Consider the following 246,075-nt stretch of genomic DNA (forward strand, 5'->3'; position numbering starts at 1 on the left):
GAACCTGTAATGTAAATCCAGCCTTATGAAAACGATCAAACCAAATCAATGTAAGTAACACAAAGGACTATAGGGTAAGAAACAAAAAAAATACAGTTAACTTTAACTGTTAATAAAATTTCCCCTCGACATCTCCTCAAATTGTTGCCTTCGCATCACGGCCTTAACATTTCTCTTCCTCACATCTTTCCATTTTGCTCATACTGGATCACAACTCAGTATCCATACTAGCTGCCAAAACGGACAATGCGGCGAGGAGCAAGAATATGAAAATGAAATATGAAATAGTAGTGTGATAAACTGGTAGATAATCATCTTTTCATTAAACTTTCATCCCCAGTGACTTAAATATTCAAGAGCCCAATTACAGAGCTTGTATCTCTCTCTCTCTCTCTCTCTCTCTCTCCCTCTCCCTCGCTTTCTTAACAAGAGCAGTCAGGGAGAGGGTGAGTGTACGTGGCTTAAGGGTTGAGTGAGAGCATCATTATGGAGCGGTCACAGGGGAGAGATGACCCGTCCCTCATCGGAGAGGCGGAGGAGAGCGGAGGCAGGCAGGGAGCAGCGGGCCTGACGCACCGCTGTCCAAATAAAAGGATAAGTAGAGTGAGAGAGAGGGAGAGAGAGAGAGACGGGCAGCAGATAGACAGACAGGGAGCAGGTCTGATGCATGCCTGTCCAAATAAAAGGATGGACAGGGTGAAAGAGAGACGGTGGGAGAGAGAGAGAGAGAGAAAGAGAGAGAAACAGATAAGCAGACTGAGAGGAGTATAGATTTTCCAGGCAGATAGTGGAAAGATGTGTGCATCCTGATGAGTGCCACAAACAGGGTGCATGACTCTCTTGTCTGCCTCTGTTTCTACGTGTAGTGTAGTGTGTGTGTGTGTGTGTGTGTGCGTGTGTGTCAGTGTATTAGCAGTCAGAGCACTGAAGCCCACGGGCGATTCCTGTGTGTGCTTGCGATAAAGGGAAAAAGGGAGGAAGTATAACGGGGGAAGCGGGGCGTAGAGGAGGGGTAGGGGTGGGGGGGGTGGGGGGGGGGGGTGGAGGGTGGGGGGGTGAGAGGAGAGAGGAGGAAGTTGGTTCGGAGGGGAGGAGGGGGGGTGGGGTGCAGAGAGAGAGAGAGAGAGAGAGGAAAGAGCATCCAGCAGAGCAGGGAGCTTCCTCTGTGCTGTCAGAGCCTCTGGATCATGTCCCCATTGGTCTCTCTCTCTCTCTCTCTCTCTCTCACTCACACACACACACACACATATTCCCTCACCCAACTGCTCTCCCCTCCCCTCCCCTCCCCTCCCTCCCCCCCTCTCATGAAAAGAGTGTCTTGGCAGGGTAATTAAGAATGGCCTCTAAACACAGGAGTATGGCAGGAACGCTCCAGATGAAAGTAAATGATTAAAATAATTACAGGCTGAGAGCTGACGAGCCGGAGTGTGGGGTGGCCGCCGGACATTTGTCGGTAATTAGATAATTAATCTGAATGCAAATGATGAGCCCTAACGAAGCAGTCAAGCTGAACCAGCGACAACTGCCGTGAGTGAAATGGGGGAGAGAAAGAGCGAGAGAGAGAGAGTAAAAAAGAAAAGAGGGAAAGGGGAGAGAGAAGAAGAAAAAAAAAATAATATGAATATGAGTGTAACAGATCCAGCTTCCAAAAAGCATGAACAGACTCAAAAGCAAAGCCAACACACACACACACACACACACACACACAGCAGCAGCATTGTAAATCAATAACTGTTTCTAGCACTCAGTATTTTGACAGTGCAGCTTGTGCTCAAAACAGCCTCTTACTTCACTACATTTGTAACTTTCACTCGTTATGACAAGCAGACATGAATACCTTGTTAAAAATATACAAGTCTACAAAAGGCCGCCGCAGTCTGACTCTCACACACACACAGACACACACACACACACACAAGCAGCCGGTGTTGTGTGCAGAGAAAAGGTGCTTCTCTCACTCAGCTGAAATGCCAAATGAAGGGTATAAACATGAAATGGGACCTGAGGAAGAGAAATAGAGCACGTTTTGCACCAGCTAAAACGCATGAGCAAATTGTGGATTTACTCACTCGCTGGTACACACACACACACACACACACACATACACACACAGGGCCTCGCACGCTCAAGCAAGCACACACTCATTATTTCTCTTTCTCTCTCACACACACACACAAATACTATCAGCGTGTCTACATGCTCTCAGCAGATGTAAATAGCCAACTTCAGAGATTTGTTTTTTTTTTTTCCAGGTGGATATAGGAGGTTGGAGGTATACTGTGACTCCAACATAAAATACAGTCTCGGAGTACTGTGGATCGTTTCTTTAAATAAAAAAAATAAAAAAAAGGATCTTCAGGGCTTCATTATTCAGATGCTCAACATTGCAGAGCAAAAACTGTAAATAAAAGAAAATCTGTTATGACAGTTCAGCCTCGGTTCTGGCAGCGTGAACAAAGTGTCTCCCAGAGCTTGGAATAAGACAGCTGGGACTGTTAATGTCATCAAGAGACAAAAACTCAATATAATCTATTGACAGTAAGTGGGAGACCAACTTTATGGATACCATCAGTTGACAAAACCTAGAGTGATTTTACAGAGAAACTGGAACATCAGCTGGTTCTGTATTACATTAAATCATACTCACTTCTTATGAAATGCTGTTCTGACATGGAAATCATATATTTTTGCTCTCTGTAATGTTGAGAATCAGAGAGGAACTGTGATGACCAGGTTCATTTTTTTGAACTTGATCATATTCATGAAACAATAATGACTGAATGACATTGCTGGTAATTCCCAAAAGTACCAAGGTTTACCTATAAACACCACTGTATATCTCAATAGTAATTTGGCTGATGGGTGAGAGTGAATATACTTAGAAAAACTCTGTATACCTGCCTATCAACTACTGCCGATTAGTCACATTTGACAAGCTGCCATATACAAACTGCAAAGAAGTTTAAATTTTTCATCATCTAATTTGAATAAACCCACAGAAACCCCAAACATAGGCAGGCTGTCTTTAAGAAAGATGGCCGCTCCATTCTTCTTTTTGCCGAATAGGAAGCAGTTTGGTCGGTTGATGGCTTCCCCCTTGTTAGTGCAAATTATTTGACGCATCCACTTAAAGACTCTGGAGGGAAACGTTTTACCTGTCCACCTCCTCATTAAACTCGGACAGATCACTCACTCGTCCAATCAATCTGCCTCCCTCTGCTCCCCCGAGGCCACCGCTGTAAATAACAATGTGTTCTTATTCAGCAGGCTTAGCTAATAACTTACTAGGCGTTATGGGAGTTTACATGATGCCATCATCACACCTTCAATCTCAGCTGGATACAGACAGCAGTCACGTTTTATGACTGATAATACAGGCAACTTTGTTACATATGACATTATTCCTCAACCTGCCACACTTGGGATTAGGCTCAAACACTGCAAAAACTATCAACAGAACTACACTTACACTGTAAACATTCAATTAAACAAGATTAGAGTCAAACTTTTCCTCAGATGTTATTCACACTAAGTCCAGCAGCTAATTGGGTTTTCTATTCCTCTTTGTTGGAAAGCTGTGTGTGTGACATTTTCAAACTGTGTATTTTGTTGTTTCACTAAAATCAGCATTAATAAAAATAGGGTTGAGAACTACTGACAGCGACAAAATCCCAATCAAAAAGTTCCAAAAGAAAAGACTTTTTGCACATGGGTCAGTTATAGCACAGAGGACTTCAATTTATGAAGTAGTGAGTCTTTAAATCTAGTGGAAATTTCAATTTCAGAATTTGTTGATTTAATTGGTTGAATATTTATTTAACCAAAAACATGTACAGAAAGGTAAAAATAATAATAATAATTAAAAAAAAGTCCAGGAACAACGATGATAGTTGCTGTCTTCGAGTCCTAATCTGATTTTTTTTTTAGTGAATCAAATATGGATATAAACGCATTATTGAAGAGACCAGCTGATGGAAAATAATCTCTTAACAACTTTCAGATCTCACCATTGCTGCAAATGCTGTTCCACAGTTTACAAACAGTACATATGTAAACAAACTTCAACATGCATTTAAAACCAGTGACACATAGTTTCAGTCATTGTATCATGAGCTCAATCGATCAGCTTGAGGCTAAAAACTCAAACCAATTAAAAAAAGAAACTAAAGCAAACCCACCTAAAGGCTCTGCTCTCATTCCAGATTGGACCTTTAACACAACCAGAACCAACAAAATAGACCAGAATAAAGAAACTCTGTAATTAATGTTTCCTCAGTTACCAAAGCAAAGGACATGCTCTAAGTTCAACTTTCAAAACAATACTGACTACTACTATACTAAGCCTTTATACCACCAAACATGAGTTAAGCAATTACAAGGGAGCATCTAAACTCACAACCAAAGACATGAAACTCCAAAAATAACCACAATTTACAATATGCAGATATGTGACTGCAAGTATACATAAGCAACTTGAATGTTCTGAGTATGTGGCACACATCTGAAGTGTTACTCTTCCAAGATTCAGTGTTTTTTAGCATGTCAGGTGACAAAAAAAACATGCCATTTGACAACAGGGGAGCCATTCCTTCAGTCTTTACAAAGTCTCTCGGGCTTTTTGTGCAGCAGAGTGAGGGTTTTCTCAAAATTATTCCACCACCAAGTCAAACCCTTCTGCCTCGTCAAACTCAGCATTCATCTTTGCAGCCAGGGCGTCCAGCTCCGTGATGTTTATCTGCTGGACCTTCTTCTTCCTCCTCCTCTTCTCCTTCACCACGGCCACTCCGGGGATGTTTAGGTCCGGCTCGGGGAAGGAAGCGGCACAGTCCTCCGCTTCCAGCAGCGATGTGAACGAGTTCAGGCCGGATAAAGACCCAGACACCTCAAGGCCCGTCTTGGACTGTCCCACCCTGCGACCCACCTCGGGGGTTTGAAGTTTCTCAAAGCCGAAGAGAGTCTCGCGGCGGTCGGGGCTGTCCATAGACTGGTCGCTGAGTCTGCTGTAGGACCGACGGACTTTCTGTGACCATACCGAGTCTTCTGGATCTGCTGCCGGCTGCGGAGCAGGAGGAGGGCGGGGCGGCGAGGCCAGGATGGGAGAGGGCATGGCGGCCTTCTTCGACGAGGGGACCGGCGGGACCTGGACGGGACCCGGGGTGGATATCTTCGCCTTTTTCAGCTCACCGCCCTCCGACACTCTCTGCATGTTCTCTTTGTTGTGCTCGGACGGTACAACTGTTTTCCTGGGTGCTATCTTCTTCACGGTGATGGAACGCTTAACAGTAGCCGACGGCGCCATTTTGTCAACTTTGACGTTAGTTTGTGGAGAGCTCAACCGCGCTGATCGTCTTCGTTCCGGGCCGTTAGACTCCGCCATTAAGGATCGAGGCGTCCCTTCGTTCATTCTGACCTTCTCCGGGTGAAACCAGTAATCTCTCTCGTACTTTGTTATAATCTAATCAGTACTATCGAGGTCTATTCGAGTGCCACAACAACAGCAGCAGCAGTCCGTTCAAATTGCCCGCCTGAGTCGCGCAGTTGAGACGAAACAGCTATTTCCTGTGACGTCAACAGTCCGCGCCACCCATCTAACTTTTGCTGTGTAATCTGAGCGAGCGAGGCTGAGTCGTCGGCTATTTCAAACTTTTATTTAAATTATTTCAGTAAATTCCCACTCTACAGAATGGAGTATTTGATTGGGATACAGGGACCAGATTTCGTGCTCCTAGCCGCCGATAATATCGCAGCCAGCAGCATCATTCAGATGAAACATGGTATGACACCGCTTTCTTAGCTTAGCTTAGCCATTCAACCGGCTAATTTAGCACACACAAACCTGCTTTATAATAGTCGTTCACACTGAAGTTTTAAATATATTGTTAAACAAATAATAGTTTAGGCTTATTGCCGTTATAGCAGATTGATGTGTAATGTGTTATTGCACCGAAACATCACCCACTTGTCCATAATGTAACCACACATTGCTAATGTAATTTTAGCTCGCCGACGCTAGTTTAGCTAATTGGCAGTTAAGTCTTTCTCATTCTCTGAGACACGAGTAAGGCATTTGGCTTTTCAGATTCGTATGTTAGTAATATAAAGTGTGTAAAGCCACTATCGTATAGAGCATAAGCTGCTCTTAGTCAAATTTAATGTCCTTTTCCATAAAACATACTGCAGCTAGCACGGCTAAGGCAAGATGGATGGGCAAGCTTGCCACTAGTGAAAGTGAAAGTCAGTTACTTCAGTAGTTAAGTAGCCATCTTTATGATTTGTTAACAAGAGGCAAATAACCGAATCCTATTATGTGTTCTGTGTTTTTCAGACTATGACAAGATGTTCAAATTAAGTGAGAAGATATTGCTGCTATGTGTTGGAGAAGCAGGAGACACAGTACAGTTTGCAGAGTACATCCAGAAGAATGTCCAGCTCTACAAGATGAGGAATGGTAAGGGCCGCTACAGTAATGACTGAGGGGCATAACTGTGTTTCATTCTCCTCAAAGGTCCCCACTTTCACTCCATAATATCTGGGCGTCCACAGTAATGTTTGTCTGGGAGGCAAACTGTGTCCGCTGAAGAAGCACACACCCAAAACCTTAAGTAAAGCATAAGACTACCTGGTGAAATTTCAGTAAAACAGAGAGGAAATGGAAAACAAAGATCAAAGTTACTCTCTCTTAATTTCTTGCAACTGGATGAATATTAACTCTTCACACTCCAGCTGTGATATGGCATGAATTCAGTATTAGAGTAGACATAGAGGGATATTGATGGCCCTGTCAAAACTATGTAGCCTTTGACCACTCAGTATGTCTTAACCCGTTTGGTCCCTATAATGGTCATTGTTTACTCCTGTGTTTGAGTGCCACAGTGTGTTATGGCAGTCATATTTGGACTTGTCATAATGGTTCCACTGATACTATTTGTCTCCTCCTGCCTCTTCAGGTTACGAGCTCAGTCCAGCAGCAGCAGCAAACTTCACACGAAAGAACCTTGCAGACTACCTTCGAAGCAGGGTAACTAGTCTGATATGTACAAAATACCAATCCATATTTATCTTCATCGTTTTTATGAATCCTTTCTACAACAGAATTTACATGTTGTTCCTACACTGTGTTGTATTTCATTTTCGCTTTATGAGCATGAACAAGTCTCAAAGCCATAAATATGAGACCCAAGCCTCTCCTTAATATTGTCTTCAAGAGAAAAATCCTGGAGAGGATCCAATGACTGAGACCAACTTTGTGGACACAGTGAAGACTACGCACTGTGATTTTACAAGAATATCGGCACATTTCTGCCTCATAATTGCTGGCAATACAGTTAAATAAAGCTGTTTTGGATGTAAAAGCTCAAGCAAACCTTCTATGAGTCCACAAATTCAGCCTCCAGTTGTTTATCAATGGAGCAAAGTGTTGTCCTTTGTTGACTGTACACACTAGACCCTCGAGACTTTAGTTTCCAGCTTGGGGATAAAGTTGTTCATGTTCATACAGATAGATTGAACTGTCTCAGATCATAGGGATCACATGTTTTATTAGTTAGGTAATACCAGCAATGAAGGAAACTCAAGCCAGTCCTCTTTGTCAGATTTTAAACTGCCCTTTTTATGTGGGCAGGAGGTTTAAAGCTCTCATCAGAGTATGAAATAATGGAAACTGATATTTCTTGCCTAATAATTTCCTGGAGGAAATGTACTCTGTCCTGGGGCATTGAATAAACAATTGCTTTAGAATTAAATTAAAACAAGAAATTCAAGCTTGCATAACCAGAGCTCAAAAGACGCTGATGTCTACACCGGCTCCATCATGTGTGCGTCACTCCGACCTGCTCTGTCTTTTTATGCTTCAAGTCTACTTTTTACTTGCTTCTTTTTTTAACTTAAAGAAGTAACCACTTTTATGAATGGAAGGCTATGCACCTATGCAGCTCTGCACCTATGCAGCTCTATGCGATAGGCCTACTCACCCACATCAGTGATTTTTAAATGTATGCATTTCAAAGCTATGTGCTTGATTTCATGCTTTTGAACGCACGACTAAAATGGAACCGGTGATATAAATGAAGGTCTCGTGTGTTGCTGATGTGACGCTGGCACCAGTATAGACAAGGAGTCATTCCCCTGAAGTTCAGGTGGGAATTGATTCTCACCCGCAGTTAGCCTTGTATTTGTGTTGTTATCAGTTTGAGACGTCTACGTTCAGCCAGTGATTGCATTTTGACAGAGCCAGTTACATTTGTCAACTTGCTGTGAATGGTGACTGAGGTGTCAATGAGGTCTCGAGGGGAGGCAACACCTGCGCCTGCAACATTAACTGACATCCCCCCCCCACACACACACACCCAATCATCCAGCACCCCTGGGAATGCATGGGAGGTGGTTGGATAGGTATCAAAGGTTGTCAAAATACCACGTTTGCCCTTAAATACTCTGAAAATGAAGTTAAGTGCTGTCACAAAACTAGATAAAGGTGCAGAATATTTCTTCATTATTTACTTAAGCCTGGTTCTAGAAGAATGCCAACATTAGGTGCAACCTGGCAAGTTGTGTGTTTTGATGGTTCTTTTGTTTGTTTGTTTGTGTGTAACAATTTTTAGCTGCAACCAGCAGCTAGTATAAGTCCCTCTGGTGGTCCGTTGGTCCCCCCAAAAAAAAACCAACCTTACTGCACATTGTGTCATTGCGGGACACAGCTATAAAGACTCCATGAGCCTGACTGCTGCATCACTTTGAGTTTAGCTGAGTCGCTGAAGCATAGGTTACCATGCCAAAGATCCCTTGTTCTAATCCAGAGTGAGTCAATTTAGCGCCTAACTGGTCGCAGCTTATCACGAATTACATGCTTGTTGCAATGCACAGAGCTTAGTGGAATTATGGTGTGCGCTCTTTAGGCTGCACAGAGCTGCAAGAGGTCTGCATGAGGGAAATGCAGTGTGCGCTCGTACTCCAGGCAGTACGGTAGAAGTCACACAAGCATGAGCCAGCTCTAGGTTGGTGCGCGGTACGTTCACATACCAGGAAGTAGCTCAGTGATTTTTTTAAGAACTGAAGTCAAAGCATGAATTAAATATGTCGTTCAGCGATTCTCTTGGTTACAAAACCACTCTGATGTTAACAGGTGGAGATTTTAAAGTCAGCATAGTTTCACTCACTCTGATCATGCATACACCTCCGCCCAAACACCTACAAAGCGCTAGCACATTTGTGTTGTTTCAAATGTAGACATGAGGATGCATCTTTTACATTTGTTAATCGTGCAGCACATAGTCTGTGTCAGCGTGTGCCTGCATGTTTGCATGTGTGTGCTTGTAGATGTAACACACAACGCTCAAGACAGATGCTTCTTGTAGCCATCCTTTGTATCTCTTCAGCGGTGAGCTAATTTGTTAAGAAGAGTGCAGCCGCTGCCTGTCACAATAGCAGAAGGGTGAAAATAATTACAAAAAACAATTAGTGTGGCAGAGAAGGGAATGTGGGACACATAGAAGGGGGGGTGGAGGTAGCAGGAGGGTGGGGGTGGGGGGTCCCATGGGGGCACAACCAGGCCCAGTAGACAACACTGCACAGACGGGAGTGTGAGAAAGAGCAGGAGTCTACACACACACACACACACACACACACACACATACATGTACACAGAGGGACCTATAGGATCAGGATCATCTTATTCAGTCAAGGATGCGCATGTTGTGGAGGATAACATTTTTAATATTTAGATATTCATACCTTGCCATAAGCTGTAAGTGTACCGTTATTTTTGTGCCTCACGGTAAAGATTTTGGTTCATGAGTACAGGATTTACTAATGCAGTGTTCTCAGGAGTGCTCAGAAATTGAAGCAATAGCAGTTTCTCCTCTGCATCCCACACCTTCCTCCAGCTATGCTCTTCATTTTCACATTCATCAACCTCCAGAGTGCATGGACATTTGCAAATTATGTTGTATAAACACGTTTTTTTTATGGAGCTTTTCCCCCCAGAACATCTTGAGCATGTAGAATATGTAATCGCTCTTGTCCACTTGAATGTTAAACAGAGAAAGAGATCATCTGGTAAAGTCCTGAACCTTAATATCAACTAGCCGTGACAACCACTCTGTTTTTGTGTGTTTTAAATCTGACCTGCTGTTCAGTTTTACTTGGGTACATACAGTAATTATAGATACGTATATTAGAAGTGTATCCAGTGTGTGGGTTGCTTATCCAATGCAGATCTGTTTGGTAGGGCAGCACTATTACGGACAAAATGATAATTATTGTACAAAATATTTCTGATTTGAGAAATACCATTATTTTGCGGCACTTTTTGCATCTTATATCAACAACTTGACCTTTTTCAACTAGAGCAGTCATTTTAAGGGATATGAAATTTTCACTAATGCGATATGCCAATATTCTGCTAAATGGAAATGTACATGAGCTGACGCACCAAATGTTGAATTTATTTTCACCAATCGGACAAATTCCCATCATTACAGGTTAAAGCTTAGACCCGGCAAAAAGACAGGATTTATCAAAAGATAATGATCTGTTTTTGTATTTCAAATGTATATCTTTTTTCCGCTGTCCTTAACTCATCTTGTGACCCCCCAAGAGTCATCGTGTGGCCACACTGGTGCATCCAGGCCCCCAGGTTGAGAACCGCTGGCTGATAGATTAATCAGTGGATATACTGTTAATTCTGACGGCCTTATTCCTGCAGGATAAATTACAGATGAGTCCTTTAATCTGAAGGATGTCATCCCCCAGTGGCTGCAGACCTCGGGGAGGTGTGGTTAGCTAACTCAGTAGAGCATGTCGGCGCAGAGTAAGGGAGCGTACTGTTCACACACAACTGTGTACCTACCAGCCCGCCGTCCAAAAAAACAACTGGGCCCTCCACTAACCTCAGGAGTACTGCATACACTCCAGCTTTAGAGAGGGGGAGAGAGAGAGAGGGAGGGAGGGAGAGGGAGAATGACAAAGAAAAAAATAGCGGCGAGCACAATTACCTGAGGCCTCGACTCTGCTGCATGAATATCAGTAATGATACACATGAAATTCACCAGAAAGATGGCACTAAAAAAAGAAAGAGTCAAGCACTACAAAGTTTTAAGGGGATGGAAATCCAGTCTGCTCTGTTCGTATTTGCTTTATTTTACGGCTTGATTTACTGTAATATTTTTGCACACAATAAATGATAATAAACAAATACACAGATAAATCAATGGATGCTAAATTAATAGGTACACCAGTGTGGTACTCACAACATTTGTCCAGGAGTGGTAGGTCTGACACACATAGACATGAGATGACTAGATCAGAAGGAAAGATACTTACTTAATGTCACAAATGGCACTTAAATGTCTTATAGATTTATGGTAAAAGCGTCTTATTTCTTATATGTTTGGGTATAAAGCCGTCCCTTTTCCCGTTTGCTCTGCAGTAAGCCATAGCGACTAATTTCATAGTTAAAGTATGTCAGCCTCTAAAGTTAGACCCATTTTATTTGAGGAGTTATCTATAAGGCCGCAGCAACAGTTAGCCTGTGTACGGGGGGCGATCTACAGCTGGCCCCATATGGGCTTGTGAAATATTTTTTAGCACGGGCACACGACGGGCACAAATAATTACTAGCGCCATATTGCACGCGACTCCCCTGCTCCTGCACAGATGAACAATTAATACAGCAGATTGAGGAGAAATGCCAATAAAGAGAACATGTCCCGGGGCAGGGTGCAGAAAGAGGGGGAGGGAGGGGAGGAAGGAAGGAAGGAAAGAAGGAGGGAGGGAGCGAGCGCTGGAACGTGGAAGAGGAGAGCGAAAAGGGCTTCGGGATTGAGTTTGCGATGTTTTTTCTTTGGCCCGGCCTTCTTTTGTGTCGCAGCTGTAGCTCTTTGCCACCAATTCCAACGCCGCCCGTGTCAGACCTACGAGTCTTTTCTGAGGCGGTGTAACAATCCCTCGAAGATGCGACGCCTTTATTGTTTGTAGCTGAAGCTGGGTGTGAGTTCAGGTGGCGGGGTTAACAAGCTGCCTGGTGCCCGCCGAGGTGACATGGGAAGGGAAGGTTATTTTGATGCCAAGTCTGTATTATTGTTACATTGTAACCAGTGAGGCAGGTGTGTGGTGGGTGGGGGGTGACGCCACTGGGGCGTTCTCAGGCACACCGAGGAGTTACGGCTCAGGCCCTTAAGTCGTAACCCCCCCCACAATATACACACACACACACACTTTCTCTCACACACACACACCAAGACGTGCATCCTGAGATTCACGCCCATTATGCACCCTCACATACAAACACACCGTTTCTCTCTTTCTCACGTGTAGAGACACACACAAGCAAGCATCGTTAACACACACACACACACAAACACACACACACACACACACACACACACACACACACACTAAACCCCTTCTCCACAGGGAGCATAACAGTCAACATTGCCCTTGTGGCAAACACAGCGCTAACACAAGTCACAAAAATAACCAGGTCGTCTGAGAGACAAATTGAAATGAGAGGGCAGGTGTTCAGATCACTGTAGGTGACTGCAGCTCGCCGGGTGTCACATGAATCCTGTTTGCCTCGTAATTTTCGCACGGCAGACGGAGAATATAGCGACCGTATATTTCGTTTCATTTTAATCAAAAAATACGATACTTGTTATACCTCCGCCCAGAATTTAGGCCATAACTTGTTTTTGGAATCTGAAAAAATTGTCTAGCATTAAAGGGATTTTTTTTTTTTGATGAGGAACAGTAACGGAGAGAGAAAATGAGTGTTTTGGAGGAAGAGAGGGAGAAGAGGCTAGAAGCGTAAAAGATGTAATTTAAAATGAGGGGGGGTGGGGGGGGGCAAGAGAAAACGACTTCAGAAGTTTTTAATGAGCCCTGGCGCTACTCCAGGGCACGGGGTGAAGGCGGGGGTGGGGGTGGGGGAGGGGGGCGAGTGAGGGAGGGAGGGAGGGGAAAGAGGGGATGAAGGGGGAGGGCGCGACGGAGGGAGCAACAGGGGTGCTGACTCCCAGCAGATGTCACACTGCCAGTGACACCCCACCCACCCCTCCTCTCCTCCTCTGTCCTGTGACGCCCCTTCACCTTTTCTCTCCCTCCCACCATCCCTCCATCGCTCTCCGCTGGCTCACACCCCTCCCTCTGCTCTGTCACTTGCCTCCTCTCTGTCACGCTGCTGTTTATGCTGCATTACTGTTGTTTTTAAAAAAAAAGAAAAAGTCATGTCTCTGCTAAGTTGAAAAATCAAAGTCGATAATTAGGAGCAGCTTGGGAATAAGTTGAGAAAGAGAAATTGTATTAGTAACTTTTCAATTGGCTCCATGCCAACTGCTCTTGATCTTGTGAGCTGGTTGGTGGCTGTGAGACAGGCAGACAAGGTGAGACAGACAGTGATGACATTGTTGCCATCCATACTGAGGCTGCTGTTGGAACAAATAGAAACTTTCATACAAGATGTTTGCTGCAAAGTTAAACGAGGTATCTAGAGATTTTTGCCATTAATAAGCTAATTTAACCTACTTAAATTCAGTAACTTGCTTTCAAGCTGCACTAGGCAACTTTGCATGTTGGCGGCTCCAAATGGCAGGTAAAATTTGAGCTTCAATACACCAAAATCATGTAACATGATGTCAGTAAACTGCACACAGCACGCTCATGTTTTCCAACCCGGCCGGTCTGTGGTGCTTTATACCAAAAGGTACCAAAGAGACGAGAGAGGAAAAAGATCTGATGTTGGTGAGTCCAGATTTCTCTGGACGGAGCGCTGCTCACTGCTGTTTAGGAGACGGTTTGGATTTTGCTTTTAAATTTTGATTCGTCCATTTCTGTGGGAGGAGAAGTGTCCATATTAGACAGCAGAATTTTATTTGGTCAAATAGTATAAGTCTGTGGGGTCTCAATTAGGCGGGGGTGGGATGCTCTTCTTTATTGCAGCCCCACTTTGGGCTGATTTGGGCTCCTAAGACAGGTGTATTTTTACATTAAAATAAACAAAAGTCTAGTTTTAAAAACACTGCTTGGTTTAACTTGGATCATGTCTGCATTTCTCAAACTGTGGTTCTCAGCCAAAAATGGGTCGCACAGACCGTTTCTGGCGGCCGAGCAAATGTTCTGATGACTCTGTCCCAGGGTGAGACTGAATTTAATCGATTTGGGTGCCAGGCTAACCGTTGTAAGAACCCCTGTTGTAGATTTGCATGCTAATACTTCACTCCCACACTCTCCTCTCTCTCTCTCCTCCCTCCCTCTTCTATCTCCAGACTCCATATCATGTGAACCTGTTGCTGGCCGGCTATGATGAGGCGGACGGCCCGGGTCTCTACTACATGGACTACCTGTCTGCCCTGGCCAAGGCCCCCTTCGCCGCCCACGGCTACGGAGCCTTCCTCACCCTCTCCATCCTTGACCGCTACTACAAACCAGGTCGGTTCAGAGCCGAGGAATTTCTCATAAAAGTCTCTCATGCCTTTTCCTACACCTTGGAGAATGACTGGAAAGAGGAGAGAAAGGAAGGGTGTGATGCAAGTCTGTAGAGCGCGGCGCTAACACTGCCGAGGTGACGGATTTGGGAAGGTGTCTTGGCCAAAAGTGTCTGACAAACAGAACCGAATCTAGCTTAGCAATTAACTAATCTTGTTATTCTTTTTTCACGCAGCATCATATTCTTTCCTCTGTCCCTCACAGGCCGTTTCTTCTCATACACCACCACACTGCCACATCCGTTTAATTTCTCTGTTAATGAAAGAGTTTTTTCCCCTCCATTTTAATCTAATTTATGTCTCTGTCATTCCTTTTTTTTCTCTCCCATTTCGACATTCTCATTTTCTCCTGTTTTTGTTCTAGATCTGACCCGGGATGAAGGAGTGGATCTGTTGAAGAAATGCGTTGAGGAAGTGAGTTCAATTCATATTATTTTTATTGCTTATCTCTGTGTGTTATTTCATTTTGTTTGTTAGTATTGTGTTTTTCAGCTTTTTAAACAGTGACTGCACTTCATAACTCTGAATAAGTGGTCCTTGACATTTTTATCTGTTTAGTGTATTATCTTCTAACCATTTTCTATTTCTTTATTTCTGATTTTCTTGCTTTTGCGTTCTTTATTTCTGCCTTTATCTTACTCTGTCTTCCATCCTGTTTCTTTTCTCCCTCCTCCAGCTGAACAAGCGCTTCATCCTGAACCTTCCCTCCTTCAACGTCCGTTTGATTGACAAGGAGGGCATCCATGACCTGGAGAAGCTTACCCTTGGCGCCAAGTGACCGCACACTGCTTTGCTACCAACCCTCACGCCCTCGTTTATTTTTTTGTACCAATGACCTTCTTGCTCTTTCTGTTCCAATAAAAAGTGACACGCTGTTGAGATACAAGCTCTTTGTCCCTGTGGTGCTTTCTCATTGCTCTCTAGTCTACTCAGCTGTACATGGAAAGAGAACAGCCTTCTGGCTGTGTACTCTTGCACTTGTACTCAGTGTGTGTGTGAGTGTGTGTGTGAGAGAGAGCGAGAGAGAGTGCGCATGTACACTTGTTCATGTGAGTTGTCCTGTGTGTTTGCTTGTACACATGTATTTTAACATGCAGGCACATCTGGTGTTATGAACAGAAGCACACAGTGGTTTTCTCAGAATGCCATTCGATCTCACTAATCTTGGTCAGTTTGAATATTGGTTTGAGACTCCTATTGTATGTTCACTATCACATTGTGTTGTGATAGCGTGTTTTAAGCAATCCAACTGCGTGATTTGCAGATTTGATTCAGCTCAACATATGATTGCTATGTGCCGAGGAAGCCCAAATTGTTTGACATGAAGGCCCAGGGTCAAAATGTAACCACGGTGAAAAAGCAGTATTGAAACAGCTATTTAGGGCTCACCATCAGGATGTAACAAAAGCAAAATTTGAATGTCTTTCATGCTGAAATCAGTTTTAAAAGTTAAAGAATGAGACCCTACACCCAGGAGCTGAACCAGCTTGGCAGGCCTCTGCACTACAGATGAACCTGTTTAGAAAAACAACCCTAATCCTCTACCAAAGAGGAGCTGTTTGTTGAAATACACAAATAGGTCCTTAGTTTTCTTCCATCAGTTTTGACCTTACAGTAGGTCTGGCACTGTAAATGAGTTTACTTGAGTTGTGCCTAAATATAGCCAGGTTAATTAGCCGGTAGTAACAAGAACAACATGTATTATTCTTCTGTTGAGCTTCATGCAGGAGGAGCTGCTGCTCTGTATTCTGCTGTACAGCTGGAAGAGGGAAAACCGGGCCAGAATGGTAACATCGCAGCCATATAGGTGTGTGTGTGAGAGAGAGAGAGCAAGAGCCTGTCTGCATGTGTTTGTGTATGTGCAAGAGTGTGTTTCTGCCCCTGTGCACGAGCGTGAAAGAGTCTATATGCCTACGTGTATGAATGAGAGAGAGAGAGAGAGTGTGTGTGTGTGTGGCTCCATCAGCGTCTCCTCTCTCCACCACAGACAGGTGATTAATAAACATTAAACAATCCCTCCTCTCTCAAACACACCGGAATCTGACGGGAAGAGCAGCATATGTTTGCCTGGAGGCACAGAGAGAGATGGAGAGCAGCCCCGCTGAGTGTCAGAGAGAGAGAGAGGGCGAGAGAGAATAGGGGAAAGGAGGGGAGGGGGATGAGGAGGGGGGGGAGGGAGGGTTTAGGTTACAGAGAGGGAGATGAAGGGATGGGGGGAATTGACACAGGGGGGTAATGAGATGGGAGGAGAGAAAGGGAAGAAGACGGGGAGGAGGCAGGTAGAAAGGAGTGACGTGTGTGTGTGTGTGTGTGTGTGTGTGTGGACTCCCTTCATCCTTACTAGTATCTTATCCCTGTTAAATAAAGCGAAGGAGTGTGTGTGTGGAGGTGAGAGGTGGCAGGTAAAGAGAAACACAGTGTAACAGATGGGCTGAGGGGGAGCGGAGGTGTTGGGTGTATCGAGTGCTGCTGGGGGGCCGCGCCGCTCTCTCCCAGCTCTCCCAGGTACAGTGTTCAGGGCTGCAGCTGTGACACCGCCACCGCCGCCGCCCGTAAACGGGCCCTGAATTTTGAGTGGCCCCTTGGGGTGCTCGCACTCGCAACAGTAATTTTGTCGTAAGTGTGATTTGTGTGTGTGAGACGAGAGAGAGTGAGAGAGGGCAGCAGAGTGGCATAATGAGCAGGGAGACCGTTCTTCGAGCCCTGCTGAAGTGTCCTTGAGCAAGGCGCTGAATCCCCACCAGCTGCAGGATTCTGCCGAAGAGAGACTTTTCCTACAGGGATCGATAAAGTAAAAAAAATCACATTTTTACAAAAGAGAGACTGGATTTGTGCGAGCATTTACGACGGCAGCAGAATAAATGAAATAGCCCACCGCCGCCTTTACATTTAATAGGTTGAAGAGGGAAATTGCCGCCATTTTGAACTTCTCTATGGCCGATATTGTCATATACTGTAGATTCTAGATGAATGTGCCTGAAGGTGCTGTATAGATTGTAGCCATTACTTTTTATTGGACTGATATCCCGGGTTGAAAACATTAAAACCCACACAGCCCAGCCCACATCGGTTCTTAATTCTTTAATAATATATTACATTTATGCCGTAATACAATAATAATAACAACAGTAATAACATTAATAATAAACATACACAGAAAGTACAAAATGATTTGTGTTATTTTCTTAAGTTACCAACACTTAACCCCTACCCACCGTCAAAAAAAAAGAAAAAAAGAAAAAAAAAAGATCTCCTTTAGCTGCCTTTGACTCCACCCCTCCCACCCCCATCCCCCAGCGCTAACCCAGAGAACTCGTTTTCCCATGACCACCCACTAAGAACTTTAATGTAAGCTGCTCGTCCAATCAGGCGGAGTCAGAACTCTCCCAGAGTTCCAGAGGAGCAAAAAAGAGCGTGTTGCTGTCTCAGATATGGCTTCTCCTGACCGCTGACGCTTCCCGGATGAGTTCAGTCCAAATGTGTGTGTGTATGTGTGTGTGTGTATGTGTGTGTGTGTGTGTGTGTGTATGTGAGACTGATGAAGGCAGGGGCTTCTAAGAATACAGATAAAGGTACCATATGAATGAAAAAAAGAGGGGGAGAAAAAAAAGAAAACAAAAAAAGAAAAACACACAGCCGTACGTAGGAGCTCGTCCCCGAAGAGTCATTTTTCGGCAACGGGGTTGCAGACGCCATCGCACACACACCGGCTACTGAGAGAGAGACAGGTCCATGCGTCATTTTGAGTGAGGTGGTGGACACACATTACAGTACAGATATCACCATAACACCCCCCACCCATCGTCTCAATGAGAGGGACTGCAGAGGTAAAAGTCTCAGTCTTCTGTCCTCTTTGGAGGAAAACGAGAGGAGGGCAAACGTAAAGACGCAGAGGGGCACGTGTCAGTCTTTTCCCCCTCTTTTCTCCGCCCTTCTGCCCTTCCCCGTGTCAACCCATCCATCCATCCGTCCGTCCGTCCGTCCGTCTGTCCGCTCATCCGTCCACGCTCTCCCTCTTATTTGCGGTGTTTCATCTCCTTGTCGTGGTGGCTCTTCCCTCCCCCCTCTCCCTTGTCCAGCATTTTGATGGCCTCCATCAGGTAGCTCTGGAAGGCGGAGAGCGCGGCGCAGATGGCGGGCGTGCCGAAGCCGTGGGTGAGCAGGCTGAAGTGGGTGAGGCTTCCCTGGACGCCGGGCTCCAGGCAGGGGGTGGGTCGGCTGGCGCCCAGCGGAGAGCGGTCCTGGGACATCAGGTCCACAAACTCCTTACAGATCTCCCTGAGAGGGAAAGAGACGCGGGGGTCAGAACAGATTTGTGTAATTTTGGAATACTGAGATCAGCAATTTCAGCAATGAGAAACTAGTTTCGGTGGTGTCAAAAGCAAATCCAGTGGATTGGTGCTTTTTTATTTTTTTTTGCACCCTGTGTCAGTCTCCCTACCCCGAACAAACACATCCTGACTTTGAATAAATTTGGCCTTAAACCTTACTAACCCTCCCCATAAGATGTGTATCTCAGTAAAATTGAAACATATATCACCAGACATTCACACTCCTAATAGAAAGGCCAGTGGATTTTGGGGGTCTAAGAGACGGCCAACAAGCTGTCAGTTGAAGGGTGTAATTATAACTGACTGACAATTTCCTTGTGTGATTTTGAAAATGTAACAACAATGAATGAAAATAAAGGAGAGACATTTAAATTCTAAGATTCAAAACAGCCACCAATTGACAGAGTTTTGGCATTTCCAGCAGTGTCTGAAATTAACGTTTTGGCTCACCGACCAATTGCTGGTAAACTACAAAAATGTACGTGCCAAGAAATTTTTTTATCAGCCAAAAATACATTTTTCATTCAGCCTACCCATTTCCAGTGCTATTTCATGTATAGAATCAGGTACCGTGTGTTAATTTAAAACTTGCTCACACACTTGCGCAATGAATCAAGTTTGTAATTCATCATTAAGTGCAGCAGAATTTAATATAGCCAATGCATTCAAATGTTATCGTCCCAAGAATTTACCAGCTAATATATCAGGCGTCAGGTGACAAATTTTACCAGCATTTGGCACTTGGCAGGCAAAAAAACTGTGCCATATAATCTCCACAGCTTCCGTGCAAATCGGTAATTATTTGTTGGGGAAAACAAAAAGATAAACTGTCCAGACAGAGAGACGAGGCACTCACTTGGTGGCCAGCAGCATGCTGCGCCGTGTGGGGAGCTGGTCCGGCTCGCTCTGCCTGCACAGATACTCAGCTGTGGCTCTGGCTGGAAACTCTGTCTCACACACATAACCAAAGTCCCGGGCCAGATGGACGGCCTCACCTGGAGGAGGAGGGAGAGAGGGAGAGAGAGAGAGAGGGAGAGAGGAAGAGAGAGAGAGACAGAGAGAGAGTCAATTACAAGAGGAAAACACATACAGCATGTAGAGAAGAAAGGGGAGTGCTCTTCTGCCTTACAAAAGCAAAAAAGCAGTCACTAATTTTGTGTGTTTTAAATGTGAAAGGTCAGGTTTAGATTTCATATAAAACAATTATACCAATAAAGGCTTTTCTATAATACACAATCCACTTCTGTGTCTGCAATATTTTGGTCAAGTCAGGAGATACACTTTGAAGTCATTTTTCTCAGTTTCACTACTCCAGCAGTTTGCTGCTCTCTGGCTTTGTGAGTCTTAGCTTTGGCTTTTTATGTGACATGCTTGACTTGTGTGTGCGTGTGCACGCACACACACACACACACACACACATATGCTGCTGTGCACGAAGCCATCCATGCTATGAGTGTTTATTCATGTTTGCTCATGCGAGCTTATTTCTATGCGAATGTGTGTATCTATCTGTCAGGATATATACAGGTCACTGTAAGTGTGTGTGTGTGTGTGTGTGTGTGTGTGTGTGTGTCGTACCCTCCACTAGAGACGTTAGCAGAGTGACGTTGGCTGCCTTGCGTCGCCCGGCGGGCAGGTTGAGGCCAATCTTCTCCAGACGCTCTCTCAGACAGCGGCCACCATTCTTTGACTTCGCCCTGAGGGGGGACAGGGAGACAGAGAGCAGTTCTTAGGAGATGGTCCTTCTGTGTGTGTGTGTGTGTGTGTGTGTGTGTGTGTGTGTGTGTGTGCTAGCCTGTGTCTATGTTTGTCTTTATGAGTTTTGGTGTATGTGCCTGTATCTATGTCTACGCCTTTGGTATGTGTGTATGTGTGTGCCTGTGTGTGTGTGTGTGTGCCTGTGTGTGTGTGTGTGTGTGTGTGTGTGTGTGTGTGTGTGTGTATGTAGCTGAAATCTCCCTATGGTCGCTGTCGACACTGATAGCGTCCAGTGTTTTGTAGTGTTTTGGCCTTTTGTCTTTCATCTTTACTTTATTTATTGCCTTATTTTCCTTTCCTCTGCCTGTTCTCACTCTTTTGTCTTTAAACTTATTAGAGAGGCTACTATAAATATTTCCAAGGTGTTTACATGACCGTCAGTGGTGTAGAGATATTGAGGAAGTAGATGCACTATACTTCTGAAGACTGATTGGGTATACAATACTCTGCTCATGTAACCTGACCACTGATCTGCTGTATTAGGTCTTAAAGTTTTTCATAGTACAACCCGAATGTTCAAGTTATCCTCTTGCCCCGGGGCCGCGGCTCATTAAACCACACAGCTTCTCTTGTGATTTAGTCCCATGACCCATTTTGGGTCCTCAGCCCCGGCCCCAGAGTTAAAGAAACCAAGCCCATTGATCAGTGCTGCTATTCTGAAAAGCTTTATGAAAAAAAAATTGAGTATTCGCTAAGGGGCTCAATAAAACATATTGCATATCTGCATATATTCTACCTTCACAAATCCCCTTTCCCATCAGAGGGAGAGATCTCCACCTCTAGTTTAAAGCTGCTATGTGAAGCATTTTTAAACATCAATATATCACTATCAAATTTATATAGTGATACCTTTGTATAATTACCATAAACAAATGAGACTATGGTTGGGACGATTAGTCGCCTCTACACCAGTGGTGTTGTTAGCGCCAGTGTTGCTCAAAGTTAAGACCAGGGAAGTGTGGTCTTAACTAAATAAACCCCGTTGCTTCCTCTCGTAAAGATCTTTGCTTCTTTAGTCAAAGGTTTTCTCTTTTTCGCTTTACTGCAGAGAATATTCATGTTGGAAGTGATTTTTCTATTGGCCTGTCACACCATCTGCCATTATGTGAAACTCTGAAACTCTTAGCTGTGTTTGTGCTGGAAGAACAGCACCCTCTTCCTGTTTTGTGCCATAAAGCAGTATTTCTTTGTGCTGTAAAGCAACCAGGCAGATTTCCCATGAAATCCGACCCCGTGTTACACAATGTAAAATTCAGCATAGAGGCCAGTAGAGGTTGCCAATCCTCTAAGCGATGGTCTAATTTGCTTACAGTAATTATGCTAACGTCTCAAATTGAATGTGGTAATGATTTATTGATTTTAAAATGCAATACATAGCACCTTTAAAGGGAAAACCCGGTGTGAACTTGCTTTCAACCAAAGGTGGGCATATGGGTATAAAGCTAGCTAGCTAGCCAGTTTGTGAATATTGTCTATGATCTGGCGGCCCTTACTCAAAACACAACATGTCTTGTGGCTGCACTGCATTCTGGTCTATTGAGGCTACTGCCAGTGAAGAAATTGGTCTCTCTGCCTCTCCTACAGTGGATTTCTCCCTGTATGATTGTTGAATGTTGGTGCCAACGGTGAGTCAAGAAAGCAACCTTTGCTCTTTGATTCTGAAGGACTGACACTAAAACCTGATGTTTACCGTTGATGTTTTAGAGAGCTCAAAAATCTTTCGCTCCATTGTAGTTCCACTGGAAATATCTCGATGTGACGTCATATTGTCTATGTTTGGCCAGAAAATACACCACCAAACAACAAAATGTGTCCAGAAATGCAAGGTACATCGCCAGTAGCTGTTTTCGGCTGAATATTTCCTTTAAGATCAAACAGGCATTACCTCTATCCCTTAAACAACACAGACTAAACCCTCAGCTTCTTTACACCCTCACGTCTCCCTCCCTCCTCTCACCTGCGGAGGACTCCACCCAGCAGGGAGGCGTTGAGGCACTCGGGCGGGGACAGGCGGCGCTGCACCTCCCCTACGGTGACCTTGTACTTGGAGGTGGAGCTGAGCAGCGACAGGCGGCCCGGTACCGAACAGAACACCTCGGCCGGGTTGGACACGGCTCCCATACCCAGACCCTCCTTGCTGAGGGACAGGGCCGACAGGGACGAGCCGTTCAGCTTGGACGGGATAGGAACTGGGGGGGGGGGAGAGAAGAGGAAGGAAAGAAAGAAAGGAGATGGAGAGACAAGAGAGAGAAAGAGGGAGAGTTTTAGGTCATTTGCAAACATTATTTCTGAACAAACAATTTCAGGTTGACTCTAGTGATGCTGAAATGCTTTGGGGCCAGTGGTGGAAAGTGATAGATTGTACAAAAATGAATAAATAGAGGGCAAAATGAGGTATAAGAAAGTAGAAAGAGGGTGAGGCAGGAAGGGAAGAGATGAAATACACACTCTGAAAAGTTTAACAGCAATAGAGAGCGATAACAAGGAAACAGCGAGATGGATAAATGGATAAATCGGTAAGGGAGGGATACGGATTAGTAATGATACTAAACACGTCTTTTACAGTGACAACAGCGGTGTGTGTGAATGACAATGTGTGACAATGCGCTCCTCCCTGTGCCTTTCTTTCCTGATTAATGTATTCGGCGCAATGTGCTCCCCAGCGCCGACAGCTCTGGAGCGCCGCTTGTTGATCCTGAGGTTTAAACAGCAGGTGGTTAAGTTTTTAACTCGGCGCGTTCTCGCACCGCTTTATTTCGCACCTCGAAGAGCTCAATTCACACTCGCTTCTCTTCACGGCGGTAAACTTTAAGACTCTGATGCCCCGAGTTTTTTTTTTGTAAAAAGCCAATTAGCTGCTGAAGTTGGCTCCAATCACTTCGGGTGTCGTTGAGGCAAAACTCGGGGAACATGCAACAGAGACTTTAGTGCTTTTTTAGAAACATCTCCCTGAATTGTCTTCCTCAATATCCTCTGCAGCTCTGACAGTCGAGGCTCTCTCCGCTTTAAAAACACTGATTAGGATTTTAAACCGCCATTCAGATCCTAATAATGATCTGTGTTGACGTTGTGTCTCGTTAGCTTTTCCCGTTTTATGTTTTTCTCTCCAACATCTTTGTTACATCATCTTTTAAAGCGTTAATTTGTGTTCATGAGATTAGCTCGTGGAGCCGCTTAATCACACATCCTTCCACTACCGCTGCGGTTGTGTGGGCCGCAATCCTCCTCTGAATTGAGAGGATTGAATGGAATCAACCCTTTATGTGTGTGTGTGTGTGTGTGTGTGTGTGCTCATGTATTTCTATACTTATGAGGACCAAATGTCCCCACAAGGATAGAAAGCTGAAAAAATCCTCCATAGTGAGGACATTTTGCCGTTCCTCACTTCTTTAAGGTGTTATTTTTTAGCTTTTTAGGATTATGATTTGAGTTTAGGACTAGGGTTATGGTTAGAATTAGGATTAGATTTAGGTTAGGGTTAAGGTTAAGGTTAGGCATGTAGTGGAGAGGATTAAGGTGTAGGTTAGGGCATTAATTTAGTCAATAAAGGTCCTCACAAGTATAGCAATCCAAGTGTGTGTGCGCACACACATGAGAGTACGCAAATGTGTGCCTACGTTTTAAACACTGTCATCTTTCTCTTTCTCGATTTCCCTCTTCTCCTCTCATTCCCTCTCTCTCCCTCTCTCTCTCCTCTGATCTCCTTGGCTCTGTGTTTTTCTTCCTTCTCTCTCTCTCTCTCTCTCTCGCTCTCCATCTCTCTCTCTCCCTCAGTCACTGGTGCTGTTGCAGTGTTATTATCTGTACCGCTGTCAGCTGTGATGCCGGCTCTCCCCTCGTTCTCTGTGGGCGGCGGGTGCCTGTTTTGCGACGTCCTACTGTGCAGCACAGATTCCCGGACTGAAGAAATCTCTTACAGTCCGCTCATTCACAACCAGCCAGCCAGTCAACCAGTCAACCAGCCAGTCAACCAGTCAGCCAACCAGCCAGTCAACCAGTCAACCAGTCAGCCAGCCAGCAAGGCCACAGAGCAGCAGATTTTCCTCTCAAGCTCTGTCATCTCTCCCAGTCTCCCCTTCCCTCTCTTTCTCTTAACATCTTTGACTCTTTCCCTACTGCTCTTTCTTCTGTCTCCCACTCTTTATCTTTACCCCCCCCCCTTCTCTCTCTCACTCGTTCTCTCTCTCTCCCTCCCTCCCTCCCTCCCTCCCTCCCTTTGGATCTTCTTCTTCATGGGGTTTTGCTCATAGGTTTGCTCTACTGTCGTAAATCGCTGCCCGGGAGAGTCTCGCCGTGATTGATCCGTTCTCCAACCTTTGGCAAACAAGTGGAATCGCTGTCGCCTTCATTTGAAAACGTCTGCGCGGGTTTTTGCGAGCAGCAGCGGCGTTCAGGCGTCTTCAGTCGAGCTCATAATGTATGAAGCTCCTCCTCGGCGACTCGGATCAGAGCGTCAGATCCTTGCCGATGTGAAAACTCTCAGGCTTGTGAAGTGTTTGGATGACTGAAATATATGGTAAAGTATAGCGGGCCAAAGTGTATTCAAAATGTGAGTCCATAAAGCTTTGTACTGTTAAAATTACACCTGGAACACATTTAATCTATCAGCAAAGAGAATTTCCACAATTCTTGCACAATTAATACTAAGATTTCTGAATTCCACAATGTAATATTTCAATTTCAGGAAGGAAGGAAAGAAGGAAAGAAGGAAATAAGGAAGGAGGGGGAAGGAAATTAGGCCTATTTGCTGAAGTTCTTCATTCCGTATCTCTAAAATACAAAGGATCCAGTGTGTAAAAATGTTACTTTGTCAACCATTTTGTATCAGAGTATAGGGTGTCTCTTTTTTTTTTAAACGGTGAATATCTCAATTTGGAGCGCACCTTCTTGTTTTTTGCAGCGCTGCATATTTCCCTCCCGAGGCCTCCTGCGCCCGTTCAGTTAACCGAACAGTTCGGGCGTCTGGGGGTTTGGATGAGTGAGGTTTTCACAGTATTGCATTTCACCAGCTAAAAAATCCAACTTGAATTTTCTAATCGTGCCCCTGTGTCTTGTGAAAAAAAAAAAAAAAGAAAAAAAAAATCCTGCCTCTAAGAGTTGGTAATATTAGAGTGATCATACTCTGCAAATTTCCCCACAACTCCTCTTTTATCATGTTCCCCTCCCTTTTCCTTGCCCCACTTCTCTCTCCTCTCCTCTTCACTCTAATCCCCCTCTCCCTCTCCCTCTCCCTCTCTCTCTCTCTCCCCTTCTCTCTCTCCCTCTCTCTCTCTCTCTCTCTCTCATATGACCATGAACAGTTCATTAAGAATGTGTGCCTTTAGGGTGAAGTCTGCAGCCGAGTATTAGAGGACTTCTTGACTTCAAATGAAATAGCAAAACAGAATTATTTATAGTGTGTGTGTGTGCGTGTGTGTGTGTGTGTGTGTGTGTGTGTGAGAGAGAGAGAGAGAGAGAGAGAGAGAGAGAGAGAGAGAGAGAGAGAGAGAGAGAGAGAGAGAGACTGGTGTTGGAGTGCCCCTAAACACAAAACCCCCCTCAGCGTGTATGTGCACATTTATATAGGTGCACACACAGGCACAAACACACATGTACACACTCTCTCTCTCACACACGCACACACACACACACACACAGAGCGCTCCCACCCCTTACCTTTTTTAATGACAGAGTGGTCGAGGATGCCCAAGGCTGATCCTTCCTCCATTCCCTGTGTCAGACAGACAGACAGTCACTATCATTTATTCACCAACACACAGCCCGTCTCTCTCCGGCCTCCATTTAGTTTCCCAGGAACGCTCTCCATATCCAACCGAATAATAAAAATCTGCTGCTCAGGTTTCATTTGATTCTTATAGGTTGAGTTTGGTTTCATTCATTTAGGTTAACGTAGGGGGGGGGAAGTGCAAAAGCTGAAGCTAAATGTCAGTTAGGAGAAAGAATTCAATGTTTAAAACAGTTGTATTCGTACATTTTCATAGAGGTGCTGAAAATGGCGAAGAAAATATCATGACAAAAGTTTTCTTGGTTTTGCCACATCAAGATTTCCATTTTTTAGAATCACATTAATGCCTTGAATTTATGAACTTCACGCCTGATTCCATAGTCTTTTCCCATATTTCTGGACAATAAACAAGCTCCTTTTAAATGTATTTACATTTTGAATCCAGTAAACCTTGATAAAAAAAGATATGCTTTCATATAATTTCTTACACTGTTTAAATCAACTAGAGACCTATTCATCTAAATGGTGTATTTATTTATTTATTTTTAGCATATAGGAATGTAATATAATCCTATAGGCCTATGTGCACATCAAAAAATATTCAGAAACATACATAGAAAACACCATACATTTTTATCTATGTAGGCTATATGTGTAAAAAAAAAAAGTATAATAAAAGCCCAAAATAGCCACCGTGGTTTACCGGTTCAGATCATAAACCTTGAAGTCTTTGCCATTTCATTTGATCTTTCCATTCAGTGTGATTGCGCCACATGTGTGTTGAACGGGGAGAGGATAAAATGTTGCAGGGGGAAACTCGGATGTCTCCTTTGTGGGGAATTTATAAGCGGGTTCAAACGTAAGGATATAATCCATTAATCAAATAAAGGTCCTTGTCAAGAGGGAGCGTTTAACAGCAACATGCCCGGGTTGACTCCTTGCCTGGCGCTCCACTGAAACGTTTCTCTCTATTAATGACCGCGCTAATCAATTGGTCTCGGTGAGTTTTGTGAGAGGAGGCAACAAACAGCGTCTGCAGCTGCACCTGCTGCAGGGAGCCGACTGCTCAGTAAACCATACAAACTATTCTTTTCTCCGCATTTGCACAAGGCGAAAGGCTGCCACAGCATTTAAGAGAAATCACTTTGTCTCTTGAGAAATTGGATAAATGATCAGAGACGCAGTGATGAATACAAAGGTGGCGAAACTATGACCAACCAGCCAACAGTAGGGCATTAAGCCAAGTAAATTAGACTTTCAGAAAAGCGCTAAGTTATTATTTTTTCCGTAAAACAATGAACTTTCCTTAAAAGAATTAACGTACACAAATTCGATACTATTTACAATTAGGTGTGTAGGCTACAATGAATTTAGGTCATTATGATTTACTGTATGTCAGCCTAAAAACGTGAGTAAAACTATTCCACAAATAAAAAGTGGGCAAATTGCTATCTGGGGTTACCTTGATCCAAATAATAACAAAACAGAAAACAACAAAAGAGTTGAAATTATTCAACAGGCCAGCCATAATTTACACTTGACAAAATGGAGGATACTAATTTAACATTCCTATTACTATTACTCATATTATTCACTGTTTTTCTGAACGAATTTATAGAAAAATCACAAGTTTCTTTTGATATTCTTGTTGTAATTTACAGTGTAGTGAAACATGTCTTACATTTCACCCCAACAATGCATTAGGCTCTAAACTTCCCACCGGTTGGATCAGGTTTTTTTTCATGGGAAAAACTGTGTTGTAAGTTTTTTTTTTTTTTTTTTTTTTGCTTTTTTTTTCAGTCTAGAAAATGAAGTTGGACCGTTTCCATCCATATTAGTTTGCCTGAACTCGCGTAATTTCTGACCTTCTTCTCTGTGTCTTTAAGGCACCGAATCTGGTCAACGTGATTATGTTCCGTGTATCAATCAGCGCTGTAATCACCATTTAGACAGTCTGCTCCGCCACAGGCGAAGAGAAGCTGTCATTTGTCTTTGAATGGTCATGTGAAATTTAGCGTAAATTTGGATAAAATCAGAGCAAGGAGTTTTTCAAAATTTGAACAGGTGAGGAATTTGAAAATAAATGTGTATTATTCATCAAATGCTGTAGTTGCTAATTGAGAGTGTTATAAAAAAAAATATAATAATAAGCTACATTTTATGAATGTATTTTTATTCATGTCGTTTGGGGGAAAACAGGCCAAATGGAAGATAAATTGCCTTCAGGCCTTGCCAGCATCCAGAGCCTTTCAAGCAAAGGAGACATTTTGTGAATTTGCACACAATTATTGTCAGTGAATTATTATAGAGAGCAATAGGATACAGAATGAATCGAAGAGACTCAAAAGAGATTTTCCTGACAAAGACTTCTGGGTTTTGCGCCCTGAACGTGCGCCGAGTGACTTTTACGCACGGTCTCTGCGTGACACAGAGCGGACAGCGTCTACACAGCTAAGAGTGGAAAACCAAAAATCAAGTCACCTGCAGATCCTCCAGGCCGTGATGTCCGAGGTGCATCCCGAGAGGACCGTCCCCGAGCGCGGCAGCCCCCTCCCCGAGACCGTGGAGCAGCCGGGGGACGCCTGGGTACTCCCGTCGGGGGTCGAGGCTCAGCGCCCGGTGAGACTGTGACAGGAGCGCCCCCTCCTCGGACCGCGACCTCTGCGAGTGCCATGCCGCCTGCTGGTGCTGATGGATGGAGTTGATGGTGGGGTAAGGGTCTGACAGGTGGGAATACGCCGAGTCCTGGCTCTGCGAGTACGACAGGGAAGACTGGGGGTACGGAGGCGGGAAATACGGAGGCTGGAAGTCGGAGGCCGGAGTGTGGCAGAGCGGGGGAGCCGAGGAGTAGGCGGCCTGGTTCAGGGAGGACAGCTGGGAGAGGCGCCCACTCGGCGAGGAGCCGCTCAGCCCGTCTGCCCGGTCCTGCAGAAAACACAGAAAAGTTGCTTCATGTTACACGACAGGCCCGTTACCAAACTGTCACCCAAAGGCGCAAAACGGCTCTGACTAATGCATCAAATGTTAAGTGGATTTCAGAAGTTGTGAGCTCCAAAAAATATTGATTAACGCAAGTTAAAATAATATTCATATAGACACAGAATAGAAAATACAAAGTCACGAAAACAATGCAAAATGTAAAATGTAGGCTAAAAGAACATACGGAAATAGTTTTAATAGGCTACAACATACAGATAAACCATAAATAAATGTATTTCCATCCCAGTGTTTATTTTATCAGAAGGGTAGAAATAGCAGCAGCGCTTGAAGTGATGCGCGCTGGCAGAAAATGCCCTTGGCATCGCTGCTGAACAGTGTCAGGAAGGTCACGGCCACCAAGAAGCTCAACAAAGGACAGGTACCAACACACAACAACACGTCGCCCCGGGAGGAGAAGACATCTGTAAATAATGTGCCATTGTGTCAACAAACCCAAATAGATGTCACTATTGAAAATAATTAAAAAAATGTTTCATTCAGATTGCACAAGACACAACAAACCAAACGTGGACATTTCTTTTTCTTTTTTTCAGTTTAAAAGTTTCATTTGATCCGCTGTAGTAAGAGTAAGATGCCAGCTTGTTGTCTTATTCCACAGTATGTTGTAAACACGCAGCCCACTAGCCTACATTTCTCCTCACACACTTCCTGGCAAAATTGGATTTTCTAAAGCTGGGTCACCCGGATCAATTCTGTTGTGGTGGAACAATGTCCATTATCTGTGCCAGCCAACGAGGGAGGGCCGCTGCCTTAAAAGCAAATAAATAAATAAATAAAAACAAGAGTTATTATTAGGCTAGTGCCTGTCATAGATGAACTGTTTATGCTTCTTATTTTATTCCCCCAAAAAAAAGTTCATGTTGAAAGCTGTAAAATGCAGTGACACTTCTCCAGCGGGATGATCAGCTCCTGTCTCAACATGTCACAGTGTCTCCAGTGGACACCGTGCCGCCAGCCGGCCTCTCCTGCTGTGACACCGCGCAGACAAAGAGCATCTCTGCGGACAGATGACAGTGACAAGAGCGGCGCCGCCACTGTAAACTCAGTGTCACACAGGCTCATGTCGAGGTATGGGCACTTGTCACACCGCGGCGAGTCAGAATGTGATCTGTTTTATCCTTATGGTGGAGAGCAAAGATCAAGCAGGAATTGCCAGAAATGTAGGCTATTTGTAAGCCATATTTATATTTAAAATAAATAAATAAATAAATAAATAAATTCACACCAGGTTGGACATTCAGGACCGATGTTCCCTCTGAGCTGATAGTTTGGTGATTTATCACATTGACCAAATAACAACATCTTGTCAGTCATCAGTTATTGCTCTATTTGTCCCCAAAATTTGGTCGATAAAAGCGGATTTGGAAGTTTTGGCAGATGATATTAGATGCAGAGACTTTGACAGAGCTTCAGGTTTAGTGAACTGACGCTCCTTAATCAGGATAAACTCCCTCTCTCGGCATTAAGTTACATTAAAGATGACAAGACTACAGCAGACCAGAACGTGGCATTAGCCCACAACAAATCTACTAAGCTGGATTCAAACGCTCAGGAACTCACCATAGCCGAATAGGTGTGGACTAACATCTGGGCCACTCTGGATAACCCAAATTCAAATTCAAGAGGATAAGACGCTGTCCAACGACTGAAAGGTGCCACCAGATGATCGGAGTTGTAATCCAGGCTGTTCTCGTCTGCCTCAGCGCTCCATGAAATTCAAGGTGTTATTACTTTCCTTCTTAACGGATAAATTATCTCGCCGTCTGACGGGTTTTTACGCACGGCTCTGAACAGATGAAAGCTGCTGCGACACACACACATACATACACACACACACACTGAGTCCTCAAGCTTCTCCATGAACGCACTACTTATAGGTTTTGTGCGCACCCAGCAGAATGAGGGGAGGGGTCGACAGGGTCCACTTCTCTTAAAGAGATATATTCATTCAATTACCCGTCGTTAATTCATCCACCTACTTCTGCCTTTATTCGATTAATGTTACAGTTTCGTTTAAAAAGTTCATGACTGAATTATACTGCAGTTTTACGCACAGACTGCAGCTATGATATATTTTCAGCTCCTGTGTTGACTTTTAAAAAAATATATTTTCACAAAAATATGATAGAAACATGAAAAAACTCACTATATGTGTTCTTTTTTAAATATTTAAATGAAGCTTAAGCACTTTTACGCACGGCTATCCAAGTCTTTCTCGTTAAAAATCTTGAAGGCTCTTGGTTTAAAACGCTAAGAGGTGCAATTTTCTCCAAACGGTTCACCTTTCCCAAATTGAAAAAACCAAACTGAATTGTCTCCAGGTTGAATTATCGACAAGTGAATTATTTTTTTAGAATTCAATTTATCTCAAAGCAGGCAGATAGGCAGACAGGCCATGCAGCCCCTACTTCGTTATTACGATAAGATTCATTACTGCATACAACAGAGCTATAGTGGCTGAAAGAACAATAATAGGCTAATAACAGAAAAGTTTGGGCTGTGTCGTTTACCTGCACGCCGTACGGCTCAGTCTTGGTTCGGGATTTCCACAGCATGTCTGGGTGTCAGGCTGCAGCGGAGGGGTTAATGTGATGCGGCGGATGGAAACAGGCTGAAGGTACAGAGAGGAGTGAGTTAGTTTGAGAGGCGATGCAGGAGTTTGTATGGATGAGTCACAAAGAAAAAAGACGGCTGTTTGAAAGGGGGGGGGGGGGGGGGGGGTAAAGAGGGCGGGAGGTGAAAGGAGTCTGAGAGGGGGGGAAAACTTTTTTCACGGTTTACATAGGATCAGTGGTGAATAAAGAAGATGGCTGACCTGTGTGGCATCACACGGCAAGCAGACACCAGTGTAAAAAAAAAAAAAAAAAAAAGATTGCTTTTGGTTTTCCATCTTGAAACATCTTATAACTTACATCAGCTAAATGATATGTACTTTAAATTCACACTTTAAATATTTATGTCAACCTAAAAAAAGTAGATAAAGTCTAAACTGAGTTTGGGTGGATTTTCCCCCCCACTACATCCATGGAGTAGACATGAGAAATAGAAAATATTCAATTTGTCTACTCTGAATCTCAAATAAATTATATTGCATTCAATAGCCTAAATATTTTAGTCCACTTTGCATCAACTTTCTGTTTTCCTTGAAAGCTCGATATAGGCCTTTTCTGGTCACCATTTGCCCTCATAAATTTTATTTCTTTTTGTAGACTCGTCCGCTTCAGCAAAGTTTACTGGACTAAAATGACGATTCTAGGTGCCTTCCTATATTATAATACAGGAAAAACAATAAACATAATCCATGAGGGAAAATGATGCTAAAAGCTGTAGTAAATATCAGGTTTTACACTCATAACCCCTCAGCCCTGTATCCAACTCTCTGCTAACAGACAGACATTTGGGGCGGGGGGAGTCGTGGCCTATTTGTGTGTCAGTAATAAAGATCTTCACACAGCCCATCATATCCAAACAGGGATCAGTGCGCCACCTTGTGGTAGCTACACAGACAAGAAAGTGATTTCCTCAAGAGTCATTTATAGGGAGTGATTTGAATCTCTCCCAGCTCCCATTTGGGCCCTGACTCATAGTTTGAGAAACACTTGACCACATGATAAACAGGTTTGCCAAAGAGCATTTTAGTGCCTGGGTCATATTTATTCTATTATAAGCCTTTGGGAAAATGAACAGTACAGCTATTTTCAGGCGGGACTGTTCAACTGGTTGAGGGGGGAATAATGTGAAATTCAGGTGCAAGTTGGCAGCTATGGTCATCAATAGTTTTTTTTACAGGTCTAATGCTTTGAGATGTTTCTAGTCTGCTTCAGTAGTTGGCATGGTCAAACATAATAAAAGAAAAATAATAAGTAAAAGTTAATATCAGCAACAAGACTGATGGTTCTGTACCAAAATAGTTCTTTATTAAATGCATTCCCATTTCGCGATTCACATGAAAGAAACTGCTTGTGCCTTGTTGATTCCGTGTGGAGAGCACAGCAGTTTCAACAGACATTTACATTGCATTATACCGAATATTATGATACACAGAAATACAATAATTTTGCCTTCATTTCCATGCAACCTTTGCAAAGACTTGTCTTGTCTGGAATCTCTCCTGTCTTACTGATAGGAAAGCCTGGGACGAAAGTTACACGTTGCTACCCTCAAGTCAGTTTGGTATCGGTAATAAACACACAAGAATATCTCTTTTAGTTTTTCATGGTGCGACCTCCTTTTCGACTTTTCACGACTCGATATATCCCATCACTGTCCATCACCTGCAGTTCGGTCTCACTTCACTCCCACCGACTTCCTCAGGTTCCCCATAGAACTCAAAGCTCCTTTCTCATTTCTCCTCATAATGTCTCCGATCTCCTGTTTGCAGAGGGCGCACTGGTCCGCCATGGCGCACAGAGCCTCCTCTAGCGCCTCCTGGGTGTGCGGGTCAGGCAGTGCGCTGCACAGCCCCAGCATGGCGAGCGTGTGTTTCAGCCAGCCTTCCTCTCTGACCAGGCCGGTGAGCCACGGCTGGGCGCGGACGCAGCCTCCCAGCGCCTGCAGCCCCAGCCTCCACAGCTCCGCGGCCTCGTCCCACCGCTCCTCCCAGCCGAGGCTCACCCTGACCGGGCCGGGGCCGGGGCCGGAGTCCAGGGCGCCGCGGAGGAACCGGAGAGCCGCGGAGAAGAACCGCCTCTGGCCCGCTTCCACCGTGCCTGGAAACAAGAACGACCAAATTTAAGCCCGGTTACTTTTAGTGGCTCTCAACATGCTAACAATATGTTTTTATAAGCCTGGGTCTTCAAAACATAAGGAATGACCACATTTCTAATTCAGGTCCGAGGGTTCAAAGGTGTTCAAAGCCTCGAATTAGAGGGAAAACTCCTCACATTAAGAATTCATATATGCGTACAACAATCTGATCAATATTTGTGAATATGAACAACTCTCTCCTAAAGCCATAAACCACAGCAGACTTGAATCTGTGTCAACAACCCTCAGGAGATAGACGAATGCAAGCATTAAAACAATAACTGTGTGATTGCTGCACTGTACACTCACCGAGCACTTTATTAGGAACACCTGTGCACCTGCTTACTCATGCAATTATCCAGTCAGCCAATCATGTGGCAGCAGTGCAATGCATAAGATCATGCAGATACAGGTCAGCAGCTTCAGTTCATGTTCACATCAAGCATCAGAATGGGGAAAAAATTTGATCTCAGTGACTTTGACCGTGGCGTGGCTGTTGGTGCCAGACGGGCTGGTTTGAGTATTTCTGAAACTGCTGATCTCCTGGGATTTTCACGCACAACAGTCTCTAGAGGTTACACAGAATGGTGCGAAAAACAAAAAACATCCAGTGAGCGGCGGTTCTGCGGACGGAAACGCCTTGTTGATGAGAGAGGGCAGAGGAGAACGGCCAGACTGGTTGGAGCTGACAGAAAGGCTTCAGTAACTCAGATAACCATTCTTTAAAACTGTGGTGAGCAGAACAGCATCTCAGAATGCACAGCACGTCCAACCTGGAGGCGGATGTCACTTTGCTAGCTGATACCTACCCAGTATTAGTACCGAGCACATTCAGAATTGGAACATCTTGTTTTTTGGCATATTTAACTGCTGACAAGCTAAACATCATCACCAATGTGCAGAGAAGAACACCGAGTTCATGATATACCAAAACCACTTTTACCTGTAGGAGCTGGTTTGAGCCTGCCCATCATTAGCCCCAGAGTGCAGTAATTGGCTGCTAGGACCAGAAGGCGGGGCTTATGCACCAAAACAGGAAGTGCTTCACTCAGAAGTGCCTCGAGGGTTCTGAAACATGGGTCCTTCCTATACAAATACCAAAAAATATATATATTATGAACTGTTGTTAACATGAACTGTTGGAGCCTCAATGTTGATGGATACAAATAAAACATGTTAATAATTAAAAAGAATGAGTATGGATGCACATTTCAGTTTTGGTATGAAATTAAAAACATATTTCATTATTTTGAAAACTGAATTCTCCCAAACAACCACTGTTCCTACAGGCTTCAGATAAGCAAATTTGTGTTATTCAGGCACCTGACTCTCTCTGGCTCTGTGACAGTGAAGTTGAGCAGCGCTGAGCAGGCCGTCTCCATGCTGGGGTCCCTGGCAGAAGACGCCCCGCCTTTCCCCTTTAGGGAGCTCCAGCACTGCGTCAGGAAGTCCACCAGCAGGGCCGGCGTGTCCAGGGTGAGGAGCACCTTCCTGGGGCCTTCCTCCGCCGAGAGGTGGCACAGAGCTGGGAGGAGATACCTGGAGAGAGGGGAGGGGGACAGGGGAGATATAAGGTCAGTAAGATGAAAAACTAAACAAGAAGATACAATAAAATGAAAAAGACTGTATGTTGTGCTTCATAATTATTGCTCATTTAAAAAATAAAAATATCCATTGTATGAATGGAAACAATAGCACTGAAAACAAAAGTGTATTAATTATTTTGGCTGGTATAAATTATCCTTAGCAGGTAATTTTTTTACTCTCCCTGGGTGTGTGTTATACTGGCAGTTCTGGCCCTTGTGATGTTTCTGACTCCTCCTGGCTTGCACTTCTCTTCTTTACCTCAGAGCGTCTTTGCCCGTCCAAGCCCCGCCTTCCTCTGTGACGGACATCTCAGACATCCAGTTAGAGAGGCCCTGCTCTGGGCTCTCGCCCTGCAGATGGGTCCTGCTGTAGCCGATCAGGAACGGCAGCAGGCCGGTCACTTCCTCCTTCAGACAGGAAGTCTCCTCGGCCAGCCAGGAGCAGAGAGAACGGAATGTGGCGAAAATGAAAGGGTCGCCATAGCGACTCGGATCCACCTTGGAGACAAACCAAAAAGAGAGGTTTAGTGAGCGGATTGAGCTCTGAGGAGGTTTACGGACTTATAATGATCCATGAACACTACAGTAACTTCAAATACTTGAAGAAATAATCTGACATTTTCACATAAATATATTTCCGTTTTGCTCCTCTCTATCACTGATTGATAAAACACAATAGTGATTCAACCTATACCCAGTTCATGAAAACCTTTACATTTGCTGTTCTAAACACCCAGTGTCTGTTAGCTGTTTTGTGCCAAAATTTGTCTCCCCTTGCAGTGAGTCTTTGGCTCGATTTCATGCCAGGGAATAAAATAACACCATTTCAATTTTTGTGTGTTGCTCTCCTATCGCTACACTGTTTGATTGACAGGTGATCTCTGGAAAGTGCAGAGCAGAAACAACGCAGCAATGAGCGCTCAGCACCAAAGATGTCGCCAAAATGAAAAAAACTTGGAATCTTGCGGATTACCACTTTAAATCATTACAATATAAGGATATGCAAGAACTTCAGTAATGCATGCTTCTTTCCAAGACGGGACATATACACGATAATGTCATGTACTGAATACTGAAGATCTCCTCTCACCTGCTGCAGGTGGTATATGACAGCAGAGAAGGCCTCCTCCAGCACCCTGAGGACCTGCCGGCTCTGCTGCAGACTCAGTCCAGAGATGGCGCTCTGTGGAGGCGCAGCGCTCTGCGGGACTCCCAGGCTGCAGGCCTGCTCGATGGCTGCCTCCATGATGCGGTAACAGCCTGGAAATGAACAGAATCAGGAAAGAGATTAATAAAGTTTAATCTGATCACATTGACATGGTTTCATGACACCATTTCATGACCCAATGTTAGTATTATCATTACTATATCACTGTCAGTTCAAGTTCAAGACTTTTTTTGTCCCAAATGAGAAACACAGGCATAGCAAGGCATAAAGCGACACACATTCATCAGACAAAATATAGAGAAAACATATATGACACATTAAATAAACATAGTAAGACACATCAAATGAACAATTTAAAATTTAAAAAATGGCCAAGGAAGCAGAGAGTCTATCTGTCACAGTTGAGCAGGTTTACTGTTTATAATTTTTGTTACCTCTGCCAACGAAGTTGGAGGGAAGTTAAGTTTTCACCCTTATCTGTTTGTCAGCAAGATATCTCACAAAGTTACAAACTAATTTGGATGAAATGTTGTGGCCAGATAGGCCTTGGCCCAAGGATCAGTTGACTGGATTTTGGTCATGATCCAGATCTGGGATTTCCGCCATTAGACGATTTTTGTTATTTAGCCATAGCTATTATGCTGCGTTCATGGGGGGAAGGTCCAACATCCAGGACTTACAAGTTGGCTGCTAAACAGCGTTGCATTCATGTGCCATTTATTCAGAAAATCAAACCCAGAAGGCAAATGCTAAACAAATATAAACTGTTATGGAGGCTGCCGCTTTGCAAGTTGGAGAACTGTTTTAACAGTTAACAGGTACCTGTGAGTGTGTGCTGCAGCCCGGGGCTCAGGTCGGTACCAGGCGGTTCCTCCAGACCCATCCTGACTTCCACACAGGCCCGGTTCACCAGCAAACAGCAGAACTTCGGCGGGCCCACCGGCTCCCATCCATACAAATCCAACAAACACGCACTGAGCACCAGAATCGGCCCTATCTGTCTCGGTGTCAACTTAGCCTGCATCATGGGTCTCAGCTCCGCCCATACACTGGCCACGACTCCCTTCAGCTCCTCACTCTCTGCTGCGCCTCCTGCTGGGGGCAGAAACTGCACCAACTGGACGCACATGTCCAGTCTGGCCTGGTCTACGGCTTGGCAGAAGTCCTTGGAGACCCTGACCAGCAGAGCGACGAGCTCCGCAGGGTGTTTCCTCCACGCTTTGTCCCTGGTTTTACCTGAAAGGAGGCAGCCCAGCAAGGCAAGCCCCCTCTTGTGGCTGAAGGTCTGGTTTTGTTCCAGTGCTCGGCACAGAGCGGGGACGGCCCCCCTGGTCAGCAGCTGGTCAGGACCCCTGGGTAAGGCACACACGGCGGCCAAAACCTGGTAGCAGTCGGCAGCCATGGCCTCATCAAGCTTGGGGGATGGCAAGGTTTCTGAAGGTGTTGATGTTGCGTTCTCTGCATTGCCGTCTTCGTCCTTATGCTTACTGGTTTCACTCTCTCCCACTGGCCTCTTTTCTGGTTTAGCCACGTTTGTTGTGCTTGAAATTTCTGCTGACTGGACTTCATTATTTTGACTCTGCCCCGTTTGTCTTGTTTCCGTCTCCACCCCTTCTCTGGATTGGTTCTGTCCCTGCGCTGCTTGTTTCTGCTGGTTCCATGTGGGACCGTCAGCAAGGATTCCCAGCAGAAGTGGGACGGTGGTGAGGAGCTGGGGATGGGAGGCCATGTCTGGGTCTGTGCTCAGAGCAGCCAGCAGAGCCGTGCCAAGCGAAAGGAGCTCCTCTGGGGGCAGGCTGGAGCTCTCACTCCCCCTGACCGCTGTCACCAAGAGTCGAGCTGGAAGACTGAGGCCCACTGCCTCGAAGATGCGCCTCAAGGTGGGCTTGTCTAGCTGGCTAGCTGGGCACAAGCGGGTGATCTGAAGACAGGGAGAGAAAAAAAAACTGTTTTTATACCAATCAATTTACCAATTCATATTGTTCAACAGAGTTCAATCGGTAGTTGTAATACCCTGTGTCCGTAAATAGTGGGAAATTGAACTGAAACATATAATTATATAATAATTACATGTATACTAGTGTTTCAGTTGTACTGCTGAGGATAGGAGGGTATACTGTGAATCCTGTGACTCATACTTCAGTGTTAACTAGACTGGTAAGAGATATATTCTAAAAAGCCCAGAAAGAGACAGACATACAGTGTATCCCTGTTTAAAACCTAAATTACACTATTGATCTATGCAGTGATACAAACAGTTAGGGTTCCTATTTACCTATTGAATATGACAAAACCATCTCCACTGCCTATGCGGTTACAGATATCACAAAGATAATTGAGACTTACCAGAAGCAGTGCAGCCAGTGTGTGGCTGTCGTTTTTAGCATGCTTGAGTGTATGGAGACACTTCTCCAAAACCTCTCTCTGGGCATCAGTCAGACCCCCTCCTCCGTCCCTCTCTGGTTCTCCTCCTCCACCTCCTCCTTCTTCACCTCCCTGTTCCTCTTTTCCAGGATGGTGGCTGGTCACAACAGGGGCAACTTCGGTACTTTCAGCCATAATAACCTTGATTTAACTGCGACCGAAAGAAAAACAAAAAGAACGCAAAAGGAAAACCCCAAATGACAAGGATTAGAAAAAAAAACATGGTAATGAACGTTATACATGAGCAATTTAGCTTACTGGTTAACGTTAGCTCCGAGTTAATTAGCTAACCTGATGTTAATTTGCATTTAGCTTGCTGAATCCTTCTTAGCAATTAACTGGCTTATTGTTATACCGTTTGCCAAGGATTCAAGGCCACTAGAGCAGCTATATATTTATAAAACAGCAACTTACTCACCAGACAGTCCTCTTCTGAACCTCCCGCACGACAACACACGAGCACTTTGCGGAAGTAAGTTGTCAAAACAAGGCTGCAACGAACCAATCAAAATGATCCAAAAATGTCTGCAAGCCAATCATAACGGGGATCTTTGGAGCGCGGCGGCGCCATTTTGGTCGATGTTCTTGTAACGTCAGAGGACTTGCATGGGTTTTGTGGCCAAATGAGAAAATCATACAGATTTACATTCACGTTAAATCTTGCAGCAAGTCTGTTACGACGAGAACGCTAAAATGCAGTAACGTGACACCGAAGAAAGCAATGCTCGCAGTTGACAGCAGGTGGCGCAAAGAGGAAGTAGTTTGATTAATCGCATTCACTGTGTTTTTACATCCGAGTGAAGGTGCAATCTCCACCACTGATCTCCACGGGCAGAGCTGGAACTAAAAAAACAACGAAATCATATCAATTGTATTTTATTTTACTACAAATTAATCAGGGTGTATTCTTAATTTTCGCTGTTGGACCGCCTTTACTCAAAAACGTCCCAACGCTTTCGTCGTCGGCTTTTATTTTGAAAATTCTGCTACCGGAAAGCGTATATTTTACACCTGACTAGCTTGACACTGCTGGTCACAGGCACATCAGCTGTGCAAGGGACAGGAACACTGACCTAATTAGTGTACAAAGGGAACAACAACAACGACGACAAATCACAGCAACCAACTGAAAGACTGTGCGATTTCCTACGTGTAAGTTTTGCGTATGCCTTTCTTTAACAGCAACGTCCCTACGACGTAACGTAAAAACGCACAGGAGGATCTGATTCTGAACGGTGAGATGCCAACAGCTGTTAGCTTCAAGGTGCCTAAATCCTGGATTATACAGGTGATATACCGCTCGGCACCGGTACTCAACCGTCCCATCTCAGTAACGAGAGGTCGGTACGTGACAAAATAACGGATCTACTACGATACGAAGTGTCCTATCGGTTCAACCGTCACTCATTTGTACTTGTTGTGACAGTGCAGTGGACTGCGCAAGCTTGGCTACACAGCGACTACTGTGAGCCAGCGAGGCTTTCACAGATAAGTAGCCTATGGGGGTTATTGTGGGCCTTTTCAATTATCTGACAGCCAGAGAGACATCCGTAAAGCCTAAATCCTGACTCTTGTATCCAGGCTGGTAAGCTACATAATGTATGAGCCCACCATTTTGGATGAAAGATATTATCTCAGGCCTTGCGTTTGACTGGCAATCACTCCTTCATTCATTTGCACTTGTCATCGCCCTCAGGAAAAAAAATCAATGTAATGTTGCTATAGTCAAATATCACTATAGGGAGGTGTCAAAAAAAATAAAAACTGTAAAATTCCACTGGAAGTAAAATTAAGAGTTGAAGACGTTTCGCTACTCATCCAAGAGGCTTCAACTCTTCATTTTAACTAGATTTTGTTTTTATTTTTTGGACATCCTACTACCTGGATGACTGCAGTGTCTAGTCCTTTTACCTCCTCTTCTTATTACAGGGACTCATAGTTTTGCTGTGATATTTGTATAGCATCCTTCAAAAATGTATTGTAGGAATACAGCAGTTTCCTCATCAGGACGTTAAGTCATTGTCATTGCATAATAAGAGGTTCATCGTTGTTTTTGTTTTGGTTCGCAGGAACTCTGCTGGGGAAAAACGACTTAGCCAGAAGATACTGTGTATGTGTGTGTGGGGGACTTGGTGTAATTTGAGAGAAAGCTCCACCGACCTGTCTGCCTGCAAGCCAACACAGCACTGACAAGTGTGCTTTTGACTGCCGCATGTGAAAGAGAGAGGAGGAGGAAGAAACGGAGGAAAGAAACACCCGGATATAAGGCTTTTTGGTGACAGAGTGCCTTGTTTTGCGGAGCTGTGTCTCGGGGGGAAACTGGCTATTGAAAAAGTGCATAATGGCTGAGCTGTCATCAGCCCAGGTGACCGAGCGCACCTGAGCTGTACTGCTGCTGCTGCTGCTGCTGCACAAACCCCAAAGTCACCACCGGCATTTACTGCGCAGCAAAACAGCAAATCGACCTTCTTGTAACTTTCACAGGGAGAAAACAGCCTAAACCAATCCATCACGTTTGTTGTCAGGAGTATTTTTACCTGCAGCTTTATTTTTTATTTTTTTGGTGGCCTACTTGGGAGAGGAACACAAGAGCTGGAGGACAGATGTCTGTTTGTTGATTTGGGACTGATTCAACTGTTGGTTATAATAAAAGGGAGGCGGCTGGGACTCAACGCATCTGTGTGCAGGAATGCGGATCCAGAGGATGAGCCATATACCATGCAGGTTTGTCTGATTAGTTCATGCTGTGTACGTTAATGTGTGTTGATGTGAAGGGCTTCATTAATGAGATATCCGCTATTTGAAAAATCCCCAATGAAAAATCACTATAGTATTCCTACAGGGACTTATATTGTCTCTGAGTTTATAGTGGGGTTTTTTTTTGTCTCCTATGGTATTACTATAGGATTCTTTGAGCTATAATTTCTGGCCTATGGTAGTTGCATGCTATGTTAAAGTTTTGCTGTGATTTATGCATTGCATCCTAAAATGTATTATAGATCTACAGTTCTTTTTCAAAAGGGATGTGACACCTACTAATTATTGCTGCCATGAAACTACAGCTAACTGTTGATTAGTGTTGAAGTTATCAGCTATCTTGAACTCTTTACTTAGCTACATAGCAGCAACTTTAGAAAGGATATTGTCATCTGTGTCTTTTTGAACATTTTCCTCCCTCAAAATGGATGTATAGCGTCTTGGAATGCAGCCCTTCATAGTCTCACCTAATTTGCAACACTTTGCACTTGGCCTGCTACTCATTTACAGATTATCAGCACAGATGCTGCTGAAAGTTTCCTGCTGTAGTCCACTGTGGTAAGATGATGTAGAGGAGGCCTGCCAACGTGTTGAACACAATGTCCCAAACGCTCTCTTTTTTTTTCCCTTTCTCTCTTTTCTGCTGCAAGAACGTGCTTGAGACTTGTAAGAGGGGGGAAAAAAAGTGCAGGACCTCTCTTCTCCTCAGGCTAGCTGCATGCACGCTACATCAAATCATATCATCGGCTTTACTGAGGCATTAGGTCACCTGAGAGGACAGAATTTACCTTTTATATCTAGAAGGAACAGATTCATGCAGCCTGTGCAACTTGTGAGTGTAATCCAGCAGTCTGCATCAGGCTCTATTTGTGAGCTTAACTCGTGTAGCAAATTCTTCATTCTCTGATCAACCATGAAAGGTTTTATGAATTACTTTAATTCTTGATTATTTAAAAGTTTTATTTATTACTCGGCAGAAAAAATTTGTCCAAGGCACTCTTTCCATACAAAAAGTAAAAAGCCTTTATTGTTTAGTGGCTAATGCATTGCATACACGTGTTTCAAAATGTTTAAAAAGCACCGGCACGTTGCGGCACATACATAGCCTTCCTCAGGGTGCAAACTTTTATTTATTAGTCTGGTCCTGACATCTGGGCCGCCTTAGGCCAGAGGAACCGTGAAATGAGAGAAAGTTCACAAATCGCACTCTCTGGAGGCAAAGGACTAAGTGGCATTCAGCATCGGGTCTTGACATGTGTCTTGTGCTTCTTTGGCATCATTTCTCATATTTCATCCTGTTTACCGCACTATCGAATTCAGTAAAAAGTTAATCTATTATGCTGTCTAGACCTAGTTAAATTTGAAATGCACTTTATTTTTACATTTTAGGTATTCATTTAGCGAACGCTCTTATCCGTAGTGACTTGCAGTGAGTGCCACAGCAGAAAAAGCTTGAATCCTTAGATCGCTAATATTACAAGCAACCAATAGTAAGAAGTGACAGGGCCAGAGCCACGTTGGCCTGATAATATTCCTGTGATCCCAGAATGATCATGCAGGAGAGAAATAAGAGCAAAGAGAGTTTTTTTCCCCCTTTCTTTAAAGCATACAGCAATCCTCCAAAGACTTAAAAATCACAAATATTGCCCAATTCCAGTCCTCATATTCACCTTGAACACACAGGACTGGCAATAAATAGGCTGTAATATAATTCCATGTTGCCAGAAGAGACACCTAGGGCAATGGAGAACTAGAATAGATGGCATAGTTAAGATTATGGAAATTACATAATAAATGTCAGCTATGCCTTGGGCTAAGGCAGAGGGACTAGACGCCTGTCACACCTGCCACACATGCATGCATCTTCCTCTTTTGAGGTTCTCTGTAGGCATCTGAGGTTTCGTCGTGTTTCCTAGACTGATAGGGAGGCACTCACGGAAATGTGTGAATCATCGTGTACCTTCGTAACAATTACTCTCCACAGGATGTTAACAGGTTCTCTGACTTAAGCATGTGGTTTTTATTCTGCCCACAAACTGGCAACGTCTTTTCTCTTTCTTTCTTACCTCCACCACAAGACTGCGGGCTCAAATCTTCTGAAAGCGGAAGCTGTGGAGCGTTTGCTTCCAACAGACCATTGAATTGACTTATCTCTCAATTTTTCTTTCTTCTTCCGCCTTTTTTCCTCCTGAATGCTATGAACCGTTGAGGCCGTAGTGTTTGTCACGAACGCCTGAAGTTATCAGATCCATATAACGTGTAATTTTAAAATGAGATAAAGTCAGATTCATAACCTTTGCTTTCCCTGCAGAGTATATCCAGCTGAAGTGATAGTGTCTCTTCTCTTAAGCTTAAGTTTGCAGGCTGATATGTTACAGGCAATTCATATTATTTAGGGTGCTGGTTTAATGCTGAAGCGGTACTGTCTGTCATTAATAAATTAAATGTAGAGGGGGGAAGAATGAAAGAGAAAACTTAAATTATCCATATGGCCACATGTTTGTCCATCCCAATATGAGTACCATTACCATGAGTACCATGTGTTAAATCAATTTCTTTCTCTCTCTCTCTCTCTCTCTCTCTCTCTCTCTCTCTCTCTCTCTCTCTCTCTCTCTCTCTCTCCTCTTCTCTCCAGAGTGGTTTCTGAGCACCTCAGGCTGTAAAGGCGGCCATGTTGGATCTCTCCCTCCGAGTGCCGGTGTTGACCTGTCCTCACCCTTCACCTCACCGCACCTCCCTGCCCACCTAACTCCTCGCTCCATCTCTCTCTTTCCACATCCCTTCTCTTCCACCACTTGGCCCAGAGAAAGGTAAACATGACGTCTTGTGTGGGCCGCAGTTTTTGTTTACTTTGTTGTGTTTGGTTATTGGTATCAGTTATGTCAGAGCAGTGTGTGTGTGTGGGGGGGGTGGAAGTCGGACTTCGCTTGAATGGCTGAATGAACCTAGAGGCAATATTCGGGTACGCTAACGCAGCTCTGTCTCCTCCTGCCAGGTCCTCGGTCCTTGTGGAAAATGTCCTATGCACACCGCAAGCTGCTGACCCGGAGCCTACCTCACCTCGTCCTCCTATCACTGGCCTACCTCTGGTTCCTGGCCCCGCCCACAGGTAACATGAGCCAAACCGTCTTTATTGACAGAGAATTAATAAGAAAACTCGCATCTCTACCCATCGTAAACCCCCAGCGCTCGTCTGAACAGTGGATTCACACGCCTTTGATTACTCAGGGTGTGTCTTCGTCTTCCTTGGAAGCTCACAGTGAGTGTTTCAGGTTGTTAGTGGGTGTTTACTGTCCTGATAATCTGAGGCGTGGAGCCTGATTACCATTGGTGCCCCTACTGTGTGTATGTGTGGCTTCTTTTTTACAGAGTGAGTGCCTGATGCCACTTGGCTTGATGGGTTACAATGTGGAAAGGGACAATAGGGGCTCTGTGAATCAGACTGTGTGTGTGTGTGTGTGTGTTTGGGGAGGGTGGGAGGCAGGAGAAGAGAGGGAAGAGGGGTGGGATGGCTAAACAGAGGCCAAAGGGTCCTTTCTCAAACAGAAATTATAGTGCTTTTGTGTGTGTGTGAGGCAGGGGGCTGGTGTGGTTCAAAGAATCAAGTTACATCCCATAATGTGTCACCCCAGACTCTCCCGTTGCTATGGCAACAATAGCTGTGGGGATAGCGCTCTCCAGGAGGTCTGGTGAACTGCCTTTTTGTTTGTGTCTGTTTTAGCCGCCATAACTGTCAATAGTCGTGATGTCAGCTGGACAAGCTCCTGTCTTCTCTCACGCTCAGCCAAGTCTTATCTAAAGTACACACTGCATTTTTTTTTTTTTTTTACCTAGAGCAGATACACACACACACACACACATGTTGGGGCTGCTAAGTGTACCAGCACTGTTGATATGACTCCGATATGTTCTGGCTGGGAGGGCGGAGTGTGTCGCGCAGCGCACTGTGCTTTGGGTTTTAATCAGTGTCTTGTTTTGTCAGGGAATAGCCTCACTTCCTGTCTACTGCTGACTGCTTGAACTGTGGCTGCATGTCGGCATTTCTGAGAAATGTTCAGTCAGTGTGTCTGTTATAAAGCCTAACGTGTGAAAAGGCTCACAAGTTGAGAGTGGAATTCACTGTGGGTTTCAGTTCTGAGGACAATGGCAGGATTTCCCAACAATGCCTTGATTGATACAAACCAGTGAAATCTTGAAACGCCTATGAAACGCTACCCAGCGCCATTTAGCCTCTGGCAGATCTTTTTCACAAAACTGCTTCCTCTTTCTAGTTTTCCCCTTTGGTTAAACAAATCCATTGCTTTCATGACCCACTTCCCTCTTCTGCTTTCAACCATGACCCTCTTGCAAGGGGATTTGGGAATCAAACGTATCTCTCGTTGTGGCCAGTATATCATTTTGATATGGAAAACACAGACAGCACTGTCTTTCTGTCATATGTTGTGTTGAACATCTGAACTCCATGGCAGTTGCGGAGCTGAAGTAACATGACATCGTTCTCTTCTCCTTCCTTCCCTCCCCCTCCCCTTCCAGGTGTGTCAGCAGACGTCTGCCGAGTGACCGGTGGGGTGCTGGGGATGCACTGGAGCAGCACCATCGGCCTCGGGTGGCGCCCCCTGGCAGCAGGGAGGGGCGGGGCGACGTGTTGGGAGTCCTGCTGCTTGAACCCGAGCTGTAATGCCGTGTGGAGCCTGGGGGGGCGCTGTGTGCAGCTCAGCTGCTCCCGCAGTAGGGGCTGCCCCATCACCTCCCTGCCCCAGCCCCACCAGGAGTCCCTGGGCCTCCTGCAGCTGCTCTCTAAGGTGGGGCTGCTGCTGATGGAGCCATGTAAAAGAGGAAAGATCGTCACTATAGCAACAGTTTTTTTTTATTGCTTTTTGCCTTTCTCCCGATCAATATAGAATACTGGACCTCTGTTGTCATATTATTTTGAAGATTTACCATCTAGTTAGAATCTATGAGTTGAAGTTGAGCGTGTTGCTCATCAGTTAATTCTAGTATAATCAATGTTTATAATTTTGGAATAATCTATATGCTGTTTGCAACGTTTCAGAAAGTTCATAATAGATTTTGCTAAAGTTCTTTGTTGTTTGTAACTCCGCTCTAAGGGTCCCATCACAGCAAGACGTAGGAAGGCCCGTCGGGTGCAGCAGGCAGGCAGCCACGGAGCGCACACCGGACAACACCGTACCAGCACGGTAACACAACTAGATTTTGGTTTAATGTTCAAGGTTTTTATTTATTTATGCATTTAGCAGGTGCTGTTACCTAAAAAGACTTTAAATATGATTTGCATGTTTCCCACCAACTGGTTATGGTAAGGCTCAACTCAGGAGGTTTCACTCTGGAGCAGGAGTCAGTGGAAAATTTATTTAGTCTTTGAAAAGCTCTCCTCTCTCTCATCACTCCTCCCTTCCTTCCTTCCTTCCTTCCTTTCTTCCTGTCTTCTGGTTTTATTCACAAGGGTTGGAATTGGCAAAGATCAGAGGAAATACACATGAATGACTCAAGTCATTCATGTAATGTAATATTGACATTGTTTCTACTTAATAAAGTCTTTGGGCTTTTGTGGGCCTGCAAAGGAAGAAAAGTGAGGGAAATTTCTTTACTTGTCCCCCACTTCTGCTCCTGAACCGCTCCCTGCTATTCTGAGTTTGTAACATCATCCGAGACTGTGATTTTTTACCTGTCGCTGCAGGGAAGCTCCAAAGCGGGAACGGCTCAACCGACTCCGACGATACCCAGCCCCATCGCGCTTCCTCTAACAGCCGACAAGAACCTTAGCCAGTCAGCCAATGGGAGCGGAGACGGCGCCCCGGCTCACCCGCAGCAGAACTCGACGGCCGCGGACACCACCGATGCTGCTGCGTCTTCCAATAGCACCGAAGTCAGTAAACCCACCGCCACCCCAGCTCCTGCCATCACAACTGCTCCAACACAGGCCGGTAAGGAGGAAACTCTGCTGAGGTTGGCATCACATGCACAGGCAGCAGCCAGCCTTCCAGCTCCTTCAGTTACTTCTTCGTCTTTATGCACTCATTCTTGATGCATCATATAACAGCACTGCAACTATCCAGTCTTGGAGGAATATTTCACGTGGCATCTTAGGTCCTCTCTTTGTTCAATTTGTGTAAAAGCTTTCCTTGTCGTTTCAGCTTCCACTTTTCCTCAACTTTCACAAGCCATCAAAATTTGCATAAGATCCTAGACTCTTATTTCATTCCGTTGCCTCCAATGGTGTTTGAGAACGTTTGGAAATGTCCTTTGGACACAAATTATATGGTAGACTGGTCAGACGGCATTTTTAGCGTGTGAAAGCAACATGTGCTCAGAGTGGGAGGCCAAACAGAGTGTAAGCAGTAGGAATGTGCTGAGACATGCTGAGCTTCTGCAAACAAGAATAGCTCGTACTGTCGGCCTCCTCTCCCTTAAGAACATAACATTATTTATCTGGCGTTCAGCACGGTTATTAACTGACAATTAACAATAACAACAGAGTAAGCAATACACCCATTAGAGATAAAATCTTGTGCGCTCTGCTACCAACAAAACAAGCTGAGCTGGTTTATCTAAAAACACTGAAGTTGTACTGGGCTTAGACATGCATACACAACAGCTTTTTGTTTTTGTTCTTAAAGAGAACATCTCACATTGGACCACGTCTTTTACACAATTATACTGAACAAAAATATAAACGCAACGCTTTTGTTTTTGCTCCCATTTTTCATGAGTTGAAATAAAAGATCTAAGACTTTTTCTATGCACACAAAAGGCTTATTTCTCTCAAATTTTGTTCACAAATTTGTTTAAATCCGTTTTTAGTGAGCACTTCTCCTTTGCCAAGATAATCCATCCACCTGACAGGTGTGGCATTTCAAGATGCTGATTAAACAGCATGATTATTGCACAGGTGTGCCTTGGGCTGGTCACAATAAAAGGCCACTCTAAAATGTGCAGTTTTTATCACACAACACAATGCCACAGATGTCGCAAGTTTTGAGGGAGCGTGCATTTGGCATGCTGACTGCAGGAATGTCCACCAGAGCTCATGTTGCAGCATGATAATGCACGGCCCGTGTTGCAAGGATCTGTACACAATTCCCGGAAGCTGAAAACATCCCAGTTCTTGCACGGCCTCCATACTCACCAGACATGTCACCCTTTGAGCATGTTTGGGACGCTCTGGATCGGCGTGTACGACAGCGTGTTCCACTTCCTGCCAACATCCAGCAACTTCACACAGCCACTGATGAGGAGTGGACCGACACTCCACAGGCCACAATCAACAACCTGATCAACTCTATGTGAAGGAGATGTGTCGCACTGCATGAGGCAAATGGTGGTCACACCAGATACTGACTGGTTTTCAAAAAATGCATATCTGTAGCCCTAGTCATGTGAGATCCATAGTTCAGTGCCTAATAAATGTCTTTTTTCAAGATAAAACTGCACATTTTAGAGTGGCCTTTTATTGTGACCAGCCCAAGGCACACCTGTGCAATAATCATGCTGTTTAATCAGCATCTTGAAATGCCACACCTGTCAGGTGAATGGATTATCTTGGCAAAGGAGAAGTGCTCACTGACACGGATTTAAACAAATTTGTGAACAAAAATTGAGAGAAATAAGCCTTTTGTGTGTATAGAAAAAGTCTTAGATCTTTTATTTCAACTCGTGAAAAATGGGAGCAAAACCAAAAGTGTTGCGTTTATATTTTTGTTCAGTGTAGATCTAAGGATTTTGCATTCTATATAGAGCATCAAAACTTATCTGTCTTGTCTTATATACCTTCAGCGATCTGCGATTTGTTCATGTCTAACAAGGTGGTGTGTGTGTGTGTGTGTGTGTGTGTGAATTCAGTTTATAAGAGGGATGCATTCAGTGAGAACACCACGCCTTCATCCCTGATTATACTTAAAGGTTTCATCTGTAAAACCTCTTTAATTTATCCACCTAATACATTTCAATTAAGCGTAAGAATGATTCTTTCTTTCGTATGGTTTTGTTCATTTCTTTCTGTTACTGTAAAAACTACTAACCACTGCCACTTTTCTTGTTGCCATGCCAACCATGTGGTTTGCATACCCTTCCTCTGGCCTCCTCTCTGACCTGTGGTGTCCGTGGCAGTGAGGGAGCTGGCGGTGTCGGCAGGAGAGAGTGTGGAGGTCACGCTGCCCCGCAACGAGGTCGAGCTCAACGCCTTCGTGGTCCCAGAACCCCAGCAAGGTGAAACCCTTGACCGCTGATTGACCTCATTACCACAACGGCCATTTTGAAGTTACTTACCTAACAGTTATCTAATTAGCTACACTAAATTCCAGTAGCTTGGTACAGTGGACCAAACATATTACATTAAAATGTGAACCTATATCCCTCCGGATCCTTGAGATCCATTTGTCTTTTCAGTGGGGAATCTGTGAATTGATGAATGTTTATCCGATTCCCAATGCATCTTGGTACACAACAGTAGGATTTAGCTAGGCTGTAGTTGCTCTTCTGGGTGGAGTTTCCCACCCTGAGTGTGACGTAAATTCAAAATAACTGTCGTGGGAGTAAGGTCTATAAGTCACTGTGTTTTCTGAAACCTGCAATAATTGTTATTAATACGTATTACAGTGTTATGGTTGATTTGGTCGTGCTTAATGTATGGAAAGTTAATTTGATCATTTCCAGGTGTTGAAAAGTCGTAATATGTGACAGAAGTCTTGGGAAGTAGGGAAAACCGTTCTGCAGACTAACTGTCACTCAGCATGTTGTAGGAAGAATTATATTCAGTTATGTCAAATTGCTCAGTCACTATCGACAGACGTCCTAGTAAAACGCTGACCAGAATCTTCAAATCCAGCCAAGAAGTTGAGGGCCGGACAAAGATGCAGATTGTGCTGTTCAATCAGAGGAATGCATTTCGCAATTTTGTTAAGCCGCTGATCCCTCCTCAACACGCCCCACTGACACTTAAATCTCTCATCTGGAAATGATCCTTTATCTGATAGATTTTAATGAAATGCATGAGCAGTTTTGCTCTATGTTTTTATTCACTCAACGTTGGTACTTCTCCACAGGGACAAACTATGCATTTGACTGGCGCCTGATAACTCATCCCAAAGATTACAGCGGAGAGATGGAAGGGAAGCACAGCAAGACACTTAAACTCAGCAAGGTATGGATTAGATTATTATGGGCTTCCTTCATTTTCATACTCTGAACTGAAACTAAGACATGCACCTGAATTTGTAAATAGAAGGGTTTCAGTGCAGTGTGTATATAACACAGATTCTCTCAAAGAGCCCACTGCTTCCTCTTTCAACGTGATTTTTTTCTGTCATTTTCCCCTTTGTGCTCTCTCTCTCTCTCTCTCTCTCTCTCTCTCTCTCTCTCTCTCTCTCTCTCTCTCTCTCTCTCTCTCTCTCTCTCTCTCTCTCTCTCTCTCTCTCTCTCTCTCTCTCTCTCTCTCTCTCTCTCAGCTGACTGTGGGCCTGTATGTGTTTGAGGTGACGGTGGATGGAGAGGGAGCGCATGGAGAAGGTTACGTCAACGTTACAGTCAAACCAGGTGAGGTCCAACATTCAGCATTTAAAATGTCATCCATATTTTCTTATAAGGGGGGTTATTAGTAGTTATGGTTATTAGTATTAATGATTTGAGGAACAAAATTATTTTAATTCACCTTTGGCATCTTACACCTATATCTTGACTACTGCCAACCACAGCAGGCATTCAAAGTGAAATGAAAAGTGTAAGAATTGCCAATATGGCAATATTCTGTGATCATTAATTGTGGAAGCTAAAATCACTACATACCTTTATACACGATTAATTGTACAGACTGTGAAACACCATTTACACCATGTGACACTAAGCTCCATTGACACCAATAATAAAGCTTTTTTTTTTTTTTTTGCAAAAAAATACTGCAGTTATTGTCTGGCATTTTACATAAAATCGCTGTACCTGTACTTTTATGACCGCAGATGCAAAGTTTTATGTGCAGTCAATTTAGTTTAATGTAGTTTCCAGGTGTGTGTGTGTGTGTGTGTGTGTGTGTGTGTGTGTGTGTGTGTGTGTGTGTGTGTGTGTGTGTGTGTGTGTGTGTGTGTGTGTGTGTGTGTGTGTGTGTGTGTGTGTGTGTGTGTGTGTGTACGAGCCCCCACTTTCCAAAAGCTGACTTGCTAATCAAGCTATGCAACGGTTGAGCAACGGTTGGGCGCGGCTCTTGGACTACAATAGGCCTTGCCGTGACTTAAGTATTCTAAGTATTCTATTCTAACTAAGGTATTCTCTTTCATAAGCCGCAGTGTAATTAATTTGAAGGGATCAGGAACCAGAATTATACCTCATGTTGACTGTGTGATGTCAGTAGTTCAGCTGGAAGATGAGTGCTTGTGTTTTTTTGGCAAGGTGGCCACTGACTCGCTCTCTCCGCCTCGCTAACAAACATCTGATGTACAGCTCACTAAGCGCGTTAATGTCTTTATTTCCACCTGACAGAGCCGCGGGTAAACAAGCCTCCTGTTGCCGTAGTTTCCCCAAAGTTCCAGGAGATCTCCTTGCCAACCAGCTCCACGGTGATAGATGGCAGCCGTGAGTCTCCCACACACCACACACACACACACACACACACACAAATACACGAACACATTCAACACCGGCAAATAGAGAAGCCTTGTTCTTGAGGCTGCCTGGATGAGTTTAATATTACTTCAAGGATTTCTTTCTCAGTATTTACCTTTTTGGTTTTTGTCCTACACACGTGTCACTCAAAGAAATTGGTGAAAATGCTCTCAAACCAACGCTAAGCACGGCTCCAGTACTATTTTCAACTAAATTGTTTAAAAGTTAAGCTGTTAACTTCTGACCATCATGTATGAACCTTTTCCCCTCTGTCTCTTTCCTACCATTCCTGTCCTGATTGAGTGTGTCCCTCTTCCTCTCTCCTCTTTTCAGAGAGTACCGATGACGACAAGGTGGTGGCGTGGCACTGGGAGGAGGTCAAGGGTCCGCTGAGGGAGGAGAAGGTCTCTGCCGACACTCCCATCCTCACCCTCACCAGCCTGGTGCCTGGGAACTACACATTCAGGTACGGATGGACCTCACCTCTCTCTGTCAAAGAGGTGCACCATTGTAGGATGAAACCGTCATACCTCTTAGAAGTCCAAGTTTTCAGCTGTACTGTCAAATTGATAATAACGCTCCTCTAATGATATGCTGGAAAAAAGGCCATGACTCTGGGGTCCTTAAAATCACTAAAAACTTTCAGTTCAAGTGGGGAGAGAAAAAAAAACGAGTGAGTTTTTGTGAGAGAGGAGATGATCTCTGCAGACAGCCCACTCAAGCATCTAGAAAGAGCCTCTAATTAGATATAAAGAACCTTTGCCACCATCTTAGATACTGGGCCTCCTCTGTCCATGTGTTGATATGCTTGTAACATTAAAAAGTAGGGAAATACATGGTCAAAACTTACTGGAAATCATATAACACGCATATAAAATAAATGTTTTTAAAATCTGTACTATTTAACTTGGAGGTGAAATGTCTGCTGTACAATGCTGTGTATCTGACTTGATGAAGTGTGTGATTCTGTTTCCGTCTCGCAGTTTGACGGTGACAGACTCAGACGGAGCCCAGAGCTCCACCCAGGCCACGCTGTCCGTCAACAAGGCCAAGGACTACCGGCCTGTGGCCAACGCCGGCCCTAACCAGGTTCGAGCTGTTCTCCACGTTATAATGTCTCTTTTCAATGCAGAAGAATACACATAAATGTGTAACTGTATGAATGTGAAGCAGGGCAGTGCTCCAAGAGACTATTTGTGCTCAACAAACAGTCCCTGGGTGAATAAAGTCTATGTGTAAATGTGTCTAATGAAAAAAATGTGTCTAATGAGTTTAATTTACTGAACTAGTGCACACATGGCAAATCAATAGCTCTTCTTTCACTTAGTGGAGTGAGTAAATAAGTCCCTCTTGGCTCTTCTAGCACTTATTTGCCTTACTGATTTGTTTTTTATTTAAATCCCTTGTGCTTTAACGTTTGAACAACCAGGTCATCACTTTGCCACGCAATTCCATCACTCTGAATGGCAACCAGAGCACGGACGACCACGAGCCCCTGGCCTACGAGTGGTCGCTCAGCCCCGAGAGCAAGGACAAGGTGGTGGAGATGCAGGTGAGACGCTCTGGAGCTACGGCGAGGTGTTGTGTTCAGCGGTGGAAAGAGTACTAGAATGTCCTGCTCAAGTGCTGTTGCTTTGCCGATATTTTGAGTAGAAGTTAAAGTACTGGTGTAAAAATCTACTTCGGTAAAAGTAAAAAGTAGGTCATTTAAAATGTACTCAGAGTAAAAATGACTGAGTTACTTTTTAGAAAAGAACATTGTTAGATATGATCTTGTCTATGTAAGTCTAAAAGGACGAGAGGACAGAGTTCAAACTAGTTATTTCTAGAACCTAAAACTAAAATCTTCTCTTCTTTGCTGACTGACCATTCACTGTGAATAATTTACTAATTTGATTGGGCAGGTTCTGATGTTTATGGCGAGCTTACAAAATTTGTACTCTGGAATGAAGGTGATCTAAAATGTAGTGTAATACAATACTAAAGTAAAAATTGATTTAAGTAAAAGTACACAAAAAAGCTACTCAATTACAGGAACTGGAGTAAATGTAATTAGTTATTTCCAGCCGTGGTTGTATTTACCTGGCAAGTGGGTAAGTAAGTTTGGGGAAAGGCGCTCTTCTGCTTTGCATATGGATATTGTAATACACTTTGCAGGTCTCAGACACAGCACAATGTGGTATAATCCAGCAACTAAAGTCAGTAGCTTTCTTGGTCACAGCTCCCGGTCTCCTCTACCTACTGACAAAGAGGTGTACAGTATGTAGGAGAGGGTTTAGGTACCACTCGTTGTTTCTCTCCACCTCCTGACTAACGCTCAATCCTGCCCCTGCATGCTACAAATAACATTTTTTTTTAGCTGGAGATTTTGTTCCTGCTTTCTCCCATCCTGCATTTTGTGCTCTAATCATGTGTCTGTAAATTAGAGATGTGACAACTTACCTAGCATTTTGTAATACATGCATGGTTGGAAATTAAGCTAGTGGGTCCAGAAACAGGGGCACTAGTTCGGGAATCATTGTTAAGTACCCTGGATGAGAGCATGGTGCCTAAAATGTAAATGTAAAAGTGTAACGGTGGTGTCTTTTTGTTTCGTTTTGTTTTCCAGGGCGTGCGGACCCCGACCCTGCAGCTGTCGGCCATGCAGGAGGGAGACTACACCTTCCAGCTGACTGTGACCGACTCGGCCGGACAGCAGGACACCGCCCAGGTCACCGTCATCGTACAGCCAGGTAAACGGCTGAAAAACAGCTTGTTTTGATCAGAGAGTTTTAAGTTGAGAGGAAAGTTAGAGTAATGGGCAAGAGAGGGGATTAATTAGAGATTTTGCTTGTTACTTCCCCAGTTCCTACCTTCCTTACAGCTCTCATTGTTTCCTTCCGTTCTTCCTATCTTCTTTTTTACCAGTGATTCACTTGTGATATTGATTTGGTTTATTTATTGATCTGGAGCTGTGTGCGTTTGTCGGACGCACATACACCTCCATAAAGAGAGACTAGGACTCAATTCCTTGTCTCAAACTTAATATGCCCTTTGTTACTTCTTGTTTGCCTCTCTCACCCACAAGCTATATACAAATATACATAAGAAGTGTGAATACTATGCTGAACTACAGTACATAGATGTATTTAGACCTGTTGCAAGCCTCAAATGATCTTCCAGAATGTATGGAGCTAACGTCAGTACTAACAGCGGCACTGTTAATCTGAATTCCTGTTTGCTTAACCTTTAGTGGAAATGACATTGGGGAAAAGAGTGAATGGGAGGTGTGTGTTCATGCACGTGTAGGTGCGAAGTGATAGGCGCTGAGTGTGTGGACACATGGCTGGAAACGCACACTGGCAAGACGTCGTAGCGGTGTTTGAACTGTACCTGTCCTGCGAACACACATCTACCTGTGAGGTCAGACCGTCTCGACCATTTCAGGAACAACATCTGAATAAAAATGGCAGTGTCCTGTTACTCAGAGCCTGTGTTTCCAAAGTGTTTCTGAGCAGGACTGCTGGTGTCTGATCACACACTTCAGCCTTTATGTATCAGATAGTGTAAGTGCTGATCCGAGGGCATTTTTCCTCTAAAGTCATAGTGGGTTTTCTTTGCCGTGTGATCCTTCAGGAGGTAGTGGGAAGGGGCAGTAGGCAGACTATCTGTCAACTGGAGCACTCGGGGTTCAAGTCCCCTTGTTGACAAGCATCCACCCTGCTGAAGTGTCCATGAGCAAGGCAATGAATCCCAACCAGCTCCAAGGCTGCTGAGGGGCTTCATAAAACATGTACAATGTGTCACTTGTTTCCTTGCCTTCTCACTCAGACTCAGATTCAGATTCAGATTCAGAAAAAGCTTTATTGGCAGAAATCAAGTAGTATTGAGTGTTGCCAAAGCATATTACAATAGTACAAGATAAAATAAGGTACAATATAGATGAATATTGGTTTATAAAGATGAATATAGCTCAATCTTTCACCTCTTATGTAGTGCACAATAGATTTTTGTCTCCCATGTGATGAAACTGTCTGTCTGTCCTTCAAACGTGATATTTCAGGTGAAGGTCAAAATCAGACTCCACTGGTCTGATTTTGACAGAATTTGGAGGGATTATGCATGTTGGCAGCGTTTGAAAAATTGCACTGATTGGTCTTGTGGGGACGCTCTAATTAAAGGTCAAAATTTTTTACTTTGAAAGCATTTTGATGACACTTGAGGGATGATGCACCTTGTTTACTGATTGGCCTGCATCATTTGTTGGGGACGACATGTTTCAACATGTTTTTTCTTCGTCAGTCTTTCTCTCTCCCTTGCTTCCTCAGAGAACAACCAGCCACAGCTGTTAAGCCCACTTCATTAATATGTTTCCTATGATCTGTACAATAGAGATGTATATTTCTTTTCCTCAAACTGCTCTTTCTGTCCCTCCATCCTCCAGAAAACAATAAGGCGCCAGTAGCAGACGCAGGGCCGGAGAAGGAGCTGACCCTGCCGGTTGACCGGACCACACTGGACGGCAGCAAGAGCAGCGACGACCAGAAGATCGCCACATACCACTGGCAACAGACCACGTCAGTCAGACACAGAGACATGCACACATTTATACTTTTGCATTGGAATCGTATGGCCATTTTGTAGTCAAATTTAGACTTCCAGTAGTTGATGCAGTAGCTGAAATCCTCTTTTGCCACATGGTCACTTAAAAGCTTCACGACTGCTGTAATGCAATGGAATTAAAATGTGCAAGAGACATTGCTTTTAAAAACATTCTGAGTGATTCCACATTTGTCTGAGTCATTAAGCTAAAGGTTTCTACTCTTTTCTAAATGCGCTCTCTCTCTCTCTCTCTCTCTCTCTCTCTCTCTCTCTCTCTCTCTCTCTCTCTCTCTCTCTCTCTCTCTCTCTCTCTCTCTCTCTCCTCTCTCTCACCCTCTGTCCCTCCATCAGGGGTCCTGATGGTGTGAAGATTGAGAATGCAGACGGTGCTGTTGCCACGGTGACGGGTCTGGAGGTCGGCACGTACGAGTTCACTCTGACAGTAACGGATGAGAGGAAGCTGCAGAGTACCGACACTGTGACAGTCATTGTCCGAGAAGGTGTGTGTGTGTGTGTCTGTGTCTGTGTGTGTGTGTGTGTGTGTGTGTGTGTGGACTTTTCTCTTTTCCTGATCTCATTAGCAAAAGGGTTATTTTTAGGGTTAGGGGTTTGAGTTGGACTTGGATTAAAGTTAGGGTGAAGGTTATGGATGATGAGGATTAGTAATTAAGAAATGAATATAAGTTAATAGACTTTCCTCACAAGCATAGTAACATAGTCGTGTGTGTTTTATGTTTTAGAGACAGGATGTTGGAATCTCAGTTCCGTGTAAACCAAGACAATAGTGAGCTTGTATGAGTATAACAAGGAAGAACTTTTTTGTAACGTGTACATTGTATGACAAAAGCCTAGAGGCAAGAGTATTAACAATAGAAGCTATTTTGGCTTCAGAAAACAGCCCAGACAACATGCCTTCTTCTAAGGTTTAGTTTTAGTTTATTTGCATATAGAAATGATGAAACTGGTGCCAGAGTGCGTTCTTGGTAATGATGTACAATTCTTTGTGCAATAAGAGGACAGACTGTAGGAGTTGTGTGAAAATCTTCAACTAAGGTGTGAAGCTTCATAGTTAAAGTGGTATTTTCTAGGTATATATCTGGAGGGCTTTATTGTCAATTTGAAACAGTCATCTTTGATAGACTTTGGACTCCCTCTGGCCAGGAGAATGAAGCTCTTTTTTGGAACAAGGTGGATGTGCCTTCTGTTCACATATGAGTAAAAGAGATGACATCTTGTCTTGTATTAGAGAGACTATATAGACACATATATAGCCAGAGGAAAGGCAAAGAACTTTACAAAAAATATGGAATCCTTTATTAGAATTTCTTGAAGGTGAGGATGTACAGTCAACTTGAAAGTGTTTTATATTGCTGCTTGATTTTACTTTAGCTTATTTATTTTTCTATTTATTTTGATGATCATCTTGATGGTCACGGCGCCTTGGCAGTGGGACCGTGAGGAGATACAAACTGTGTGTATGAGATGCAGAATCCCCAACAAGCCTTATGAAAACATCTCAGCCCAAAAGAAAAAGAGTAAAAAGAAGATGATGACAAACTAAGAAATGACTCCATGTCTTGAGCATCATCTGCTGCTACTTGGTTTGGGCTAATTGCTTGGCTCATCAGTCACATATCATTCTAACAGTGTTTTCAGTGTTTTGTTTTAGTCAGTAATGCAAATACAAGAAATGTGGTCTTCTTTCACAAAAACATACTGCTACTCACAAGTTTTTGATTCAATTGTGGCTCTGGTTCTTATATTAGGAAACTATTGGACTCTGGGTCAATCCTACAATGGCAGGAAGGAAATACGGGTGTTTGTGGTATAGATATTTGTATAGAGATTGAGGGGAGAAAACCTTTTCAGGGAGAACTATGCCCCTACACAGGATAAGATGTAACTATCCCCTGTGCCATAATGTAGGCCAAGTACTTAGAAGAACCTTGTTTGGACGTTGGAAGATTATCAAGTGTGCACTGCCTGTACAGCTTTGTAGTGACAGAAGCTGTGACTTGTAGTGCTCTGACCTGTGTGACACTGTGTTGTTTTTGACCAGAGCTGGACCAGCCGCCGGTGGCTCACGTCCTGTCCGGCCCGTCCGTCTCTCTGCCGCTGAGGACCGCCTCCCTGGACGGGTCTCACTCCACAGACGACAAGGGTGGAGTCAGCTACCTGTGGACCAGAGACGACAGCAGCCCTGCCGCTGGGGTGAGACTGGCACCGACCTTTGACCTGGATCTCTGAAACACTTGCCATTCGATCTGATGTGATTGGTTAATGGTACAGTCGGGGTCTAAAATTGAAGGAAAAATCCATCCTAAAACACGTAAACAGTTAAACACAGCTGCTGATAATGTACTTTGAATTTCTGGGCCCATTTTTGATAGTTGTTGGTGATGTACTTTTCTTATTCCCGCTGATAACTGGCCAAACGTAGACGACAGGGCAACTTACAATGACTGCAACAGTAGAATATGCTAAAACTCCTAGATCTCCATCATTACAAGCACACCAGAATGACCGTCTAAGTGAGAGAAGTGCTCAAGAATACAATGAGAGGAACGAGCATTAGGTTTTAAGCTCTGTTTATTCACTCAAAATGGAAAAAAATAACGGAAAAACATCTAACGTCCCGAGTGTTGGGGAAAAAGACAAACAAAAAAAGTGTCGCAGAGTATGAAAGTTTTGTCTGTTCTGTTCCGCCAGGATGTGTTGAACAACTCAGACCACCAGGCGGTGCTGTTTCTGGGAAACCTGGTGGAGGGGAAGTACAGCTTCACCCTGACGGTCACCGACAGCAAGGGACAGACCAGCACTGACAGGGGCACAGTGGAAGTCAAACCAGGTACAGTTTGACCTAGGTACCTTTACCTACTAGATGTGTTAACTATAGGCCCATATATATGTTGAAGATGTTCAATAGCTAAAGTTACATGCATAGACCATGATGTGTTAAATGATTGAAGTGTATCAGATATTCATCCAGAGACACTCTCCCATTTTCATGGTCCTACACTGCCACCTTGTGGTCATTTATAGCGACGACATGTCAGTATAAAATGTCAGTGCGTCCAAATGTATTAAATGATTAAATTGTCTTTTCATATTGATCACGCAGTTAGAAACACAAGTTACATATATGAGTTAACTTGGTGAAGACTTTATAGCCACAGATTGTACCAGGAGGGTTTATTTGATGTCCTTATATTGATGTGCTAGCTATATAAGTTTGAATGGAAGCTGACAGGTTTTTATTATTTCGATCAATTGACAACAGTAATTGGTGGAGATGTAAAATACCGACGTATTATTTTAAAAGAAATCTTTATTAAGATCACTTAGTAATAGATCCCAAAATAAAATAGACTAGAGGAATGATTCCTCTTGCATTCCTTCCTGAAATCTTCTCAAACAAAGGAATTAATTAGTAAACAGAAAAAGAGCGCGAAGCGTGATTTGCATGGCAAACCACGCCTGAGAATTCAAAGAGCTATAAAATGTTCTTATCTGGGTTTTCAGACAGTTCAACATTCCGCCCTCGCCAAGAAACCTGCTGAAGCCGAGACCAACAATTTAGCTACAATTCGACTTTAGCTGAAACTTAGAGTTTGAACCTGGAGTTAGAGACGTCTTCTCCAGATGAACTTAAGAATCGCGTACAAGAAGTTTGAACCTCGCGTCTAATAGTTAAGAAGTTATCAACGCTCAGCCAAGCGAAGATCATTTTCGAAGCTATTTAGGAACGAGATCATTTAGTTTTATAACAGTTAGAAGAGCTAGAAACGTCAACTCTTCCAAGACCAGCAGTCAAACACTGGTTCAACATCGCCGCAGTGTTCCACATCCAGAGAGGCCTGTTGTCTACAGCTGTGAAAAGCCGGTAGCGCTGCTTGCCTCGACGTGACGATAATAAGTCAGAGACCAGCTGTTCCAGCAGCGTCTGCTGTTGCCAGGTAACCGGCCACGCCGAGTCCAGCGGGACCAGACAACCCGACCGGCAGGACTTCCCAACTGAACAAAGTAGGCTCTGATTATCCACGTCTTTACTGCTGAGAGTTGATGCAAAGTTTAGATTCAAATTACTTAAATAGATCAGGAAAAGTTAGGCTTTTATAGTTTAGTTGCCCCGTAGCTTTCCGCCTCGTTTCTCTGGTTGATTGATCCATACATACCTCCATTTACTGCTGCCAATTCTTATTCCCATATTTCATTATCATTTCCCTTTCATTCTTATTTTGTTTCATTATAGTCTATAGTTTCCGTGCTTCATTCTGGTGATCAATATACATGCCTTATATTGCTTATCTCATTGGATTTGTTATGCTTGAATAGTTAAATAAATATTCTCATTTATTACAGAGAAGTTGTTGTGTTTCCTTACTTGCAGAGTAAAGTAATCCCTGAATTGAAAAGATTTCACGATCTTTAGACTGATGACTGATTAGTATAAGTAAAGGTCCTTCATCTAGGAAGAGAGTGTAAATTGATATCTTTATCAAAGCTTCATATTTTCATACCTTTACTAAATTCTAGATTTGATAATTTCGACTCTACACGCTACAGTGAACATAGACTCTCTCACACACACACACACACACATACACACATACAAACTTACAATATATACACAGTCACACTGAGAGACAGAGCAGCACTGACAGGGACACAGCAAGAAATAGAGCTGGACTCAAAGGAAAAATCACCACCCTAAAACACTGTTAAAAAGCAGTTATTGGTGATATACCTTGCTTTTCTGGGCCCATTTTGTTGTTTGGAGGTGTATTTTTGTTATTCCTACAGATAATAGGCCAAACATAGATGATGTGATGGCATATCTACATATTTCCAGCGCAGCTACAGTGGAGTTTAACACATTTTCAGTGCTCTGAAACATCAATTCAAGGCATTCTGGATGCCTTGAATTGATGGAAACACTTAATCACAAACTAACTTCACAGATTAATGGTATATAACAGTGTAAGAGTATCAGTGTGGATTTTTCCTTTTAAACAAGCCCATGCATACAAATGATCACCCTCACAGCAAGAGACAAAGCAACCAGCAGAAGATGGTTGACCAGGTCTGTGTGCAACATATGGTGTACACACACACATACGCACGCACACACACACACACACACACACACACACAGCCGGAAACTAATCCGTCACTCCTGGCCCTGGCCTATTTCCCAGAGTGTTAGATGGATCTTGCAATGGGCCTCGTTTTCTCAAGTCAATTTTTTTTCTCTCTCCTTCCCTTATTACTTTTTTCTCTTCCCTACCACCCTCCCTCACCCTTCTCCTCCCTCATCTCCCCTTCTCTCTCTCTCTCTCCCTCTCTCTCTCTCTCTGTCTCTCTGTCTGTCTCTCTCTCTCTCTCTCTCTCTCTCTCTCTCTCTCTCTCTCTCTCTCTCTCCCTCTCTCTCTCTCTCTGTCTCTCTGTCTGTCTCTCTGTCAGACACGTGGGAGCGTGACCTGGTGGAGTTGGTGCTGGAGGTCTCTGTATCCCAGGTCACCCACCGGCAGCGCGACATGCTGCTGCGGCAGGTCGGGGTGCTACTGGGCGTGCTCGACAGCGACATCATCGTGCGAGAGATCAGCGCCTTCAACGAGCACAGGTGAGCTCCTCTGCCTCTCTTCGCTTGACTCGTCTCAATTTTGTTTTTTCCCTCTAGACTCAATTCCACTGACTTGGTAATAATGCATCACTGGCATTCCTGAGTGTTGTTTTGTAATCTGTATGATTGATTTGCTGTTGTGAAAGAGTAATGGCGTCCTGGTGGATCACTTGACTGAAACACAAGCTCGCATTGTTATGGGTTTGACTGCAGCTCACATTGTGTTGTCATATCGCATCACTCCATCTCTCTCTCTTGCATCTTGAATGTCTTTCTCAAGTGTATATCCCATAATGAAATGCATAAAAGTTTTCATTAGTCAGATGACTTGGACTCAAGTCAGACTCAAGTCACAATTTGAAGTGCTTGAGACTTGACTTGATACATGAAGAGAAGACTTGAGATTTGACTTGACTCGGGTTCTGGTGACTTGGGACTTGACTTTGACTTGTACTTTGATGACTTGAAAAGGTTTCTAAAGTCTCGACAAAAGATCTTGTGTTTGTGTAAATGACTTGAAAGTGATGAGATTTGTTCCACCAGAAAACTGAATTTAAATTCTGTTTTCTGAATTTGTATGGAATGATTGAATTTATTGAAGTTGGAACTGATTATAAAAATCAAACTCATGATGTTCTTACCAAGTTTTTATCCTATTAAAACCATATTGCATTGAAAAGTCCTAGATATTTAGTTTTCTTTAAGATATTAAATTAATACTGGACTCTTGATTTGTTCTGACTTGACTTGCTGTTCTACATATAGACTTGGGACTTGACTTGAGACTTGTCCCTCAAGACTTGCGACTGACTTGGGACTCGAGCAAAGTTGACTTGGTCACACCTCTACATAAAAATAATCTTGAAATAGGCTTGAATGATCTATTTCCCTATGATTAATGAATCTACTATAAGTAAATTCTCAAAACATTTCTTCCTCCTCTCTCCCTCCCTGCTCAGTACCCGTTTGGTCTTCCTGGTCTCGGGCGGCCCGGGGCGCCCTCCGCTGTCCGGCCGCAGCGTTGCAATGGGGCTTCGCAACAAGCTGCGCAAACAGAAGAATGACTTTCTCATCTTCAAGGCGCGGCGGGTCGACACCGTCAGTGAGTACTGGATGAAGGCGCCACTTTGACTCTTGTGTCATTCAAGTAGACACAGGTCAAATAATGACACTGATGGATTGCAGTCATAGTTCAAATCTCTCAAATTTCTTTGGGCTGCTGCTACAAGTTAACTCTTGTCCCTCTTCTCTCTGTCTCTGTCTCTGTCTCTCTCTCTCTCTCTCTCTCTCTCTCTCTCTCTCTCTCTCTCTCTCAATTCAATTCAATTCAATTCAAATGAGCTTTATTGGCATTAAATACAACAGTATCTGTTGCCAAAGCAAAACAGTGATAATCAAGAAAAAGTAGCAATAATAACAACAAAGATCATTGAACAATAGAAAGTTGCAATTATTCAATCACACACAAAGGAAAAAATGGAAAATATTTAGGTCAGTTCTCATGTCTCAGGTTTTCACAGCATGTTATATAAACAGCAGCTAGTGTGGCACACTCACGTATTTCTCCAAGGATATAAAGGAGTTTTTTGTCAGGAGGAAGTTTTTCAAAATTACACATATTTTGGAGTTTGGAGAAATATTTCTCTCTCACATTTTCATACTCTCTCTCTCTCTCTCTCTCTCTCTCTCTCTCTCTGTCTCTCTCCCTCTCTCTCCCTCTCTCTCTCATTCTCATTCTCTCTTTCTGTAACTCTGTTGTACACTGTTGTCTTACTTAGTGCACCTAACGTAGAGAAGTTACATATGTTCTATAATGTGTATGCCGTTTCATCTGCCATCTGCAAGATGAATTCCCTCTTTGAGATATTAAAGCTCTCTCCTCCCTCCTCCCTCCTCCCTCCTCAGTCTGCCAGCTGAACTGCTCCAGCCACGGGGAATGCGACTCGTTCACCCGGCGCTGCGTCTGCCACCCGTTCTGGATGGAGAACTTCATCAGAGCGCAGCTGGGAGACGCAGAGAGCAACTGTGGTGAGATGAGATCAATCCCAGTCAGATATTTCAGTCAGTTAGTTAGTCTTAATGAGAGTCACTCTCAGAGATTCATTGATTCACTCTTCACCGATCATGAAATGTAGTTCTTCTTTACGTGTTCCTCTTTATATAGTATGCACATAGTACCCTTTTGCGCCTTACATACGTTTTTATTTCAGAGTGGAGTGTGCTCTATGTGACTATAGCGTCCTTCATGATTGTGGTTGCTATAGCAACTGTCGTCTGGGGGATGGTGTGTTGCTGCCGCAGGTGAGTACCATCTCATATATATTAAATATGAGTCGGCTTAAATATTCTTATTTTGTGTTCTGTCAGGTATGATTATAATGTAATGTTGTCATCTGCATATGAAAAGTACCCGTCAGGCATATAGAGTAAACCCATCATTTCCACTGACTTCTATTGAGTGTTGGGATTATAGTATATCCACCGCTCTGATGATATGCCATGTGTGTTTTTTCCCTGGAAGGCGTAAGAGCAGAGTGCGCAGGAGCAAAAGCCGCTACAAAATGCTTGAAGCTGAAGAGCAAGACAGTCTGGAGCTACAACCACCTAGAGCTGGTGAGACACACACATACGCGCACACACACACACACACACACACACACACACACACACCACCAATCTTAGTTCACCATCTCAACAACTCTAAAATATGATTCACAACATTTAAAGCTGCACTAGGTGACTTTAAGGAGGAAACTGTTTGAAAAATTTTAACTTCAATACCCAGAATTCACCTAACAAACTGCACACAGCACGCTCATGTTTACCACCCCGGCCGGTCTGTGATGACTTTCTACAGAGGAATACCAAAGGGATTAGAGAGGCAAAAGGTCTAACTTTGGTGAGTCCAGATTTCTCTGGACGGAGCGCTGCTCACTGCTGTTTAGGAGACAGTTTGGATTTAGCTTTTAAGTTTCAATTTGTCACCTCCTGTGGGAGAAGTGTCCGTACCTGACACCAGAATTTCATTTGGGCAAACAGGGTGAATCTGTAGTGTCTCAGTTAGTGGGGACGTGACGCTCCACTTGATAAGACAGGCTGATAAGACAGGTGTATTCTTACATAGAAGTCTTGCCTAGTGCAGCTTTAACACAACAGTATCAAATCTTCATCCTCCTGTTCCTTTCTCTTCTCTTGCCTCTCCTCCTCCTCCACCCTGCCACCAGGTCGTCTGAAGCCGGCGCCCGCCCCCTCCTCCTCCGCCCTCATGCACTCAGACTCTGACCTGGACAGTGACGACGGGCAGGGGGGGGTCCCGTGGACGGACCGGGAGCGCGGGCATCTCCTGCGGCCCCAGAACGGCTCCCTGAGGAACGGCCAGGGGCCGACGAGGAGCAAGAAGCAAAGAGAAGAGCTGCTATAGCAAGAGAGGAGGGGGGAGCGCGCGCCTCCCCTTACACACACTTCCTTCAGCTCTCACACCCTATTTGTCACTCTTTATCTCTCTCTCTTTTTGTTGTTCTTCAACACGCAAACCTCACACCTCTCATCCATGAAGACATTACGTATGATAATTGGATTTAGGAAGAGGGAGAGAGGAAAAACATGCTGGATACATGTTGTAGCCGCATCCCACTGTCACAGAATAACACCCCTATATTGAAATTTCCCTGCTCCCACACTGAGCCAAAACAGAGGAGAAGACTGCACCGTTCCATGGAGGATTGGGGTGGCCAATGTGGAATGGTAATAAAATGTCACGTAGAGCCCTATATGTAACACGGAGACATCAAGAATGTACTGTAACCCCTCTCACTGGTTAGAGACTGCGGGAGAGAAGAAGAAGAGAAGGAGAGAAGAAGCCCGTCTGACGCTTTCCCTTCTGAAAACAAAGAACTCTGCTTCAATGACACGAAAATCAGCGAGCCCACTTGACACACACACACACACACACACACATCGGCTCTCTGAAACACGCATGTACGCACACACACACGTCGTATTCACACTCTTCCCAGGTCAGACTGATGCTACCAAACACTGCCAAGTTAAAGCCAACAGTTAACTCTGATATGTAGTTGGTGTTGATGACAAGGTGACTCTTCTGAAGGAAAAACGCAACCAAAACAGAGCTGCCGACCGTGAAAAGCCCCGCCCCGCCCTGCCCCCCCCCAAAAATAAACTCCAAATGTACGTATGTGCATGATGAGCGACAGTTCTGATACCGGAGTGACAGCATGCGTGTGTTATGTATGTTGTGTGTATGTGCGTGCCTGGTCACGGTGTTTTTCTGGCTGTTGTGCCAAAAAGTTTAACTTCAGAGCGGTTTGTGTGTTTTTAAAGTCTCTAATTAACCCGCGTTAAGAGTCACTTATGTTATCAGCCATGTTGGTCGGAGGCAGAGGATCTTGGGAAAATGCTGTTTGTGAGGGGTTTTTTTTTTTTTCTGGAGTCTCGCCTCAGTGGACGAACTCGCTGAAACACACACTGGAGTACACGCTGTTAAAGGAGTAGTTCACCCAAAAATGAAAATTCTGTCATCATCTACTCACCCTCATGCCAGTTGAAACACAGGTGAAGTTTGTCCATATAACACACAGGGAGGCTGCAGCACAGCTCCATAGCAGCCTTCTCCAAAACAACTGAAGTCAGTGGGGACCAGTTCTTCAGAGTTCCAAAAAGACCTACAGTATATTTACACCATAATTTAGTGCAAATCTTAACTACAGCTGATTGATTTGCAACAAATAATGGTGTATAGGTCTTTCTATTCACAGTGTGATTGTTTGGCTGTTTTTGTTTTGGAACTCTAAAGAACCGGTCCCCATTGACTTCAGTTGTTTTGGAGAAGGCTGCTATGAAGTTGTGCTGGCAACCTCCCTGTGTGTTATATGGACTAACAAATTTCACCTGTGTTTCATTTGGCATGAGGGTGAGTAGATGATGACAGGATTTTCATTTTTGGGTGAACGAGGCCGTCACACGCCTGTCACTGTGGCCCTCGACAGAAATGAGGGAGAGGATGATGAAATTCACAATACAAAAAGGAGGAACTGGGCACTGCTTCCTCACTCACCTCAACATTCATTCACGCAATGACTGCTTGAACCACGAAGACCACTTAGTTTTTTTTGTTGTTGTTGTTTTTTGTTTTTGTTTTTATTAGAAAACAACCTTTTTAGCCAGTGATTTGATGCCGATGCACTTTGTCTTCATGCACCACAGCATGGCTCTGTCTGTCAGCTCCATTCTCACTTTTATCTCCCGTCGGTTGAAAAGGGAGCGCTTGATCTGTGCTGGTCGGATTCGAAAGGTTCAGCCGCAGACGGAGGCCCTGGCTGCATTCAAATTGCATGAAATCCTTCATTTCCTTGACCTTGCCAGTAAAAATCCTTTAGAGAGATCAAAGGAAAGAATACATTTTAGTTGATCCGAATGCAGCTGAAGTCCAGAAGCACCTCAGTAACCTCACTTTGTTACACGTCTGTGGATTTGAATGGATTAGACAGGCCGGTGTAAGCAATATGAATGGCAAAGTGATGATTTTACACTATTGCTCTCCTCTATAGAACTGTTTTAGATAATTTTGCAGTACCTGTGCAGTTTCAGCAACTAAATTCATCTATGTGGCTCTGAATAGGATGAGTGCATACATTTATCCTTGCTTTCACTTGATGACACCGCTCCCATCTTTAGCTATTTTGTTTCAAGTGACATGCATAAAGGCAACCCATATGAGGATCAGCAATGGGGAAAAAAAGTAGGGAATCAAGACAAGAATGTGTAAACTTCCAGTAGGAATGAATGGGAGTTGTGTGTCCAAAAACCTGAAACTGTAAATCCTGAGAAAAACCACATCCCTGCTTATGGGTGTGATAAGAGCAAAAGGTTAATCTGAGGGATGTTTGGCCTCTCAGCGTGTATTGGCAGGGAGAAGACAGACAGGCTGCAAGAACATGGAAGTAGTGATGAAAATTGGCTTCAGGCTGCAAAGTAGAAACAAACAGCTTCTGTATATGAGCGGTGAGGAGGGGTGTTAGAGGTGTTTCTGGACCGGGCTGCACAGAGGGAAAACCGCTTCAAATGATGCTTCCCTGCAACATCCAGTAGTGTGATTGCTTTGCATGCAGACTGTGAAACTGGCCTGTAAGTCGAGTCCCAGGTTTTGAGTCACTTTTTCTTTGGTTGTTGAATGTTTTAAAGGGTACACCTTTGATTTGATCCAAGCTGTACTGTGAAATAAGCAATCATTTAAAAAAAAGATCTTTTTCTTACTGTAAAGTCATCTCATGCTGATGTCAGTACTTTTTGCACTAGTTTTGTCTTGAAATGTACCTAGTGCACATCAGGCCGGGGCAGAGATGTTTTGAAATATTTTAGTCCGGTGTGCTGATTTTAACTGGTCATCTTTTGCCAACTTGTGCAAGGCAAATTAAAATCAAGCGCACCTGAAGTGCCAACTGTTTGAAGTCATTTCATCTTTTTCCCATGCCTGTTGCACATCCTAGAAAACAACATTTGGGGTAATTGTCCAGATTTGGGGTTGATTCACTTTCAATTCTACCAATTCAAAAACTGGAAATGATTCTATATCCGTTTATTTTAACAACAATAACAATATAATATTAAAAACCTTTCAACACCTTATATATACCCATTCTATAATGGAAAAAATTTGAATTTATTCTGTTACTAGTAATTAAATTGCAAATCACATTTTGAATTCATAGAAACAAGTGAATTGACCCCAACTCTGATGGAGTCCACTGTGAAGGCAGACTGAGAGACGGGAAGTATCTGCAAAATGAAGGGATAATGTGTTTAATTTAAATTGTTTTAAATAACAAGATTTTAGTGAAGGATTCCCCCTCCTTCGCTGTGTGACCAGACCTGATGCAACTGGATAATCTGTAAAGTAAAATTAAATACGTTTCATTTTGTTCTTGATTTTCTGTGGTGTCGTGTGCTTTGCTGATTATTCATAACTGTGTTTCCAGCTCTTCCCAAACTTGACCCGAATTTGATGATTGCTTGCTTGATTGCTTTAATAGCCATCATTCACTTCTCACCTGTAGTTCACCACAGAGGTTTTTCCATTTCTTTTCTATTCCCCGTCTGTCCCACTGTGTCCCAGCAGCTTTAGAAAGCTCTCAGTTACTGAGTGGCAGGTTATGGGGGTCGGACGTTGAGATGCCACACAGAAAGATTCAAATGCATCCTCAGATTTTCCTGGAGAATTTATTTTCTGTAGCTGCTGGTTATGTGATCTCACCAAAGCCTTTTAAATTCCTGCAAAGTAAAGGTATTCTGAATCAAAGCAGCAGGCTGCAAAGTTAGTATTGTAAACTAAGATTAGATTTATGAGATTAGTTGATAACGCAACTGTTTTGGGCCAAAGGAAATTTATCTTAAAGTGGTGGATCCCTGTAAGAGTAAATGTTTAAAAACCATTAATACTGATTCTCATGACAGAGGATTTGTTTGTTTATTGAAGAAAATGACGGCCCTTCACCAGTCTTGGTTCTATGATTATTAGTACAATTGTGTCCTTTCTGATATCTAAAGCCAAAAATGACACAGTCTTCTTAGCCTTCTTCTCTTTTTTTACATCTTTTTATATCTCTTAAGTGCTGATTTGTCCCGTTTTGAGGTCATTTCACCGCCCTCCCCTGCTCTGAAACATGGAGTTCCTCTTACCTTCTCACTCCACTATCGCTGCCCTGACCCTGATGTAATGCCATCATCTCATTCACACATCTCTTGCATAGTTTGTCGTCTCATCATCTTTTATAGCTGGCTGTTAGCGTCAATGGGTGGCCTTTACTGCTCCATTAACACAATTACCGAGGACGACCGACCCCATAACAAGCGATGATGGAAGCCTGCAATGTCTGTAGTTATGTCAATTTTGCCTCATTGGACATGATGGTTTCACAAAGCGAGAGCAGCAAATGGAAGCAGAGGTCAGAAAGCATTTTGTATCCGTGACTATGAGGCACTGGAGACTGTTCTTGGCCATATATTCTTCAGAAAAATGTGAGAAAATGTAAAGATTTAAAAACCAGGCTCGATCCTAAAGAGGTTCGATCCCTCTTTTATTCCTCTGATGCACAGATCTGAATCCTTCTCAACCATCTCAAAGACAAACATCCAAAACTTCCCAATTTCTTCTTCTTTTTGATTTTTGAGAATGGAAAGCAGCCTGAATCTTCCATGCATGTGTATCTTGTGTGTGTGTGTGTGTGTGTGTGACTGTTCTTGAATACACTAATGAAGATACTGCAGTGACTGAATCCCCTGCATTACAAGACACAGTTTGAGGGCAGCTGTGTGTGTGTGTGTGTGTGTGTGTGTGTGTGTGTGCGTGTGTATGTATGTATGTGTGTATGTATGTGTGTGTATGCATCCCTCTGCCACATCAGAGGCCAGAACAGACAAGTTCAGGCAAGACAAGAGCACAGGAAACACACACCTACACATTCATCTGAGTGGCTTCACATATTATGCAAACTATACGCACATCATGGGCATGTCTGTTAGTGGATGCATTTTTTTAATAGGCCTAACAGGAACCACTTTTAATCAATTACAATGTTAAACACAGAGAAACGTTCAGACCTTGTTAAGAGGCATGAAAATTAAAAGCTTCCCTGACAGAAAGGGACTTTTCCAACCGTTTTTCCAGAAAACTTGGCTTAAACTGCAAAAAATTGCATTTGAGAAGATAGTACTGCAATTATTTTATAGCATCACCTTGTCCGGAATAAAAGACATCACACCATCAAGTGACAGATGGAAGCTGAATGTAGTCATTGGTGCAAAATCTTTAGGAAGTTGTTTTTTTCTTTTTCTTGATGGAGCTCTGTAGTCTCTTGAATGTCAAAAACAGATAGTTAATGAAAACGACAGCCTTGACTTATCTCTGCCACACAGAGAGGAAGCAACTTATTTCATCTTTTTCTTATAATTTAGCTGCTCTTTGCCTCTCTCTCCTTATATGGGAAAGGAATCGGGTTTGCGCGAACAAGGGCGGAAACGCGGCGCGGTGACAGCTGGGTAATTCCGCCGATACAGGAAGAAAGGCGAAGCCAGTCTGCTCGCAGCCAGCCTGCTCCCAGCCAGCACACTCCCACGGAAAATTGACGGCGATCAAAGACCAAATCACTGCTTGACCAATTTAGCAGGTAAGGAGCATGCATTCGTCACTCTGTGCGGGTTTTAACTCATCCAAACGAAGCTGGTCGTTTTAAAAGAGTATATAATTTCAGCGAGAGGGCTAACACAATGCGTCGCCGCTCCCTTGCCACGGCACCGAATCATTCAGAAATTATTTATCGAAATCGGTGTGATGCTAACCAACCAGCTAGCTGAGTCTGCTGCTACTCAACGAAAGTAGGCTGAATCGTCGAGTAACGCAGATCTCCAACGGCTATTTTAGCCTTTCGTTGCCCCGACTTCTTCTTTCTGTGTCAGGAGACGCTGGCTTGCTGAATGTGGAAACTTCATTTTTTTTTTTTTTTTTGCAGAGCAGTGCAACATTAGCTAACACAGGGAGGGGTGTGCAGAAAATACAGGAAATGCCGAAACAGACAGACAGCAGAGACACACACACACGGATAGGGGAGAGTGACAAGATACCAACCTAGCTACATCTGCTGGGACGTTTTAACGTGTTTCATAAGCTTTTTTTGAATCTAGATCAAAGCTAACCGCAAACCACGCGTTATAAGTCTGTCAGTAGGTTGCTGTCTCTTCCCATTGTCGCCGGTTTTGCTAGCTTTAGCCTAGCTAGCATCCTTGGCCGTCTCCCCAATCGCATTATCATCGGCTTGTACGTGATTTGTTGGAGGCTAGAGAGCCCACCGTGGGGCTGTGGGAAAGGTTAGAGCTGTGGCCTACTTCTCCCTCTGCGATGAAGAAGAAATGACCTGTTTTTTTTAAATATATATCCCATGAATGCAGCTAGCTAGGTTAGGGGAAGTGCACAGACTGCGACTTGGACGCTCCCTTTATGTCTGAGCTGCACGTCTGGCCGCAGGCTGAGAGGCAGAAACCCTCACATAACCTACTTCAACCGTCCTGCACGGTGATGGTGCATTATGCTGAGTCTTGTGCCATATGTGGACAAAAGTAGGCATACATATATATACATTAGACAGTGGTTTTATTGGAGGAAACCAGCAAGAGCTAAGGCAACATCTAACAAAGTCTGCACCCAATCCAGCTGAAATGCATCCACCCATAGACCTGGGCTCCACATTTGTGTTTTCATGTGTGAAAGAATGCATCTGTGCACTGCGTTTCTCTGCTGGTGCTGCTAAACCACAAACATAATTTCACAGTCCAGTGCCCAGAAGGTAGAATACACCCATGGCTTCAACACAAAATAGACAGATCTTAATTTCAGCAGTTTATTTTGGCCATGCTTGCATTTCGGCCTTGTGAATGTGACTCGTTCATAGATCTGTCTATTTTGTATTGAAGATCTGTGTGTGTGTGTGTACAACCTTTTGGACATTGGGCTGTGGCTCTTACACATTCTCAGCCTGAAATTTTGTCTCGCACTCGGATCCAAATAAGAACTTATGTTTTGTTTATGATCCACCAAAAACATGCTTGTAACCCATTTTCCTGACAGCTAGATTAAGAAACGCTTCCTTTAAAAATCAGTGTAGAACCACCAAGACCGGGGTTTCCCCACCTCTAGAGCTGCAATTGATTGCTGATTTTAGCCGACTTGCCCACAGACTGCAATTGCTGCAATGCACTGTTGCATAAACCATAGAAGGCAATGCGATTTTCTGTCTGTCTCTGGAAAGTCTTTCTTTTCCCTTGTGAGTTTCCCTGGTGGTCAGCACTTGGCTTGAACATTTCCAGTCAGTGTGTTACCACACAAACACAAACACAAACACAGCAGTGCACTTTAGGAAATGTAGTCTAGCATCTAAATTAGTGTAGCAGAGTAACTGTCCATGGACTCAGTAAGCTCAAATACATGCCTTGGATGGAGTGATTCACTGTTTGTCTGAAAGGGAGAAGGTTGTTTTTGAGTCATTAGAAATGTTTTGGTCTGTTAAATCTGTCGTCTACAGCACCTTAAGCGGTCCACAGTTCAGTATTGTCCATTGTTTGATGTCCATTACTCCACACATAGACCTTGAGTGACACACCCATCTCGGTTGCAGGTTGAGTCATACCTCAACTGAGGCAACAAGGAAGTGAAGCAGTTGAACTCTGGTATTTTGTGGGCATATCCTGCCGTTACCCTGTACATTTAGGTCAAGGGTAGTAAGGGTGTGTGTCCTGCTGTGATCTTATTTTTATCTCAAAGTCTTGTGGAAGATAATTAATTTACAACTCCATCCGAATAAGTGAGACAAACAAGAAGGGAGGTCAAGGGATTTTTGAATGGAAGATTGCTGAAACTAATGTAACTCTACAGAAAGTTTAGGTTTCTTTGTTGGGCCTCTTAATGCCCTCAATGAATTGGTATTAAGCAGTTGTTACTACTTGTTAATAAAAAAAAAGTTAATATTAAGCTGTTTTAGTACTTTTAGTAGTGTTTTTTTATTCAGACATTTGTAAAGTAGAGAGGGAGACAGTGGTGGAGGCACAGCAGAAAATATTTTGGTATTGAGTTATATCAGTTATATCATACCAATATATCAGTATATCAGGCTGATATTGACTGATATATTGGCTAATAAAAATTGGATATTGGCCTGTCAGTGTCTTACCCTGCAGATATGATGGAAGTGAGGATATGATTTTACTCACAGCTTTAGGGGTGGCAGACTTTAAAACACAAAATGAAAGCTGCCTCATCTTGCCTTAAGCAGCTGCCAAACAACCATAAGAATTTCATTAGTCTGGATCTCAGTAGCGAGTTTCAGCAGCTTCTCTACTATGCCAAGAATAAAATTCAGAGAGGAATGCTGAATCCAATTTAAAGATAATGAATGCCGGCGCTAAATATCCGCAGCTTCAATCCAAATATTTCACTCTCAGCCATCAAAATCCATAACAGTCAAAGCCTAATTTAGTATCCAAATTGGTTGGCAGCCTATTATTATACCCAGGAAAGCGCACACCTAGCCAGCTTTAGCTCACTCTCACGGCCAAAAATGTTGAAAGCTTTGTCTCCAACTCGAAAAGTCATTAGATATTTAGTGTCAGATTTTGTTCGGTGCCTCTGTAGTGAAAGTGAGAGGGGAAGGCAGGGTTTATCTTGAGAGAGCGCAGTCCTGCATGGACTCATTAGTGAGATGGGTCTTTGTGCCTCCATTCACCCTCAGCCAGGTGAAAGTACCTGAGACTGGAGGCAGTCTCAGTCACACGGATGAAGGCGGGGTCGGGTTACAGCTGTCTTATGTAATGTTAGCTGTCTCATTAGGTGTGTTTGCGTACTCTGTTTGCTAAGTATAAGCCTATGTTAGGCTTGGATTAATGTTACAGTTAAGTATGTAGTTGTGGAGGGCTAGGTGAGGGATTAGCGAATGCAAGTCAATGAAAATGTCCTCATCAGGAGTATCAGTGTGTGTGTGTTGGCACAAATTCTCCACCACTTTACTCTTGTACTGACAGAAGGAGAGCCGCCCACAGTTGAGTTTTTGCTCTAACCGCTGCCTAAGGCTAGGAGCTGCTGCCAGTAAAATTAGTGGTTATTTTGTTGTAAAAAGGTACTAGCATGTTCAAATGACATAGTTGGGATGACTGGACAGGTTTGCAGAAGTCTGATAACCTGCATGCCTTTACTCAGCAGGTCCCAACCTGCTTTTCTTCAGCCCCATTCCTCTCCTTTTTGTTACTCAACCACTGTTAAGGTGGGACTCAGTAACTTGCCTTCCACCACAGGGCTGGTAAGGGCTTGCTTACAATCTGCAATTAACGTTTGGAGCAATTTATTTATTTTACTCCTTTAGTTTGTTTGGGCAGGTGACAACAATGCCATTCGAACTCAGGTGACACCCAATAACTGCACCGAGAAGCCTGAAAATGCAAGTCTCTGTCCTCTTGCAAGTGAACTGCGGTGCGGTTCATTAGGAGTGAGAATGTAATCCAACCCAACAGGAACAAACCCCAAAACACAAGGTTTTATGGCTATAAGGAGACGGATGGTGACATCTGATAGCCAGCAGTTACTCATGCTTGGAAAGCCTAGTGTAACAAAGTGAACAGAACACAAACTTGGGAGTCAAGAAGATGAGGTGAAATGTCTCCTCAGTATATGGGCCATGTAGCACATTTCCCAACTCCGTGAAACTTGTTAAAAATTACAGCAATGAGCGCAGACAAGTCCATCATGCTAAACTGAAGTTACAGGCACTGCAAAATTGTTTTGACTCCCACACGCCTCAAAAATCCCTAACCAGCACAACAAGTTACGAAAACTCTGTCCAGCAAATGAGCTGCTTGTGACTCCGTGAGTCTTTTGTTTACAAGCCCTGGTTCACTTGTAGCTGGGCAGTGTGAACATAAACCAGGGATGGGCAATCTTGTGCCATGAAGGGACAAGAGCATGCAGGTTTTCATTCCAACCAAAGACTACACTAGCTGTTTCACTGATTAGCACAACTTCAACCAGTAAGGAGGAACTAATCAGTGAAATCCCCCTGAAACAAACCAAATAAAAAACAAACCAAACTTTCCAAATGAACAGCGGGTTTCGTTAACCCCTAATTTGTGCTTTTTGCATCTTGTTGACTATTTTAGCAACCGAGCTACAGCGTTGAACAAATTAATGTTAAGATTTTGGGTTAGAAACATTTAAGTTAACTTTGTTGTTGTGCAAAAGCTTACATCCCTGTCTAGATATTCCTCCTGCTGTATAGTTTCTTAGAGAATAAACAAATCGACCAGACTTCATTTCTCTTTGTATGTAGCCTGTGAAGAAATCAGTGCATGCAAAATTGCACATAATCACGCTACTATTGCAAAGTGGGGATTTGAATAGACTGTGCCTGCTTTGTAGCTTGACCAGTGGCCTATAAACTTGTCAGCTGATATCTGGTGTCTCTCCTTATCTCCCTCCTCCCACTCTCCTCCCTTCCCCTCATCCTCCCCCCTCCCTCCCTCTCCTCCCATCTCACAGGTATGGCAGATTTGGCGAGTCTGGTGCAGCGGCTGGAGGTAGCGGTGGGTCGTCTGGAGGCCGTGTCAGGCCCTGGTGGCAGCGCCGGAGGCTCCGCTGGAGGAGGTAATCCAGTGTAATTATTAAGTATGATATTCGGTAATAATTCCTCTTATCATTAATAAGATATCTGGTCTCTATGAATGAGGTATCCTTGTCTACTTAGTCATCCAATAGTCAGATAAACCATTTAAGTGGAGGTAAAGGCAATATTCCACTTAGTTTTAATATGGGGGTTATTTGGCACTTGACCGCCATGAAAACCAGAATATAAACTACTCGCCAAGATGGGATGCTTTAAGTAGACAGCCACACTAGTGACAGGTATAAGGCTGTATAATATGCTGTGGTGGAATGGAAAGTGAAATGTAGTTTCTTTTCTAAATTCCCTGCCTCAAACCTCATCATACCCAGCCTTATCAAAAGCCAGTTTCGTCGATGTGTTTGTGCTTTGATAAAGCAGCACATAATAAAAACATGACTCATGGCGTGATTGTTGGTTTCTGTGAGTTTGCCCTGTTAATGCTCCTTCCTCTTCGGCCGTCCTTCCCTCTCTGTAGCTGTATCGGCGTATGTCGAGGCCTACGATGACATCATCAACGGTCCCTTGGCCCAGTACATCGCCCTCAGCCAGCAGATAGGGGGTGATGTCCAGAAACATGTGAGTAAAACCCTTTTTTTGGTGGGGGAGTGTGATTTACAAATGCAATGAACGCAGATACATTAAAATCAGTTGTTTTACTCTTGGTGTGTAACTATGTTCTCTCATTCTCTCACACACACCTCTTAATGTTTTCTTCCGAGCTCTGTTACTTTTTTAAACTTTTTTTTTAAACTTTGCCTCCTTGTCTCTCTCTCTCGCTCTCTCTCTCTCTCTCTCTCTCTCTCTCTCTCTCTCTCTCTCTCTCTCTCTCTCTCTCTCTCTCTCTCTCTCTCTCTCTCTCTCTCTCTCTCTCTCTCTCTCTCTCTCTCTCTCTCTCTCTCTCTCTCTCTCTCTCTCTCTCTCTCTCTTCAGGCGGACATGATGAAGCAGGCGTTCTCCTGTCAGAGACAGCTCCTTGTCACAGCCTCCAGCTCCCAGAAGCCCTCTGATGTGAGTTAAATGCCCGATCAATGAATGTCTCAATTAACTAATTGCATATAAAACATAGAAACTCGCACACTGATTAAATGAGGGAATGTCCACAAGAGAGGCTTACCGATAAAAGATTTGACACAAAAAGTGCTCCATCGAAAAGAAAAATAGTGCACAAACAGAAAAGTGCACAAACAAAAACGTTTTGGTCCTAGACCATCATCAGTCTTCAGTTTTCCTGTTTGTTCAATTAACCAATTAAACAGCACATTGATGAATACATTTGAACACTTTAACAGTTTGCTTATTGGGTTATGATGTTTGACTCCTGTACATACCACCTCAAGTCTAAAATCTAGCATATGACTACAGCTTTTCTTTTTTTCTTTTTTGCATGAAAGCAGCAAGTGACACAAAAACTCTCTGCTGAAACTCGTTTACTAATTGGGGAAAACTCTTCCTTTCCTCTCCAGGCAGTTCTGACGGTTCTCCTGCAGCCGGTGTCCAAAGTGATCCAGCAGGTGCAGACGTTCCGCGAGCAGAACCGCTCCTCGCCGCTGTTCAACCACCTCTCCACCGTCAGCGAGACTGTGCCTGCTCTCGGATGGGTCGCCATGGTGAGAACTAGGGGATGGGGTGGAGGGCAGGAAAGGGAGGGTTTTGGCACCGCTGTTTGTATGCCTGTTTTAGTGAGTAACTGTGTGTGGTTTCTTTCTATGTGTGTGTGTGTGGGGTTAAACAAGTGCGTGTGATGGCCAGAAACAAGCAACTCTTTCATTCTGTCATCGCTGTCAGACAGTCACTTGGCTGACATGCATGCCAGCAACAGAGCCTCACTGTTACAGTTACAGTGTAGATGATGATTAACTTTTCGGTTGAATGCTTCATTGTTCTTATGAATATGATTAACGAAAGGAGAAACTTCCCGGATGCATTTATCCAATCCAAAGGCCCATTCCTTTATCTTGAAGATCTCACCAACAGCTCAGCCTGCCAACTGATGTTTTTATTTATTTTTTCCCCCCTTCAAACATGTTTTCTCCCATATTTGTCCTTCAAAATATAATTTCAATTCAGACATGTCTTCAATTATTTCTTCATTTCTGTCTGTCCCAGGCTCCTAAGCCCGGCCCCTTTGTTAAGGAGATGCAGGACGTTGCCATGTTCTACAGCAACCGTGTGCTCAAGGACTACAAGGAGAAGTAAGGAGGGCTGCATACTAATACGTTCTACCTACTAAATTGTATGCGGTAGTAGTAACACAGAAACTACCGGCACATTAATTTCCGGATGCAACATCAATGAAGTGGGCTTCCTTCTCCAATCTGTTCATTTTAATGAGGTGTCTAACTGCATCAAGCTTGTCTTTCATATGGCACAATGCCGACTAAATGAATGAGTTTATGAACTTTGAGACGCAGCCGAACGTTTTCCTGCGCCCATCTGTCTTCCATCCTTTTCGTTCCTCCAGGCCCTTTTTACATTAAGCACCCTAGAGTTTTACTTAGTCAGCACTGCCACATAACGCGCTGACGCACGGCGGTGTTAGACTTTGCTGCGGTTAGGCCTGAAATCAAAGCCTGAGAGGATTTGACACAACTAGAGGGCAGAGGCTGCAGCTTATCTTGTGATTTTAGACAAAAGTCGACCTGTTAATGCTGATCAGTAGCACAGATATCACAGCTTGTATTGGAATTTGTCAGCAAGTTCTTTTGTAATGTCGAATGTGAAAGGGCAATAGATGTTCTATAACTACTAGGGATGGGACGATATATCAAAATTCAATATCGCAATACAAAAATGTGACAATCGGAAAAACGAATCATGATATTAGCTGTCATTTTATTCTGCTGTAGTAATCACAAATGAGACGCCTTGCCCATCACAATTTCACAAGCTGAGAAGAGAAATTTAAAGAAAATACTAAGACACAAGTGCAAAAGGATGATCAACAGACAATCCTCTTTTCCTCCCGTGCTTACAGGGACAAGAAGCATGTGGACTGGGTGAAGGCCTATCAGTCCATCTGGACTGAGATGCAGAACTACATCAAACAGCACCACACCACCGGACTGACCTGGAGCAAGAGTGTGAGTCTCTGTTTTATAGTCCTGCTCCACTTCTTCCTGTCCTGCTCTCATGGGCATTCACTCTCTCACTCTCTCTCTCTTGCTCTCTCTCTCTCACTCTCTCGCTCTCTCTCTCTCGCTCACTCTCTCTTTCTGTTTATTATACTCCTTCTGTCCTCATCCTCTTAGACGGGATGAAAACACCCCCAACTTTTCCAGATATAGACATCCAAGTTTGCCAGATGAATCTGATCTTGAAAATGAGTTCTCTATCCCTTTAGTGAGCACAGATACTTTATTAGTATTATTATGAATTATTTGAATCACATGCTGTGTGTGAGAGATCTGATGGATTCAAATACCGCATTTTAAAATATTCTCTCCACCTCAGGGTCCCGTAGCCTCAGCCTCCGCAGCTCCCCCCAGTGGTCCTGCTGGCGGCTGCCCTCCCCCTCCTCCCCCCGGACCCCCTCCCCCTCCCATGGACTTCAGCGGATCCTCGGGCGGCGGAGGCGACTCCGGCGCCACCAGTCGGAACGCTCTGTTCGCCTCCATCAACCAGGGAGCCGACATCACCAGGGGTAGGTGACCAGTCCGCAGTGACCGCTAATCATTTTTGAATGAAATCAAAAATTAAATGAAATCAAAGTCTGTATAATTATCTCCTCCTCTGAATTCAAATTTTCAAACGTGATTGCATGTCAGTTATCTTCTTCAGTGCGAACCCTCTCTCCTGCTACAGGGGAAAAAATCATTACCTGTGGTTCGTTATTCAGTATCTCTAAAAATGGTAAATTTATTTATTTGCATATCATCTTTCTAGACATGCAGTCACTAAGTTCTTTATTAATAAAACAAACACAAAACATATATATGCATGATACAAAACACACCTATTATACAAGACACAGCACAACACACAACATCAGATTAGGAAAATAAAAGCCAGTTCTAATAATGTCTTTAAAGCAGAGACTGATTGGCTCATTTATTGAAGGCTTTTCCAGAGTCTTCAGTCTTCATGATCACCTTTTTTTTATTTTTAACGTTGGACCTTGAACAGCCAACAGGCCCTGCTCAGAGGACCTGAGTGAACTCGCTCTGCTATATGCACATAATTCACTAAAATAAGCTGAAGCCTGACCCTGCAATGCCTTGAACTGCTGGTGATCAGAATAATTTTGAAATGAATTCGGTCTAATTCTAGCCAGTATCGGCGTAATGTGAGACCCTACACCTGGTGTCAGTCAGAAGCCTCTCGGCAGCGTTCTGCACCGCTGGGAGCCGGGACGCTGCAGACTGGCTGAGGCGAGAGAACAAGGCATTACAGGAGTCAAGACACGATCAGATAAAAGCATGAATAATTCTTTCCGTATCAGGAAACCACTGAACTGATGGGATTTTGGTCAAGTCGTGTCTTAATTGGAAGGAGAAAGACAGTTGGCTCCTTAACGTGTTGCTCCAATTTCATGTATGGGTTGAAAACGACGCCCAGGGTTTCAGAGGAGAGCTTGATATTGGATGTTAATGCACCCAATACTCTGCTGATTTTTCTTGCTACATGCTTTGAGCCAATAACAAGAATTTCCATAGATGATCCAGTCTGTAAAAGTGCTACAATTTTGCCAATCAAGGTTTTAAGTCCAACTGTCCTTTAAAAAGTACCCTGATGAGTTTACAATTTGTGCTACTGATAATTTAGACCAATTGACACTTTGAGTGGTGGATATCTTTTATTGGAACAAAACTCTTTAATTTCTCCCTTTCTACAATGCTAATATTAGATTACATGTGATGATCATCTTCCATCCACTTGTGCAGTATCATTACTACTATGGTGTGAATCGCCAGTTTTAAATTTATACTCATTCCAACTTTATGTTTCCAGGACTGAAGCATGTTAAACTGTCTTATTCTGTCTTATTCTGCCTGGGATGCGAATCTGGGATGTTTTGGGGAGAAAAACAACATTTTGGCACTGTGTTCTGGGTATTTACAAATATTATACTGATGAGCCTGATGGGAAATAATTTATATAACAGAAGGTGAAAATGTAAAACTTTGAAAAGCCGTAACGCTACACCACTGGTCCGATTTTGATGAAACCTGGATAGATGATGCATCTTGTCACTGACTTGCCCAAAGGGTTCCTGCATCATTCATTGGAGACGTTTCACTTGTAATTCATCCATTTGGGTCTCATCTCATGTCTTTTGCACTTCTGCTCCTCTCTCCGTTCGTCCCCAGGCCTGAAGCATGTGTCTGACGACCAGAAGACCCATAAGAACCCCACCCTGAGGACTCAGAGTGGCGCTCCGGTGCGTACCGGACCAAAACCCTTCTCCTCCTCCCCCCGACCCGCTGCCGCCGCCGCCGCCTCCCCCACCCGCACACTGCCCCCCGTTCTGGAGCTGGACGGCAAGAAGTGGAAAGTGGTAAGCTATTAGTTCACTCAAGTCTGTCTTAATATAATGTATTTGTTGTAGCCTCTCAGGTGTCGTCACTGTGGTGGATTCTGTAGTCATGGGACAGCAGGAAGCATTGGAAACCCTAGACGCTACACAGAATACAACTCTTAAGATAAAGTAGAGTTTGTCTTGAGTTGCGGTTCCTCTTGTCCCTGTGACAGAAAGATGATGAGAAAGGAAAGAGCAAAGACTGCTGAGTTGACGTCTTGTATTTGTGGCTTTTGGCTAAAATTAAGGCTGTTTGGATTTGTTTATGCAGCGGGCTGTGAGAAGTTTGAGAATGAGTCATTCACATAGAATGAGTACTTTTTGATGTCACTGCTGTAGTCAAACCCTTTTATGGTAACTCCAGAGTTTCCATCTTTTTATTTTTTTTATTTTCATGTTCTCTCCTTTGTTTTTTCTCACACTCTTTTGCTCTTTCTTTGTGCTTGCGCTCCCTCTTTTCTTTCTTGTTCCGTCTTCTTTTCTCTCTTGTTCACTCTCTTCTCTCTTGTTCTCTCTCTTCTTTCTGTCCTCCTTTTTCTCTGTCCTTGCCCTCTGCAGGAGAACCAGGAGGGAGCGCAGGGCCTGGTGATCAGCGACACGGAGCTGAAGCAAGTGGTTTACGCTTTCAAGTGTAACAAGAGCACACTGCAGGTCAAGGGCAAGATCAACTCCATCACTTTAGGTAAGAACAAAACTACTAATGTTACCTATTGTTAAGCGGTGGGGATGATCAGTAACAACACTGTATAGCTGTTTCTCTAACTGTGTATCAGAGCCCAAATTGGTTTTCAGACTTGTTTCTTTACGTTTCCTATATTATAAGAGTAGATTATTTTATGAGCCAGGGGATAAAGTCAGATGTAATTCACCTTTTGGCTCACCTGCCAAGGACTGATGAACTAAAAAAAAAAATACTTACCAAGAATAATTTTTACCAGCCAAAATATATACATAAAATACATTTTTCATAGAAATGTCACCCTACATGTTTTCAGTGCTATTTTGTGTACAGAATCAGGTACTTGCTTACTTGGATACAATGGATATAATTCATCATGAAGTGCTACAGAATTAAAATTAGAGAGAATTGTGAAGCATTGTCTCAAAAACCTATTGGCCAGTGTGATGCGTGACTCTTATTTATTTATCCGCCAAAGACGGAACATGAAACCTCCTCGTGGCAATTACATGACATCAGTTTATGTTTCACTCCCAAGTAAACATTTGTTTCTTCTTCTTTCTCATTCATTTCGTCAGACAACTGTAAGAAAATGGGCCTGGTGTTCGATCACGTTGTTGGCATCGTAGAGGTGATCAACTGCAGAGATGTCAAGATCCAGGTGTGTGCAGCATGCATGAATACACTTTCTGATGCAGTATAGAGACAAATCAACATTTAAAGGGAACGTAACAGACAGGAAACGGTGTGTTTTACCTGCTCTCTTGTCACTCTCCACTGTATTCTTTTTTTTTTTAAGCCATTATTTTGTCCAGGGAAGCACACGTTTTTTTTTTTTGTGCAGCAACACCCTGCTTCACATTCACACAGTTACACACATGCTGAGGGAAGGGAGAGAGTTTGTCATTCACTGTCCCTACCCAAATTGCAACTGCGTCCCATGAAATGCAGCAGAAACACCTTGAATGAAGAAATAAAATTGGCAAATCCAAGAATTTCACCAACATGTAATTTATTGGAAATACTTGGGTTCGTGGAATCCCATGAAACATTTTGTTCCCTCGTCTTATGTATCTAGGTCATGGGCAAGATCCCCACTATCTCCATCAACAAGACGGACGGTTGCCACGTCTACCTGAGCCCCGACTCGCTGGAGTGTGAGATCATCAGCGCCAAGAGCTCGGAGATGAACATCCTGGTACCCAACAAAGACGGAGAGTTTGTGAGTGTCTTGTCAGGAGGGAGAGACGTGATTGATTATTGGATTTGCATTTTGCTCGGTACTTTGTTACAAGCCTCCGTAGCTGTTATGCAAAGTATGTGATAAAATGGAAAGCTGCAATGCTGTATAGTAGCACAAACAGAATGTAATCAGAGAATATAATTAATCTGATTTACATACTCTGCCTATGCAAACGCAAAATTCTCACACTTGTCTTTGTTAAAGCTATGAAATCTGACTTTAAAGATTTTGTTCACCACCTGACTTCTCTACCTTTTTTTTTTTTTCTTTCTTCCTCCTCTCAGACGGAGATCGCTGTTCCCGAGCAGTTCAAGACTGTCTGGGACGGCAAGAAGCTCGTTACCACAGCAACCGAGATCGCTGGATAGAGGGGCAGCGTGTGAAATGGCCGCCCCCCCCCCCCTCTCACCAACCATCCCCCCTTTTTGCAAATGCCTACCTGACTGATCGACCGCCCAACCAGCTAACTCTCACACTGTAGACTTGAGATTCGGACCTCACGCGTATTTCCCCCCCCCCCCCTCCCTCCCTTCCTTTATCAGCCAATCACAGCTTAAGCTGTTCCTTCCATAAGCCAATGAGAGGACTGCTTGCTTTATCTGGAGCATTCCTCCAGCCAATCGCAGGGAGCAGCTTGTCATTCGAATTGGTTTTCCCCGTGGCCAGTGAGCACTTTTCAAAAACATTCATGAGTTTTGCCAATAACTGGGATGCTCTGTATCATATGTTTTTTTTTTTTTTTTACCTATCTGGATATTGCTATGCTAAATTTAACATGTAGAATAGCCAACATGGGAACAGATCGGTTATATGGATATTGACTCCGCCTCAACAACAGCACTGTAGCCAATCAGGCTCCACTATCAGGTTGCTTCAACCAATCATTAACTTTGTTTTTCTCCTCTTCCTGGTCAGGAGGGGCAGGTGTTTTTAAATAGGGGTCTAATAGGTTTCTGTTCCATTATATGCAATTCAATGGTGAAGCACATGTACGACCAAGCCCTTTCACAGAGGACAATGCTATCCATATCGCCTCCACTGATGTTGACGATAACAGTATTATTAACATCCATAGTGGATAATAATATAAAAGTTTGTCACCATTCCCAGAGCACATAAAATAGGAGTAAAAACAAGTTGCGTGCAAGACCGCTTTGTTGGAAAAAAATAAATAATTCCATGTGCTTTCCCTTAATCTCACACATAGGACATTCCCCTGAATACTTAAAAATAACATTCCATGTAAAGAGGCATGTAAGAAGAAAAAAAAAGCTGTGGCAAAGAGCAGAAGAGAGAGAGAGAGAGAGAGATCGCTTTGAATCGATTGAGTGGTTTTTGAGACGAACTGGAAGTGAAAGAAAGCAGTAGAGAAGAGAGATTGAAGGACGTAATCATGTATTGGTTGTTGACGCTTTCCCTCGATCTCTTTGATTGGAAATATCTGCTGTAATGATCTGTATAGATATGGGTTATTATTGAATAGTCTTAAATATTAGCCCCACTCACTCCTAGCCACGTCTGCACTCGTTTCTCTTCGGTTATCATCGGCTCTTGTAGCTGTGGAGCTCTTAGCTGGATTTTCTTTTGTATTGTCTCTTTTTCTTTTACCTCTTTATTTGGGTCCAGAATCAAAATTCTGCTCATTAGTACTGGAGACATCATTAAAAATGTTGCAATAAAATGAATATATGAATTTGGGTTTTTTGTTTATTGGTTTTGCACAAGGACAATGTATCATTATTTAACAAAGATTTGTTCGATATTTGAGCTGAATGTTTGTATTTCAGAAATAATCTCCTGGATATGCTGTAGTATTTTTAGTATTTTTATTTGAAAATACAGTCTTAATCCAACATTTCAAAACCAATTTGATCTTATCAGCATCGCACATCATAATCAACATTTATTTATTATACATCAAAGTGTTAGTATGGTAACAGACAAACTAGCTGCTAAAATCAAAATATCACAAGACAGCATCAGCATAGTCGATATGCTACAAATGATCAGTGCAAAAGAAGGGATTTGTGTGTTTTTGCATCCCTGGTCCTATTAGGAAGCTATGGAAAAGTGATGGTCAGTTAGCATAATTTCCCTCCTGATAAAAGAGATTGAATGGCATTGCAATTAATGAATTCAGATTTTAATTTACTCCAAGTTGAGAGAGAATTGACCATCACCATTGCAAGTGTTCCTAGCGCAGGTAAGGCAGCAGCTGAGAGTTGAACCACTCCCTGGAGAACTGCAGGTGGTCTCCCTCGGAGGCCAGGAACACCAGCTTCCCTGCCTTGTCCATCGCTGCCAGTCCCAGACGATCCTGTATGGAGACACACATTCACTTCAGCTCAGTCTTGCGGTTTGGTTTTTACAAAGGACAGAGACAGCATTGGTTATATCAAAGCGTTTTGGCTGAAGATAGCGAATTATCAGATCCAGTCCTTGGGGCAGGACGCAAACCGGCCTTCCACCCAGAAGGAAATTCATCTGATCAGGTAAAATAAAGAAGAATGCAACACAGTACGGCATTAGAAAGCAAAACAATCGCATAAACACGAATCACAAGAATAGCAGTTAATTTGGTAGACAATTTCATCCGAAGCAGTTTACAGCACCATGACTACAAACATTTTTGCATTTTTAGTAATCATGTGCCAGTCCTTCATTACACACAATGGACCCATTTACTGAAGAACAATGGTAGATTTGTCTTCATAGAGGACAATGACGCATGAGAAAGCAATATTAATGCTTCTATCCAGTCAACAGTGCAAGTATTGGGAAAGTGAGCTAATTTTGACAGTTCTCGACTCCTCTACAGCACAGTAACACAGCACAATAACATGAATACTGTATGTGGTTTTGCAGGTTTTCGATTATCTTCATTGGCTTCCATGTTAAAACATCGACAGAAATAAAGCGAGACCGGCTTCAGCTCACTGTCCCAACCTCACACACACTAGCAACTGTGTTTCCATTAGTCATCACGGTGTCGACTCGTACCTCCTTGTACATAACGCTGTCCTGTAGGGTTTCAGTCTCTTTGGCCTGGCCGGTTTTCAGGAAGCCGAACCACTAGAAGAAACCGGAAGTCAAGTCTTTGCAATGGGCTTCTGATGCAGTTACTTCAGGAAATGAGTGATGAGATGTCACAAGGTGTGTGTGTGTGTTGGGGAAGGGGGGGTAGCTGTGAGTGTGTGTGTGTGTGTGTGTGTATGTGTGTTCAGTATGTCACCTCTGTAACAACTGGATCCACAACGGTGTCCTGCAAGAACTTGACCATGACGAACTTGTCCAGCAACTGAAGATTCTTCTTATAAGTCTCATTTACAACCTTCGAAGTAGAAAAAAAAAATCAGATGATATAAAATCGTTTGAGAAAGCCGATTATAGTAAATGGAAATCAGATTATAGCAAAGCAAATGCATTAATGTGCGAGTGAGATTTACAAGGAAGGAGTGCATATATTCCTCATCTAGAACCTAGAGAAAGTAAACTTAAATAACTTCCATTTTGACTTAGTATTCCTGTCATTTCTTGTGTTGTATTCTATATTTCCTATATAAACCCTTGTTTCTCCCTTACAAATCAACCTATGTTGTATTCCAGTTATAGAAATGGTTTTCATATTTGAAGCTGGCGTGATTCCTCTTCCCTTGCCTTAGCTACTTATCCTGAATTCTTGCATTGATGTAAATTTTGCATTTGTCAGAATAAGGACTCAGCTAGCAGTTCAGGCTCCTGGTGCGGTGTGTGAAAGTCCGTCCCGCGGCCCCATACTGACCCGCTCCTGATTGATGTCGGCCAGGAAGAGACTGTGCTTCTTGTACAGGTCGTCATTGAAGGGGTCGTGCCAGTACTGGGCCTGCACCAGGCTGATAACCACACACCAACCAGCCAATCAGTATAACAGGACAATACTCTATACAGAACTGATGAAAACCACACAATATCATATGAGTGAGTGAGTGAGTGAGTGAGTGAGTGAGAGGGAGGGGGAGGGAGAGAGAGAGAGAGAGAGAGAGACTCACTGTTTCTGGACCATGTCAGTGTACGCTCCATTGTTCAGAGCTTTGCGAATCATGTCACAGATATGGGAGCTCTCTCCTGGACACTTGGGGAGTCCGTACACTCCTGTGGATGAACAAATGAGTGGATGAAGAGATGCTGCCTGCTACTGCGATCAATAATTATCCCCAACGTGATGAAATTGAGGGTCTAATTCTGACTAAATTTGAAGGGATGATGCATCTTCACACTGTGTTCCAGCATTTAAAAACTTGGATGGCTGTTGCATTTTGGCACTGTGTTCTTGGCCCGATGAGGACGCTCTAATTAAAAACTATAACTTATAAATATAATAATAAAACTTTAAAAGGCCATAACTGCTTTTGATTTTGATTAAACTTGACGATGCATCTTGTTGCCAATTGTGGACGATATGTTTCACTTGGCGTTCATATAATAACTATTTGCATAGCAATTTTCTTCACTAAGTTAAAGTACTGTAAAATAAAAAAGGCACAAAACATATCCAAAAACAAATAATCAATAGCACAAATATTAATGGTTAAGAGCATCTACTACATATATAAATATGTATATATGTATATAAAATATAACAGAATTCAGAGCCATTCTGTAAGAGTTGGGCACTAATACCCAAAATCTAGAATCAGACATTTATTAACTTAGCATGATTGTAAAATACTGCAAATCAAAATGTTTTCTGATCGCCAAGTGTGATGAACTCATGTCATGTTTTTCTTAATGACATTACCTTGGTGCTGGCCGCCAACTGAGATCAGGGTTTTCATTGGTGGAGAGGGACAGCGCTGAGCCACGGCCCGCCTGTGAAGAGGAACCAGGAAGAATCATGACAAGCTTCCTCATTCCTTCATGAGGCAAAGACTTTAAGCAGAAAACAGGCTAAAAAAAGAAGAGTCTGAAGCCTGAGAATGAAGCTCAAAGTCTCTCCCTTAGTCCTTATAGCTTCCAATCTTGATTTTCTCAAAGAGTGTTGGAGGAAATGATAATACTGTTCAATTTATTGGTTTATTATTAATTATTTCCTTTAGTCTGCTGGAAGAAACAGGCAAGAACACAGGATCTGTCCAATTTCTACTATCCCCATTAAAAACACTCAGTCTCCAGACGGGTGTTACGTACAGAAACTGCGCCCCCTGGGAGAAGCCCATGGCATTGTAGCCTCCCTTCAGCTTGGGGTCCTGAGCCAGCTGGCTGCACACCATGGACACCTGCTCATTCACATCCATGAAAAACCCATTCTCAGTGTCCTGCAGAAGGGAAAAATGAAAAGTTCAAAGCGTGACTGTTCCAGAGGAAAGACGGATTAACAGAAGAAGACGAGCACCTTCCATGAGGAAAAGGGTTAAGAGATAAAGACACGGTGCCATGATGGATCAAAGCCAAAGCAAGAGTCTCATGCTGGTTTGCTATGAATATTAAGAGGGAAAAATCACATAGTGAAGTTGTAAAGGAGCCATTTTCTGTGCCTCTGATGTAACTTGAGCCACTCGCACTGCAAATATCGCAGAATAAGAATGGCTCCTTCCTAGCTGTGAAGCCAGAACGATCAAACCTGTGGGTGTTTGGCGGACATGTGACATTCTTGGCTGAATACGTTGTCATTTCAGATGTATTATGTGTTTGTGGAGTTGGGGTTATCGTGAAATGCACGTGGTGGAAAAGTTCTGATTCTGGTATTTCAGGCGGTGGGTACATTTATGTAACTCTAGAGAAATTAAACAAAGGCTCGGTGAAATATATTGCTCTGCTTTGATGCTTTTGGTGTTCAATTTTGCAACCAAGGATGTCTTTATTAGGCAGTTACACCTTTGTATCTACTGTTGCTACTTAACTGCTTTGGTTACCCATTTAAAATTATTTTGCAGTTGTTTAAAGTTGATAGTTGAACACTTAACAGAGCCATATTATAGGAATTCAAATTTTCTTCTATTTATATATATACTGTATATCCTCAAAGATGTTTAATTAAGACATTGTTAAAATATGATTTAGCTTGAGTGGTTATATTTAAAGTATTTAAAAGGCAGTTTCAGACATTTGCAAAAATCCCTCCAATCAGACAAGTTTGGAGCATTTGAACTGGAAAGCCTCCGTTCAGCAGGTTGGCCTCATTTGACTTAGAGGAGCTGGTGTTGTCGGCCAATCAGGGTCCAGTATTTTGACTAATCCATCTGTGAGGTTTTAGTCTTTAAATTCACTCAATACATACCCTTTCAACTAAACTACATTCATTTGCAAAACATCTTATTATTATCCTGAACCACTGTATATCTGAAAACAAAATCATGAAAACTGAGAAATCTGTGACCTTTAACAGATCCACATTACTACAGGAACGACACAAGGTGGAGTCTGTCACCACTATTCAACTAGCTTCTTTGTAGGTAGAGAGCCAACGTAAAGCAATATAAAAACGGGCGGCCCTTTCCCTTTAAAGAGCTTTACGATGTGAGAATACCTCGATGATATTCTTGCCGATCATCAGTGAAAGCACGTAGATCCCAGGAATCTCCTCCTCGATCATCTTCTTTATTGCCCCCATGCTGAGGGGGTTGCAACAGCTGTCACCTGATGAACACATGCACATTTTATTCATTTTAGACATTTCATTTCCATTAAAACATTTTAGCTAAAAGTTAACTCATTTTAAATGCTAGTAAATGCTAAATAGAGCATGTTGGTGCACATATACATGGAGGTTACTAGCGATTCTGACCAACAACCGTTCACCTGCTCTCATATCAGCCTGTTAAAACCACTACTTGTATAAAAAGGAAGTTGTGACCGGTATGAGTAAATCCTCTGAGAATAAACAGATGAAACATATCTAATTCTGAATAGGAAAATGTGTCTTTCTTTTTTTTTTTAATCTGTATTTACCAGGAGAAGACTGACTGGACATGCATGCTCTTTTTCAGGAGTGTCCTGCTTCACACTGTTACACAATATATTCAAATCAGGTAGCTGGGATTAGAACCAGCAACCTTACAGTCACAAGCTCGCTTCTCTAACCTTGAGGCACCGCTCCTACAGTATCTCACACTACCGGTTGGGTTCACTTCTGCAAACAGTAGTCCTACTGTCAGTGTACAAGTTCAACAAGAAGCAGTGGGGATTTCCAGCTCACTTTCACCAATATGTTGGCAATAAAATGAATGGACTGCATATTGTGAAATCGAGGAGGATGCCATCCCGTCTCAAACCTCTCCCTTCCTATTCTGAAACAGTTTTGGCACACCATCCCAGACTGTGGGGGCCAGGAAGGAAGATTGTGTGGTTAAAATTCCCCTTGTCCCTTTATTAGTCTCTGAAACAAAGTGAGAAGATTTTGAGTTTCCTCTGCCCTTATCCTCTGAAGGAGATGACTCACACACACGTAGAATGGAGAATCAGTCAGGCACTGCAAACGGTTACAGGTGCTGATCTCAACTTTCAATTCCTCAAAACCTGTTTCCCCTGTACTGTCAACCAGAAAAACCCTCTAAGAACTAAGATTTCTATTATTATTTGAATGAGCAGGACAAGCACTCACCCATCCCATGCCACAGTACCAGTGGTACGGTGCCATTGCTGGACTCACGAAAAGGGCTGCCAGCAGCCAAAAGCAGCGGACTAGCCAGGAGGAAATACAGGACTGCTGCTGACATCTTGGATCCTAAAACAAAGGCAGGGTGTCAAACAATACATCCATGGTGTCAAAGTGTGTGTGTGTGTGTGTGTGCAATGGTCAGACAAACAGTCACAAGGTATAGTGAAACTAAGGTGGATGCATTTCCTGTTATCTAGCCTAGTCAAAGCATAGGTGGTGACAAAGCATTCAGTTCATTGTATTGACTGAAATTGACTTGAGTTGTCTGCAAACCAAGAAAGTGTATTTACATTAAAACACAGCAATGTTAGACAAAACTGAAAGATACATTTATGTTTACTTGTTTGCACAAATGGTTCATGGAATCACAAGGAAGTTAGCTCGAGGAAGCTAAACAAGCCTAGGATCACTGGTCTTACACCAAAACCCAGCAACCGCAAAAGCAGTTTCTGTATGTAAGCAGCACGAGATTTAAGCTATGAACTGGTTGAAATCAAGCCAATACTTAAAGAGAGTGTATATAGTTTGAATGGAACAAAACTACTGTATCCCAAACATTTACCAAAACACCACTCACCGTCCATGTATTCTTCCTGCTCCTGTGGCGCTGTCTGTTTGTCACGTGAAAATGTTTAGCGTGGGCGACCAATCAGATTTAAGGGGCGGGGAAATCAGCCAGGGGGGCGGAAGTGTTTAACTTGTGACTAGCCTCTCAGCTTGTTAGCAATCCTGCCTCCTTCTAACCTAAAATAATAAAAACCAGGGTTGATATTACAGGCATTTAATTCCGTGGTAATTAGTGTTACAATTTGTGTCCTATGTGGATACGCTACGGCCCTGTATTTGAACATATAGCTAAACCGTAAAGCACAGATCAGCTGCTATCTCGTTAGCATGCTAGCTAGCTATGAAAATCGACAACAAAATTCCACTTTGGATTTAGCCAGCTAACAGATCGCGTTGGCGGCTTAAGGAGAACTCATTTAGAAGAAACCAGACGAGGTAACAAAGTACAGCATGTCTATTCAGTACGAGGAACCCGCACTGGCGGGAAGTTACGGTGTTGTGGACTCGTTTCCCAAAGATTTTGGCTATGGGGTGGAGGAAGCAGACATGGAGGAGACTCCGACATCAGCTGACACCAAACCGAGAATACTGTTGATGGGACTCAGGCGGAGTGGGAAATCATCGATTCAGAAGGTAAATTACACACCGGCTACAAGAAAAACAGCAGAATCATCATGTCCAGTCACCCACTTCTTCTGGAGGAAGGTTAAAAAAAACTAAAATATTGTAATATAGGAGTAGACAATGACAAAATTGTACCTAAACTCTAAAAAATAGAGTTTCTGCTGTCTGTGTAAATTCATTTCAGTCATCCAGGTAGTAACAGGTCCACAAAAAATAAAAACAAAATCCACTGGACTTAAAATGAAGAGATGAAGAGTTGAAGCCTCTCAGTCCAGTGGATTTTGTTTTTATGTATGTATTTATTTATTTATTGACAATCCTTTCTGCTCCCTGCCCCCAGGTTGTATTCCACAAGATGTCGCCCAACGAGACGCTGTTCCTGGAGAGCACCAACAAAATCTACAAGGATGACATCTCCAGCAGCTCTTTTGTCAACTTCCAGATCTGGGATTTCCCCGGACAGGTGGACTTCTTTGACCCCGCCTTCGACAACGAGATGATCTTCAATGGAACGGGCGCCTTGATCTTTGTCATCGATGCTCAGGTAGGATGACACCGGAGCTTGTGTTGTAGGTTTTAAAGGCTTCATGTGTGAGATGAATCGGATGGATTAATTAGTAGTTCTTCCTTGTCTTTGCTGAATGCCTCAAATGAAGATCATGGGTCATTTTTTTTGTCTCTCTCCTGTAATTAGGACGATTACGTCGAGGCTCTTGGGAGGTTACATCTCACTGTATCCAGGGCCTACAGAGTCAACCCAGAAATCAACTTTGAGGTGTTCATCCATAAAGTAGATGGCCTGTCAGACGACCATAAAATAGAGACACAGAGAGACATCCACCAGAGGGCCAACGATGACCTGGCAGACGCCAGTTTAGAGAAGCTCCACCTCAGGTGAGTGTCTGGTTTGTTGGTGTAGGTTAGAGACTTCAAATGTTACAAATAACTGAGGATTTTGAAAAAGGGTTTTGCTGTAAACCACTCCTGTCAGCCACCTCAGTTCTTGTGATTGTAGTCGGGACAGAACTTAAAATGGCCACCGAAAAGAGCTGCTGCCTGATACTTGACTACTTGGCTAGCAAACTACAGAATCCACAGTATTTCTCACAGTTTCATCAGTTGAAAAGAATGGGTATTATTCAGGACATCACATGCTAAGCTAAGTTAACTTCAACTGCTCAGTGACCGTCTTAAAGCTGCACAAGACAAGATTTGTATTAAGAATACACACATCTTAGCAGCCCAAATCACAGAGTGGGGGCACAATAGAGAGTGTCCCATCCCCACTAACTGAGACCTGTATCTTCACCCTGTTTGCCCAGATTAAATTCTGGTGTCTGTCCACAAGAACAAGATACAAACTGTCTTCTAAACAGCAGTGAGCGAGTGCACCTTCCAGAGAAAGCTGAAGTGCAGAAGTGCAGTTAACTGACGTCACGTCACATGACTTCTTGTTATTCAGCAGTTACATCTGGCTGCCATTTGGAGCTGCCGATGTGCAAAGTTGCCTAGTGCAGTTTGAAATATTCCCTGATTTTCATTAACTCTTGCAACTAATGTTGGAGTTTAAGAAGTTTCTTCTTCCTTTTTATAGCCAGTCTGTTTGGATGTTAGCTTATCTAACTAGCTCTGTAGCATGTTCATCTGTGGGAAAATATGCAAACATTACTCCACTGAAGTAAGTTATTGATAAAGGGGGCTTGGTATAGCAAATGTTAAAGTGCTTCTTCTACTTCATCATCCAGTTACTCAGTGCATCTTCTGCACTACATCTGTGTGTTTTGACGGTGGACGCGACGTCACTTCCAGCATCAGAGCCAAGGTGGTTCACAGCAGAGGTCTGCTGCTAGGAAGTCTTGGGTTTTGGCCTAAGTGGTTTGTGGTGACACCATCGATTTGTGGCATTTTTAACTTTTCTCTCCCCTTCTCCCCGTAGCTTCTACTTGACCAGCATCTACGACCACTCCATATTTGAGGCTTTCAGTAAAGTCGTCCAGAAGCTCATTCCTCAGCTGCCGACTTTGGAGAACCTTTTGAACATTTTCATTTCTGTATGTCGTTTCATTTCTGTCACGCAATACTTCAGTTAACCACTGTAAAAGGATAGCTCTCATTTGTACTGTTTCATAATTATATCCTTAATGTTTTGGCAGCATTCTGGGATTGAGAAGGCTTTCCTGTTCGATGTTGTCAGCAAGATTTACATCGCCACAGACAGCTCTCCTGTGGACATGCAGTCCTACGAGCTCTGCTGTGATATGATCGATGTCGTCATTGATGTCTCCTGCATTTATGGGTAGGAAGAGTTATATGATTATACTCTGTCCAAAGTGTTGGCAAGGACTGTGTAATCTCTACGCAGAGAGTCTAAAGGGGCTTTTCCGTCTTCACCCTCTCGGCAGGTTAATGGAAGATGGCAGCGGCTGTGCCTATGACAAGGAGTCTTTGGCTATCATCAAGCTCAACAACACCACAGTCCTCTACTTGAAAGAGGTCACCAAGTTCCTCGCTCTCGTCTGTATCCTCAGAGAGGAGAGCTTCGAGAGGAAAGGTGTGCAGTTCGGATCTTATAAACAGTTTGGTTTCTAAGTTTGCATTATTTGACAGTGTTTGATCATACAGAGTGTCTGTAAAGTCTGGGATCAAAAAGTCTGGAGCCGCTAACTGAACGAGAAGCAAAACCGCTTGTCAGAAATGGGGTTCGGACCCACAACTCAGTTCAGAGACTAGAAACAGTGGCGCCTCGGACCAGTCGGCCTACCAGACAACTAGTGTGTTTGGAGAAAACAAGTGCAACAAGAAACAATACTTGATGTTTCTTAGAGCTGAACAATGAATCGGGAAAAAAAAAATGAAATTGCAATATGAATTTCTGCAATTTGTTAAGAGAGAGAGGGGTGTCCAAAATGCATTCTGAACGAGGTGTTTTAGTGCTGCGGGTAATCTTTGGACCATGAATACACAATACAATACAATATTGGTGAAAACCTTTCATCATACTCAAACTCAGTAAATCCTGCACTAACATCTTTTTTCTTTTTTTTTAACAATCACTTTTCTTTAAACAATTTTAAAGTTCTACAAAAATGTATGACAAGAAGAACTTGTGATGATATGAATCACAGTTTAAATCACAATTGCAACATTCTGTCAAATACTTGTGATTCGATTTTTTTTTTTTTTTCTTTTCTTTCAGCCCTGGTGTTTCTTATCTCTATGATTCCAGACTTTTTGGACGCTGTATTTAACACGGAAAAGGCTCAGTCTCCTGTGGAATTTAAATGCTGTAATTGTCTTATTTCTTATATTCGCAGGTTTGATCGATTACAATTTCCATTGTTTCCGCAAAGCCATCCATGAGGTGTTTGAAGTCGGCTCCTCAACGCCGCAGGCGGGCCGGAAGCCAGCTGGCTCGTCCAGCAACAGTCTGGCCGGCTTGAAGTATGCTGCGCTGAATGGAAGCGCTGTTTAGAGGACGAAGAGGAGATGAGCCACTGTAATTCTTTTGGTTTACCTGGAGTGCTGTGAGGGCGCAGGTGGAAAAATAATATCGAAACTGACACATGGCTCGTGTGCCACAGATGCTGGAGGTTAAATCAATTTTGAGAAGCTGAGCTGCAGCTGATAAACATATCAGTTTCATCTGTGACAGAATGATGAGGATCAATGGAGGCCTGTATTTTCTGCACAAAAGAAAGAAGAGAAGGAGGAAGAAAGAAGTAAGGAGAAAAAGGAAGGAGGAGAAAAAAGTAAAGATCTTCCGCACAAGCCTCTGGACTAAACCTGACCTGCCCGCTTCTCTCCTACTTCTGGCTTGAAAGCAGAAGAAATATCTTGGGTAGAAACAAAAAAAACCTTTGGACAGAGCGCTGATGAAAATAGTTTTCCTCAACATCCTTGTCACTAATTGTATTTCTGAGTAAACTGCATAATACTGCCTAATATATTTTCAGCTGTCTGTTTGTTCAGGCGTAGCTGAGATTTATTTTATTACAGATGACGACGTATGCCAAAAAACTGAATAAGTAGTTTGGTTCCTATTTTTTTTTTTTTTTTTTTGCATAGAGTTATTGGTGTGAATATGTCACAAACCCTGTTAGCTGTGTTTACCTTACCGGCCAATTAATCCTGTGTATTCTCTGCATTTGTGGAAGACACTCGTGACACCATTTTTTAGTACTTGCTGTAAAACTAAAGCACAGTGTAAACATTCCATTGACTTCACCAGAGATTGGGGTCCAAGTGTTTTTCCATGAATTATACATTCTGCGACCGTACAAACTCGCTTCATGTTCTTGCTCATTTTACTTTGAAATATGGAGTGCTGTAAGTGGGTTTAATCCTCCAGTATGAAAAAAATCCTATTGAGCACAATGTTTGTCCCTCATTATAAACCAGCAGCGCTCCGTGTATTTTCTGTTGATAATGACTCATAAGACTAGTGACCAGTGTTCTGCTCAGGATCTCCATAGACCTTCACTGTGCCAGTTAGAGCATTAGAGGCTCTGTTGATTTACGGTGTTTCGACGCGGGCAGACAGCTGAATGTTGGTCTTAATGGAGTCTGGGGTAACTGATGATGCTGATGAACACTTGGCCAAATTTACCATGGAGAGATTCTGTTTGTAGCAGTTGATGTTTTGCTTTTCAGCGTAAGTTGAGTGGGACCTGGATAATATTTCAGAGGCCACATGTTTTTTTTATTTTTATTGTACATACATCTTTAATAGAGTAATATAATATTTCATATTGCGTTTGAGTGACGCCTAATCCTAAAGAGAATAAGTTTTAAAAACACAAGGGAAATGTGAATGTCTCCACCTATTTTGTCTGAGATTGTAAGCATTAAAGTTATTTTTTCATCCTTTAGGTTTCATTTCTGTTTTATCTGTATTACTGTCCACTGTCTATCTCGGTGTTTCCCAATACACTCCCCAAGTTCCCCCTGTCCTGCAGGGTTTTGTCCCATCTTCACTCTTGCACACCTGATCCAGTTAAAGGCCACACACTTTCATTCTAGCCCTGTTCAGGTAGATCTGTTTCTGCTGCTCAACCAATCAGCATCAAATCCTTAATTGGATCAGGTGTGCAAAAGTAGAGCTGGAACACAAACTTGCAGGACTGGATTAGGAATCTATCTGCTCTTGAACCGGAGTTGGGGCCATTCATTAATTGAAAATGCATATTCTAAGGAACAATTGAATTACATTAAATTCCATGAAATTCAACTTCTAAAGAGAGGTTGTCTTGACTCACTAAACATTATAAATCAAACATGAATCAAATAAAAGACAGTTAAACAAATCAAATACATTCAAACATAATGTATGGATTACGATTACATGTTATGCATCAAACACCACCTGAAAAGTCCCTATATAACACTACCTGTAATCGCATATGTGGTAAGACAAAAAAAACAAAAAAAACATGGATTTTCATAGAATTAAATTCAACTTGCTGAAATTCCGAACAGAATTGGAATTTTTCCTCAGCTCAACTGGAACTGATTCATTCAACCCCAACCCTGTCTGGAGCCATGGTAAGTATGAGATGAAGTGTGAACAGCAGATGGCAGCATATTCCCATGTAAGTATCTGACACCTCTGGAGTGGCAATCTCACCCCATGCTCGTGCCATGATTCAAAAGAAGAAGGGAACTCTCTTTTTACATCAGGGCCTCCTGCGTGAAGCCCGGGCCGTCTGGCAGCCTGTCAACACGCCGTGCAAATAAGTTGAAATATGTCACACACACATACGAAGCGAAGCCCAGATCACATGTGCTCACACATCCCGACTCGCCTAATGGGTAGTGGCAGGACGGAGCCACAAGCGAAGCCTCTAATCAACCCCAGACCTCCTGCTCACCGCTATGGAAAATGGAGGTCAACAAGAGGGAAAATGATATCTTGCTCTCCAGGATTTTCAGGACCCTGCAGTTTCCTCACGACCACAGAAAAATCTCCTCCAGCTGAGCGAGACTTGAGAGAAACACGAGACTTGAGACTGAGAGACGATGCAACAGTGCAGGGCTTTAGGTGGCTGCTCTGTATCCACATCCAGTGTGATGGATGGCAACTGTGCTGGGAGGTGATGGTGTTGTTCATGCATGGAAATGAAAAAGAATTATATGAATACTTGAATAATATTTAGAATGTCCCAGTAAGTCCCTACAGGCATACTGTAGGAATATTATAGGAATAGGGATAGCTCAAGACATTTCACACACAGGTAAGCTCTATGTGCTTCACATTGAAAGACAAAAATAGTGACAATAAACAGATATGGAAATAGCCTACATATAGAAAATACACTTTCAGCCACACATACAACACACACACACACACACACACACACACACACACACACACACAGTAGCCTACATAGCCCATATGAATATTATAGTGAGATAAGATAAAGTTTTATTATCCCACACGGGGAAATTCAATGCAGTGAGACAATAGAGAAACATAGAAACACAAAAGACAAAATGAGATAAGACGCAGTAAAAAATATGCGATAAAATACCATAGAGTAGGCTACATTAAGCTCACTATAAACTCACTATTGAGTGGTATTACAATCACATTATAGGATTATTATAGTGATTTTTCGTTGGGAGAAATGATAAAGCGGTTTACATCTGCACTCTCAACTAGAAGCCACCAGATACACTTCTCATTATTACACGTAAACACCATAACATCTCCAAAAAGTCTACACTATATTATTTCCCCCTGTTAAACTGTTTAATTAGATGCCAACTTGCTTGGGGTTGAACTCCGCACAAGGTGAAAGAAAGAGGGAGTGGAAAGAGAGAGAGAGAAAGGGGCGGTGACTGGAAGAGTGGCTTGGCTTTACGCACTTCAGACACACAGATGCATCAGACCAGCCCGTCACTTCTCAGCTCGCAGGAGTCACCGGAGGAGGATTTATCTGTCATTTGCAAACGGGACGAGCGCGTCAAGCTGCTCCGCGCCAGAGGCAAAATCCTCCAGAGACAAGAGTCCGCGTCTCCTAAAGGGTGCTGATGCGCAAAGAGGGGTGAGTTTTGTCTAGCCAATTTACATCTTTATGAAAAAATTAAGAAATATGCAGATGATAAATGCATTTGAAATGTGTTATAGTGAGGCTGTATGTGTAGAATTGAATATTATTGATGTATTGATTGAATGCCAAAGCCACAATGAGGCGCACGCAGGTCCACACCTGTCTCACACTCACCTGCTGCTGGGTGAAACCGCACATTATTGAATCTTCTCCCCCACTTTCAGTCATTACTCAGAGTGTAATGGGCTGGCACAAAGAGTATATAAATATAGAGGCTTTAAAATGTACACCCACTCCAGTGAAAGCATATTTATTTGCATGAAAGCATCTATATGCCAAACAAGTTGATGGGACTTGTGGTACACTTACCCTGAAGACAAGTCCTGTGTATCTAAAAGCCTTGCACAACATAAGGCCATGATTTCAAATATGTGACCCCCCCCCCCCCCCCCCCCCCCCACCCCCTCCAGGATGCACTGAAAAGGATGTAGTCTCTCTTTCTTTCTTTAGATTGAGGAAGCAGTGGATGTTGGGGGGTTGGGGGCCGGAGCGGGCCCGGGTGTGTAACTGATACCCATGACCTGTGGATAAAACCTGTGGATCATTTTTGAAGTGCAGGATTAATGGAGAGAAGAACAAGGGGAGCTTTGAGTAAACCATCTCTTTTCTTAATGTTTCCCCCCTCAAGCCTTGTCTGCATGAGGTAATACATCTGTGACGAAATGATAATGAAAGCAAAATCATTGTCTAATGTGCCTCATATTAGCATGTGATGCACTGACACATCATTTTGTTACTCTTTTTTTGGAGGTGAACAAGCCATTCAGTATTCTCCAGATAGAGTGATGTCATGTCTACTTCAGATTACAAGGAATTTAGTTCTGGAGACTCAACACCCTTGGCACCATTACTACTAGTTTCCATGTATTCACCGCACGCCATTCACATAGCAACATCATGCTCCAATCCATTTGGGTAAAATTAACACATTAGAGAGTCAGTGAAACAATTCAGTTTTGGATGTTTTCTCTCCCTGCAGGATTGATTCTGCAGAAAGGGGGGGTGGCATTATTTTTTTCATAGAGAAAGGAATTCCTGACTTTTTTTTTTTTTTTTTTTTTAGAAAACAGAGGGCGGAAAGAAAAATGCATTTGTTTGCTTTTTTCGTCTCAGTGTTGAAACCACATGATTTTGCCACGTTTCGACCACAGTGACATTCCTCCCGAAATTCTTGCGCTGGGCGAAGGTCGGGCCTGTGTACGATCGCTGGAGACAGAAACAGTTAAAAGAAGATGGATTGTGCGTCGCCAGCAGACTGAAGGTTATAGGAGCAGACTGTCAGGGACGAGTCCTGGATGAGTCACTATCACTCACATCACTGTTTTTTCCATTTCCCATTCCTATTGCACAGCCTGGAGCGAGGCAACAATAAGAGTTGTAGAGATGCAGAGGAAAGATCATTATGTGAGGATGTGAGGATTTATATCTGTCTGGATTATAATGCTTCATGCTTAACACTTCAACTTGAAGTACATGAGCTTTTTTAAATCCATCTGTCTTCATATTGACATCTTCAGTGGCTCTTCATCTCAACGTCGTTTATCTGTATTCAGGGTGGAAAAGTTCAACTTTGACCAGTATTAGCTTCTTCCTTGATGCATTTGCTCCAGTGAAGTACCATTGCCTTTTCTTCTTCTTCTATTTAAAGACCTCATAACCATGTCAATCGAATGGGTTTGAATCCAGCTCTCTACTCTCCAATGTCAGGAAACATCAGCTTTCCTGAACTTCTCAAACACAAAGATGAGACTCAGAATCAAAGACAAATAAATCTACCAGCAAACATGAAACAGAGGCAGCAGGCCGGCCTCTCCTACACAAAACAAACAGTTGATATCATTAACACCCAAGACTGAACCGGACACACTGCTGCCAGCTGGCAGCTGATGGGAAAACACGTTTACATGTGTATTTGTTTTGGATAATAATTGCTGGTGGTTCAGATTAGGCTAAACTCTGTTTATTTGCATCAGTCAGCTTTCCCCTTTAGTAGAATCCAAGTGCAACAACTAACGTTGCCAAAAGTAACTTCACTCAAGATACTTCATTGCAAGATACAACTTCATTGCAAGATAATCCATGACCACTCTTGATTTAAGATTGATTTAATATTTATATATAATATAGAAAAAACTGTAATCCTGATCAGACCAATCAAACCCTGACTTCTCATTTTCTCATGTCGCTCTTCATTCTCAGGAACATTTAGATTTGTTTCTTTTTCAATTTGTAGAGCACAGGAACCCGACCTTTAACTCACTCAGCGGGCACTGAAGTCTTGGCATGGCGGTGACTTGTTTACTTGTTGTCTGACTGAGCGGCTGTTTGTTGGTTCAGCAGACAGCAGAGGTGAAGCCTGGGATCCTCAGGAGTCTCCCAGCTGCAGCCTACATTGTTCCACAGAGTAAACAAACAGCCAGCTGGAGACCCAAAAACAGCCAAGCACATATTCTCACATTAATAGCACTTTTATTCCTCTTAGTTATGGGCTTAATGTTGCTGCTTAAGTGTCATTAGTGGACTAGTGGAGAGCACACGGATCATATTATGCTTTTAGTGGAGTGCAGAGGTGAAGAAACAGATTCTTTAATGACACTGCATCATGCAGATTAAAGCACGGCCTCTTCGTTATCCATTGCAGTTGAATCCTTGACACTGAAGTGACCTTACAGAGATGTTACTCAAGAAATGGCGGCCATTTTTGATTTTCAAGTAGCCAAAATGAAGGCTACAGCTTTGCCAGCTCGGTATCGCAGAACATCTTCAGTGTTGAAAACTTCGATGATGAGATCTCTAATCGGAGACAACAAATGTACGACGCTTGTTCATTTTGATTTGTGTGCGTGCGGCTGAAATTGCCCTTGTGATCTGCAGGAAACCACACCAGACTGAGGCTCTTTGTGCCGGGATGAAAGGGAGCGCAGTCATCTGACAGCCATAAGGGACCGGCCTTGTATTTTCTCAGTAACAGTTTACGGTCCCGACTGAGAGGGTGTTGCTTCCCCCCCCCTCCCCCCCTACGCTTCAGGGCTTGTCTGTTGATAACACGCTCCACACAGCATTGTGCGGCTGTCAATATTCTCATTCACTCCCCAAGTCGAGGTTGTGTAACCCAAAAAGTCACACAATATGAGGACTGTTCTGAGCTCCACAGGTCATCCAGCACCATAATCCATTTCGTGGAAAATAAACATGAAAGTGGGGTGGTAATTAAATTGCTGTTACCCACTTTCCTGTTTTCCGCTCGTTGCCCACATAGCCTCCCTGTTCTGCTGGTTACAGTGCTGGAGAAAGCAGCGATTGTAAGTTGAGGCAGACACGCATCAGAGAGGATATGACAACAGCTAAAAAAGCCTTAAAACAGGCCGGAGGGTGTACAGCTCAGACTCAGGTGCCGGTAGTTCAAGAGGGGAATGCGGTAACGTCATCCAAAGAGGCACTGAAGCCGTTGCATGATTCATGTATTAATATTCTGCGGCTATGACAGATTTAACGCTTACCCACTTAATTGTTCCACTGGATGCAGGCGCTGCTTTATTGCGTGTGACAGCGGAATCATCACGGAATATTCTGGTTTGTAAACCTCCGACACAAGTCTAAATTCCTCCACTGGGAAAATAAACAGTAACACCCAGCAGAGCTCTCACGGCTCGTAGAGTTCCTGGCTCGGGTCGTAAGGAACTGTCAGGTTGTCGAGGAGAAAACAACACCGCCGAGCCATGAAGGGGCAGGAGGCAGGAGGCCTGGTGCCTGGGCCTGGGAGAGAGCTGCCATTTGGCTCCCAGTACAAAGCGTTCAGAGCCAAGTGACTGCGGTTAATCTTTCACCGGGATGGACAGTGTATCGGTGAAGAATTCAACATGTCCACTCATCGGTGTGAAATGTGGGCTTGTGTTGTTTCAGCAGTGTGCTACTAGAGAGAGAGAGAGAGCACTTACACAGGATGGATGGAGGTGTGTTTGGTCCCAGCCAGGCAGAGACACCTGCAAGAGGATGAGGACTCATTTGGCTCCACAACTGGGTGCTAGCTACATGAGAGTCAACACTTTATACAGTTGCTATTGCTGCCAGACAGTCTGGATGGGGTGTGGATTAAATGAACCCAGCAGATTCTTACTATGTGTTCACACAGCGAGCAACTTGGTCGATGTGTCGCTCTATTCTCTATTCCAGTGATTCTCAACCTTTTTCATATCAAGGACCCCTAATTGAGTCCACATTAGGTTCCACGGACCCCCCATTTGATGAGATTTTGTCTCTCGGACCCAAATCTGAGAATATTTATATTGTTAGATATGATTTTGTCCAGAATTCCATGACTACGGTATCTGTATTGTAGGTAGAGAGATAACAGAGAAACTATGATCAAAACAGTCGTTCTTCTACGTTCTCTAATTGTGTTAACGTCTTAGAAATGAAATAATGCTGAAGTTTAACAATTTCATCAATTTGCTGGGGACCCCCTGGAACCCCCTCAAGGACCCCTGGAGGTCCCCGGACCCCACGTTGAGAACCACTGCTCTATTCTATTCTATTCTATTCACTCTATTCAGTGCGAGAGGCTCTGATTGCATCTATGTAATGGTCTCGTACAGCTATTAAGTTCCGATTTTTTGCTGCTTTGGTTTTGCCTTTTGTTGCAGTGTTTTAATGAGTTAACATAGCTAACAAGTGCTAATTATGTAGCATCAATTGAAAATAAACAGAAAAAACTCAATAATGTTACTTGAGAGCTTACCGTCAACCCCAAAGTTGGATGCAACCGTTCTCCAAGCTTTGTTTTTGAGATGTTTATTCTTGTAGTCTTTCAAATCTTTCAAAAGTTGTGGAGAACTGGGGAGCTTTGAATGGCTGAGTTCAATTTCTCGTCCATTTTGCACTTGCCAGGTGGAGCTATTACTCATGAAATGAAATCACATCAGTAGGGAAACAAGGAAGCACAGATATCTGATTGGCTGTTGAAGGCCGATGGCCACGAAAAGTTTAGCCGTGGCCAAATTTTCTTGACAAGCTTGAGCATCCATAAATCAGCTGAGTTTCCCAGGTCGCTCAGCTCTGTAGGAAATGAATGGACTTCTGGTGACTTGTTGATGATGTTGCTCGCAGTGTGAACACAGTTAAAAGTCTCTCAGGTCATTAAGGGTTCTTAATAATTCAGACTGTCAGTCACATAGTTTTCTAGCCTGTAAGGATCTTACGTAAATTATATACAACTTGAAGGCAGTGATATGCAGGGCAACTTTTTGGACAATTCTACTGGGCAACAAGTAGCAGACTCAGGATTGTTGCTGTAGTCACATCGTTCATTCATTCATTCATTTTCTGTTCTCTCTTCACAGGGCTAGTCATATTTTTGCAAGGAGATATATGAATAGATTTTGGACCATTTTTTCTCACTTGCCTGTTGCTATGAGATTTGCTCATCTACATTATCCAAAAAGTTGCCTGTTGTATCACCACCTCTAAAGTAATAATGGATTGGTTCCAAGATTGATAGAGTTTAATTGGATGCTGCTGCATTTTGGCATGATCCTATAGTGATAGTTGGAGCCTAAAGGACTCTTTGATCAGGGACAACAGCTGGAGACCACAGAACGTGTTCGCAGATGTTGTGACTCAGGAAAAGAAACAAGAAGTGCAGAATGAGAGGACTATGTCCGGAAGGAAAGCCATTGTTGTATCACTGCATTCATCGTAGAGATGGATGGACTAGAATAGAAACCTTAACCTCTTTAGACGTTTTGGGGGGAAGTTGGGCTGATTTCCCCACCCAGACAGCAAACTGACACAAAGCAGACATAGGATGTGATGTTTTGTCTCTGTTTGGTTTTCGTTCATGTTTCTTTGACCTTGTTTGATGCGTTTTAGGCAGAATCAGCCCTGTTATCTGCAGGGAGGGATGTGGTGGAATGGACTGAGTGCGGAGCTACCAAGGCATCTATGGAAAGTTTGTAGTTTCTGAGAGAGCTGCGAAGGAAAGGGAGTGTCTGGTTCTGGCACGGTCTGGAAGATATGACCGACAGTAGACTGTGTTTGTCCTTTTTGTGTTTACCCAAATGTGCAGCATCACTGGATATTAGAAACAGAACATTTGATAGCGGCCGGCAGTCAGACACCAGGAATGTAAACCTCGCTTTCAAGCTGACTTCTTAATGGACCAGATGGTTCCAGAGCATTAAGCGTGATACCTGTAAAAATCAGCGCTGTGGAACGTGAATCGTCTTTCATGAGCGATGTTTAATTCTTACCAGTCCCTGCTTTATATCAGACCGCAGGGTGCCGTGCGGAATTTTGTTTCTGAGAAAACAAGTGGCCTTCATTAGTTTGCAGAGCGTCCTGGGTTCAGTCATCGTTTCGACCGAAGCTGTGACGTCAACTTGTGCTGAGAGCGGGGGGTGGGAGGGGTGGGGGGTTCGAGTCCTCGTCCCCAGGGAGGGTTTCACTCCCTCATCAAAGCCGCACGGTTTCTCAGCTGCACTTTGTTGAACCCACCTCGTCTTTTCTGACATTCTGGAAACATGTCAAAACCACTCTGTGCCCAAAAGAGGGGGGAAAATTATAAACAAAAAACGTTTCCAAGTGAAACATTTATGTGTCTGCCTTTAGAGTCTTTGTAAATGCTATGATCCAGACGTTCTTCAGCATGTATACCTAAACTCTGGAGACCTTTCTGTGGTCGTGTCCTACCAGTCTCATCCATAATCTTCCTCCACACTGTATAGATCCTGCTGAACTCTTCCTGCTCTGTCTTAGCTGTCCCAAAGTTTCTTCTAACCCGGCCATCCACACTTCATTTCCTCACTCATTTCCCTTTGCTACTGCTGTACATGTATCTGACCTGGGGTCACATACCCTGCTAGCTCCCCACTGAGTTTAGAAATAGCCATAGGATGATGTTATTGTGTCAGTGAACATTTCAGACATATTTCCACCAGTGCTTCCGCAGATGTCAATCATGTCATTTGAGAGTATTTTCCAGAGTCTCCATTGATTTAAAGCATAACTCCATCCATTTTTAGACCTGGACCTTATTTCTCCATCTTTTTCAATCATACCAAAACCCTGTCAATTGTTTCACTATAGAGCTACTTATGTTTATATAAATATAGCCCTAAAAGCACCCAAAGTATGTCTTTTTAATCACATTGATTCCTCGTTGTGTAATGAGACTTGTTGGTAAAAAGATGCAAAGGAAAATTATGTAAAATTATGCCTTTCTCGTACAGTTTTGATGCTACTTTGGTTGTTGCATTAGCGCTTTACCACTTTGGACGGCTGTGGCTGCCTGACTACATGTGCCAGTGTGTAAAGTAGTGCGAAATAAATAGTGAAAGTTCATGAATGAGCTAAAAAAAGAGAGCAAGTATCATTTTGTTTCGTTTTGTCTCTATTGGCCCTATAAGACTGTACTGAGAGCTGCAAGACGTTAAGTAGCTCTACAGTGAAGCAAGTGATGAGATTCTGGTAAATCAATATGATGGAAAATTATGGGAAAATAGGATCCAGGTTGAAAATGGGTAGTTGTGCTTTAAAGGGTAATACCGTCAAAATGAAGAAGTGTTCCCTAAGGTGCTGTCTCCATGGTTGAAGATAGTCAAATCAATATTTGTGAACACGAACAACTCCTCCCCAGAAACCAAACGGCTTAGTCTTGAGCCTGTGGCATCAATAAGATGTAAAATCTGGAGCTGCTCCATAGAAAATGATAGGGGAAACGGGGTAAAGGTGACCGTGAGAGGACCCAGAGGGATTTTCTGGTAATATGGGTACATTTTATCCCTGGTTTAACTGGTGACACTGCCATAGAACACATAACACTATATACACATAAATAACACTACATCCTTTGGGTATAAAAACTCAAGTTAAAGTCTTTGTGATCTGGTTTCCGATGCTGAAGAGGGTTATACAAGTTCATACCGACTGATGAGAATGTTGACAAAAAGAATAACATATTTAAATGTGTGGTATTGCCCTTTAAAAGTGAGCCAAACACAGATGAAAAGCCCTCCCTAGAGACTCTTTGAAATAGAGAAAGCTCTTTCAGTTCAGCTCCCAACAATTAATATTGTTTAGTGGTTCTTTCCCAGTGCCAAAGTGCCGCAGGGGGTTTCCTACAACAATGCGGGGGAGGAGAAGGAAAGACATTATATGCTTTCACTTGTTAGTGAGTAATGATGAAATAGGAGCAGCAGCTATATCATTACATTGCTGATTTACAGTGAACCGGCCATAACTCTCTCTCTGCAAATGTTCACTCAGCCCTTTCTCCGCTCTCAGTGGTTGAAGCAGTTTTCTGTATGTGGAACATTTTTGAAGAATGTTTAACCATAGTATTTACATGTGAATGCCTCTCAGTCTACGTCTTCTTTTCTTGGGTTTTGAAGACAAAATAGGTTTCTAAATGATTTTGTGTGGCAGTTTAATCTCATTAAAATGTAATTTCTCTATCTTTTGTCTATCTTTTTGTCTCTCCATTCTGTATCTCTTGAAACTGTCTCTCTCTCTTCCTCTGTCCCTCCTGCTTTCCCTCTCTGTCTTACTTATCTTACTCAACTCGCCCACACTCTCCTTCCTGCGTCTTGCTTGCTGATAGCGAACGCTGAGCCGTGCCTGTGATTCCTCTTGTGTTTTTTTTTTTTCAGGAGGTGAGCCAGACTTGAGACAACATGAGTGACCGCTTCGACTGTAAAAACTGCAACGAGTCCCTGTACGGACGCAAATACATCCAGGTGGAGGACAACCCGCACTGCATCCCCTGCTATGACCGCCTGTATGCCAACACCTGCCAAGAATGTAAGGAAATCATAGGACATAACGCCAGGGTAAGCTCACAATTTGTATATGTGTGTGTGTGTGTGTGTGTGTTGTCTGTATCAACTGCATCTACACTACCAGTCAAAAGTTTGGACATGCCACATTTTTCTTTATTTTTACTATTTTCCACATTTTAGAATAATAGTAAAGACATCGAAACTATGAAATAACACAAATGGAATTATGCAGTGACCAAAAAAGTGTTAAACAAATCAAAACTATCTTATATTTTAGATTCTTTAAAGTAGACACCCTTTGCCTTGATGGAAAGGCAAAGGCCTTGGAAAGAAATTCATACATAGGCATCAACTTCACTGTTTATATTTGTCTAAGAAACAAATTTCAAGCATTAAAGGATAAGCCTTTAGATCAAAATGGCTTTAAGATAATGTCATAGTACATTCCAAACTTGTGTCCAAACTTTTGACCGGTAGTGAACGTACGTGGATGCGTATATTTGTGTGTCTGTGTATGTGTGACTGTATATTGGCCGTTTCGTTCAATTATAGTGGCTTCTACAGACCAGCTGGAGTTCCTGGAAAACATAACTCTCTCGCTCTTTTGCTGAATACCAAGATGTCTGTAATCCCCTTGAGCTGCCCTAGGCCTTTTGGTTAGTGTAAAATAAAAACACGGGCCTGAAGGAAACACCCACAGACGCCACGGGGCCATCAGTGGCCTGTGAGTTATGGACTCACTGTGAGGGACTGGCAGTAAATTACGCTCCTGTTTGCTTTGGCCCTCCCTCCTCCACACAATACGTAACGGCGCTCATCCCTCTCTGTCCCACTCCCTCGCTTGTTTCTGTTTCTGTGAAAACCCCCAATGCCTCGAAAAAATAAAGTCTCTTTTTTCGCCCACAATTCAATGGGACCATTTATCGTAGGGCTTGCTTGAACTGCAGCTGAACTGGAACGCAAGCAGCTGTTTGAAAAAAAATAATCACAGAAACGGGTTATTCTGATGCTTAAGAAAATATTCAATGACGAGGAAAAGGGAATACACTTGACCATAACCTTTTTACGTCTTTAGCTCCTTTGTTAACTCTTCGCAGGATGACGTAGTGAGGAGGGAAACCGCTGTTCCACTGCAGGATCTGGGTTACTATATTTATACTATGGCTCAGGATAAGAATAATGTTCTGGATGATATTTTGCAAATAAATAGAGTTTAGTTAAAGGGTATTTCTTGAATGGATTTATAGACTTAAGTCCTAACAGGCAGAACAGTCACAATGCTGGGCCCTGATTGGCCGACAACACCAGCTCCTCTAATTAAAATGATGTAAACCTGCTGAGTGGAGACTTTCCAGTGGGTGTGTCAGTTCAAAAGCTGAATGGAAGGAGTTCAGTAATTGCTTAGTTGTGGGAGCCAATAAAAACCAAGTCCAGTTATGATGCGTTGGCTGGATTTAACCTGAAACGGCCTTTATAAAAGGATGGATTTTTGAAAAACTTTAAAGAGAAACTAAACCCCAAACCCAAATCTGTGTAAAGCCAGACATGTAAATGTAAAAAAGCATGCTACTGAAATTGCCATCTGCTATTGGCTGATCTTTGTTGCGAGGTGATGTCACCTTCTATATACAACAGGTGGTGACATCACCTGGCAACAGAGACCAGCCAATAGCAGATGGCAATTTCAGTAGCATGCTTTTTACCATTTGATGTCAAACTTTACGTAGATTTGGGTTTGGGTTTAGTTAGTCTTAAAATGTAACCACTCAAAAATCAAAAATCTTTAAAACATCATTGGTCATATATGTATATAATCAGAGGAAAATTTGAATTCCTATAATAGAGCTCCTTTAAATCTGAGTGGTCTTTCAATGCTGTATCTCTCTGTCCTGACCCTGTCTCTCCTCCTCTCCTCTCCTCCTCTCCTCCTCTTCTCCTCTCCTCCTCTCCTCTCCTCTCCTCTCCTCCTCTCCTCCTCCTCTCCTCTCCTCCTCCTCTCCTCCCCTCCTCCTCCTCCTCTCCCCTCCCCTCCCTCCAGGAGCTCTTCTACGAGGACAGACATTACCACGAACACTGCTTCCGTTGTTTCCGCTGCGACCGCTCTCTGGCGGACGAGCCCTTCACCAGCCAGGAGGAGGCGCTGCTGTGCAACGACTGCTACTGCAACGAGTTCTCCTCCAAGTGCGTGGCCTGCGACAAGACCGTCATGCCAGGTGGAGTAGACCAGAAACCTCCGCTCCATCCTCCTTCCCAGTCAGGGTTTTCCAAGTTCACAAACACCCTTGGGGACAAAGTCATAAAACAGTCCGTGCCACTCAAGCGTAGATGCCAGAAAGCTCACACACCCAGCAGTGGCAGGGATAAAGAGGCTAATGAGTTTTTGTTGTGCAGGGTGTGACAGCTCAGATGTGACAGAGCGATAGTTTGCTGAAAATGTCTCCCGGCCCGGCAGGGTTTTGAGCTCGGGGCGGCTGTGAGTGACGACACGGCGTCGCACCGGCGGTGTCGTATGACTGAAAATTACCCGGGGTTTGCGGGCAGTGTGCGGTGTTGTAACTCACCAGTTCTTTTCTGAACTGAACAGTCATTTTCTTGAGTTTCTCTTCTTCTGTGGAATGTAGTTAAAAGCTGCGCTGCCCCCTTCCCCTCCTCCTCCTCCTCCCTACTCCTTAAAACTGCGGCCAACTGCAAGTTTGAAACGCCGTCCTCCCTTGGGCTGCGTTTCAGGTCCCAAAGCTCGTAAAACAAGGGCAGTGATTAAGAGATCTGACGTCCGTTTTCATAGGCATGACCGGCTCCCAGCTTTTATTTACCTCTGCAGTGAAGCGTGTATTTCAATCAGCAAAAACTGCACACTCTTACGCACATGGAATAACAGCCGCTTATGAAATGCTGAAAAATGTAAAATACAAGCTGTGTTGGGAAATTGTGCAATCACGTATGCCTATATGCGTTGGTTTGTTATGGCATGTCAGATCTGAATGTTTTGATGGGAGATAAGCTGAAGTAATTGTAAGGTGTACAAAGGTGTCAAAACAGGTTTAGCCGTCACATGGAATCATAACTTTTGGCTGTGTCAGCGTTCGTGAGAGCACTCACAGATTGCGTAACAGCTAATAGATAATAATGACGCAGAGATTAAAATGCTAGACATGACACACAAACCTGCAAATGTCAGAAAAGCCATAAATAACGCAGACAACAAGAAATGATCTCGATCTCCTGGCCCTTTCTCTCTCTCTCTCTCTCTCTCTCTCTCTCTCTCTCTCTCTCTCTTGACTGACAGGCTCGAAGAAGCTGGAGTATGGCGGCTCCACGTGGCACGAGGACTGTTTTGTGTGTCGCGGCTGTGACAAGGCCATCGGTGCCCAGTCCTTCATCCCAGACAACAACGAGTACTACTGCGTGCCTTGCTACGAGGGCAGGATTGCCCCTCGATGCAGCCACTGCAAAAAGGTGAACCAGGCCTATAGATGAGATGTTGATGTGATAATCCACCACATTTTCATATACATAAACGTCAGTTTTGCTACTCTCTATCGCAGATTGATATAAGACAATAGTGATTCAACCCCAGTTCATGAAAGCTTTTACATTTGCTGTTCTAAACACCCGGTGTCTGGTAGGTCTTTCCCGGGAAAGTTTGTTTGGAATAAATAGAAGAAGAACTGGGTAGTTAGCATGAGCAGCGAAAGCCACCATCGATGAACAGACAAAGAAAAGACCAATAACTACAGAAACTCAAACTTCATCGAAAGAAAAAGACGTCACAGTACTGGACTCACTGTTTGATTGACAGGTGATCTCTGGGAAGTGCAGTGCAGAAACACCACAGCAATGAGCGCTGACCCTAACCAAAGATATACAGTCCTGTGCAAAAGTCTTAGGCACATGTAAAAAAAAAAAAAAACCTTAAAAAGATGCTTTCAAAAATAATGAAATGAAAAGTTTCTAAATATATATAAAAAAATACTATAAAGAGCAGTCTACTGACACACTAATGAAGAAAACAAATAAATATAGATCTAAGATAAAATTTATATAAAAAATCTAGGGTGCCTAAGACTTTTGCACAGTACTGTATATTAAAATATATGTTAAACAGATTATCACTTTAAGTCAGGTCAGGTCAGTGATACTTGTGTGTCCGTGTCCAACAGGCTCTGGCCAAAGGAGGAGTGACCTACAAGGACGAAGTGTGGCACAAAGAGTGTTTCCTCTGCACGGGCTGCAAGATGCAGCTGGCGGGCCAGCCCTTCACCTCGCAGGGGGACAGCCCCTACTGCGTCAAGTGCTTCAGCAACCTCTACGCCCAAAAGTGTGCCGGCTGCAACACGGCCATCACAGGTCAGTGGAGTGTACAGCGGAGGAGGAAGTTAATTCCCACAGTTGGTGTTTTTTTTCTTTTCTTCTTAAAACAACAGTCCAGTCTGCTACAGTGGGTGTTTTCTCTGAGCTGGAACCAAGTAAGCAGCATTTATTTAAGTGAACATAGAGGAAAGACATGAGGTAAAACAAAGTTAATATCAAATCCATCTCCCTCTCTATCTTTGCCTTTTTACTAGCCTAGTCAAAGAGACATTGCATGCCAGTGCAAAGACGTAAATGAAGTGGTGTAGCCTACAGCTATGACCTGAATGCCAATACTTTTAATTGGTACACAGAACTGGCAGTGCTTCCTCAATATTATTGCCAACTGCTAACACGCTGTTATCTTGAGTTAAAATATAATTATATGTTATATTCACAAGGTGTCTAGTGAGTTTTTACACAGTTTTCCATCCAGGTACACTACCAGTCAAAAGTTTGGACACACACATTTTTCTTTTTAGAATAATAGTAAAGACATCAAAACTATGAAATAACACAAATGGAATTATGCAGTGACCAAAAACGTGTTAAACAAATCAAAACTATCTTATATTTTAGATTCTTTAAAGTAGACACCCTTTGCCTTGATGGAAAGGCAAAAGGCTTTGGAAAGAAATTCATACATAGGCATCAACTTCACTATTTATATTTGTCTAAGAAACTAATTTCAAGCATTTAAGCATAAGCCTTTAGATCAAAATGTCTTTAAGATAATGAAAAACATAGTACATTCAATCAGATGTGTCCAACCTTTTGACTGCTAGTGTAATAAAAAGATTCTCTGTACAGTAATACATTCACGCATTAGTTGCTGATTTGTTGGATGTGTATCCGCAGGGTTTGGAGATGGGAAGTACGTGTCTTTTGAGGAGCGGCAGTGGCACCAGCCGTGCTTCAAATGCTCGCGCTGCTCCGTGTCACTGGTGGGCGCCGGCTTCTTCCCCGACCGGGACCAGATCCTGTGTGCAGACTGCAACAGCGACGACTGACCGCCCACCGACACCACTTCCATCTGTAAACTCTGCACCTGACCCGTCGAATACTAAACACTGCTGAGAAAACACCAGCAGAAGACTTCTCAACCTCAGCCTTGCACATGAACACTGCATCCTACTAATTCACCCACAGTATAAAAGCGATACAAAGCTATTTCAGTATTTACATCAACTCAACTTCCCTTGTCAACCTAAAGCACATTGAAATGTATGTATAAATTCTGCATAAATGACCTGTGATAATGTATGACAGTTTTTTTTTCTTTTCTTTTGTAATGTATGTTTTGCACATCAAAGAATTAAACTATACAGTAGATCAGATATGAAAGCATTTAATTTAAGTTCAGTGGTGTATTCAAATGATAATCCACCTTTTTATAACACGTTTTTACGAGGCAGCAAGGCAGCAAATACATTTTATTTTAGCTATACATATTCGAATGTTATGAGCTATGCTTGGAAACTATATTTCTACCTTTGTACTGTCGGCCTTATAGGAATTTTACTGTATCAAGATCTAATACTGCCTTTCTTCCTGCCATCCTAGAAGTCCCACTATTCACTGCATGTTAATTTCCCTGTTGAATAGGAACTGTTGCAAAAACTAATATTTTGCTTTCTTTTTTAGCCACTATCAATTGCAAATCTTAGATAAATCTAGTTTTATGTTACAATATTCATTTCTGCTTAACATTTGAAAGAGAATAGGGCACAGTGGCTGCTGCAGTATTCATGCAGAACAGATGCATGATGGGGGACTTCTACGATCGCTGCCACTGTACCGTGCAGTGATGTAACCTTATGCAAAATGCAGTACTCTAAGCAATAAAAATATGTCTTCAAAGGAGGATGAATGGTGAATGGTGTGTTTTTCTAAATGAGCAAAAAACATGAATCACACTTTTCATAATGTCAAGAGTTTATCAACACTTTAGGATCTTTGGCTTGTCTCTCTAGAGGAAGCAGATCCAAGATTGCGCTATGTTTAAGAAAGAAAAAATAACAAAAGAGTCTTTGTCTGTCCCTGGGCTGCAGAAGCTTAAGTGCTCTTTTTACAGGAGAGCATTGAAAGTAATCCTATTTTGTGATTTTAATTATATTTCTGCCAGGATTCTGTGATTTTTTTCTTAACTTACTAAATCAGAAACACGAGATATCACGCCACACAATTTTTTTCTTGCATGGTGGAGCAAGGAGCTGAAAGAAAATCAAAAGAACAGAAAATCATCTTAAAGTCAATCTTCTATTATTGACTTGGGAAAAAAAACAAAAACAAAGAACAAACAGGGAAAATATTCCTTTGAAAAAGCCTTCCGCCCTCTCTCTCAAAAAGCCTCTGCTTTTGGAAGACTTGCTTTTCTGCGGGTCGTCCCATGCAGACTTTCCCTTATTATTACTTACATAATCCGCATAAATATTTACAGTTCTGAAGCCCTGTACTGATCCGGTCTGATTGTGTTTATACGGAGGCTGTGCCAGGCTAGTGTCCATGTCATGATGAGGGAACAGAAACACTGAGGACACGAGATGATGTAGAGTCGGACTCCGGGCCAAACAGGACAAAAGTTTCCAAAAGGGTGATCAAGCTGTTGTTTAGACTGGGTTTCTTTCCCTGTCTAATCCTGACACTCACTGAAATACTTTGTACCTGGTCTTTACAGCGTCACATACACACAGAATATTTAAATTAGACTGAGAAATGTGTGGATCCACAGCACACAGGCACTTTTTGAGCTAGGGAGCAACACAGAAAGGAGCATTTGTGGGTGGATCAGTGGGTGAACATTAATAATATCTGAAAAACAAGAAAATGGAGGGGCCAGAATACGACACGAGACGAGATGAGATGAGATGATACGATACGATACGATACGATACGAGAGGAGACGATACGATACGAGAGGAGACGATACGATACAATACGATACGATACGATACGATACGATACGATATGATATGATACGATATGATACGATACAATGCAGTACGATACGAGAGGAGAGGAGACGATACAATACGATATGATACGATACGATATGAAACGATGCGATACAATTCGATACGATACGCTACGATCTATGATACGATATGATATATGATACGTTATATGATGCGATATGATATGATACGATATATATGATACGACACAATACGATATGATATATGATACGATACAATACGATATGATACGATATATATGATACGACACAATACGATACGATATATGATACGATACAATACGATATGATACGATATATATGATACGACACAATACGATACGATATATGATACGATACAATACGACACAATACGATACGATATATGATACGATACAATACGATATGATAAGATATATGATATGACACAATACGATACGATATATGATACGATACAATATGACACAATACGATACGATATATGATACGATACAATACGATATGATAAGATATATGATACGACACAATACGATATGATATATGATACGATACAATACGATATGATACAATACGATATGATACGATATATGATATGATACAATACGATATGATACGATACGATATGATACGATGCGATACAATTCGATATGATGCGATACGATGTGATGCGATACAATTCGATATGATGCGATAAGATGAGATACAATACGGTTCGATACAATACGATTCAACTTTGTCACATTTCTCTGCAATTTGTCATGCATCATAGCAGCTCCGCTTTTTAAAAAAAGAAACACACGTCATACACAGGGTGAACACACCAGAAGTAACAAATGGACTTAAAAGTGGATGCAGACAGGACTGACTGCTGATGAAAAAGTATTACCGCTTATCTCACTCCAGACCAATGATGCTAATCTTACTTTCACAATAATACACATTCCAGCTGGTTGTAAATCAAACCAGTTAGTTTCTGCCCTTGATCAACATCTTGGAGTATAAATGTAGGCTGGCTGCTGCAAGCCGGCTCTCTGGACGCTGTTAAAATCTTATCACAAGATCAACTCTAGATGAAAAATAAAGGGCCATATGGTGCTGTTATTTGTTTTAGCTTTTCCCATGACTCTTCCTGAAATATGTTTGACCTTGTTTGCGGAGATGTAGAAGAGCGGTCTTGTTTGGTCCCAGGAGGAGGAGGAAGGCAGGGCCAGAGGGAGACGGGAAGCTCCGCGGCGAAGATTCAAGTTTTCACATCGTCCCGCTCTGCCTCGGTGGGCCTGGGGACTCCAGAGCTTCCATGGAACCACGATCGGCCAAACACTGCCGGTAGAAGCTGTTAAAGTAATTAGACGACATGAATCTGACTGACATCCACAGGACTGAAGTGGGCCAAGTCTCGCATGAGCATTTTTCTTTTAGTGACTTTACCTACTGTGTCTTCAGTGCTTTGTAGCATGTAAACAGGGAGGGGAATTTGGGCCATTTGCCAGTCGACTACCTTCTCTGTTTCCTTTTCAATTTTTAATTCAAAGAAGAGAGGACAGAGAGTGCCTGTCTTGGGTTTTGGTGTGTGGAGGTATTTGTTGAAGGTACTTACTTTGGTTTGGGGTTGTTGCTTTCACTGAAAAGGAAGTAGTTCCAAGCAGTTTTTGCTCTTCAAGCATCAAAGCAAAGCAAAGCAAAACAAAGAAAAGCAAAACAAAACAAAGCAAAGCAAAGCAAAACACTTTATTTCATGGTGAATTCAAAAGAAGATATTAAAAACAACCCCAACGCATTTCAGACATGCTCTGGCCTTCATCAGGGACTAGTACATGAAATACGAGTTGTTTTGAATATGTTCCTTTGAACTAGCCATGAAATGTGTTGTTGTTGTTTTTTTTTTTTGCTTGAAGAGTGCCTGGAACTTTAACCTTTATTCACCCCAGTAAAGCTGACTGGACACACATGCTGGTTTTCAGCAACACGCTGCTTCACATTAATGAAGTTACTCGTTCAGATCTGGGAGCTCCCCAGTAAAGCCACAGTGAGCCACTCCACTGGAGCAGCTGCAGGTTAGGTGCCTTGCTCAAGGGCACTCAGCAGTATTTGTCGATTTGAGTTTCCCTCGTTTCCCCACCCAGGTTTTCTCCCAGCCAGCCGAGGGATTCAAACCAGCAACCTCCAAGTCATAAGCCTGGTTCTTTAAGCTCTAGGCTACAATTTGCTTTTGCTTGATTTGTTGGGCAATTGCTAAACTGGACAAGCCACAGAACCGCCATCCCTGCTTGGGAATATAACACTATTTACAACTGAAAATACTATACAGATGTGTCATCTGAGTTCAACTTCAGGAATCCTGTTTGGCCCCCCCAAACAGCTCCATAAGGCCTTCTTCGTTCATGTTTTTCTGCTAATTTCCTGCGGTTTACGGGAAATGAAATAAAGATTTGCTGCTAACACATACGTACATTCATGCCTCATTACTCAAACACCCCAAAGGTTAAGAGTGGAATGCTATCTAGTGTGAGCACCAAAAAGGTTTTTCCAGCCAGATCACATTACATATCCTGAGTGCATTTTAAATCTATGACTTACGACATGAGTCATGGACTGAGATGCAACCTAGTCCCGACCACAGCCTCCTTAGCTGCTGGATGGCTGCAGCAGACATGGGGAGGAGACAGGGAGGGGACAAGAAAATACTGCTGTGAGACAGACCGTCTGTGGCGAGCAGACAGAGAGAAAAATGTGCAGCATGTCTTGAACCCAGCGTTAATGCTTCAATGTGCAGTCATCAATTATGAGTCACCGCCTCAGGTAAAAAAAAAAAGTGATGACACCGGTGAAACCGACTTGACAGGGAGAGAGGAGCTTAACTCTAATCACACAAAAACTCTCCCAGTGCGATATGTTAGAGGGATAGAGCGGTGGGATGGGGGGGATGAAAAAAATAAGAAAAAAAAAGCAGTAATTGTGTCGTCCATTCCAGATGAAATGTGACTCTCAGATGGGGTGGCGGTGGAGCAGCATGAAACCGAGGAATGCATTCCAGGGACGGACTCTTCCCAGTCAGTCTCTCCATCATGTCTGTTTGTCAGCAGCTGCAGTTTCTGCCGGGACGTCTGCCTCCAGCCCGGTGTGGCCACGCTCGGGACTAATGTGGCAGCCACTACTACTATTTAAGTGCTTCAAGTGTTGAATTACAGCAGGAGTGCTTATAAACTTTTTTTTTTCACCCAAAGACCCAGTTAAGGAATTTTATATCTTATTATGAAACCCAGGCTCACTGGAACCTATTACCAGCCTTTTAATCTTCCAGGTAACCCCAACTCATATTTTAAGAAACTACACTAAAAGCTACTATTGAATGAAAGCATCATAATTAAATAAATCATTTTATCTATTCCTTCTTCCATGCAAACCCCCAGCCCTCTTAATTCTGAAACTCTTCATTTGATCATGATTGGTAGTATTATCAATGCAGTTTAACCAATTATTACTATGAGATCGTAAGATTATAAAATCAGAAACCTTAGTACCCATTTAATGTTTGTATGTCAAGTCCATGTTTTAATGTAACACTGCATTATCAGTCATCCTTTTGTATTAGCATTTACTTGTGAATTGCTTATATTATTCATATTCATTGGCAGCGTAACACATTCCTGGTTATTACTACACAACACAATATACAATAAAATAAAAAAAACTAAACAAATCTAATTAGCTAAGAGATTTGTAGGATTAAAAGAAGCCTCTCCTTAATTACTTTCCCTATGTGAGGTATGAATGAACAGGTACATGGAACCTTAAAATGTAAAATATTAAGAATATGTCATTGCTTTATATAATCTACCATGTTTTGGCGCAGCCTAGTGAAAAACTCTGATATTGCATCGTGACTTCATGTTGTATATAAGAACTTATGTCTAGTTCTTTATTTCACAAACATTTCACTCACCAACAAATTCAAAAGTAGAGATAAATTTAGGATCTATCCAATGTTTAGATACGGTGAGGAATGTAAGGTTATGAGTGACAAAAGGCAGGCAGCGTTGTGTAAACAGCACATGGCTGTCATCAGCCTGCGCTCCAAGACGCTCCTGTTTACTCAACTAGTTACTATTTTCATAAAAGAAACTGAGACTGGTGAGAACTGTCACAAGAGAATGCAACAGCAATTTCTTATATTAGTACGTAAAATACTCCTCTGATTATATTTGGACTCTAAAAACAATCCAAATCAATTCTATGATCTCATTTTTACCATAGATCAGGAAAATGCAGAGGGAATTTAATAAGAGTAGAAACTCAGGAGTCTAGCCAAGAATTTGTCAACTGCAAAGTTTCATCAGAGCTTTCTCGGGTGTATCTGCAACCAAAACACATACAAGAAACAACAAAGATTTAAGGCACCGATTACAGTCAGACATGGAGGGAAACAATTATTTACAACTTCTAATTCCAATCCCTTGACTAATGTAACGAGGAATACAGTTACGGACTTAGGTCACTTGAGGAATAAATAACCAAAACACATTCACGTTCTTGGGTCTTTTATTAAAATTTTATGCAAAAGAAGCCATGAAATAAAAGAAGCTGGGGCAATCAGGAGCTATAATCCTACTATGTGACATTAACAAAAAAAAAAATCTCCTAAACAAAACTTTCTTACAGTGGGAAACACGAGAATTACATAATAAATATTGAGTCTTTTTTTTTTTTTTAACACTATACAAGATGGTGTGTTACTGTAGGTGGCCCCGGTTTGGCCTCGAGTAACATGCAAAAACCATACATCGTTTCATCTGTAGGTCAAAACCATAAACATGAATGTATCCAAAAGGTAGGTGACGGAGGGGGAATGTTTCAAGCAATATACACAGTACAGGCAGAAATATGACGACCAGTAAAAGGCATATAAAGTTCATAAAGTCCAGAAACTGTCTGTTTCCAGGTCTTCCAGTCCTCTTCATTAAGTTGAATAGTCCTGTGGGAGGGGGAGGAGAACGGGAGACAGGATTACGGTAAAATAAAGACACTGAACATGCTGTTTAGGAGGTAAACAGCATGGAGGTAAAATACACCTGTATTTTGTGTATTTGTGTATGTATTCTTGTGTATGTATTGTGTATGTATTTTTGGGTTATTTTATGTCCTTTTTTTTTTTCTCTTTCTTTTCTTTCTTTTTTCTATTTTAACTCCTTCTCCTGTGGACAGGTGTTGTAAATTAGTGTTTCGCTACAAACACTAAACACAGTGCATCTGGTCCTTGTGCATAAATGTATGTTACAATTCTAATGCTACTGTGATGTCCATGCCAAATAAAATAAAATAAACTAATAATAATAAAACACTCTGCCCTCCTAGAGAGAGAGCATCATCAACATGGTGGGCAGGTTGGACTGTTTCACAATCAACAACAATGAACGTTCCATCATGTTTTATTAAGTTAGCGCACTTTTTTTTGTTAAATGGATGCATGCCTTGATTAGGATCCTGACACCACGATTCCTGTTGTCTGTGCATTTTTGGAACATATTGAAGGTAAGGAGTCACTATTTTGTGTGTTAAGTAACACTACTTCCCTGGTGCATAAATGGGCCGGCCTGTTCAAATTTGAGCTGTTTGGAGGATTATATACCTGCCGTATTTACCAGCACACCCTACTGATTAGTAATAAAGTCTCAAATTACATTTTCTGATGTGTGTTTTTTGCCAATAAGCAAGGCAAAAACAAATTCCCGGACTTGTGAACAGACCGTGGCGTTGTTCTGCTGTTATTTACTAGTCATATTATGCTTCAGTAAAGCAGAATTATTACACATTTAACCTTTAAGCACAGTAAGAGTTCAACTTACAGCTCTTGGTTTCTTGTTGACCTTCATGTCGAACCTGCAACAAAAACAAAGTGAGGCTATATTAGACATTGCCAGACTACAGAGAAGCTTCTGACAGGAACCATGGTGAAAAGCAGCACCACTACTGTACCGTTACAGGGACAGAAGCTAAAGAAACCAGCCAATAACAAGAACACTATATAACCACCTGTTTGTTCTTGTTTGTACTCAAACCTGTAGCCTCCCCATCTCCTTTAGGCAAGAGTAGCGTTTTTTTTTAGCTGCTGAATAGGTGAAGTTGATGTTTGAAATGAAACTGGGGTCAAAAAAATAACCCGAACTCTAAGATAATACCCCAGTATTAAGAACCAATAATCATCTAATGGAGACTAGAGAGTTAGATGCTGATGTGTATTAAAAACGCATGATTAAAGAATGAAGTGTTGGACATGCAGTATGACTGAATAACTAGCAGGCTTAAACTCACAAACTCTAGGTCAACAGAAGCAGACAGAGAGCAGGAAAAACAGTGGAAAAGTGAGGATGGGGTTTACGGCAGGCAGGATGTAAACACCAACAGGAGCAGGAAGTAAAATTCAGACTTACTCAAAGTCATAATCAAACATGGCAGAAGGGCTGGGGGCAGCATTAGGGGAAGGAAGAGAGCAGCAGTCGTTAGTTCACCGGCCTGAGTCTAAGCCCTGCTGCTAAATAATACTGCAGTCCAGACTCGAAAAGAGTGAGAGCATCGCTTTGTCAAAAGGACATTAGGTGGAGCAAACCTGCTGTGGCATGTGTGGTTAGAATAGTGCAGTCTGAGTAGAGAAAAACAGGTTGACATTAATACATTGATGTTAACCAATGCACAGCAATTTGCTATTGCAACTTGCTCTTCTGTATATTTCCCCTCTAGTGAAAACAAACAAAACTGTTGCGGGAGCAGCCAGACAGAGATTTTGTATCCATCAAAAAGAGAACCAACGTATTTTCTATGGGGCTGATATGCAGACATACGAAGGAGAGAACGAAGGGCTGTCCGTCTTTTTTCATACATCAAAAGTTGTGTGTTCATGTGTGTTCAGTGAGTGCCTTGGACTACATTTTTTGGGATTCCCTTTTGATGACCTTACTATGCTATTCTGTGGATTTTTCCCAATTTTTGTTCTTTCTTACACCCCGCGTCTATTTCACATTCCAATCGGACAAAGAACGAAGAGCCACAAATCATACGAATTTCATACATTTCATCCCTTTCTGTCTGGCCGCTGCCTAATACAAACCAGACGTTTGGACACCCAATCCAACTACATTGACCCTGACAATAAAAAACAGCTTTGCTAACTAAAGAATGACTGTGACAGAGATCCAGCACCTCAGATTAGATGTTAATTTTCTAGAGCAATCTGACGGGAACAAGCAGCACAGATTGAACAGCACAAACTGGCACGGCAGGCGTGCTCCGTCTCTGCGTCTTGCAGTTGTACCTGTGTCTGTTTTTGTTCTTCCTCTTCTTGTGGCTCCCGTGATGGCTGCCCGAGGAGGAGGAAGCTGCCTTTTGAGGCTTCAGGTCCTGCAGCGCCCCGTCTGCGTCCTCCGTGTCCTCCTGGCTGGGCTCGTTCTCTTGGTTCTGGAGGTCCGGAGAAGTGTCGCTCTCTGTCCCACTGCCTGCCTCACCTGAGGAGCCAAATGACAGCACACACTCAGCATCACATCCGAAAGAGTCACACTGTCACCAAAGAGTATGAAAGGAACGGTGATGCTGCTCATTTGGGAGAAATATCAAAGGAACTCACGCTTTTCATTCATGTGATCAGGTATCCCACCAAGTGCACATACCGCCTGTCCGTTAAAAGAGAGAGGGCACTTGGATTAGCAGTTGCATTCTTGCTTTGTAGCAAGTGAATAACTAAAACATCTATTTTTAAAAAAAGGCCGGCAAGAGAAACACTCACTGCAACTGATGTGACTGACGACTTGCTGAACAAACGCTCTGCTTCCTTGAATTTCCTATTTCTTCTATCAGTCTTACTGTTGGAGTTCCTGTTAGAACAGAGCAACAAAAGAAAATACAATAAGTTTATTGTCAGGTAACATGCTAATGATTGAGTGGAACGACTCAGGATGTACAATTCCAATACATTTCCATAACTACGTTGGAGCATTTCTGTGTCCTAAAAATCTGAATGCCTTCCTGCCATGTTTGTGTTGTTTTCAAGCTCATAACAAAGCTGAAGAGGAAAAAGTCTGGTTTCCACTTCAAGGATAAACAGGGCATAATGATAAAGATACTCAATTTTCTCCACAACAAAAATTCTGTGATTCATTTTTACATAATTAACACACGAATTAACAGCAGGGCTGTAGTGACAAAGAAACGAATAGTGCTTTCAATGTCCGCTCTAAATATTTTGAATTGACCCTGGTGATCCCTGAAGCGGACTGTCCTTTGCATGTAAAAAGCTTATAACTGCTTGGTCTATCTAAAACAACATGTGCATGTGAAACAAGCTTTAAAATATCCCTGCAAAATCAACCATTTTTAAAAACAAACAAAAAAAAAAATCACATATTCTCCCTCTCTTCTATACACTTCTCAAAAAAACAAACAAACACGGTATTCCAGAAATGACATGTCTGATGCAGTGCTTACTTTTGGTTGGTGAGGTATCTGTCCCATCCTCTGATGATGTTGCCATACATCTGGGTGTCTTCTAGGTAGCTGCCTTCGAATGCATATATTTGTCTTTCCAAGTTTACCAATGTCTCCTAGGATATTGAAGAAATCAGATTTAAAGAACCTATCTGACTGCCTTTTTAAATGGATGTCATATGATTCAAGTATTTTTCCAATGAAAAGACATATTTTCAAATTGTATCTTCTGATAGGTTACTAAGACTCTGACAACCAATCAAGAGTGAAGTTTATCCCCAACAATTAACATATAAAAACGTCATTACACCTCTAAAACAAGCATGGCAGAGGTAGGAAAAAGTTAGAAGAGTAAGTAACTTTGTCATCACTAACATTCATATTTACACACATGCAGGTCTTCATTAGAGTAATTGGAAGTGAATGTCTAAAGATTAAAATAATAATTTCAACATCAATTAGCCTGCTAATCTGGCAACAACGGAGAACAGAGGATTATGTCCTAATGTCCAAGGACATTAGGTCTGAACCTATATAATCTGGAGGCCACTGCAGCTATAGCATGTCTGAAAAGACATTTGTTAGCAGATCTACAGTATTTACATGATAAGAAGGTGCTTTGATATCAAATGCAAAGTTACAGGAAGTCAAAATGTTCCATTTCAGAGTATACTGCCTTTGAGATTCTTCAGCACCTGGCAGATGGAAATCTAATGGATTTGGATTCTGAGTAAGAGCATGAAGATGCAGGACAGAGGCAGTTAGTGAGTTTAAAAATGTGGAAACTTAAGGGTAAGATAACATTTATAAGAAGAGCCAAATCTGTCACGTATTAATCAAATTATTATGAGTAAGAGTATATACAGTGCATGGATACCGAGACAGATGTGCAGGAAGACTGTCAGACTAATATTCCTGTTTTGATTTCAGGGTAAGAGAGAGAAAGTGCTGAGGTCCCATGGGTGCAGGGAGCAGTTAGACGCAGGAGAGAGGGAAGAGAGATGAAATACCGGGTGAGGAAGAACCAGGTGATAACTATATTGTGGCAGGATTTTTTAAACTATTTTCCTGTCCACTGCAGATAAAGATAAATTATTTCATTAAAAAAGTCTGTAATACTTGTTTCTACATGCATTGTTTTCTTGTATCTAGTTAGACATTATTTGGTTCTGAAGGGGTTAACTTACCACTAGTTAAATTAGCCAATCTAATTCAAATAAACTACAAGTTTGGCAAACTGGAGGGTGGCTATGTTAGCTGGCTAGCATATTCGGCTAAAAATGCTACAGCAGTGGCTAATGAGCGCAACAAAAGCTCTGTTATCTGTGAAAATGAGTCTAAAAAAGTTAGTAGTGAGTGGTGAGTGTCCTGTGCGTGGTAAAGATGGCTGGCTAACAGAGTTAACGTTAGTTATTGAAAATTCTTCTAACGTTACTACCCTCTTTGTAGTCTAGCTAACGTTACCAAGTTAGCATTAGCAAGTAGCCCTACTGGAAAGAACCGGGCAGAAACAAACCAAGAGCTAACTAAGCTAACGTTAACATTAGCAAACGTTAACATTAGCTTAGCAGTCAGTGAGGCCTAGTGGTGTGCCCGTTATCAAGCAATATCTACGATTGTGTATGGCACCTCAATTAACGCCGCTTCACACAAATAAAGAAAATTAGTAGTAACTTTAACTCACAGCAAGTTCTTGTTTCCTCTTCACCAGTTCCGCGAGCTCCCGGCGGGTGTCGGGGATCTGTGGTGGCGTCGCCTTCGCATGCATCGCCATGATGGATCGAGCTATCTAGAAAACAAAACAGTGGCGGGTTGGTTGAAAGCGCCAGAGGAATTACAATTTCACCGATGGATGGCGCTAAAGGACAACAGTATCGCCAGATATAGCCCTCCCTTTCAGGATTTCAGGTCAAATCACTGTTACTCTGTTTTTACGTTGCCATAGCAACATATTTGGTGAGGACAATTTGTCCCGACCTGCGTGGCGTTTTTTGAGCCTCAACATTTACAGTAAGGCTTAGCTTTAGCGGTTAAACACATATGAAAATACATAGGCTTCAGATAGACTGACAGCAACAACAACTTTCTGCATGTCATCCTACTGAATCATGGGCAAAATACACCAAGGACTGAATGACAGTGAGTCTAACTACTGTGAGAATGAATTTTCATTTTCAGCTAAAATATTATGACTCATGATTACTTTCAACTTTTATCCAGTCTGTAATATTCCAGGTTATAGCGTTACATCTTCAATACCAACAACATACCAAACAGTGGTGATAAGCAATGAAGAGAAGAAGGGGTTTTCATCCCAAACTAAGAGGTTCCTCTCGCAAGTCTGTCTGGTAGGACATGTGAATCCACCACCTCATCTAATCTAATCACTGCAAAGACACAGCTATATATGCAACATAAACATGATGATGTGTGTTTGTTTCAGAATGAAAACCCAGGGCCAGGCAGCTACGGCGGTATTGCCAACGCTGAAGTCATCAGCCCCTCTTTCTCCAAAAAAGGCACCGGAGGCTTTGCATCCCAGGTCAGGTGGACAGGTTGTTTGCACTTTAATAACCAATGGCATGTCCAATTTGGGTTTTCTGGATTGCCCTCAAATACAATTGATCATTTTCAATGCCAAGAGCTCATGTTCTGTGTTGAAATAACTGTCTTTGTCATATCTTCCTTGTCACCAGGCTGCTAGAGTTCCCTGTCACCTGCAGAGAGGCATCCCAGGACCAAATGCATACAACCTGCAGGCCTCCTTCATAAACACCTGCAGCTTTGGCAGGGGAGCGTCCAGGGTGTTCAAACTACCTGTGGCTGTGCAGCGCAATGGTCCCAAGCACAAAACCCCAGCTCCAAATCAATATGACGTATGTGAATTGTGCAAGTATACAGTCATTTTTCAGTTGGTTTGAAAAATGGTTTCAAACCCTGGTTTCTTTCAGGGTGTATCTCTTAAATTTGTGTTCTGTACCCTGTAGTTTTTTATGTACTTGTTTATTTTCTTCTGTCTCTATAGGTATGCTTTGGTGGAAGTGAGAAAAACTTCCACCGTTCGTCAACTTTTCTGTCAAAAACTGGACGCAGCTGTTTTGGCCCAAACAAAAACATGCCATCACCATGTATTTATCTTTCTCACTGGGAATTGTTTTTTAAGGCTATCTTCCATTTAGTCTCTTATTTTTCTCTTATTTTAATTTTAATATTATGTTATCTGTTATTAAAGGCCAATATGAGGTGAACGTCGCCTTGATCCAGAAAGGCCCCCTGGTAGCCATGTCCCCCTTCAAATCCAAAACGCCAAGGTTCCCCGCTCCATTGGACACCTGTGTGCCGGGCCCAGGAGCCTACAGCCCCCATCAGGCCCCTGCTCCGGTGAAGAGGACCGTCCTGCCGTGAGTAAACCCACAATACTAACTGCCTTTGGATTAGGGCTGGGTGGGTGATATGGCTGAAATCAATATCACAATAATCATAATATCGATATACAGTATATCACGATATGACTCAATGTGACGTATGCAAAATCACATGTTCAAATAAGCAAATTGATATTCATTGCATTGAACTGCATGGTGATGTTAGGTGTGATGTCAAACAAAACTCTGAAATTTTCAAATATATTCCTTAAAATGTTTCATACCTCATTTTGTTTGACTTTTTAAATAAAATGTGCTTGTTATTATCAATTTAAACAGCAGTATTGTGTATCACGATATCAAAATGTCATCGTATCATCACAATATCATTCCACTGAAAGAGGATAAACGATAATATTGAATTATCTTTGGATAGCTGTTACCCAGTTATTTGTTTCCACTGGCCTAAAAACGTACATCCTCTCAACTTTGTTCCAAGGAGGAGACCTTATCTGGCTATCTCCACCCCTCCTGTGGTTGTTCCTAAGGACCCTCCCTTCCCAGGCCCGGGGCAGTATGACATAGTGAATTATGACGGCCCGTCTAAGCACCTCATGTCCACTGCTGCGTTTGTATCCAGGACTAAACGGATACCCCAAGACCCGCGGGGCCAGGGGGGGCCCGGCCCAGGTACCGCCTTAAAGGAAACATCCACCCTAAACGCGTTAGTGCTGTTAAAAAAGCAGCTGTTGGTGATGCAACTTGCATTTCTGGAGCCAGTTTGTTGTTTGGTGGTGTATTTTTCTCATTCCTGTGTATAACTGGGTAAACGTAGATGATGTGACGTCACGTTGAGATATTTCCAGTGCAGCTACAATAGAGTTTGATAGCAGAAAATCTTTCAGCTCTCTAAATCAATCTAACATCAATGTAAACGTCAGGTTTTGGTCAGAATCAAAGAGCGAGGGCTTCTTTCTCACCATTTTGCACCAACGTTCAACAATCATACAGGGAGAAATCCAATAGCCTCAATAGTCCATAATGCAATGCAGCCGCAAGACATGTTGCATTTTCAGTAAGGGACGTGGCCGTGGACACGCCCCAATGTTTATGGACTAGTTGGATAGCTAGCTATATTTATATCCCCATATGTCCACCTTTGCTTGATAGCAACAAGTTCACGCCTGTTCTCTGGGAGTTGTCAAAGATCATTCTAAGAAATGTAGGAAATCAGTAACTGAAGTAGATGAGGCAGGTTGAGGGAAAGTGGGTTTCCCAAAAAGTAAATTACAACACTCACAAAATAACAAAAAAGTATTGGAGTATCCACTGGTGGATTCTTCCTTTAATTCTCCTCTTGGACAAAGCTGTGGGACATTAAAAAGGGAACACCACTGACTTTTGGGATTGCAGGGATAGTTCAGTCAGTATCAGTCGACATTCACCCCTGTCTCTTATAGCCTGAAGCAAGAGAGAAGAGTTTGTCCTGCCCTCTAAATTGTGGTGTCATACCAATATACCACTCCACAGAGAATGAATTAGAAAAGATGGAGCAACTGTGAGAGTATTCAAGATGATTTTGAGTACATTTTGTTTATGTGGATCTGGTAGCTGTACCACAATATGAGGCTCTACTTGATGGAAAGGTTCAGAATTCAAAATTATACAAGTCCATGTGGTCAGAGAAAAATGTGTATTTTCAGAAATGCTGATTGATCTGTCGTTAGCCATAAGAATAACAGATATAAATTCCTAATTTGAGTGGTTCACCCCTTTAAAGTATTTCAATTGATCCTATGAGTGCATAGCGTACCAATAGTTCAGTGTTGTGACTGGTATTATGGTGCTTATATAGATGAAGTTGAACTTTCTCTTGCTCTTTTCAGGTTTCTACGAGCCACAGATGTTATCAAAGCAGTCCTTCTTTTACAGTGACTCCAAGGTCTGGATTCCTGCATGAAGCACTCGAGGAAACTCGCACTGCAAATAATGTGTGGGTGTTTTGTAAGTGTGGACGAGTGTACACACACACACACACACACACACACACACACACACACACACACACACACACATACACACATACTGCGATTATCTCTATCAGTAGGCAAGGTTGTATCTGTGGGGATGGATGTGTATGAGTTAATGATATTAGGTCAAATCCTGTTGTGATAGAAAAGAAGAGTTCAAATCGAATGTTTCCAATTATTTACTCTCTATATAGCCTGATTGACCGTTGAGATAGAAGGCTGTTGGGGTATTTTGTAATATTAATAAAATATTTACACACAATACCAATGCAGGGAACACCAACAATCGAAAAGCTAAACATTCTTATCATGATAAAGTTTTGTCCTCGACCCTAGAGAAGATATAGCAGTTACTGTTGCTGTATCCCTAACAACTGCTGGTCCTGTCTGTGGTTCGCCAGCATAACAGCTGAGAGCCTGAGATGACACGACCATGCCAACTGCTAGGGGGCAGGCAGAGGGGTGGGGAGTGTGACTCTGTATGTGAGCAATGTGACGGACTGGGCATGAGGCAGAGATGGAGTTCAACCCGAAAGACAAATGGGCACAGCAGCCACTCCCTTTATCTCCTCCATAACCCCCCTGAACTAGAGCTTATCCTCCTATTCTGTACTAGTTCAGACATATTTTTAGCTCTGAAAAGCCGTTTCAACCACTGATGCGGCATCGTTTTGTGTTCACCAGGTGCAGCTGTTAACGTGGAAATTAACGTCACGTCGGGATTTCGCCGAGATGGAAACGACTGAATAAAAAAAACACAAGATGGTGCCATGAAGTTGTTGTTATTTATACCTCGTGCTTATTTCCATCTGCAAGGAGAGAGGATGCGATCCAGTTAAACCGCAGCGTCATCTGCTTATGAGAGAAAATCAGTTGGAGATTTCTGCCCATGCACGCGCTAAATGTTCTCTTCTCTCCATACCGCAGCAACTGCAGACATGCTTCACTCCCACACTGTAGCAGCTGTAGATATATTCAGACTCTGACTTCAATAACATGCTCTCCAATTATGCGTACTCGCCCTATAAAACCAAACCCATTGTGTGCTTGGGGGGGTTTTGCAGTGAGAAACTCATTTTATAACTCCCTTTCGGAGAGAGGGAGTGTGCTTTCCCTCTGGTCCAAGGTGTGGAGAGGATCCTGACAAATCCTTTGAAAGGAACTAGTCTTTGTTGGAGGCTTTTTGGGGCAGAAGTGTAGTGCGATCGTGGTGGAGATGGTGGTGGTGAGGAGGGGGGAGTGACAATTAACTACATACCTCTGTGGTTTATGGGAGGCTCTCTGAACCTCCTGATCTCTCCCAGTCAGATGTGGGCGAGTTTGAGCATGCACCGCCTCAAAAGAGACTGTCTTTTGTTGTAGGAATAGATGTAGGCCACATGCAGATTGGGTCAGTTGTTCATTGATGGACAAAAAAAGAAAAAAAACCCTCTCTTGTTCATATGTTTAAGTGCACTGCTCAAGAAAATGCTAAATCTAATCATGTGCGCTGGCAGAATCATACATATTAATAGAAATGAATATAAAAGAGATTTCAGGCTTCATATTAGGTTATATTTGGCCCTAAATGGTCCTGATAATGGTCTCAGGGATCCAATAAAATTAATTTGCAGTCTCTGTAAAGTAGTGCTAAAGTGATGGGGTGACAGAGGCCAAGAGCTAATCATGTCAACTTAAGCTTATTTCTGTTGCTTGGCAGTGCATCAGTGGGTTGCAGGCAGAATTTGTTCTGCTGTAATTCTATAAGGATTGCGTAAAAACATTTAAAGACGCAAGGCATATTTATGGAATCCATCTTAACACAGAGGCAAAAATATATGAAAGTAACAAGAGGCAGTGAAATAATAATATCTGAAGTAAAACATGGGAAAGCAATAGATTCTTTACTTACACTGCTTTTTGTCTTCATAAAGAAAAAATCTACATGAACCTACTGATCATATTTTGTTTACCTTTACTTAGTTGCAGGTGAAGAAGTGCAGAAGTGTCCTTGCATAGAAAGTGAGTGGCAGTAGGCTGTCGGCAGATTCATATGGCTGCAGTGGATGGATAGATCAATAGGTTCTTGCTCTGCATCCCAACTGCAGCATGTAGACCAGAGGTGAACTTAAAGGTTTTAAAGAAGCAAGTCTGTTTATCCTTTCGCTGTCATCCGTGTGTCTGTATATCATCACCAGTGCAACAAAGAGCGCCTTCACTGATCGAGATGCCTCTGTATGGCTGGGAACCATAAATGGGATTATTTGTGTGAAAAAAATCCCATCCTCTGTACCTCATGACTTCACAACATTTTCTACAAAAACAACATCAGCAGACAGTGTGCTGGGCCTAATCAAGCAGCTCTCACATTTGATTTTTCAGCAGAAACACATTGGAAGTCTAAATAAATATTTATTGGCAGATATGTAAACTGTGCCAGTATTTAGCATACCCATTATAATGGTCAATAGAGGATGGATAGGGTAGTCTGTTAGTGTGTGTGTGTATGTGTGTGTCTGTGTGCATACGTGTGTGTGTGTGTAAGAGAGAGAGAGAAAGATAGAGCGAGAGGTTCTCATGGAGACGAGGTGGGAGAGGTTTATTGAGCGTTCCCCTCCTGCCATACTGCATTTCCTGTCCCTGCATTTCAAAACCTCATTACTGCATCAACAAATCATGTTTCAGCGGAGACTCCAGACTTGGCAGCAGCGCAGATAACGACTCACAGCCGCTCGCTCCCTTCACAGGCACCACAGTTCAGACCCAGCTCCATTTGCCCTCCCATTCCCTTTAGATGTGTTTCAGTGCAGCCAGTGGATTGGTTGGCAGTGTTTCAAGGCATCACATAGTTCACCCCAAAATGAAGATTGAGTCATACCACCCATGTCAGTGGAAACTCCATTGACATTCGTAGGACCACCAAACACATAGTGAGTTAGCTCTCGTAGTTCCATCCCGGTCTTCTCCCAAACTATAGAAGTTAAAGGGGCTACTACTCTTTTTACAGCTCCAAAAAAGCATAAAATCTCCATGAAATTTGTCTAAACAGCTCTTGCAGCATAATAAGTGTTTTGTAGCCAAACAATTGCACTGTGGATCCAAAAGTCCATCTTTTTCAGTGAGGAAAATATAGGAGATAATGAAGTAAATATTTGACTTTTGGATGCATATTGCAATTGTTTGGCTACAGAACACTTGGATTATGCTGCACAAGCTGTTTGGAGAAATATGATGGATATTTTAGGCCTATGTTTTTTTATTGGAGCTGTAAAAAGAAGGCCCCAATAATTTCTATAGTTTGGGAGAAGGTTGAGAGGGAAGTGCAGTCGCTAACTTGCCATGTGTTTGGTGGATGGATGGCTGCCCTTAATGTTGACCTGTCAGCTTGTCAGCCTTGCACACTCCCAACTCAAAAGCTCAGTAATTAAATAAAAGTTTAAATTTCAAACCTTTATTTAATTTCTTGAAAAAAATCAGTGAGAGTTGCCCTCATTTACAATGATGTTGAGAAACAAACAGAAAAAATAGTTTGAATAATCAGTTAAAACAAGTGCATACGGATAAGGAGAGGTTTATGATCATGTTTCTAAAGGTTACAAGAGTATTGATTTTCGGACCAACCAAAGACAACACTCTGGGCAACAAGTCTGTAGCATCAACCGCAGCCCAAGAGCCCGATGTTGTGAGTCCTGAACTCTTAAACATAAATTGTCCTTGGTGTCTTCACCCAGCTAAGTGAGTCATGCATTTTTTATCTGTCTCTCATCACCCTCAAATACATTTGGCCTTTTAACATTCAGTGCAGTTCTAACATCATGCTACGTGAGCTGTGCTGCTTCTTGTTTGCTCTGATAAGATTTGAAAAGCTATTGTTAAGTGGCTTTATTTTGGTTTATTTCATTTCTACTGTAGTGCAGTTCTTCACGTCCTGCAGATTAAAGAGAAAAGCGATGTAGAATGCAGATGACCTTATCTATATTTAATCTGAATCTGAATCTAATCCACCAAAAAACCGCAGGGGGTGTGAATCTGGTCAGACTATTTATAAAGTGCCTCTTTTAAAAAATGAATGACACTCTTCCTCAGCCATGCAGAGGCCACCTCCTGCTCTCCTGCCGTCTTCTAGGAAGGAGCTGCATGGAGAAAATTATGTATGCATCGTCCATCATGAATTTATCATAATCCCTGATGCAAAAATGATGCAGAAATTATCCAATAATCCAAATGTTGTTGGTGCTACTGGTCTGGGCTGCTCTAAATCAAATTATTTTAATCAGACAATATTTAATAAAGTCACTCTATCATATGCAATGCATTTTGAGTTAGGGTTTCGATTGTTTCTTTGTGTGTTTTTCATCCTCCCTCCTGCAGGACTGACCTCTGTCCCCTGCAGTGGCAGGAAGGTCATATCCAGTCTTTATAAACTTATCATCACAGCAATATATATACAGATGATTTACTGTCACGTTTTCTTCATTGGAAAGATGATTTAAGCAGATAGTATGTGACATTTCATGCTATATCCCTAACAAAACATCAGTATCATATTCCTGTAATTTCATACTGTAGGGACTAGTGTACCTGTGGTATTCAATGGTGAGTTTATAGTGATCTTATCGTACTTTTTATTTTTTTTGTTCTTACATCTTATGGTATTACTATAGAATATTCCAATAATATTCCTATAGGGATAACTGCATAGCATCTTTTTAAAATGTATTACATGGCGACTATAGTTCTTTTTCTTAAGGGACATCTTGTGAACATGGCCTTCAAACAAAGTGGTTACGCATGCCTTTCAATGACCCGTTAATTAATGGAGGCCTAATTGCCATATTACCACAGACAGACAGTTTAATACGCTGTAATGCACGGACAACTCACCTTGCAACAAGCAGGCCTGTTTTCAGCTGCTGGTAGACATCTGATGGATTCAACCATTCACAGGGACCAAGACTCAAGACCACGTTTCTATCGTGTCTCGTTACTGTACCTGAGATCATCGAGGGAGGTCTAACGGTAAATAAAAATATACTGTTTTCATGGTAAAATTGTCCTTTTAACAGGATATTGGTCCTAGTATAGAGGGGGGAAATTAATTTCTACCCTTTCCACACAGATGGCACAGTCCAGTTGTCCGGCATGCTGGTTCCTCCCTGCACGCAGCTGCGTCAAGCTACCCAGAGAGAGACAAGATTGACAGCTGATGTTAAGAGATGTAGCCTTCAGAATAAAAGCCGCTATTGGATTACAGGTCAAAATGGACATGTACAAGCCAGTGGACTTAGATATTAAATATTAGATACCTGCCAGTCATGTGGCCCACTCCTGATATGATGGAGGTTCCTCCCAGACCAGAGCTACATAAAAACAGTTGGTAAAAACCTGCAATGGTATGTTGTGTTCTTTGCTTACTTAATTGTTCAAAAGAAAATAATAACTAAAGGTACATTTAAAGGCGTTAATCTACCCCAGAGTTTCCCTACCACTGAATGGCCAACCTGCCCAGACCTGCTAACCTTAAAATAATTTCATTTGTCTGGGTGTGAATGGTGTTTCAGAGGCTTTTCCACTCTGTCTGTAATACAGTTCTGGAGGAAACACTGGCTACTTGTATTTTTGGCATGAAATTTGAAAAATGTAAAGACATTCAATATTGGCACAAAATAGGCTATCAGCTATTGCCATGCAGCTTCAGTACAAAGATATGAGTATTGGCATCAGTCTTCAAAAACCTATTGGTTGAATTCCAGCAAAGATCCTTCCAAGTTGTGTAGTATTTATTTACTGTGAGTCGTTCTTTTTGCACTTTTGGCAGCCACATATGGCATCATGCATAGCACTATATGGCTATGAATATAGCCTATGCTGTGAAAGGTATACATTTTGGAAAACAATTGTGTTTTTATTTACTACAGACTCCTCTTGAAATATATTCTTTAATTTCAGTTTGGTACATTGTATTACTCAAAAATTGTTGCAACATTTTTCACCAATAAGGATTTTATTTTGAAAGTTCTGACCGGAAGCCGTGTTTCTTATTCTGGCTGACTTGACTCTGGTCCTGCGGCTCACAGGACGGGATTCTCCCACTGAAGCTTTTTATTCTCACTCAGTAGATTTTCCACTTCAGACATATAGGCCCATTGGATTTGACTCAATCTATAACAACAAGACATTGACATCGGCTGACTCTAATTGACCATTTTAAATATTCCCCGCTGTTTTCAATCGGATCCGTATTTATTTCACATTATTTTTTCACTTTTTTTTTCTATTCCGGTTGGATTTACAAAGGGCGTGTTTGGGCGAGCTGTACCGGGAGTTTCATCTCCTGTACTTGTCCGACTCTGAGGAATGACCGCAACTGGAAACGGACTGCGATCCGCCTGAATGGAAAAAATGGATTATAAGGACCTTGGAAATGATTTCGAGGAGAAACTGACACTAACAGAGAAATGTGAGTTGCTTATGATGAACATAAAATAGGTCATGAATAACATTACAGTAGAGTGGTGGTGGTGGGGGAGATATTCTTGTTATTACGCAGGTTATTCTGAAATGTCAATTTCTATGCATTTTATCTTCTCATTCATAATAAACGGGCGTGTGTCGGTATTTAAGTTGCCAATAGGCTACCACGCCTGTGCATTATAAAGGATTCTGTTTATGACTTCAGCATGTTATGAATACACAGTTTAGCAGATCTTCCACAGCCATGAAAACGCTTGGAAAATGTGGCACGCGACGCAGTTGGCCAGTCCGGTTTGGATCCAGCAGCTGCAATCTATCTGATTTCTCCACCAAATCAGACACAGGATGTTTGTCTGCTGTGGCAACCTGTTATATTTCTCCCAACAAAGGTGCAGCCTCTGATGCATCAAGCTCTCCCACAGCTGGGTCCTAAACCCAGCGTCGGTCTCTAAACGCTGCACCGAGCCTTGGTCTCCATTACCGTCACGTCAGTCCCGCTCGGGGGGGGAAATGGCCCACATACAGGCAGGGGAAGCCGGGCATGGCAATCAGACCTGACACTGGAGATCTGGTGCGGCTGAAGGCACGCAGAAAGAGAGATCATGCAGACTGGCTGAGACGAAACGCATCACCAGTCACAATAACAGCAGTAATACTGAGATATTGCATTGATCCTAATAGGAAAACTCCAGTCTTCCTTTAGGGAGGCCAGAGTGCAGGATCAGATACAGTTCAGCACCTCTGCAGCTGGTATAGGGATTCAGTGTGTTGCTCAAAGGCACTATAGCAGGCACAGGACTTAAACCCGGGTCCTCTGGTTGACGGGCCGGTCTGTCAAACCTCTAGGCCGCAGTCCAGCAACCAGAGAATACCTAATTCTAGCTGCTACAACAGTGATATTCTTACAATAACGCATAATTAAACTGATATAAACGGTGTAAACACAACAAGATGAGGCTCATGCAGCACATCTCCACCACACCTCTCCCCACCTCACATGTTTACACTGCTGGAAGGTGACTGCTGGAAGGTGACCCCCCCCCTCTTCCACCACACACACACACACACACACACACACACGCACACACACACACACACACTTGATGAGGAGAGCGGTGGATGGATGGAGAAACGGCTGCTGCAGCTTTTTATCACCGCAAAGGCAGGCGCTGTGTGGGCGGCTATACGTCGGTTGTTGCACTGAGAAGGAGAGGAGAGGCAATATGTGTTCAAGAGCAGGAGGGAGATGCTGTGTGTGTGTGTGTGTGTGTGTGTGTGTGTGTGTGGAGGGGACCGGCCAGCGTTGTGGTCAACTTTGAAGGGTGTTTCGGTGCTAGAAATTCATCTTATCATGGAGCCTCTGTGTTTATTTTTATTTTTAGGTGGATTTTTTGCCATCACAGTTCATCATTGTTTCTCTATTTCTTGAAATATTGAATGATCTCACATCGTCCTTGATTACATTTGCCAATCTACAGATGTTCTCAAATGAATAACAAAGCATGTTTTGGTCCGGGGCCTTTTAACAGGAGTGGGCTGAGCTCCGGCTGCTGGCCCGTGCACACGCAGCGTTGAGATCAGCGTGTGACGTTATCAGGAATGCTAGACACCGAGAAAGGCAGGGGCGTTAGATAAACACACACATTCTTTCTCTCTGACTCCTTTCTGAGAGAGCGGGCCAGCCTCATTCTGGTAAAAGAGCCGGGGTTTGTTTGGTTTTTACAGCCCCGGTGTGCCTGCCGTGCCAGAGCTGAGAGAGAGAGGATCCTAATCCCATATCAGGGCGATTTATCCAGGTCTGAGGTTGGCAGTCCTCTGGTTTAGCCCTAATGCATTTAGACCCCCTCCCCTTCTTCCCCACCCAGCCACCCGCCCCGCCCCTCCCAATCCCAACATCCCCCCACGCTTACCCCTCATGACCTCATCTCTCCCGTCATCCTTCATACCCCCGTGGATCCAGTCAACCAGCGACATTTTGCCACTTAATCAAAGTCCTGGGGCTTTTTTTTCCCTCTGCCTGCTGCTGATGTTTCAGAGTCTAAACACAGAACAGAAAAGGACAAGACTAGAACCGGAGTCTTTCCTCATAAGAGCACAGCGAGCGGCTTTCCACTTGGCGAGTCAGGCGAAGAACCAAGCCACTCCAAGACATGACATGTTCAAAGACTCTCTGTTTGCGGTTCACAATAGGAGTGGCACCGGCCGGCTTCCCTCGCCAAGACAATTCACTTTTTGTGCGACGCGGAGAGAGAAAACTGTTTGAACCTGCGTCGCACGTCAGCCTCAAAACCCTCTCGGTTTTGTCTGTATACTTCTAAGTGTTTGTATCTAGGCCTATGCATTTTAACAGCATAGGTTCCCAGATCGTAAATCGTGTCAGAACAAAACTTTTCTTTTTCGCCTCAGGAGAAAAGTTGCATTTCGTAATATCTATGGTGTCACCAGACTGACTTTTCAGCCTCGCTGCCCCGCAGTCAGACTCTTTGTTTTAAGTGAAATGCTCCTCTGTGGAAGCAATCATGGGACGTGGGCCCCCTTTGGCCCCTGTGAGTTTCCCAGTCATGCTGATGTTATGTTCCTGGCACACCGTCAACATCCCAGTCCGTCGATTTTGGCCTCGAAACCATCTCTCCTCTGACTTTTGCTTTGCCTCTATCATCTATCATCCCCTACCATTAACCTCAGGAAGAGAATTAAGCCACTTCTTTCCAGGCTTTTCGTAGTTTAAATAAACACAGTTGAATTACTCGAGTGCAAATCACAAAGATCACACGCTGGATTATGTGTTTAGATTGTGTAATCCTAATCTCTGAATTACTACTGACTGTTTAATACCGTCTCTATGTGCCAGAATTGGAAGGAAGAACAGAATGAGAAAGCCAAAAAGGCAAAGCTCCTCCTCAGTTTCTCAAGTTCTCACAGCTCTTGCAAATGTGTCTCCTCTGCGGCCCCGAGGGCTTGAATGCTTGAACACGCGGGTGGGAGAGCAGAGTGCTGGGGACGGGACGGGACGGGTGGGGAAGGGAAACTGGAAGATGAGTGGGGGGGTTTAGGCCGGTTGTGGTGCGAGTGTGCTGTAGGGGAAGCAGGGACGGAGCGGACCAGAGCGCTCCTCCGCGCTCCACGTCAGCGAGGCCCTGTGACCAGATGCTATAAATCACCGGCGTGACTCGGGAAGCAGAGGAAACGCTCCGTCCTGTTGCGGAGTGCGGAAGAAGGAGAAGGATGTGCGGCCCCCTTCTGCAGAGCTTACGCACAGATTAGTCATGTTTCCGTTCCTCTCCGCTGTTCGGAAATGCAGAATTCATGAATGGGACGTTGATATTCTTAATCCTGTTGGTAGCATAATCCGTTTAAGGAACGGAGCGAGACGGAGTTTAGTCATAAAAATGACTGTCACATCACATTTTCTACATCAGTGTCATTGTAGCAACACCTACACTTAACACTTCACAGCGTTTGTTAGAGCTAATAGGAAGGGAGTGACGAGGGAATTGGGAGGCAGAAATAGTAATCTCTTTATATTCAAGCGTGATGGTGCTCACTTTTTCTGATTCAACGATATCTAAGTGTTTGAAGTCGTTATTTTGGTGACATCTTTGGTGCTCAGCGCTCATTGCTGAGATCACCTGTCAATCAAACAGTGTGGGCGGAGCTTGGATTTTCTGTTGATGCAGTTTGAGTTTCTGTAGGTGGCGCTCTTTTCTTTGTCTGTTCAGCCATGGTGGCTATCGCTGCTCATGCTAACTACACAGTTCTTCTTCTATTTATTCCAAACAAACCGCTGTTGCTGCTGCCGGAAACATAAAACACATCACTTCTTTTGCGGCAGAGGATTTTCCCACCGGAAAGACCTACCAGACACTAGATGATTAGAACAGCGAATATATAAGCTTTCATAAACTGGATATCGGTTGAATCACCAATGTGTTATATAGGCAGTGAAAGAGAGAAGCAAAATATGAAAATGTCGTGGATAATCACTTTGACATACAATTTAGTTTATTTTGACAGATTTGAGAGTGTGCTAAATGTGTACAGTCATGTGTCTAAACAGAAAACTGGAACAGAGATTTACATTAGGCGTCAATAAGGAAGCAGAAAAAATCATGACAATAGTTTTGATGCAGCTCAATCTTAGTGACTAAATTTGCTGCCTTAATATCATATCAGTGTCATACAATGGTATACCTGGTTTTACTACTGTTGTATTACACTTTGATCACTCATTTGCACAGTCAATCTCCTGCTTTGCTTTAAAGAATTGGTTGATTTATGATTATTGGGAATGATTACATGAATTTGACCTTTCAGCCCAGTGTTCTGCACTTGAATGCGGCTTAAATATTCAAGATTCACTTTGATGTATTAGACGGAGCCTGCTGAGTGCGTCCTCGGGGCCGGTCCAGCTAACCAGAGGCACTCCCTGTCTCTTGTTTTGTCTTTCTTTTGTTTTTATGCAGCACACGCAGTTTCTTTTCTTCCTTGGGGGGCAGGGCTGTCTCACTATTAAAGTTTAATTGGGTGATTTTAATGCAGTTGAATCCATCGTACGTGTTAAGTCCGAGATTTCTTGCTGTCGAGAAGACATCTGTCCTCCTTCAGTCTTATTAAGCTTGAATTCCTTTGTTCGAAGCAGTCCATGCCAAAATGTGTCTTGTGTTATTTTAGGAAACAATCTAATATGTGACAGCTACAGGAGCATTTAATTATGTTGTAGTTCTGCACAGAGTTTATATAATCGCCAGTTATTCTTTGTATAACCCATCTGTTTTTAGTGTTTTCGCTTTGTAGATGTTCAGCTGTGTCTGTTTGGTTCCTGTTGCACTGGTCGCCCCTTACCCATGGTGCCTTGCAGTATGTGCTGGATGTTTTTGTTTATGTGTTACTCCAGCCTCGGAGGAATCACTAACAGATGCAGCCCCCTTCTCTCGCTTTAAAGTGGGTGTGTGGGTGTGTAAGATGCAGCGAGTATAAGCGGGCACAAAGCCAAATTTAGCCACATAAAGTCTGTTATCTACACACACACACACACACACACACACACGTGTCACTCATCGCACAACACCTCAGTCACAGGACTCACATACTCTAATATTAGAGCACAGATGAGGTCTGATGCTAACAGACTGCAGTCCAAGTCCATCTGGGTGAGACAGAACAAGAATAAAAAACAAACAAAAACAAACAGAGGCGTACAGTCAGTCGTCTTGACCTGCGACCTTTCCATAAACACAGATCAGATAATGGCTCATACTTCCCCCCCCCCACACACACTATACAGAGAAGATGTTTTGTAACAATCCCTCATCATGTGGTGTGTCAGATGTGTTGGTTCTGCTTTTTTCCACTCTTTAAGACCAATCCCAGTTGAATCGGTTTTTGTCACTTGCACAGAAAGCTGTGTTTGAAAGGCAGATATCGCAGCACTGAACCAACAGCAGCTGCAGTGTAACACAGCTTCTGCTGCTGCACCACCAGTCAATTGATTACCTCTGCAGTCTCATAATGACGACACTCCATTACGTTTCCTCCATTACCCAGATTGAGCCTCCACGCCCCAGCTTCCACCTCCAGCCAGTTTCTGTCGCTTTGTGTCGTCGTTTTCTCTTTTATTCTCTGAAACATTCTTGACAACTTCACAAATTTTTGCCTGTGGCTGGTCAGGTGACATGACGCACCCTCTGGCGGCCATATTGGAGGTCCTCAGCTTTTGGCCAACAATGGCTGTAAAGTCTGAGCAGCTGATTGTGTTGCTAAACTTACGATTTGGCCGTCTCAACAGAGTCATTCTGTGGTGTCTTTGACTGGGAACTGATCATTTCATCACTGATATCTGATCAATTTTGTGTTTAGATAATGTCAGCTTGTTAGTTAGCTAGCTAACCTAGTGTCTGGTTAGCTATCACTGTCTTTGTTGTTAACATATCTGTCTTACACACTAGCTGGCGTATTGAGTTGATGCTAATGCTAGTAGTGGCTAGTAGTCAAATGTTAACATTGGTTGCTTTAGTCAATTAGTTTGCTTGGGTTAGCTAACAAAGCCAAAAACCAACTGATTTGCTAATTCATCCTCCACTAGTCTAGAAAATCTAGTCAGCTGGAAAAATAGCAAAAGTGGCTGGTGACCTTTAGGGGCGCTCCAGCCGCTGTGGTCAGTGGACTGAGAAGTTAGGTCACTTCCCATCTGGGCTCCAGGAAGACACTGTCAGCCTGATGTGGATCTGCAGGGATCTGTTTGATCTGTCTGGTGATCCACACTGCAGTGAATCATTTGCCTGAGGCATCGTCAGCACGTCCGCTGGCATGTTCTTCTACAAAATGATGAAAGTTGTTGAAACAGAACACTACAGAGTTGGTGTTGTGTTATCTTACTGCTAATTAATGGTACAAGTTAGGACTGCACAATTAATTGTGTATAACTGTGTATTGCAATTTTGGTTACAGTTAATAACTGAGTGTTATTGAAACATTTAATTTTCTTTCATTTTATTTATAATGCTATTGCCTACTGTAGTTGAGAATGGTCAAGTTATTGATATAAGATGCAACAAAATAATGTTGTTCCCCAAACCATGAAGACTGATTGATAATCGTCACAATATCTGGATTTTAGTCATAATCAATCATATAAGGTGTCTCAGTTTTTTCCGTCCTTGAGAGCATCGCTGGCTCGCTCACCTCCTGTGACCAGCCTGAGTAAGCCGTTGACGGCGCTCTGCAGAACTGAAACCAGACCTCAGCTGAGATTAAACTTAGTCCGTCACACCTCGCCACGCTGCCAGGTCAACATTAGTCAGCGAGCTGCAGCTATGCCCTACTTTATGAGTCCAAAACAAGAGCGCGGTGTGACAGCTGTGGTCTATATAGTCTGGTGGTGACTCGGTTCGGGGTTCAGGGAATCAAAAGTTTCCATCAAAAAGTTTCCATCAAAAATGAACTATTGTAGCTTTTTATCTAATGCTGAAACTGTACTTGCACACATAGATGTAGATTTTGTTATGGGACATGAAGACCTTGAGTTATAGGCCTACTGTATGTAATTAAGAGTGTGGCTGCTTTGCAAAAACACAAAAAAGTATTGCTTGCACTCTCTTCCAGACTCTAGTGGTCAGCGTATGAAGAAGGCTTTGGTCTGTGGCTGTGTGAGAAATGTATGGAGATTAGCTGCAGGGTCATGGAGATTCTCCAGGACTCTCTCAACTCTCCTTCCTACTGCAGATATCCTTTCATCTCTCTCTCTGTCTCTCTATTCCCCTCTTTCTCCCTCCTAAAAGAGTAGAAACTAGGGACTCATAACCTGCACCATTCTGCTCCATAACCTCGCAGACTGAGTGTGTCAGCAGGAAAGTGTGTGTGTTCAGGAGAGAGTGAGTAAGTCTGCACATTGGAGTTTATATGGTGCTACTTTGCTTTTCGCTGCCCGGCTCTCTCTCTCTCCTCTCTCCCAGCCTGTTCTCTGTGTCTCTCTCTCTTAATCCTTCCCTTGAACAGATACTTATCTTGTGGGAACTCATGTGCCCATTTGCATCATGCGCTCCTGCCGCTCGCTGATGCTACGTTATGGAGATGACCTAACGATGAGGTCATGCCTGAGGATGTGAGACTCCATGACTACAGCACAGTCATAACAAACCACGCCTAGGCTATTTTCTCCCGGTTTACACGGCGGTGTCACGGAAACGCTTTTCTCAGCACCCACCATTTAAAACGCTTCGCAAATCTTCTCCTTTTTTCTCTTTTCACTGCTTGAAAACACACCTTCGACTTTTTAGGCTTTTTTTTTTTTATCATCCTTCAGCTGGTGGATAGAGAAGGGAAAAAGGTGAATAACTGATGATCCATTTATGATTCATGCTTCCTCTGTTTTATGTATGTGTGACTGAGTAACCCAGTTTGTTGTGGTTAAAAGCATCTGGAGATCGCTCCAGTTTCCACCGGCGTAACAGCCTCTTGTTCTCGTCTCCTCACTGGGTCTATTTTAGCTCTCACGTTCAAATCTTCAAATCATGGTATGGATTTGAACGTGAGAGCTGAAATAGATCCAGTCAGGAGTAGTACTTGGCTATACCTTTTTATAGCTGTTCGTGTATGTTTTTTCAGTATTCAGTGGCAGGGAATGGCAAGGAAAGGCTTCTTCACACTGATGTTTACTGTCACAGAGCAGCATCTTGAATCCTGATCGGTCATTCAATCCTTAGAGTTATGATGGAGATTTCTACATTTTTATAAACTATTCCTGTTTGTAATGAACACCAGCTAGTAGATAAAAGGCACCTTGGTTAGCAGTCTTGGGTTAGAAATGCAATTTTACCTTTCAGACACGACTGGGCGATATGGGCAAAATTGTTTTAAAGATTATCATAAGGAATTATTTCGATATCGATATATATAGATATCTGCTAAAATTTCCCAAATCACGTTAAATAATCAAATTGATGTTCATAGACTTAAATTGCATGGTAACATAAAGTATGATGAAACTGTAATTTTCCAAAAACATTCCTTTATTTGTTTCAGATGTCATTTTGTGGGAGATTTTAATTAGTATTTGGTTTAATTAATTTATTTAATCATTAATTTAGACAACAGAATTATGTATCACAACTCTATAATTTTTTCATCACAATATGAAATCATCTATTCAAAGACGATGAATGACACTATTGAATTATTACTACTTTCAGTTCTATTAATTACTTTTTTTTAACATTATCCAAATGGTTATGAGTTAAATGATGCACCACAGAAGTCGTTTTCGGCTCCAGCCAGACTGACTCTCAACAGCAGCGTTGTTCATAGCTGGCATAGCTGTGAGAGCGAGCGGCCTGTAATTGAAACGCTGCTTTACAGTAAAGATCCTCATGTCATTGTTACAGGAAAGCAGCGTTGTCTCCCAGTCTGACAGTGATGAGTAGCTGTACGTGTTGTTGTTGCCTGTTGCTGCCGACTGGAACTCAGTCTAAACACAGCTGCTCCTGTCCGGTGTCGTCTTTTGCCGCAATCGGAGAATCTAACGGGTTCAAAGGTTCGTCCGGGGGGGGGAGGTTTGTTCCTGGGCCCTAAAGCTTCAGCGTAAACATTTGTGGCCTTGGCTGTTATTGTCATCTTCTTATGGTTTGTTTTTGCATGACACAGGGTTCATTTTGGAGTCATTGACCTCATGGTTTACTTGGTTTTACTGTCGTTTGTCATGAGACGGAGCTGGAAAAGCGTATTTGCAGTCCAGAACAATAGACAACAGATCCCCTCCTTTACACTGCTGAGGGAAAAACTATACCAATTTGTGTAAAACTTTGATATTTACCGAGCAACACACACACACACACACACACACATGTCTATCCCACACACACACACACTGGAGGCATGTGTTTCCAGAGAGCAGGCGGCTGTTGTTGCTGTTCGCACCATGGGAGCAGGAATGTTCTTCCTCTGCTTCTCCCAGGGGTGTGGAGACTCGTCACCCATCATGCGCGTTTCCTTTTTTCTTTGCCTGCATAGAGGAAGCGGGGGTGAAGACGTCCATCTTGGGAACATGCGCTCCTTGCAGACGCATAAGCTCGTCCCGCACAACGTTGTGAAACAAGCAGGAAATGAGTGAAATGTTGTTCTTTGATTGTACATGTTTCAAATTCCCAGTGTCATTGCCAGTGTCTTGTCTTTTTTACATACATACTTATCATATCCTCTTCGCATTTTGGATGATTTTGGCCCAGTTCCTGTAGCTCACAAGCACACACACACACACACACACACATAAAGAGACACAGATTTGCTATAAACACATGCAAGGGAAATATGCATACCAGGGATTCCTGAGGTTGGCCTGACCCAGATCCAATATGTCCCACAGATGACACACACACACACAAACACACACACACACTCACAGGCGCGCATCCTCATACACTCAAGCACCATCACACACACACTCACACTAACACATACCAGCACACACACTCAGACACGTGCAGCACATGTACACACACATACACACGCACCAACACTAGAATCTACACACTCACTCAGAGCAGATGCATGCAGCACACACACACACACACACACACACACACACACACACACACACACACATACACACATACTGCCTCTGCCATGCACACAGCCCCCCACCATAGTCTGACCTGACCTGCTTCACACCACATGGCTTTCTGCACCGCTCCACTTATTTACTGTAAAGAGGTTGGGCCTTTTGCACATCAACCTAAAGAATGGATAAAAATCATAATAATAAGTTTGATTAGGTTATTTTTGCCTCTGTAAGTAGAATTTATGCACAATACATTTTGTATGTGCAGGATGGGAAATTAAAAGGAAATTAAAGGGAAAATTTGGCCACCAACCCTCATTTGGACGGTCTACTCTGTTCTAAAAATCGAATTGGCTGGTAAAATAGCTTTTGTTCCGGGTGAATTTTCAGATTCACCAGCCAATGTGGCTCATACACAAACAAAACTAGTTTTGTGTATTAAATATTCTGTGTATTAAATCCGCTGCGCCACATGCTGCAGCTCGCTTCCCTTGGAGTTGTGCCTGTCCCGTCCCAAGGTGCCTCGGCAGAAGCCAGTCCCTTTTATGGCCGACATTCTCAGTAGGGTGCTTACCGCTATTTATAAACCCAGAGTCTGTCACAGTGGCACAGAAACCTGAGATGGCTGCAGAGGGGGGAGGCGGGGGGGGAGGGGGGGGGATACGGACAGGCGAACATGACGGTGAATCTGTGTTTCTGTGTTAATTGGAGCCTGTCGCATGCATGGCTGATCACGCACGATAAGCCTGCACTTGTTGAGTTGACGCTGAACGTACGGTGCTACAAGCTTGTAGGGATCTTGATTGTCACTTAAAATATGTCTAATATTAGAGCTGCACAATTCAAATCATGTGTAATCACATATTGTGGTTTTAGTTTCCACAATTACTAATCATTGAAAATAGACAAGCTGTTGATGTAAGATGCAAAAAGTGCAATCAAATATTTTTTTCCACAAATAATCAAGACTGGAAATGATGGTTGCTAATTGTGATCATAATATCTAGCAAAACCGTAAGGATAATAATTTTAGCTGTAAAGTAATGCAGCCCTATTTAATACTTTCAAACTACCTCTGTTATCATGAAGAGCCACCCATTCAATCTTTCCTGTCTTTCAGTGTCGTTTTCTTTCTTTCTTTTTTTTTTTCCAAGACTCATTTTCTGCTCTGCTTTGCCCACCTCTGCTAACTGCTCCTCTGTTATAATGTTATTAGAGACTGAAGAAAACACACAACCGCACCCACGCTCTCCATACTTATCATGGTAATAACTAGTTAGGTTCAAATCTGCAGCATAAACCAAACTCAAAAGAGGGATGTCATCTTCTGCCGTAGCCAACCTTCCTTCCTAGCTCTTGGTAATATTTCTATGCAGTTAAACACAGTTGCTGGTGCTCTTATCCACAGCAACTTACAACACAACACTGCGGCCCCTAAACTGTGAGCGGCCTTCCCCTCTGCATCAGATCTGGCCCCTCTGTTGAATCTTTCAAGTCCCAACTCAAAAAAACTCACTTTCTATTCTCTAGCTTTACCTCTGCTTGATTTGTCAGGTGATATCAGAATCAGAATCAGGCTTTATTGGCCAAGTATGCAACACATACAAGGGATTTGACTTCGGTTAAAAGCCCTGGCTCCCGTGTCTTACACCTTCCCTACACATATACTTCTATCCCACGCTAAAACATGTACATACATTCATATGCACGTACAATGACAGCAGAGTTATTAATCTGGCATCAGTGCAGGACGCTGAGTGTGATTGTATAAATAAGTGCAAATGTATGCAGTAGTGCAAAAATAGGTGCGTGTGTCTTGTGTTTTTTTCTGGCAGTGCTATGTTGATGATCTATGTTTAGCGTGATTTTATATATTTATTGGCTTTGTGCATCACTTTGATCAACTTCATTTATTTTCTTAACTGTATAAATAAATTACAATTTTGACTTGTCAATCCATTAGCTGCCGATACCAGGCTAAAATGGAATATCGGTATCGGAGATTTTACCCAAGACTAAAATCTGATACCGAAAGCCATGAGTAACATGTAAGAAATAAAAGCAAACTGTCTTGATTTTATGCATTTGTGGCGCATAGAAGCCTGTATTTCTCAAACAGTGGGAAAAACAAGGATTTTATCTCAATAATTTTGTCCATTGACCCCAAACTAAGGAAGTAAGCCTGCACTGTTCAGTAAAAGTAATGGATCGGATCGGTACTCAGTATTGGCCGATACTGGTATTGTGGCTCCAGAATCATTCATAACTTGGGCTCATTGTGCCTCTAACAACTGTGTAGTCCTTTATAACCCTGTGTGGTAAACTGATCAAACGCAAAAAGTGAGACCCACTTGTAATCTTCTCAAGTAAGGAGTGGCGCTGCGATCCTCTTTCTACCGAATCCTAATCCCTTTCTCATCTTCAGGTAGGAGCGGTGCCATCCTGGCTGAACATGATCTTGCATCTTTTTCGATTCAGTTGATTTGTCATCTCAACAGATGGAGCCTAATTCGCATCCCATTATTCCACTATTAGTATTCTGTGGTGTGGCCTCTGCATTAAGCCTTGGCTGGCTCTTCGTCGAGGTACAGTGGGGGCAGTTGGAGGGAGGCCCAGCGTTAATCTGTGATTTATGTGGTTCGGTGAGCGTTTGGACGGGCCTGAGGAGCGCGTCACGCTCCATCTGCCCATCGTTGGCTGACCGAGAGCCGATCGAGCCTCGAGCCTCTCACCTTCCTACCTCGCCGTCTCTTATCTCCCGGCTCATTATCGCTCCAGCTCTCCGTCTGTTGCCCGGCTCTCTCTGTCTTTATCTCCGCTCCTGCTTTATGTCCCTCCAAGTCCTACGCTCCCTTCTTTTTTTCTCCTCTCTTTCGCTCTGTCATTATGGAAATTGCTAGCTGCACAAGTTTCTCCGCTCTCTCATTCTCCCCCATCTCTCCTTTCTCTATATATCTTCCCTCTCACGCTTCTCTCCACAGGTCATTGTGGAAGTGTGCAATCTGTCTCCTCTCCTCCTCCCTTCTCTCTCACACACTCTTGTTCTCGCCCTCTCCCTCCCTGTCTCCTTCCTGTGTCGTTACGGCTCTGCGCAGTTTTTCTCACTGACTTCTTCTCCAGTGTGGCCATGACAGGCAGAGAGGAGGGAGACGAGCAGCAGCTGAGCAGCCGAGCCCGGCGACACTGTCAGCAGGGCGGCCAAGTGTGAAAGCAAAGTCAGAGCGGGGATTAAAACAGGATGTGTTTTTTTTTTTGCCTTGTTGTGACCTCTTTGTCACTCTCCGTAGGGGTCAAAGGTCAGAAAGCCTGGCCCCATGACAGCGGATCAGCGTGAATGATGCTCATGTCAGGGGATTTTTTTTTTAACAGAATTTGAGATGCTTCGTCCTGCGTCGAACATGATATTGAATGTTTCTGGTCATGTGGTGATGGTGTTGAGCTGGAAGTATTTCTTCACACACACTGACAGTCACACACAGCTGTGTTCCGACACACACACACACACACACACACACATACACACTGCTGTTCACTCATAGCTGTGTCCCACCTCTAGTGTCGTACTTGAGTAACCAGAGGCCTTTTTGTTCCCCACATTGAAATCGAGGGGGGAACTATGGATCAATATATCACAATATCTCAGACATCAGTTGGATTTTGACAAAACTTGGGGGAATGATGCATCTCGCCTCTGCATTGTGGCATTTTCAAAATTAAACTGATTGGCCCAAGAGGGGCGCAACATTGTGTTTTTGTTTGTCCATCATGTGTCACGAGCGACATCTAAGACATTGCTGATCTGATTTGGACGAAACTTGGGGAAATTATGCATCTCACCACTGTGTTCTTGCATTTTGAGAATTACACTGATTACCCCAAAGGAGGCTGTATACATTGTTCGTCAATTCATTTATTTGTTTGTCAATGTGTCACACGCAGTATCTCATACACCACTGATTCGATTTTGACAAAACTTGGGAGAATGATCTCTCCTCTGTGGTTCTGACACTTTCAAAATGACCTTGGTTGGCCCAAGGGAGGCGCTACAATTAGAGGCCAAATCAAAATGACATATTTGTTAGTGATTGGCCCAGAGGGGGGGGTCGTGAGGGACACATGACTTTTTCCTCGTTTTAAATCTATTTATCTTCACATTTTACATGTTAGGCATCAGGCTGATGCTCTTATCCAGAGGGACATACAGTGAGTGAGCAGGTAGGACTTCAGTGTCTCACTCAAGCTCATTTTGACACATGGACACATGGCTGTTGATGGACACTTTGTCTGCTGCAGTCCTTCAGTTACAGGACAGTATACCCACTAGGCCACCCTGGCGCTCCAGTATAGTATTTCTATTTTTTGCTGAGGTTGGCAATTTATCCTTAATTATCCCCATGATAATCATTATGTTAGCATTTCTTCTCTTTAATGAGGCCAGTTGAAACTTTCCAATTACACAACAATCTGCAACAATCTGCACTTTACAATTACACAACAATCTGCAATTTTTGCTTCCCCCACAGGAAAAAGCAATGTGTTTTTTAGCCTCTCTGTGTATTTTACTGTGTTTCTGTTGCTTAGGCTGAACCCCAAAAGATAACTCAGATTTAATGCCCGCTCTGTGCATCTCCCCAACCTGTCATCAGGGTGTCTGATGTGTTTAACGCTCTTGACGGAGAGGCTTGCTCTGCAGCACTGAAAGCTCCGGGGAGGGAGGGGGGAAGTGCAGCGTCTGACTGCTTTCATTCTAGCAGGTTGACTGATGCGTGAATGTGAATTGGATACGAATGAGATGTTAATGATTGATAATGGGGTTTGAGTGCCGGGCTAATGAAGCCAGCGAGGGCTTTCACCTTCTAAGTGAAGGTGTGTCGGCCAGGGAGGTGAGGGGGGGGAAGTCACTGGCCTTTATTTTCATTAGACTAAGTGCCATCTTCGTAACGGACGGCACACTGATGATGACTGACAGGACAGAAAGACTCACATAGGCAGTTGGACCAAAAGCATCAGTCCCAGCATGAAGGAGTGTAGATGTTCAAGATGATTTCATGTTTCACTTAAAAAATAGAATATATCAAGCAAATGTTATTATTGATAATGATATGTTACTGATAGATTGGTCTTCTCCTCTCTGTCTTGCAGCTCTGCCGTTGCCGACAGAGTCCCACACCATCCAGAATGAGGACAAGGGGCTGACGAAGGACCTTCTGACTCCAGACGACTCGGCCGTCACAGACCTCTCTCCCAATACAGAGTCCAAAACAGACGCCTCCTCCAGGACAGACCCCTCCTCCAGGACAGATGCCAGGCCACCCACCCCTGGCACCAGCGCCAGTCCTCAGCCCAAAAAAGGTAGATTCCGAGCTGTTATGTCTTCTTTGTTTGTAGCACCGCTCTGGTTTCTGCAGAGAGAAACAGACATTGATATACATAAGAAATAGATGCCTGTTGTTCCTAAGATGCAGCCTGAAGCCAGTTTTCGTCACTTCTTTCGTTACTACTGTGTTCCTGCTGCCGTTCTGTTGTGGCCTCTTCTTGTCACATTTGGCATTTTGGGTATTTGAGTCAAGAGCGTGTAATCAGCTCCACCAATCAGAAGTCATGTATTAACAAAGAGTCAACCCTGGCTCAGTTGGCGAGGTCCAAGATAGCGGTGTGGCAGTGCACTATGGGTTACTGCCCATTTGCAAGCCATTATTATTATTATTTCATTTAGGCAATGAAACGTGAAACCCCAAATAGGATCAAAACTATTACTGCAGAATAAAAAAAAACATGAACCAAAGCGATTAACTCACTTACTTGTGCTTTTACTGGCATTAGATTTGCATCAGTGTGTGTTGAGTCAGGCCAGCATTCGCCCGCTCTGTCAAAACTTGGCGTCAAAGCAGCGTAAGAAATAAACCAGAGTGTATTTTCTCAGGAGCAATTTTATTGAAGTATGAAATGATACATTTGCATTTGCATGTTGGCAGATAAACCTTCAATTTGTACCTCTAAGATTTTTTTAAATTTCTTTCCCCGCACCGCTGGAAACTGGCAGCAGGCTTTACAGGAGAGGATGGTGCTGCTGTCCATCTGACCAGTTTTGGTTTGTTTTTTTTACGATTTTGGTTGTTGAATTTTTTGTTGACGCAGTGGTTTGTGTGAGGTCGGCATTTTCTCCTACTGCTGGCTGCGTATTGCCAACATTTTCTCTCTTTTTTCTCAACAATTTCTGATCTGCTCCATACTGGAAACAAAAAGGCTCCCATGAATCATCAACTGTGGCCACCTACGGTTCCCGCAGTCACACGCAAATATTACCATAACATGACAACTCATTGAAAAAACTGTGAACAGGGTGTACAGCAAAAACGGGCTCTGCTCATTGTCGCGGGCGGTTTTTTGCCCCCTCGCTTTTAATTTCACAGGGATTTTATAAACTTTCAAGGACATTTTTGCCGCAAGCCCTCATTAATTTCTGACTCTGCTTCAAAGGCAAGTCCCCCTCCTGTCCACTGCACCAAGGGTGAGAGAATGCGGATGGGTTTCAGTGTCCATCATTTGCAATCAGGAGAATTCGTTCAAGACTTTCATATGCTTTTTCTATACATGGAAGTTTCAGTGTATATGGAGTCATTACATTCCCAGTCAGGCAGATGGCAGTGGCTGAGAGCCAAATCGACATTTGCTATGGGGGGGACGGAGTGTATAGGGTGGAGGGAGACTGATGGTGGGGTGGGGGGTGGGGATGGTTGGTGGGGGTGGTGCCGGGTGGTGGTGGGGGGGCAGATGCATTAAGAGGTCTTGTGCCGGGGCAGGACCTGCGGGCCCGTGGGATCTTTCTCTCTCTCGGCACTTCAGAGTGTCTGCAGTCAGATCAGCCAGACTGAAGCGTTTGCCGGCGCACGCAGGAACCCTCTGAAGGTTGGGGAGGGAGGAAATGCAGGTTGCCATGGAGACGGGGCTCCGGTGCTGCAGGGCCCTCTGCGATTGGTTGAGAATACGCGGCATACATATTACATAGCACGAAGAACCACAAAAGGAGACGGGCTCGGCGAGCACCCCGGGGGTCCCGGATTTCAACACTGTACAGCTCAATTATGGCAAATATCAAGGCTGGGACAGATTTGAAAGAACTACATAAATCCTTGTGTTATGCTGTTGCTTTTTTTTCAGAGTGTATCAGGAATCATGCTGGTATACATTGCAGATGAAAAAATATACATCATTGTTACATCTGAGCTACACAACATTGTGAAACGGCCAAGTGAATAGCATTATCAAAGTAGCAGGAGATGGAGCTGCACTGACCGTGAAACTGAATAAATTAATAGAGTAGATTTGAATAAAACCTCCTCGGAAGTCCACATCGGCACTCAAGTGTTAAATATTATGGTGGAATATTTAAAGCCCTGTCTCTTTTATGCAACCGTGAGGTGTTTAGATAAAACCTCTTTGCAGTATTGTTTGATTAAGATAAGAGATTTAACCGAGAGCCTGTTTTCTTTTTCTTTTCTGTTTTTTTCCCACAGATGCGATGAGCTCAGAGCAGCGACAGAAGCTTGCCAAGGAGCGGAGGGAGGAGAGGGCCAAATATATCGGTAAGCCTTCAGGGGCCAGAACCAATACTGCCGTCCTCTCAGGTCTCAATACTGCTTCACTCTTGTGTCAGAAGGCAGTTTTACTCTCAGCGTATTGGTTTTTCTCAGCAAAACTCTGTGTCTGTTAGTGATGCATGAATTTATTGGCACTAACTTGATACATGCAGACCTTCTCTTCTCTTCTATTCTATCTTTAACCTGGTGTCTCCATCTCTGTTACTCTGTCATGGGCATCTGCTCTGACCTGACTGATGGTTATTGACATCTGTTATTGTTTCCCCTTGCATGGCTTCAGAACAGCAAACTCAGCTGCAAGGTAAGGCGCTCCACTAAACAAAACAAAAAACTCTGCAAGCATATGCAGCAGTCATGCCATTTCAAATCTGTAACTTGTGATTTGGAGGCCATTTGTGTTTTTTTGTTTTCCCCCTGGTCCGGCCTAAACAATCGTTTCCTTTCTTCCTTCCATGAATCGGTTATCTTGTTTGTTTGCTTTTCGGTTCGTCATTCGGTGGAACCATATGAGCCCTGGAAACCCTCGGCAGCTTCGCTTTTGAGGCGACATGAGCTCATGTTTACCCTCATGTCATCTCCGAATACATCTTTACTTTATGTTCTTCTTTGTTCCCACCCAGTGTGCATGTCCACGCTCATCCTATTTCTGATACGCTTCGTCTCATAGCTTTGAGTTCGAACTTCTCAGGATCCCAAACACATAAAAGACTCTACCTAGTTTTAAAACACTGGCACAAGCCCTTTTCCCTGTGGGCCAAAGCTCGGGCAGCCAATCAGAGCAGCGCTTGGCGGGCGTTTCCCTGCTGGGACGTCCCGCGGTGCCCAAGGCATTTGGCGTGAAAAATGGGTAGTCATTACCGTGAACCGAGACCGTGCCTCTCAGACAGATTAGATTTAATTACTTCTTTCATTAGCATCATTAATGTGGCCGTGCCACGCCACTGTTTAAGACGAATCCTGCTGCCTCTTATTGATAAGAGCAAAGCTTTGTCCAGCTGCAGCTTCAGTTAGATAAGTTTAGTTTCCTGTAGTCCGTTCCATTCTGCGTGTCATTAAAAGGTACAGTGTCAATCTTTTACATATGGACAATATAATCTATTGAAAGTAGTCGGTAAGTGACGGCATACAACAAGGATACATTCTCTGAAAAGGTAACACTATGAGAAATCTATGAGTATGTGAAAATCCACGCTCACAAGCATTAACCTAATGTATTTTTCAATTCAGCTGAACACAATATAGGCATAATTGGATTCTTTCAGGAAGTGGATTTGTGGAGGAGTGGAGATAGCTTTCTCACTGCAGACGAGGCACAGACTAGTGTGCCTCTTCTGCTCATTAGTGAAGATGAGACGCAGAATACTGAACCAAATACAAGTCTCATCTTTTCCTTGCGATGCTGCAGCATCCTTGCAGAGCTCAGTCCACTGAAAAACCTTTCTAATGCGGTCTTATTCGCAGCAAATAAGCAGAATAATATCAAATGACGTTCCATACCATTCATTTTGTTTGATCCTGCATGAAAACATATAATTTCATGTTGCTCCTAGAATGCCTCATGTAACCTAGATCATCATCCATGCTAACTTTATCATGGTTTAAACTGAATTCAAAGTCTAGCCTGTCCCACCGCTCTATGCTTAACACTTTATTGAAGTAGGCCCACATGGAAACAACTGGAAAACTGGAAATGTAGTGAATCTTCCTCAAGGGAGAGAGCAACACAGCTGCCGTCCAGCAGGTTGGCAGTTTAATTTAAGAGGATTGATTGCCATTTAATTGTTGCTCCGAGAAATGAGCCACAGCAGAGAGTGTGGAGGGAAACTGGCATCTGCTGGAGGGTGCTGTAAAACACGGCGGGGAACTTCTGCTTATTTACTGTTATCACAAGTCAGAAGGGATTATAGTGTAATGAACACAGTGTCTTCCATCTGTTTTTCCCGTTCTGTTTGGGTCTCAGCGGTAGAAATCGTCTGAGCCTTTCAAAAGACCTCAAGTGATTACTCACTGTCATATTTGAAGGAATGTTAATGGCTTCAACCAAGTAGGGAAGAAAGACGCATGGCTTTGCTTACAGAGGCACTAGACACTGAAAGAGAAGGTTTCAGACAGGCATGTGGTCCTCAGTAACCTGCTGTTTTCTTCCCCTCTCTCTCTCCCTGTTTTTTCACTCCTCCTGTCTGTGTGTGTGGTGACGCTGCAGCGGCGAAGAAGGCCCAGTGGCTGGAGAAGGAGGAGAAGGCCCGGCGCCTGAGGGAGAGCCAGCTGGAGGAGCGCAGGAGGAAGCTGGAGGAGCAGCGGCTGAAGGCTGAGAAACGCCGGGCCCTGCTGGAGGAGAAACAGAGACAGAAACTAGAAAAGAACAAGGTGAGGCCGAGGCCAAGAGAGGCTGTCACTCAAAACCAGGCTCAGGGTTAGGTTAGGACACTGTAAGCTGTTTTTAGTGGAAGCGTCCACTAAATGTCACGTGTTATACTGTATGTTCTGTCACATAATGATGGAATATGTAACAGAATTTAGAGATATAAAACATCTTCATCCATTGGTTTACAATAGCACAAATATGATTTTAACCCAAGCCCATCCATAGTTGTTAACACTGATAGTATGTGATCGGTTCTTGTCCAAGTCAACATTGTCAGTGTTAATTTAACTCTGAGAGTGTAAAAATCAATACTATGCCAGTGTTTATTTAAATCCACATCCATCAGAGTTAATTTGTGTAGTGTGGATTGGGTCCGATCTTGACAGTCAATCATGATGCCAAGTCGTGGCTGTAATCAGCCTAAAAATCATGTACAGAACAAATTTTCCAGTCTTCATGAATTCAGATTTTTCAGTTACAATTATTCTGAGTTGATTGGAGAGTTGTTTTCTCACTCACAGAGCTGCATTTGGCTCTGGGACGGCTGTTCAAAACCATCTAAGAGTTAAATGAACTCTGGTGGGTGTGGACTTTAACACTGACAGTTTCTCTGTGTGTTCCTCCCCATGCAGGAGAGATATGAGGCAGCTATCAAGAGGTCGACAAAGAAGTCGTGGGCCGAGATCCGCCAGCAGAGATGGTCCTGGGCCGGCGGACTCAACCAGACCTCGCGCAGGGAAAGTGAGTTGCAGTGAAGCCACACCTACATAGAACCCAGTAGAGGCCGAATAGAATGAGATAGACACGAAATCTGTCCAAACCCCACAGTTAATACACTTACTGAGCAACACAGTACATTATGTGACTCACTGGTCCAAATGATGCAATTCAAGGAAATAGCTGAGCTTCTTCTTAAGGGTTTGTTGTCATAAGGGTGGGGTACCAGAGGCAGATGACCTACTCAGGAATTTATGTTTTTACCCCTAGTTTTACCCTTAGTTCCTCAGTGAATGTGATACTATTTACTTACGCTGGGCAAATATTGGTTTTGAGTACGACTATTAATGTAGTTTAGGCTTACAAAAAAGAAAAAAAAACCTTGCCGAGAGGTGCTGGTAACGACAAGAAAAACATCAAAGGAACCAAAAGATATCATGTATCGTGATGACGCCAGAAGTGAAACACGTAGCTCATTATAATCTTAAAATAAAAAGGATCCTTTTGCACCAAGTCTGTCGTCCTGGGTCTTGAGTGTGCAGTTACAGGCATAAATATGAGGCATTTTTTGGTTCCTTTGATAGTTTAAGCTTATTTTAAATACTAATTTTTCAGGGGAACAAGGTAGCTGTCGTGTGCTTGTTTCATTAGATTAGCAGTGTGAACAGAAAGGTGCTGAGTTCTTCGGAGAGCTGTGAGTTCGTCCCTCTGTCCCGTCCCGGCCGCAGAGTGACACAAGCTTGTGACGGGACGCCTCTTTTGACACTGTGACACTGAGGTCAACAAGTCTACAAAGTGTGAATGATGCTGAATGTGTGCGAGAGTGTTGGTCTGGGTAATCTCCTTTCAGCAGAAACAGTAGTGGACCCATTCATAAAACTCTAGTTATTCGAACTGACTGTGTTTTCTAACGATACCACACCCTTCCTGTACTTTCCTCAAATCCCCCCCACCTCACCTCTCCCAGTGTGAATTCAGATTAATCCACCTTTAAATCCAGTTTGTCTTCAGAAAACGGTGAGTTCCTGCTCTCCTCCAGGCCGCTCTTTCTTTGTCAGCTGCCCCGACCCCAGAGAGAGAGAGTCGGGTTTTCTCAGCTCAGCGAGGCAGGCGGTTCCTCGTCCTCGCCCCCCCCACCCCCACTCCCTCTTCCTCTTCCTCCTCCTCCTCCGCCTCCTCCTCCTCCCCCCCGGCCGCCTTGTGAACAGTTGTTGTCTGTTGCGTTCTCTCCGGTGCAGGCAGATGCTCGGCCTCCACGGTCAACTTGCCGAGACAGGTGGACCCTGTCATTAACAACAGGCTGTCCAAGTCCTCTGCCACGCTCTGGAACTCCCCCAACAGAAGTAAGGACGACCCGGCGTCAATGTCCACCAGGCCTCCTCCTCTTCCTACTCCCTCCCTCCCTCCCTCCCTCCTCTCCATCCCCCTACCCCCCTCCCTTCCTCTCAAACCCCTCACCCTAATCTGGTTTTTGGTTTTCTTTTACTATAACTGTCGTTTCTGGTGGCCTGCCTGCCTGCCTGTGCTTGGTGACTGGTCATTTACCACCTACTCCCCCCTCTCTCACGCTCTCGGTCTCGTAAATGCATCGTGGTTTTTATTTTTTTTTAATTTGGTTTCAGTTGGTGGTTGTTACTGTTGATTTTGACGTCCTCTATGCATTTTTGATCAGCTCCCCCCCCCTCCTCCACTCCTGTCATCACTGAGCCATCTTTTGTGATGATTTGGTTCTTGTGTTTCATAGGTTTATAAGTTCTCTGTCACATCTTGTCACGACGCCATCTTTTCCCCACCATGTTTGGTTGTCCCCCTCCACTTTACTGTTGGTGGTGTGGTGTGTTGGTGGTGGTGGTGGTGGGTATTATAGTGTGACTGTGGCTAATGAATTGATTACTCATAAAGGCTAAGAAGTAGAGTAGCTAAATATACATGTGTTATAAGTATTATATCATATTATTTTGTTTTTATGCATTATTTCATGTAATTGTGCAGCCAAGTGCCATTGAGATTAAGCCTCTCTTGCATGGTTGGATGGTAGAAATCTAAATTTGACTTGCTAATATTCGAACATAACACCTGATCTATAGCTCATCTCATCACGTTCCTGAGTTGCTACATTCACATAAAGCAGCGCTGTGTTCATCTCAGATTCGTCACGCCTCATAACACGTCTCATCACAGACCGAATCACCCACAGTGCAATCAGCAGTTCGACTCTCAGATGATCCTCCACCGCCACAGTAGCGATTCAAATTTTGTGCTCGGTCATCGGTAATGCAGATCCTCTGGTACTGGCGCAGGAAGGGAACGTCCTCAGCAGAGCGATGTCTCTCCAGAACCCTGTTTTTTATTTAGGATCAAATCAATATATTATCTAGTGTTTCTGGCCTTGGGAGATGTACTGCATGTACCAATAAATGTACCAGTAAAAGTCGGGGGTTGGGGGTATAGATCCAGGCTTCAGGTGAACAGTAGATCACCAGGCAGCAGCTCAGCACAGCGTCGTCTTGCCGCATTGGAGGAGGAGGGGGGGGAAAAAGAATCACTGTTGCCTAGCAACAGGAGGTAGTTGGGTTATCAGTTAGTCATAAAACACGTTGTGAATATCATCTGTCCAAAATACAGCAAAGGTGACCGCGTGTGCTATTACATAACATAGCCCAGTCTGTGATACGAGGAGTGTTTTTCAGTCTGTAGTCTTATAATACCGATATATGGCCAAAATAATGGGAACACCAGTTTGACATAAAACATCAAAGAGATGTCACATGTTTGATAACCTGCACCCCTTGTTCTTAATCTGATTATCTGCGCTGTTTTGTGACTTTCAATTCATGTGCAACTTTTGGATTATTTGGCTCGGTTTTTGGATGAGCATGACAATTAATCATAATTGACTGGTAATCAATAAATTTAGCCAGTAAGTGTATTTACCCACAAAGGAATGCGTAGTACAACGAAACTTACACCTCATGTGATTCCTGGTGATTGACGATTCTTCATAACAGTGCTGTTATGATTGCACTATTGTCATATGTTTGTATGTATGTGTGTTTGTTGGTGTCATGCATACCTTTGTGTATGTATTCAGCCGAGTAACACTAGAATTATACTTTATTAAGGGCGCATTGAAACTTTGCTGGGCATGCTGTCAGTTTAAGTTTTTGCTCTGAAAGAAAGAAGGTAAACCACAAACTGGATTACCTGTCCTAGTTCAGGAGGTCTCATTTTGAGTTGGTGCAGCAAAAAAAGGCATTTTATTTTAAGGCTTTTTATAGAACTATACTGGTCTGCCCATTCCTTTGTCTTTTGTCCCATGCGCAATTGTGTGTATTGTGTTGTATTTTACTGCCAACTAAGCCTTTTTGAAGGACTAGGACAGAACAATGAAAGAATTTGAGAAGGAACAAAGCTCATATGAAGCTGCTCAGTGAGATGCTGCCAATGCCTCGAATAGGAAACTCAACAATATGAAGGCTCCAGTCACAGAGTGCAGTTTGCTTGAAGGAAAATGTCCATTAAAGGAGCCTTCGCACTTTTTAGCCCCAGCTTTCAAGTCAAGCAATTGGACTCCAGAAAATGCTGCACTGCGGTGTGTCTAGCCTATATTCCAGCTAATGTTGGAGAAGTTTGAACTCTCCTCTGTATGATATTCCTTGTGAAGAGTCTCAAAGTCCGGGCTCTCACACTGCATCATTTATTTCTATCTGTCTCTTTCTCTCTGTGTCCCCTTTAGGGTGTTACAGTATTGGTCTGGTGCTTTATCAAAAGCCTTTTGATATATAGACTCTCACATATATATTTGGATAGGTGGGGACCTCCAACTCAAAAACAACTTTAATCTCTGACATTTGCTCCACTTATGGCCGTTCATGAGAGAGTGTTGTTTGTTTTTTTCCACCCCTCATTACAATGCATCTGATACATCTTGCTGTTGTGGGACGTCATATGTGCTGAGTCTTCATCATATGACACACAGTGACAGTAAACACTATTAGATACGCAGCATACGGCAGCAGAATGTGTTGAGGGAATAGGAGTGTGCCTTGCTTGTAGCATCCCAGCATAGGATGGATGGCACTAATGCTGAACTCACAGGCCTTTGCATTGCATTGGGTTTGATTGGGATTGAATAGACAGTCACTGGCTTTTGGGTGATTTTGTGTTTTTGAATGGTAAGTGAAGAGAATGAGTCTAACCTGGGTTTGCTCTCTTGTGTGATGCTGAAGTTGTCTAATGTCTGGTATGTAATGTACATGAAGTGTAGGTGATGCTGCGCAGTCCAGTCAATCCATCTTGTACGACTGGAGTGAAGTGTGTCTGTCCCAGTCCCAGTGTCTGATGGCCAGATTGGAGTTTTAGTTACACAAACATTTCTCGGAGGCAGAAATAATCTCATTGGTTGAGTTAAACCTCAATGGGCGGAGCCAAATAACAGGTTCTAGGCATAGACTATCCTTTAGCTATCTAGGTAAACTAGTTAGCTAGCTGCTGACCTTCCAACATCATGAATGCCATGGTCATTAATGAATGAAAACAGAAGTCATTGCCATTTTATATTTTTTATTTACATTTTGACCCTTTTCGCCAGTCAGGTTTGCCAGTTAGCTAACTTGCGCTCTGAGAAACTGTGGTTATTTGGCTCCGCCCACTGAGGTTTAACTCAACCAATAAGATTTCTGCACTGCATTCAGTGCCTTCAGCATTGCAGTCACAATAAACAAACATGGATGTCCTGAAAATGATGATGTGGATTTGGCTGCTTTCTTGCTTTTAAAACGGTATGATGGTTAGTCTGGCTACTACAACCGTGTGATAAAGGTGTGTATAAAATGTGTTTATAAGTGTTTTCTTACCAGTGACTGACAAACCTTGTTTTTTTCTGCCATGCTGAGAAGGTTAAAGACATTGTGTCATCATAACTCGGAAAATCGGGCAGTAAAATTTTCTCCCGCTTTCCGACTTCATCGTCCAACTTGGAATAGCGTTCATGTGAAACTTCCAAGTAGGAAATCTGTTTTTCTGATCCATCTGATAGCATGTGAATGAAGGGTGAAACTCCAATCTGCGTCTGATGGAGGCAGAGCCAGCCTGTTCAGATTGTGTGTGTGGGGGATGAGAGGATGTGCTGCAGTGTCGTCAGTGAGGAGCAGCGTACCTCCTTCAGTCTTGAGTGTGTGGATGTGTGTGAATGATGGTATGAGGGCATCTGTGAGTGGGATTTCTGTGTGTAAGAGCAGTATCTATATTGATGTGCACGTGTGTGAGTGTGTGTGGGCACATGGCGTATGCGGAGCGAGCTGATCCTGACAGCGCCCTCTTGTGTCAGCCCGCAGCCTGCGCCTGAGCCCCTGGGAGAGCAGGATCGTGGAGCGGCTCATGACCCCGACGCTGTCCTTCCTGGCCCGCAGCCGCAGCGCCGCCACCCTCCTCAACAACAGCGACTCTCGTGAGTGTTTTTCCGTTGTGCGTCTCCTCCCTCTTCTGCACTTCACTGTACTAACAGCAGTGTGCAGGGATGGTGAAATGATCTGTTTGGTTCCCTTTTATACTCTCGTTGTCAAGGGGAAATAGAGTTGGTTTGGCCCATAACTTACTAAATAATAGAAAACTCACTCACTCATCGCATTGTCTCTCTCTCTCTCTCTCTCTCTCTCTCTCTCTCTCTCTCTCTCTCTCTCTCAATTTTTTTTTTCCAATTTCAATCAGCTTTATTGACATGACAAGTAATACTTATGTTGCCAAAGCTTACATAAATAATGGTGACAAAAATTAATAATCACAAGCAAACAATGATTGTAAACGAATGCAGATCAAACTGATTATGTAACATAAAATGCAAAGAGAGATTCACATTAATTATCATCTCTCTCTCTCTCTCTCTCTCTCTCTCTCTCTCTCTCTCCCTCCCTCTTCATCTATAACCCAGTAGTGAATTTTTAATTGAACAATTAATCCCTGAGGGCAAATTGAATAATTACTGCAGCAATGAGATACTAAAGGTACTAAAGGATGAGAATAAAAAGATAATTAAGGATGTAAATAAAACAATAACACTTAACAAAAAACAAGCAAACAGTACTATAAGACAGTGGTTCTCAACCTGGGGGTCGAGATCATTTTGGGGGGTTGTGAGATGATTTATGGGATTGGGAAAAAATATATTTCTACTATACAGATTTATTATCATGTCTATTTTTTCAGATTTTTCTCAAATTTTTGCCTTTTTTCATGCGAAATAGTGGATACTGGATAACCTCCTCTGATAATGAATCAAATAAAATAACCTCAAAAGGGAAAATCATCATTTGTTTTAAGGGGTCACGAGCCAAAAAGGTTGAGTACCACTGCTTTAAGATCGAACCCGTCAGTCATCGTTAAAGTATCTGTCAGCTAGATTGACCCGGTGTATCGTAGCATGTAGCATCTTGTGCCTGGTGTGTGTGTGTGTGGAGGCCCTGACCTCGGCCCCCGCTGCCGCTCTCTCTGCATGTGTGTGTGTGTCTTCATGCGGCTCAGACTCTCACCACTGCTCCCGTTCAGCCTCTGCCAGCCCGCTGACCGCCTGCTCCCATCACCACCCGCACCAGAACGCCGCCGAGCGCTGGAGGGTGTCCTCCGCCAGCACGCCCGACATCACCCAGCGCCAGCGCCGACGGAACTCCACGCCGGTACGCACACACACACACACACACACACACACACACACACACACACGTACATACACACATTCAGTGACAGTAACACATAAGCACACAAACCTAGTGGAAATCTATATACTGTTTGTGCTTCGGTAAGATTTGACATTTTGATGTGGTGATTAAGGTTTGACTGATATGGGTTTTTGAAGGCTGATATAGATACCAATATTTTTAGACTGAAGAAAAGAAAGTAGACAATATTTTTGTGCTCACATTCAATATCTTACCCTAACCCTTAATTTGACCGTATTCGTGCCAAAGAAATCCAAGTACTCAGAGTTTCCCTGAAACAACATTTAGACCATCATGGGACACTAAAACTCTCCATTGAAACCCAGACTGATGACTGATGACACCCTCTTAAAAGCAGGGTGACCCACCACATATATTCAATGGTAGGGGAAACTCTGGGATACATTCGGCCTTTAAATGAATAAAAAGCATAATTTACCAATTAAATGATTATATGAGCTGTGCAAAGAAAATAAAATGTGATTTAAACTTTTACAGACTACTTTTATGTAGCTGTGGTCAGGGAGGAGCCTCCATCATATCTGCAGTGGACGACACTGACCGGCCATTATCCGATAAAAGGCCAATATTGAAGGTATATCGGCAAACCCTGCTGGTGATAACTGGTTATTTGTCTCGCCTCTTTCCCAAAGATGGAGAAAAAGAAGAAAGAGAAAAAAGACAAGGAGCGGGAGAACGAAAAAGAGAAGAACGCTCTCTCAAAAGAGAAGGTGCAGAAGAAGAAACAGACGACACCCACCAACACGACCCCGAGGTCCAGGCCAGAGACCAGGTATCGACTGGAGGGATTGTACAGTCTGCCTTGTGTGGGGAAAAAGAAACCAGTCCTGTAGATCGCTATATCCCATAGTTGCTCATTTTTAATGGGAAAGTTTGTTAAACCAAATGTTGCATGGCCCAACATTGTTTTTGTCCTGTAATTCAGCCTCCAGCAGATATAGAAAAAGGGAGAGACAGAGAGAGAGGGAGAGAGAGAGAGAGGAAGATCATGAGTCGTGGTTTCTCCCTGGAGCAGGTTAATGTCTGACAGATGGTCCTAGGTGCAATAAACTAACAACACTAAAAGAGACGCTGCTGGACACCGTTCAGTCTCCAGCTCTGGGCCAGCCTGCCAAGAGCGAAGTCTCAGACAGACTGTGAGCGAAGTCTCAGACAGAATGGGGTTTCCCTGACTGATGCACAGGAAAAGAAAAAAGAAAAAGACAGCTCCCTCCTCTCCTCTCATGTTTCACCTCCCCAGAGCCGAGGGATCGTGGGATCGAATGTGGAGGTTCAGTGCGAGTTGCTCATATCTTCTGCTTGACCTAGTTATGGAACCTTACATACTGTGAACCTCGTTACTTTTTCCCCGCAGTGCTATGAAATCTCATCTCCTCCGCTTCCATCTCGCTTCTCTTTCACTCTTTCTCCTCCTCACATTTCATTTCTTCTCGTCTCCATCAGCACTCCAAAGCCCAGAAACAGACCCCCGTCGCCCGCGGCCCCCAAAAGCCGGCCCTTGTCCCCCTGCGTGCCAGCAGCAGCAGCAGCAGCAGCAGCAGCAGCAGCGGCCGCCGCCTCCAAGACCCCGTCGGGCAAGAAGACCCCTCCTCCTGGCAGCAAGACCCGGCCCAAACGGGCCCAGACCCCCGCCAGAGTACAGCCGCAGACGGTCACTGCGGTCACCGTGGAAACCAACAGCGAACCCCAGCAGCCTGACACTCCTGAGGAGACAAAGAGTGAGTATAGTTACCATGGGGACCGTTTCCAAGCTTCAAGGTGACTTAGAGGTTTTGGCCGACGTTCATATTGCCACAGTAAATTCAGTTTATAAACGCACGATTATTGCAGAGTGTGTGATTTGAACAGGCTTCTCTCCGATATATGTGTTGGATGAACTAGGTTTTCATAATGAGCTGTTTTGACTGTAGATTGTTAATATTTTATAATGAAAATATAATGTTGAATCATAGCCAGGTGATGAATTATTTAAAAGTTGTCATCAGATTTTCATTTACAGAGGCTATTTGGTGGAAAGTAGCTTACGGTTCAGGGTTCCAACGGGTCTGGAAAATCCCTGAAAGTTTGTGGATTTCAAAGAAAAATAAAATAAGGCTGTAAAGGTTTTTGAAAATTAATGGATGGCCTTGAAAGTTCTTGATTTTTATTAAAATATAGCCCCCAAATTCATCAGTATGCCTCGCCTCTCCCTGTTCTAGGAACAGTTTTTGACTGTAGATTGTTAATATTTTATAATGAAAATATAATGTTGAATCATAGCCAGGTGATAAATTATTAAAAAACTGTATCAGGGGGTCTCTGGTGATTTCCCTTCACCTCAAGTTTGGATATGTTTTATAAGCATGTTCTGGGTAAACCAAACCTTTGGTTCATTATTATTGGGGCTTTAGAAACAGATTCATCTCCTCTCCTTTGTCTTCTCTCTTCCTCACCAACAGACTCCAGTAATGTTCCTGCCATTGTGGTGTGCTCTGCCCCGGTTACACCGCCCTCTCTAAGCCTGCCGGTTGTAGCGGCAGCCTCCCCCGCTGTGCGGAGTCTAGAGCCGGCTGCCTCAGCTGCCTCTCCTGCACCGGCTGTTACTCCTGCGAACGCCGCTTCTCCCACTACGCCCACCGCTGCCGCCGCCGCCGCCGCTCCAGCTGCGCCGGCCGGCAGGCCGTCGGCCGGCACCAACGACCCGGAGGAGGCTGCCCGGGTGCTGGCGGAGAAACGCAGACAAGCCAGAGAGCAGCGGGAGAGAGAGGAGCAGGAGCGGCTGGAGCAGGAGCACAGGAACAGGTCGGTCTGCACGGCAAGATCAATGCCAGTCTGTGAAACTTCATATAATGTTATGTAATGTCGACAAACAACATCCAAAATGTGAGCTTACAGGACTGTGAACAGTGTATGAGATTAACTTTTTGGCCCACCTGACTAGTGAACTAAAGAAAACTATTTTTTACCAGCCCAAAACATTTATAGACATTTTTCATTGTAATAAACTACCAGTCAAAAGTTTCGACACACGCATTTTTCTTTATTTTTACTTTTTTTCACATTTTAGATTAATAGCAAAGACATCAAAAGTATGAAATAACACAAATGGAATTATGCAGTGACCAAAAAATTGTGTACTCACGTCCTCATTGTAGGATCCTGCGTGAGGAGGCGATGGTGCGGGAGGCGGAGGAGAGGAAGCGCAGAGAGGAGGAGGCGCGGCTCATGGCTGAGCAGCAGCGTCTGCGGGACGAGGCCCAGCGGGTTCAGGAGGAGAAGGAGGCGCAGGAGAGAGCCAAGGCCGAGCAGGAGGAGAACGACAGGCTGCAGAGACAGGTGAGGGCCCACAGAGGTTCATTTGGTGGAAAGTGTCTTCCAGTGCAACCATCTTCAGCATGGACCAGGGTTCCCACAGGCCATGAAAATGCCTGAAAGTTTGTGGATTTCAAAGAAAAATAAAATATAGCTTTTTAAAATTAATGGATGGCCTTGAAAGTACTTGATTTTATATTAAAATATGCCACCCAAATTCATCAGTATGCCTCAGCTCAATGAACCTCTCTCCGGTCTAGGAGCAACACTCATGATGGATATTTGCTTTGACAGAGCAGCGGTTTTAAAATGAATGATTCCACCCTGATTTTTTGATTTGACAAGATCATGAGTTAAACATGAGGCTTCTATAATGTCTAATTTTGTGCAGTGTCATGCCTCACCCCAAGAACATCTGAAGGTAGAGTGACTGGGAAGGGCCAGTATTTATAGTTTCATGAACTGAAACGTCTGCTGTTTTTCACCACATCACCTAATAAATAAATGAAGACATTTCTGCATTGATCTCAGCATACTGAGTGTTGTTTGAGGCTGTTTGGCCCTGCAGGTTGCTCTACCTTTAGATGTTCTTGCTCCTTTTCAACTGGTAAGGTAACAAGGTAACTTTTGATGTTTGGATTGTTTGAGGTGCAGTTTAAGAATTTCCAGTGTCATGTCTTACCCCAAAACATGCCAAATTTGAGTGCTTGAATTTCACCAAACAAGACCTTAAAAGCCATTGAAAAGTCTTTGGATTTAGTGTCCAAATGACTGTGGGAACCCTGGTGGATCTTCCCCAGTGGGAATCAAACCCTTAACCCTGTCCTAAACTCCCTGTGTTACCAGGCCAAGATAATTATCAGTGCAGCAATGAATCAGTCCTTGTTAATGGTAAATACTGTACCGCCCTATAATTTTCCATTAACCAACATGAATCCCTGTGATCCCCACATGTGGTAAACCCATGTACCATCTGGGCAGATTAATGCATAGCAGGGTAAACGCGCTGTCAGAGGGGGAATACGTGTGTTTGTGAATCTGAACATCAGTCTGACCGTCTCACCCCCTGACTGTCTGGCGTGCGGGCAGATTAATGCAGGAGAATATAGTGCTGTCATGGAGGATGTGTGTCATGCGTGAGTCCTGACAGTCACAGGCCCCTTGTCTGTCCGGGCAGATGCCAGCTGGTGACCTCCATAATGGTGTTAGCCCGGCGATGAGCAGGGGCTGAGAGAGCCATTGTGGCTGGGCAGATAGTGCCGGCTCTGTCTGGCGGGCCGAGCGCTGCAGCGGGCCGACGGTCGGCCGCGCCGCGCCTGGAGCGCCGAGCCGGGCTTCACTCCCCTTCTCTCCCCTTCTCCCCCTCAATCGGCCCGTTGTTCCGCCCCGACAGCTCAAGAATAGCGGGGGCATCGTATTTTTATCTCTCAGTTTAATTGAAGTATTGTGTTCTTGGCATTGAAAAGGAACTGAAAAAACTAGATATGACCATTTAGATGTGCGTCCTTAAAATTAAAAGTAGTATTTTCACTCAAGTCAGTGCACTGTAGTTAATTGGTGGATCTCCAGACTGTAAAGACAGCAGGCTGTAATTGTTTCAGCCATGACAGATGTGGTTTATGTTTATATCATAATTTTGTTTTCATTGCTTTCTTGATCACATCTGTGTGGTTGCTGCTGAGTCTAAATACCCAGTGAGGCATGTAATGCAGTTACTCAGGATGATATCAACTCTGCCTGAAGCCTGCAGACCAGACCGGGCATGTGCTTCCCCCTGGTGGTTACTTTGTGAACTGACTCATTACACACAAAATGACCTTTTACGCTGTACTTTTCCATCATTGCTGGACTTTTCCATCAGCTGTAATAGAAACCAGAATTATTTCTGATGTAGTTTTTTTGTTTGCTACATATTAAAGATTTTGTTTTTTTTTGTTGTTGTTTCAGAGGGAGGAGGCCGAAGCCAAGGCCCGCGAAGAGGCGGAGCGTCAGCGCATAGAGAGGGAGAAACACTTCCAGAAGGAAGAGCAGGAGCGACTGGAGAGGAAGAGGGTAAGGGGGGAAAGAAAGAGGAGATGAAACAGAGACAGTGAGGGAATGTAGTAATCTTCAGACAGATCACTCATGGGCTCAAACATGCAGCTAACTGAAGTCTCCTTCTATTGAACCACACAGCGCCTGGAGGAGATCATGAAGAGGACCAGGAAGAGCGACGCAGGAGAAAAGGTTGGTGTGATTCCTTTCAGATAAGCTTGGAGAAACTCAACTTCCTCTTGTTTCACTGCAATAACAACAGTGTTTTGTTCTTCATACTCACAGAAGGATGTCAAGGCCTCTCCGCAGGTCAATGGGAAGGACACAGAGATCAATAAGGGTAACTTTCTTGTCTCATGATAATCTGCTTTTGCCTCAGATAATATAGTGTTTCTGACTTCAAAACAGTCAAGTTGCTATTCCCAAAAATACTTTATCCTCTACACTTTTAGGGAAAAAAATAAATTCATTAATTCAATCATTCATTCATTCATATATCTTCTTCCTACAGCACCTGGAGGCCTGCAGAGCCCTCGGGAGCCAATGAATAATGGCGCAGCGGTCCTCAGCCAATCACAAGCTGTGTCCGGCCCTGTTGTAAACGGCGTCCAGCAAACCACGCACCAGAACGGCCTCTCAGCCAACGGCGAGGCGGCTGACTTCGAGGGGCGAGTCAGCGATCCGATCCTGGCCTTCGAGGGAGGAGAGCCCTTCCTGATGAAAACAGGCCCCATGAAGCCTCAGCATGTCGCAGGTACAGGAGCTAGATAGATCATGGACCACAATACAGTCGTGTAATATGTTAGTCTTCTTCTGTCGTCTTGATGTAGCTGAAATAATCACTAAAAGAACTTGAATTGGACATATATTGGATTTACCAGATCAGGCTCCAAATTTCACCCATTGCTCCAAGCTTGGGACTGCTAGCTGTAGCTTCTATGAAGAACTCTATTAAAGAGAATAAGTGTCCAAAATTGGAAGTAGGATTTGAGTTGAGTAGGAGTTGAGTTTAGAGGCCCCCTGTTTCATGCCAAGAACCCCACAACCAGATGACCACAGATAATGCAGCCACCAATCAGTAACAAGATTCATCATTACTCCCAAGTTTCATCAAAATCAGACTGGTGGTGCAGCAGTTATGGCTTTTCAGACTTTGAAATTTTGACCTTTAATCATAGCGCCCTCATCAGGCCAATCATTGCATTTCTTTAAATGCCAGAACACCGTACCAAAATCTGTCATCTCTCCATGTTTTGTCAAAATTGGACCAGTGGTGTCTGAGAGTTTTGACTTTTAATTACAGTGTAATTTGTGAAGAAATGTTGGTTTTGTGTAGGAAGTCTCAGTCAGACTTATGGTGTAGGAGTGCTGGCCTTTCCAAGTTTCAAATTTTGACCTTCAATTATAGCGCCCCCATCGGGCCGGTCAGCCACCCCTCATTTCTTTTCTTGGGGGACAATTATTTGCAAAACAACGTTCTTCATATATCCCTATAAGACAATTCCTAAACCGGTGTATCATCCAGAGAACGGCACATTTTATGTGGAATAGTAACTGGATCTCTTTAAAATGAATTTCACCTAACAAAGACAAACCATCTCCTTCTCATTCACTCTTTCTTCTGTCTTCCTCTTCCCGTCTTCTGTCCCAGCAGAGGTCCTGTGAGTCCCCCCCCCCCCCCCCCCCCCCCCCCTCATCCACGGAGACGCGCCTTATGTCTCTGCTTCAGCTAAGAGATTCTGTGCCACACCACAGCGGCTTATAAAGAAGTGTGCCAAACAAACGATGAACTGCGCTGAATTCACTGTAACATCTATCTGCCGCAGAGGACATAGAGGAGGAGCAGAACTCTGCCAGGAAAAATAAAAACTCATCCCAAAAAAACAAAAAAAACAAAAAAAAAAAACGACATAAAAGAAAAAAACGCAACAAGTATTCTCTGTCTTCACTGCGTGTTATGGTGCAGCATTTGTCGAGTTTTATTGAAATGTCACATGCAGATTTTATGGTGCACCTTAAAAATGACTGACTGTGTAACAAATTTTAGAAAATATAAGACCCTGGAAATACATAATATTTGACAATGGTTGTTATTATTATCGTCGTTGTTATGATATTGCTATTGTTATCTTAAGTTGAACAATGTGTGTGTGTTTGTTCTTTTTGTCTTGAATTATTGAGTTATTTAACTTGGGGAGCGTTGTAAGGATCGGCCACAGACAGTGTATGTAAATGTATAATGAGCCTGGCTGCCTAGGCCTCCTGTTACAGGGGATCTGTGAAATAAAGCTTTATGAAAGGGACCAGGGCGGCTGTTTGTCTCCGTGCATCTCTTTCTGTCAAGAAGTCTGACAGTAGAGACTGAATAGAATGAAGATGCTTCAGCAGCTGAAGCAAGCAAGTCCAAAAAAAAATTTGAAATTTTTTACTCGGGACTTCAATAGTTCTAAGTAATGAGTTGTAGTTTTATACCAGCAATATATAAAATATACACTACCAGTCAAAAGTTTGGACACACCACATTTTTCTTTATTTTTACCATTTTCCACATTTTAGAATAATAGTAAAGACATCAAAACGATGAAATAACACAAATGGAATTATGCAGTGACCAAAAAAGCGTTAAACAAATCAAAACTATCTTATATTTTAGATTCTTTAAAGTAGCCGCCCTTTGCCTTGATGGAAAGACAAAGGCTTTGAAAAGAAATTCATACATAGGCATCAACTTCACTATTTATATTTGTCTAAGAAGCAAATTTCAAGCATTTAAGCATAAGCCTTTAGATCAAAATGGCTTTAAGATAATGAAAAACATAGAACATTCAATCAGGTGGGTCCAAACTTTTGACTGGGAATGTGTATAAAGTAGAAGTCTTTTTTTTCCAAATGATTATGTCATTTTGTTGATTTCATTTTGTAACAGAACCCTTCAATTACATCTTCACATACTTTGCATTCCAGGGTTTGAATACAGTTCTGTTTTTAGAGGAAGTCTTGGCTGCTGATGTCATGTGGATCATGTGGACGCAGGCATGAAATCAGGTTATCTGGTTTAACTGATTTAACGGTGGCTCAGCAGCTTCCTTCTGCCTGATTTATGTCTCTGACAACACGGACCTGCAAACAGACCCATTCATTCTGGAGGAGCGCCGCAGGAGGAGGAAAGATGAAAAGGTGGATGGGAGGTGAAGAAGAGAGAAAGGGAAAGATGGAAATAAATGGAGACAGAAGGAGAGCATGGGGATTGCTGTGTGTGTGTGTGTGTGTGTGTGTGTGTATCATTTGTTTTAATCACATCACACTTTGACAGTTGCTCTCAGCTTTCACTCTGTTTTCCTTGACTTTTCTTGATGGCAGATGATAAAGTGACAGTTCAGACCCAAATCCAGAAGGTGGCAGCACTGACCTGAAAACACCATGTGCAGCCCAGACTCTTCTCCCATCAGCAGCTCCTGTGATTGCTCATAATTTCATTCATGTGTGTAATTTGCCTTTTTTTCTGCAGCTATGACCACCGATGGCATAAAAATTCACAACTACTATGGTAATATAAAGTAATATAAAACGACTAATGATTTAAGGTTAAAAAAAAAATCTTGTGTCAACAGCTGTAAAAGAAATTCATTGATTCATTCTTTTGTTGACATTGGGACAGAGTTGCAAAAGAAAGGAAATTTGATTGACCAACAGTGAAGTGAAGTCATCTGGCATTTTTATTCATGGTGTTCTGAGAAATCTGACAAAAGCTTAAATGCCCCTCTACCAGTCAAATGTTTCAGAAGTTATGTGATTACAATAATAAAAAAAAAATCCTAATGGCATGTGGAAAACATATGGGACAGGATGGTGGTCAAATTTAATGATTATTGGAGGAAACTCACTGCTCTGGACACAGTCCCAGCACCCAGGAACCTAATGAATGAAGCCATCAGCACATACAATATTCAACAATTCTGGAGGTTTGCTGTGTCTTAACTAAGGAGGGAGTCAAAATAATTCATCACATAGTTTACTGTGGTGATGAGTTGGCGGGGTCAGTGATGTGTAAACCCTATTTTAACCAGTTATACATAGGTGTAAGTAGGATAGTATTCAAGATAATGTCTGGATTGGATTATTTTAGATGTTTAAAAGGACCAGGACCGACTGAGAGTATCTACTCTGCTGGACAAACTAAAAGTCTTAGTCTGGATCTGGAATCAAATACGTTTTCTAACTGAAATGTAGTCACGGAGCCATGAGCAAGTTTGCATCAAAGGCATTGGATGTCATACATTTAAATGATCAGAAAATGACCACACTTTCATAGAGACTCTCTGTCTGCAACAACAGCCCATATTTGTTTGTCTGTGGCTCCTGGTTGCACAGAGAAGAGAACTGACCACAAACAGTACTGAGGTGCAGCAGAGCCAAAGGATCAAAGGTGTGTGCATCCTTTTGCTGCTGCGACACTATGAATCACTTTAGCAGTCAAATATTAAAAGCCTCGTGGTCACTCTGTTTTTTTTTCTCATCTCTGGTCAACTCATCTTCAAACAGAAGTCTGCTGCAGTGTGTCCATTCAGTTCAGGTCACAGTGTATCTGTCAAAGGCCTACTAGCGTATCAAATGTCTAACAAGATAAACCGGCGCCTGTTTCGCTGTGACCATGCTGCCATTTGGCACAGAGATGTGATTCTGGACAGAAAGCCTGTGAGAGGACATGCTGTGCTCTCTGCATCTGTTTGCTTTGGTTTGGACAGCTCCTCACTATAGCTGTATAATTAGAAAGCTTACTCAACATACGCAACGCAATGCTGCACACAAAGAGCCTCCATCTCTGCCACAGTGCGCACAGCATGTATGAATAATGAGGACACATTTACCTCCCTGCCTCAGTACAGCTACACTTCAATTCATAGTTCTATTGTCTGTGTGTTTTCTTACTCTACATGGGTGGATATTTACATGGTAATGTAATGTAAAGGTGTTGCGGACACTCAGCAGCATGAAGTACAGGATATAACAGAGCGATGACGCAGAGAACAGGCTCATTCCTGTTGCAAATCCACTTCCCCCTCCCTCCATGTTCTTGGAAGGTCAGGGTTTTTGCATAACCATTTCATGATTGTGCGATATGAAAACGACCCTGGTCCGGCCGGGCCTGCATGTGTGTCACACCATCAGAGATAGAGGCAGAGTGATGCTCTTCTGTTCCTGAAGCTTGTTTCGGGTTCCTCTGCCCGGACTGGTATGGGCAGCACTGGGCAGCACTGGGCAGCACTGGTGTGATGTGGAAGTGTAACATAGCAGAGAGGCTGAGAAGGGTGTTCCAGTGTGGGTGTTTGCTGTGCTGCTGTTTAGCTTTACACCAGGCCTCAGCCAAAAATAAAAGTAGTAAACTTAAAAAGTACTTAAGTATAAGAAGTGCACTACATTTGGTAAAGTATTTAGCTTACTTTTAAGTGTACTATTTTGTTACTTGTTGAGACTAAATTTGCCCACCTTTTAGCCTATAAAAGTTTACTTGTAGGTATACTTAAGTTGATATCTGTATACTTTTAGTAGCCTATACTTGAGGTTGACTCACACAAATACTAACAGTGGACTAAGGTATATTTGAACTTCTTGTGATTTAATTGGAGCACTTTTAAGTTTATTAAAGTATACTTCTAGTATCAATAAAAATACAAGTACAAGCCTAAGTATACTAGTCGCAAGTGTATTTTTCTGCATGTACAATAAAAGTATACTCTCTTATTTTTTTAGTTTGAAAGAAGTATGCTAAGAGTGCACTAAAATAATCTTCCTTTGATACAGTCGGCAAAACACAACATGCTACGCAGACCTGAGAAATTAATTCCAACCTGTCCAACCTTCACATGACACATGAAATGAAATAATTATCATGTATGAATGATGTTGAGCTATTATTGTTATTGCATGAGGATGCAAGCACATAAGAAGCAGATCCTCACAAACACTTCCTTAAAACAGCACAAATTAAAACACTAACAGAGAGTACTAGACTATTTATAATTCAGACAGGAAACTGTGTTCACTCTTTTCACTGAGCTTTGATTCCCTTGTTCACACTTTTGCTTTCACTCTTCCCTGCAAGACACAAGGTGAGACGTTTTCTTTTCCCTCTCTGACACTTTTACTTGCTTGCTGAATGTGGTCTGAATTGTGTTTCAGTTTTGGGACATTTTGCTTCATAAGCCTTCTATGAATTTTGGATCACAATGTTACAACAAAAGAATGGCATGTTCCAAGAAAAACACAGTGAGCAGACTTAATGATGCAGGGAGAAGGAAATTGTTCAGAAGCTAAGCCATTACTTCTACCACGCTGGCTGTGGTACTATTACGTAAGACTTCACTCACTTGAGAGGTATTACTCAGAAAGAAACAGAAAATAACCAGTGTGCCCAGGCAGAAACGCCAAAAAAAAAAACTGTTTCATTTGAGCATAACATTCTTGTGATGGGAACACAGGAAGAAGGAAATCACACAGACAAACGCAGAAAATACTACATAACAGTGTAAAAGGCTGACTAAAATTCGGTGTGACCTTGTGTTTGTGTGTTTGTTTTGGAAATTGTACCCTTGAGAAAAGTACAGTGATTTTGTTTGTTGTTTGTTTGCTCTCCTGGGGTTTTTGTAGCATGTGTAACATCCTAAACACAAACAAATGAGTTTGACACTACCAGAGCATTATCATGTTTTCACTCACAGCATACAGTTTTTTATTTAAAACTTGCAAACATTTTGTTTTAGATTTAGAGTGCTGCAACACACTGTTCATTCTTTCTCATGTTGTTTTGCTATTGACAAACATCTCTGTGTTCTGAATCTGACTGATATTACCCTTCTTAACTGACATTTTACATTACTTTTATCTCATGATCTCATTGGTCAGAGTTGGTCATTGGTTATCCTTTGCCCCTTGGAATGCAAACCCCCGGAGAGACCATAAACAACTCGTAACAGTGAGTGACAGACGAGGAGCGATGTGTGGTCCCACGTTGCGGCCAAAGCAGAGAATTTGGCAGGGTTAATTTTAACCTTGGCACCTCCGCATCTCCAACACCTGTGGTGTGAAGGAAAATGACAGTGAAGAAGCACTGTTTGTGTATCTCTGTCAAAGGGCAACGAGGGGTGACATGGAGACCGCATGCCACACTGACCTGTAAAAATTCAAAAGGGGAAACCAGGTCTGAGCGCAGGCTGTGATTGCTGTCGACTGGATGACATGTTATTATGTGCAGAGTGAAGGACAGAGAGTTGCAGGTTTAAGGCTCCTTTCAGTCCTTGTCCTTGACACGGTTCGATCACAGCAGGGAAATAGCTGGACTGTAATGACAGGCTCGACTGGATTCTCAGTTTTTTGGACGGATGGTTTGATGATTTGTAATGCAGAACACCGCTCAGCAGCACCCAAGACATCAAAAATGTAGAAAATGTCTTTCTTTCAGCATGAAACATTCATGGTGTCTTGTTCATTTATCTTGCATGCAGCCCCTCCTGCAGGTATCTTGTCACTTATTTAAATGTTATAACATGATCTTAATCACTCTAAATACTGCAGTCACACAGAGCTTCCTATTCCATGACTCCAGTGCAGAGAATACAATATTGTTATCACACAGTAATATCTTTACACTGCTGATATGGAGAATTATGAAAATAGGGAGACTATATAAATATATATTGATATATTGATCTTTATTGCTGAAGCATTTTGCATAATTGATATGCTGTGATTGGCAGATCTGACTGATTGTCCATCCACAGGAGGGGAGTTAGAAACTTCACAAGCTTTATTCTGAATTAGAATGATATATTTTGCATGTTTTGTTGCAAAACTTGCTTCCCCAACCTTATATGTACTCTTTGGCTTTGAGAGGATACTGACTACCATCCCATTGTAGGGAAAGAGCAGAGAAACCACTGCAGTCTCCCACAATGCTCCTGTGAATGGAACCATTGTAGTGGATCTGTTACTCATTTACTCCAGACTCTTATGAAGTTGTATCTCTGGTAGTAAACAGGAGTAACAAACATCGAAAAAGTACTGATATCTGCACAGCCTTTATTGTGGCTTACAGAGGCCTGGAGCCCCCGAGAGGTGTTCAGGACGGAATCCGTCTCTGTGTCACCACCCTCGCATCGGGCACAGGCAGATAGGACAGAAGGCATTATGTGGCTCAGATAAAAATAGTGCACTACAAATAGCTGACTCCAACTTTAAGCTGTGTTGAAAAGCAGCTGTGTTATGTATTTGGGTGGAAAATCGTCCACCACAGGTTGGACAAAACAAGGATGATGTTGATTTCGGAGGTTGTGACAAAGTTATGTAATGTGTAAAGAAAATGTAAACAGCTGAGGGTAAATAGATAATTCTCAATGTTTTATAAGTAAACCACAAAGCCTTATCAGTTTTGTCGGTGATCTGCAGATCTTGACAGTAACCTACATGCAAGTATTGGTTGATTCGACAGGCAGGTAGCTTGTCTTAGTTCAGTAAATTACAATTTCCTCCAACAGGAAAAGAATGGGGTGGGGGGAGCAGATCTGTTGTCAGTGATCCAAGGCAAGACAGTGGGTCGTTGATGGGCTCCCAGGATGCCTCCAGCAAAACAAAGGATACTATAATTGTATTACTTTATCTTGACAAGTTATCATGGCAAAATGTAAGATAAATTCAGATTGTCTTTTCTGGTTATAGATTTAACAGCTTCCAGTATCACCTTACCACCTACAGAATAAAAATATGTCATATTGTATTTAATCATAGTACAATACCAGTCTATAATCTACAAACAAACATTTCTGGGGTCTGAGGGCAAAGCCCTCTGAGATGTGGATCCTGGCTTAACGTGGCTTTGTGGCACAAAGCAAAAAAGAAAAACAAAGAACCCCTGCAGTACAGCAGAGATTCCCAAGCCTTTTCATATCAAGGACCCTAAAGTAGATACCCATTCTTGATAAGACTGCATCCTAAGGAACCCCATCTGACATGTTTGGTGTTAGATATGACACATTTACGAATTGTATAAGTGCCTACACTGTTGGTGGGGCAATAGCAACAGTGGAGAGAAGTGAAACCTATGAGCAGAATAACCATCTTTACACCATCTTTCATTCTGTTAACATGTAGGGAGTGAAATAATTATAACATTAAACTGCTGCTTATTTGCTGGTGACCCCTAGAGCCTTTTCAATGAACCCTGGTGGTCCCTGGACCCCATTTTGTGAACCATCCTACTGCAGCCCAGTAGTTTGCTCTAGATATGCGAGGTGGAGGCCTGGGGAGAGGTGCAGTTAACAAAGCCTGGCTTGAGGAAATTTGACCCCCTGCTGCCTTCGTTACACAGAGTCTCGCGTGATTTGAGCGAAACGATCGTAGCACCGTGAGCTAATGGTGTTTGTCGTTCGTCAGCTACAGTTACATCGAAAAAATGTACATTTCGCATGATTTGACAGAATCATAGCAGCATCCATGTAACTTTTTAGTTGGGAATAACACAAAAGTTCGAACGTCCTGCCTTCAGTTCGAGCACATTCCGTCCGTTTTATTTGCCTTGTTGCTAGCCAGCTGCTAGCTTAGCTGCGCGGCGCTAGCTAGCAGCAGGTAACGAGCTAGGTAGCTAACGTTAGTTGGATCTGCACAAACCAGGAAGGAGGCAGCAGTCGTTTGAGGCAGCTTGGCTTGGCCTCAAAGGTTGCTTCACTTCTGAAATCATTGACTGGAAAAAGACCACGGGCAGAGTTGTGGAAACAGGTAAAAGGTAACTGCAACACAATTTCATTTTAAGCTACTGTTAGCTAGCAGCTGCTTAGCTAATTATTTTGTGCTTTTTATAGCGCGAGCCTAACGTTAGCAATACATTTGTGGATAGAGCAAGTAACGTTATGTTGCTAACGAACTTGCTGCTCGGAGCGTTATAATTAACGTTACGCCAAATCAATATTGTGGTGTTGCCTGTCACCGTAGCTGTTAGCTAGCTCTTTTTGACGGCATCTGTCAGTTTAGTGTTTGTTGTGTTGCTCTATTGTAACTTAGTGGTAGCTGTGCAGTGCATGGACACTTGGGTTGTCTCCGATCACATTAGGGGGTAAATGAGATAATTGATGAAAAAATAACCGCAAAATGAGCGAAATGAACATCCAACCCAATGTCGTGATGTATCTTGGGTAGGTGAATTGATTTTTTTTATTATGCCAACCTGTTTGCCTAGGTAAAGGTATACGTGAGGAAATGCATTTTAGGGTTGGATAAAATATACTAGAGCAGTGATATGAATCATCTCAGACAGCTGCATTTTAGACTGTAATCGCTGTACAATGGACCACTGTTGAAAAATAGGTTCATATCCAACTTAGAGATTGCTCCTAACAATGGGGGGGGGGGGCTCCTACTGTCTTTGGACAACAACAATCCACACTGATCAATATCAGCCCACATATCAGCCTAGCTAGATGTCAAAGTAAACCTGAACCATTTTGTTCTGCATGATATGTGATGGTAAGTGCCTACTTGCTAACCCCAATGAGCAATTACATTCCCATACTGACCCACCTTTTAGCTTTTAAATACAACATAATGGATAGCTAGGTCCTGTGCAGTGGTAATTATCTACAGGTGCCCTGAATACACTGCCTTCTGTACAACAACATGCAGGACAAGTAACTCATTCAGATGCTTTCAGCTGTTTTTCCACTTGAGCCCCATTCTCCTCTCTAGAAGAGCTAGTCAGAATAGAATTGGGCCTAGAGGCCACATCCTGTTAGAGACAAATACAAAACTGGTGTGACGTAGGCCAATTCAAATTCCACTGTATGTGAGAAGCGGGTGTAATACATGTTTGCTTAATACTTATGTTCTACAGACAGTAAGAGCTGCCAGGATCTATGGTTCAAATATCCTCTGAGACAGCGTGCACTGTTGAAGTGGAATAATCTGGTGAAAAATTCATGTTCAGTTCCACTTCCTTTTTCTTTTTAATGTCAATGGGGGGACAGCTTTGGTTAGATACAGTTGATAATGCGGTGAAAGTAAATTCACTGAGGCACTGCGCTATAATTACCATTCAGTGCATGCATGTGCACTCTGCAGGGCGTTCTGCACAGCCTTGGGATTGAGGGCAACAGCACCAGGGATGATGCTACGCATGCAAACTCTTAGCTTGTAATTATTAACCATAAGGCTTATTATAAATCAATCCCTCCCTTGATGTGTTTTGACTTGCTAAATGTGTTTGTCGAGAATTTCAGCCATATGCTGGGTGATGGTAATTGTTCAAAACGATAGGTTTAGATCCTCTTTAGTTAGAGACTCGTGAAAAAGTTATCAAGAATGTGTGCACTTGCAGTGCAACACTCCCAATGCATCTCTTTTCAATATAAACATTTTTATCATCACCTGTTATGCATTTGATTTGGTCATGATGTGTACAAAGGGAATTTTAAATAAAATGTAAGTGTTTCAGACCATAGAGATTAGTCTATACAGTTTAATCTCCATCTCTCAACTGGCTTTTTTTTTTTTTTAGAGGGCATACATAAAGAGAATTGGCCTTTTCGGGGATCAATAGAGCATCCCAAACATACTAGGCAGCAGGATCAAAGAAATACTGCAAAATATTTGGATGTGGCTAGTCATTTTGTCTGTCCTGCCAGCTGCTTTGGCATGTTACAAACAATCCTTTGGTGTTTTTTTTTCTCCTGTTCTAAAAATCCATTTAGTTGGTAAAATTGTAAAACTGATCAGTGGATGTTTATTTATTCATTTTTTACCAGATACTGTTGCCTGTAGATGAAGATGTTATTTTCTTGTACTGCAAGGTAGGCATGAAAGCACCCTTAGATAAACAAGTGAGGCCAGGTTGCATTCTCAAAGAGCCTCTTTGATGATCTTTCATTCCTGAGATGGTCATTTTGATCCAGTAGTTAGCTTAAGCTCAAGGTGACTTAACTGAAACGTTGTTTGTTTTACCTCAGCATTTACTTTTTTCTTAATATTTTACAGAATGATGTTTTGGTAGCAGTGAAATGGGAAACCTGGGCTACTTGATCTCTGACCTGCTGACACTCGCATGGCCGCATTTGAGCCACGCAGGGTCCTCTACACTTTCAGTGTTTCTCCATGGGGCGGTCTGTGGTTACCAGTGGTCCCAGGGAAACTCAACTCAATCATGCAATTTTTCTTGCATCATCAAAATCAAAATTATTTTTGCATCTTATATCAGCAACTGCAACAGACTGTAACAGAATTTTTCAGTGTTGCTATTATGGCATGACGATCATTTCTTGCGGAGACTAAAAACTCCAAATATAAATATAGCCGCAAGCGGCGATTGAGGGGTCCATGCACAATTTGATAAGACAGACAGATAGACAAAACATTACAGAAGGTAGAACGACACACAAAAACTGACATGTTGTGAAGATCAAACATGCAGTGTAACACTGGCTTTTGTGATGGCCCGTGACTTCTGTCAAGTTCATCATTTCATTGCAACCACATTGTTGAAGTTATTCACAACGGCCAGACTTTATATTAGAACACATAGGCTACCGCTTGTTCTTGACAACTAATGACTTCAGAAAGGACAAGCCTGGATTTGAGAGGCAGACACTTTACCTACTGAGCTAAACTCCTGTACAGGGATACAGAGGGGAAAATAACTAAAGGGAGAAGTATTGTGATACTGCAGCCTATGATTGACAGCGCTAATCACTTTATAAAACATTGTAGTACTCTCCATTAACGAATAAAACAATACTAAATCACATGGGCCAGAAAGCCGCTGCTGCACTGCTCTCTATGGGTTGAAAGGTCTGGCCACACCCCAATCAGTGATGCCAATCAGGTATTTTGCCATTGACAGATGATGTCAAACACCTGCTTTGAGTTTTCTACACTCTGTGATTTAGTGTTGATTTAGCCTACTTTTCATGAAACTTCAAAAAGGTCACAGTTCATCAGGGACTTAAACTCACAACCTTGTGGTCCAAAGACCTGAGTTTTACCACTCTGCCAACTTCCACTTTGCTGTGTGCCATAGTGGGGAAAACTGAGTAGTGGGTGTAGTTTGCAACCCACCTGCCAATTTTTGGTGTTTCTAGGTCTTACAGTTTTTGCTGCACAAACACTTTTAGCAGAGAAAAATAATAATAAAAAGAAATTTTCACAGGGTCACAATAGGCAGCCTTCGACTTAATATGACCTCAATAAGCACTTGAAAACATACCACATGCATGAATTGTTACATTGTTGGCAAGTAGGACTTAACCACCTGGGGATTCGATCCCTGGACCTTTGTATCCCCAGAGAAGGTGACTTGCTGCCTGCGCCACTGGGGAGACATGGTGTCCGCACACCTTCTCACAGTAATGACATCACATGTGCAAAACTGGGGTATTTTTGTCTATTTAAACTTAAAACGCTTACAACAGTCAAAATGTTAGTGATAAAATTCTGAAAAAAATCACACATCATTCAGCTGGTTTCGGGTGTATTGTCAAATATTTTGGTGAAGTTTGATCAAACATTTGGCGAAATAGAAAATGATGTGCATACAGTACTAATTACAGTAAAATATTGAATATCACTGCGGACTCACAGTTTGACCGATCTGAACACCATTTGACACACTTGATATCTACCATCTAGAGAATGTCTGTGTCAATTTTGGTAGCATATGAATGAAGACTTGTGGAGATATAGATGTTAATTGATTTTGCATATTTTGAAAAATATAGTGACGGACTTCTGAATTGACCATAGGTTGCAGTGAGGCAAACTTTTGTCACAATTCAGTGGATGTGTTGAAAAAATTTCAGCTCTGTAGGACGTACGGGTGATTTATTTAGATTTTTTGAATTTTGGAATGTGAAATGTCTAGAAATTTAGATTTGTTGTAATAAGCCACGCCCACTTTAATCAGTCATAATTTTATGCATCGACTGAGTCATGACCCTAGATCATGCGAACCAAATTTCGTACGAATCCATGTAGCCGATTACGAGATTTAAACTTTTTGCATTTATAGCGCAAATTTTGGCTTAATTAGATAAATGGTTAAAGAGTTATGGGCAATTTAGTGTTATGGCGTGTTTTGTTAAAAGTTTACTGGTCGATAAAAGCCAAACCATTTGACCTATCAATAACCTTTATGCAACTTTGAAAGAGGAAGGTCCCAAGATTATGCACACACAAGTTTCGTGTGAATCGGATGAACGGCCTAGGAGTAGTGAAAAAAGAGTTTCGGACAAAATAGGACAAAATTCGGACAGAATTTTGATTCTACGACCTATGGTTCAGAAGTTATAGGCCAAAACGTAAAGTTGCTTGTTATAGCGCCACCATCTGGTCGACATGGGTGAATGGCCTTGCCTGAGTAGTGGGGGGCCATAGGAACCCACCTGCCAAATGTGGTTGCTCTGGGACTTACGGTTTCTGAGCTGCACATACTTTTAGCAGAGAAAAATAAGAAGAAAAAGAAGAAGAATCTTTACAAATGCAATAGGGTTCCAGCACCTTCGGTACTTGGACCGGATTCTTGTTGTGAGAAACTTTGATGACAGAATCCCTGGAATTAGGCTTGATCCTATGCAGCTAATTGCAGGGATTGTTGCAGCTGTCCTTGGGTAGTTGCACTATTTCGGTTGCATCTCCAGCCAGCTTTCACTCCTCTTTAGCAACAGACTGTAGGCTACATCTTGTGTCCACAGCAGCTCAGCTTATCCCGTCTCATTTTGCTGCAGGCCGATGTGCACATGTTGCCATGCTGCTCTAGCTGTCTATTGCAGTTTTAAAGATATGGCATTCTGCATACAACTTGTTAGCCTATGTGTGATGCTGCTAATTTTAGCCACTGCATGGGTTTTGATTAGATTTTTCCCCCCTGACAGTAGAAGGTCATAAGGGGCTTTTGTGGTTGTTGTCGACTCTAAAATGATAGAATCGTAGTGTAGGGAATTTTCTTGAGTTGTGTTTGACATTTGGTTTTGAAGACCATTATTGCTGAACATCATAGAGAGAAACTAGCCTGCAAAACGTTTGGCTTACGGCATTTTTTTCACTCCTTTAGTCAACATTTAGTGAGTAAACTGTGCATGCAAACAAAACATTAGCATAATTTTCCCCTTAACTCGGGTAACAAAAGCCACCTCTTCTTTTGTTATCTGTTTTAAAAATCTAGACAGGCCTAACTGCAGAGATGTCAAAGGCCCCAGATTCTCCGGCTCGGTCCCGTTCCAGATCAAGGTCCAGGTCCAGATCCAGGTCTTACTCCCGATCTCACTCCAGAAGCCGCTCCCGCTCAAGATCCAGAAAGCGTCGCTACAGGTAAATCCACTGCCTCCTTACCCTTTTGCTTTGATACTGTTTAGAACCCTCTTGTGTTTTTGTGATAGATATTGAGGGCTTGGAGCCAAGTAAGTGCGAATATGAGTATTATATATCAATTGAAAGGTCTCAGTGAGATCTTTTCAGTGCCAAAAGGACACAACTGAAATCATGACCCATAAGTTTTAATTAGCCTAAACAAAAACTGAAAGCCGTAACAGTAAAAGTAGGGTTTTGTTTGCTGTCAAAAGGGCGTAACTGCACTTATGCCTTGGTGAAAGTTGCTGAGCATTACTTCAAGATAAAGATATTCATTCTGATCTTGTTTTATATTTCAGTGTTGATTGAAGTGTAGTTGCTAGATTTGTATTAAAATGAATGTGTTTTACAATTGTTTACTTACATACGCCCATATTCTGCATGGCTGTATTGGGACAATGTTTGTGCCAAAAAGGCGTATTTCACTCTTTTGCCATTTTAAAAAAACGTTAACAAATATAATTCAACTTAAACTATAGTAGTATTGTTTTTATAGTAATGCTCAATCTGATAACACAAAAAGTTAAAATATTGTGCTTAGTATGTGGTAACGGCAGCTGATCCAAGTTTGATCAAAATTAGTTTTGGCTCTCCTGTAAAATCTACTATAATGCACTTACATCCCTTTGGCTCTAAGCCCTCGATATATTCAACAGGGCCTGACTGATAGAGGATTTTTGGATATTTAATGATCAAAATTATCCAATAAGTAATGAAAGGCAATGCTTTACTGTGATTTTAGAGCAGCTAAGACGAGTTGGTTGCATAAAACTCTTTGAGCTGTTCTAAAATCACTGTTAAGCTTGGCCTCGAGTGACTTATTGCTTTCAATAAAAAGCAGTGACACACTATTGTAATACATTTTTTTTAAAAATGTTAATAAATTAAATGTTCTTCTTCCAACAAGCACTATAGTTCTAGTATGAGTTGTGGTTTTAAGCTAATGCATTAATTTAACATTTATGCGGTACCTTTATTGGATATTGAACGAATGAGAACCAATCAGAACTGAGAACTGAAACTATTTGTTTTATCATTACCAATGTATATCAAGTCAATATGGACTTTATTTGTGATAGAACGTCATTTCCACACAGAACTCAAATTTAGCTTGGAAAGAAAATTATCAGTGACAACATGCTTTGATAGTTAATTTCTCTCTGTTTTAGCAAGCAAATGATTTGTTTCTGTATCAGCTGACATCAAAAAATGTTCAATTGCATATGGTTCATGGATTTTGTAATATGCAGGCACTGATTGTTTCTGTGGATATTTGTCAATGCCGTTAAAACATTAACACAAATATTGGCTGATTGTATTGGTGTCCTAATTATATCTGTTTGGGCCTAGTCTTCAGGCTCTGTACAAAGCAGCAAGGAAAACACCGGCTCATATTTCAACATTCACCCCTCCATTTGCTTCAGCATGACAGTTATTTCTCTTCACTGATGGAGCATACAGGCAGACGGAGCATTTGATCTGTCTCAAACCACAGTACTGCCGTCTTTGCCAGAACTCGCTATGCAATTTCTCTCAAGTACAGTGTTCAAACTGAAGGCATAGTTTCACCTAAACTGCAACCACAAGGCAAAGTAGTAACCCCACATAATATCTTGTCATTGTGTCATCAGTTTTATTCGATTTGATTTATCAATCAATTTTGTCTGGAGTTGGGAATTGCCAAGGAGCTCCCTATAGGATGGTATTAAGTTACTTGCTCCATGCTATGATCATATTGTGATTTTTAATGTTTTGCGATTCACCAAATATTGAAATTTGATACTGTGACATAGCCATTTATTATTTTTTTCTTTCGCTAGACTCATTTGAATTAAGTAAAATTTAATTAGAAACAGTTATTTCTCAATGACATTCAAAGCATTTTAGATTTCACAGTCTTAGTCATAACACTGTAAGTAACAATAAGGATGCTAAAAAGAGGAGTAGAAGTGGGGGGAAAACTGTACATTTTATCTGCCTTGACCTATTTTAGATTGGCTCTTGAGTTGCATAATTATTTTTCCGTTGTGGGAGAAAGGCTGACTAAGAGCCTTCAGCATTTTGCATCAGCCTGCTTTGACTTTCATAAGGCATCTGGAAATCTCTCCAAGTGTTGATGACTTGATGACTGACTCTTTGACTAAGTGTTACGGTTTTTAAATATGTTTCATATATTTTGAGTCTGAGTGCATCCCACCCTGGCAGAAGATGTGTAACCTTATTGTTGTCAGTCCGTGTTTGTGTTTTAAGCCCAAATCCAGAGGTCAAGTACCTTTCACAAGCAGTAAATTGTTGGAGGGATTTATTTGGTTTTTTTCTGAGAACGTTGCTACACTGCAAATCATTGATTTGTCAAAGGGAAAAGGGGTTGAGAGAGAATACTACTGGCCTTGCTGTATCTCCCTCCCGCCCTCTTTACTCCCTCCTCTATGGATTAGCTAGAGCAGATTGCGTCCCTGGGTGCTCCCCTTTCCATTACATACATTAAGGCGACAAAGACTGTCCCTCTTCTGGGATGGTAGCTTGTGTGGTATGCTGCACAATCCAGGACCGCTCTGTTCCAATGAAAAAGCTCAAGGGGTAAGCTGACAGATGGCGCTTCAAGTGCTTCCCATAATGGGCTTTGGCAAGTATTTGCTAACTTGAATGTTTTGCCCAAAGCTTTTTGGGTCGTCAGGCGCTGTATGTTAATTTCACGCTTTGCATGTCTTCCTGAGTCAGAATTTGCGTGCTACTTTACATTTCGCTGGAATTCTAGGTTTGCGTTCTGCAAACATCTGCACTAAAGCAAGTTTTGTCATTGTTAGTCATAGTGTTTCACAAGTGAGGCGACGGTATGTCATTATGCAACTGTTACTATTTGGTTGCTATTATAATGTCATGAGGATTTAATTCATAATTTCATTCAAGTTAAAGTTGTACTCTGCAGTCTTTGCTCATTTCTTTAGTCTGCTATCTTTTGGATCCTTTTTTTATCTGCCAGTTTAATGTACATAAAACTTTGTGTTGTAGTCCTCTCAAACAAAAGTTGTTTGCTCTCAATGTGACAGTTAACTGACAGTTGACTTAGGAATATATTCACAGGGTTAGGGAGTTGGTAGCACAGTGCGTACATCTTGAATGTTTTACATTCTTTCTTATGTTGGAAGTCAACCTGAGGTTGTTTTGATTGGTAAATGACGCATCTACATACACACCCATTCAGGTTCAGGATGAGCGGGGCTGTGAAGTGTCAGTGTGTCAGTTGAATTTCTTTGCAGTAACTGATGTTATATCGCCCCCTTTTGGCCAGAACCACAGTTGGCCACTAGTAGTTTTCTGTCTTGTATCAGTGCTGCACAGAGTGGGGCCTGGGGACCACCAGCGGTCCTTGTGGGGGTTCCTGGGGCATCTCCGGCAAAATGAGGAATAGTATAAGTCTACTATTATTTCACTCCCTGGAGGTTAATATAGTGAGAGAATGTGTCAAGATCTCAGAAGTTTCATTTTCCCTACCACTGTAAGAATCAGAGGTTTCCCTCTCCCCACTGTTATCATCAGTGTTTACCAAAGCACCATCTGCCAGATAGATGATGAATCACTTCTATCTTTTTTAACTTTAATTTTTGTTTTTCATGTGGGCAGTTCTCCTGAATTTGAATGAATCAGCATCCCGAATCAGCATATTGATGTTAGCATGTTGGGTGTTATGCATTTTTAAAGCACTTGATAATTAAGATTTGAATGGGATCAGAATGCATGTAAACACACCAAACAGAGCTTGTTCGTCAAATTTTCCGCAGGGGAGCTGCTCCCAAACCTCTGTGTGTAGCTATACTTTTTGTCTTTGTCTGGCTGTGGTTGTTGAAAACACTGGTTATAAAAATATAATATATAAGTCTAAGAACAAAAATCTTCTCAGATGGAATTCCATGTTTCATATCTAGAATCCCCAAACACACATGTATTGGGGATTCTAGATATGAAAAATTTTGAGAACATTACCTGATTATTCTAGGGTCATATGGATATTTTGTTAAATGTATTATCAGGGCGTGATGACTCTGACTCTTGCACTCCTCACGGTTAGTTGCTTGTAATGTCGGTGATCCAGGAATTCGGGCTTATTCTTGTGCTGAAAGTCATTGCAAGTCTCTCTGAAGAAGACTATAAACAAGCTGCTCAGTTGACTTTTTTTTGGATAAATAAAAGTTTGCCCCCTCTAACATCTTTTTTGCTTCTTTTGCCTCTTCCCTCTTCTCTGTCATCCAGTTCTAGGTCTCGTTCCCGCTCCAGATCACACTCTCCGTCCCACAGAAACTACCCCACCAGGGACTATCAGAACAACAGAGGAGGGTTCAGGGGCTACAACCGCGGCTACCGCAGGCCCTTCCACTACCGCGGCAGAAACCGAGGCTACTTCCCACGTGGCCGTTACCAGAACAGGGGAGGAGGTAACTACGGCTACAGGGCCAACAACTGGCAGGGTGGTGGCGGCGGTGGTGGTGGCGGCGGCGGCGGCGGCGGCTGGCACGATCACCACCACGACCAGGACCACCACTCGCACAGCCCCAGGAGGGGGCGCTCCCGCTCCCGCACACCCAGGAAGCGCTCGGGCAGCCGCAGCCACTCCCGCTACTCTGACCGTTCGTCCTCGGGCCGATCTCGCCGCTCCAGGCGCTCCAGCTACTCCTCTCGGTCCCGGTCTTCGTCCCCGCGTCACCGCAGTAGCAAGAGCAAGCCCAGCTCCAAGGATGCAAAGGACAAACCTGCAGAAAGCCATAAAGAGATACCGGGTCAGGCGGCGGACGGCAGCGCTATCGAGAAGGCATCAGGAGGTAAATGGATTGACTATGACACCAGCCCCAAACGCACCAGTCCAGACACTGGCCTTGCTGCTGGTACCAAAGAGGACGCCCCTGGTGGCCCTGACAGCAAAGGGCCCGGGAGTGGAGGCCCTCTGTGGAGAACCATCGGCAGCGCCACAGCTCCTGCCCCTCCAACCAAGAGTCCCACCAAGTCAGGGCCGACAGCCTCCTTCAGCGGCTTTGGGTTCTTTTCAAAGGAAGACGCCAAAACTGGAGACAAGACTGTGATTTCCTCTGCCTTCAAAAAGTATGTTTATTCCCTTTATCTCCATAGTTAAATCTGTCTCCATTAGTTTTTCTTTTTCTTTTTATTAAGAAGTTGTATCTTAAGTATTTGACAAGTAATTTTTCCTCTCAAATATGTTTAGTCTTTTTCAAAGCTCCTTGGAAGAATACATCTTAAAATGGAATACATATGACACACACATTGAAAAAGTAGACAGCTGTCCTTTTTTTTTGCACTGAAAGGAGGTTGTATGAAATCCCACTTACTTAGACAGCTGTGGTTAAGTGAGTACAATTATTGCAATGTGAGTCCTGGTCTGTTATATTTGCTTTAGGGATGGGCATTTTCAATAATGTTCACAGATGAATTTGGCAAATTAACACCAGCTGCCAGCCAAATGCTGCTAAATGTCCGTCTGGGGCTGGTAAGTTTGTCTACCATACCAGCCGCTTTGGCAGGCAGCCACCCGTCATTTGGAGGTCCTATTCTATTCTAAAGATCCATATGGCTGGCGAAATAGTCAAAGTGGCAGATGAATTTTGGGATTCGCCAGCCAATGTGGCATAGAGATGAAAGTTATTTTCATTCCCTGATTAGAACTACATGATTTCCAATCAATTTATCTACCAGAATTGTCTGCTTGTAGGCCGGTGTAGGGCACTACTGCTATAAATTACTTGATAGTCATTTCAAAAGAAATATTATTACTTATTACTCCCTGGGAGCAGAAATTTGTTACCCTACTTGTCATATTACTTTTTCATTACAACCCCAAAATAGGCAATTGCATCCTCTCTTACCATCAAAAATTGGGATAACTTGACTGCCTCGCCTGTCTGCTTCTGTGTGATTGGTAAAATTGAAGTAGGGAGAATACTTGGACCCAAAGAAAGTAAACTTTTCTGCCATTTTTCATGTAAACTAGCTAAGTGTGTTCCCACATGAACTGACAGGAAGATGACTAATTATGACAAAAACTAATCAAGATGTGCGGTGGGAGGTAGTTTTTGGGTACTTCAACTTCAATCTGATGTTCAGAGGGGATGATAACGTGCTGTGATCAATTTAAAAGATAGTGTAGCTCGCAGGCTCCCATACCAATCTCTGAATCATCGGTTTTGTGCTTGTGGATTGTTTCACTATGTTTTCCTTTCTAGCTTTCTTTATCACAGAATTCAACCATGTTTTTCTGCCAAGAGAATGTATGTAGGCTAATCGCTAAGCTCTCTGATGCACTCATGCAACTCTGAGTGGACAAAAATGACGGGAAGGAACACTCAAAAGTGCATAAGTGCATCTTGACATTTTCACAATCCAATCCCTGAATTACTGGGTATCAATCATGCCCATCCCTGGTGTGTATTGTATCTTTTCAATTTCAGAATGTATTTGTCTTGTGTTCCATTTTCCTTCTTTCATTGCTTTCCTAAGTCTTTGATACCTTTACCCATATTAAAGAAAAACATAATAGTATTTTACTTAGCATGGCATGTACTAAAGCTCAGTGTGCTTGTCTGTCTCAGGTTCTTGGCAGAGAATAAAGGCAAAAAGCAGCCATCTGAGAAGGAGAATGGTCGTGATAAGGAGCAGAGCAACACGGAAAGGGAGCTGGAGAAAGGCAGCAGCAAGGCGGGAGGCCTCTTCAACATCACAGCCGCGGCCTTCGGAGACTCCAAGGAAGACAAAAGCCTGCCCTTCTTCGATGCCGGGGAAGAGGAGTTCCTCAAGTCTCACGGGCTGAAAGAGAGGGAGATTGAGGAGGACAGGGAGGATAATCCCAAAACCACCCTCACGGCACGGGACATTTTCGGGAAATGGGAGGACGAGCCTAACTATCCAACTTCCTACCCGACGGTTAAGGAGAAGAGCCGGAGAGATGCCGAAGAGGCGGAGGACATAGATCACATGGAGGAGGAGTTGTACCGCAGCCGCAAGCACAGCTCCAAGAAGGAAGAAAAGGCCAAGAAGAAGGAAAAGAAAGAAAAAGAGAAGTCCAGGAGGAGTCCGTCCCCGTCCCCAGCCCCAGCACCTCCCAGAGAAACCAGAGAGAAGGACCGACCCTTGTTCCCCGGGGCCCTCCCTCCCAGGGAGGAGTCACCCGCATCACGCCTGTCTGTGACTAGGGAAGACTTTGAGCTCAAAATCGGCTCCTTAGATGAAATGCCCAGGTATGTGTGGTAATATCCGCACATATAATGTACACAACACTTAGATATTTTTGTTTTAAACCCACCATACTTCTTCTTTAATCTCTGTTCCCTATTCTCGTTCTCCCACTCTCTCAGCTCCTCCATGTCTAAAGAGCGCCGTATGACCCGAGATCTGGTGAATCCCACCAAGAAAGATCCGGAGTTCCGCTCCATTTTCCAGCACATTCAGTCGACACAGCTCCGCCGCAGCCCCTCTGAGCTATTTGCTCAGCACATAGTCACTATTGTGCACTACATCAAAGGTATAGTATGGTCTGCGTTGGGCTTGTCCAGTCTCAAGACTCTAGAGACTCAAGATAGCAAAGACAACAGGAGTTTGGACAGTTGACCAGATCCATTGTTAAATATCAAAACAATCATTAATGATTTGCCATCATTCGGAAATCATTTTAAAGCAACTGAATGTGTCAGTTATTTGAGTTGAGTTGTATTTGAATCACATGTTTTTGTTCTTTATTTGCAGCCCAACACTTCCGCTCCTCTGACATGACTTTAAGTGAGCGGTTTGCCATGTACCAAAGAAAAGCTGCAGAGGTAGAAATGATGAAGCCAAGGAAGAGCCCAGAAATCCACAGGTATGGACGTCTTCCCTGTAACTGTCTGAACATACATAATGTATGAAACATGATGCAATTTTCTGTCATCCTTTTGTGAGACATGTAGTTATCGTCTACTGACATGTAGCTTTCTTTTTGCCCTTCTCTCAGGAGAATCGATGTCTCCCCCAGTGCCTTTAAGAGGCACTCTCACCTGTTTGAGGATATGGAGGAGACCAGCTACAAGGTGACCAGCCCTTTTGAAATTTGACGTATATGGAAACAAGCAAATTTGAGACGGTCCAAAGCAGCAGTATTCAGCTTTGTGCTTTTCTTTCAAAGGATGCATAAATCTTAATCAAAAGAGCCCAATTGCGTTTTGTAAATGCCAAGCAAGCCCCCAGCCTATGAGATATGGTTATTGATTGGGTATGTACGAACCCAAGCAAAGGCTAAAAGGAGGTGACTTAAGATCCTGAGTTCAAGCCTGTCAAGGGACCCTTATCAATGCCATTACCTTGTAAGTATTTTTCCTCAAAAAATCAAGCAAACAAAGAAATGTGAAATTCTAATTTTATTTTAAAATGCTATATGCATGCTGCTGGTTCCCACAACTAGTTATATTTGCTATTGACTTGTGGTACACAGTAATATTTAAGAAGTAAACTGTATTTTTTTGTATTGCTATTCTTTGATATTTGTTACAAATAATTGTTTTACTGCATCTGTACCAGAATGTTATCCATTGAAGTAATGATTGTGATTAGTTGGGAGTATTTTTTGTCTTAACCACTAGAGGGAGTACAGTGCTAAAGATACATCTTCATTTTTGCTCCAGTGATACATTTTTTTTTTTAACTTTTGATTTGCTTCTCATATTAACAGTATATACCATTCATGTGGTCATGATTACTCCATTTAAAAAAAAAAATTGCCCATCAATAATGAAACCAACGGGTGTAGCAGCTAACGTGGTCGTGCTGATATATCTCTGCAGGACCCGAGTAAAAAGCTCAAAGGTGATGTGATGGACCTGCGCCTGGATATTGAGAGACGTAAAAGGTTTGCTGGGAAGGAGCGTGAGTACAAGCGGGATGGGGGCAAGAGCTCAGGAGGCTCGCGAGGACCGAGCAGAGAGCGGTCCTCTGAGAAATCTGCCAAGCACCACAAGAAATCCAAGTAGGTTTAATCTGTGGGCTCAGTGTGCCGAGCTTAGACTGTATCCGCCCCTTCAGTGCAGTCTGTACTTGGTGTGCTGCACCGCAACAATAGTCACGGAATGTTTGGAGAGTGGTTACCAACGGTTATGAGGGGCGTGGCGCCATGTTGGAAGAGTGACAACAAAAGGGAAAGATTGCAACATTATCACCTCCTCCTCTCTGATCCTTTTTTCCACCCTTTTATAGTTGAATTTGAAACCCTACTACTGCACAGACTGTCTTTAAGATAGGACACAGTTTGTTCAGCACTTGCTGCGAAGATCTTTTCTAGATGTTTGGGGGAGTTGGGATAATGTGGGGAGAAAAATAGTTTTCAAGAAGCAGGGACAAGAGCCATTCATAGCATCTGAAAATATAACATCCAGTGGTCTTAGATTGCTAATCTCCACTGCATTTATAAACACACCTGGTATGCCTACTTTGTTAGGAACTTGCTTCCAGGAGATATTTTTTCTACCGAGGTCCCTATACAAAACTTGTTTTATAGTTCAGGAAATTCTGCTTCTAAATGCTACTAGAATCAATTTCCTCCATTTTCTGTCCCTCCCTGGCTGGCTACTTCCCTTGCCATTTCTATTGGACACATGAGTTTCATTACAGCATGCAGCACAAAAGTTGAACTATGTTGAACTTTTGGCGCAAGGGTCTGCACTTTTTTGGCAAAAATTCATTCATGCACATTGCAAACCATTGGAAATAATGGATTTTACAGCGCAGGGGTGGAGTTATCAAGTCCTATGTGAAAGTAGCTTTAGGCATTGTCTTGTATTGTAAAGGAGGAAGAGGTGAAAACGTAATCATGTCCTTCATAACACCTGTAACCATTTTCCAAACTTTCCAGGACCTCTACTCCATATCTTCACACAGTTTTGCCAAATTATTGATTTCAAGATTATTGGCCTGTGTATTTATGATGCTCACTCCCAACCTTGTTGTTTTCTTGCTCGCAGGAAGAGTAAGAAGAAGCGGGATCGCTCTCCGTCCTCCTCTTCCTCCTCGTCCTCTCCATCCCCTTATCCTCCGTCTTTCAGAGGTAAAGAGTACATGGGGGAGGGGATGGAGCACATGGAGGAGGGCTACAGTCAAGCACGCTATCCCCCGCGGGACTACGGCGGGCCGGTGGACAGGGGGCCTCGGGATTATGAGGGCCACAACACGGAGAGGGGCAGAGGACGCGGATTTGTAAGTCCCCGTCTGCTGTGTTAATCTCTTCCACTATATATGGTTTTCACTGTGAGATACTGACGTCTCATCTTCTTGCAATTCTCTATCCTAACAACATCACTGTAGACTACGCTTCTCTGCTCTGTTCCTTCCTCCTAATGCTAAGGAACATAGTGTGGATGATGATGATGATGATGATGATGATAATGATGATGACACTCTTTGATACATATTCCATGCACTACCTGATTTTATTAAGGTAAAGTAGCTCAAATCGGTGGAATCCTACCACTAAATAAATGCCTGGTTTCCTACAGTATAGCCTGTATTTGTGCCGCCTAATGATTGTCCTGTGTGTTCTGTCGTTCCCATCATTCTTTGCTTGGATCTCAGACTTGGACTACCGACTGATTTCCTTCTGTACTTGATTTTTCTGTTAAAGTCTATGAAATTACTGTATGCCATCAATTTTGGAATCGATGATTGTGGAAAAAAGATGCTGAAATGTACTCGTCGCTTAACTGTGAGTTTGAGCCTGCCTATTGTTTTGATTTCAGTACCCCAGAATGAGGGGAAGGGGTTGGAACAGGGGCAATTACCCAGGCAACAACAGCAATGGCAACCCCGCCAATATGAATGCCCCAGTGCGCCCTCCGGAGGAGGAGTGGGACCCTGAATACACTCCCAAGAGCAGGAAGTATTACTTGGTGAGTCTGAGAAGCTCCAAACTGATTTAATGACACATTCAGGCATTGATTGATATGTTGCACTTCGCTATTAATGTTCAGTTTGATTATAACTAAGTAATATGAGCTCATTAATACCACTCATGTATTATGTGAAGACAAGTATGATGACATAGAAATACTTGCAAATGAATGCATTCATTAGATTCATTAATGACCTCTCTAGCATAACTGGTTATGCTTAATATGGTGATTTTGGCGGGACATCAGGCAGCTCAAGTACCTCTTGTTTTTATACTGGAGACATCTTAAGCTGTGCTGTTGTTGCACCCATTACTGTGGTGTTTCTGCACTGCGCTTCCCAGTGATCACCTGTCAATCAAACAGTGTGTCCAGTACTGTGACGTCTGTTTCCTTGGATTTTCTGTTGATGATGTTTGAGTTTCTGTAGGTGGCGCTCTTTTCTTTGTTTGTTCAGCCGTGGTGGCTATCACTGCTCATGCTAACTACCCAGTTCTTCTTCTATTTATACCAAAGAATCTGCTATTGCTGCTTCCGGTAACGTAAAACGCATCACTCCCTGTGCGCCAGAGGATTTTTCCATGGAAAGACCTACCGACACAGAGAGTTTAGAACAGCAAATGTTAAAGCTTTCATGAACTGGGTATAGGTTGGATCATTATTGTGTTGTATAAATCAGTGATAGACGGTAACAAGACAAACATTTATTTATATGAAGACGTCACAGAATATTACTTGAACCAGAGTAAATATTGTCCTCTTCGGTATTACCAGCATAATCACTTTTCTCAACCTCTCTCTGCCTGTTTGCCCCCTCCAGCACGATGACCGCGACGGTGAGAAAACCTGGGTCGACAACCGCGGACGGGGCCGGGGTTCCTTCCCCGCCCGCCGCGGACGCTTCGTCTACCGCAAGGGAGGCAGCAGCCCCAAGTGGACCCACGACATGTTCCAGGGGGGCGAAGAGGGGGAGCTGGGAGACGACAACATGGAGCTCGACCATAAAGAAACCAAGGCTGTGGGAGACTCCTCCGCCCCGAAGCAGTAGACTGACTCCCCTCATTACTGCCATCGCTCCACCAGGTCTGGTAGCAGAGGTTAACTGCACCGCCGCCAGCGTCCCAGCATCAGAATGTTAATAGTGGTAATAAAGGGGTATTTTTTTTTTTTTTGTTTTTTTTTTGGTTGGTTGTTTTTTTGTTTTTTGTTTTTTCATCCGCGCCATCTCATCGTTTAATGGTTAAAAATTGTTAAATGAGTTTGAGCCTTCTTACAATTTGGGTGAAGGAAGAAATGTGTAATTGACTTGAATGAAGAGCAACACTCTTATTTTAGTTTTGTATGACAGATCTTAATTTCTGTTTTTTTTTTGTTTTTTTTTATGTAACAGTGCATTTCGTTCTCTTGCTTTGCAGTTGGTTGGCACTGAGTGCAGCCTCTAACGGTGACAGTATTGAGGCGACAAAAGTTCAAAGATGGCTCAATATTCTCTGAAAACACGACAAAATAAATGCATTTGTGCCTTAGAAATTCACATTACAGTAATATATGTACTTGTAATCTCTCTTTCCCTTTGTACTGCTTTTAATTGCAGTACTAAAGGAAGGTATTAGGTGATTTGCTTTTTTTTTTGTTTAATTGTTTGTGTTTGGGGCAGTGATAAATCTTTGGTGGTATTGCATGAAACGTTGGATTCATACCTCGCTCCATGGGACCAATCAGTAGAGAGCGTAGGCCTCATAATTGTTATTTACAAATTCTCAAACATGGAAGTTCACATTTGTTGTACCCCTGGACTATTGATGTTTCTCACTTATATTATCCAGACATTTTCATATAGTGCCACTTCACCTGTATTTCTCTTTAGGACGTAAAGACATTTTCTTATGTGTGTGCTGTATTCTCATTGATTGTGAATGTTCTCAGTTTAAAAAAAAAAAAAAGAATTTTCACTGTGTAAAATGGAAAGATTGGCACCAACGTCCTTTTGGCTTGCTTTGCTTTAGAGCTGATAAACAGATGTAGGTTGTGCCTCAATTTAGGTAAGTGGCTACCTGTGTTTAGATTTTTAAGATGAATGAATAGTTATTACAAAGGGGTAATACATATATAGATATATAAAACCTAAATTATTGCAGCCTCTTTACGTCTGGGGAGGGGAAAAAGTCAAAACAGAATATAGTTCATATTCTTTTTTTTTTTTGTTTGTTTTTTTTAAATACACCAATAGCAGTAATCCTCTAACATACTAAAACTGCACTTCAGTTAAAACCTGCTCTCACAGAACTAATGTCACGAAAGTGAAAAGATACCTGGCAAAATTGTGACAGATGTTTTGTCAAAGGTAACGATAAGTATATTTTTCGGAGGAGTTGACACAAACTAGCATAACTAGGTTTTGTGAATATCACTGTGCTGCTGTGTGTCCCACTTTAGACTGTACATACTGTATGTACTGAACAGAACTGTAGGACTGTATGTTTTTTCTGTTCAAATCTGAAGCTGAAATCTTTTTTACTGTTCCTCAAGAGCTTTGAATTATTTGTCTTTTAATTTTCAATAAATCTTTTCTTTGATTCAGTTCAACTCTGTGATTCTCATATTTTTCTTTTTTACCATGATCTACAAAATCCTGTTTACTGTTTTTGTGCAGACTGTAGGAATGTTAAAAAGAGCGCACAGTATTGAGTGGTATCTGATGACGCTTGAAGGATGTCATGGCCTGTTTTCGCTTGGACAATTGTGAGTAAACAATTTGTCACAGAATGAGCACATACTTAACATCGGGACATGATGAGTCTTTCACTTTGGCTGCATTGAGAGTTGTTTTCTCTGGCTCCTAAAACAATCTCCGATTCAGCCAGTGCCACTTACAACAGGACACTTCAGGGACACGGGACACAAGCGCTCCAGTTGTAAAATAAGCAACCTTTTCATGCACGGAGGGCTGGTGGAAGGAGAAAAATTCAGCCAACAAAAAACAGCGGGTCTCCTGGGAAATGGCTTGGATGCACTGGGGAAGCTCTGCATTGGTAATATCTACAGTACGGCAGAGGTGTGTGGTTCGGGGGGACAAATGGCCTTTTCATAGCACCTAAACAAGACATCTCTTTACCAGAGAGCTGCAGTGTTGTAGCTAAAATAGAGAGGGGTGCTGGGAATTGTGGAAAGGGAAACACAGGAAGTGACGGGGTCAGAGACGCCGGCTGGCGGGAGGGAAAAGGCCGGAGGGTTTCTGTGGGAAGCGGTCTTCTCTGCTAAGATTAGCCCACCCTGAAATTGCCTCCGTGGGAGCAGCTTGACTAGCAAAATTAAATAATCACAGATGGACATTACTGCTTCCAGTGTGTTCATGTCGAATACACGGCACTGTTCTGGTGTTTACCCCAAAAAGTGGTTAAAATTTTAATTATTCACATTGCAAAGATGGAGTAGAATACAGATGAAGCCAAATATGCTGCATACAAAATCTGTTTGTTGTATGTTTAAAGCACCCACGCAAATATAACCATACAAATGAAGGTAAACATGTAAGGTTATGAGTTCCTGCAGTGTCTGAGGTGGATTGGTTGGGTTTAGTGGTAATGCACCCGGCCAATGGTCCCTGTCCCTGTGACCAGGATGTCCGGCTGCCCGTTCCTCCATATCTCCCTCACGATGCGTTCCCTCTCCTCTAGACGCCGCGCCTTTTCCAGCTCCTCGGCCGACGCAAACACATTCACACTCCTCAGAGTCCCGTTGGACTGGCTGCTGCGCTCGCTCATGGGGCCCACTGTCACTTTGGGGATTTCTGCTTCCTCCCCGTCTTCTTCCCCAATGCTCTCATCCTCCTCGTCCTCGTCCTCCTCTTCCTCGCTGGACTCCTTCAGCTGTCTCCTCTCGGGGGAAGGGGGAGGCTTGCTGTGGCTGCGGGTCCTGCAGGCGATGCCCGTCACCAGGAGGCACAGCGCCAGCAGCAGGCCGAAACACACGCCCATCATGAAGTACAGGGCGAAGCTCTCTGGATTGGCTGCATGGGCAGAGGAACAGTGGATGGGTTTGTTATGAGTTCCAACAAGGAGTCAATGACAGTTTTCTTGAATCTTAATGGAATACTGTATACATCTTTAACTATACATGCTATACAGTACACACTTCTACACACACCTCCATAAAGACCAACAATAATATGAATTAGATTAGGTACATTTTCTGAAGAAAATGTGAGGTGGTCACTAGATGATTTCTAGTGGTTGCTACGGTGTTACTAGGTGGTTGCTAGGTGATTAGTAGTGGTTGCTTGGGTGTTACTAGATGGTTGCTAGGATGTTACTAGGTGGTCGCTAGGATGTTACGGTGGCTGCTTCGGTGATTACTAGTGGTGTTACCACGTGGTTGCTAGGTGACTATTCCTGGTTGCTAGAGTGTTACTAGGTGGTTGCTAGGTGATTACTAGTGTTTGCTAGGCCTTGAAATCACACTAGTAACTAGAAGGGCACTCGGAGAGCGCAGACCTCCACCATGCTATTATTGCTTGTTCGTGAGTCGGATCCGGATCCGCTCCAAAATTTAATGGGTTCTTCCTTGGCCCATGCTACACCCTTCCACGAAGTTTCATGAAAATCGGGCCAGTAGTTTTTCCGTAATCCTGCTAAAAGACAAACAAACAGACAAACAACCAAACAAACGGCACCGAAAACATAACCTCCTTGGCGGAAGTAATAAATGTGAATAACAGTAGTAGTGTGTTCGCCTAGCACACTAAATATGTGTGCAGTATGGACTTGAGGGGGCCAGAGACGGAACAAAATCTGTGTGCTCAACCATTTTTCTGCAGCCCGGATATTAGAGTTGTCACATGATATTCAACAATGTGCAGAGAGACGCTGTCAAAGTACAGCAGAGGCAAGCCAAAGAAAACAGAACACACAGGTACCTGGAACTGACTGAGGCTGCACAGTGAAATGAATTCTTAGAGCATAAGAATAACAGAAAAGGAGTCTTTTGTGGCGCTCTACAGTGCGCTGGACACTGTGAGGTTTTACCTTTGATGTGAGCGTAGGTTGCCATGCTGTTGCTGAGCAGCTCCATGTCTCTCTTAATGGGCTCCATTCTGGTTCACTCTGGGTTCAAACCTCTCATCTCCAGGACTGCCTTTTACGTGGTTAAGTCTGGACTTTCCACCCACGTCAGATCCTGTTAAACAACACAATGCAGACAGTTAGGCTGGAGCATGAGCAGTTAAATCCCTACCAATTCCCATTAACTGTCTTCTGCTTCACTCTGATATTGTATGATCTTTCATAAGGGACAGGCAGTGTCACTTATAAAGCCACAAGGGCCGTCTGAGCTCATCCTAAAGATGCCAAAAGCCTGAGAGAATGCGCTCCTCCAAATCCCCACCCATCATTCCTATGATCTAACACGGAGTCAGAGGTGACCGGACAAGGACATTGTGTTCCTCGTAAGTGTTTTTACACTGGGGCCCGCAGTGAGGACAGCGACGTGGGCCGCCTGCGTCTGACAGGAATGTTTATATTAGTGACATTTCTAATGCAGTGCCTGAGGAGTCTCTTTTCCGGTGCAGAGCAGGGGGGGTTTTCAGTGTTTTTTTTCCCCCACAGAAGAAGTGACATGTTGGCTTTCACATGTGTGTTTGGACTTTGGGTTGCATGTCCACTGGGAGAAACTCAAGTTGATAGAGAGGAATGATAGGGAAGGAAGAGAGAGTGAGAAAGAGAGACTGGTGGCTGGAGGGATTGGGACAAGCATGGAAACCGTCCCACTGTTACAGTAAAGCTCAATGTAAACTTAACGACTGATGTTTCCCCCCCTCCTCTAACATTCCCTGTGATTGCAACAACACTGTGCGTGGGAGCACAGTGTTTTTCTTTCTGGTACTTTCTCTCCAGGGAATCTAAAATCATGCCCTGCTCCAATCTGTTCTCCCACCCTGATCTTTATCCTGATGACTCTTGGCAGACCCTGGACACTCTCAAAGGCCCCCTTTTTGTTTTTTTTGGTGCCAATTACAGCGGTGGTCGCTATGGTAGCAATGACTGCTTGCTGGTCTACTGACTCATGGGAAATGGTTAGGTCTTGACCAGCGTTGCCTTCCGTTCTGCATTTAACTCACTTTCACAGAAAGAGGCATATCATCTGCATCCTCAATTTGCTGCCCCCAGACCTTAACGGCATAAGTGGAGTGGGTAATTTTGTTTTTGGTCCAGCTCATGTAAAGACAAACAATGTTTTCGTTTAATTAGGCCTGGGCCTAAAATCTCATGTCACTGTAAATTACATAGACTAGTGCTTCTTACATATTACAGACTGCTTTTCAAACATCAGATCAGATGCTTAATCAGCTATTGCATTTGTTACAGCTAACACCAAAATAACTAAAAAAACATTACAAGCCTCTAACAAGCACAGTCTCATTTGTTCTTCCCTTTTTACATGTAGAAGAACACTATGATGAAAACATTTTGCATGCAAAGCTCCATAAAACTTCATGACAGCCAGAAATAGTTTGTGGTGAAGTCTGCCCTAAGCCTGGAGCACCACGCCAATACCAGGAGGAGACAAATGGCCATTTTATGCAGCCATGGTCTCGGGCAGACAGATTTAACACCTAACATTTCCAGACAAGTCCAATAACTTCTGGAGTTAACTGTGCACATGCATAGACCGGCAGCTGTAGCTGTTTATGTGACCCATAAAACGCACTCCCGTTCAACCCTCCGCGTTTCCTGCTTAGATAATCCTATTTAAGTCAAAAGATGAAACTTGAAACCGTCTGAAGAGGCTGTTGTTTTACAGTAGTCCTTCCTGTTTCCTCCAGATGTTGTCCTAAAGCTACAAGAGGTATGAGTCCAGCAGTTCCTCAGATGGGGAACGTTGCTGTCAAAAAACATGCATCAACCACAGTAACTACTAAGGTACATATGGGCTGTAACAAAATACATGTGTGACAAGCTACTGGTTCCTCTGATCCTTTTACTCTGTGAATTTACATTAAAGAGGCTTTCATGCTCTTTGGAGCTACTACACCTATAAAGAATTTTACGGTCTGTGGCATTATAAAGAACATGGCACAGTCCCTACTAATAAACCAGTTTGTTGCCTTGTTTATTCCCTCAAAGTAGTAGAGTATATTAGGTAAGATCCTTGTGAAAATGTGTGAAAATCAATTACCCTGACAAGACCCCTTGGGTGGAAAATACAAGCTGACACTTATCTGAACATCAAAGATATCTGCAAATGAAAAAAAAAAAAAAGAAAATTGGAAAGAGAAATTGAAAAAAGAAAGAAAAACATAAGATTGTCTCTTAGTCAGAATGTCACTCACCTTGGTCCTGGAGAGATCTGCACAGCTTGGCTACCAGTGAATATACCACAGTATTTCCACTGACCGAGATATTAGTTCCAGATCTGGACTCGGGCTGTCAGCCAATATGTAGAGAAAATCCCATCACCCAGCGACACACCAAAACCTGATGAGTTCCCAAGAGTCGTAGAGGAATAAGAAGTGTCCGCCACTCTAGGAGCTGAATGCTGCTGCAGAGAGAGAGAACAGGACTCACGTGTGTCGCCTCCCCAACATCCACTCCCTCTCCCTCAGCCAAGAAGGGGTCCAGACTCGCGTTAAGGAGGAGGTGTTTCCTGAGAGATAAGTGAAACGGAGGGGAACTTCATCAGCATATAGTCAGCTTTCATCTGTATAAGACTTTGGTGTAGAAACCCCCCTCCCCAAAAAAGAGCCAAAAAAATCCGACCACACTATGATCCTCACTCTTACAGAAAGCTCTCCTGACTGAAGGTATTCTGCTGTGTGTGGACTTCAGCCTGGTGCTTGACCAGACGCAGCAGAGGGAGGTGATCTCTGCTCTGCCGGCCTCAGACGCACCACACTGAGGTCTGTTCAGTGTTAAGCCAGGAGGGTGGAACAGGAAATAGCTAGTCGGCTGCCATGGGCACAGGGCTGCGGTGCTGCGGGGCCTGAGGCTTAATTGAGCTCTTTGTATTTTAATCTCTGCTTTTTTTTTGGGGGGGGGGGGAAGAGCTCAGCGATATGTCCCTAACTGAGTTTAAGCAAATAGTGGAACAGCAGCACAGACTAGCAGGTGCTGTTGTTTGCTGGAGTTCGTGCAAGCCGAGGCTGTGTCGATCATAAAGGAATTGTTTATGCGGTCGTGCTGTGTATGCCTCTGTAAAGTGCTATTCTGAGCTCGGTGAGTGTTGATGTGGCACTCGGTCCAGTGTTTTCAGCAACGCAGTAAGCAGTCATTATGTGGGTTGCTGTCATTCAGATGTTCTCAAGGTTGGTTTTAAAGAAAACACTGGCGAGAGAAAAATATCTCCCCAAAAACCAGAGGCAGACCACAGCTCTGCCCGGAGGCCAAAACAATGATCCAGCTGCCCAGGGACATTCCTGAGATCTGGGTCCATGTTCCACTTGCTTCACCGCAGCGTCTCGCTCCATGTGAAAGATACGGCTGGTAACAGCGCTCCCCTCTACACTGCAGGCTTTATCTCTGCCAGCTGCCTCCGCCTGTGTTGTGTCAGGCCTGTCCTCTTCCTGACACTGCTCAAGAATAACATACCCCTTTGCAAATTCCTTGAATTCTCAAACACACATATTTTTGTGTATCAGGGAACACTGGGATGGCAGTTTCCAAGGGAAACACTCTCTTCCTTTCACTGCTCTGCTCCATTCCACTGGCTAAACAAAGTTCCATCCTGCTCCCTGTCAGTCCACCAATCACAGGAGAGAGTGACAGCTCGGTCTTGCATCGAGGGAGTCATGTTGGTGAGATGGAAAGCGAAGCTGTGGAAACGCCTGTTTGTTTTTCCCTCTGCCAGACTAGTATTGATCATGAGTAATGTTTTCCCCGGCCTGCATGTGGCCAGTTATTAACTTTGGTCTGGTTTCACACACAGACAGATGGGTATTGTAGTCTGTGCCAGGATTACTCAACATTCATACCCAAGAGCAAATACACCGACACCCTGGGCCACACCCTCACTCACTGTTAATTGTCATATGTTCCATAAAAAACACTGTTTTGTTAAGCTTAAGCCAGGCTTATGTACTGTAGCAGAGAAATGACTGTACTCTAACAGAAAGGCTGAGGAAGTACAATGAATTACTTGTGTAAAAAGAAATGTCTTTATTTACAATTTCCATACAGTCTTTACAAAATTATTGTTGTTTATGTCTTCTTCAAAGGAAAAAGTAGAAAAATATTCATCTCTGGTTCTGTATCTATAACAAAACAGACCCAGTTGTCAACATACAAAATAGAAGACAGCCAACTTTGGACTAGTTGTCATCTCGGACAAAACACTATCCAGTAGAAATTCTGTATCTTTCTACAAAACAAAACAAAAAAAGTCAATTCTTTTTCTTGGCATACTCCTTCCTGCCGCTGCCAAAGTTGCGGACCCGGTGGATCTTGGCCAGCTGGGTCTGTATGGTCTCCATGATGTCCAGGTGGTCGGGGATGTGGACGTAGCGGACGTTCCTGCCGGTGACGAAGAGGTCCTGCAGCTGCGTGAGCCGCCCCCGCCGGTCCCGGTACAGCACCTCCTCCAGACGCACGTTCATGAAGGCGTCCACGTTGATGACGCGGCCCCGCGCCGTGCTCTCGTCCCTCAGGTCCACCGTGGTCACCTGGCCCTGCAGGCCCTGCAGCAGGATCACCAGGCTGTTCTCGGCGATCGTGCGCTCCCGAATAGAGCCGGCTACTTCAGCTAGTGCTGGGGTTCGAGTCCCTTCCTCTGACTCCATGGACGCAGATGAAGGGATTCTCTGGCAGGAGGGAAAGCTGTAGGTAGGCAGGAGGTCAACAGAGGTCAAACAATTCATCACCAGCAGGAGAAATTTATACTTCTATCCAAAACTGATGCATCTTAGAGCTGAGGGGGGCTGTGAAACTGCAGTGGTAACTTACATTTAATGATTGCAACTGAATTATATGAAATAACACTTTATATTTATAGGCTACCTATAGTGACAGGGTTCCCACACCTTTTCACTGATGAAATTCTAAAACTTCTCCATGACTTTTCAAATTCCCATGACCATATTTTAATGAGCCTGAATGAAAAGGTAACCCTCAACTACATTAACTTTAAGAATTAGTTTATTTTTCCACTCTAAAATCAAGGATTATAATATAACTTTAACTCTGTCAACAAAAAACAGTCAGCAAACAATATTTTCCTCCAGTAGGAAGGTCTAGACTGTTTTGGAGCCAGCCATTTGACAGTATTCAAGAAAAAAAATCATTAACTTAACAAATACAATTCCATGACTTTTCCAAAAAGAGAAGAGTGGGAACCCTGATAATCCATCTCAAATCTCATTTGTGGCACAAAGCTGAGAGGCGTAGGAACACTACTTTAAATTGTGGATGAAAAATCGAAAGAAACCCAAAAGTATTGTATAACTTGTATGCATTTATTATGGAACATTTTGGTCGTTGCTGCTAAGTTCGTCTATGCTGCCAGACACTTTGAGCAGGTAAACAACCAGTCTGTTTTCTGTGCTTAAAAGCAATTTGGCTGGTAATAGGTATTTACCATGGAGGTATTATGCATTTACATCCAGCTCAGCTCATTTTAACGTATCATTTAACCGGGAAAACGGTGATGTTACTGTAGACACCGCTATTGAATCGTTTCATATGTGCATTTAAACCTCGAAATTATTCGCGTTTTATTTTATAAACCATAAAATATTAAGCTAATGTGAATGTTTACGTGCGTGTTTGCCTGCATTGCCAAACTATAATCTCCAAATCATGAGCAACAGCCACCGTGGTAGCTTCAGTGGCCGATTTTACTGTGAACATGATTAAAATAAAGCTCGTGTTACATAGTCATACATATATGTCATGTGTTACAGTTACCTGCATTAGTTTAAATCCTTAATTCATTTGAAACTCATACCTGTATAACTTTTTTGGGGGGGTAAAGGACCGCTACAAAACGTCAACAAAACATTTTTCTCAAAGAGGGAAGAACCAGGAAGAGCAGCGTGATGACGTTTCACGTTGCGCCACAGATTTCCGTCAACACAATACATCAGCGCCCTCTGGAGGCTCCCCGCTGCTACTTTAGAAAAAAACAGTATCATCCTGGTTTACACTATAATCTAGTCCAGTTCCCAAACTTTTCCAGTGTCTAAGATCTCCCAATAGATACATATTAAACCACGGAGCCCCATTTGATAGGATTTTGTCCTAAGAAACCCTAATTTAACCCCTAATTTAACCCTAGCCTACTGGGAACCGCTGATCAACTAGTAGGTGAAAAACAGAAGACAAACAGATATTTGAATAATCACTTTACTGTAATGAAAACATATACAGCTAAAATTATCATACAGAAAATAAATTACCAAATATGGCAAATCTTACAGTTTGTATTTGTAATCCATTCATCTGATACCTCTTCAAGTGCCAGTAATTTGAAATATTAAATAAACAAATACAAAATATGGTCAAATATCTTGAGTAAAATTTTAATCATATGAATGTGCAGTGCATAGGTATGACTCAGTTCAACATTACTCTTCACTTGGGTATTTATCTTGCTCTCTATCTTATCTAAATTACCAGAGGTAGTACTGAATATATTAAACAGAAATGAGTTCACAGTGACAGATCATGTGATTTTACCTGAGATATAAGACTTTGGACAAATAGTGCAAACCAAGCTGTATGCAGTTGCGGTTGACCATTTTATAAGCGGTAGTGTATCTGGCTGTCCCACTGAAAATGTCATCACTTTCATCACAAAATGAAGAGATGGAGCAGATAAACAGCAGGATCAGAGGTCGTCCATCATGGCCAGCAGGTCGTCTCCTTTGTTGCTGCTGGGATCTTCTGTCTGCTCTCCCTGATCTGCAAACTCTCCTGCGATTCGAGCCAGTTCAGTGCTGGCCTGCACATCCTGGAACCAAACAAACCCAAAAAATGTGAACTATTCAAACGTTCAAACTGGTCAGTGATGTAGTGGGGAATAAAATGATGGGTAAACTGCGGTCTCCAGTGGTTGTCTGGCTGCCTGTGATGAGGCAACAACCACTAATATAAACAAAAATCAATCACATTTTCAGAAAAGCATGAATTAATGCTTTGACCCTATCCTCGCATACCTTATATCACATTGATACTACTTACAATGACATATAATATGAATTTACATCATTAAGATTTATATCAGCCTGATAAAGTTGGTAAACTATTCCACAAATAAACCTGTGGGTTGAGTTTAGATGGGTTTACCCTCCACTACACCCATGACTGTGGTGTTATAAGTTGCTGCAGGTCCTTGATTAGGTTTAAAGTTGAGTACAGTGACACATCCACATGGTTCTGTTTTTGGTTCTCAGCAATGTACACATCAGCTACTGCGTGCATAACTATAAACTGGTTGGTCTATTACATCCAAGCCATACCTGCATTGCTTGAATATTTATCACTCCAAACTCCTCAGATCCACCTGAAGCTCCCCTGTTAAACAAAATGAATGTCTTACATTTAGGGTTTAGGTTTCATTTATTTGCACTTTGCATCATCACTGAAAACAGAGCAAGAAAAAAAAGAAAGGGCATATAAAACATTTCACCCCAAGAGAAAAATAAGAGAGGAAAAAACAAGATCATAAAGAATTGCAAGGAGGAGACTTGCACAACAACACTAAAATTCACAAACACATAGTCAGGGAAATAAAATGCATCAGAAATAGACCGATACAGGCAGACGTGTACAGTGTATATACTCTCCCGTTTGCTCCATACTAAATGAAGAAAACATTAAGGAGAAGAACTCACGCCTCCTCCTCCTCTTTGTCTGTAGAGAACAGGTTGATCCGAAAGCCAGTTTCAGCACTGGCTGTGTTCTCCACCTTCATGCCGCCCATCAGACGAGCCAGCAGGTTCAGCTCCTCTTTGGCCAGCGGGTTGGGAGTGTCGTCTGTCTGCAGCACAGAGAAGGAGGAGTGTATGTATGACTTATAGAAAGTTATTCATGTGTTTATTTTCTCAAGAACTGATTATTGTAATTCACTCTTTACCTGCCTAAACAGTAAAGCACGCTCATGCCTTCAAGTTATACAAAATGCTGCAGCTAGACTGATGACTGGAGATCACATAACCCCCATTTTAGCCTCTTTGCATTGGCTTCCAGTTAACGAGTCAAGTTAATGAGGTTTTACTCATTACTTTTAAAGCACTACATGGTCTAGCTCCAGCATACATCTGTGAACTTTTATGCCCCTATCTACCTGCACGCAACCTCAGATCTCAGAACAAAGCTTTGCTAACAGTCCCCCGATCTAGACTTAAAACTAAAGGAGACTGTGCTTTTGCTGTCAGGGCCCCAAAACTCTGGAACAGTCTTCCTGTTGAAATTCGTCTTGCAACCTCGCTGATTTCTTTTAAATCGCTATAAATCGCTTATTATTATGTAATGCAGGGAATTCCAATTCTGAGAGAATGCATGGTAAATTCCAATTCAGTTCCTGGAGTTGGGATTGGGATGTGAACGTCAATGAATTGGAATGCTATGAAACAGAATTGAATTCCATGAAATTCCATGAAATTCCACTTCTAAGAGAGAGGGTGTCTTGACTCGCTAAACATTATAAATCAAACATTATGAATCAAATAAATGACAGTTAAACAAATCAAATACATTCAATCATAATGTTGTTCATAATGTTACATGTTATACATCAAATACCACCTGAAATGTCCTTTTAACATTTGATGATATTCATTATTGATAATATATAACACTACGTGTAATCTGTGGTAAGAAAAAAACCCATTGAATTTCACAGAATTTCTTTGAATTAAATTAAACTTCCTGAAATTCCAATTCAATTCCAATTCTGTTTCCTGCAGGTTTTGTCAAATTCCAGTTCCAATTCCTCAGTTGAATTGGAACTGATGAGTTCATTTCATTCATGAATCGACCCGACCCTGATGCAGTGCATCACTTAAAAAGAAATGTGAGATCATTGAGAAGTGCTCATACATGGTTTCATCTGAGCATTACCTTGAAGGTGGGAGTCTTGGATGTGTGTGTCTCTTCTGGGTGGCTCACACTGTACCTTTGAATCCATGAAACACAAAACACAGGAAAACAGCTCATCCACATAGTGACGCCACAAGGAAATAAACAACATTCTGGCTGCCTCTTAAGGCTTGTGATGTGTTAAACGTCCATAGTGGTGGTGATGTTGGTGCAGCACAGTACATACATGTTGGTGCCCAGTCTAGTGACTCTGTGCCCATGCAGTTCAAAACACCCCTCTCTGATGGGGCTTGAGTAACTGCCTCCTGTGGGGAACTCGACCCGCCGCACTTCTCTCCCTCTGCTGTCAAACATCCTGCGGCGAAAGGAAGTAGGTGATGACACTCTGGAGTGTTGAGACACGTCTTACAAGGAGTCAGTGGGAATCCAAAACTTACTGTATGGCCAAATACATACAGGAAACAATGACTACAGCTTGTGGCATGCATGCTTGTTAACGGAGGCTTTGTGGTTGCGTCACAAGTCTCCTAGTAATTATGGAGGTCCATCGGAAAATTGGCTGTGCGCAAATAATGGTTAAATATAGTATAACAACCGGCTAGAAAAAGAGAGGTACCTGCAAAAGATTGTGGTGGTGTGAGTGTGGGTCAACTCAGTAATGTTTTAAGTAAAAGTGAATAGTCTGATAAGGTGGATTTGTTTCCAAAAGGTTGTGACTCAGTAAACTGTCTTGTCTTCAGCCTTACTCCCTACTACAGAAACAAACATGTCAACTTGTTGTGAGCTGTAATTGTAGTTCCCCTTTAGGCCTGTCAGTGTCATTCTGAATGCTGGGATGCTGCAGCGGTGAGATGCATCATTCCCTCAAGTTTAGTCAAAATCAGATCAGTGGTGTCTGAGATCATTTGTGTGACACACGGATGAGCAAACAAATGATGTAGTTTTCCCCCAGGCTGATCGGTGTAATTGCATCATTCCCCTGAGGTTTTGGCAAAATCCAACAAAAACAAATGTTGCTCCTTAGGCCAATTAGTGCTATTTTAAAAAAAAAAAACATTGCATACTGGAGCAATGACATAATTTCCTGAAGTTTTGTCAAAATCCAATCAGTGGCATCTGAGATTTTGTGCGTGACAGACAGACAAACGGACAAACGGACAGATGAACGGACGGATGGAACGGGGACGATCCATAGTCCCTCCCCCAATTTCATTGTGGGGGATGTATCAGATGTATCAGTGGGTATTGATCAGTTCCCTGTCAAAAGCAACACAAAAAAGGGCTGAGGACCTCCAATATGGCCGCCTGCCAGAGGGTGTGTAATATCACCTGAAAGCATTACATTGCCAGATAGCTTTGTCTTAAAGAAGTCACCATGTAAAAGATAGATAAAGACAGATAATGTTCAGCAGATTGGTGATTATGAGAACAAGTTTAATGCCAGATCAGTTGAATACCTAATCAGCCCTGGAACTTCTATCCCATGGGGCACTGGGCCTGAGGTCGAGAGGGCGAAGCGTCCACTGGGATTCTGGACTTTATCCTTGAGGAAAAGCGACACCTAGATGAGAGAGAGCAAAAGAAGCACTGAGTAAAAAAAAAAAAAAAAAAAAAAAATCTAATCGTCATTCTCAATCTCACTCGTATTGACGGCCAAGCAACAGTGAACAGGACTCACGCGAACATGTGTGTCTTGAAAAAATATGAACAGCGTTTGCCTGAGAAGCTGGAATTCACCTTCAGACAAAGATGCATATGCCTATAGGAAGGAGAGCGAGAACAGGTCATACAGGATGTGGTAATGAAATCTGAACGCTGTTAGCTGTCACTCAGCCAGTATGGACGGGCTTGTTTGGTAATGTACCTGCTATGTTGGGGTAAAATCAGAGTTGTATCCAGAAGTGTCACATTTCAGCGGTTGTAAACGAAAAACATACAGGAAATGGAATATGATAATGTACCTCAATGATCTTCCTATGTGTCTCATCCACTTGGTTCACAACCACAGGAGTGTCTTTCACAAACTCCCTGATGGTGTCTATGTGATTGTATGAAATGAGCAGCAAGTCTTTCGGGCGTGGACAGAGGAAGACTTGGTATTTGAAAGCCATGATCATCAGCTCATAAAGCTACATGGAAAAAAACATGAGGGAAAAAAAAGACATGAAATTAATGACAAAATGTACAACAAAATAAAGTGAAAAAACAAAAACAGGCATGTGGCATGGCAAATAACAGACTATTCTAGGTCATGGTCAAGAACTGGATCTTAAAGTCACAATGAAACAGCATTTTGAGAGCATCTTGCTTCCTCAATGTGAAGTATTTCCCGTTGAAACAGGATATTGGGCCGGGACATAAGACAAGGCAGGGCCATTCAAAAGCGTAAATGAATGGGATATCAGTTGGGGAGAGAAAGGCAGTTTTATTTGATGGGAGGGGTGAGATTGTTCAAAAATCTGTAATGGTTTTATTGGTTGGAATTTTTATTTATGCCTCCTGGTACCCGATGATGAAGTCACCACTAAAGATTTTCTGTTTTCCAGGAAGTAAAAATAATAGAGCTTTCAATATAAACAGTACAATCAAACAATTTTTTATCATTTCTTTTGGCATAAATTGTTAAATAGGTGTATGATATGATAGTTTGCATGAGCTAAAAAGGTGAAAAAAAGTCATTTTTCATTTCAGTGTGACTTTAGAGTATAGTATAGTATATTAGAGTATAGTACATACCCTATCCATGCTGGCCGGGTTGAGCCTCATGATGGAGGCGTGTGCTAACCGAGTTAGCACTGTTTTCATTGTCCTATGAGAATACAGCTGCTGGGGCTTGAGGAGCTCATCCATAAAGGCTTTACTAAACATGGTCCCAACGATGTCATTCATAACTATGAATGGGAAAGGGACAGAGACAGAAAAGTGGTTAGTTCTGCCTCATTACTTAACCGCAGAACACAGAATAAGATTGGCTATTCTACATTTTAGGTCTACCATAGAACCATGTTGATGTGAATGCATATCTCTATAGCCTGTTGTCTTCATTAGGCTGTATTCTAGAGACTGTACTATTGCATCTCACATTTGACCTACATCAGGTTACAGAAATTACAGCTATTGGTAGACACTACAGGGGAAGAGGAGCTGACTGGAGCCAACATTATGCTAAAGTTGGGCACATGGATACCTCTTTTTCTGTCATTCTCTGACCATACACCTGCAGGAGAGTCAGGTTTTCCAAGAAAAGAAAGAAAGCGTTTTAATGAGAGTGTAGCCCATATTCTAGATGTCATTGTCTTTGGGGTGGTGTGTATGGGAAATGCTTTACGGCCTTGTTCGGTTTATAATCTGACAGCTGACAGCTACAGCTAGTGAGGGGGAGGGATAATGTGGAGCTACTGTAGCTGCCTGCTGTAACTACCAAGCTTGTCTACTCTCTAGCTATCTCTCTACCTTTCTCTGAATTGTCCTCTGATGTATTGTGAGCTCGAAGGCGTTGGTCCAGTATGTAAAGCATCTCTCCACCGAGATTAATGAAAACCAGGGGGAGAGTTCTCATAGACATCTTGCAAAGCGAAGAAGGGATTAACTGCTATCAGACAGGATAAAAACTGCCGCAGAAGTAGTTGCTGCAAGCAATTTAGCCCCTTGCAGATGAGAAAATGCTCTTGTCATTTCAAAGGCAATATCTGATTGTTCCTGTTGTGAATTGCCATCATCAGTATCATTGGTAACAAAATTGTCCATGTTAATTCTTCTCATCTGATCATGCTTCTGCAGATATCCCTGCTCACTAAGATGCAACAGGTGGTCAGGAAGGGGATTAGCAGTGACCAGATACAAGCTTATTGGCTGAGAAAAGTATGACGTTGCAGCACAGCACAACCAACCAGAGAAGGTGAATGGCTATGTATATCTCACTGAGAAATGTTCAATGTTTGATAAAAAGAAATGAGCCAAAACAAAACCTATATCACAATGGCAGCGCTTTATAAGCTAGTTTACAACAATTCACTACATGATGTAAACATAAGCTGTACACTTGTGGCAGAGTAGATGTAGGCCTAAGAAACACAATGTATTTACAACTATTAAACATTAACTCAACTGAAATTTGCTGCAGTATCAGTGAGTCATTAGCTGAAACTGTCTTGAACTTACCTTGAAACTCATATATTGTAATAGTTTGATTCAGGTAATGGATGAATGCTACAATATATGAAAATAATAGCCTGCTGAATTGACTACTATTTCCATGACTGTCCCTGAAGGCACATTTTACTCACTATCTCAACGTTTACAATATGATATCTTCACCACTTTTACTATGTCCACATTACTCTCTCTCTCTCTCTCTCTCTCTGAATGAAAGATTAGAGGGTAGAAAAGATGCAAATGAATGTCTATCTTCATGCACATGTGATGTTACACTGCAGGGCAGTTCAAGGGAGACAATTGTCCAATTGTCACTGACTGCTCGGCTTACAGGTTCACAGTTAAAGTTTCTCAAGGCGAGTGAGACAATGAGATAAACAAAAAACACCAACACATCCGGGAAAAGGAGATGGACCAATCCTGACTGATTTCACTGGACCACAAATTGGCCAACAAACCAATTATGGGGATCTATCAGTACCTCTGCCTTCTCTCTTTGTAAGTTAAACCAATGATTCATACTGGATTTGTAATCATCTTTTTGCTGTTTTTTCTCACTACATCTCCCCATTCTGCACTGTGCTCTATTGCTTTCCTTAGTGTGGTTTGTTGACATTTTTAGCAAAAAATTGTATGGACATTTAGACAGTTTTCCTGATTTTTTCTTGTTTGTTTAAAGAACTTATTTACTTTTTTACAATGCAATTTCACAATTTACACCAATAATTAAGGATGTGGTAAATTGGCTTGCCAGTCTAAAGAAAATTTGAACAAACAAGCAAATATGACGTCTATCCTTTTCCCCCGCAGAGTTATTGCAATTTCCTGTTCAGGTTCAGGGATTGGTTTTAATGATGACCCAGCCCTAGATGAAAGCTTTTATAACCTGAACTGGATGGAGTCTATACCTGATGACACTCGTATCTCAGCTGTTTCCATTCCTGGAACACACGAAAGCTTAACACTGTATGGAGGACCACTTGTACGATGTCAAGCTTGGACCTTGGACAAGCAACTAAAAGTGGGGCTGCGATATTTTGATGTGCATGCTGGGAACTGGTTTATTTTCCAACAAAGTGTTAATATCTGGGATAGCAGTTTTGTGTTTCGGCAACATACGCAATTTGATGAAGTCCTTAAGATCATTTTGGACTTCTTACAAGTCCATGGTAGTGAGAGTGTGCTTCTGAGAGTGACACTACATGGACTGTACCAGAAAGTAGTTGCAAAACTCATACTGAAATTGATTAAAAACCTCAAGGATAGAGTGTGGACTGAGCTTTCAGTCCCAAACATGCAACAGGCAAGGGGGAAGATTGTATTTGTTCAGAGTGAAACTTTCAATACTGGAACCCTTAACCATGATACATTTTTCCCTGATGATAGCAAGTTTAAGGACATTGAAAACAAGATGAAGAAAGTCAAGAAACATCTTAAGGTGGCTGAGAAGAATTGTGCCCATCATATTGTACTGACTGACACTACAGCAACATCACCTTTCAACAGCCCTAAAAAGGTGGCTCAAGGAGTTAACGAGCAGCTCAGTGACCTTGTGGTGGAACATAAGAAAAGTTCTGTAAACCCAAGTTGCTTAGGTGTATTAACTATGAACTTCCCCAGTCCTGATCTTATTAAGAACATCATTCAAATCAAGCCATGCCTTTGTGGTAATGATGCAGGAAAAGGAGATGTACATGATGGAACGGAGCCTCAAATGACACTTGAGCCACACACTAAGCCTGAACCAGCATCTGAGGCAGCATTGACACCCGAACCTGAAGTAAGTAAGTCACCAGTGTCAGAACAACAGCCAGAACCAACACTTGAGCCACATACCACACCTGGACCACATGATACATCTGAGTCAAAACTGAACCCTGAGCCACATACCACACCTGCACCAGTGCCCGAGACACCAGTGTCAGAACAACAGCCGGAACCAACACTTGAGCCACATACCACACCTGCACCAGTGCCCGAGACACCAGTGTCAGAACAACAGCCGGAACCAACACTTGAGCCACATACCACACCTGCACCAGTGCCCGAGACACCAGTGTCAGAGCAACAGCCAGAACCAACACTTGAGCCACATACCACACCTGGACCACATGATACATCTGAACCAGCATCAGAGTCAAAACTGAACCCTGAGCCACATACCACACCTGGACCACATGATACATCTGAACCAGCATCTGAGTCAAAACTGAACCCTGAGCCACATACCACACCTGCACCAGTGCCCGAGACACCAGTGTCAGAGCAACAGCCGGAACCAACACTTGAGCCACATACCACACCTGGACCACATGATACATCTGAACCAGCATCAGAGTCAAAACTGAACCCTGAGCCACGTACCGCACCTGCACCAGTGCCTGAGTCAAATCCAGCCCTTAATCCATACACCTTGCCTAAACCAGTGCCCAAGCCAGAACCACGGAGCAGAGAGAGTGATTGCCATCACAAGAAAATGTTTAAGTAATAGCAAAAGTAAATTGTTTTATTTATTTACTAGTGAGGGAAAATATGGAAAGTTGTTTTGCCCAAAATTACCTAAATAAATTGTAAAAATAAACATAAAAAACTGATATTTTATCATGTGGTTTATTAACAAGGAAAAAAGCAACATTTTGTCGCAACATCTTCATAACTAAACTTTTAGAAACAATTCAATTTGCTAATTTCATAATAATAGATAACTGTCTTTTTGTTTCATTGTGGTCCAACAATTCTGATCAATCAAACCACATTGACAATTTTACTATTTACTATCTTGCTAGACCAAAGAAAAACTTCACCTCAGTCAATGGCCTTAATGTGTGCCTGTATGACCAACACTCAACTGTAGTTCAACATTTTGTTTTGCCATGCAATCAGGCCTACATATCACCTACATAATATTATCCAAAACATCGTACATTACCACAAGAGCATACATTTTTAATCAGGAGTAAAACCTGAACCCTTAACCCAAAGTTAGTAACATGCTTGACCCACTGAACCGCAAACAACAGGACAAATGTCTAAATATATTTTGCTGTCATTGTGCAGTCATTTATGGAGTAGGTACTTTTACTATGTCCACATTACTCTCTCTCTCTCTGAATGAAAGATTAGAGGGTAGAAAAGATGCAAATGAATGCCTATCTTCATGCACATTGGTGATGTTACACAGCAGGGCAGTTCAAGGGAGACAATTGTCCAATTGTCACTGACTGCGCGGCTTACAGGTTCACAATTAAAGTTTCTCAGGGCGAGTGAAAAATGTTACAAGTGAGACAATGAGATAAACAAAGAGCACCAACACATCCGGGAAAAGGAGATGCACCAATCTGATTTCATTGGACCACAGATTAGCCAACAAACCAATTATGGGGATCCATCAGTACCTCTGCCTTCTCTCTATGTAAGTTAAACCAATGATTCATACTGGATTTGTAATCATCTTTTTGCTGTTTTTTCTCACCACATTTCCCTATTCTACATATAGGAATGTGCACTATTGCGTTCCTTGGTGTGGTTTGTTGACATTTTCAGCAAAAAAATGTATACACATTTAGACAGTTTTCCAGAATTTTTCTTGTTTGTTTAAAGAACTTATTTGATTTTTTACAATGCAATTTCACAATTTACACCAATAATTAAGGATGTGGTAAATTGGCTTGCCAGTCTAAAGAAAACTTGAACAAACAAGTAAATATGACGTCTATCCTTTTCCCCCGCAGAGTTATTGCAATCTCCTGTTCAGGTTCAGGGATTGGTTTTAATGATGACCCAGCCCTAGATGAAAGCTTTTATAACCTGAACTGGATGGAGTCTATACCTGATGACACTCATATCTCAGCTATTTCCATTCCTGGAACGCACGAAAGCTTAACATTGTATGGAGGACCACTTGTACGATGTCAATCTTGGACCTTGGACAAGCAACTAAAAGTGGGGCTGCGATATTTCGATGTACATGCTGGGAACTGGTTTATTTTCCAACAAAGTGTTGATATCCGGGATAGCAGTTTTGTGTTTTGGCAACATACGCAATTTGATGAAGTCCTTAAGATCATTTTGGACTTCTTACAAGTCCATGGTAGTGAGACTGTGCTTCTGAGAGTGACACTACATGGATTTTACAAGAAAACAGTTGCAAAACTGATACTGAAATTGATTAAAAACTTCCAGGGTAGAGTGTGGACTGAGCTTTCAGTCCCAAACATGCAACAGGCAAGGGGGAAGATTGTATTTGTTCAGAGTGAAACTTTCAATACTGGAACCCTTTACCATGATACATTTTTCCCTGATGATAACAAGTTTAAGGATATTAAAAACAAGATGAAGAAAGTCAATAAACATCTTAAGGTGGCTAAGAAAAATTGTGCCCATCATATTGTACTGACTGACACTACAGCAACATCACTTTTAAAGAGCCCTAAAAAGGTGGCTCGAGGAGTTAACGAGCAGCTCAGTGACCTTGTGGTGGAACATAAGAAAAGTTCTGTAAACCCAAGTTGCTTAGGTGTATTAACTATGAACTTCCCCAGTCCTGATCTTATTAAGAACATCATTCAAATCAAGCCATGCCTTTGTGGTAATGATGCAGGAAAAGGAGCTGTACATGATGGAACGGAGCCTCAAATGACACTTGAGCCACCCATTAAGCCTGATTCAGCATTGACACCCAAGCCTGAAGTAGCACCCATGTCAACAACCTTCAAGGAAGGATTAGAGTTGACAGTTCAGCCACACAATCTTCGTGAACCTACAACGGCTGAGCCAGACAATGGCCCAGAGCCAGACTCCGACCAAGCCCCGGAGGAACCGGCTGAGCCAGACAATGGCCCAGAGCCAGACTCCGACCAAGCCCCGGAGGAACCGGCTGAGCCAGACAACGGCCCCGAGCCAGACTCCGACCAAGCCCCGGAGGAACCGGCTGAGCCAGACAACGGCCCCGAGCCAGACTCCGACCAAGCCCCGGAGGAACCGGCTGAGCCAGACAACGGCCCCGAGCCAGACTCCGACCAAGCCCCGGAGGAACCGGCTGAGCCAGACAACGGCCCCGAGCCAGACTCCGACCAAGCCCCGGAGGAACCGGCTGAGCCAGACAACGGCCCCGAGCCAGACTCCGACCAAGCACCGCAGGAACCGGCTGAGCCAGAAAACACCCCCGAGCGAGACTCCGACCTAGCACCAGAGGAACCGGCTGAGCCAGACAACGGCCCCGAGCCAGATTCCGACCAAGCCCCGGAGGAACCGGCTGAGCCAGAAAATGCCTCCGAGCCAGACTCCGACCTAGCCCCGGAGGAACCGGCTGAGCCAGACAACGGCCCCGAACCAGACTCCGACCAAGCCCCGGAGGAACCGGCTGAGACAGACAACGGCCCCGAGCCAGATTCCGACCAAGCCCCGGAGGAACCGGCTGAGCCAGAAAACGCCCCCGAGCCAGACTCCGACGAAGAACCGGCTGAGCCAGAAAACGCCCCCGAGCCAGACTCCGACCAAGCCCAGGAGGAACCGGCTGAGCCAGAAAACGCCACCGAGCCAGACTCCGACCAAGCCCCGGAGGAACCGGCTGAGCCAGACAACGGCCCCGAGCCAGACTCCGACGAAGAACCGGCTGAGCCAGAAAACGCCCCCGAGCCAGACTCCGACCAAGCCCCGGAGGAACCGGTTGAGCCAGACAACGGCCCTGAGCCAGACTCCGACCAAGCGCCGGAGGAACCGTCTGAGCCAGACAACGGCCCCGAACCAGACTCCGACCAAGCCCCGGAGGAACCGGCTGAGACAGACAACGGCCCCGAGCCAGATTCCAACCAAGCCCCGGAGGAACCGGCTGAGCCAGAAAACGCCCCCGAGCCAGACTCCGACGAAGAACCGGCTGAGCCAGAAAACGCCCCCGAGCCAGACTCCGACCAAGCCCAGGAGGAACCGGCTGAGCCAGAAAACGCCCCCGAGCCAGACTCCGACCAAGCCCCGGAGGAACCGGCTGAGCCAGACAACGGCCCCGAGCCAGACTCCGACCAAGCCCCGGAGGCACCGGCTGAGCCAGAAAACGCCCCTGAGCCAGACTCCGACCTAGCCCCGGAGGAACCGGCTGAGCCAGACAACGTCCCCGAGCCAGACTCCGACGAAGAACCGGCTGAGCCAGAAAACGGCCCCGAGCCAGATTCCAACCAAGCCCCGGAGGAACCGGCTGAGCCAGAAAACGTCCCCGAGCCAGACTCCGACGAAGAACCGGCTGAGCCAGAAAACGCCCCCGAGCCAGACTCCGACCAAGCCCCGATGGAACCGGCTGAGCCAGAAAACGCCCCCGAGCCAGACTCCGACCAAGCCCCGGTGGAACCGGCTGAGCCAGAAAACGCCCCCGAGCCAGACTCCGACCAAGCCCCGGAGGAACCGGCTGAGCCAGAAAACGCCCCCGAGCCAGACTCCGACCAAGCCCCGGAGGAACCGGCTGAGCCAGAAAACGCCCCCGAGCCAGACTCCGACCAAGCCCCGGAGGAACCGGCTGAGCCAGACAACGGCCCCGAGCCAGACTCCGACCAAGCACCGGAGGCACCGGCTGAGCCAGAAAACGCCCCTGAGCCAGACTCCGACCAAGCCCCGAAGGAACCGGCTGAGCCAGGCAACGGCCCCGAGCCAGATTCCGACCAAGCCCCGGAGGAACCGGCTGAGCCAGAAAATGCCCCCGAGCCAGACTCTGACCAAGCCCCAGAGGAACCGGCTGAGCCAGAAAACGCCCCCGAGCCAGAAAACGCCCCCGAGCCAGACTCCGACGAAGCACCGGCTGAGCCAGAAAACGCCCCCGAGCCAGACTCCGACCAAGCCCCGGAGGAACCGGCTGAGCCAGAAAACGCCCCCGAGCCAGACTCCGACCAAGCCCCGGAGGAACCGGCTGAGCCAGAAAACGCCCCCGAGCCAGACTCCGACCAAGCCCCGGAGGAACCGGCTGAGCCAGACAACGGCCCCGAGCCAGACTCCGACCAAGCCCCGGAGGAACCGGCTGAGCCAGAAAGCGCCCCCGAGCCAGACTCCGACGAAGAACCGGCTGAGCCAGACAACGGCCCCGAGCAAGACTCCGACCAAGCCCCGGAGGAACCGGCTGAGCCAGAAAACGCCCCCGAGCCAGACTCCGACCAAGCCCCGGAGGAACCGGCTGAGCCAGAAAACGCCCCCGAGCCAGACTCCGACCAAGCCCCGGAGGAACCGGCTGAGCCAGACAACGGCCCCGAGCCAGACTCCGACCAAGCCCCGGAGGAACCGGCTGAGCCAGAAAGCGCCCCCGAGCCAGACTCCGACGAAGAACCGGCTGAGCCAGACAACGGCCCCGAGCAAGACTCCGACCAAGCCCCGGAGGAACCGGCTGAGCCAGAAAACGCCCCCGAGCCAGACTCCGACCAAGCCCCGGAGGAACCGGCTGAGCCAGACAACGGCCCCGAGCAAGACTCCGACCAAGCCCCGGAGGAACCGGCTGAGCCAGAAAACGCCCCCGAGCCAGACTCCGACCAAGCCCCGGAGGAACCGGCTGAGCCAGAAAACGCCCCCGAGCCAGACTCCGACCAAGCCCCGGAGGAACCGTCTGAGCCAGAAAACGGCCCCGAGCCAGACTCCGACCAAGCACCGGAGGAACCGGCTGAGCCAGACAACGGCCCCGAGCCAAACTCCGACCAAGCACCGGCTGAGCCAGACAACGGCCCCGAGCCAGACTCTGACCAAGCACCGGAGGAACCGGCTGAGCCAGACAATGGCCCCGAGCCAGACTCCGACGAAGAACCGGCTGAGCCAGAAAACGCCCCCGAGCCAGACTCCGACGAAGAACCGGCTGAGCCAGAAAACGCCCCCGAGCCAGACTCTGACCAAGCCCCGGAGGAACCGGCTGAGCCAGAAAACGCCCCCGAGCCAGACTCCGACCAAGCCCCGGAGGAACCGGCTGAGCCAGAAAACGCCCCCGAGCCAGACTCCGACCAAGCCCCGGAGGAACCGGCTGAGCCAGAAAACGCCCCCGAGCCAGACTCCGACGAAGCACCGGCTGAGCCAGAAAACGCCCCCGAGCCAGACTCCGACCAAGCCCCGGAGGAACCGGCTGAGCCAGAAAATGCCCCCGAGCCAGACTCCGACCAAGCCCCGGAGGAACCGGCTGAGCCAGACAACGGCCCCGAGCCAGACTCCGACCAAGCCCCGGAGGAACCGGCTGAGCTAGACAACAGCCCTGAGCCAGACTCCGACCAAGCACCGCAGGAACCGGCTGAGCCAGAAAACGCCCCCGAGCCAGACTCCGACCTAGCACCTGAGGCACCGGCTGAGCCAGAAAACGGCCCCGAACCAGATTCCGACCAAGCCCCGGAGGCACCGGCTGAGCCAGACAACGGCCCCGAGCCAGACTCCGACCAAGCACCGGAGGAACCGGCTGAGCCAGACAACGGCCCTGAGCCAGACTCCGACCAAGCACCGCAGGAACCGGCTGAGCCAGAAAACGCCCCCGAGCCAGACTCCGACCTAGCACCTGAGGCACCGGCTGAGCCAGAAAACGGCCCCGAACCAGATTCCGACCAAGCCCCGGAGGCACCGGCTGAGCCAGACAACGGCCCCGAGCCAGACTCCGACCAAGCACCGGAGGAACCGGCTGAGCCAGACAACGGCCCCGAGCCAGACTCCGACCAAGCCCCGGAGGAACCGGCTGAGCCAGAAAACGCCCCCGAGCCAGACTCCGACCAAGCACCGGAGGAACCGGCTGAGCCAGACAACGGCCCCGAGCCAGACTCCGACCAAGCACCGGCTGAGCCAGACAACGCCCCCGAGCCAGACTCCGACCAAGCACCGGCTGAGCCAGACAACGGCCCCGAGCCAGACTCCGACCAAGCCCCGGAGGAACCGGCTGAGCCAGACAACGGCCCCGAGCCAGACTCCGACCAAGCACCGCAGGAACCGGCTGAGCCAGAAAATGCCCCTGAGCCAGACTCCGACCAAGCCCCGGAGGAACCGGCTGAGCAAGACAACGGCCCCGAACCAGATTCCGACCAAGCCCCGGAGGAACCAGCTGAGCCAGAAAACGCCCCCGAGCCAGACTCCGACGAAGAACCGGCTGAGCCAGAAAACGCCCCCGAGCCAGACTCCGACGAAGAACCGGCTGAGCCAGAAAACGCCCCCGAGCCAGACTCCGACCAAGCCCCGGAGGAACCGGCTGAGCCAGAAAACGCCCCCGAGCCAGACTCCGACCAAGCCCCGGAGGAACCGGCTGAGCCAGAAAACGCCCCCGAGCCAGACTCCGACCAAGCACCGCAGGAACCGGCTGAGCCAGAAAACGCCCCCGAGCCAGACTCCGACCTAGCACCTGAGGCACCGGCTGAGCCAGAAAGCGCCCCCGAGCCAGACTCCGACGAAGAACCGGCTGAGCCAGACAACGGCCCCGAGCAAGACTCCGACCAAGCCCCGGAGGAACCGGCTGAGCCAGAAAACGCCCCCGAGCCAGACTCCGACCAAGCCCCGGAGGAACCGGCTGAGCCAGAAAACGCCCCCGAGCCAGACTCCGACCAAGCCCCGGAGGAACCGGCTGAGCCAGAAAACGCCCCCGAGCCAGACTCCGACCAAGCACCGGAGGAACCGGCTGAGCCAGACAATGGCCCCGAGCCAGACTCCGACCAAGCACCGGCTGAGCCAGACAATGGCCCCGAGCCAGACTCCGACCAAGCACCGGCTGAGCCAGACAACGGCCCCGAGCCAGACTCCGACCAAGCACCGGCTGAGCCAGACAACGGCCCCGAGCCAGACTCTGACCAAGCACCGGAGGAACCGGCTGAGCCAGACAACGGCCCCGAGCCAGACTCCGACCAAGCCCCGGAGGCACCGGCTGAGCCAGAAAGCGCCCCTGAGCCAGACTCCGACCAAGCCCCGGAGGAACCGGCTGAGCCAGACAACGGCCCCGAACCAGATTCCGACCAAGCCCCGGAGGAACCGGCTGAGCCAGAAAACGCCCCCGAGCCAGACTCCGACAAAGAACCGGCTGAGCCAGAAAACGCCCCCGAGCCAGACTCCGACCAAGCCCCGGAGGAACCGGCTGAGCCAGAAAACGCCCCCGAGCCAGACTCCGACCAAGCCCCGGAGGAACCGGCTGAGCCAGAAAACGCCCCCGAGCCAGACTCCGACCAAGCCCCGGAGGAACCGGCTGAGCCAGAAAACGCCCCCGAGCCAGACTCCGACCAAGCCCCGGAGGAACCGGCTGAGCCAGAAAACGCCCCCGAGCCAGACTCCGACCAAGCACCGGCTGAGCCAGAAAACGCCCCCGAGCCAGACTCCGACCAAGCCCCGGAGGAACCGGCTGAGCCAGAAAACGCCCCCGAGCCAGACTCAGACCAAGCACCGGAGGAACCGGCTGAGCCAGACAACGGCCCCGAGCCAGACTCCGACCAAGCCCCGGAGGAACCGGCTGAGCCAGACAATGGCCCCGAGCCAGACTCCGACCAAGCCCCGGAGGAACCGGCTGAGCCAGAAAATGCCCCCGAGCCAGACTCCGACCAAGCCCCGGAGGAACCGGCTGAGCCAGACAACGGCCCCGAGCCAGACTCCGACCAAGCACCGGCTGAGCCAGACAACGGCCCCGAGCCAGACTCCGACCAAGCACCGGCTGAGCCAGACAACGGCCCCGAGCCAGACTCTGACCAAGCACCGGAGGAACCGGCTGAGCCAGACAACGGCCCCGAGCCAGACTTCGACCAAGCACCGGCTGAGCCAGACAATGGCCCCGAGCCAGACTCCGACCAAGCACCGGCTGAGCCAGACAACGGCCCCGAGCCAGACTCTGACCAAGCACCGGAGGAACCGGCTGAGCCAGACAACGGCCCCGAGTCAGACTCCGACCAAGCCCCGGAGGAACCGGCTGAGCCTCAAAACACCCCCGGACCAGAGCAAAGTTCACAACCACCAACTGAACCAAACACCACACCTGCACCAGCACATGTACCAGAATCACCAGCATCTGTGCAACCGTCAGAACCAAAACTTGAGCCACATACCACAACTGAAACATCACATGAGCCCCACCCTAATCCAGAACGAGCACGTGAACCTGAGTCACCGATATCTGAGCCAGAACCGATAATCAAACCACACACTACACCTGCACCAGTGCCTGAGTCAAATCCAGCCTTTATTCCACACAACTTGCCTAAACCAGTGCCCAAACCAGAACCACGGAGGAGAAAGAGTGATTGCCATCACAAGAAAATGATTTAGTAATAACACAAAAGTAAATTGTTGTATGTCCTTACTGGTGACGGAAACTATGGAAGTTGTTTTGCCCAAAAATACCTAAATAAATTGCTTAAAAAACATAAACAGAAATTGTATCATGTAGTGTATTAAAGAGTAGCTAAACCCCACCCAAATCTGTGGTGAAGTTTGACACCTAATTGTGAAAAGTATGGTGCTGCACTGGCCATCTGCTATTGGCTGGTCTTTGTGCCAGGTGATGTCACCTTCTATAAAGTACAACAGGTGGTGACATCATCTGGCACAAAGACCAGCCAATAGCAGATGGCCCGTTCAGTACCATACTTTTCACCATTAGGTGTCAGGCTTCACCAAAGATATGGATTTGGGGTTCAGTTAGTCTTTAACAAGGAAGAAGCAACATTTTGCTACAATATCTTCAAGACTAAACTTTTAGAAAAGTTTAATTTGCTCATTTCATAATAATAGATAACTGTCTTTTTGTTTCATTGGTCCAACAATTGTGGTCAATCAAACCACATAGCCAATAATCTGCCACACCAGGTTTACTATCTTGCTAGACCAACGAAAAGCTTCACCTCACTTCACCACCTTCATCACCCCACCATCAGTCAATGGCCTTAATGCGTGCCAATATGACCAACACTCAGCTGTAGGTCAACATTTTGTTTTGCCATGCAATCAGGCCTACATATCACCTACATGATATTATCCAAAACATCTAACAGTACCACAAGAGCATATATCTTTATCAGGAGTAAAACTGGAACCCTTAACCCAAAGTTAGTAACATGCTTGTCCCATTGAACCACACAGGGCGAATGTCTAAATGTATTTGGCAGTCATCGTCATTCGTTTATGGAGTAGGCCTAAGATAACATGCCCATTTTGCTGTGTTTGGAAAATGAAATAGTTTTGAACACAGTAATGAATTGAAAAAGGGGAAACGAACATGTTACTTTGAAATTTGCATTAGTAAATTTGTTTTAATGATTGAATAGGCTTTTACAATCAATCAATCAATCAATCAATCAATCAATCAATCAATCTATCTATCTATCTATCTATCTATCTATCTATCTATCTATCTATCTATCTATCTACCTATCTACCTACAGTATCTATCTCATTTTTCTGTGCTTCATCAATTAGTAAAAGAATAAGGTTTATTTTAAGATGTTTGAAATGTTCTTTCTGCTTTTTCTGTACAATCTACACAATTCAAATGGTATTATCCTGCTTAGTGTGTTTCCATGACTTCTAGGTTCTGCAGTTTGCCAACAGAGGAACATAAGCCAAAACCTCAGTCTATAGTCACATCTTATTCTCACCATAAAAACCTGGGTGTGAAAATATAACAAGTTGCCAGTCTATCTGGAGAACTGAGCGTTGAGTGAAGCTGACACACCTATAAACCAGGCACTGAACCACATACTAATTATATGTTTGTGGTGTCTAAATGCCCCCAGTAAATTCCAGACAGGATTCATCCAATTACTCACTGTCAAAGTCCAGTAAAGTAAATATGCAAAATATTTAGAGGATGAGGCCTAACATTTTGAAGACCATGGCCTTGTCATTCTTGAGTGGGGATTGTAATGCAACAAAGGGTCTTGTCTTGCCCTTTGGAAACACAACTTCAGTAATCCTATAATACATTTTAGTAGGTTACTATATAAATATCACAGCAAAGCTATTGCTTCCTATAGAAATATTAAAAGACTATACCATATCAGATAAAAAATGACATGAAGAACATTAAGGTCACTATAAACTAACTGTTGAGTGCCACAGACACACTGTAAATCCCTATAGGATTATTATAATATTAGCCATGCAGTGATCTTTTGCCAAAGTGAACTCACGAGGGCAGCATACAAGTTGCTGTAACAAATGTAGACAGCAAAGAGCAATGAAATTAATTTAAGAGGAGTTTAGTAGGAGTTTAGTAGAGTATTTGGGCAGTAGAAATGTTATTCTTAAACCGGTTTGTATTGGTAGCCTCGCAAATAAAAATCATTATAGGCTAATATTCTTACAATATTCCTATACAGCCTTGTGTGTGGTGCCCAATAGTTAGTTTAGTGACTTTAACGTTCTATGGTATATTATTATTATTATTTATTTATTTTTTTGGCTACCTATGGTATTACTAGGTCAATATGAGTTTTATACTATAGAGGCTAATTTTAACATGATGTTAGGTGGATGAAATTTGAAGCTTATATAATGCAAAATTACCTTATCGTAGGGGATACTGAGGAGTACCAAAAAAATGTAAACCAAAGAAGCTGATGCCACAGCATTTTCACCTGAATAGATGTTTTTCTCCATTTATTTCACTCCATTTTCCACATTTATGCGTGCGTAGTAGCCGCGTAAATTGCCGTAAATTTGGATAACAGAGAAGGTGACTAGCTATGTCAAGAGAGCGGCTCTTTCCAAATAGGGTTTTACTGGAATTTCAGTACGTGATTTTGCCTAACCCCGTGTGTGTGTTGCCTATTGGTTGGCTGCTTGTGTCAAGAAAAGGAAAAACCCAACTTCCTTGTGCCGGCTGTGAACTCAGTGATGAAGTCATCGCCTCGCCGGTTCACTGCTCAACTTGTTGACTCTTCACTTGGAAATCTGAGTGAAAAGGCACATAGGCTTTAACAGCTCCACAGTGTTTCAGGAATCATTTAATATACTGGTAAGTTGATTTCATTTCTTACTCTTTAGTTTAACTCAAGTCGTGGCGGAAGCAGTAGGAATTGTTTTTGTTACGTTTTGTTGTTTAGGTGCTACGGACTGTAGCCAGTAGGAGCGACAGTCTAAACGGAAGGTGCTGTCGCATAAAGTTTACAATGGGAGGCTACATGAAGAGGTCCCACAGCAAACCGTTTAATTTCACTGTCATGTCATTCATTTGGATAGTGAGAGAATGGTAGAGAAATTTCTATTTTGATCATAAGTTTCACTCTCCGCACTCAAATCCTATCTAGCTATAAAACGCCTGTCATGTGGGCTCCCGAGGGCAAAATCTTAATCCTAACGTGTACTGTTTTTGTCTAGACTAAAGCCAAGTCTAGACAGTTCATTGCAATACTTTGGCGTTGATATCTCAGCAAGAAATACTTTTGTCTATCCTGGTTTATAGAAGAGAGTAGCCTATCCATCACAGAGAAACAAGTAGTCAGGATTACTAAAATGTAATATTGGGTTTGTTGACAAATGACAATAATCAGACTATAGCATTAATTGCTACAAATAGTAATTTTAGCAAAGGAATAAGAAAAAAATGTTACAGATGTCAAATAAGTAACAAAATAAGTAAATAAGTAAACAAGCAAACAAATAAATCTCAGTATTCAAAGTCTGTGAAGGAAAAACTGACTTGTGTTCAGTGAGACTAGAATACCATAAGAAGCGTATATTGCTCCTTTTAAAGTCAGTCCATTCACCCATATAGCTGGAGATAAGCACACAGGAGGAAGTTGGACATAGGAACAATTACAATGTATTTTCCAAACAGGTGGGACATGAGAAGGCTGCACAGAGGAGGGAGACATGAATGCTGATGTCACTCTCATGCCAACACTGCACCCATGGAGTAAAATCCCCAAGACGACCCACCTGAACCTCACACAGCCTGACGCAGCTGCATGGACGCCGGTTCAATCCCCGGCCCGTCCCGTCAGTGAGAGCATGGAGTCTGATCCCTCCCTGGACCCTCAGCACACTGAGACCCAGCTGGACTTTTTCCACAAGCTGGGATACTCCACGGCTCAGGTCCGGGCCGTCCTGCAGAAGTTCGGCCTGAACACAGACACCGATAGGGTTCTGGGGGAGCTGGTCCGGATCGGGGCCGGCCCGGAGGCGAGGGAGGGGCCGGTGACCACGATGTCGGTGCTGGTGTCCAGGGGGGACAGCCAGGCCAAGGCCCCCGCCCTGCTGCTGCCCGTCACCGCTCCTCAGAGCAGAGAGGAGGCCGGCGAGGAGGCGGATGCCCTGAGACCCATTGTTATTGATGGCAGCAATGTGGCCATGAGGTGAGAAACAGTGTGTAAAGTTTGCTAAGTTTGTTAATGTTCAGGGATTTCATCTTTAATTTCTAAGTAGTGTAATAGTAATAGAGTTATAGATAATGGCAAGTAAAGCACTTTGTAACCTTACAGCACTTTGTTTCATTAAGAACAGAATTTGTATGTTTTTTCTTATTTATGTATCTTCTTCTTACAATTACTATTATTATTTTATTATTATTATTATTATTATTATTGTTATTATGATCTGTTCATTTATTCAACCTTGACAGGGAGTCACACTGAGACCAAGGTCTCTTTTACAGATGAACCCTGAATGCAACTATACATTGATTAAAACACAAAAGCTGTAAATACATAAAAGTGAAGATAATATCATTAGAAGATTTGTTAATAAAAAAAAAAAGACACAAAGTCACCTAGAGACACCAGATGGTCTAGTTTTGTTGCTTTGGAGATCGCTCGATAAATAAGGAATGAATAAGTGAAAGCAGATTCGCCTCATTAAGACTAATGAACCCTCCAGTGTTAGCCAACTCTGTGATCGGGTCTGACTAGTTCATATTAGTAGTGAGGTGAGGTATAGCGGGAGCTCATGTAATATGGCTTTGTAAACACAAATAGTGATACGCATGATTGTATGTCATTTCAGAGAGGGCCAGTCAGTTTTGTGGTATAATATGCAGTGTTGTGATTCAAACCTGTCACTTGTAATAAAGCATAGTGAGCTGTTAGAGAGCATATCAGCAGTATGTGTTGTTGATACTCTGGGTATGACTGTATTCTGACATTTTCATTTCTTAATTTCAATGAATTTAGGCAGGCTTTTAACATCAATAAACTCAATTCAGTCATCAATATTATTAGCAATATCTATATTTTAGATACTACTACTACTAATAATAATGATAATGTTACAATCTTTGGTACTAATTGATTCTAACTGAAAACATAAGGCTAGATATCTGATCGTAAACATTTTTTATGAATAGTCACTGTAATCATGCTGGCTCTGTATTTGCATTGCACATCCTCAGGGATTTTTTTGGATGAATGACTGTTATTGTGTTCAGAGGATGATGCAGCAGTTTTGTGCTGCTTCACCCACCTGTTGTTTGAAGTGATCAGAAGAATAGCACAGCCTGTGTGCTGTGGTCCTTCCAGTCAGATTTCCCATGGTGTGACAAACCTTCAGATAGTGTTTCAGAGTTAAACAACTACCAGGAACTATTTCATCTGTTCAGCTACTCAGCACTCTTTTGATTGGTACCCTGCCAGTAATTTATGGAACTTTGCCTGTGGGTAGACTCAATCTTTTTTCTCACACACCCTCTCATATTTGTACACGCACAAACACACAGACACACAGACACACAGAAACACACACACACACACACACAGTTTACACACTACCTCTTCTCTGTATTTTTTTGTTGTCCCATTCTCTGACCCGTTCTCTGTCCCATGTACTATCCCTCTTTTTCTTATACGTGTGTGTGTGTGTGTGTGTGTGTGTGTGTGTGTGTGTGTGTACATGCACAGCATACACACCTCTCTGTGTTTTTTGCATCTCAAGTCATGCATGCAGCCAGGCACGCCCGTGCAGGCACGTTCTACACTCGCTGCTCAGGTATGCAAATCTGAGCATGCAAATCAGTGCTTTCTCCCTTCCTCAGGGAAGTGTAGTGTTTATAGAGAAAGGCGTCCGTTCAGCAGGAACAGGCCTGACAGCATTTCACTCCCCGGCTGTCCTATGAACCATGTCCTTTGCTGTTTTCTCTTAGCTTTAACCTTGACGCCATCAAAGCACCTGAGGGCCCGCTGCAAAAGAATTGGGTGATTTATGATTGCTGGCAGCTCAAGGTGTGAATCGTGCTGTGTTTATTTCACACAGTGACATCTCATTGGCTTTATAACTTTTGCTCAGGTCATGTTAACATAACTAAACAATTGTCTCACGCTAAACAGTAAAGACAAAAATCTTTACTTTGCGGGTCATTGGACAAATTCCGGAGGGAGATCAAACATCTTTGTATGTGTACTGCAGAAAATCAAGTTGTTTTTGACAGTATACATAACTCTTGGCTCTCAGATTTTAGTATTTGGGAAATTAATTGATGTCGATACACTATTTCAGCCTGGTATGAGCCTGACCGGTATGGCAGTATCTCTAATTAGATCTGTCAAATTGAACCTGTCTGAGACAAGTGGCCTTGTTCTGTTGTGGTTCAGAAATTTACATGGCAAATGCTGTGATAAGGTACAGATAAGTGCTATCATCTAGTTCAAACACCAAAGAGTGACTGCTCCATTATAATGGATACATCAGCCTTTGTATTTTATTGTACGGCTCGGGGGATCTTTCTCTCACAGACAAGACATTGTTTAATTGTTTTATCATGATGAGTAAACGTCTGCCTACCTTCTCAGTTTTCCTTATTTCTTTGTGTTCACTCAGCCATGGAAACAAGGAAGTTTTCTCCTGTCTGGGAATCCAGTTGGCCGTGAACTTCTTCCTGGACAGAGGCCACTCTGACATCACAGTGTTTGTCCCGTCATGGAGGAAGGAGCAGCCCAGGCCGGATGTTCCTATCACAGGTGAGAAGACGGGGAATGCCTCGAAATTTACCGTTTTCTACTTCCTCCTTTACTGGGCGCAGTGGATCACACAACACAGCCCTCATTGTTAATCAGAACCAAGGCCTGGCTGGATCAGTACAAGGTCTGAGGTCCTGTTATGCTGAACACAGTAACCTGCGCCTCTTCTTTACCATATGTTTGAGCTTTGGCATGTGGTTTTCAGTTTGTGGACTTGAAATACCGAGCCTGCGTTTAGAAACGGCTCCAGCAAAAGACCAGGACAAAGTTAGCTGTCATATAACTGCTGATTCTCGGAGTGAGCTGTGTGCTCAGGAGGGAAATACCCCATGTAGGTTTTCTTTCCAAGTGGCAACTAACAGTGAAGTTAATCTCTAATCTATGTACCTCTCATTCAACTGATAAACATGTGGGACTTTTCTGATTGTCTGTATCACTTCCTATGATACCCAAAGATAATTGCCTTCTGAGCTGTTACCGTTAATGGTTGTAAAAGGTTTGTTTGGCTTATATTTGCCAGCGGCTATTGACATTTCCTGCTCTGCTGCCAAACCCCAACCAGAACCTGTTTGTTTTAGATACACAGACAGTTGGCTCATACAGATTAATTAATTTGGTTTAAACTTTTAGGGTGCTTGGTTAATGTTAAACCATGTTTAATCTGTTTCCCGGGGAAGACCCAATATTAAAAAAACGTATGTGGCCTTCAGAAAATACCAATTAAGGTTGTGTATGAAATAAAGTAAAGTAAATAAAGTGCGTTCATCGGTGCTTCATTAAAATAGTAAAGAGTAAATCATGTTTTGTCATAAATCTGTTATCTAATGTAACTTTGTATTTGGTGTGAAGATCAGCACATTCTGCGAGAGCTGGAGAGGAAGAAGATCGTGGTGTTTACACCTTCGCGGCGCGTGGCAGGCAAACGGGTGGTGTGCTACGACGACCGCTTCATCGTCAAGCTGGCGTACGAGTCTGACGGCGTCATCGTGTCCAACGACACGTACCGCGACCTGCAGGGAGAGAAGCCGGAGTGGAAGCGCTTCATCGAGGAGAGGCTGCTCATGTACTCCTTCGTTAACGATAAGTGAGTTGTGCCTTTCTGACGGGGGGCTTCTCTGACTTGTTTCTTCTTGGAACATAGCACACAGATCAATGATAAATAACTCAATAATTAAATAATGTTTGAATGCCACCCGTCAGGTTTATGCCTCCTGATGATCCTCTGGGACGCCATGGCCCAACGTTGGAGAACTTTCTGCGTAGGTTTCCAAGGACTCACAAGAAACAGCTGTGTCCTTATGGTGAGATCACTTCTATAACACCATACTGAATAGGGATGGGACGATCTGCTTATCTCACAATACGATTCGATACGCGATATGGGGTTCACGATTCAATACAACCACGATACGATGTAATAAATAAAAGCTCAGTGACAACAAAGTCTGACTGTGCAGAATTTATTTCTGCACAGTCAGACTTGTTTATTTCTGAGCCAAAAATCTTTCCGCCGTCTCATTTGTGATTACTACAGCAGAATAAAATAGAGCCAATATCGCAATTCATTTTTCTGTCCCACGATATGTATTGTCACATTTTCGTATTGCGATATATTGAATTTCGATATATCGTTACATCCCTAATACTGAATGATTGCTCTGTGTCTGGTCTTGCCTGGCATAATGTTTACAACGGGATATGATGCAAACACTGTCAGAGGTTTGATGTTAGGGTTAGTTAAATAGTTAAATTCTCAGCACTGCTAATCTCCTGTATATTTGTCTTCATCCAGGAAAGAAATGCACTTATGGAATCAAATGTAAATTCCACCATCCGGAGCGAGCCAACCAATCGAATCGCTCTTTGGCCGATGAGCTTCGGGAGAAGGCCCGGCTCCCTTCAACCCCGCACAAACACTCCTCAGCGGGCTCAAGTCCTGGGCCTGCCCAAAGCCTGTCGTTGGAGGAGGAGATGGCCCAGAAACTGACCCTGGAGCAGTGGAGCGGCTCCTTGAAGAAAGATCACACAAGTGAAAATGTCGCTCTGGTGAAAGGAAGTCACCGCTCCAGCAAGAGGGCCCCATCCAGGAAGGAGAAGGCCAGGCAGCACTCTCCTTCTGGCCCGGACTCTCTGCAGCCCAGCGGCTCTCAGGAGCAGCTGGACTCTGGACTGGGCTCCATAGACAGCCAGCCAACAGACGCTCCTTGGAGCCACTGTGATCACCACTATGGGACGGGGTACGGCAGCTGCCAGCCCACCCACAGTATACGGCAGTACTGTCCCCCTAAAAACGCTCCGTGCAGCTGCTGCTCCCGCGCCCCTCCCTCGCTGGGGAGTGCCGCTGGTTTCCAGCAGCGTAACCAGCGCCACAGCATGGGGCCGACCAGCAGCCACGGCTCAGACATGATCGCCTACGGCCCGCCTCACTACCACAGCTACGGTGCACCCGTGTATCCGGTCAGTATGCACGCGTACAGCCAGCCGGCGGACTTCCAGCACAGCAGGGTCCAGGGCTGCCATCAGCAGGCGTACTGGTCCGATCCGTTTGGGGTTTATCCCCAGGGTCTGCGCAGCGCGGCGGGGGAGCGCTCGCACTGGGAGCCGCCGCCCCAGGAGACGACACCCAGCCCCCGCGGGAAGGAGAGGGAGGTCGTCCGAAAGAAGCTCCTGGCTGTCTTTAATGCCCGCCTGGTGGACAGAGCCATGGACATGTTTCCTCAGCTGATGGATCCACAGATGCTGGCTCATCAGATCATCATGCTGCAAAGTCAAAACGGGGCCCTGAGATGAGACGCACTCTGTACCAGGCTGAACTCACGTCTTTCAGTGGAAAGAATTTCCATTCAGAAGGCTGTATAAGCCATGATAAACGTGTGAGTTTGTGTATCGTTGTATTGTGGCATCCACCACAGAAACTGTGTTTCTGCTGGGAATGCTTTGGAATCTTAAACTATGTTAGATTGTAAGTTGCCTCTGTCAGCCAGATAAAATAAGAGGCAGTATACAGTTGATGCAAATTGTATCTTTCATGAAAAATGGAAAAGGAAAAGTGATTCTGATGCCCCTTTGGGTTTTGGAGGGGTTGTGGTAACTGTTGTAAATATACTATTAAGGCATGTTGTCATGGATAAAATGAATATAATTAATAAAAAAATGTAATCATTTCATGTTATATTGGCACTGTGTGCCATTGTTGGCTTTGAGGCTAACTAGTGCGTAGGGCTGGGCAATAATTTATTAATATCAATATTACCGTTTATTGTCTTTCAAAAGAATCATATTGTGATTAAATAATGACATTGAGATATCTTGTTACACAATTCTGTTGTCAATAAAAAGCAAATACTAATTAAAATCTCTCACAAAATGAGATATGAAACAAATTAGGGGATATTATTTAAAAATAGTTTTCCCTAATACCTAACAATCATACATACATAAATATCATACTTTATATTACCATGCAGTTCAGTGTGATGATACGTAACAACATCAAGATATTGTTATGTAGGGTAAGAGTATGAGCAAATTGATATCAGTCATAATCATGTGTGTATCGCCCAGCCCTACCAGTGCGGTAAGGTGATGCATATGATCTGTGGGTCATTGAAACGTTTGCTATTTCGAGCGCTGATGTCATTTTTCTATGGCACAAGTTATCAGAGATGAGATATATTTTTGCAGCTCAGACCAAAACTGAAAACATGACTGTTAGGAGAGTTGTAGCTGACATCTAAACCCGGTACTCTCTGTGATTTATGTATCACCCTGGAGTAAATGAATGCTGTTTAGATAAGGGCGTATTGATTGATGGTTGATTTAGCAGAATATGTTTTTGAATTGTTTTCCATTTCCATTGTCACTGTCATATGATAAAAAATGAACAACTGTAATTTTGTGTCATAATACGTTAAAATACACACTGACTCAGCTGACTGAGTAAAGACTGGCTCCCTTCTTATTCATTTTCATCAGTCAGAACATAATGAAAACTCAGTTTGTCATCTTTCTCATTCCTTTCTGACAGTGCCAGCAGTGTCTGTGTGTGTGTGAGCTGTGCGCTGTACAGTCTGTCAAGCTTTGACTGTTATACAAGACTCTTCTGTGTGGCTCCACCTGAGTCTTGTCTGCACAAGTAAATTCCTTCATCACACACATTCAAAACTTTGGCATAACTTGACCCAGCCAGCAGTTTTTGACACCTACAGTCTTATTTTGAAACACTTGTGCTTCTCTAGTAGGTGTTTTGCATTTTTCAGCACGTCGGCTCCCATATATCATCATATCTTTTGGAAACAGAGGGAACACATGCCTCTAAAAGACTGACTTCATGGCTATTCACTAAATCTTGAACATTAGGGTGTCTCAACACGTATGTAAATCATCTCTAGAAGTATGTACATGTACTGTATGTACAAAACAGGTTGAGTAGCCTTGTCCATAGCACTGATGCCTGAGTTATTAAGTCAAGTCCTAAAAAATGCCTTTGATAATTTGCAGTTGTGAAAATGGAAAAAGAATGGGTCACTTGGTTAAAGCAAACAGGCAGACACCCTGAAACTTGTTCTTTAATCTAAATCAGATAACCGTGGCTGCAACAGAAATGAAGGACACCCAAACCACATTTTAGCATCATCTGCATAAACCTACGCAGATATTTGAAAAAAAAAAAAAGTTCTGAGCAGCCGGAAAAGCACCAGAAGATGTCCTAATTAAATGGGGTCACAGTGTTTGTAGGTAGGATGGCAAATGAGATAATGCACAGTACGAGCTGGAAGACACAGGAAGTGGCAAAGCAGAGAAGTTGATTCAAATCAACTGCTGACTGCTGATGAAATTCTATTTAAGCTTTATCTCAATGTCTTTGCTGTCTCAATTTTCTCTTAACATAAACTGTAATGCACACTATCAATAGCAAATGCATCACTTAACTTCCAGTAACTCAGCCACAGTTACTCTGTTTGCATGAGCTATTTACTTTAATGAGCAGTGAGGTCATTGATTGCTTATTATATTGCTATATACTGTGGATATTGGCTTATGATTTAATGAGGCTCAGAGCAAAAGCAGCACAAACCACAAAGCTGTTGGAGAACAGAGAAAAAAACACACAGTGGGTCCAAAGATTTATGACTCATTCACGGAAACAGTTTTCCATTGGTGTGCTTTTACTGTACTTTCCCTGCTTACTGTGAAATACGATATTGACTAAATGCATAATAATACACACGCACTCTCTCACACATGCGCGCGCACACACACATGCACGCACTCACACAAACACGTACGCACACGTGCATCTCTATCTGAATCAGGATGTGGAACAAGGGACTATATATGGACTTATCCTCTGTCCAGTTGGCAAAATAGGGTTCAATAAACATGCACAATGGACAATTTCAACATGCTAAGTAGAAATGTATGAATAATAAAGTATGAAAAGGCATGGATACAGTATTACGAGTGTGTGAAAAATAGCAGCAGTGGCAGCAGTAGAACTTATCGATATAAAGGACAGACAAATGAAACTTAAAAATGTCAATGTATACAGTATGCAATACATAATGAGAGGAAAGCGAGAATATGAAGGCAGGTAATATGTGACATGACAGCAGATCACTGTCATGTAAAAACCTTGTGACACCAGTTATGGTTTTAACTTCAATTATATTCTCTTCTATGGGTTAAGAAAACTCTCATGACCCCTTGGTGTAATGAAACCCTTTCAAACCCTATTGGATAAACTCCAAAGTGCATGGCGGTCAAACTCAAAATCAAGGCTGTTTTTCTTACTTCCTGAAAAGTTGACAGCTTGGAGATCCAGCAGCGATTTACGTGTACAGGACGTGTTCACATTCACATTAACAGGTCAAACAGGTAGCCTATGTAAATGTACAGCAAAGCTATTCAGCAGGATGTACGGAGGCAGGAAACCACGCCGTTGTCCACCTGCACCGCTGCATTTTATACACCATCAGGCTGTGGTGGTTTACTAAAATCCTGGTGGTGTTCATCCTGAAATTTTGTTCTTCACTGCTCTTCCTATCTCAGTAAGTCCACGGTTTGCCAGTAACAGCTTGGAGTTGCGCTATTAAAAAAATTCTGGGGAAATCAAAAGTCACAGTGACCAAAACGTGGTTAACATTCATAACTGAACCAAACCGTAACCTGCAGTACGCATTCTGGACTGTTTTCTTAGTGTGTGAAGGCTTAATAATGCCTGAGTGTGTAATTAATTAAACCCACCGACTTTTACAATCCTAATTCCAGCTCTCACATGTTACCTTTCCCAACTAACAAACTGAGAATATGTGTGGAAACATGAAATGTGTCTATAACTAACATCTATCAGTTAATATGCTGCCAAGATTTACCTGTAAATAGCAATACTATGACTTAACAACCGATGACTTTTGTAAAACAAAGCAAATAGATGTTAAAAAATCATTGACATCCACACATATAGGAGACATATTACATTTTTTACTTTTACTTTCACAGTAAGTGAACTACTCAGAATGGAAGGCGATGCCCTAAAACTGACACCAAACCAGAACAACTTCCTGCACGAGATGTTGCCTCTGAATGCCAGATGAATCAGATTTTTATCATTTCTTCTAAATCAGAAGGGGAAACAACCCATGTTTCTCTGCTGTACCCGTATAACTGTGAAATGTTAAGCCTGTTCTGCTCAACGAAATTCAATTCAATTCAAACTTTATTTTGGACTCACAAAGGGTCCATAGCATATAAAAAGAAAGAAAACAAGACATACAAAATAAAACCACAACAATTCATCATTCAATTTAAAAAACAGTTCATATGTAATGAAATGATAATCTGTCAATCAAAATCAAGCAGATGAAAACTTCAGTTTCAGTAAAGTTTATTTGGCTCTTTCCAAATAGGAATCATGCCAGATATGTAATTTGAATATAATGGAGTGGGCTACTAAATGAAACCCAGGGCCTTAAGGTATAGGAGCTCAAAGTGCTAACATTAACACAAACACACACACCCATACACACACATATTTAAGGTGGTATTTAATTGAGCAACATTACTCATAGTCTGTCTGCACCTCAGCGGTCATGCAAATACAGCAATTTCACACTCATGACAAAGGATACTTTACTGCAAATGCACACAAGTCCAGGCATGAAGTGGTTTTCCTAGACTGGAGACAGAGCGAAGAGGAGAAGAAGAGAGGATGACTATTGTATTTACCCTTTTCCGATATTTCACACATTTGTACTTTTGTTCTACTGTACAACAATGCTTTAATTAAAATCTTCCGTGCATCAGATATCTCTCAATGTAGGTCAAATCAAGGGAAATGCCCCAGTATTTACTCATATTGGCAATGTAAAAGCATAATGCGGAAACATCAATACATTTGAAAACATGTATAACCTAGATCACCTACTTTTTCACATCTACTTTAGACACTTTACACACTTTTTGAGGATGAAATTCAGCAGAATCTGATGAGATGAACTGATGATATTTGGATTGTTTTTGCACTGTTGGACAGATACTGACAATGTTTTTTTGTGATACTCTACTGATCTCCAGAAGGAAATCCTTTTGTCATATTACAGCAACAACATCAACTTTTTTTTTTCTCCAAATCTGATAAAGCTTATAAGAGTGAATTAGCAATACCACCTGGTGTATTTCAAACCTGCATCTTGTCTTAATGTGAGACAGAGTGTTCATGACACAGCACAGGAGCCTGGAGGAGGAACAGTGACTCCTCCTGCTGGACTGATGGAGAATGGCCTGCTGACAGACAGAGAGGGATCATGGGAACTTCAATGACATTTGTATAGGACATTACCCTGGTACAACGTTTATAAAATGGTCATAACCAAGAGTGGAAGTAAAGTGATCTGGTTTTACTTTATTTTGTCTAAGTTTTTTGTCCAATTAAAACTATCTACTTTGAACTTTGTCCTCTTGTCCTTTTACAATTGCATGGAAAAGATCACATGTAACAAGTTCTCTTTTGTAAAAAGTAACTTTTACTTTCAGTTAATTTTAAATTTGCTACTATTTAGGTCAAATTTCAGCAAAAATAACAATACTTGTACTTGAGTAGGAGAACTACCAACTGACCCCTGAGTGATTGATGTGTGGGGTAGACTACAGTACCCAGAAGTCAAGTGGCGTTTGCGCAGCCGCAGTTGAGACCGCTGAATGACGTTAATTTTGTTGTGTTAACCTAGTTACTGTACTGCTCTCTCGCCTGTGGCAGCAAACAAATGCATGCTGCAAGTATGTAGCTAACGTTACACAGGAATGGTACTTCACCCCGTTTGACCAGCTAGCTGCAGTCCGCCGGGTTGGACTGTCAAACCACTGCGGCTCGTCCTGCTCCGCTTGTCAGCTAGCTTAACTAGCTAGCTAGCCACACGCTAGCAAACGGGCTAGTGTGAGGTTGCGATGTGGTGGTGTTTGTTTTTCCTTTCTCATCGTCAGCACATAAGCTAACTTAGCTAGCTGGCACTGTAAATTATGCTGTAACAAGCGATCGCCTCTCGGCAAGCTGTCTGACTTAGCTGCCCGGCTAACCTACGTCTTTGTGTGTTGTGAGTCAAACATACATCGTTGTCCATCTCCTTATGCCATTTTTGCTATCAAGTGTTCAGCTAAGATGTGGCAAAGTGTCGGGCTCACAGTGCTGGTCATTGTGGCCACACTTGTGTGTGCGCTGCTCTTCATGCTGTTTGGTAAGTTTCAGAGAATATAACCTTGCTAACTTACTTAGCTAGCTCCATTAGCTAGTCGGTAAATGGTTTAAAAAAGTTAATATATTAATTATTTCTGTTGGGTTAGGGAAGGATCAGGGTGACTTGATTTGTTAAGGGCATAGAAACCTGTCAACATTAAGTAAAAGGCCTGGGAATTTGGTTTTCAATAATGACATTTTCCATAACTTAAAATTAATGTTAAATCTGTAATTAATCTTGTATGACTGTCATTAACATGGCAAAAATGTATTGAATGTCTTTGCCCAGCATGTTTCGGTTTCTAAAAGGAGTTTCTATTTTTATCATGTGCAAGGGAGGAGCCTGGGAGAGAGTCAGTACATAACCATGACTGTTCCTTTTCCTCTCTTCCCTTCTGCATATCTGATCTAACCTTTATACCCTGAGTAAAAATTAACAAATGTAGGCTATGTGTTAATCCAACATTGCCATATGTTTGATGAGTGTTTACATCACATCTACTTTGTAGTTGTGTTCAATACTGAGGCGGATGGGACTGTTTGGATGGATGTTTATGTGAAAATATAATGCAGTGAATCAATCAAAGGTATTTTAATGTTGTGAGAGTGACTTTATTATGCCATTAAGTAATTGTTTCTGTTTTCTCCCTTTCCCCTCAGGTTGGTATGTAGTCTGGCAGCTCTTCCTGTCCAAGTTCAAGTTCCTGCGTGAGCTGGTGGGGGACGCAGGTTCTCCGCAGGCCGAAACTCAACCGTCCGAAACCAAGAGTGACCGTTCCTCCAACGCCACTCGCACTCGGCCCAAGACTGCACGCCAAAGAGTTGTCTCTCCAGAAAGCACTTCATAGACCATCCAAACAGCTACCGCGTATCCTTCACACCTTCACCCGCCACTCGTGAACCCTGTTTCACCATGACTGCTCGTCAGCCCTCTCCGAACGTCACGTCTGATGGTTACAGATATTTCCCATCCACCCCTCACTCGACACTACGCAAGGACCTTGTCGACAGTCAGCCCTCCTCTTCGCCGGGACACTTTAAACTGACCAGGCAAATCTCCTGGTTTCAAAGGGATAAGCCATCAAAATCACTGGCCATGTCTTTATGCCACCTGTTCACGTGTGTATGTGTAGTTGTGTACAGTCGTCTGTACTGAGCAGCATGTCCGGGGCTCCTCATGGACCTCCTGTTATGCTGCAATAGTGACGGTCAGCTTTCATTAGCTGTCAAGCTGCTGCCTGCCACCTATGCGGAGTATTAATTTGCTCTGTCACACAAAGATACATGACCGACAATTCTCTTATCATGATTATGTGTGTACACTTTATACTATCTGATCTTTTAGTATTTTTAGTAGTAGCAAGGCTTACTTTGACCAATGTAGGCCAATAACTGTTAAACATGAGCTTGTCTACACCATTTCAAAAAGAACAACTAAAGATAAGGGGCAATTTGTACAACTGACAACAGCATTATTTTGTTTTTAACAACAAAAACTTTGTAACAACACAAGTGCAATGAAAGGAATGTTTTTGCTGTCATTTTATTGTTGTTCGCTCAATATACGTGTTATGGATTTACCATCCATAAGATGGAGAGTGTCACGCCCGGTAGAAAACGCCCAGAGACCCCAGGAAGACGACAGACAACGGGGCTTCATTCCAATTGTCTAAAAATGTGACCTTTTTCTTGCAACTTCTCCTTCACCCCTTTACAGACTTCTACTTGAAGAGTCAGGAGAACGTTTCAAGGAAATGACTGATTTTAGCCTTCTGGCGTTCAACAGCAGCTGTACTCATTGTTAGCTGTCTTCCCGGAGCGGCTAACAAGGCTCCCGCTGCAGGAAACCCGTGAGCCCTGTCCCGCTCCCTGTGCCTCTGTCTGTACCAGTGCCTGTCTAGATGGCATCCACTGTTTGTTACATGGCCTCTGATCCTTTTGTATAGCAAACAATAGCTTGGTTTCCATTACAGGGCAAAACAAGGCTGACCAGGGCTGAGTCATTATTTATGTCACATAGTTTCCCTCCAGATGAACTTCTACGACTCTTGCACCTTGTTCCTGGCAGTGATTTTGCAACGGAGCAGTAGTTTTGAACAAGTAAATAATGCTATGAACGTTTTGAGTTGGCCCTGGCAAGTCCCCTTTGTCTCTTTAGTGGAAAAGTTGCTGTTGCTAAGAAAAAAAGCATTCTGTAGGCAATGTACATGTGATGGTTGGTTCAAATTATACATTTTTTTGATATTAGCTATAATTTTCCTGCATAATAAATATGACATTTTATAAAAATGCCTCATTCTGCGTAAAGACTTGGAAGTAACTATATTAACTACTACTTGGAACGAAAGGGGTGTTACAGTACTGAGAAATGAAAGGCTTTATTTTCATTTTAACTTGGTTTCAGTATCAGTCTCCTTTCACCAGGTGGACTACGTGCTCAAAACAGTTGACTTGTGGTTGTTGTTGTCAGACTGAAAAACTTGCTGGTTTGTCAAGTTTCATCTTGAACAGCTATCTCGTAAACCAAAGTGAAACTTGGCGTGGTACTTTAAAATATCTTTGGGCTTAGTGAGCTCACTGTACGTCACCTGTGACAAAACCACTGACATCCTGCTGGAGTTTGAACACAAGGTGGCAGTATTGTACTGAAGCAAAACAGCACCCTAGAGTACCATCTTAGTTTAGAGGGAAAAGCATTAAGAAATATACATGTGGTCATCACTTTTTGTCTAATATACTCCTATAGTCTATTCAGTATTTGTGAGTATGAACAACTTCCTGTGATCTGGGACAGAGAATAAAATCATTTTACCTGGATCTCCTTTTCCTTGTCTGTAGATGTGTTAGACGACTAGATCAAAATAAAAGTGCATAGTGGCGACTGGAGCAGAGGAGAGACACAGCAGCATGAACTAGGTATGTAGACAAAATTCGTTTAATTGAAATAGCACTTTAAATTTTGGTTTATTTAGCCCACTTTTGATATCTTGATTAATCTCACTTTTGAAAACTCTAGTTCATGTAATTTCCTTAAAACTGCAGCTGTTTTGGCTTGAGTGGAACTAGGTGACATTAAAAACCAGACCCTCAAAAGTTGGAATACATAGGATAATAATTCAAAAATACTTCCTTGGCTCAAATTAATGAAACTTCTGGATTAACTCTTTCACCTTGCTGCCATAACTTATTTTCCCAGACAGCTATCATGGACCACCACCATTAATACAAAGTTAATTCATCTATGTGTAAGCATTTTGAGTCAGTCCATCTCAAAAGACCATTTTGGTCTTGGACTAGGTTGCTTATGCTTACCAGCTGATTTTGACTGCCAAACATGTAGCAAAGTGAACTCTACAGGCTATAGTGGAGTTACAATTCTCTCCTAAGTTGAAAAATGTGAAAAACAAATCTTTTTTGAAAAGTGTTTGAAAGGTAAACCAAGAAGTTCAATATGGCTAGATATTCATGTTGTATATTATTGTTATTTAAATTAAAGCCCCAAGCTGCTGACACTTTTTAAAGTTCAAATGTATTGAATGTCCTCACAGCAAGCGGTTTTAGACCCTTCCACCAGGGTGTGTAGGCCTATACATGCATTTGTTTTCTGAGTCAATAAGCTCTTTTTTGGAAATTTAATATTTGCATTTCATTCGCCATTTCAGCATAGCTTTACATCTGCAGTTCTCCACTAAGAACCTAATGAAATATAATTAAAAGTAAAGAAGAAACAGATCTGCATCATCTAAAGTGATGCATAAACTCCACTGTGGTATGACTCAAATGTTGAGAATCCAAACATCCAGAAAATCCTCCATCCAGCGTATACTTTCAACAGATGCTGAAAATTAAGAAACCACCCTTAGAGTGAATTGACGTTGAGGCGTACCTACTCTTAGTCTTAGCCATGCTAATGATGGCACTTTCCTCTCAGATCTGGCTGAGTACATTTCAAGAGCTACTGTCTGCAGCTGGGGCCTTTTTAAGAGAGGAGGCCCTGCTGAGCTAAGAAGCTGTAATTTCAGAGCCTGCAAATACTTTACAGGAAATGATTGTGGTAAGCCAAGGAAATGACATCGACTCTCCACTGTTCCTCTGACTCTATATATAGTGAGGGCCAAGCTTTGCTTTTCACTCCCCCTGGTCGGCTATAGGTGTTGTACAACATTACCTCTGAAATGACCTTTCAGTGTTCGTTCACTCAACAGACAGGTGAGCAGCTGACTTTTTAATCGCTGCTCCCCTTGTACATCGCTGTAAATTTCCACCTCGCCGGTCCCACACCTGTTTGGTGTTTCTCGTCTCGACTAGACGGTATCTCATAGTGGAGCGTGGAGACAACCTGCTCCAGGGGATTGGGCTAAAATACAGCTTCAGCCTTCTGTCTTTGCAGCACCTTGCTTGGCCGATGCTAGTGTGGGATTGTGGTAAACCAGAGACAGCCATTTATGAGCTGTTTGGCACGCTGCCCTCCGTGACAGACGCACACAGAAGCTGCTGCTGCTGCTGTTTTGCCCCGCTGTTGAGTCCAGGACTATCTGTTCTGGCCCGGGTGGATGTATTAGGGCTGCCAGGCCTAAAATAGCTCATTGATTCATCCAGCTCCCCCCAGGTCCGAAGCATCAACTTCAGCCAAGAGACATTTCTCTCACTTGTTTAGAGCCACAAGATGTTCTTGGATGCCATTATTAGCAGAGAATAAATCTAAAGAGAGACTTGTCGGCTGGAGTCTTAGAGTGACATCTCCTGATTTACCGCGTCTATCTGCGACTCTGGTTAAATGAGAGCCCCTTTAAAAGTCATTCCACTGCAAATTCCTTTCTCTCTCATCTCCCCGGAGAGAGAGCCGGGTGGAATGCAGCGGATAATAAAAACAGTTAGATTGCTTGTAAGTGCCAGCCTGTGTGTGCTCAAAGGATTTTAATGAGATTTTCTGATTGGGAGCTGAAGGGGGTGGAAGTCTCGCTGTGGTCATGGGCATCTCTTCTTCACCCAGTCCCATCTATCTATAGAGCAGCTTCTCCACAGGGAAAGACTATATTTCAGTCAGATTATAATGAAAGAGAGGAAAGAGGGGCAGGCGAAGATGAGGAAAGAAGAAGAGGAAAAAGGAAAACAATGGCTGTTTTGAGTTGTGTCCTGCAGCCAGTTGGCAACACACACACCCAAGCCTCAATTGACTTTCCCAAGAGGCTGTGGCAAAAAGACGCCCTGTCATTCTATATGGTTTGTCAATTCGGTTCACTTTGAAGCAAAGAAAATGCATTGCTGCTGACAGGGTAACTGTGAAAACATGGTTCTCAGATCAAGATCCAGAGAACATGTGTAGCGATGTTTCGTCCCCTGCTTGCCTCTTATTATTCTCTGTGTGTCATGTCTGATGTTCCACTGGCAGAGTGAAGAGCTGTTATTTGGCACAGGCACCTTATTCAGCAGCCCTGTCCTGCCTAGTGTGAAATCCTTTTAGC

At 43.3% G+C, this 246,075-nt stretch overlaps 18 protein-coding genes across 34 annotated transcripts; 10 read left to right on the top strand and 8 right to left on the bottom strand.

Moving 5' to 3' along the window:
- Nucleotides 1–3,856: 3,856 nt before the first annotated feature.
- Nucleotides 3,857–5,580, bottom strand: cdca5 (cell division cycle associated 5). The gene has a single exon (XM_071899356.2). It carries the CDS (start codon nucleotides 5,402–5,404, stop codon nucleotides 4,649–4,651), a length of 756 nt encoding a protein of 251 aa, XP_071755457.1. The 5' UTR covers nucleotides 5,405–5,580; the 3' UTR covers nucleotides 3,857–4,648.
- Nucleotides 5,575–15,363, top strand: psmb2 (proteasome 20S subunit beta 2). The gene is made up of 6 exons (XM_071899357.1): nucleotides 5,575–5,774; nucleotides 6,326–6,448; nucleotides 6,948–7,018; nucleotides 14,259–14,421; nucleotides 14,842–14,891; nucleotides 15,154–15,363. Exons 1-6 carry the CDS (start codon nucleotides 5,684–5,686, stop codon nucleotides 15,253–15,255), a joined length of 600 nt encoding a protein of 199 aa, XP_071755458.1. The 5' UTR covers nucleotides 5,575–5,683; the 3' UTR covers nucleotides 15,256–15,363.
- A 3,130-nt stretch (nucleotides 15,364–18,493) lies between these two features.
- On the bottom strand, nucleotides 18,494–31,908 carry tfap2e (transcription factor AP-2 epsilon). 3 transcript variants are annotated; one of them, XM_071899360.1, is made up of 7 exons: nucleotides 31,802–31,908; nucleotides 28,773–29,216; nucleotides 26,222–26,276; nucleotides 22,524–22,755; nucleotides 20,387–20,505; nucleotides 19,665–19,803; nucleotides 18,494–18,755 (listed from the first exon to the last, which is right to left on the bottom strand). In XM_071899360.1, the coding sequence occupies exons 1-7, from the start codon at nucleotides 31,844–31,846 to the stop codon at nucleotides 18,494–18,496; spliced, it is 1,296 nt and encodes a 431-aa protein (XP_071755461.1). In that variant the 5' UTR covers nucleotides 31,847–31,908. The 3 variants fall into 3 exon arrangements, with proteins under 3 accessions (XP_071755461.1, XP_071755462.1, XP_071755463.1); XM_071899361.1 differs by having other exon boundaries at nucleotides 31,808–31,846; XM_071899362.1 differs by lacking the exon at nucleotides 31,802–31,908 and adding an exon at nucleotides 30,852–30,878.
- A 1,278-nt stretch (nucleotides 31,909–33,186) lies between these two features.
- ncdn (neurochondrin) lies at nucleotides 33,187–39,670 on the bottom strand. 2 transcript variants are annotated; one of them, XM_078290600.1, is made up of 8 exons: nucleotides 39,630–39,670; nucleotides 39,138–39,366; nucleotides 37,614–38,712; nucleotides 36,714–36,883; nucleotides 35,883–36,121; nucleotides 35,361–35,576; nucleotides 34,981–35,123; nucleotides 33,187–34,000 (listed from the first exon to the last, which is right to left on the bottom strand). In XM_078290600.1, the coding sequence occupies exons 2-8, from the start codon at nucleotides 39,348–39,350 to the stop codon at nucleotides 33,579–33,581; spliced, it is 2,502 nt and encodes an 833-aa protein (XP_078146726.1). In that variant the 5' UTR covers nucleotides 39,351–39,366; nucleotides 39,630–39,670; the 3' UTR covers nucleotides 33,187–33,578. The 2 variants fall into 2 exon arrangements, with proteins under 2 accessions (XP_078146726.1, XP_071755464.2); XM_071899363.2 differs by having other exon boundaries at nucleotides 39,634–39,662.
- Nucleotides 39,671–40,255: 585 nt separating this feature from the next.
- Nucleotides 40,256–69,732, top strand: kiaa0319l (KIAA0319-like ortholog). Of its 2 annotated transcripts, XR_013507490.1 has the most exons (26): nucleotides 40,256–40,367; nucleotides 41,285–41,939; nucleotides 44,608–44,782; nucleotides 44,968–45,081; nucleotides 46,506–46,774; nucleotides 47,081–47,170; nucleotides 47,671–47,917; nucleotides 50,100–50,198; nucleotides 51,035–51,132; nucleotides 51,437–51,524; nucleotides 52,461–52,553; nucleotides 52,917–53,049; nucleotides 53,567–53,672; nucleotides 54,013–54,135; nucleotides 55,192–55,315; nucleotides 57,007–57,139; nucleotides 57,516–57,664; nucleotides 59,224–59,375; nucleotides 59,874–60,012; nucleotides 62,628–62,787; nucleotides 63,747–63,889; nucleotides 64,693–64,815; nucleotides 64,998–65,088; nucleotides 65,309–65,400; nucleotides 66,012–67,295; nucleotides 67,760–69,732. XR_013507490.1 is itself a non-coding variant. In XM_078290342.1 (25 exons), exons 4-25 carry the CDS (start codon nucleotides 44,988–44,990, stop codon nucleotides 66,206–66,208), a joined length of 2,943 nt encoding a protein of 980 aa, XP_078146468.1. In that variant the 5' UTR covers nucleotides 40,256–40,367; nucleotides 41,285–41,939; nucleotides 44,608–44,782; nucleotides 44,968–44,987; the 3' UTR covers nucleotides 66,209–69,732. The 2 variants fall into 2 exon arrangements, 1 of the variants encoding a protein (XP_078146468.1); XM_078290342.1 differs by having other exon boundaries at nucleotides 66,012–69,732.
- A 2,128-nt stretch (nucleotides 69,733–71,860) lies between these two features.
- Nucleotides 71,861–86,122, top strand: cap1 (CAP, adenylate cyclase-associated protein 1 (yeast)). The gene is made up of 13 exons (XM_071899349.2): nucleotides 71,861–71,969; nucleotides 76,877–76,981; nucleotides 77,476–77,576; nucleotides 77,931–78,008; nucleotides 78,464–78,607; nucleotides 79,107–79,192; nucleotides 79,975–80,080; nucleotides 80,451–80,640; nucleotides 82,307–82,494; nucleotides 83,074–83,197; nucleotides 83,773–83,855; nucleotides 84,273–84,416; nucleotides 84,722–86,122. Exons 2-13 carry the CDS (start codon nucleotides 76,879–76,881, stop codon nucleotides 84,803–84,805), a joined length of 1,431 nt encoding a protein of 476 aa, XP_071755450.2. The 5' UTR covers nucleotides 71,861–71,969; nucleotides 76,877–76,878; the 3' UTR covers nucleotides 84,806–86,122.
- A 128-nt stretch (nucleotides 86,123–86,250) lies between these two features.
- Nucleotides 86,251–92,771, bottom strand: ppt1 (palmitoyl-protein thioesterase 1 (ceroid-lipofuscinosis, neuronal 1, infantile)). Its single transcript, XM_071899353.2, has 10 exons — nucleotides 92,651–92,771; nucleotides 92,017–92,139; nucleotides 90,943–91,052; nucleotides 89,604–89,731; nucleotides 89,215–89,285; nucleotides 88,466–88,568; nucleotides 88,219–88,309; nucleotides 87,670–87,768; nucleotides 87,438–87,509; nucleotides 86,251–86,754 (listed from the first exon to the last, which is right to left on the bottom strand). The coding sequence occupies exons 1-10, from the start codon at nucleotides 92,655–92,657 to the stop codon at nucleotides 86,632–86,634; spliced, it is 927 nt and encodes a 308-aa protein (XP_071755454.1). The 5' UTR covers nucleotides 92,658–92,771; the 3' UTR covers nucleotides 86,251–86,631.
- A 149-nt stretch (nucleotides 92,772–92,920) lies between these two features.
- Nucleotides 92,921–98,128, top strand: rragcb (Ras-related GTP binding Cb). The gene is made up of 7 exons (XM_071899350.2): nucleotides 92,921–93,273; nucleotides 93,605–93,808; nucleotides 93,959–94,158; nucleotides 95,201–95,315; nucleotides 95,418–95,560; nucleotides 95,667–95,815; nucleotides 96,579–98,128. Exons 1-7 carry the CDS (start codon nucleotides 93,091–93,093, stop codon nucleotides 96,734–96,736), a joined length of 1,152 nt encoding a protein of 383 aa, XP_071755451.1. The 5' UTR covers nucleotides 92,921–93,090; the 3' UTR covers nucleotides 96,737–98,128.
- A 2,035-nt stretch (nucleotides 98,129–100,163) lies between these two features.
- LOC139911747 (four and a half LIM domains protein 3-like) lies at nucleotides 100,164–115,361 on the top strand. The gene is made up of 6 exons (XM_071899354.2): nucleotides 100,164–100,307; nucleotides 109,019–109,198; nucleotides 111,186–111,360; nucleotides 112,434–112,603; nucleotides 113,308–113,494; nucleotides 114,356–115,361. The coding sequence occupies exons 2-6, from the start codon at nucleotides 109,043–109,045 to the stop codon at nucleotides 114,505–114,507; spliced, it is 840 nt and encodes a 279-aa protein (XP_071755455.1). The 5' UTR covers nucleotides 100,164–100,307; nucleotides 109,019–109,042; the 3' UTR covers nucleotides 114,508–115,361.
- Nucleotides 115,362–120,795: 5,434 nt separating this feature from the next.
- meaf6 (MYST/Esa1-associated factor 6) lies at nucleotides 120,796–126,722 on the bottom strand. 2 transcript variants are annotated; one of them, XR_013507491.1, is made up of 8 exons: nucleotides 126,607–126,722; nucleotides 124,923–125,038; nucleotides 124,225–124,312; nucleotides 124,066–124,111; nucleotides 123,757–123,946; nucleotides 122,294–122,327; nucleotides 120,977–121,422; nucleotides 120,796–120,945 (listed from the first exon to the last, which is right to left on the bottom strand). XR_013507491.1 is itself a non-coding variant. In XM_071923732.2 (7 exons), exons 1-7 carry the CDS (start codon nucleotides 126,694–126,696, stop codon nucleotides 121,408–121,410), a joined length of 579 nt encoding a protein of 192 aa, XP_071779833.1. In that variant the 5' UTR covers nucleotides 126,697–126,722; the 3' UTR covers nucleotides 120,972–121,407. The 2 variants fall into 2 exon arrangements, 1 of the variants encoding a protein (XP_071779833.1); XM_071923732.2 differs by lacking the exon at nucleotides 120,796–120,945 and having other exon boundaries at nucleotides 120,972–121,422.
- stpg1 (sperm-tail PG-rich repeat containing 1) lies at nucleotides 126,685–131,062 on the top strand. The gene is made up of 9 exons (XM_078290354.1): nucleotides 126,685–126,733; nucleotides 127,143–127,270; nucleotides 127,366–127,464; nucleotides 127,619–127,798; nucleotides 127,948–128,050; nucleotides 128,155–128,323; nucleotides 128,787–128,977; nucleotides 130,174–130,280; nucleotides 131,002–131,062. Exons 1-8 carry the CDS (start codon nucleotides 126,685–126,687, stop codon nucleotides 130,245–130,247), a joined length of 993 nt encoding a protein of 330 aa, XP_078146480.1. The 3' UTR covers nucleotides 130,248–130,280; nucleotides 131,002–131,062.
- Nucleotides 131,063–136,419: 5,357 nt separating this feature from the next.
- LOC139913384 (uncharacterized) lies at nucleotides 136,420–172,998 on the top strand. Of its 6 annotated transcripts, none has more exons than XM_078290422.1 (17): nucleotides 136,420–136,756; nucleotides 151,964–152,173; nucleotides 154,339–154,407; nucleotides 156,626–156,789; nucleotides 157,420–157,528; nucleotides 158,743–158,847; nucleotides 162,834–162,953; nucleotides 164,024–164,175; nucleotides 164,871–165,010; nucleotides 165,682–165,956; nucleotides 166,677–167,019; nucleotides 167,373–167,553; nucleotides 169,477–169,581; nucleotides 169,705–169,755; nucleotides 169,849–169,903; nucleotides 170,075–170,317; nucleotides 172,924–172,998. In XM_078290422.1, the coding sequence occupies exons 1-17, from the start codon at nucleotides 136,690–136,692 to the stop codon at nucleotides 172,974–172,976; spliced, it is 2,442 nt and encodes an 813-aa protein (XP_078146548.1). In that variant the 5' UTR covers nucleotides 136,420–136,689; the 3' UTR covers nucleotides 172,977–172,998. The 6 variants fall into 6 exon arrangements, with proteins under 6 accessions (XP_078146548.1, XP_078146545.1, XP_078146546.1 ...); XM_078290419.1 differs by lacking the exon at nucleotides 172,924–172,998 and adding an exon at nucleotides 171,230–171,866; XM_078290420.1 differs by lacking the exon at nucleotides 172,924–172,998 and adding an exon at nucleotides 171,230–171,866 and having other exon boundaries at nucleotides 164,048–164,175.
- A 2,635-nt stretch (nucleotides 172,999–175,633) lies between these two features.
- thrap3b (thyroid hormone receptor associated protein 3b) lies at nucleotides 175,634–198,437 on the top strand. 3 transcript variants are annotated; one of them, XM_071901384.2, is made up of 11 exons: nucleotides 175,634–175,673; nucleotides 184,757–184,902; nucleotides 189,193–190,035; nucleotides 191,538–192,182; nucleotides 192,300–192,466; nucleotides 192,688–192,799; nucleotides 192,932–193,007; nucleotides 193,758–193,939; nucleotides 194,931–195,162; nucleotides 195,702–195,851; nucleotides 196,672–198,437. In XM_071901384.2, the coding sequence occupies exons 2-11, from the start codon at nucleotides 184,775–184,777 to the stop codon at nucleotides 196,897–196,899; spliced, it is 2,763 nt and encodes a 920-aa protein (XP_071757485.1). In that variant the 5' UTR covers nucleotides 175,634–175,673; nucleotides 184,757–184,774; the 3' UTR covers nucleotides 196,900–198,437. The 3 variants fall into 3 exon arrangements, with proteins under 3 accessions (XP_071757485.1, XP_071757484.1, XP_071757487.1); XM_071901383.2 differs by lacking the exon at nucleotides 175,634–175,673 and adding an exon at nucleotides 178,974–179,338; XM_071901386.2 differs by lacking the exon at nucleotides 175,634–175,673 and adding an exon at nucleotides 178,974–179,331.
- Nucleotides 198,040–203,753, bottom strand: eva1bb (eva-1 homolog Bb (C. elegans)). 5 transcript variants are annotated; one of them, XM_078290143.1, is made up of 4 exons: nucleotides 203,629–203,753; nucleotides 203,414–203,492; nucleotides 200,876–201,026; nucleotides 198,040–199,860 (listed from the first exon to the last, which is right to left on the bottom strand). In XM_078290143.1, exons 3-4 carry the CDS (start codon nucleotides 200,940–200,942, stop codon nucleotides 199,427–199,429), a joined length of 501 nt encoding a protein of 166 aa, XP_078146269.1. In that variant the 5' UTR covers nucleotides 200,943–201,026; nucleotides 203,414–203,492; nucleotides 203,629–203,753; the 3' UTR covers nucleotides 198,040–199,426. The 5 variants fall into 5 exon arrangements, with proteins under 5 accessions (XP_078146269.1, XP_078146268.1, XP_071757489.2 ...); XM_078290142.1 differs by having other exon boundaries at nucleotides 203,179–203,492; XM_071901388.2 differs by lacking the exon at nucleotides 203,629–203,753 and having other exon boundaries at nucleotides 203,414–203,593.
- A 1,249-nt stretch (nucleotides 203,754–205,002) lies between these two features.
- Nucleotides 205,003–206,844, bottom strand: lsm10 (LSM10, U7 small nuclear RNA associated). Its single transcript, XM_078290473.1, has 2 exons — nucleotides 206,784–206,844; nucleotides 205,003–205,657 (listed from the first exon to the last, which is right to left on the bottom strand). The coding sequence occupies exon 2, from the start codon at nucleotides 205,618–205,620 to the stop codon at nucleotides 205,225–205,227; it is 396 nt and encodes a 131-aa protein (XP_078146599.1). The 5' UTR covers nucleotides 205,621–205,657; nucleotides 206,784–206,844; the 3' UTR covers nucleotides 205,003–205,224.
- A 446-nt stretch (nucleotides 206,845–207,290) lies between these two features.
- oscp1a (organic solute carrier partner 1a) lies at nucleotides 207,291–227,533 on the bottom strand. Its single transcript, XM_078290428.1, has 10 exons — nucleotides 227,498–227,533; nucleotides 212,615–212,769; nucleotides 211,840–212,007; nucleotides 211,557–211,637; nucleotides 211,336–211,439; nucleotides 210,105–210,233; nucleotides 209,900–209,954; nucleotides 208,672–208,817; nucleotides 208,297–208,351; nucleotides 207,291–207,788 (listed from the first exon to the last, which is right to left on the bottom strand). The coding sequence occupies exons 2-10, from the start codon at nucleotides 212,765–212,767 to the stop codon at nucleotides 207,666–207,668; spliced, it is 1,014 nt and encodes a 337-aa protein (XP_078146554.1). The 5' UTR covers nucleotides 212,768–212,769; nucleotides 227,498–227,533; the 3' UTR covers nucleotides 207,291–207,665.
- A 289-nt stretch (nucleotides 227,534–227,822) lies between these two features.
- zc3h12ab (zinc finger CCCH-type containing 12Ab) lies at nucleotides 227,823–235,182 on the top strand. Its single transcript, XM_071901392.2, has 6 exons — nucleotides 227,823–227,948; nucleotides 228,771–229,287; nucleotides 231,740–231,879; nucleotides 232,729–232,963; nucleotides 233,080–233,180; nucleotides 233,672–235,182. Exons 2-6 carry the CDS (start codon nucleotides 228,806–228,808, stop codon nucleotides 234,667–234,669), a joined length of 1,956 nt encoding a protein of 651 aa, XP_071757493.2. The 5' UTR covers nucleotides 227,823–227,948; nucleotides 228,771–228,805; the 3' UTR covers nucleotides 234,670–235,182.
- Nucleotides 235,183–240,089: 4,907 nt separating this feature from the next.
- smim13 (small integral membrane protein 13) lies at nucleotides 240,090–242,902 on the top strand. The gene is made up of 2 exons (XM_071901393.2): nucleotides 240,090–240,611; nucleotides 241,271–242,902. Exons 1-2 carry the CDS (start codon nucleotides 240,536–240,538, stop codon nucleotides 241,456–241,458), a joined length of 264 nt encoding a protein of 87 aa, XP_071757494.1. The 5' UTR covers nucleotides 240,090–240,535; the 3' UTR covers nucleotides 241,459–242,902.
- Nucleotides 242,903–246,075: the final 3,173 nt, after the last annotated feature.

Source organism: Centroberyx gerrardi, chromosome 19 (assembly GCF_048128805.1).
Source record: "Centroberyx gerrardi isolate f3 chromosome 19, fCenGer3.hap1.cur.20231027, whole genome shotgun sequence".
Classification (NCBI taxonomy): Eukaryota; Metazoa; Chordata; class Actinopteri; order Beryciformes; family Berycidae; genus Centroberyx; species Centroberyx gerrardi.

Coding starts and splice junctions, on each gene's coding strand:
- kiaa0319l (XM_078290342.1), top strand. CDS start 44,988: ATGTCCTATGCACACCGCAAGCTGCTGACCCGGAGCCTACCTCACCTC. Junction 47,171..47,670: donor GACAACACCGTACCAGCACG/GTAACACAACTA, acceptor CTGTCGCTGCAG/GGAAGCTCCAAAGCGGGAAC. Junction 57,140..57,515: donor TACCACTGGCAACAGACCAC/GTCAGTCAGACA, acceptor TCCCTCCATCAG/GGGTCCTGATGGTGTGAAGA.
- ppt1 (XM_071899353.2), bottom strand. Junction 88,310..88,465: donor ACTGACATGGTCCAGAAACA/GTGAGTCTCTCT, acceptor TGTGGTTATCAG/CCTGGTGCAGGCCCAGTACT. Junction 87,510..87,669: donor TGGATCCAGTTGTTACAGAG/GTGACATACTGA, acceptor GGTTTCTTCTAG/TGGTTCGGCTTCCTGAAAAC.
- stpg1 (XM_078290354.1), top strand. CDS start 126,685: ATGCATCGCCATGATGGATCGAGCTATCTAGAAAACAAAACAGTGGCG. Junction 127,799..127,947: donor CAGCTCCAAATCAATATGAC/GTATGTGAATTG, acceptor CTGTCTCTATAG/GTATGCTTTGGTGGAAGTGA. Junction 128,978..130,173: donor CCAGGGGGGGCCCGGCCCAG/GTACCGCCTTAA, acceptor TGCTCTTTTCAG/GTTTCTACGAGCCACAGATG.
- thrap3b (XM_071901384.2), top strand. CDS start 184,775: ATGTCAAAGGCCCCAGATTCTCCGGCTCGGTCCCGTTCCAGATCAAGG. Junction 190,036..191,537: donor ATTTCCTCTGCCTTCAAAAA/GTATGTTTATTC, acceptor TGTCTGTCTCAG/GTTCTTGGCAGAGAATAAAG. Junction 193,008..193,757: donor TGGAGGAGACCAGCTACAAG/GTGACCAGCCCT, acceptor ATATCTCTGCAG/GACCCGAGTAAAAAGCTCAA.
- zc3h12ab (XM_071901392.2), top strand. CDS start 228,806: ATGAATGCTGATGTCACTCTCATGCCAACACTGCACCCATGGAGTAAA. Junction 232,964..233,079: donor TACTCCTTCGTTAACGATAA/GTGAGTTGTGCC, acceptor GCCACCCGTCAG/GTTTATGCCTCCTGATGATC. Junction 233,181..233,671: donor GAAACAGCTGTGTCCTTATG/GTGAGATCACTT, acceptor GTCTTCATCCAG/GAAAGAAATGCACTTATGGA.
- lsm10 (XM_078290473.1), bottom strand. CDS start 205,620: ATGGAGTCAGAGGAAGGGACTCGAACCCCAGCACTAGCTGAAGTAGCC.
- eva1bb (XM_078290143.1), bottom strand. CDS start 200,942: ATGGAGCCCATTAAGAGAGACATGGAGCTGCTCAGCAACAGCATGGCA. Junction 199,861..200,875: donor AACCTACGCTCACATCAAAG/GTAAAACCTCAC, acceptor CTGCCCATGCAG/CCAATCCAGAGAGCTTCGCC.
- LOC139911747 (XM_071899354.2), top strand. CDS start 109,043: ATGAGTGACCGCTTCGACTGTAAAAACTGCAACGAGTCCCTGTACGGA. Junction 111,361..112,433: donor CGACAAGACCGTCATGCCAG/GTGGAGTAGACC, acceptor CTTGACTGACAG/GCTCGAAGAAGCTGGAGTAT. Junction 112,604..113,307: donor GATGCAGCCACTGCAAAAAG/GTGAACCAGGCC, acceptor CGTGTCCAACAG/GCTCTGGCCAAAGGAGGAGT.
- rragcb (XM_071899350.2), top strand. CDS start 93,091: ATGTCTATTCAGTACGAGGAACCCGCACTGGCGGGAAGTTACGGTGTT. Junction 93,274..93,604: donor GGAAATCATCGATTCAGAAG/GTAAATTACACA, acceptor CCCTGCCCCCAG/GTTGTATTCCACAAGATGTC. Junction 94,159..95,200: donor TTAGAGAAGCTCCACCTCAG/GTGAGTGTCTGG, acceptor TTCTCCCCGTAG/CTTCTACTTGACCAGCATCT.
- meaf6 (XM_071923732.2), bottom strand. CDS start 126,696: ATGGCGATGCATGCGAAGGCGACGCCACCACAGATCCCCGACACCCGC. Junction 124,112..124,224: donor CGTCAGTCACATCAGTTGCA/GTGAGTGTTTCT, acceptor TTTAACGGACAG/GCGGTATGTGCACTTGGTGG. Junction 123,947..124,065: donor TGATCACATGAATGAAAAGC/GTGAGTTCCTTT, acceptor TTGGCTCCTCAG/GTGAGGCAGGCAGTGGGACA.
- oscp1a (XM_078290428.1), bottom strand. CDS start 212,767: ATGAATGACATCGTTGGGACCATGTTTAGTAAAGCCTTTATGGATGAG. Junction 209,955..210,104: donor ACTAGACTGGGCACCAACAT/GTATGTACTGTG, acceptor ATGGATTCAAAG/GTACAGTGTGAGCCACCCAG. Junction 208,352..208,671: donor GACAAAGAGGAGGAGGAGGC/GTGAGTTCTTCT, acceptor TTTGTTTAACAG/GGGAGCTTCAGGTGGATCTG.
- psmb2 (XM_071899357.1), top strand. CDS start 5,684: ATGGAGTATTTGATTGGGATACAGGGACCAGATTTCGTGCTCCTAGCC. Junction 6,449..6,947: donor GCTCTACAAGATGAGGAATG/GTAAGGGCCGCT, acceptor CTGCCTCTTCAG/GTTACGAGCTCAGTCCAGCA. Junction 14,422..14,841: donor TGACCGCTACTACAAACCAG/GTCGGTTCAGAG, acceptor TTTTTGTTCTAG/ATCTGACCCGGGATGAAGGA.
- ncdn (XM_078290600.1), bottom strand. CDS start 39,350: ATGGCTGAAAGTACCGAAGTTGCCCCTGTTGTGACCAGCCACCATCCT. Junction 38,713..39,137: donor CACTGGCTGCACTGCTTCTG/GTAAGTCTCAAT, acceptor CCCTGTCTTCAG/ATCACCCGCTTGTGCCCAGC. Junction 36,884..37,613: donor GCTGCAGCACACACTCACAG/GTACCTGTTAAC, acceptor GTTCATTTCCAG/GCTGTTACCGCATCATGGAG.
- smim13 (XM_071901393.2), top strand. CDS start 240,536: ATGTGGCAAAGTGTCGGGCTCACAGTGCTGGTCATTGTGGCCACACTT. Junction 240,612..241,270: donor GCTGCTCTTCATGCTGTTTG/GTAAGTTTCAGA, acceptor CTTTCCCCTCAG/GTTGGTATGTAGTCTGGCAG.
- LOC139913384 (XM_078290419.1), top strand. CDS start 136,690: ATGGAAAAAATGGATTATAAGGACCTTGGAAATGATTTCGAGGAGAAA. Junction 167,020..167,372: donor GAGCAGGAGCACAGGAACAG/GTCGGTCTGCAC, acceptor TCCTCATTGTAG/GATCCTGCGTGAGGAGGCGA. Junction 167,554..169,476: donor ACGACAGGCTGCAGAGACAG/GTGAGGGCCCAC, acceptor TTGTTGTTTCAG/AGGGAGGAGGCCGAAGCCAA.
- cap1 (XM_071899349.2), top strand. CDS start 76,879: ATGGCAGATTTGGCGAGTCTGGTGCAGCGGCTGGAGGTAGCGGTGGGT. Junction 80,641..82,306: donor GGGAGCCGACATCACCAGGG/GTAGGTGACCAG, acceptor GTTCGTCCCCAG/GCCTGAAGCATGTGTCTGAC. Junction 84,417..84,721: donor CCAACAAAGACGGAGAGTTT/GTGAGTGTCTTG, acceptor TCCTCCTCTCAG/ACGGAGATCGCTGTTCCCGA.
- tfap2e (XM_071899360.1), bottom strand. CDS start 31,846: ATGCTGTGGAAATCCCGAACCAAGACTGAGCCGTACGGCGTGCAG. Junction 29,217..31,801: donor CTGAGCCGTACGGCGTGCAG/GTAAACGACACA, acceptor TGTTTTCTGCAG/GACCGGGCAGACGGGCTGAG. Junction 20,506..22,523: donor CTGGGTGGAGTCCTCCGCAG/GTGAGAGGAGGG, acceptor GTCCCCCCTCAG/GGCGAAGTCAAAGAATGGTG.
- cdca5 (XM_071899356.2), bottom strand. CDS start 5,404: ATGAACGAAGGGACGCCTCGATCCTTAATGGCGGAGTCTAACGGCCCG.